This window comes from Odocoileus virginianus, chromosome 30 (assembly GCF_023699985.2).
Source record: "Odocoileus virginianus isolate 20LAN1187 ecotype Illinois chromosome 30, Ovbor_1.2, whole genome shotgun sequence".
Lineage (NCBI taxonomy): Eukaryota > Metazoa > Chordata > Mammalia > Artiodactyla > Cervidae > Odocoileus > Odocoileus virginianus.
This window is the reverse complement of record NC_069703.1, coordinates 22,683,158-22,910,246: the sequence shown is the minus strand read 5'-3', so window position 1 is coordinate 22,910,246 and position 227,089 is coordinate 22,683,158. Positions and strand designations below refer to the sequence as shown.

General features: G+C 48.4%; 8 protein-coding genes and 1 long non-coding RNA gene across 28 annotated transcripts; 7 read left to right on the top strand and 2 right to left on the bottom strand.

Moving 5' to 3' along the window:
• Positions 1-7,094: 7,094 nt before the first annotated feature.
• RETREG2 (reticulophagy regulator family member 2) lies at positions 7,095-12,465 on the bottom strand. The gene is made up of 9 exons (XM_020904798.2): positions 12,061-12,465; positions 11,664-11,770; positions 10,835-10,865; positions 10,342-10,477; positions 9,844-9,928; positions 9,409-9,552; positions 9,159-9,253; positions 8,850-8,985; positions 7,095-8,595 (listed from the first exon to the last, which is right to left on the bottom strand). The coding sequence occupies exons 1-9, from the start codon at positions 12,333-12,335 to the stop codon at positions 7,973-7,975; spliced, it is 1,632 nt and encodes a 543-aa protein (XP_020760457.1). The 5' UTR covers positions 12,336-12,465; the 3' UTR covers positions 7,095-7,972.
• Positions 12,466-12,534: 69 nt separating this feature from the next.
• CNPPD1 (cyclin Pas1/PHO80 domain containing 1) lies at positions 12,535-18,163 on the top strand. Of its 2 annotated transcripts, XM_020904796.2 has the most exons (9): positions 12,535-13,590; positions 13,837-13,924; positions 14,388-14,496; positions 15,046-15,127; positions 15,290-15,410; positions 15,496-15,624; positions 16,193-16,254; positions 16,621-16,738; positions 16,957-18,163. In XM_020904796.2, exons 2-9 carry the CDS (start codon positions 13,856-13,858, stop codon positions 17,500-17,502), a joined length of 1,236 nt encoding a protein of 411 aa, XP_020760455.1. In that variant the 5' UTR covers positions 12,535-13,590; positions 13,837-13,855; the 3' UTR covers positions 17,503-18,163. The 2 variants fall into 2 exon arrangements, with proteins under 2 accessions (XP_020760455.1, XP_020760454.1); XM_020904795.2 differs by lacking the exon at positions 12,535-13,590 and having other exon boundaries at positions 13,687-13,924.
• Positions 18,164-18,261: 98 nt separating this feature from the next.
• On the top strand, positions 18,262-27,065 carry SLC23A3 (solute carrier family 23 member 3). Of its 6 annotated transcripts, none has more exons than XM_020904708.2 (12): positions 18,262-20,973; positions 21,088-21,245; positions 21,350-21,447; positions 21,632-21,705; positions 22,047-22,228; positions 22,574-22,666; positions 22,760-22,762; positions 22,880-22,925; positions 24,456-24,561; positions 24,870-25,037; positions 26,030-26,125; positions 26,220-27,065. In XM_020904708.2, the coding sequence occupies exons 1-12, from the start codon at positions 20,809-20,811 to the stop codon at positions 26,504-26,506; spliced, it is 1,476 nt and encodes a 491-aa protein (XP_020760367.1). In that variant the 5' UTR covers positions 18,262-20,808; the 3' UTR covers positions 26,507-27,065. The 6 variants fall into 6 exon arrangements, with proteins under 6 accessions (XP_020760367.1, XP_020760366.1, XP_070314770.1 ...); XM_020904707.2 differs by lacking the exon at positions 22,760-22,762 and adding an exon at positions 23,704-23,957 and having other exon boundaries at positions 22,543-22,666; positions 22,811-22,925; XM_070458669.1 differs by lacking the exon at positions 22,760-22,762 and adding an exon at positions 23,704-23,957 and having other exon boundaries at positions 21,350-21,471; positions 22,543-22,666; positions 22,811-22,925.
• A 1,315-nt stretch (positions 27,066-28,380) lies between these two features.
• On the top strand, positions 28,381-118,309 carry NHEJ1 (non-homologous end joining factor 1). Of its 2 annotated transcripts, none has more exons than XM_020904793.2 (8): positions 28,381-28,487; positions 31,230-31,501; positions 32,415-32,627; positions 40,253-40,391; positions 41,322-41,380; positions 115,988-116,105; positions 116,900-117,018; positions 117,784-118,309. In XM_020904793.2, exons 2-8 carry the CDS (start codon positions 31,325-31,327, stop codon positions 117,856-117,858), a joined length of 900 nt encoding a protein of 299 aa, XP_020760452.2. In that variant the 5' UTR covers positions 28,381-28,487; positions 31,230-31,324; the 3' UTR covers positions 117,859-118,309. The 2 variants fall into 2 exon arrangements, with proteins under 2 accessions (XP_020760452.2, XP_020760453.2); XM_020904794.2 differs by having other exon boundaries at positions 28,391-28,487; positions 31,325-31,501.
• A 13,026-nt stretch (positions 118,310-131,335) lies between these two features.
• IHH (Indian hedgehog signaling molecule) lies at positions 131,336-137,649 on the top strand. Its single transcript, XM_020904706.2, has 3 exons — positions 131,336-131,884; positions 134,230-134,491; positions 136,223-137,649. Exons 1-3 carry the CDS (start codon positions 131,570-131,572, stop codon positions 136,879-136,881), a joined length of 1,236 nt encoding a protein of 411 aa, XP_020760365.1. The 5' UTR covers positions 131,336-131,569; the 3' UTR covers positions 136,882-137,649.
• An 11,803-nt stretch (positions 137,650-149,452) lies between these two features.
• On the top strand, positions 149,453-188,519 carry CFAP65 (cilia and flagella associated protein 65). 13 transcript variants are annotated; one of them, XM_070458652.1, is made up of 36 exons: positions 149,467-149,547; positions 150,004-150,127; positions 150,205-150,262; positions 150,669-150,772; positions 152,369-152,600; positions 154,794-154,978; positions 160,696-160,798; positions 161,317-161,483; positions 161,686-161,885; positions 162,174-162,319; positions 162,775-162,997; positions 163,401-163,666; positions 164,073-164,273; positions 164,506-164,865; positions 167,139-167,276; positions 168,945-169,190; positions 169,774-169,998; positions 170,897-171,055; positions 171,283-171,433; positions 171,871-171,999; positions 173,401-173,614; positions 173,935-174,063; positions 178,403-178,579; positions 178,870-178,936; positions 179,084-179,194; positions 181,155-181,346; positions 181,451-181,609; positions 182,751-182,894; positions 183,285-183,398; positions 183,603-183,710; positions 185,283-185,327; positions 185,564-185,766; positions 186,237-186,365; positions 186,885-187,385; positions 188,079-188,216; positions 188,330-188,519. In XM_070458652.1, the coding sequence occupies exons 4-36, from the start codon at positions 150,708-150,710 to the stop codon at positions 188,460-188,462; spliced, it is 5,760 nt and encodes a 1,919-aa protein (XP_070314753.1). In that variant the 5' UTR covers positions 149,467-149,547; positions 150,004-150,127; positions 150,205-150,262; positions 150,669-150,707; the 3' UTR covers positions 188,463-188,519. The 13 variants fall into 13 exon arrangements, with proteins under 13 accessions (XP_070314754.1, XP_070314760.1, XP_070314755.1 ...); XM_070458656.1 differs by having other exon boundaries at positions 150,004-150,262; positions 169,774-169,854; positions 169,939-169,998; XM_070458653.1 differs by lacking the exon at positions 150,004-150,127 and having other exon boundaries at positions 149,453-149,547.
• A 5-nt stretch (positions 188,520-188,524) lies between these two features.
• Positions 188,525-189,592, bottom strand: LOC139032187 (uncharacterized). Its single transcript, XR_011484704.1, has 2 exons — positions 189,502-189,592; positions 188,525-188,872 (listed from the first exon to the last, which is right to left on the bottom strand). It is a non-coding gene; the product is annotated as an uncharacterized lncRNA (long non-coding RNA).
• A 9,237-nt stretch (positions 189,593-198,829) lies between these two features.
• CRYBA2 (crystallin beta A2) lies at positions 198,830-201,889 on the top strand. The gene is made up of 4 exons (XM_020904705.2): positions 198,830-199,041; positions 199,842-199,983; positions 201,075-201,217; positions 201,696-201,889. The coding sequence occupies exons 1-4, from the start codon at positions 198,881-198,883 to the stop codon at positions 201,841-201,843; spliced, it is 594 nt and encodes a 197-aa protein (XP_020760364.1). The 5' UTR covers positions 198,830-198,880; the 3' UTR covers positions 201,844-201,889.
• Positions 201,890-207,422: 5,533 nt separating this feature from the next.
• Positions 207,423-210,941, top strand: FEV (FEV transcription factor, ETS family member; the record flags this gene model as incomplete). The annotated part of the gene is made up of 2 exons (XM_020904694.2): positions 207,423-207,519; positions 209,828-210,941. Coding segments are annotated over 2 exons (684 nt in total), but the record flags the coding sequence as incomplete, so codon positions are not given.
• Between the last annotated feature and the right edge of the window lie 16,148 nt (positions 210,942-227,089).

The following is a 227,089-nucleotide window of genomic DNA, read 5'->3' as shown; positions in this document are numbered from 1 at the left end:
GTTCCATTCCCATTCAGGGAGCTAGATCCCACAGTCTGTAACTAAGGGTTCGAATGCTGCAACTAAAGATCCCACATACTGCAACTAAAGCCCTGGAGCGGCCAAATAAATAAATAAAACTAAATATATTTTTAAAAAATACTCCTTCCAATGCAGGGGAAGTTGGTTTGATCCCTGACTTGGGAACTGAGATCCCACATGCCACAGAGCAACTAAGCCATGAGCTGAAACTAGAGAAAAGCCTGAGCACTCCAATGAATACCCAGTGCAGCCAAAAAATTTTTAAAGTTAGTATAGGTCCTCTGCATCAGAATCTCAATCTAGAGTCAATGAAATTGAAGAAGATGGATACAAATCAGAAATTTTCCGCTTGAAACAAAACTATACCTTGCTACAAATTAAAAAAAAAAAAAAAATATATATATATATATATATATATATATATAACCACCTAAAGAAACAAAAGGATTTCAAAGTTATTAAATGAGGTGAAATTATTTGAACAAGAAAAAGTTGGGGAACTGTATTTGCAGTTAGATTTATAACCATCTCTTCACATTCTTTTGAGTAGTACAACACCAGAAAGAGCTTTTTTCAACCCCTGTCAGGCTCCCCTGTCCATAGAATTCTGCAGGCAAGAATACTGGAGTGGGCTGCCATTTCCTTCTCCAGAGGATCTTCCTGACTCAGGGATCAAATCTGGGTCTCCTGCACCGCAGCCAGCTTCTTTACAGCCTGAGCCACCAGAGAGACCAAAGGAAGACAAGAGGTGTAAGACTAACGCCATGATTTGGAGCAAGGCACTATTCAAATAGCTGTCACTATTTAACTAACCAGGTGTGCAAGCTCTTTGATTGGAAATGACTTCAGATCCCAGGAGATTTGAAGATGGGCCTGGCTCTGCCTTCACTGAGATTTGCCTTGCTTTCTCAGGTACATGATAGAGTAATACAAACTTTGTGATGGCATTCAGTTACTTGTCCTGAAGTGCCTTAGCTCTCCCATGGTTTAATTGAAGACTCAAAATTTAGGCACCTAGTTCAAATTCATATGATTTTACAGCTACATGTATTTGATTCAATCCAAGACTTACCAGATTTTATACAAGGCCCTGGGCATAGAGGTGACTAACTTAAGGTCTCTACCCTGTAGTTGTTCAGTGTCCAGAGGAGGAGGGGGATAGTGAGGGAGAGGGGCTCCTGGCATCTAATGTGTAGGATGCCGCTAAACATTCGACAATGAACAGGACAGCTCCTATCACCACCAACAAAGAATTATTTGGATCAAAATGACAGTAGTGCATATGGTCAATAGTACTGAGAAAGTCTGATTTAGATGAAGTATAAAACTGGAGTTCTTCTGAGTGAGTTCAAATTGCAGTGCCAATAACTACTAGCTGTTAGGGGTCGACAGATTGGCAAAATGGCTTCACCAGTATTTCAGTATTTATTTTACAGAAAACAATAATTTACTTTTAAAGCCAAATGTTCAGCATTTTAAAAAGTAAAATTTCTTGATATCTTTGAAAGACACACACATACAACTAAATGTAAAAATGTAAGCTAAAAAAACATGAATGTTAAATATACATTAATATTTTCATATGATTGTTAGGATATAAAATTAATAAAGTATTATTTTAGAGTAAGAAGCTAAATGCCAATAAAAGTAAAAGTATAATTATAAATAATTGGAAGTAAAATTATTTGCTCTTTCTTTTAAATGAAATTTATTTTTACTTTTTTTTTTTTAATTTTTACATCTCTATTTTATTTTGTTTTGGTCACCTGGTTTGTGGGATCTTAGTTCCTGGTTGTTTGTTGTTCAGTTGCTAAGTTGTGTCTTATTCTGTGCAGTCCCATGTGCTGCAGCACACCAGGATCCCCTGTCCTTCACTATCTCCTGGAGTTTGCTCAAACTCATGTCCACTGAGTTGGTGATGCTATCTAAGCATTGGACCAGGGCTCAAACCCAAGACCATGGAAGCCTGGAATCCTAACCACTGACTATCAGGGAATTCCCTATTTTCCCTTAAAGAAATATATTAAGATATCACTGTTAAATTCTAAGTGTGTTTTTGGTGCAAATTTTTCTAGCTGCTTTATAAAGCTTTTTCTGGTGTTATATTTCTCAAAGGAATGTGAAGAGATGGTTATAAATCTAACTTCAAATATAGTTCCCCAACTTCTCCTCATTCAAATAATTTCATCTCATTTGGTAACCTTGAGTATTTTTGTTTCTCTAGGTGGATATATGGGCTTCCCTCATAGCTCAGTTGGTAAAAGAATCTGCCTGCAATGCAGGAGACCCAGCTTCAATTCCTGGGTCAGGAAGATCCCCTGGAGAAGGAAATGGCAACCCACTCCAGTATTCTTGCCTGGAGAATCCCATGGACAGAGGAGCCTAGCAGGCTACAGTCTTGTTTAAAGTGTCTTTGAACTAGAACAATTATTCTTGCAATAGAATTGACATCTTCTGATTTCTCTTGAAGTCTGTGGGATGCAACAATGCTTTATAAACCTTTTTGTGTTCAGAATTTTAACATGGCTATACCTCATTTATAAATCATTCAGAATTCAGATTTCTTTTTCCAATGTTGAAAGAATATTTCTACCTCAACTAAAATTCTATTTTGGTACTTTAAGATATGAGGATATGTGCAAATAACAAAATGCTGAAAACCAGTATTTTAATCACAACCAGCTATGCAACTTTGGGCAAGCCATTTTACCACTATGCCTCAATTTCCTCACCTGTGAAATGGGGGTAGGGTGGATGGTTCCTACAGTAAAGCAGGATGGTGAAGATTACAAAAAGGATACGTAAACTTCACATATATGTATTTTTTATATCCTGTGTATAATATATTGTTACAAATTTGTTCATTTATTTGTCTTTATTTTTATAATGTGTAGCTTGTTGGTCGAAGTTCTTGAATATAATTTCCAGATCAGTTTGATGTAATTGTTTTAAAATATGTCCACAAGGGAATGAATTCTCTGGCAGTCCAGTGGTTAGGACTCAGTGCTTTCACTGCCATAACCTAGGTTCAATCCATAGGTCAGGGAACTAAGATCCTGCAATCAGCATGGCCAAAAAAAGTCCACAATATTTTTTCCTTCTTTTCCCTTAAGGAGCATGAGCTGGACTCAGTAATTTGCTTCTAATGTATATAGTGTGATGGCAGTGATAGAGCATGACTTTTGAGGTCATAAAAAGCACTGTGGCTTTCTTCTTGCTCTCCGGGACCATTTGCTCTAGCAAAGGAAGCTATCGTGTTGTCATGACACTCAAACAACCGTGTGCTGAGCTATTCTTAGTCGCTCAGGCATGTCTGACTCTTTGCGACCCCATGGACCATACATAGCCTGCCAGACTCCTCTGTCCATGGGGATTCTCAGGCAAGAATACTGAAGTGGGTAGCTTATCCCTTCTCCAGGGGGTCTTCCCAACCCAGGAATCAACCAGGATCTCCTGCATTGCAGGAGGATTCTTTACCAGCTGAGCTACCAGGGAAGCCCCCAAGCAACCAGGTTAGTATGATGAGGGAGAGGTTAGCATGATGAGGAACTGAAGCATCTTGTCAACAGCAAGTATCATGGGAGCTATCTATCCACATACACATACACCTATATGTGCCATACACTGTGCTCATATGAAGATTCTATGTGATCTTTGGAAAAACTGCAGTATACTGAGTAAGCATTATACCGGTCTGCTATGGGGGGATGATGTGGGACATCAGGGAAGCCTTCAAATGTGGGGTGTGGTCTGAAGTACATCTTAAAAGACAAGTGTTTAGTAAGTGGAGGAATGAAAGGTGGGAGTGTAGAGCAGGGGTGGAGGAGGGCAGTGCAGCTGAGTGGAGGAAAGGATAATCTTTTGGGGGTTTGGTGCTGTAAAGAGCAAGACAGGGCAGATCTCAGAAGGCTTCTTAATGGTATTAGGAAGCTTGAATGATACCTTGTAGGAAAGGCTTGATTACTATTAAACAGCAGAAAGATCATCTAATTTGTACTTTTCAATTATTTAGCCACATTTTGGGGCATAAATTTTGGTAGGAGACAAGAGTGTTGGCAGAGAAACTGTTGAGATGCGGAGGGTGTGAATCAGGGCTGTGGCAGGGAGTGAATCAAGAAATAATTAGGACATCAATTTAGCAGCAACTCGGGATTGCCTGGGTATGAGATGAGAGAGAAGTAGGTCTTTAGAGTTAGTGGTGAAAACAAGCATGATAAAAAACATAGAAAAAGCCTATCTGTGTAGGGAAGTCGGGGGGGTGGAAGGTGAGGGGAAAGAGCATGTGTTCAGTTTTTGGTATGTTGAGCAGAAGTGCCCATGGGACATTCAAATGGAGATGCCTAGTCAAAAGTTCTGGGAAAGGAGCTAAGATTTAGAATTCATCAGCATATGAGTGGAAACTAAATGGGTGAACATGTGAAACTGTCCAGGCGGAGTGCAAAGAAAAGTGAGCCAGGGATAGACTCCATGAAAAACCAAAACTTAAGGAATTAGGAGAAGGAAGTCCATGAGACTTCAGACACTAAAAGCAAAATAACATAGTGATATACTGTTCTTGCATGATGGAAAATTCTTACACTATCTGTCCTTGATCTTTGTACTTCTAAAGATCATTTAAATCTGTTTTGCAATATCCCTTGAACAGAGAAACAAATTCTGCCTACATGTTTTTTTTTAATTTTTTATTGAAGGATAATTGCTTTACAGAATTTTGCTGTTTTCTGTCAAACCTCAACATGAATCAGCCAGAGGTATACATATATCCCCTCCCATTGAACCTCCCTCCCATCTCCCTCCCCATCCCACCCCTCTAGGTTGATACAGAGCCCCTGTTTGAGTTTCCTGAGCCATACAGCAAATTCCCATTGGCTATCTGTTTTACACATGGTAATGTAAGTTTCCATGTTACTCTCTCCATACATCTCACCCTCTCCTCCCCTCCCCCCATGTCCATAAGTCTATTCTCTGTTTCTCCATTGTTGCCCTGTAAATAAATTCTTCAGTATCATTTTTCTAGATTTTGTATATATGTGTTAGAATATTCATCTTTCCCTTTCTGATTCACTTCACTCTGTATAATAGGTTCCAGATCCATCCACCTCATTAGAACTGACTCAAATGCATTCCTTTTTATGACTGAGTAGTATTCCATTGTGTGTATATACCACAACTTCTTTATCCATTCATCTGTCAATGGACCTGCCTACACGATTATTAATCAAACTCTTCTCAAAGATTTTCTACCCTCAGAAGTCCTATAGATAACCCAGCAAAGTTTGATAGCCACTGAAGTGACTTAATTTTGCATTTCCTTCTTTGCTTAAACATCCTCTGTTCCTTCACAATTCCCCATGTGCTCCATGTGATGGTATTTTCAGCATTTATTCCTGGTGATTCTCTTCTGGGTACTCTTCAATTTGTCAATTTGTCCACAAGTATAGCAAGGCATCCTATGGAAGTATTGTAACTTGTGCACAGTACACCTTAGGTATTATATTCTTCCCAGTAATACAGACTAAAATTAAGTTTATGAGCAGCAACATTATATTACTAGCTGTTAGAACACAATTGTCTGTTTGATGATTAAAACTGTTTGCCCATTCTCTTCAGACATTTCTAGATGATTACAAGCTCATATTCCTCCAACAGCAAGACAGGGAGGACCCTTGAAACCCTGAAAGCCTTTCAGGCAAATGTGAAACACATGAAAGGGAAAAATTCTCACACACTTAGAAGAGATGCAGCACAGAAGTCAACCACAAGGAGCCAGGCAGCATTGCCAGATCGAACTTCCAGCTGAATGGAGGCCAAGGCTGTGAACTCATGAAAAAGGCCATCTGTCCAGTTCAGGTCTCTGAACGCTGTTCTTCCCCAAAGAGCAAGGACTGCTAAGCGACCAGTCTTTGTGAAGCTGAGATAAGCAGACTGCTCCTCTATCATTCCCACATCCTTGAGCATCTTCCCACCTGGGCCCTATTGACAGACAGGGGCTCCCTATTCTAGGGTGACGGCTGGAGCCAGACTGCCTGGATTTGGATTCTGGCTCCATCGTGAACTAAGGCCGTGGCTTTTCTATAAAATAACAGTATCTTATCTCAGGGTCCTGATAGAAAAATATGAGTTAGTATAGATCACCTAGAGGAGTGCCAAGTAGGAATGTTGCATTGTTAGTGTAGACACTGTTTCTTTCATGTTCCTGGACTTGGAATCAGTCTTGTGTCTTTTTCGACTGTGCTCTGTGGCATGTGGGATCTTAGTTCCATGACTATGGATCTAACCCTCGCCCCCTCTAGTGGAAGTATAGTCTTAACCACCAGACTGCCAGGAGTTTTTTCTTTTAATATTATTTTATTGATTGATTGATGGCTGCACTGGGTCTTTATTGCTGCACACGAGCTTCTTCTAGTTGTGGCAAGTGGAGGCTCTTCTCCAGCTGTGATGCACAGGCTTCTCTTGTTGTGGAGCACAGACTCTAGGTGAGAGGGCTTCAGTTGTGGCGCAGGGGCTCAGTAGGTGAAGATCAAAGGCTCAGTAGTTTTGGCGCATGGGCATAGTTGCCCTGCAGCATGTTGGATCTTCCCAGACTAGGGGTCAAACCGGTGTACCCTGAATTGGCAGGAAGATTCTTAACCACTGGATCACGAGGGAAGCCCCTTGGAATCGATTTTAACACAGGTATAAGTCCTGCTTGTTTGCTTCTATCAGGAGAGACAAATGAGGATTGAGGGAGTTAACCGTCAGCACATAGATAAGTAAGGACTTCTTAAGATAAGTGTTAAGCTTATGGACAACACTAGAAAACAACTGTTGTGGTGCACAATGGTCTCAAATTTCTGACTGGGAAGCCAAAGCAGTTTCCTCCTGGCACATACTTATTTGCACATGCTAAACCTTACTATGCATATCACAGAGAACTGCTAAGGGCAGGTTACGGCTGTCAGGGTAATCCTTGCTTCTGGCCTTGTTTTGCACCAAACTAAATAAACAGCCAGGAGCAAAACAGGGGACAAGGCAGCAGGGGCAGAGCACAGAGTGAGGGAGACAAGAGCTCACAGTGAGGCAGGCAGCAGCAGTTCTAGCCATCAACACTTTATTTTTCCAGTCAACACCTGCACAGATGTTACTGTCCATTTCCTGACCCTAGTAGGGGGTCCCACCACACTTGGACCATAGCCCAGAGAAACAGATCTCCTTACTCCTCCCTAAGATAAGAAAGTCCCTCGCCCCAGGAGACAGAGGTCCTGCTCACTACCACACCGCTGGCGTATGTGCTGTGGGATCCCTGCTCTCATCCTGAATAGGGAAGGGCCGGGACAAACGAGGGTAAGGGTGCAGTGGAGGTTCCACGGGCTACAGTGACTCAAGTGCATTAACTACTGACCCGACCCACCACCCCAGGTTTCATCTGTACCTCCCAGACGGGAGCCTCCCTAAAGCTTAGCTGGGGCCTGCTGGGGAGGAAGAGCTGGTAAAGAGTGGGGATTGAGCTGCTAAGGACAGGACACAGCAGGGAAGTAAAGCAGAGAGGGGCTGGGATAGGAAAGAAAAATGATAAAGTGCCTGAACTAAACAACTGAGCGGGACACGAGGACAGAGCAGCACAGGTCCCTGAGGAAAGGAGGAAAAAGAAAAGGACAGACCGTCAGGGCTTGGGGCATTGTGGAATGAGACTAGAGATGAGGCGGGGAGGCAAGTGGGAAGGACTCCCCTAGCCCTGTTCGTAACCGCTAAACCCAAATGTAAAATTATTTACAAACTTAAAAGAAATCCCAGGTACTGTACCAGGCCTGGGACGGCAGGCAGGCAGGCAGACAGGTGGAGGGGGGACTGGCTCCATCTGATAGCCAGCTTCCCCACATATTGCTCCTCCCCAGGATAGCAGGGAAAGGAGCCAACAGTGACATTCCCTAGCCAGGAAGCCCTACTGTGCCTGCAACTCCTTCCCCCAGGCTTATGGCTCTGCCACGGCCTGAGCCTCCTGGTCTGACTGTACCAGAGACAGGGTGTCGGGCCCTAGGGGTGGAGGGGGTGGAGCGTCAGGGGGCTCTGGGCATGTCTCTGGACCCAACCCCAGCTCTGCATTCAGCTGCTCCAGCTCCCCCTGATCCAGCAACTCGAAGTCCTCAGTGGTGAGTGCCTCTTCTTCCTCAGGGGCAGGCAGGGGCTGGGGTGAGTCCTGGGGCAGAGACGGAAGGACGGAGGGGGAGGGGACCGGGTCACTTTCCACAAGGCTGAATGGGGGCGACAGGGTGCTGGGAGGAGTGGTGAGGTCACCACTCGCTGCCTCTAGGTTCGGTGTCTCCGCTGGTCCTCCAGGGGAGAGCATCACTCCATCTGTGGGAGACCCTGCCCCATTGAAGTGCGTGTTCACAAAGTGAAGGGGGGATGAGAGTCGAAGCAAGGTTTCCTTGGATGCCACATCTTCTTCCTCCTCCAAGTCCAGGTCTTGTCGTGAGAGGGCCTGAGGGGGGCCCAGCAGGTCTTCGGGAGGGGCCAGGTCTGTCTCCTCTCCCTCCCCTAGCTCCCGACTCAGGGCCTCCTCTGGCTCACTTGGCAGGCTCTGCTGGTCCAAATCTGTGCAGAAAACAAAGGGCCAGGAATGGGCCTGCTGTTCTGAGTAGCTGCAATGGGCCATTCAGTTCAAGGATGAGAACTCAGGACATAGGATGCTAGGCCAGGCCTTAGGTGTTAAGGTCTTTTAGGAACTGTGTACAACTAGGGGATAGGCTCCCCAAAGAAAACATTTATGGGGGCAATCACCAGAGAGCACAGTCAGCATCCCAAGACAGGGAACAGGAAGATCAGGAAGGACAAAGGACTTCCCATACCCTCTGACACGTCAGTTAGTTGTGGAGTGGTTGCCCGGGAGACAGAGAAGCCACCGCTTTCCAAAATAGAAGCCTCCTCATCTGACAGCTCTGAGTCTGTAATGGCCAAAGCCAGTGCTGTTTTCTTCACATCCACCTGCAGGGGAACCATGATGAACACAACAGACAAAGGGGTGAGAGAGCCCATTTCCAGGAGCATTCCCTGCCCTGCCACAGGCTCCCATCCCCTTGAGAGGTGGCTGCTCTAAAGCAGATTCTCCCCCAGCCTTCTATTCGACAGCCCATCGCCCCTGGACCCCTGGACCTCACCACCGGGGAGAAGCCAGCCAGTTCTGCCTCGCTCTCACTCTCTGTCTCCGCCAGTGGCTCATCCCCTCCGGGCGGTGCATTCTTCCCCTGCCGCTCTAGAGAACAACAGCAGGGCAGTGACCAAGCAGGAACAGAGGTGGGGGACAAACATAGCCACAGGTCTGGAGAGTATCTAAATCCCAGGGTATTTCACAAGTCTCAAACCAAGGTCCTCCCCGCCTTCCCCTCCTGGGTCATGGGATCTCCTTACTCCTCTTGTCATGTTTGTGATGCAGGGCATCAGCTTCTGCCTTCATGCTGTAGTCCAGCTGCATGAGGAGGGGCTCCAGGCGCGTGTACATCCTCTGGATCAGTTCATGATACACCACCAGGGGCCAAAGCAGGATACTCAGCACTGAGGGTCAGAGAGTCCACTCAGAGCTCCCTATGCCTATTAACTAAGAGCCCTCATTCAACTGATGCCTAAACAGGAAAGACTGAAGGAGACAAAGTCCCTTCCTGAGGCTGTGCCAACTTCTTCCCACATCCACTGCCCTCCTTCCACCAATCCCACAGCATCCTCCTGAAGATCTCAGGAGTAAGTGGGTAACTGGGCAAAGAGACTGCAACAACCCCCCTTGGGTCAGTCCAAGAAAAGAAGACAAAGGAAGGGCTTTGGAAAGGGCAGGGGCCCGATGCTACTCACAGATAATGTAGGAAATCATAATCCCTGGCACATAGTGTCCCAGCACAGCCAGCACAGCACAGCCAGAGCAGACGCGAGCGCAGAACTGCAGAGAAGAGCACAGGGTCCAAGAAGAACAGGAGACTGAGGTATGTGCTCCACTTATCCGGGGAAAGAAATATTACTGCTCCACTGGTGGAAGGAAGGGTATCTCCTCTAAGAACGCAGTGATCCAGTTTAGTCAAGAGGATGCCCAGGATCATCGATTCAGGAAGTTTGCAACTGACATAGCCAAACACCTATAATTCAAACTTGGTCTCTCTTGGCAAGAAATAGTGTCAGGACACCAAAAGCTTACTCTGCGTCTTGTATCAGGCTACTAGCAGTAAATTTTGCCTTAAAAAGGCCCCAGGCCTTATCCTTCATCTCCAGTCAAGGAATTCGAGTCACTCCTCCCCATCCCCACACCTCCATTTCTCCACAGGGTAGAGCACTGTTGTGTGATGAGGGGGAGGTTACCTGAGCTGGATTCTGCCTCTTGTACTGCAGCAGCTCCTGCAGATGAATCTGGAAGGTGAGCCAGCTCTCAGCCAGGTATCTGCACAACTCGGGCACACTCAGCAGGTGCGGCCGGGCTCCTGACCCCGCACCCTCACTGGGGAGACATGATATGACCCCTGGAGGCCTCAGACACCAGCTTCCTAGGCACTCAAATCCCTCTGAGAATGCCCATGAGCTCTGTAGTCTAAGGAAGTGGACAACCCTGCCTCCCAATGGGAGGCTGTCTAGGTCCTGGGAAACAAAGCCTGGGGCTCCCAACCCTTTGCCCTGAAAACAGCAGGCATACAAACACCTACACAAGAACCCAGGACCAAGCCTGCTATGGTGCATTCACTATGCTGGGGGCTGTGCCCACAGAAACTCCAGATTGCTCTGCACTGTGGTGGTGACACTGGCACCAAAGCAAGGGTGTGGACATTTGTCTGTTCTTCAAAGGGTGGTCTGCACTCACCTGTCAGAGTGTGGCTCCTCCGGGGATGATGCTATAGAAAGGGAAGGGAGATAAGTTACTGTGGGGCAGAGCTCTGGGAAATACTCACCGAGCCAGAAACAGTTGCCCTTCCTCTGCAGTCCCAAAGCGCTTTCTTCAAATGCCATTTGCAGGAAGTATTACATTGTTATGTTATTTGTATTGTCTCCTTCCTCAGACTTTACCCTTTTCAACAACAGGAACCCCATCTTATTCACATTCACATGTACATACACCCCAAACAGCTCACACACAACCTGGCACCCAATTCGCTAAACCGTCTATTAAGTAAATATGTGGACAAGAAAACCCTGGTTAAGATCTAATACTCCTACCATACGTGAAACCCTACCATAAGCATATGAAGTGTATTTATAAATTCAAGAATATCCTCCTCTTCATGAAACTGGAGATTGAGTGACTTTTATAAGGTCACATACAGGGTAAATGGGAAGCAAGCAATGGAACCCAGGCAATCTGGATGCAGAGGTCCACAATCTTTACTACTACTCCTACACACAATAAAGACTGAAGTCAGGAGGAGAAGAGGGCGGCAGAGGATGTGATGGTTAGATAGCATCACCACTCAATGGATAAGAATCAGACACGATTTAGCGACTTAACAACCACACACGATAACATGAATTTTGAGAAAGAGGAAATTTATTTCCCATCTGGGGAAGTAAGCAGTCATGCTTTGGGAGGCAGGTGGCCTGCGGTACATGCGTCTCACCATTCAACCCAAGCCGGGTGGGTCAGGCACAAAACAAGTGCTCACTGGGGCTTGCTGAATGAATCAAGTCACACTCACCAGAGATGTCAGGGAGGAAGCGAGGCTGCCACAAATCCAGCAGAAAATAGGCCAAAAGTGAGATGCTGAGTAGGAAGAAGGGCCGTAGGGAGGACGAAGACAGCAACCTTAGGGAGAGACAGGCACCTCAGCGATGAGTGGGTGAGGGAGGCTCCTATACCCGTCGCGAAAGGCGGAAAAGCGCCCACTGATGAGGGACTGGGAACGTCCAGGCCTAATCCGACACCCGAAGACACAGGAACAGGGCACCCCAGGCTGACAGCGATCTTTAAACACCAGGAGGTGGACCAGCCCTCCAGGACAAGCGTCTTGCCCAGAAACGGGAATGGGACTCCGGGCTCGCCCGCCCCCGCTCTCCCGCGCGGCCCGGCCCCGCCCCCTCCTCCGCGGCCGTTACCAGAAGAGGCCGTTGAGCGCGGCCGCCGTGACTAGGCTGTGCAGCGGCTTCTCCCACACCAGCAGTCGCTGCGCTGCGGCCAACGCCGCCTCCCAGCCGCGGAGCCGCAGCCACAGCGTCGTGGCGAGGCGTCCCACCGCTTCGGCCGTGGCCGCCTCCTCCTCCGCCTCGCCGGTGGCCTCACCCATGCCCAGACCCAGGCCCAGGCCCAGGCTCAGACCCAGCCCCGGGCCCCCACCAGTGCCGGTGTTGCCACCGCCACCGCCGCTCGCCATAGCCCCGCCGCAGCCGCCGCCCGAGCCCGCGAGGAGCCAGGGCTGCGCGGCCGCCGCCTGGGGCGCGTCAGGCGGAAGGGGGCGCACACCGCGGAGAGGGCCGCCCAGGCCGCGGACGGGCGTCACGTGACGGCAGAGCGACGAGCCCGGCACGTGATGTGCCCTAACCGCCGAGATAGGGTGACCGGCGCCTGCGCGCAGGGGGTTGCGGGTGACCCTGCTCCTACGCAGGTGTGTGTTTTGGCGGCGCCGGGCGGTGTCTGCCTCTTCCTGACAGAGGGGCTGTATCTCCGCTTTCGCCCACTCCAGCCAATTTTCTTCCCCCTGTGTGGGCAGGGCGGCTAGGGCGGCCGGTCCTCGCCTGGATTTCTGGTGTGAGGCGACCCGAAGCGGCAGGAAGTCAGCTTCCAGATGCCCCCGTGGGCTCTTTCTGCTCTGGTTAGGGCGGCGGCCGTCCTTTTACTCAACCCTCGATGTACTGGTCCTCCCAGGTCCCTCCCCTCAGCAATAAACAAACACCAGCGCGTGACTCGATCGACTCGAAAACAGCTTCGGCTACACAGAAAAGTTGTTTCCGTCCCAACTTTCTGTAAACTCTCCCGCCTTCACGCATCGGAACTCCTTCCAATCCCTTAAGCGAGATATTGGGGTCTCGAAGTCTAAAAACCCTGTCTAGGTGTTATTTACTCTTGGCGGGGGAGGAGGGGCGTTAACGCCATTTATTGAGGCTTCCAACGTAACAAGCGTGTTGTTACGTGTTCCCTTGAGAACATTTAATCTCTGCAATATATATAGCCAAAAATCAGTGCCCTTGCTACTTTGTACACAATTCACCAGTTAAAATTTGTGTATTCTTGATTTTATTTTTAAAATGTATATTGTCCTGTGTGTGCATACATCTCCCCTTTAAAAGAAAACAATCGCGAGCAACTCCCTGTCCCGAGTCTTTGTTTTATTTACGTTTATATCTACACCGGCACGAAAAGGTCAGCCGGGCTCGCTCGTCCTCGTGTGCCACGGCCCCCTAGGAATTGTCCCGATTTCTTAGACACGCTGGGGCTCAGCGATATCAGGAATTCTAGCCCAGCTCCTTCCCAGCGGTCGAAGCTGGCGGCTCGGCCCAGCTGGCAGCAGGAAGTGCCCGGTGCTGACTTCGCCCGCGACGCCCCCGCGGCTTGTAAACACCGGGCAGACGCGCGGCGCGGCAAAGGCACAGCACGCGCCTCGAAGCCAGGACTCCTCTCTACTCGGTGAGGTGGGTGTCCAGGCCCTGCAGCTCCACGCCCCGAGTCCGGAGGCCAGAACCGGGAGCCAGGAGCCCCGCCCGGAGCGGAACAGGAAGAGGCTCTGCTGCCCGGCCCCGCCTGCCGCGGCTGGCGCGAGGGGAGGGGGCTGCACCGGCAAGGGCGGCGGCCCGCGTGAGGGAGGCCGGCGGACAGGTGGGCAGGCGGGCAGGGACGGCTCCGCGGCCCCTTTCGAACTCGTTCCCTTCCCTTCGTAGGGCAGTGGCTGGCGGCGCGATGGACCTCGCCGGGCTCCTGCTGGACGAAGAAGGCACCTTCTCCCTCACCGGCTTCCAGGACTTCACGGTGAGCACGCGGCCCGCCGCCTCCCTAGCCTCCTAGCGCTTGTAGCCTTGGCCGTGGGCGCTCCCTCCGCGCCCGCCCCCTCACCGGAGCCCGAGCGGGGCCGCGAGCTCGCCTGGTGGCTCTGCCGGAAAACTAGGCGGTAGCCGCTCGACCCGTGCCTACTCGAGGCCCTGGCTCCTTGGGCCCATGGGGAGAGCTGCGGTACTGGAATGGGGTAGGAGGTAACCAGCCCGGCCCCTTCTTGGAGAACTTCTCCTCCGGAGCCCTCGGTGAGGAGGACTCCACCCCCTGTGGACAGAGTGCCACTAGCAAACAATCCAGAGAGTGCGGGGCCGGGTTGGGCACGAGCCCCGCTAGCCGTGCGGCAGGCCTACCGCCCCGTAGCCCCCTTCCAGCCCGGAGCCAGGATCTCCATCATACCCTTTCCTGCCCTTCACCCTCCACCCCACTCCTGCCGTTTCAGTTCCTCCCAGGACACCAGAAGCTGAGTGCCCGAATCCGAAGGAGACTCTACTATGGCTGGGACTGGGAAACTGACTGTACTCTGGAGGAGCTCTCCAGCCCCGTGGCAGGTTAGACAGTGTTGTATGACCCGACAAGTGAGAAGCCTGAAAGTAGGGTTGTCAGCCGTCATCAAAATGACTCTAGGTGTAGCCTGTGAACTACACTGCCTTTTGGTAGTTAGTATGTTTGACAGGTGTAAGGACTAGATCTGTATTTCATTTTTCCCTTAAATCCAGATGATTAGGAAATATTGCTGCCTTACAAATCTATATTATTCTTGATCTATAGACTAGAAACTTTTAATTTTCCAAGCATACCTATCATATATTTCCCCCATCAACAAGACATGTTTATCTTCTCAAGTGAGCTAGAGTGAAGGACACATCTAGGTAATTAATTGCAGGTGACAGGGAAATAAACCTTCCTATTGGAAGGAGCTGGAATTCATATTTGGAATAGGCCTTTTGTTTCAGCGTGGGAGAATTGAATCTCTGCTTTGTTACTGTGGTCCTGTCTCCAAGACCTCAGAGAATGTAGATCTGGGTCTTCTGCTGATAGCAGTGGGCACAGCTGTGGGGGAGTTGTTTGCTCACTCTGTTATCCTTCTGCCTCTACAGATATTGCTGTGGAACTGCTCCAGAAGGCAGCCCCCAGTCCTATTCGCCGTCTCCAGAAGAAATACGTAGCCCACGTGTCCCGGTGAGTCCACAGTTGAGAGATACAGAGTGAGAGTGTTTGGGCTCTAGAGAGAGGGGAACAGTTATCTCTAAAGAGAACTTGTAAAGATACAGGGATGAGCATCATAAGTTACAAGAACTGAAAGATCCTTGCGTTTAATTCCTAATCCTTTCTGATACCCAGAGAGGCTTGCATCTCTCCGTGTGCTATGATGCTGGCTCTGGTATACATTGAGCGGCTCCGGCATAGAAACCCAGACTACCTACAGCACGTGTCATCCTCTGACTTGTTCCTGATCTCCATGGTAAGATGCCCCCTTCCCTTCAGCTCCCTGGTAAGCCTGGAGCCAGGTGTGAGCTCTGCTGATATCACCTCTGGTTCCTCTGCAGATGGTGGCCAGTAAGTACCTCTATGATGAAGGGGAGGAGGAAGAGGTCTTCAATGATGAATGGGGAGCTGCTGGGGGTGTGGCCGTGCCCACTCTCAATGCCCTGGAGAGGGGCTTCCTGAGTGCCATGGTGAATAGCTCTTCTCTCTCTTGCTTTGTTTTCCTGACCTGTTTTTATGTTCTTTTCATCCTTTGTTTTTTATTTCCCAGCTTCCTGTGGTCTCTTTATTTTTCTGTTTGTCCTCTTTATGTCTTCCCTTATTAGCATCTTCCCCTCTAGCTTTTCTGGAATAAGCACAGTCTTTGGAGGTTCCTGGCATGGTGAAGTCAGAAGTGGAGACCTCCTATTGTCAGTCTTCCAGGTCCCACAGAGTACACTCTGAGCCAGAGCTTATCTTACTGGGCTCTGGGTATTTGCTTCCAGACTTTGCCTTCCCCTAGATTTTGGGCTTCCTATGGGCATGAACCATTCCCAGGATTATTTTTTTCTCTTTGCTTTTAATGGAGGGTGCAATGTGAAACCAGCTATGTGGTGATTAAATAAGTTAATACATAAAAGTTTTTGGAACAGTATCTGGCACACAGTAAGAGCCAAGTGTGACCTGTAGTGGAGGTTATAGTTGCTGCTGTGGGTCTGGTTATTAATTGACTGTGGCTCATGTCCAAGTCTGGTTGGATGCTCTTCTCTTTATCCACAGGATTGGCGGCTCTACACTGATCCTCGGGAAATCTTTGAGGTGCTGAGCTGGCTGGAGGGCTGGTAGGTTCTAGGAATTGGAAAGAGGGACTTGAGGATTTGGAGGCTGAGGCCTAAGCCATAGGAGCTAAACAGAGGTGAGGGTCTGTGTAACTGGGGGGAGGGAGAAAATGAGAAAGAGAATTGCCCAAGGTCATGGTTCCCAAACAAGTCTGCTGTCCTCTGTCACCTTTGGAAGAGTGGGAGAAGCTTATTTAAAATAGATCTTGGTCTCACCCTCATCTTTGGAATCAATGGGTATACCTAGGAGCCTGTACATTTAACAAGTTCACTGGTGTTCCCTGGTGGGTCCCCAGGGGAATGAAGGTGCCGGTGGGCCAGCTGCAGGAAGATTGCAGACCCTCTGTGTCTTTTCTCCTATCCCTGCAGCGTGGCTGAGCAGCAGGGGCGCCGGCGGGGCTGGTACACCTACACAGACCTGTGTGTGCTGCTGGAGCAGCCTGCCTGGCAACTGGCGCTGGGCTCCCTCTGCCAGCGGCTGGCAAAGGTGAGGCGGGTCAGGAAGCAGAGGGAGCTTGAGCTGGCTGATAATGTAAAGCAAATACAGAATGGCTCAGGAGATGGGGTTGGAAGTAGATGGTGACTGAGAGCTCTAAGTTGAGTCCATGAGTCTAGAGATAAGGGGCGGGTGTGTTAAGGACAGTTAGAAGAGGATTCAGGGGAAGGGGATTTGGGCACTGACCTTTCTTAACCCCTCTCCCCCAGCTGTCCTGCCTGTTGGCTATGGCATATGTGAGCAGCGTGGCCCTCGCTGTGGCATCGATGGCCGTAATACACCAGTCCTTAGGGCTGTCCTGCAGCCCCCCGCCTGGCCCTCCAGACCTTGGACTGGCCTCCAGGTGCCTTTTGGAACCCTGCATACCTTCCCCCATGCCACAGTGCCTGCCGTCTCCTGCTAACGTCACCGGCTGCCTGGAAGGCGATGTAGTGCTGCGTTCACTGTGGGGCAGTCTGCTAGCCTCGCTGACTCCTCCACCGTTGCCTCCTCCAGACCCTCCTGCTCCCCCCACTCTTATTCACAACTGCCCCCTTTGCCAGAAGCTCCAGAAGGACTCCCCAACCTGCCGTGCCTGCCATCACCTCAACCATACCGTCCCCACGGGGCCCCCCAGTCCTTGGTCCCACTCCCATGGCCTGGCTCCCCCTTGGCCTTGGAGCCAAATGCCCCCTCTGCTCCCACAGCCCCAGCAATGTTCCCTTTTCAGCATCATGGAACTGGCCCGCCTGAAGTCTTTCATTTTCCCAGGCTAGGTAGGGTTCTCAGGAATGCGTTAAGAGGATTTGGGAGTCCCTGAGAACCTGGAGGGGCAAAGCTTGATCTGGGTCCTTGGCTGGTCTCCTGTCCTCCTGGGTGATGGAGCTTAAGGGGGTCATGTGGCAGAAGGACTGAAGGTCACTTGCTCTTCTGTCCCTCAGTGGCTGACTGCCTGGCCAGGGCAGTGGTCGTTCCAGGGAAAGCCTCAGCTCAGTGACCAGGGGTGTGTCACAGGTGGACAGGGGAAAGGCCCCTGTCTCTCCATGTCCCCTGGGCTCTTCTAGACTTCTGCTTTTGAGTTTCCTAGGATTGGGTGAGGGAGGGAGGAAACACTGATGAGGGTCTATTTGATGTCTCTGGGGTAGGAGAGGCGGGGACTGACAGGGCCCCCCGTGGTGGGAGTTGCTGAGGGAAGGCGGGAGAGGGGGGGACCTCCCACACCCGCGCTGAGTCTTGAAGAACCAGGGGCTGCTGGGACCTTCACCCCGGCCCTTTTGTCTTCCAACATTCTCTTCTTAAGTCCCCTGCTCCTGGGCTTCCCTCTCTTCCGGTTCCTCTCCTGGGTGTTCTTTTCACAGGCCTCTCTGGCCACTGCTTTATATCTGGGTTTTTCACGCTTTTGTAGAACTAAGGTTTCAATAAACAGTTTTAGTTGCATAGCCTGGACTCTTTCTTCTGCAGCAGCCCTCAAAGAACTCTCCTCCCCAGATCTTCCTTCTCAGCCTCCCTACTCCCTGATCCTGTCACCCTGCTGCTCATTCTCTCTGAGTTCCATTCCAAAACGTCCTTCTTGTTTGATGGTCATAGGTTCTCATATCAAGCTGCTTCCTCTTTCCTGCTCCCAGCACCCTGGGGCCCCTAACACTCCTTGACTGGTGCAGTGAGGCACAGATGGTGACTGTGCCCTGCCTAGGTGTAACCCTGTCACAAGTTCTGAGTGAGAGCCATCTTTGTGGATCCCAAGGCCCATGTCATGGAGAGAGTATCCAGCAGAGCCCCATGAGCTCCTTGAGGGCAATATCAAGGATACTTTGTCTGCTGACTTCCTTTCTGGGCTGACAAATGGTGATTATTAGCTTAAGGGCTTCTATGGTGGCTTAGTGGGTAAAGAATCCGCCTGCAATGCGGGAGACCCTGGTTCAATCCCTGGGTTAGGAGGATGCCCTGGAGAAGAAAATGACAACCCATTCCAGTATTCTTGCCTGGGAAATCCCATGGGCAGAGAAGCCCGGTGGGCTCCCGTCCATGGGGTCACAAGAGTCAGACACGTTTACTGACTAAACCACCACCAAAGAGAAGACCAAGTCTGGGTTATCACTGAAAGAAGAGCAGCCAGCTGAGCTGAGAGGATTTGGGACCACAGAGGAAGATACACAGTGAGGGTGGTGCTGCCACCTAGGGGGCATCTTGGAAATTTATGGGGCATTTTTTGGTTGACAAAAATTTGAAGGGATGGGACTTACTGACTCTTAGTCGGCCTATGTAGTAACCTACACATCCAGAAAGGCTCAAGAACTCCCTTCTTATGAAGAATTCCCGAGGCAACTTTTTTTTTCATTTATTTTTATTAGTTGGAGGCTACTTACTTTACAATATTGTAGTGGGTTTTGTCATACATTGACATGAATCAGCCATGGATTTACATGTATTCCCCATCCCGATCCCCTCTCCCACCTGCCTCTCTACCCAATCCCTCTGAGTCTTCCCAGTGCACCAGGCCCAAGCACTTGTCTCATGCATCCAACCTGGGCTGGTGATCTGTTTCACCATAGATAATATACATGTTTCGATGCTGTTCTCTTGAAACATCCCACCCTCGCCTTCTCCCACAGAGTCCAAAAGTCTGTTCTGTACATTTGTGTCTCTTTTTCTGTTTTGCATATAGGGTTATCATTACCATCTTTCTAAATTCCATATATATGTGTTAGTATGCTGTAATGTTCTTTATCTTTATCTTTCTGGCTTACTTCACTCTGTATAATAGGCTCCAGTTTCATCCATCTCATTAGAACTGATTCAAATGAATTCTTTTTAATGGCTGAGTAATATTCCATGGTGTATATGTACCACAGCTTCCTTATCCATTCGTCTGCTGACGGGCATCTAGGTTGCTTCCATGGCCTGGCTATTATAAGCAGTGCTGCGATGAACATTGGGGTGCACGTGAATCTTTCAGATCTGGTTTCCGAGGCAACTTTTGAATGACTGGGTAGACATCATGTATGATTGTTTATCTGAGCCTGGAACTACTTATTTTCTCTAAGCATGTAAACAGAATAGATTTTGCCCATTTGGAAAAAGACTGTTTCCCAGGAATGCATCTCTGTACATTAAATCTACGCTTTGTTCAGCACTTTACGAAGAACTTGTTCACTCTTTTGGAACATCGGGTCGTGAATGGCAGCACTGCTGGTGGTACACATGTCATCAGGGAAGCATCAGTATCAGTTGGAATTGTAGCTGTTGCATCCACTGCAATTCCACATGAGGGGTGGGCACTAGGCTACTTCATTGTCTTCCAGTTTAGTTGGACCCAAGCTTTCCCATGGTGAAATACATTATTTAAATTACTTTGAGGACTTCCCTGGTGGTCCCGTGGCTAGGACTCCATGCTCCTGATGCAGGGGGCCTGGGTTTCATCCCTGGTCAGGGGAACTGGATCCCACATGCCACAACTTCAGAGTTTGCACATCTAACTAAAGATCCCACATGCTGCAGCAAGGATTGAGGATTCTGCTTCCCCTAATTAGGACTGGAGCAGCCAAATAAATATTTTAAAAATAAAGAAATCACTTTGATTTCTTCTTTATAGTACAATGAGAACATTGTATACAGAGTTGTGATCACAGTTGTCATACATGACGAAGGGATGTTTTCTCTTGAGGTAGTCCAGGAGGCTTGACCCTAAAAGGCTTGAGAACTACTGTGTAATTGTGATGGTTCCAAATGACAGTGGTGAGGAGGTAGTACAGTCTATCAAACTTCCCCTGGCTATGCTAGGGGGCGGTTTCCTCCCCACCACTCCTATTCTGGGACAGGAGACCCAGATGGAGATTCTTGGGAGGGGGAGGGACTCAGAACTTGGTTCCCCGGTTAATGGGTGATGGAATTTGCACAAGAGCTGGGCAAAGGTGAAAGGGCTGCATCCTGCCCCAAATCCCTCATCTCTTCGCTCTGCTTCATTGACACTCCTGCCCCCTCCCTGCTCCAGGCATCTAACTTCACACAAACTCTGACCTCTTACTCTCTCTCTCTCTTAACTCTGGCCCAGGGCAGCCAGGACAAGACAGAAGGCAGGGAGTATGAGCCAGTCACCCCCCAACGCCATACAGCTCCAGTCTGCGGGGTCCCAGAGCACCCTGGCTCCCCTGCCACGGCCACCTGATGTCCAAAATCCCCCCTCTCATTCTTGGGCCTCTCTGTGCGGGCCTCCTCCCTGGGGCCTCAGCTGTCTTCTGGCTCTGCAGGTAGGAGGCAGAGATGCCTGGGTTGCTGCTGCTGGCTGAAGAGGGTGTTTGGAGGGTGTAGGTGTGGCATGAGAAACCCTCTGGAAATATGTATTTCTGCCTAATTGCCCGCAGCATATCTTGGTGTTGGCTTCTCTACTCTGCACCTCCCACCTGCTCTTGCTTCAAAGTCTCCCAGCAGGAGGACTCTCTTTCTCCCCTGCCCAGCTCCTGGCTTCCAGCCTCTTTGCATGTGGCGTGTCTACCTCCCTGCAAACCTGGATGGGCAGCAGGTGAGAGGAACTCCCTGGAGAGAAGGTGATGGGGTCCCAGCCGGGAGGCGAGGCTCAGGGAGGATGGCGACTGCCCCACGTTACCAGACCTGCTGTTTCTACAGGCTGCCTCTTGTCCAGGCTCCATCCTTACAGTTTCTTATCCCCGCCCTGGTGCTGACCAGTCAGAAGTTACCTCTGGCTCTCCGGACACCTGGAAACTGTGAGCATAGAGCAAAGGCACAGGGTGAGGGTGGGGTTGGCTGCTCCTCTGAGCACACAGGTGGATTTGGGTGCAGGGTTGAGATGGGGCAATGATGAAAGGGCCAGGCGCCAACCAGAACTGTAGAGCAATGGTTCTCCATCCTGTTTCCATCTCTCTTCTCCACACCCCCAACTTCTCCCAGCCTCCCTTGTGCTGCGCCTCTGTGGGAGGCCTGGCTGCCATGGCTTGGAGCTCTGGAACACTTCTATCCGAGAGGTACATGCTTAGGGACGTGGAGGAGGAGGGCTGGACTAAGAGTGCTCCCAGGGTTGGGGAGGTTCTTGTTTCCATTTTGTAGGAACTGAGATGCTCTAGGGGAAAGAGGTGGTGGTGGGGAACCCCTCCTGGAATTGTTGGGTTTTTTTTTTGCCACACCATGCAGCTTGTGGGATCTCAGTTCCCCAACCAGGGACTGAACCTGGTCCATGGCAGTGAAAGCCTACAGTCCTAACCACTAGGATGCCAGCAAACTCCCTGGAATTAGTTAAGAAGTCCAGGCTGAGGTCACCTTGATCAAGGAGAATGTTTGCTCTTTGTCCTTTTCTCCTCTCCACCAGGTGTCGGGGGCCGTGGTGATCTCTGGGCTGCTGCAGGCCACTCTGGGGCTGTTGGGGGGTCCTGGCCACTTGTTCCTCCGCTGTGGGCCCCTAGTGCTGGCCCCCAGCCTGGTTGTGGCAGGGCTCTCTGTCTACAGGGAAGTAGCTCTGCTCTGCTTCACTCACTGGGGCCTGGCATCGCTGTAAGTAAGTCCTGAGAGGCGTGATGCCTGGTGGGCTATGTGGGAGTGGGAGGAGAGAGCTGCTACTCTACCAGTCCAGCAGCCGTCTCAGCAGGGATAACACTTGTGGCTTTGGAATCCAAGACTTTTACTGGATTCATTTGGTTACCTTGGCTTGTACCTTGTCTCCCACTGACCCTCAAGGTGCCCTCCATCCCTCTCCACGGGGGCATTCTTTTATGGACCCCCTTTCATGGTATCCTGCCCCTCCCATCTGTACTCCCTGCCTCAGGGTCAAGCTTCCTTTTGCCCCTAAAGCCCCTTCCCTCTTCTAGGCTGATTGTGCTCATGGTGGTCTGTTCTCAGCACCTGGGCTCCTGCCTGCTACCCCCACGCCCCTGGAGGCCAGCTTCAACCTCTTCAACCCATACTCACATCCTGGCCTTCAGGCTCCTCTCGGTATGTGGGGGTTTGGGCGGGGCAGTTGGAGTTAGGAAGGCTGGCATGGATTGCTCACTTGGCCCCTACTTGGTTGTTGTCTACCCCTTTAAGAAAGTTGGAAGGTTCTGGGGGAGGGGTTCTTTTCTGAGTCTTTTCCCTCAGGTGCTGATCCCAGTGGCCTGTGTGTGGATTGTTTCTGCCCTTCTGGGTCTCAGCATCATCCCCGGGGAGTTGTCTGCCCCCACCAAGACACCGTGGTTTTGGCTGCCTCACCCAGGTAGGCTTTCTCCTAGAACTCAGAACCTGCACTCAGGAAGCTTATAATATGTCAGGGAATACAGATACTAATTCAATAGTTACCTAAGTGAATGTAGAATTGCATATAGTAGATACAGCAAAGGACATGTACCTTGTATGATGAAGGTTTATAATGGAAAAATCTGACTTTATTGGAGAGGTTAGAAAAGGTGTTCTTTTTTAAATGGTTTTTATTTTTATTTATTTATTATTATTATTTTTTGACCATGCCACATGGCTTGTGGGATCTTAGTTCTCCATCCAGGGATTGAACCTGGGCCCTCAGCAGTGAGAGATGGAGCCCTAACCACTGGACTGCCAGAGATTTCCCAGGAAAGGCATTCTTGAGGAAGTGATCACTGAGCTGAGATGTGAGAGATGAGTAGGAGCTTATTAGGGAAAGGCAAGAGACAAGAGCATTCTAGGTGGAGAGAACAACATATGCAAAGGCCCTGTGGTGGCCTGCAGCACAGCAAGTACAAAGGCCTGAAACAAAGGCCAGTGTATCTGGAGTGAAAGAAATGATGAAGAGTGTGGTTGTAAATGAGGCTAGAGAAAGAGGTAAGGGTCAGACCAAAGGGACCTTGTAGATCGCAGTAAAGGAATGAATGGGTTTTTACCTTGAGTTTGATGGTTTTGTCCCAAGACATTATCTTCAAAGACAATGGGGCCTTTAGGCTTCTTGTGTCACAGGCTTTAGGCAGGGGAATGCTTCAGACTTGAGTCTGGCCCCAAAGTGGCTCCTTCTCCCTCCCCAGCTGAGTGGGACTGGCCCTTGCTGACACCCAGGGCTCTGGCTGCAGGCATCTCCATGGCCTTGGCAGCCTCCACCAGCTCCCTGGGCTGCTACGCCCTCTGTGGCCAGCTGCTGCATTTGCCTTCTCCACCTCCACACGCCTGTAGCCGAGGGCTGAGCCTGGAGGGACTGGGCAGTGTGCTGGCTGGGCTGTTGGGAAGCCCCATGGGCACTGCATCCAGCTTCCCCAATGTGGGCACAGTGGGTCTTCTCCAGGTATGTGAACAGGGGTGTGGGGAGAGGAGCTGGAGGTGCAAGAGAGGGAAGGGAACCGATGGCTTGCTGTGCCCAGCCCTCTGTCAGGCTCTTCACAGCGGCCATCTCATTGAGAGAGGTGCTTAGAAGTTGTGGGGACTAGGAGTGTGAGGGAGACACTAAATCACTACTGAGCTCTTTCTGTGCCTCAGGCATTTGTACCAGGGCTGAGGTTCTAGAGAGAAAGGAGTCAGATAAGTCCCTGTTCTCTTGAGGACTTTAAGAAAGAGAGAGGCGGACACGTTAGGAGAAAAGCAAATAAGATAATTTCCGAAAGTGATAAGTGCTATTAAGAAAACAAAGCAGGGGCTGGGAAGCGGGTTGAGTAAGAGAGAGCCCTTTAGGATGCTTTTTGGGAGAGTAACATTTTAGTTGGGATCCAAAGGATGAGATGGGGCTGGCCAAGCAAAAGGCTTGAGTGGTCGAGGAGGTGTGTTCCAGTGTCTCTTCATCACGTAGGCTGGACCTCGGCGAGTGGCCTACTTGGTGGGGCTGTTCTGCGTGGCGCTGGGGCTCTCCCCAAGGCTAGCCCAGTTCCTCACCACCATCCCGCTGCCTGTGCTTGGTGAGTGGGCCTGTTCTTGATGAGCGGATGTCTCGGCAGCACTGGTATTGAACCGGGATCCCTCAGCAGGGCCCAGCTGGTTGCTTGTGGGTGACACCCTTTCTTTCTGAGAAGCCTCCCTAGCATATGGCTGTGAGTATATGGCAGCTGCCCTCATTTTCTCAGTCACATCTCAGCCTCCTGACTGGGCTTCTGGTCTCCTGGGCTTTTTGGTGGTCTCTGCCCCTCACAACCTGTCCCACCCTATAGTAAGTACTCTGCTGTGCCAGCCCTCTCCCAACCTCTTTGATTACTTCCGGATGAGACAGGTGGGGTGCTGGGGGTGACCCAGGCCGTGGTTCTGTCTACTGGATTCTCCAGCTTCCACTTGGCTGACATTGACTCTGGGAGGAATGTCTTCATTGTTGGCTTCTCCATCTTCACGGCCCTGTTGCTGCCGAGGTGGTTTCGGGAAGCTCCGGTCCTACTGAGCACAGGTGGGAGGAGGGGGAGGGACAGAGGAGTTGCCTGGCAGTGGGCAAGCAAGGGCTCAAGGCTTGAGTTTCTCTGGCCTCCAGGCCCCACACCCTTCTCTGGGCTTGGGGATAAATAGTCTGTCCATTTGTTTAGCAAGTATTTACTGAACACCATGCTAGCTTCCTTGGGATACAAAGGTGCCTATAGATTTACAGTCTAGTAAAAGAGATGAGATGTGTAGAAATGTAACTAGAAATGTTCAGATAAAGAGCTGTGATGCTCTGCAGTGAGAGAGATGGCTTCTTTTGGAGATGAACCGGGTAACTTTTATGGAGAAAGTAACATTGAGTTGGTCTTGAAGGATGGTAAGATTGAAACGTATTTGATGAGAAGGTCATTACCCACCAAGGAAGTAGGAAATCATAGCATAAGACCCAGGAGCAGCAAATAACTTAGTTTGTTAGCTCAGCTCAGCAAACAGCCGTGATTTTAACTGAGGATGGTTTTGCCCCACACAGAACATTTGCCAATGTCTGGAGACATTTTTGGTTGTTACAAGCAGGGGAGAGGTTACTTGCATTTAGTGGTTACAAAGATGCTGCTACACATCCTATAGTGCCCAGGACAGCCTCTCTCAAACAGAGAAGTATCTGGTCCAAAATGTCAGTAGTTCTGAAGTTGAGGAACTCAGGCTAGAGCATAGAAAGTGAGAAGTAGGAAATAAGGCTGGGGATTTTAATACCAAACTTTCCAAAGACAGGGAGCCTGGAATGATCAAAGCATATCTGGAAGGCATGTGGATGCTCAGAAGATAGGGTGTTAAGCAGGGGTCCTGTGGGAAGGGTCTGGATGTGGGAAATAGAGAGCAGAGGGACAAAGTAGGGAGGGGGAGATAGAACAATTCAGAAAGACCTGTCCTCCATCCAGTACTTAAGCTTAGGCTGGAAGTATAAGACCCTTGGTTTTGCATAGCATCAGAGTCCCCCTCCTGCCTGGTCCTAACCCCTTGTAGGCTGGAGCCCCTTGGATGTGCTACTGCACTCACTGCTCACAGAGCCCATCTTCCTGGCGGGACTCTTGGGCTTCCTCCTAGAGAACACCATTCCTGGTAAGTTGAGGCCAGGCCCCAATAGACTGGGGAGTGGCCAGGAAGTCATCACTCCCTGGGTTGGGCAATGACCTGACCACTTTGTCTTTTGCAGGCACACGGCTTGAGCGAGGTCTAGGGCAAGGGCTGCCACCTCCTTTCACTGCCCGAGAGGCTCCGATGCCTCAGAAGTCTAAGGAGAGGGCAGATCAAGAGTACGAGCTTCCTTTCTCCATCCAAAACCTGTGTCCCTGCATTCACCAACACCTCCGTTGCCTCTGCCCGCTGCCCCAAGACTCTGGGAATGAGGAAAGAGGGCCCTCTGAGCCTGGAGAGACAGCTGACTTGCTGCCTGACTTTGGGGACCAGTGCCCTCAGCCTAGCAGAGGAGAGTCCCAGTAATTACTAGGACTCCTACTCTGGTTAGTTTAATCCTACCTCCCAGTTTGCTGGAGAACCAGATTGCAGGCTCCACTTTCTCCCAGGGAGAGGATGTACGTGTGTGTCTCACATGGGCTCCCCAAAAGTCTCACTTCCCAATAAATGTGTTTGCCTTTTCCTTTCTTAGTTAGGCCTGTTCCAGAGCAGGGGCTGTGAATGAATGAGTGGTATTTTGCCTGTGAATGATCTATACTCGAACCCTAGCATTCACTTAACTGATATTTATTGAGTATCTCCTATGTGTAAGGTCCTGGAAATACAGATATGGATAAGACATGGTCCCTCCCCTCTCAAACACTTACGATTTAAAAAGACATATAATTACTGGACTTCCTTGGCGGTCCAGTGGTTAACACTCCGAGTTTCCAATGCAAGGGGTATGGATTTGATCCCTGGTGGGGGAACTACTAAGATCCCATAAGCTTCATGGTGCATCAAAACAATAACAATAAAAGACATGTAATTACTAACTAAAATCCAAAGTGGAAGTCAGTCTTCAATAAAGATTAAAAGAATGCTATGGGAGCTATGGTTTTTACAGTAGTCATGTATGTATGTGAGAGTTGGACTATAAAGAAAACTGAGCGCAGAATTGATGCTTTTGAACTGTGGTGTTGGAGAAGACTCTTGAGAGTCCTTTGGACTGCAAGGAGATCCAACCAGTCTATCCTAAGGAGATTAGTCCTGGGTATTCATTGGAGGAACTGATGTTGAAGCTGAAACTCCAATACTTGGGCCACCTGATGCGGAGAGCTGACTCATTTGAAAAGACCCTGATGCTGGGAAAGATTGAGGGCAGGAGGAGAAGAGGAAACAGAGGATGAGATGGTTGGATGGCATCACCAACACAATGGACATGGGTTTGGGTGGACTCCGGGAGTTGGTGATGGACAGGGAGGCCTGGCGTGCTGAGGTTCATGCAGTTGCAAAGGGTTGGACATGACTGAGCGACTGAACTGAAAAAAAAAAAAAAAATGGGAGCAGAGAGGAAGAAATAATGAATTCTGATTGAGGACAGTGGGAAGGACTTTACATAGAAGCAGCACTGGGGCTGGCCTTAACAAGAGGACTTCGGGTTGTGGAACATGGATGAGGAGAATTTTTCAGACTAGGGTGTCCAGATGGAGTGAAACTAAGTTACACAAGGTACAAGATGAGTTGGATTGGTGATGGAGCATAAGTATGGCCGTGGATGGAGGGAGAAAGGAGGCAGGAGAGGTACAAGATAAGGTCAGACCAGGGGAAGTATGCCTGGGAAACTCATCTCTTAACTCGCGTGCTGGTGGGACCCAAGAGAGAATATCTAGTGAAGTTCAAGCCCCTCGTTTTATTTAAAAACAAAACAGTAAAAAACGGTAGGGTATGGAAATTTGACTTTCGGTTTTTCAAGTCCAAATTCGTGGTCCCCTCCTGCATTTCGTCTGGCGTTCTTTCTACTCTGCCAGGGCAACTCTTCTGTGCTGTGCTTAGTCGCTCAGTCGTGTCCTACTCTTTGCGACCCTATGGACTGTGTCCAGCCAGGTTCCTCTGTCCATGGGGATTCTCCAAGCGAGGATACCGGAGTGGGTTGCCATGCCCTCCTCCAGGGGATGCGTCTTCCCAACCCTGGTCTCCCGCATTGCAGGCCAATTCTTTACTGTCTGAGCCGCCAGGGAAGCTGGGCAACTCTAAGGAGTGCCTTTATCCTTCCACCTCCCTACCAGGGCGCCCTTCGGACACCGGTAGCCCTCCGCACACCGGTAGCCCTCCGCTCGGAGCACTCCAGTTATCAGCTCCTGGGGCCCAGATGTCCCGCCCACATCAGGCCTGAGCTCCGCCCCAGTGTCCCAAGACCCCACCTCCCTGTAGTGGGGGTGGGAAATGCTTCTACTCTAGGCCTTTTCGTTGGCGCGGGCGAGCCAGCCTGCCGCGGGGAGGGTGAGAGCTCTCCCGGCCGCTCACGGTAGGTGGGGTCGAGCTCTAATCCGGGCCAGGGCCGGGGCCAGGAAGTGAGAGACTTTCTCGGGCCCTGCGGGCTGGTCCTGGCAATAGCGCCTCCTTCCCCCAAGTGTCCTGCCTGGAGGTACCAGCGCGCGGCCAAGGTTCTGGGCCAGGCCTCCGGGGATGGGCGGGTGGGTGGCGGAGGCCGCGCGTGCGCAGCTCGCCTCCCAGCAGCGGGGCGGGGTTTGTGGAGGTACTCCTAGCCGGCAATTTGCTGCGAGGAGGCAGCCGGTTTTTGGCCTTGTTGCTCATTGGGGAGTCGGGAGCCATGCCTCACGCAGCCGGCTCTGTAAAAATAGAAACGCGGACTGGAAGGCCTTTCTAGCGAGGGCGAATGGAAACTGGCTGCCACCAGGCGGGGCTCCTGGGGTGGGGCTGTGGTAAAGTGAGGCAGGGTCCGCCCTCTCCCCGAATGGTGAGGCGGGGCGGGGTCTAGCCCGGACGGTCGTTGGCGTTCTGCTGCCCTCTGCAGGATGGCGGAGGAACTGCGCTTAGAGGGGCTCATGCCGACCCGCCTTAGGCGACCCCACTCCGCTGTTGGCCCTCCGGACTTCCACTTCCTTCATTCAGTAATTATAACAGGTGTACACTTGACTTCCCTCATAGCTCAGTAGGTAAAGAATCTACCTGCAATGCTGGAGACCTGGATTCGATTCCTGGGTCGGGAAGACCCCCTGGAGAAGGAAATGGCAACCCACTCCAGTATTCTTGCCTGGAGAATCTCGTGGACAGAGGAGCCTGGCAGGCTACAGTCCCTGGGGTCGCAAGAGTCGAACACGACTTCGCGACGAAACCACCGCCACCACACTTGAAGCTAATATTGTAAATCAGCTATACTTCAATAACAAATTATTAGGAGAAAAAAAAAAGAATAATAAACGGGTGAATCTGGTTCATGTGAAGTCATCCTAGAAGGAAATAAAAAGCTGAGATATTGAGGCCTCAGAACTGATGTGTGTGGTGGGAGCAGCTAACTCTAGGTGTAGTGCTGAATTGCTCAAACCTCTTTGGGGGGCTTGTTGACCCCCCCAGCTGCATTTTAAACTCTTCCCCCGCCCACAAAACACCATATAGTGTGAGTGTCTTGAGCATCCAGACTTTCTGAAGTGACAGGCTCAGATAATCAGCCCAATTTTGGTGACTGAGAGTGCACCCTGGGGAGTGCCTGGAAAGGAGAGAAGGGCTTGGTGACTTGCGGTTTGTGATGGACTTGAGGTGTGTGATCTTGGGCAAAGTGGGACTGTGGTCTGGTGAGGACTGGCTTCGTCATTCCCAGATCTTCTCCCAGTAGGAGCAGCAGGGGAAATGTGACTGAAATACCATCCTCCAAACAGAAGGTTTTGAGGCTGCAGATAAAAATTACAATACGTGCATTTCTATTTCACCTGCCTAGTGACTGTACAAATTATGTTACAAGGCTGCAGTAGGTTATGGTTGGAAGAATAATGGCTTAGGTTGAGATGAAAATGACTGGAAGAACGGAGCCATGTTAACCATATTAATGAAATCCAAGGATTTTCATTGTTATCTTTATATTCTTAAAGATCTGCCTCCACTTACTTCAGTTTGTATTTATAGACTTTCATTATATCACTTTTTTTTAACCCACAGGAAAAATGATAACTGCCTATAAAGTAGCCATTGTTACTGAATATCTGTTAGATTAAGGCTACACATTTAGTTACTGAAGTGGATAGATTGGCTTCCAGGATGTTCAGCAGCGCGTGATATCATTGGTGGCAGTGCCTTGGGAGGGGAGGTGGGCGATGAGGGAAGTGGAGTTATTTCATGGTCTCTACCTTTGCTATGTTCTGCATCTTATATTGACTTCTTAGTCATTCAGGGTCTTCTTGAAATGGAGTTGGGGTTTTTCTCTTTGCTTCTGGACATGGAGTTATTAGCTCTTTATTTGACCATAACTGTGGACCTCTTCCCTCCAAATGGATATATGCCTTTATGCGCAAATTTTGCTTTTATAAGCAAAATTCCAGAGAACTTACATGCATTGACTCTAGATTAAGAATCCCTGTCTTAGAGAATGTATCTATATTTAGGGGAAAATGTATTTAGGGGACATATAAATGTATATATATATGCATACAGTAATTTAGGGAATATATATATGTTTAGTGAATATACACACCTCTAGTATTCTTGCCTGGAGAATCCCCATGGACAGAGGAGCCTGGCAGGCTACAGTCAGTCCATAGGGTCAAAAAGAGTCAGACATGACTAAGCAACCAAACACACACACACACACACACACACACACACATATTTAAAATTCTGAGAGCTTCCAGAGTTTTGTTTTTAGATAATGATCAAATAATTTGAGTTTCCTGCTCATGACACTTATGATGTTTTATAAAAAAAGAACAATTTCTTCTCTTTTGGAAATTCTGGGAAAGGATAGCACTGATATATTTATTAGGAATGTGATAAAGATGTGACAAGAATGGTGTAGGTTTCCACATTGTTTTACCATTGGAAAGCAGAAATACTATACCCATTTATTGAGGCTTAAATGCTATAGAAGAAGGAGATATTTTACATCCTCTAGGAATTTAATATGAGAAAAAAACTGTCAAAATTCTAGATAGATTTTTAGCGAAAGGAGGTAGTAAGATTGATGTTCAGCTTATTACTTATCAGGAGGGTGGAGGAGAGGGGAAGGAAAGTAAATCCATTCCTTCTGTTTTCTTAGGATTTTCACAAAGCATATTTGATACAAAACTGTCTGAGTGGTGTCAGACCTGCAGGACCCTGGAGGCACTTTGCTAAATTAAGACTCTGCTACAGATGGAGGAACTGGAGCAAGGCCTGCTGATACAGCCATGGGCATGGCTACAGCTTGCTGAGAACTCCCTCCTAGTCAAGGCGTATATCACCAGGCAGGGCTATGCCTTGCTGGTTTCAGACCTTCAACAGGTGTGGCATGAACAGGTGGACACTAGTGTAATCAGCCAGCGAGCCAAGGTAAGTGTGAAGAGAAGTACTGATGCGGGTTGCAGTGGACATAATTTCTTCCCTAGTGAAGGTCAGGGAACCTTACCATCTCCCAGCTTGTTGGCCTATAGGTTTCCAAGGAAGGTCAGATCAGGATAAAACAATTGCCACCAGTTCTGCACTTTCTCCTCTAACCCTGGGATCTTTCCATATGGGTGTGGGTGTGGGTATATTTCTGTAGTGTATTCAGTAGAAGGAAGAATTGTGAAGTAGGTCAGAATTGTTTTCTTCTTTCCTGTTCTGATGTTTTTATTTTCCCTCACCTTCCTCTTCTTCCTACTTACTGTCTTCTCTTTTAAAAATATGTCTTCATTTACGTTGCTGCATCGGGTCTTAGTTGTGACATGCGGGATCTTTCATTCTGGCTTGAGGTCTTCTCTAGTTGCGGTGTGTGGGCTCCAGAGTGCACAGGCTCAGCAGTTTCTGCACACGGGCTTAGTTGCCCCTCAGCACGGGCCCCTCACTTGCCCCTCAAGTTTCGGGATGTTCCCAAACCAGGGATTGAACCCGCATACCCTGCATTGCAAGGTGGATTCTTAACCCACTAGACCACCAGAGAAGTCCCCTGCCCACTGTCTTCCTGTTAACCAGAGCTTTCCTTTGCTGTTACCTATGAGGGAGTCCCAGGTGGTGCTAGTGGTAAAGAACCTGCCTGCCAATGCAGGAGACAAGAGACTTGGGTTCAATCCCTGAGTTGGGAAGGCCCCCTGGAGGAAGGCAAGGCAACCCACTCCAGTATTCTTGCCTGGGAAATCCCATGGACAGAGGAGCCTGGCGGGGTCACAAAGAGTCGGACATGACTGAAGTGACTTAGCATGCATGTACAAGGGAGTCAGTTTCCTTTTAGCACTCTCACTCTGTACAACCCATGCTGTCTTTTTAGGAGCTGAACAAGCGCCTGACTGCTCCTCCTGAGGCTTTTCTTTGTCATTTGGATGATCTGCTTCGCCCTTTGTTGAAGGATGCTTCTTGCCCTGGCACGGCTACGTTCTCCTGTGATCATGTGGCAGAGGCGCTGATATTACGGGTGCGGAGTGAGCTTTCTGGCCTCCCATTCTATTGGAATTTCCACTGCATCCTAGCTAGTCCTTCGCTGGTAAGTGCAGTTCGAACATGGGGTAGGGGAAGGGGTGCAGCTGCTCCTTCTTCTCAAAGCTTCTCATCTGAAGCTTTTGGTACTATTTTTTTTTCTTTGTAAACCCCATTTGAAATTCTCCAATTAGAAAACGTTTCTTAACTGGAAAGAAGAAACGTTGACCTGTATATCTTTTCCTTACAAAAGAAGCAGAGTTTGGGTCTACATGCTTGACTGGGTATCTTTAGTCATTACTTGATTTATTGAACATTTATTAAGCATCTACTGTGGACTAATTGTTGGGTGTTCAGATTTAAAACAATATAGCCTATTGGTGGCTCAGACAGTAAAGCGTCTGCCTACAATGCAGGAGACCTGGGTTCGATAGATCCCTTGGAGAAGGAAATGGCAACCCACTCCAGTACTCTTGCCTGGAAAATCCCATGGATGGAGGAGCCTGGTAGGCTACAGTCCATGGGGTTGCAAAGAGTCGGACAGAACTATGTGACTTCACTTCACTTTACTTCAGCCTATTTCTGGATTCATAATCTAATGAGAAGACAGACAGAAAGCAGGATAAAGGATGGTATATACGTTGATCAAGATAAACCCAGGATGACTGAGAAATCTGGAAAGCATTTTTGAAGAGAGCTTCTGAGCTGAGTTTTGAAGATGAGCAAGAACTAATTGGAGAAAATGAAAAAATCACTCTAGGCAAGAGTGCATTTTGAGAGGAGTGGAGGTGTGTAAGTGTGGGGCAAGTGGGGGAACTTCATGACTGTAGGAAGTCGTGAGAGAAGAGGTAAACAATGGCCAGATCTTGAAGGATTCTAATGAGTTTGGATTTGATCTCAAAGGCAACAGGGATTCATTGAAAAACTTTAAGCAGGGGTTTAACCTGATCCAAGGAGAAGGCAATGGCACCCCACTCCAGTACTCTTGCCTGGAAAATCCCATGGACGGAGGAGCCTGGTAGGCTGCAGTCCATGGGGTCACGAAGAGTCAGACATGGCTGAGCAACTTCACTTTCATGTTTCACTTTTATGCATTGGAGAAGGAAATGGCAACCCACTCCAGTGTTCTTGCCTGGAGAATCCCAGGGATGGGGTCGCACAGAGTCGGACACAACTGAAGTGACTTAGCACTAGCAGTAACCTGATCCAATTTGTGATTTATTAAGATCACTCTGGTAGTAGGGTAGGGTATTTACCAGTGGTGAGTACCTTTCTGAACGTTATCTTGCCTTTTAATCCTCACAACTGTTCTGCAAGGTAAGTATTATTATTGACATTTTTCAGAGTAGCAAGCTGAGATTCAAGGTAATTTGTCCAAAGTCATCCAGTTTATGAATGAATCAGCTGGAATTTGACTTCCAGCTAGGTCTGATTCATGAACCCATTTTCAGGGACTTTGGAGATAATGTCCTCTGCTCACTTGTAGCTCTTTAGGTCCCAAGAGCTTTTATTTATTTATTTTTATCTTTTGACTCCACTGTATGACATGTGGGTTCTTAGTTCCCCGACCATGGATTGAACCCACGTACATTGGCAGCATGGAGTCTTAACCACTGAACGGCCAGGGACGTCTCCCCAAGAACTTTTATTAGTGATTAGTTAGTTGAGGGTGAAGAACTAGTTTGAAGGAATTACTTCTACTAGTCTTTCTACCCTTCTATATAAACAGAGCTTGTTTCAGCATTAGAGGACAGGATCTTCTGTGGGTGTCTGAAGGTTGTAGTTTATCAGCAGAGAGAACTGAAGACAAGTGGGCATCATTTCCTACCTTCCTTCTTTTTTTTTTTTTTTATCTGCACAAGTATATCTTTTCTTTATTAAATGAGAATAAAAAGGTATCCTACCTTCCTTCTTTAGTCTCCCAGAGGTGCTGTGATGCTTTGGCATCAGTAGGGTGATGGGACAAAGTGCTTTTCAATAAACTGTTCTGTTTTTGATCTGGTATTTTTGACCCAAGCTAGAATTGAGTGTTTGGAGAACCACTGAACATTAAGCTCTGTATTTTTAAGGCTCATTGACAGTGCTTAACAGGTAATAATCACTCACATTTGTTGATTTTAGTTGAGCTTATGAAAATTTCCACCTTGCTTTAGATAGAATTTATGTTTTTGTTCAAAACCCCTGTACCTTTTTCTGAGTAACACCAGGGGGCACTGTTCCCTCAATAATGCTTGTGGCGCCAAAACATTACGGCAACCTTGGGGAAGCCCTCGAAATAGCTACTCTTATTTTGTGTCACACAGCCCTGGAAATTCAGACAAGTGAGACCGGAGAGGCAGTTCTCGTTGGAAGCTTATGAGCTCTAATAGTTATTTCTTTCAACAGAATACAGTAAGGGATACTTGTATAATGATAGTATAATGGAAAGTAATATGTTAAGAACACTTAGCTCTCCTAGGCAAATCCCTCTAGTTGGAGAGCGGCAATTTAAAAAGAGGCAGCAGTATTTAGAGTCGAATGAGTCTTGGTTGGCCATGAGGAAAACAGTTTATTAATAATTATGCTTCAAGATATATTATTCAAAGAAGAAGAATGCCATCTCAGGGAAACCCCTGTACCTGAGAAAGCTTTATAAGGGAAAATTTAGAACCAGTGGACACAGGCGAGGATGTAGGTGGATTCTATTTCAGGCTTGTATGTGTCTGTGAGGTCACACAGTCATAATTTTTGTTTGTTACTCATTCTTGTCATAGTTCTTATTTAATTCTTTTTGAATGAGTAACTCATGCCAAAGGCAAACACTTCAAATGGCATTTAAGGGTATGTTGTTAAGAAATCGGTCTGCTTTCTATTCCCTTCCCAGTCCCTCATTTTCCTTTTCTAGAACAACTACTGCTATCACGTACTTGTGAATTCTTAAGGAAAGCTACGTATATGTTTGTGTGTATGTATCTATGCACTTATATATGAATATATGTATATATATGAATATACTCATACAGTCAGATACATAACTTTGGATATGTATTATTTTCACAAATGTCAACATGCTGTTCATAGTGTCCAGTTCCTTGCTTTTTTTCACTTACTTTTAGAACTTGGAAATCATTCACAGTAATACATTTAGAAGACCTGCCTTAATATTTTTTTAATGGCCACATAGCATTTTGATGAATGAATATATCAACATGTCTTTAGTTGATCTGCTGCCAGTAGACACTTAAACTGTTTCCATTCTTTTGTTGTTGTATGTAATAAACACCCTTGTATTTACTTTTTCTATGTGTAAATGTGTGAGTAAATTCCTAGAAGTGGAATAACTAAATCAAGGAATATTTGCATGTTTAATAAATCGCTAACATAATGCCGTCTTGTCTTCTGGAGAGATTATGCAGTCTAACTCCTCTTCGTCATACAGTGGAGTGAGAGCTTCCCTCGTCATACAGGGAGCTTCCCCACCTCCTCTGCCACATGGTGTATTCACGTTAGTAATGTGTTGATAATAGTTTTCCTATCTCTGCAAGATATTATGGGATATAGAAAGCTTTCTAACCCAGAGCCCGTTTCCACTTCTGGCCAACCTCTCTTCATCACCCACTCCTTCCCACTGTTCAGTCTTTCTATTATCTAATCTAATTCTTTTTTGTTGTTGCTATCTTTTTCCCCAGTGTAATTCTTTTCTGTAAATAATTTTATTTCTTTGATTTTGGCCACGTTGGGTCTTTGTCGCTCTGCCGGCTTTTCTGTAGTTGCAGTGAGCCGGGGCTTCTCTCTAGTTGCGGCACACGGGCTTCTCTTATTGCGGAACACGGTCTCTAGAGCATTATCGCTTCAGTAGTTGTAGCACGTGGGCTCAGGAGTTGTGGCTCGCGGGCTCCAGAGCACAGGCTTAGTAGTTGTGGCACATGGGTAGTTGCTCCAAGGATACCTTGGATCTTCCTGGATCAGGGATGGAACCCATCTCTCCTGAATTGGCAGGTGGATTCTTTACCACTGAGCCACCAGGGAAACCCTAATGTAATTCTTAATATTCCATATTTTGAGTTTCAAATTTGTCACCTCTTTGGCAATTTTATGATTCCCAGGAGTCACATCCAAAGGTTTTTTTTTTTTCTTTTTCGTAGTGGAAGGAGCACATGGTTTGGAACCAGCAGACCTGAACTTGTAACTTAACTCCACCACTTTGACTACTTGTATCAGCTTGGATAAGTTACTAAATTTTTATGAGACTCAGTCCCTTCATCTGTAAATGAAGATAACAATCATGACCTTACTGCGGAGTTGTGAGGATTAGATAAGAGAATATGTGTCATATTACTTGGCCTTAGCATTAAAGTGGACCTATGAGAGCAAATATTCCAATTCCGTAATTTTTCTTTTTAAAAAAGACAGGGACCATGAGAGTACTTGGGGGTGAAGTCATTTTCACATCCAGGTGTAGTTAGAACCAGGGCTAGCATGTTAATCTAATTCCCAGTCTACAGCCTTTTTCATTAAATTCAAGCATGCTGTGTTTCATCTTGGGATTGATAACTGCTGTCCTGCTCTTCTGACTCATGAACATTTCTATGGGAAATCTGAAGACGTTGGGGAGAATTATAAATAGCTTTTCCTCTAGACAAGATTGGCGACTCCTGCTTCTATATCCACCACACTTCCTGACTTCCTTAGCTGCTGGGAGCTCTGTAAGGGCAGAGGCCTCTCAGGGTCAGAGCACATATTCGACACCCGGTAGGTATTTATTGAATTGACTTATTGAACTGCATCTTTCCATATGTTGCTGTCCGTAGATGAAGGGGAAAGAGTGTCCTTGGCCTCCTATAGCACTTCAGCATTTTTCCTTGTAGTGTCTGTGAATTTGCTTTGAAATCTATTGCTTCAGCCACAATGTCTTATTCTAATTAATTGATCTAAGACAGGGTTCAGCTAAAGTCGAAATGAGTTATGCTCCAATGATTCAGAGTGGTGTAACCCAACTCTGTGAAATTATTTCAGAAGCTGAAATACTCAATGATAAAAAACTTTTAAAAATGCTATATAGACATTGGAGTCCTATCAATAATTGAAATAATCACATTTAATTAGACATGGCATTGATTAAAAGCTGTTTCTTATCACGTTTCATGCTGTTTTATTTACTACCACTCAAAGGAATTGCTGTGAAAGTAACTCCCAGAGAAAGGTTGGTTATTAACTTTAGGAGTTTCTATTATTTGAGTGCTGCTACCAAATAGATGGTGACGCCGTTCAGTTAGCAGTGGCAGTTATTTTCAATTCAGCTCACCAACCATTGACTTGCTTTCAGATAAGTATTCACCTTTTTTTCCTCCTGGTCTCCCTTGAAAGTGTCCAAACTTAAAACAATTCCTAGGAAAGAGGGTTGAGTCTGGAACAGATACATTTGCCAAAAGCAGGACTTCTGCCACACTCTGAACAGTACTGCCTGGAGGTTTAAGTTCATACTAAGGACTGAGCTGGGAGATAGTACTTGGTTGGGGTGTGCTGTGGGACAGAAAGCAGGGACTGGTCTCTGTGGCTAGACTTGACTACTGGCCTCCCACGCTGCACTCTTACCCCTGCATTTCTTGGATCATGGTGCTGATACAAAAGCTGTTGCCGTTAACCCCTAACCTCCCCCACAGTATCACACACCCAGTGTCTTCTCTTCTAATCTGTCTGTAGTGAAAGATCTCTTCCTCTCAGTTTGAACTGTGATACGCTTGAAGTCTTTAGTAATACGTTTTACTAGAAAATTAATGGAAATGCACACAGAAGAGTCTGAAGAATTCAGACTTCTGATCCTGGTCCAAATGAGTCTGGCTTGTACATTTTATTTGCCACTTCAGTACTTTTTCTTCACTTCAGGCCTGTGTGGGCTATCTTATCTAAAAGTTCTCCTGTTCAGGTCTAGAGCAGGGATTGGCATACTGTGGTCAGCAGGCCAAACCTGGCGTGCTGCTTGTTTTTGTAAAGTTACATTGGAACCCAGCCACCCCCATTTATTACATGTTGTCTATGGTGGTTTTCTTGCTACAACAGCCGAGTTGAGTATTGTGGCAGGGACTGTATGGGCCACAGAGCTGAAAATATTGACCATCTTGCCCTTACAGAAAAAAATTTGCTGACCTCTGATCTAGGGCATTTCTTCTTAGTGCCTCTTAAAAGAAACAATTCTCCTTGAGGGAAAGAAAAGGAACTTTCATACTACTTCCCAGGCATAAATGATCCAATTTAGCTTTTTTTTTTTTTTTTTTGGACTGGCTATTGTATACCATGTGTAGGTGAATGGAATAGTTATTCTGTATAACTATGCATTATCATATAAGCATCACCCTAGCTGCATTGCCATATGGCCATGCTTGCATCCTTCTTTACCTCTGGTTAAGAGCAAGCTGTATGAAGGGCTGGCTTATTCCTTCCTAGGCTGGTCTTTCGGACTGGCTTGCTTCAGCTATAACAGTGATTTTAGACTTTGCTGTATTTGTGAGGACAGATTGAAACTCTGGCCTCATTGTGGGCTGTTATCAGCCCTGAGCATTCAAAAAGCTAAGATCATGGCATCCAGTCCCATCACTTCCTGACAAATAGATGGGGAAACAATGGAAACAGTAATAGACCTTATTTTCTTGTGCTCCAAAATCACTGCAGATGGTGACTGCAGTCATGAAATTAAAAGATGCTTGCTCCTTGGAAGAAAAGCTATGACCAACCTAGATAGCATATTAAAAAGGAGAGACATTACTTTGCTGACAAAGGTTTGTCTAGTCAAAGCTATGGTTTTTCCAGTAGTCATGTGTGGATGTGAGAGTTGGACCATAAAGAAAACTGAGTGCCAAAGAACTGATGCTTTTGAACTGTGGTGTTGGAGAAGACTCTTGAGAGTCCCTTGGACTGCAAGAAGATCAAACCAGTCCATGCTAAAGGAAATCAGCCCTGAATAATCATTGGAAGGACTGATGCTAAAGCTGAAACTCCAATACTTTGGCCACCTGACCCGAAGAACTGACCCTGATGCTGGGAAAGATTGAAGGCAGGAGGAGAAGGGGATGACAGAGGATGAGATGGTTGGATGGCATCACCAACTCAATGGACATGAGCTTGAGCAAACTCCGGGAGTTGTTGATGAACAGGGAAGCCTAGCATGCTGCAGTCCATGAGGTTGCAAAGAGTTGGACATGACTGAGTGACTGAACTGAACTGATCAGCCCTGAAATGGTTCATAATTAGTGTCTGGGTCTGATTTGACTTTCAAAGTTCTCTGCTTTCTGCTGTTGTTTGTCTTCTGTTACACTCCAGCCAGAATACTCTGTTTTAGCTGCACTCACTTTCTTGAAGTTTACCTGGATGTTCTTTTTTTGTCTCTAAATTTTTCCTGAGAGTTGAGTCCATGCTTACCTTCTATCACCTGTATCACAGCCTTCTCTTTACATCACGAGGTTATCTATTCATGTGTGCTCTCGTTTATTCTTCCCATCCTCTTATCTGTGCCACAAAGAAAATCCCTGGACCTCTTTCACATACTTATTAAATTATTATATCTGTGTTTGTATTCATGTAAACATGTTGCTTGCTTGTGAAAATATAAATTCCTGTGAAAACATTTGTTTGTTTTTTAGCATTTTTTCCTAATACCTTATATTAGGGAGTACTTAATGTGAATCTGTTGACTAATTAGTATCTCTTCCATGGAAGGTCTCCCAACATTTGACTCGTCCTCTGATGGGCATGAGTCTGGCATTGCAGTGCCAGGTGAGGGACCTAACAACGTTGCTTCATATGAAAGATCTAGAGATCCAGGACTACCAGGAGAGTGGGGCCACACTCAGCCGAGGTGAGAGGACATTCTTTTAGACATCATTTGGGGTTTTTCATTTGTTTGTTTTAAATAATTTTATTTATTTATTTTTGGCTGTGCTGGATCTTTGTTGCTGTGTGGGCTACTCACTAGTTGCAGCAAGTGGGGACTCTTCTCTAGTTGTGGTGCATGTGCTTCTCATTGCAGTGGCTTCTCGCTGAGGAGCACAGGCTCTGGGGCGCACGGGCTTTAATAACTGTGGCTCCTGGGCTCTGGAGCGCAGGCAGTAGTTGTGGCACACGGGCTTAGTTGTTCTGTGGCATGTGGGATATTTCCAGATCAGGGATCAAACCTGTGTCTCCTGCATTGACAGGCAGACTCTTTACTACTGAGCCACCAGGGAAGCCCATCACATTCTTTGGGAGTTGGATGGGGAGTGGTTGAAGGGCCTTTGGAAAGGGGGAGACTCATTTGTATTAGAGAGGTGCTTCCCTGGGTGCTGGGTGCTAACCAGGAACTGGAGATTAGATGACACTTCTTTTGCTTCAAGTATCTGGCTGGGGCCTAGGTGTCTAAGAGATGCCGTAACTGAGTCAGACATGCCCTAGGCAGTGGCCAGGAAAGACTCTGGAAAGGGGCCAACAGCTATACAAAATTGCATGAGGGCAAACATGACTTGGGGCTTTAGAAGGCTGCATAGCTCCAACTTCAGATTAAAAATTCAATCCAATCTGTCTTTGCGGTGGGAAGACCTTTGAGAGCACGTGCTGCCACTGAACCTGTTGTCATGGCTAATCACGCTTTCCTCCTCCTGCTTGGGCTCTTCTCCCACTGGATTGGTGTCTCTGGATGTTGCATCTTTATCCTTTTCCCCAAGAAGTACTAGGCTCTGTTTCCTTTCCATCTCACAGGTAGGGAGCTCGTTCTAAGACTCATATTTCCTTTCTGTCTCCCTTCTTGTTACAGATCGGTTGAAGACTGAGCCATTTGAAGAGAATTCCTTCTTGGAACGATTTATGGTGGAGGTAAAGTGTTCATTATTTCCTTTCTCCTTGTGCAGCCTTCACTTTACTTCCTCTTTCCAGGTGCCTGAGTGGTGACTTGCGTTTTGGGTATTGGGTTTGATTGCATGATTGAAAAATCTATTTTCTAGAAAAGTCACCTATAGAAAGTCTGAGAAGCTTAAGATGGAGAAGCTGGGGAGAAATAGGGTAAAAGATGTAAAAGGTAGAAGTGGGCTGATTAACATTTGTAAAATGTCTCTGCTGTAGTACGTAGGCATTTTATTTGGAATTCTCTTGGAAAGCTTGGTTGACCAGTTGCTAAATTTTTGCTTGTTGAGATCTGATCCCAGGTCTGGATTGTGGAGCGAGGGGCTAGTCATTATTACTTGTCCCCTTGTACATCCTGCAGTAGGGGAAGGTGAAAAGCGCAGGGCTACCATTTGGGGACGGTCTTGTGGGCGCAGTAGGCTGTGGAAAATCACAGTGTTTATGCAAGGGGACTGGCAAGGGAATGAATGGGGAGTAGATAATTGTGGCCTGTCAGAAGCTCCTTCCTAGGTTTCCCTTCTAAGGATTGAGCTTGGCCAAAAGAAACATCTATTAAATGCCAAGCAGGGGGAATATTAATAATAGTGACCTTTGATAATACCAGTCAATATTGATCTTTTTCTCTAACTCTTCTGGGAGTTGTTGGTTGTACAGTTAGTGCCCTAGTATTATTGCACTATTTTCTAATTATACATGTTACCCAGGTTGGTACCTTATTGTGTGAGTAAATAGTGCTGTTATAATATTTATCATATGTATGGATTATTCATCTTTCTGTCTTGTCTTCTAGGCTAATTTGTCAGCTCCTCGTGGGCAGGGACTATGACTCATACTTCTTTTGAACCTGAAATTCGTGCTTTTCACAGGGCTGGGCAACAGGCAGGTGTTCTTGATTCGGATCCTTCTGTCCTGCCTCTGTCTGTTGACTGAGCAGTAGCTGCATGATGCTTGAGGTCTTGACAGTGAGAACCAAACGTGTGAACAGAGCCTTGAGTCCCTCTGCTAAAGTGGTTGTAATTCTGGAGGAGGAGAGATGCGTTGCTAAGTCTTGAAGCAGAACAGGTTTTAGGTATTCATGGGGAAAGAGAGACCTTTAAACCAAAACTTGGGACAGATAGATTTCCTAGGCCATTTTTCTTTCAGATAGCTTCTCCTGTCTATAGGTTTAGGTTTTAACAAGGTTAATGTAGGCTGGTATGGCATACTTGTTCCATGCCTCAGCCTTTTAGTCAAACAATGTTAGGCTTATTCTTAGCTCATCAGGGAGGTCCCTTCCTATCTAGTGCCTGCATACCTATTCAGCTTGGTTTCTCAGCATTTTTTTTCTGTATATTTTATGCGTCAGTCATATAGAATGGCTTTGAATTGCCAAAAATGCTGTTTTCTTTCGCCTTTGTGTCTTTCCACACATTGTTCCTTTATCTAGAATGCCCAATGCCCTGGTCTTTTCTCCCTTGTGAACTTCTTTTAATCTTTCAAGTGTCAGCTTCAACTTCTTTGGGAGACCTTTACAGATTGTCCTTGTAAAGATAATCCTTTCCTGAGATGATAGTGCCTGGGTTCATGCCTCTAGTTTTTAGCAGTTATAGCTTCATAATGATGCTGTTTGTATGCTTGGAAGAGTATGTCTTTTTCCACTGAGCTATGGACTCTTTGAGGGCAGAAACCATGTTAAATGTGTTTCCATGTTCCCAGCACCAAACATAGTGCCTGGAAGTAATAGGCTCTCGATGAGTTTGTGGGTGAATATGTTGATAAACCTATGCTAGAGGGATTTTATGAAAATTGCGGCTGTGTGGGCTGTGGATCCAGTGTTGCTTGTTAGACACATATTTGGGATCTTCAGTTTTTCTTCTGATTTATTTTGTGGCTTTGATAAATCACTTCTCTCAGGGCCTCTATTTTCTCATTTGTAAAATTGGAGGCTCATTTCACACTATCGGGGTGGGGGGAACACTGTGGAACTGAATGAGAAATCATGTAGAAAACAGGTGTTAGCCCAGGAAGGAGATTGGTGTTTTGGAACCAACTGCTTCAGGAATACTGGTCCTCTAGATTCTGGGTGGATCACATCCAAACTGCATAGACTTGTAGAGTTTTATTATATCTGGAAAGGATCTGAGATAGATAGTAGATTTCCATTTCATTGTTTAAGAAATTGGGCCTCAGAGACTTTCCTGGTGCTCCAGTGGTTAAGAATCTGCCTCACAATGCAGGGGATGCAGGTTCGATCTCTGGTTGGAGAACAGAGATCCCACATTCCATAGAGCATGTTGCAACTAAGACCTGACACAGCCAAATAAATAGATAAATAAAATAAAAGAAATTGGGCCTCAGAAAGGTTAAGTGACTTGCCTAAGGTCGTATGGTGGTAGCTGTAGGTTTAGGACTATCCACACTTCTTGACTCATACTTTTACTTGTTGTGCACACAAATTAGAGAGTCAAGGACTGGAATAATGTAGAATTCTTGTGACCTCTGGGATCACTGCACTGTCCTCAGAATGTCCTACAGAGCTGCTAGAACTGAAAGATTTCTTCCCAGGACTGCAGCATTTCTTCTGGCCACTGCATCTTTTCAGCAACTCTGCTTGCCTGGGGTCCTACAAACAGGACACAGAAGGGTCATAGGGTCACCCAAGACTGAGCTGAAAGGATGTGCCATCAAAATAAGCAACATAGGAAGATAAACAAACTGGGGACAGAGAGCTTGGGATGAAGGTGCAGGGGCCCAGGGCCCATGTCAGAGGGCTGTGCGGTCAGTGCCTGGGGTCTGTTTTCCTGGTTCTCACTGGGACTGTTGCTAGGCAAGAGGCCATCGAGATAGGGTGCAGGGGGCAGTGGATGGGAGGTTTCTAGGACACTAAGGCCAGGAAAAATATGTAAGGATTGAACAGGGGTTACCTCTCCATATTTAGACCTTTTGTTTTTCCTCTTCCCTTAAGAGCCTGATTTTCATTTCCAGGGACCCCAAAGGGGCCAATCGATGGTGACCTAACTAGAGGAGGAATCCTGGCAATGCCCATTCAAGTCAGGGCTGGCCCTGTTCTCGCAGAGGGCAACATCCCCACATAGAGCATTTCCTAGGACGAGGGGCTGAGAGGCCCCTTTAGGAATGGTAGACCCATCAAGGATCTGGGGGCTGTGACTACACGCCAGTCAGAACGGTGTTGAGGAGGAAGTTTAGGATGAGTGGGCTGGCATGGCCCTCGCTCAGCAGGGTCCACTGGAGGGAGTTCCTTCTCCTGGCTCTGTCGGTGCCTCCCTCTCTTCATCTGGTTGCCATCAGGCCGTGCGGCTGCTGGCGTGCTCTTTATTTATTTATCCCAGTGTAATGGGGTGAGGAGGGAGCTGGCCTAAGGCTGGCATTCCGAGGCCATGCCACGAGCCACAGGCGGTTTGCATGGGCGTGTGAGTCACTGGGGCTGCCTGCTGCTCAAACCAGAGGCGGCCGGCTCAGGGACAACAGGCAGCCCGAAATAGAGCCCCGCCCTCTGCAGCTGGCAGCCCCTGGCTGGGAAGCAGCCCCGGGCTCCCAAACCTGGGCAGCTGCGTGAAGCCGGCTTCCTCAGGCAGGGGAGGCTTCTCAGAGAGAGATTTTGCAGTCCTTCCTCTCTGTCTTCAGAGGAGAATATTCAGCATAGCAGTTGCTCCCATGACTGCTTTCTGAATGCCTTGTCAGACTTAAATAATCTGTTCCATGTAATACCTTAACCAATTTCTTTCCTTTTTTACTTTTTATTTATTTTTTCCCACTTCTTTAAAAAATTATTTTCTTAATATATATATTTTATTGAAGTAGAGTTGACTTACAATGTTTCAGGTACACAGCAAGGTGATTCAGTTATACATATACACATATATTATTTTTGAAATTATTTTCCATTATAGGTTATTACAAGATATTGACTATAGCTCTCCGAGCTATACAGTAAACCTTTGTTGCTTGTTGCATATCTGTTTTTTAAATTAGAAATCTACCATTCTATTCATACTAAGTCAAACAAGTGGAATCAAATGTCATAAATTTTTTTAGTTAGGCAAACATTCATGTTTTCTAAAATATATATATTGTACATATTATTTATAAATATGTGTACAAAGGCTTTTCTACCATGCTTGATAATCAACTTTTTATTTTGTATTGGGGTATAGCTGGTTAACAATGTTGTGGTAGTTTCAGGTGAGTAGCGAAGGGACTCAGCCATACCCATATATGTATCTGTTCTCCCCCAGACTCCCCTCCCATCCAAGTTGCCACAACAATGAGCAGAGTTCCATATGACCAATTTCTTTTATATAGTTCTAGTTCTACCACTATAATTCACATTGATTTGACTCAGTATCCTGAATGCAGCCATGCCCTTTGTGTCCTGCCTAGTTTTAGGTAGTATTTTCATCCCTTGTCTGGTTTCAGCATGATTCTAGAGCAGAGACCTCAAGCTCTGAAGATCTTCATGGCTGCTCTTATGAAGCTGGAGCTTATGTCAAAGACACTTGAGGAAGATGGGGAGTCCTTTCACCTGAAAACTGCTCTCCTGTTAAGTTCACAGACAACTTCTACTTGGTTTCCTTGGCTGGCTCTCCATCCTTTCGCTGACCCTCACATGCTAGTGCTCCCCGGGGCTGGTAACCCTCCATCCTCCCACCCTTCACTCTCTCTCTGGTGATCTCATCCAGACCCCAGCTCTGGCTATCACTAGCACACCCCTGAGTACTGGTTTTCTATCTCCGTTAGGTTTCAGGCTCGTATTTCTTTCTGCATCTTTGACATTTCCACTTGGATGTCCCACAGGCAATACCCTAAACGTGTACAAAATTAATCATCTACTCCCCCAAACCCAGTTCTCTTCTATATTCCTTATCTTGGGGAACTGTACCACTATCTGTTTAGTTTTCTAAGCTAGAAACTTGGGAGTTAGCCCCTCTTCTCTTTGTCCTTACTTCCAGAGTCTAATTTGTTAACCCCTTAAACATTTTTTAAACATTTCTTTATTTTGGCTGCCCTGGGGCCTTCTTGCTGCGCACAGGCTTTCTCTAGTTGTGGTGAGTGGGGGCTTCTCTCTAGTTATGGTGCACAGGTTTCTCATCATGGTATCTTCTCTTATTGCGGGGCATAGGGCTCTAGGGCAAGCAGCCTTCCGTAGTTGTGGCCTGTGGGCTCAGCAGTTGCAGTTTCCGGGCTCTAGAGCACAGGCTCAGTAGTTGTGGCATGCGAACTTAGTTGCTCTGTGCCATGTGGAATCTTCCTGGACCAGGGGTCAAACCGGTGTCCCGTGCGTTGTCAAGTGGACTCTAAACCGCTGAACCAACACGGAAGTCCTTGTTAACCCTTTTTTGAATCTACTCTTCTCTATGCCAACTTCCATTGCCTAAGATTAGCCATCGTCTGCCCCATATTTGGTTTGACTGTGTCACAGCTTCCTAATTTGTCTCCCAGTTAGTACTTATTTCCCTCCAATTGGACTGGAAGTTATGTCAGAGTGGTCTCTTTGAAACAGAAACCTGATGATGTCACTCTCCTGCTTAAAGTCCTTAACTGGTTCCCAGTTGCCTGCAGAAAGTGAAAGTGTTAGTCCCTCAGTCGTGTCTGAAATCTTTGCAACCCCATGGACTGTGTAGCCAACTGGGCTGCTCTGTCCATAGGATTCTCCAGGCAAGAATAGTGGAGTGGGTTGCCATTCCCTTCTCCAGGGAATCTTCCTGACCCAGGGATTAGATGTGGGTATCCTGCATTGCAGGTAGTTTCTTTACTGTCTGAGCCACCAGGGAAAGTTCAAACTCCTTGCATGCCACACAAGATGGTTCATGATTTGGTCCTCCTGACCTCTTCAGCCTGACCTTCTGTCTTTCCCCAGTAGAACCCAGCCTTTCATCATGTTCAAGTATTGACAGCTTCCTGTCCATACATCTCGTGATCCGTTAGCCTGGTGGTCTCTTCTTTCTTGTCCCCATGGCTTTTCTTGTTCAGCTTTCGCAGCTCCGCACTGGTGTCATCCCTTTTGTGAGTCTCCCATGACAATTTTTCCCTCCCTCAGTCTGCTCTCCTTTCTCCAGACATAAATATACTACCCTGTTATCCTTTACAGCCCTTGTACTTTTTCTTTTTGACTATACCATGTGGCATGTGGGATATTAGTTCCCCAGCCAGGGATCGAACCTCCGCCCCTTGCAGTGGAAGTGCAAGTCTTAGCCACTGGACCGCCAAGGAAGTCCCACAACAGTACACAGTCCCACAGCAGTACTTAGCACTGCTGTAAAATTTGTCAACAGGGAGGATGTGGAAATGAAAAGGAAGGGCAGGGAGGCAGAGGACAATTGAGTTGACTGATCCTTTCTTATATAGGTTTTTCCTTTATAACGCTTGTCAATTCCTTTTCCTTAGTATACTGTCTTAACATGGCTTCCACAGTATAATACTCTCCTGTTTTTTCTGTCTCACTGGTTGTTCCTTCTAGACTCTTTTCTGGTTCTTTTCCCTTACCTCTTAATGTTGGAGTGCCCTAGGACTCAATCCCTGATGCTCTGATCTTTTATCACTCCTTTAGTGATCTCATCTAGCCTCATGTCTTTAAATATCATTGCACTGATGAATCTCAAATTTAGTCTTCATTCTAGACCTGGCCCCCAACTCCAGACTGCCTGCTCAACATTTTGACATGGAAGTCTCATAGGATCTCACCTTTAACATGTCCACAACTGGACACCTGATCCTAACCCTCAAATTTGCTTTTCTAAAACCCCCTTCTCATGTTGATGGAAAAGGCTTCCCAGGTGGCGCTAGTGGTAAAAACCTACCTGCCAATGCAGGAGACAGTAAGAGATGTGGGTTTGATCCCTGGGTTAGGAAGATCCTGTAGAGAAGGGCAGGGCAACCCATTCCAGTATTCTTGCCTAGAGAATCCCATGGACAGAGGACAATTCATAGGGTTGCAAAGAGTCAGAAATGATTGAAGCGACTTAGCACATCTGACACAGCACATGTTGATGGAAGCTTCATCCGTTCACTTCCTAAAGCCAAAAACCGTGGAGTCATCCTTGGAGTGAAATCTGTCCTTTTCCATCCTATATCTAGTTTATCAGCCTCATGGCTTTACCTTCAAAGCACACCTGTAATTTCACCTCTGCTGCTACTACTCTTGTCTGAATCACCAGCATCTCTTACCTGAAGTTTTACATGAACCTCTTTATTAGTATCCCTGTTGCCACTTGTCTCTTCTGGGCCCATTACCAACAAAATGGTCTTATTAAAACCAAATCCCATCATGATACTCTCTTGCTCAAAGCTGCCTTCACATTTCATTTATGGAGTAAAACCCAAAGACCTGATGATGGTCTGCAAAACCCTATGTGATCTGGACCTCATCTCTTCCCTCTCTCCTCCCATCACTTCACTGAAGCTACACTGAACTTGTTGCTGTTTTTCTACATTTTGAGCATCACCTCCTTTAGGCCTTTATATTCCTATTCCCTCTTCCTGGAATGCTCTTTCTTCAGGTATTTGTATGGCCCAAACCCTCCCTTCTTTTCTGTCTGTATTAGTTATCTATTGCTGCATAACAAATTACTCCAAAACTTCGTGGCTTAAAACAACAAATATTTATCTTCTCACATAGTTTTGAAGGTTGGGAATCTAGAAGTGGCTGGCTGGGTGATTCTTTCTAGACTCAAGAGTTTCTCCTGAAACTGCAAGTCAGGATCTCAGCTGGAAAGGCTGTCATCAGAAGGGGCTGGAGAATTCATTTCCAAGCTCTCCCATGTGACTCTTGGCAGGAGGTGCCATTTCATTGCCACATGGCCTATCCATAAGGCCACTCACATGGCGCGGCTCTGGCCTCCTCCAGAGCCAGTAATCAGAGAGGCAGACTGAGAGACCGAGACCAAGAAGGCAGCTAAAGTCTTTTTATAACTTAATCTCAGAAGTGACACCCCATCTTGACACCATCTTGCTATATTCTCTTCCTTAGAAGTGAGTCACCAAGTCCAGGTCACACTCCAGGGAAGGGTAATTTAAGGGGAGGGGGCTTCCCTGGTGGCTCAGATGGTAAAGAATCTGCCTGCAATGTGGGAGACTTGGGTAGATCCCTGGGTCAGGAAGATCCCCTGGAGAAGGAAATGGCTACCTACTCCAGTATTCTTGCCTGGATAATTCCATGGACAGAGGAGCCTGGCGGACTGCAGTCTATGGGGTCGCAAAGAGTCAGACACAACTGAGCAAGTAACGCTTTCATGTTTTGTTTTTTTTTTTCCTGAAGGGGAGACATGTCAAAAAATGTGTAGACATACCTACATGGACTACAATCATGTCTTTGTTCAGGTGTCACCTTCTCAGCGGGTTTACCCTGATTATACTATTTAAGATTATAAAGCCACACCCCCACCCTTCTGCACCTGGCACTCCCATTTCACTTCACCATGCTCTACTTTTTATTTTTTCACCATAGCACTTATATTCCATATTAACATCAACTTTATTTTATTATGCTTATGGTTTATGGCCTGTCTTCCCCCTGCCAGAATATTTAAACTCAGTGAGGACACGGATGTGTATTTTGTGCACTGGTTTATCCAAAATATCTAGAACAGTGCTTCCACACATGGTGGGCACTCAGGCAGTATTTATTAATGGATGAAGAAATCATATCTTCTCACTTTTCCTTATTTTTACTGTCTTATGAATAGAAAACCATGAGACCATCACCATTTGGTAGCTTGAGACTTAGACAGTACTGCTATGAACAGATGAGTAGCTTAAGGAGAGGGCCACTGTCATATTTCCATTCTAGTACCTACCTTGTTTCTTTGGCACTTAGTTTACTGGGACATAGTCCCGATTTGGGGAAGAAGTATAAACCTTGACTCTTTCATTATTGAGAGATCGTGTGTGTGTGTGTGTGTGTGTGTGTGTTAGTCACTCAGTCATGTCCAACTCTCTGTGACCCAATGGACTGTAGCCTGCCAGGCTCCTCTGTCCATGGGATCCTCCAGGCAAGAATACTGGAGGGTTGCCATTCCCTTCTCCAAGGGATCTTTCCAACCCAGGGATTGAACTCAGGTCTCCTGCATTGTTGGCAGATTCTTTACCATCTGAGCCACCAGGAAGCCCACTGAGAGATCCTAGAACCTCTTTTTTAAGAGCCAGTTAAGAAATTAAATATCTCAAAAACCAAAGGAATAAGAACCTGAAAAAATCCTGGAAAGAACATTAGTCATAGAGCCCAAAGTAAGTTATTAAGTTTCTCCCTTCTTCAGCCTTTCCTCTCTCTGGGCTCTGCTTCCAAGGTTGGCAGGGCTGCTCCTCTGCCTTGTTTCTGTTTTTCAGCATGTAGAGGAAGACATAGCATTCAGAGGATGTTTGTTTCCGTCTCCTTCATGGGCATCGTGAAGAGGGGTAAGTCTAGATGCATGAGAACTCCCCACGATTGTATGTGTCAGTTCTCTGATCCTTGCAGCTAGTTCATCCTTGTAGTATTCAGTATTGTGCATGTGTACTGTGCCAAGTTCTATGAGCATAAATGATAATGTTGCCATCAAAGAACTCACTGTGCTTAATGAATGGTTATAGGGGCCACAGTAGTGGAGTGATTGGAAAAAGCTTCCTGTAAGAGACAGGACTTGAATTGGACTTTAGTTTGTTTTTTTTCAGATTTTCCTAGGGAACTATGTGGAAGACATTTTAGGTGGGAAATACATGGACAAAGGATGTAAATTAACAAGAGTGGGTGAGGATCAGTAGAAAATAAAGTTAGTAAGGTAATACTTGAGTTGGGGAGCAGGGGGCTTAGATGCTGGCCTGGAAGATTGGTCCTTTGTGCTAGTGGTAAATGTTTTGTAGTTCTTTTCTGCCTGTAATCCATTTATTTACCCATTTCAGTCCAGTTATTAACATCTGTCATTACATGAAGTGATGCTCAAATAGGGGCACGTCTCCTAGGACAAAGATGGGACGCTTCCTGCTTGCAGTTAACTACTGTTATAGAGAGTGGGAAACCATGGGAAATTTTGACTGGATAAGTGACATATGAAAGTGATCTTTTAGGAAGATTAGGCTGTCAGTGCTTTGCCTATGTGATCTGAAGAATAGTGGTGCCATTGACAGACTGGAAAAATCATGGGTGGGGCTCAATTAAATCTAATCTTAGGCCTATAAAGGAATGGCTTTCCTTATTTAAAACACAAGTCCACAGTATTTGAGGTCTGGAATTAAAATCTCCAGGGAGGCAGGGATGGCCGCACATGTTTCTCAACCATATTTCTTCTGAGTTTTGCCTTTCCTTTGGGGTTTTCTCATTGGGATTCCTGTAGTCACCATCAAGCCCTGCTATCAGGGCTCACCACTTCTTTTTGTCCCAAGAATGTATAGAAAGGCCTCTTTGTTTATTTTTCTTTTACAATGTTTTATGGGGGTTTATACTTTCAAAAGGAAATGTATTAAAAATATGAAAAAAACCCACCAAAAATATGAGGGAAAAGCTAAAAGGAAATTCATATAGAAAATACAATGGGTTAAAATTACTCATTTCCAGAAGATAGGCTCTCTAATTCTGGGAATTCCAATAGTGAAGGGCTCTGTCACATTTAAATTCTCTTATCCTGAGTGAAAGTGTAGTTGCTCAGTAGTGTCTGACTCTTTGCAACCCCATGGACTGTAGCCCATCAGGCTCCTCTGTCCACGGAATTCTCCAGGCAAGAACACTGGAGTGTGTTGCCATTCTCTTCTCCAGGGGATCTTCCCAACTCAGGGATCGAACCCAGGTCTCTCATATTGCAGGTAGATTCTTTACTATCTGAGCCACAAGGGAAGCCCTCTCTTTTCCTAACACACTCAAACCCAGATGACTACATGGGATAAGTATAGTATAGAAACATGTGTGTCAGACTGGATAAAAGACTGCAGGGTTTGTAGGGGCCTGTGGGAAACTAGATGGTGTACATCTAAATACATCTAGACCCAGATTGGCTAACATAGTATAACAAACACTGCTGCAGGGGTTGGGCATCTCGCTTCATTCAAAGGAAGTTACCCGTTCTTCTAAAATGAAAACCACCTTTTTTTTTTTTTCCTGTTTAGCTTCACCACTTGGTTTTAACCTCCGGTCTGAGAAATCCACTTAGTTCAGAATTGAGTCATGAGGCAATGATCATTGATGCCTTATTTCTGGCAAATATTGAGTCTTTTTAGGCTTAACCTATAAGCCTCATGGGCTTCCCAGATGGTGCTAGTGGTAAAGAACCTGCCTGCCAATGCAGAAGACATAAGAGACATGGGTTCAATCCCTGGGATGGGGAGATCCCCTGGAGGAGGGCATGGCAACCCACTCGTGTATCTTTGCCTAGAGAATCTCATGGACAGAGGAGCCTGGTGGGCTACAGTCCATGGGGTTACAAAGAGCCAGACATGCCTGAGCATTCACACACACAAGAAAAGCTTCACACACCTCTGGAACATCTTGCCATGATTCACACAGTTGAGTCTCCCCCCTCATCCCCTAGTAGAGGAACAATTTCATAAAAGTCCATTCATTTCAGTATGACCACTTAACATAAGCCTTAGCTTGTTGGAAAAATAGTCAATGCCTTATATATAATAAGAATTAATTAAAAAAACATGAGATGAGGATCTTTTTTAATACATGTTGAATTTAAATTGATCATAAAACATAGAAGTGGGAATGTTCAGGAAAAGAGTTAAAAGAAATAGAGTTGAAGCTTAGGTTGATAAAAGGAGCAGCATTTGAAGGCATTAGAATGGAAGCATCTTTTACTAGGAACAGCATGGAGAAAAGAACAAAAGTCCAGTGATTGAGATTTGGGAAACAAATGTAATTGGAAGGTCGTAGGAGCCAGTGAAGGAAATGTGGGTGAGATAGGAAGGGAATCTGGGTAGAGGAGTAATTTAGCTAAGGAAGGGGAACTAGCAGTTATCTAATACATACTGCCTGTGCTAGACACAGTGATAGGTGCTTTAGCTAAGGAATAACTTTTAATCCTTACAACAAACCCACGAGGTTGGTGATATTACCCTCATCTTAAAGAAGCAGAGGCCCAAAGGCTCAGTAATTTGCTGCAGGTCACTTCAGGTCATGGAATTTGTCTTTTTTCAAATCCCTTGCTCTTCCCATCACCAGGGAGGTGACCCACTGTGCTACACACAGGAGAGAGGCTAGACTGACTGCCCGAGGAAAGATCATCATGCTGTTCAGGATCTTGGGCAACATCAGCAGATTATAGGCAGCTAAAAAAGGGTTGATTGATATGGTGGAAACAGTAAATATAGAACTTTCACTGGAAGTTTCACAGTGAGAAGGTAATAAGAGCTAGCTGGAGAGCTAGAAGTGGCCCAACAACCTCCCTTTTTAAGATGGGAAGACACATGTGTGTTTGAAAACAAAGGAGAAGCCACTGGAGAAGGAGATATTTATGCTGGTGACGTGAAAATGACAGTGTGAAAGCAAGGACCTATGGAGAGGAGCAAAGCGAGGGGCTAGGCCTTCCCCTGGGATTTGTAGGTGGAGTGAAGGCACAGGTGATATTTTGAAGACTGAGGACTTGATTTCTGCCTATTTCCATCTTCTTTCCCCAGGAGTCATAGCCTTTTCATCCAGGAATTTTGCAGTTCTTTCCAAGGGCATTTAATTCTCCTAACTTAAAAAGAGCATCAGATGGTTCCGTGATGTTTCTGTAATGCCAGAAATAGTGAAACGGACAGAAGTCAAAGTATAAGCTATATTCTTTCCTTCGTCTGAGCTCCCACAATGCTTTGTATCTTTCCTGTGTCACGCCTCACTTTGGCCTTGTATATGAGAATTTCTATACTTATCATCCCTTTTAGGTGATAAACTCCTTCAAGGGCAAAACCGTCTTGCTCATTTTGTTTCCCTTCTGAGTCTACCGCAGTGCCCAGTAGTAGGAAGTCCAAAATAATAAATGCTTGTAGCTCAGAGGTCTTGGCATTTGAGAAGTTTCTCCCGTTGTTCAATGTCTCTGGTTATAGAAATGAAGAGAGAAAACAAAAGTATCGAATGACTTACCTTTAAGCTTTGCCTGATCTATTGACTTTATAGCTTCAGCCTTATACCCATGTTCTCTTATGATGGCTTTTGCTTGTGGGTGAAACCTCCTTTGGATAGTGAGCCACAGTGAAGCGTGAGACAGGGAGGCCTGGCGTGCTGCAGTCCATGGGGTCGTAGAGTCGGATATGACTGAGAGACTGAGCTGAAACATGAGAGTGAGGCTGAGGTCTATAGTTTGGCAGCCCACCTGTCCAATGTTTAGGGCACAGACGGCAGGATTCGTGGGTGTCCTTGCTATCTCTTATAATGAAACTGTCAAGGGGAAATTGCCCCAGAGTCTCAGAAAGCATTTTTTTCATTCTGTGTGGGAGATCTTTGGTCTATTTGTTGTTGTTGTTTTTTAATTTGGAAATTTAAACTCTATGTGGACAGTACTTTTTAAGCACCAGTGAAAATTTAAACAACATGGAGTCATACTGAAAAGTTAAAACATGGTCTTTGTCCTTGAAAGTTGGACTTTTGAGAGATTTGGCATATTTACACATATGCAAAGAATATTCTAAGTACATAAAATATATGTTGTCTGAGAGGAGGAAGAAATAGATTCATTTGGGTGGCATCTGGGGTTCATACCAGGCTAGTTTGGGTAAGGTATTTCTGGAAGAGGGAAATCTTGAGCTAAAAGTTCAGAGGGATTTTGTATGGTGATAGACTGTTGAAGGAAAGACATATCTAGGGATTTTATTCAGTTATGCAATCTGAGAAGCTCTCCCTAGATATGGTGGTTTGAGGGAATGCTACAGAAACTATAACGGGCTTTCCTCATAGCTCAGTTGGTAAAGAATCTGCCTGCAATACAGGAGACCCTGGTTTGATTCCTGGGTCAGGAAGATCTGCTGAAGAAGGGATAGGCTACCCACTCCAGTATTCTTGGGCTACCCTTGTGGCTCAGCTGGTAAAGAATCCGCCCACGATGTGGGAGACCTAGGTTCTATCCCTGGGTTGGGAAGATCCCCTGGAGAAAGGAAAGGCGACCCACTCCAGTATTCTGACCTGGAGAATTCTATGGACTCTATAGTCCATGGGGTCACAAAACGTCAGACACGACTGAGTGACTTTCACTTTCACTTTTTCTTCAAACTTTTGGGCATCTGTTACTCTTATACTTGAAGGCTGAGCAGTTCTAATGCTGCTTCGAATCTTTTACTCCAGTGAAATCCTTCCAACTTGGTGTAAGTGAGCATAGGAATGAAGAGGAGCTTTTGAGACAAGGATGCTGCTGCTGCTTGGTGTAAAGAAGGAATAGTCAGGGACTTCCCCAGTGGTCCAGTGTCTAAGACTCTGTGTTCCGAATGCAGGGTCCTTGGGTTTGATCCCTGATCAGGGAGCTAGATCCCACATGCTGCAACTAAGACCCAGCACAGCCAAATAAATAAATAAATAAATAATAATAATAAAAAGAAGAAATAGTCAATAAGCCTCTTAGCATTTAGTTCTCTGCAGCGCCTGGCAGCCAGGGAAAGAGCAGATTGAAACTGCTGAATTTAATGGATACCTAATGAGATGCTAGTTTCAAGCAGAATATCCCCCCCAGTTTGGGGTCATCTGTGATACTGAGATAAATAATAATCAATATAACATGGCAAATAGATGGGGAAAGAGTGGAAACAGTGGCTAATTTTATTTTTCTGGGCTCCAAAATCACTGCAGATGGTGATTGCAGCCATGAAATTAAAATACGCTTACTCCTTGGAAGGAAAGTTACGACCAACCTAGACAGCATATTAAAAAGCAGAGACATTACTTTGCCAACAAAGATATGTCTGGTCAAGGCTATGGTTTTTCCAGTGGTTATGTATGGATGTGAGAGTTGGACTATAAAGAAAGTTGAGTGCGGAAGAATTGATGCTTTTGAACTGTGGTGTTGGAGAAAACTCTTGAGAATCCCTTGGACTACAAGGAGATCCAACCAGTCCATTCTAAAGCAGATCAGCCCTGGGTGTTCATTGGAAGGACTGATGTTGAAGCTGAAGCTCCAATACTTTGGCCACCTGATGTGAAGAGCTGACTCATTGGAAAAGACCCTGATGCTGGGAAAGATTGAGGGCGGGAGGAGAAGGGGACGACAGAGGATGAGATAGTTGGATGGTGTCACCAACTCAATGGACATGGGCTTGGGTGGACTCCGGAAGTTGATGATGGACAGGGAGGCCTGGCGTGCTGTGGTTCATGGGGTCGCAAAGAGTTGGACACGACTGAGCGACTGAACTGAACTGAATATAACATGGGTGAGGTTAGCTATCTACAGAAGGAACCCACCCATCTGTTTGTAAATATATTGATTCTGAGATGAGGTTACAAATCTCAAGGGCCCAGGCCAGTACCTTAAGAAGGAAATCATGGTGTCTTTGGTACCTTGTTGAGAAGATTAGAATTGTAGAATTTAAGAGCTGGAAGGGGCTTTATCAATCTAAGGATATATCAAGGCTCTTTGTTTTACTCATAAGGAAATTAGAGCTTGCAAAGATAAAAGAATGTAATGGAAAATCAGTGGTAGATTGGCACCAGGACCCAGGGCTCTGAACTTGCTGCCCAGTATTCTTTCAGTGTGTCCCATTGCCTTGCTACATATTACACAGCTACACCTAGACCTTCATGTGGGCACTGGGCAAGACTGAGACCCATCTATGAGCAGTAGGGAGACTCCTAACTACCTCATAACTCAATTACAAGATGGGGAAATGGCCATGGCTAGAGAACTGCCCCAAGAACTGCCTCATTGCTTATTCCACCTCCTTTTCTTCTCTTTGTCTTGCACACCTATAGGCTCTTATAAGCAGTTTGAGAAAAGCTGTTATATAATTAATTAATGAAGTCTGAGGAGATGTACTAACAAAGATCACAGTTGCATAGAATGTAGGAAGGGAAAAACCAGGGAGTGACAGTTGATTAATTTGTCTACTCCAGTGCTGCAGCAACGCTAGTGTAGAATAAGGATGAATGGCCAGCTTTTTCTGCAGTGTATATGAACTATTCCATAAAGTTATTTGTTGTTTTTGCCTTTTTTTCTGTGTTTAGCAAGGAGGGCTCTCAGTTTTTATCTATCTTCTCAGGAAAAATCAGCACAAGGTGTATCAGCCACTGGAATGGTTATAGCCCCCACCTTATAAACTAATAAATTGGCGTTTTAATTTCTATATTGGTCTCGTGATTTTAGTTAGTATCAGTCAATCCTCTGGAGTCTGATTATCCCTGAATTAACCAGTGGAGACCAAGTGAGAGACTCTGGACCTTTGGTGACACCTCCAAAGTATAGACTCCCACAAGATGCTGCTTTCGCAGCCGTTCAGGGCCTCTCAAACCGTGTGTCTCTTTTGCTGCCTCGACACTTCTTATTGAAAGCCCTCAATCTCAGGGGCTCCGCTGACTCTCTCTTGGAGTATCAGGGTGATTTTAAATGCACCATGAATCAGTCCTCGGAGAGTGCTTATTGAATGCTCTGCCTTTTGCTCAGTGCGATAGATGGACACGTGGCCGCTTTCACTGAACCTAACGTACAGTAAGAAATCCCCCCATCAGTTGTGAGGCTTTGCCCAGCTGGAGAAGCTCTTTGGATGGGGACTGGGAGGTGTGAAGTGTGAACTGGAAGGGGTCTCTCTCAGCACTCCTTCAACTTGTAGCTTTCCTTTCTCTGACTTCACCCACCAGTGGATGGGGAAAATGCTGGTGCCCCATTGTCTCTCTCTGCCCTCTCATGCCCATTTTAGGAAATTTAGTGTCAGAGGACTTCCTGGAGTTTTGTTCCCCTGATCTATCGAGCCCTGATACCTCAGAGTTCGAGGGTTGGTTCTGGCTGTACCGATCTGGTCAGAACCGCCTGGCTCAACTAGCAATCAACTGACACACAGACCCCGTAGCCTCTCTCTCCTGAATCAAATGGCCATTGTACTAACCTCGTATTGAGGCTCAGAATGTCAGTTTCGAGCTTGTCCTCATATATAAATATAGGTCTCTCTAGATATAAAAAGTGAGAGAGTCTGTAAGTTGCTTTTTTTTTTTTTCTATACCCCCTTTCATGGGGAAAGCTAATGAGATGCATATCATTAAAGACCTGATGTTTTGTGGGACGGAGCCTTTTAAACTGGATGTGCCTGGCTTAGTCATGGCAAATATTTACCAAAAAAAAAAAAAAGGGACATACCATATAAAATTAGAGTTCTGAAAATAGTACTGAGAGAGGGAGAAAGAAAAAAAAAAAACCCAGGACAGAAAATACAGGCCAGTCTGTTTGGGGAAAAGGGAAAAAGAGATAAAATGAGAGAAACCTCGCAGTAAAAACAGCATCTTGGTAAACAGACTATAAAAAAAATTGTGACCTGCTTTCTGGCAGGCCTGGCGGCTGTCGAGCGGGTGAAGGTGGCGGAGCTGGCGTCTGTGTGGACACACGGTGCCCCGGGCGCACGGCTCCCCTGGCCGCGCAGGGCGTTAAATTTAGCCACATAATGATGGGCTTGAGGACAGCCTCTTGTTGACCACACCATAATTACTGCTTCGCTTTATGAATTTTATTTTGCTTATTCTGTTTCCTCCTTCTTTGGCATGAAGGAGGCTTGGAGTGGGGGGGAGTCCCGCCCCCATACCCCTCCCCTTACTGGACAAATAAGTCTTCATAGAAACTTGGACTCTTGAGCCATCAGGGTGAAGAGTAAGCTCCCTTGATGAATCAGAAAGGGAGGAAGCTTTCCTGGTCCCCCATGCTCTTGATGGATCCTCATAAAGTCATAAGTAGGACTTGCCAGCCCTACTTCTCAGTGCTCTTGGAGAAAATGTCCCGAAGTCTCTGGTCTTAGAAGACACTCTCCTGTGAGTCTGGGAGGTTGACACTCTTACTCTGTTTATACCCCGAGAGCTAGACCAGCAGATGCTGTCGGATGTTTGTTTGGGTCTTTGGTCCTTGCTCCCTAGCTGACTGCTAGAAGTTTAGTTTTAACAACATTCTGTGTCATGAAGAGGTGCACTGTTTTATATATGTTAGTCTTGGTGATAATTGGGTTCTTGAAGCTGAGACTCTAATATAATTGACTCTTCAGATAACTTAAAAATACATGTTGAGAATAAGTTGTTGAAACCTCAGATATCATTCTTCTTGGGCCCTTGGAGAGGTGCCGATCTTCTTGATTTTAGAGTTAAAATAGCATCGTTGGCCAGAGCATACCATGGGCTTTGTTGGAATGGTGCTCTGAGGCCTAGCTTTACCTACCACTCCCCAGAAGTATGCCCTTGGTCTCAGACCAAAAGTACCATATTGGGAAGAGAAAGTAGGCTGTAGAAAAGGCATAGGAAGAGCTGTATGGAGAACGTACTGGGTCATGGGGGGTGAAGTTCTTGAGTAGTGACCTAGGCTGGCAGCTCCCTATGGCCCCACAGTGGCCCTCCAACTGAGGAAGTGGTGGAAAAGGAAAAGCAAACAGGGGTTGTGGTCAGGGTACTGGCTTGTCTCTCATTGGCCAGGACTGTCCTGTTTGTGTGTTAGGGGTGGTTGGGCTCCTCCTGAAGCCAGGCAAGAACGTGTCAAGGAGAGGCTTCTTGCAGCTCTTGTTTTCCCAAAACAAAGGAAGCTCCTTGCATTGCTGGAAGTCGCGTGCTTGGATGCTGAGTTTGTTATTGCCTGATAACCTGGCCGCCAACTCCTGCCCTCCTCTTCACCCCATACAGCCAGTGGCTTAGGAGGAGCAGCTTCCTGTTCCTCATCCTCCACAGCAGATTCACTCTTTATTGTAACCAGAAGGGGGGAAAGAGCTGGTCCTCCTACCCCCAGACCTCTCCTCTTCTCTTCCCATGAAACCTTCTAGAATGGTGCTTTTCAGAGTAACGTGGTCTTACTGTGCATAACTCATTGCAGCACATGCACATGACGAGTTCAACAATGCTTGAACCGTTTTATTCCCTGTTCACTGAGGTGAGTCCTCTGAACTTGTGTTTGGCTGTCATGGCAATATCAGGTTGCTATACAGACTTTCAAATGCTTACACTTAACTTCTGTACTTAGCCTGTGTGTGGTAACAAGGAGTCCATGGACCAGGACCAGTTTACTGATAACACTTTGAATAGCATTATTCTAGAACCATAAGACCTAGTGAGTTATAGCCATTCCCTACTGGACATAGAGGTCCTACCCTAGACCTGTCCAGTGGGGGATGAACATAAAAATAAGTTCTGAAGGAAATTTCAGGCAGTAAGAAATAATCTGATTTCAATTGCCAGGTCACATCAAAGGGCTGTGATACTCTTGTGGAAGGCTGGACTGGAGGATTAAAGGTTTCTTTCCCAGTGCCAAGGTTCTGCGATCCTAAGTTTAAATGGTGAGGCCAGGAGATAAAGTTAATGGCCATGATGCCTTCCCTTTAGGGTATTGATTCTAAGCCTTAAACTGTGGCTCTAGGTGACTTAATGAGGTAAAGAAAGAAAAGGAGGGGATGTTTTCCATACACTTCATTTACTAGTCTGTCATTATCATCCAGATATGAAGTCTTTCTTATACAGATTGATCATGTGTCTGGGCAGTATTAGCTTAGTCTTCTGTTAGGAGGCCCCCAAATTGTTTCTAGAGGTTGAAAGATCTAGGAATGAGGAGAAAGTAAATATTGGCAAACTTGGTGGAATTTGAGTAAGAGATAAGAAATGGGCCTTGGGTTAGAAACGTGAACTCTTGGCTGGGTGACCCGACAGTCCTCATTGGAGAGTGGGGGCTGGGTGGGGACGATACTCAAGAAAGGACAACAAACCAGATGGAAGCTCCTGATTAAAGTAAATCTGGTCATGTGTGCCTGCTGAAAATTAATTGGTCACTCCCTATTGACCTTAGGATAAAGTCCAAGCTCCTTAGTGAAACCATGAAGGCCCGTAATGATCTGGCCTCTGCCTGCCTCTCCAACTCTTCTGCTAGGCCACAGTTCAGTTCAGTTGCTCAGTTGTGTCCGACTCTTTGCAACCCCATGAACTGCAGCACGCCAGGCTTCCCTGTCCATCACCAACTCCCGGAGTTTGCTCAGACTCATGTCCATCTAGTCGGTGATGCCATCCAACCATTTCATTCCCTGTTGCCCCCTTCTCCTCCTGCCCTCAATCTTTCCCAGCATCCAGGTCTTTTCTAATGAGTCAGTTCTTCTTATCAAGTGGCCAAAGTATTGGAGCTTCAGCTTCAGCATCAAGTCTTCCAGTGGATATTCAGGACTGATTTCCTTCAGGATTGACTGGTTTGATCTCCTTGCAGTCCAAGGGACTCTCAAGAGTCTTCTCCAATACCACAGTTCAAAAGCATCAATTCTTTGGTGCTCAGCTTTCTTTATGCTAGGCCACACTCACCTCCAAATCTACACTTCCAAATCTGTACCCCAAACCCATCCCTGATCTTCACTTCAGTCCAGTGAACTATGGTCAGCTCCTCGAGCTCATCGTCTCTAGTCCTGGGCATGTGCTCTACCTTCTGGGAGTGCCCTGCCAATCAGCAGCAAAACCTTCTCATCTGGATGATTGCTGTTCATTGTTTGGGTTTCAGAGAGGATGTCACTTCTGCCAGGAAATTTTCCCTGGCCCTCTGAGCTCAGGTTGAAAAGTGAAAGTTGCTCAGTCATGTCCGACTGACTCTTTGCAACCCCATGGACTATACAGTCCATGGAATTCTCCAGGCCAGAATACCGGAGTGGGTAGCCATTCCCTTCTCTGGGGATCTTCCCAACCCAGGGATTGAACCCGGGTCTCCCATATTACACATGGATTCTTTACCATCTGAGCCACCAGGGAAGCCCAAGAATACTGGAATGGGTAGCCTATCCCTTCTCCAGCAGATCTTCCCAACCCAGGAATCGAACCAGGGTCACCTGCATTGCAGACGGATTCTTTACCTGCTGAGTCACCAGGGAGCAAAAGTTAGTTGTCACTTTTTTTTTTTTTTTTTTAAGGCTACTCTGTGTGGCTTGTAGGGTCTTAGTTCCCTGACCAGGGATCCAACCTGAGCCCCCAGCAGTGGAAGCATGGAGTCCCAACCACTGGACTGCCAGGGAATTCTCTAGCTGCCCTTCTTATGTGCGACTTTATTTGTTCTATCATAGGCCCTATCGACACTGCACTGTAAGTATTAGTTTTTCTGGCTCCTTCTACTACATGGTAAGTTCCCCAAGGGCAGGGATATTATCAGTCTTGTTTAATTTGTCTGGTCCATTTTAAGTACTCAGCAAATTTTTTGGTGCTATGTATTCTGCAGATAATTTTTGCCTGCATTATTTAATTTGATTCTCATAACTATCTGGTGAAATAAGCAGGTTTCATTGAGGAAAATTCAACGTAAATATATTGATCACCTACTCAGATTTTTTAAAAGGCTATGATAAGAGAGAACAAACTTACGCATAAAAAACTTTGTTTTCACTCCCCTCAGGCCACTTCAGGATAAGGAGATATGATGGATTGGCTCAGAGAAGTTTAATGACCTTTTGTCCACAAGTCATTGCAGTTGAAGCCGGACCTCATCCTTTGACTTTCTAGGACAGAGCCTTTCCACTATCTCACACTGTCTCAGAGACTCTGTTCTAATGAAATATATTTGAGAAGGGAGGATACTCAGAGAGTAAAAAGTGTTCCTGTGACTCCCCTTATATGTGCCCTCTGAAACATAGTTCTGAAATGATAGAAAAACGGCCAAGCCCCAAACCCGAGCCTCATCACATAGAAGGTCAAGGAAAAATGTTAGGACCATGGGATATGGACATGACCTGAGACACAGTTAGAGGGGAATCCTCTCTGTAGAGGGGAATCTCTCTATCTGGAGAGGGATCTAAGAAACACTGAGGTTTTCAGCTGCCAAAATGTTTCCCTTGGGGCTACCCTGGGAACAGGATGGCCGAGTGGGATGAGAATGGGGTGGGATACTTTCTTGCTCATCCTCTTCCAGCTCTAACAATTTCTCAGCCACTGAACAAGTAAGGCAGAGTTGGAACCATTCAGGCTGCCTTTTGGTCCTTTTTTATTCTTCAGCTCTTGGGAGCTGGAGGGAATTGGTATCACCCAAATCAGTGGAAACCTCCTCTGTAGGCAGAGCTGGCCACAAAGCCAGGTTTCAAAATTATCCCTGCACCCTAGCTATTGGGTAGGGAAGAGCACGGCCGGGTTCTCTCGCCAGCAGGGATCAGTAACTTCTAGCCATACAGGACCCAGACGCTCTTTGTCCGGCAATGTTTCCCCAGTGTCTCCTGGGGAGTGATTCAGGGCCAAGGTAACAGTGGGTTTGGAGCCTAGATGAAAGGATCGCGGGGACCACAAGACAAGATCCCTTGTGTGGTGGCCGGCTGGAAAGAGGAGGGAGTGAGTGTGTGTGGAGGTCAGTGACGCAATTCCCCTGGCTTGCAGCGATGGAGGAGGAGAAGGCTCCGCGGGTATGTCTCCTTATAAAGAGGCCCTTACCACATGAAGCAGGGGTGAAGGTGAGCCCACTGTGAGTCACCCCGGAAGGGACGCCGTGTGCCCGAGCCCAGAGGAGAGGACTTGTGGATTTCCCACCCTTTCCTTCTATGATTTTATGCGTAATATGGGTTGGTTTAGTCACTCAAGCTGCGCTGCTTCTCTTTCTGTCTTCGAATCCATTCTGTCTCCTTCCCCTGCACCATCCCTGACGTGTGGAGATTCTAAATCAATTTGCTCTTGATTTTTGTGTTTTTTTTAATCCAAAGTTTGATATCTGTTGATTTCAAGAAACCCAAAGCATTACTAATTGTGTTTGCCTTGGAGAAGATGGCCTGGTGGCTCTTTGCCAAGTATGGTTGTTCTTAGACTGTATTTGCTCTTCCTTCTTATCTTCCAGCAAGGCAGGTTCATATCCTGGATCGGAATCTGAAGAGATTCTAGGGGTCCCCCGAATCCAATTGCCCCTCAGCTGAAAAGTGACTCTAGTCTGGGCTTTATTGAGGTCTGGGACTGCAGAGAGCTCCGGGGAGTGTCCCTGTAATCAGCCAGCCACCAACCCCACACTGCCTTGTAATAAAGCAGCTCTATATTTGTTCTGTTTATAGTCTCCTCTGTAATAATGCCACAGCCCTCACTGTGCTCTCTTTGGGGAGATTTTCTGGGTAATAGAAAATTTTGAAATGTTAAAGAGGGTGGTAGACTCAGAAAACATTTTTTATCTATGATGTGCCTTAAGTTGGGAAGATGCCTGGGAAATCCAGGCAGCCAGTGAATGCTCGTGGGGAGGAGTGTGCTGTGGCGAGCCTGTTGTGTGTGAGATGCTGTTTCTCTAGGGACCGTGCAGGAGAAGGGGAGGTGTGGGAGACACCGTGGTTGTTGTAGGTGTGGAGCGCACCATGCTGGCTCGTGGTGGCCACAGGTGGAGCATATGGTCAGAATGGGGAGTGTGAGAGGTGTGCAGAGGGGCCAGTGCATTGATGGAAAACCCTGTTTGGGCAAATTTCAAAGCTGTCAGGTATGTTGGATGGTGAGACTAGAAGGTTAGCCTTTTAAAGCTCACATTCCATTCATTCTTTGACTGCCTTCCCCTGTCCTCGGATCCCCAACATTTTCAGGACCCTAGTGGTGCTGACATTCCTTCTTCTTCCTTCCTGTTCCTTTCAGTTTCTCATCTCTTTCTTTATTAAACCAAGAAGACGTTAGAGTCAGACTATTAAGGCGAAGCAGTGGACGGGGAGCCACACTGATCTGGGCCAGTGAGAGCCAGCCCAATGGCTGACACTTTGAAGTTGAGCTACATGATGAATGCTGGGGGTTGTTGTCGCCGGGGCTCTCACGAACAATTCTGATTCCTCCTTTTTCCCTCCCCACCTCTACCTCTGCCCACCCCCACCCCCCGGATTCTATAAATACTTTATTATATGGCACTAGTAAAACTTCAAGTATTTCTTTTATTAGAGCTGCATAATATGGTAATTGTGTGACAGAACACAGCTCCGTGAGCAGCCGCCACCCTCTTCCTAGGTGTGGCCTCCCACCACCTCAGCTGGGGCTCGGCCCACAGGCCTCTCTGTTCTTCTGCGTGTGTGTGTAAAGGGGGCTGGGTCAGATTTGCAGACAGAGCTAAGGGGTCAAGGTCTTAAGTAGGATCAGGCGAGAGGAGTAAAGAGGTGTTTTCTAGTTTTAAACAAAGTCTGTTTTGGGGTGTGAGTACAGCAGGAATCCAGTGATTAGCATTAATTCCCTGCATGGGGCACTTAACCTGCCTTTCAGTAGTATTATCATGTGCCATAGGAGTAGGCTTTTTTATTTTTATTGGAGGGTAATTACTTTACAATATTGTATTGGTTTCTGCCATACATCAACATGAATAACTTATTTATTTTTGACTACGCTAGGTCTTCGTTGCTGTGTGAGGGCTATCTCATTGCGGTAGCTTGTCTGGTTGCAGAGCATAGTCTTTAGGGCATGCAGGCGTAAGTAGTTGTGGCTTACGGGCTTAGTTGCTCTGCAGCGTGTGGGATCTTCCTGGACCAGGGATCAAACCTGTGTCCACTGCATTGGCAGGTCAGTTCTTCATCCCTGGACTACCAGGGAAGTCTTGGCAGTAGGTTTTGAACTTAGAGCCAGGAGTGCATGGGTTTCTTTGGTTGACTCTGACTCAGGGTACTTCTCCTTTATTTTTAATAACAGTCATCATTCGTTCTGATGTCACCTGGGTTCAGAATCTGTAGGTGCTAAAAGAACCCAATCTCTCTATCTCTTGCTCCTTCGGTGTTAGAACATCTTTTCCCTTAAACCCAAGTCACTGGTCTTTATGTCCGCTTATTTCACGGAAGGTGTGGGGCTGGAAATTCCACAGCCTGTAGGTCTTTCATTATTGTTAATGTGTGACCTGCTAACTGTATTTTGTTGTCTAAATGAGCCTGATTGTTTGATTCTGGTTTTTGTCCAATGAAATCTGACTTTGAACCTTCCCTAGCCCTCTACGGTAGTTCTTGAACTAGGTCAGGGTATCCCTACCAGTTCTCTGCATTGAGGATGACTTGGGTTTTCTGCATCCTTACTTCTGCAGAGCTTGTGAACTGGGATTTCTGCCTGGATGGCAGCTAACAGTGGTCTTGGTGCCAGGGACGTGGGCACAACGTTTGGTCCTTTCTTAACTGCCCTGTGCCCAGTGTTTGCATAGGGGCCAACCCCCAACCAGACTCCGCCATTCAGTCTTGACTCCGCATGGAGTCGTATGGGCATATGCTCTTCCCACCTTTTGGGGCTAGCCAAGGTTAATATTAGACCTTCTAGCTGGGCTGCTGTTCCCGAAAGCCACAGGGTGTTGTTAATATTCATGTGACCGCAGAGGCTCATCCATATTCATGTGGTATCTGCAGCCTTCCTTCGGGCCCTTAGCTTGGAGAAAACAAGAATGATTAGAGTTTCTAGAAGTTAAAACTAACCCTATTTCCTGGAGTCTGTTGAGGAGGAGGCAAATCTTAAGAGTAAATGTCTGGGCCAAGAGAAAAAGGAGTTTTCATGCCAATATCCTGAACTGGTCTGACGACTTGGTGGAGTTGTGCTGGATGGCTGTTGTTCCTGCCATTGTCCTTGTTCCAGGGTGTTGAGTACCGCTGGGTTTAGGTTCTTGCTCGAGGTGCTCTGGGGGTTAGGAAACTAGCATTGGTAAGTACTTAGTGAGTGCTAGGGATCCAGCGATAACTGACATGATTCCTGCCCCAAGAAGCACGTGAAGGAGAAGTGGAGATGGTTAGGTGTACACGAATCCAAAGTGAGAGTGCTGTTCTGGAGATAACACATAACGCACTGAGCTAGGACAAATGAGGAAGTCATTCTCTGTGGGGAAATTAGTGAAGGATTCCCTGGGAGCTCTTGAAAGGAAAGGAAGGTAGAATTTCCTGTGGTTCCTTTAATAACCGTCAACGAGGCGTAAAGCCCCTCTAAATGCTCGCCCTGGGTGCCCTGCTTACCAGCCTTGCCTGCTACACCTTTGTCGGATGCTTCGGCTATTCCAGGATCTTATTTAATAGAACTTCTTTTCCCTGTAGAGTATCCTTGTACTTCCTAGGTGAGAAAATTTCCCCCCTTTTTTTTCTTTCAGATTTAACCAGTAAGAGTTCCCAACAGCGACATAATTTTTGGCATAGTTTGGTTATTTAAAAACATGAACAGAATTCCAGATTATATAATTAAAAGAAGAGGAGAGCCTGAAGCCACCCTTCTATTACAGGATTTTGGTGTCATGTTTGAAAGATGCATAGAGCCTTAGTGCCCATAGGAAAATCAGAACAGTAGTAAGAGTGGTGAAAATAGAATTTTAAAAAAAATCCAAGGAAAATAGGACTAATTAAGAGAGTAGATTGAATTGTAGCTCATTCTTTTAAATATGAAAAATTAGTGCCTGTTGGATGTGCTTTTCAGCATTTCAAAATTATATTACAAGAAAGGATGAACTTGCATTATATCAATAAGGATATGGTTGAAGTAGAAAGAACAATTTTTCACCTGACTAGAATGTCACCAGGGAAACTTTGAAAACTACCCTGCAAGAATTCTTTCCCTGACAACAGGTGTCATCTAGCCCTGCTTAGAAAGCAATAGGAGAGGGTATGGCTAACCCTAAGATTCTATGATTAACTCTCTATTCCCCTCGATTTGCTGGCTTGTACTACAGCCCAGCAGAAGCTTCTTCCTCTTCTACAAGATGACAATAGTTTTTATGGAGCCCCACATATTTCCTGTGGTGACATTTGGGGAATTACTTGCATATAATTTAAGCTTTCAATCCCAGGCAGCCCTCCATACTTTCTACTAAAGACTTACTAAATCCTTCTTGAGGTCTGAGGAAGCTGACCTTGGAAGCTGGCATGCAGTTCCTAGAGTTAGGTCCAGAAATGGGTTTTAGGAAAAAAACTCTTCTTCATAAGGAATATGAGGAAGGAATAATATTAACAGTTCTTTTTCTGTACACATTCATTGTCCTACTCTGTGTATCTTTCTCCTTTATCCGCTTATATTTCTTCGTTCTCTTTACAAATTCTGTTTACATTTTTATCTTGATCTTTGCTGTTCACCCAGATATTCTTTAAGATGGGTGAGAAGTTGCTAGACTACCTTAAAGAATCAGATAAATGATGCTAAAATGAAGGGTCCTTGAGAGCTGGGTGCTTGTATGTCTTATTCACCACTGTACCTCCGGCTTGTGCCTCCTAGGTGCTACAGAAATATTTGTTAAATGGATGAACAAATGTTTATATTTGTAAGATGAACTGACTGCTCAATGAGCATGTTGCTTATTAGAATGTTTGCCCAGACCATAGTGAGGACCACAGGAATGGTGGAGCAATGCAAAGTATCTAAGTCATTGCTTGTTGGTGACACTGCTTTCATTCTACTGTTGGATGACAAAGGATCATGTCATCTCAGTGCAAAATTAGAATTTCTACCGAAACCAAGAAAACCAGTATGATACAGAAATATTTTAAAACTATGTAGAACTTATTAACTAGAGTAATGGCTTGTTGAGTATTCACAGTTCTCAAATCAGCAAGACTCTTGGAGAAGGAACTTCAGAGACCCATGGCTATTAAGACTGGAACTCAGAACCCAGTAAGATGGTTCTGGCTAACTGGAGTTCCTACGATGTTGGTCCAGGGGAACCAGCAGAAACTTGGAGTCCTGTAGTTGTCCATTGTTTGGATTCCATTCCTTTAGGGCTTGTGATGAATTAAAGAAGGTGAATTTGAGGTCCATCCAGTTTTAGGATGTAGTGTACGCAGCTGTCAGGAAAAAGACAGCAGGTGGCGCCAAAACATTGTCCTACTTCTGGCACTGGCTTGGGGAACACTTGAGGTGGAGAGGGTTCTCTCAGGGACAGGGAGCCGGGGACTGGCTACCTTGGTTGTTGCTCAGGTAAGAAATCCTTGCGGGCTCAGTGTCTGCTCCCTCCCCCTCACCCAGGGTCTGGACCCCCACTGTCCTACTTTGGCCAGAGGACTGGTGAGGAGAGGGGGTTCCCAGCAAACCCAAGAGTGGAGGAGGAGCCCGTTAACTTTCTGTCCCGGCCAAGGCTGGGTCTCCTTCAGGGCCTGATGCTGCCAGATGCCCTGGTTCCTGAGGCTCTTGCCTCATTCTGTGAGCCTCTATTTTTTCCTTTTTGTGCATTTCATTCTGTCTTTTGACAGATGTCCATCTTAGGATACCTTTCTTGTTTCGGGACACTTTCCTCATGGGTAGATCTCTTTTTTTTTCGACCCCAGTTTCTCTGAGAGGCAGGGAGTGGTGAGTGGGAACACTGGCTCCCAGATGAATTTAAACTGGAGGTACTGCCCAGAGGGCGGAGAAGGACAGGGAAAGCTGTTTCATGAGAGACTCTTTGGTTCTGAGAAGGCGGCAGGGCACTGTCCAGACCATGGGACACCAAAGCGAGTGTTACGAGTCACCTCAGGATCTGCCAGAACTCAGAGGCTGGCCCTTTGGCGTCCAGATGCTGGAGCAGGCACGGCTCCCCGGCCCTGACCAGTTCCCACAGCCCCGACGCCAGCTCTCTGCCATCATTGTCCCCAGCGCCCCTTGCCTTCCCCACGCCCTGCGCACACCCGCCGGGCTGTCTCCAACTTTCATTCCTTGAGCTTGTTCCTTGGGCCTCCCCGCTTCCCCGGGGCGGGCTTAAGGGCTGGGCGGAGCTGTCCGCCCGAATCCCCTGTGGGCCCTTTGGTTCCTGGTTCTATATATATCCCTGTCCTTCTCTGCGCAGGGTTTGATACGGCTTTATGGGCATTTCCATGCGCTTCACAGGCACAGCCATCACAGAGGGGTGTTTCACCCGAGAAACCTCAGCGGAGCCTGGCCTCTGGCGGACTCAGTCTGGCCCCTGAATCAACGCTCTCTTCTCTCCCTGCCCTCCCCCGCCCTCCCCCGCCCCCCCCCCTCCGTGTCCCCACTGCCTACCCCCAAGTGAATAACAGAGCTCTGGGGAGCACTCAGCCTCATTGGCAAAGCGTTTTGGAGCTCAAGAGACTCATGGAGAATTCCTGAGTGTCCAGTTTCTCCACTCAGTTAGCTGGGGAAGGTGTGAACCCTGACTTCTGGCTTAGACTCTGCTGTAACAGGGCAGGTGGGCATTCTCGAACAGAATGGAACCTAGCGGCTGCTGGCAGGTTCTCTTGAGGCATATGAAAAAGGAAGAAGAGCCTTATGAACTGGGGCCAGAGGAGCCAATGGGGCCCTAGTGTGAGGATCAGAGGCAGACCCGGTCATATGAATTCAGAGTGATCAAAAGGGTGCTCAACCCAGTGGGCAGGGAAGATGCTCCTCACCTCCCTTTTGGCTCATTCTCTGGCCAGGAGATGAACTGGTGGAATCTGGTGTAGAAAGAGAAAGTTTTCTTAGAATAAAAGGGAAACTTGTTAAGCAGGCTAAAATTTGCATGAGGAAGCAATAGACCCCCCCCCCCCCATTTTAGGATGTCTAACATCCCCAGGAGTCATAACAGGTACCATTTTGTGGGGTACCTTTGAGTGCTAGGCCCTCTGCCTATAAATCTTGTTGGGACTCTTCGCCACCTTTTTATGAGTTGGTATTTCTCATGGTATAGAGAGTGAAACTGAGATTCAGAGAGTATAAGCTTCCTGAAGTCACTTAGCTAGTAAATAAGGGATGAGGCCAGCTTTCAAAGCAAGTCAGCTAAATCTGAACCCATGCTCTTTCTGCTGCACCATGCTGCCTCCCTAAGGAGCCCATATAAGCAGGTGACAGAGCTGCTCCTGACTTAGTTTGTGGTCTGAAAAATGTTTAGTCTCTTTCCGTTATTTAAAACTTCACATTTCCACGTGGTTCTCTGAACCTGACACCTGTGTTTACTTGTGAGTTTCACTGACATTCTGGCTGATTCTTCCAGCCTGGGAATTCCCAGGGCACCGGAATGCTTAGCTGTGCCCGTAAAGGACTGGCCCATCTGTGTGTGCATCTCTTTGTTATTAACCAACTGAGCTCAGGCAAGAAGGCAGCGCACTGTACTGTTGTTGCCTTGAGGCCTTCTCCTCTGGCTTAGAGACATCGGTCCATTTGTGACTCTGCTGTCCAGAGTGGCCTGGCTAGGTATTTTCGTTTCCCTGCGATGTTTACTGTTCTTTCGTGGGATTTCAGATTTCCATGATGGCGGAAGGCTTGTAAAATGTAGAGGTGGGGAAGGGTTACAGTGGCAGGAGCCTGGGCCAGGCCAGGTCGAGCCAGCAGCACAGACAGCTTTTATAATGGTGTGCAGGGCTGGGAGGCTTGTAAAGGCGATGCAGGCAGATAGGGGGATAAATCATGCAAGCAGTGGGCAGGGTGGTGAGCCGAGGTTAGGAATTAACTTTGTGTTGGATGGAGCCCAGGTTGTGGGATGGGAAGAGAGGCCTCTCCTCTTTTCCTCTCCTCTCAGCTCTGTTCTTTGCCTCTCCTTTCTGTTGGCCCTATTCACTGCAGGCTGTGACATGTTTGCGTAGCCCTTCCTGTCCCTCCTCCAAGTTGCCTGAGCTAAATCAACAAAGGAGAGGGTACCCCAGAGCAAGGGAAGAAAGCCCTTCATGCTTCCACCAATCAAACTGCTTTGTTCTATTGCAAATATGGAATGGAACTGGCTGCCTCTTTCCTTTCTATAGCCATGTGTATATCAGGGTGCCCATCCCGAGTTCCATTCTGTTTGTTCTCATGTGTTATGTCTTTTACCTAGAAAATGGACCTGATTCCCTCAGTATCATAAAGAAAGCAGAAAATACTCTTTCAGCCCTTGTGAGGTTACCCATCTTGATGTAAGACCTTGGCCTGTCTGAGCCAGGGTGTAGACCTTGACAGGCTTCTTTTGAGGGCTCAGGCAAATCCAGATTGCTTCTTTCAGGAATTATATTGGATGATGGCCTCTTTTCCTCGTGGAGTCTCTGTGTCTCATGTATGGAAATGAGGAGGGAGCTGGGAGCAATGCAGAGTCAGGCCACATGAGCAGTCAGAGTGGACTTTGTGTGTGAAAGAAGTCAAGGTTAAATTTTCTCTGAAGACGTGTGCATGTGTATATAGTGACTGAGGGTTAGGAGGTAGGTATTTATGCAGGGGTAGTGTTTATAAGCCTCTTCAGGTCAGAGCTACATCTGTTATGATCTTTATTCTTCTTTATTCCTTCCTCTTTATTTGTACAGCCCTTCATGTGATGCTTTACAAATTGCAAGTGATCAATAAATGTTTTTGACTATGTGCTTTGGCTGCTGACTGGCATGAGCAGTCAGCCCCTTCTTCCATTGCTCTCTCCCCCCTCAGCATCTCTCACCATAAATTGTCCCTCTAATCATCACAGCTTTCAAGTGGATGGCTCAGCCCAAACGAAAGTCTTTGACTGCATTTCTTCCTCCCCAGATCTGTAATAATAGCACTGCCACTTTTCTTTCTAATTAGGCCCTGATTGAAAACTGGTTGTATTTGGACTTTTCTTCTTCTGTTCAGCTTTTTAGTTCCAGTGGTGGAAAAATATTCAGCTGAGGTTTGGGTTTTTCTTTTCACCACCCCCCCAACCCCCAGTTTTTTTCTTCTCCTTTTTCCTTCTTCTTCTTAATATGGTGGATTCTTTTGGAAAAGCTGTCCCCAGCCTGTTGGATCCCCACTCACAAACCCCAGCCTTCTCCTAGAAGACCGGGTCTTTTCAAGTGGTTTGCGTTGAACACGTCGGAGCCCCCAATGCCTGTGACAGTTTCTGTTAATTATAGAGGCTCTTTCCCCCTCTCACATTAGTCAAAGGAGTTTTGTGTATTTTAACAGCGCTTTCCCTTGGCTTGAATAAGACTCTGTTCAGACATTTCCTAGGGCTGGTGAGTGGGCAGCTCTCACTGGTACCCGGTAGCAGTGTTTCCTTATTTACTTCTCTAGGGGCTTCAGAGATTACAGGGGGAAGGATCTTTCCTCATGTGCTCAAAATTTAGTTGTTTCTGGGTTACAGACATAGTTCTTACCCAGTCAAAAACTCCTGCAGTGTCTGAGCCTCAGATAGGGAAGAGATAGGCGCTTGTGTATGGAGATGCTCTCCAGGTTGTGAGTCCCTTCTTTGTGCTTTCACTTTGCTCCCAGCCTTATCGAGGCCCTGTGTGAGTCCCCTGCTTGTCCTCACTGTTGGGCTACATCAGAGTGTTTCTGGGGACCCTGGCTTCATCTGTAATTCTTAGACCTGAATAAGCATTACCTCTTATAGCCCTTGGAGCATTTTTGGAGCCATCATCTTCGATATTAAAAGTGCCTTTCTGTCCTGAAGGCTCCCAGAAAGACATTTTGCTGGCTTACTCAGGTGAAGGCCTTCTCAGTGGAAATCAGCCCTGATACATGATTTGCCCTGATAAACAAGTTTGAGCAAGCTCTGGGAGCTGGTGATGGACAGGGAAGCCTGGCATGCTGCAGTCCATGGGGTCGCAAAGAGTCGGACACCACTGAGAAACTGAACTGAACTGAACTGAGCATGATCTGCTGTGGGACTGCCCTGAGAAGTCAGTCTCCCAGTTTGGCTAGGAGAAAGCAGGAGATCGTGGAAACAACCAGAGTTCAACTGCATGTCCTCAGTGAAGCTGCATTCTGTTGAATTTTGACAGCCTTAATTTAGTCTGGGAGGGGATCGAGAGGTTCTCACAGATGAAGCTGTGGTTAGGGTTAAGAGACCCCCTCATCAAGCATCTCTGAACATGTCAGTTTAAAAAAAGAATTATTGGAGTATAGTTGATTTACAGTGTTGGGTTAGTTTCAGGTATATAACACAGTGAATCAGTTATACACATATCCAGTCTTTTTTTTTTTTTAATGTATCCAGTCTTTTTTTAGATTCTTCCCCTATATAAGGTATACTTTATATACTGTTTACAGAGTATTGAGTAGAGTTCCTTGTGCTATATAGTAGGTTCTCATTAGTTATCTATTTTATATATAGTAGTATGTATATGTCAATCCGAATTTCCCAATTTATCCCTCGCCTCCTCTTATCCCCTGGTTATTTAGACCATAAAAAAGGCTGAGCACTGAAGAATTGATGCTTTTGAATTGTGGTGCTGGAGAAGACTCTTGAGAGTCCCTTGGACAGCAAGGAGATCAGACTAGTCAATCCTAAAGGATATCAACCCTGAATATTCATTGGAAGGACTGATGCTGAAGTTGAAGCTCCAATTCTTTGGCCACCCTGATGCAAAGAGCCGACTCATTAGAAAAGACCCTGATGCTGGGAAAGATTGAAGCAGGAGGAGAAGGGGACGACAGAGGATGATATGGTTGGATGGTATCACTGACTCAGTGGACATGAGTTTGAGCAAACTCTGGAATATAGTGAAGGACAGGGAAGCCTGGTGTGCTACAGTCCTTGTGGTCGCAAAGAGATGCAATGACGGAAGAACAACCTTAAGTTTGTTTTCTCTATCTGTCACGCTATTTCTGTTTTGTACCTAAAGAATATAAAAAAGATAAGTTCATTTGTACCCTTTTTTTTAGGTTCCACATAGAAGTGATATCATGTGCTTGTCTTCCTCTGGACATGTCACTTCTAATTGCTGGATAATAATCATTGGTCCCACTGTGACCTTTATTATTTTCTTGGAGATTTACTTAGCTGTGAATTTCTCCTTAAGAATAGTTTGCTTTTGAAGATCTTGTTTTCACCTCCTGCATCATTTTCTGAGCCAAGACACCCCCTCTGTCTGAAGCGCTCGTTTTTGCTTTGGATGATAACATTGAGGCAGGAGGATCTTGAAGAGTGACAGACTAGAATGTTCTGTTCAGGCTTCTCCTGGGAAGACTGGCACTTAAGAGTGAAGATGGATTTTTTGGAGTATTAAATGGGTGACACTCGTAATTATGTTAATGCCTAGTTCCCTTTTTCTGGAAGTAGGGAATTCTTGAAAATGATACCATTTCTGGCTATAGCTTAACAGGTAAGGAATCTTAGGCCCCTACAGAGAAGATCTGCTAGTTTAGCTAGCCTAGATTCTTCTACGTTCACAGAAGGTGGAACTAAAACTTACAGGGGGGAGTCCTTTGCTCATGGAAAGGAAGGGGCTGGAGTAAAGAAAGGACTCTTTTTGACAAAAGAATAACACAAGCTCTTAGAGACCCTGAGTGGCTGGACCTGAGGTCATTCTCTTTGTCCCTGCAGAAGGGTAAAACCAGAGTGTTACAGAAATTCACAATGATTCCATTTTAAAATCACTTCTTGGGTCACAATCCAGGGAAACTGATTCCCCACATGGAGTGTAACTTCCCCACTCTCTTCTTTTCTCTCCTGTCTCCCCCTCCCCAATTTGTTTGGAGTCTCTGCCTCAGCAAGTGTTTGGTCTACCAAATGCAAGTCATCTTCCTGTCCTGTGACCACAGAGACTGCAGCGTTGGAAATTCCTCCTGAATTGCTGACATGGTTGTGCTGTACATTGTTTATGTTTTATGACACTCGTTTAACAATATAAACTGTAATATATTAAGGTAAAACATTGAACAAGTGAAGCAGAGTCGAAAGATACCAGTGACATGTTTGCTTAGCACGGAGGAGGTAAAGGACTTCCATTTCATCACTGCCTTTCTCACTTGCCGTAAGTGATAGATACTGGTTTGCTCCATGCTTTTAAGGTGTGGAGTGTAAACAGTGCAAATAGTGTGCTACATAAAGGCACAGGAGCTGTCTATAAAACTGGTGATTAATTTCAGCAAAATCTATTCATGTATTGTTCAAAGTTGAAATACTTTCAGAGTTCTGATTCTTGGTGGCACAACTAGAGGGGAAGGTGTTGTCATGCCTTATGTAGAGATTGGATCCAGGCATTTTGTGCGTATTCTTATTGGTCATGAAAGTCACAAGTGTAAAGGAAAGTGTAAGAAATGCATCAGAGGTTGGGAACAGAACTAAGTTGCCCTGCATCTGTGATGTTTGCTCCTGAAAAACCTTAGTTTGTCAGAGATCAGCTTTCAGGGAAATAATATTGATGAGTCCTTTCTCCTCCTGCTTATCTAGATGTTTTGCAGCTGAGAGTGTGGCTTTGGGGGGCTGTTTCAGCAGGCTGACCTCCTTGTCATCCTGTAGCAAGGGAAGGATTGGGTATGTGCCTTTGTTGTTGTGTTGGTTGCTCAGTCATGTCTCTTTGAGACTGTAGCCCATCAGGCTCCTCTGTTGGAATTCCTCTTGCCTGGAATTCTCCAGGCAAGAATATCCAGGCAAGAATAGTGGAGTGGGTTGCCATTTCCTCCTCCAGGGGATCTTCCAGACCCAGAGAATTCGAGTCTCTTACATCTCCTGCGTTGGCATTCAGATTCTTTACCACTGAGCCACCTGGGAAGCCTGTAGATATGTATATGCCTTTAGGAGGCTTTTAAACAAGTCCAGGAGAAGCTTAGGCTCTCCCTTCTGACCCCTGACTTTGCTCTTAGAGAGACTGCAGTTTATTGGCCAGTTTGAGCATAAAGCTGCACAGTTAGCTGGAATAGAATGAATAAAAAGAATGATTGATATCTGTGTGGTATTTATAGTTGGCAAAGTGCTTACACTCACATTGTCTTTTGGTTGTGGTCTTTGTGTAATTCACAAATTAGGGCAATGTTTTTATATTACCACCCCTATTTTATAGATGAAGAAACTGGGGCCCCCAAATGTCCCAAGGTTACATAGCAAGTAAGCAGCGGAGCCAAGACCCAATCCAAGTCCATTTAGGTTGTTCCACTGGGTTAAGTTGGTCACCTGGTCTTCTACCTTATGACTCTTGGTTTGACTAAGGGCCAGGGTTCAAAAGGATAAGCTCCCCAGTGTTTTCTCCATTCAGTTTCGATCTCTGTTCTATTTCTCACTATTTTTAGCAGTTTTTCCTTCCTGACACTTCCTTTCCCCTCTCTGTCCCTACTTCTCTGACCCCCCACTTTCAGAGACGGCTTTATTTGCTTTCCTAGAAATTCCACTTTTAAGGCTTTTGGGAACTTTGACCTACCAGTAGTAACTACGTTTAAGAGAGTGTTTAAAATGTCTCCTGCCCCTCTCATTCATCCCCCACCCCCAAAGCGTGGCCTCGCCCCATCCTGCCATCACGCCGGCCAAGCGCGTGGGGCAGCTGTGGTCAGTCCCATTTATAAAACTGGTAAATATGGGACCAGTTTCTGTCCCCTCCAAAGGTCAATATTTGTGCAGAGTTTAATTTTAACTTAACAAGCAGTTGTTTTCTGCAGCTGCCCTGGTGTGTTGTGTTGTGTGTGCTTTCCTTTTCCTTCGTTCCCCCTGACTCTGTGTGTCTGTGTGTGTATGTGTTTATCTGTGTCCACACTGTAGACTTGGTCTGGTCTTCAGACCTGCAGCCCACTGGCTCAGCCAGGCTCTGTCTCACGAAGGACATTTGGACTGAAGGCAGCTAGATAAAGAGCAGTGGGCCTTGCATGTGGAGATAACAGACTTTTTTCTAGGGGGTCAGGGGACAGAGAATGCTACTGAGCCTTCAGTGATCCTAATATCATCATTAGGATGTCACCTTCCTCTGCAGGAAAGATTCTAGAAATGTGAGATTTGAGAGAAATGGTCCCTTCTTTTAAAATCTGCACCATCCCCCTCCTTTGCTTTCTAAGGAGTGTTAACCCTCATGCAAGAACCCTGGGTTCTAATTTTGGTAGATGCTTCTTGCATAAGGTGAGGAGAATGTGTAAGATAATCTCTTAAGGCCTCTCCAGTTTTTTTTTTTAAGTTTTTAAAAAAATTATTTATTTTTGGCTGTGCTGGGTTTTTGTTGCTGTGTGTGGGCTTTCTTTAGTTGCGGCGAGCAGGGGCTACACTCTAGTTGCAGTGGTGGGCTTCTCATTGCACTGGCTTCTCTTGCAGACGGTGGGCTCTAGGTGAGTGGGCTTCAGTCACTGTGCCCCACAGCATATGGAATCTTCCCGGACCAGGGATCTAACCCATGTCCCCTGCATTGGCAGGCAGATTCTTAACCACTGGATCACCAGGCAAGTCCTCCAGTTTTTAATATGCTATGATTTCCTGAATAATAGAGCATCAGCCTGGGTATCAAGAGTAAATTCTATTCCACTTTCTAACTTTAAAATCATTTAACAATTGATTCTTGAGCTAGCCATTTCCCCCTCTAGTCCTTAGTTAAGGCGATAATGACCTTTGTTCCTTGGAAGGATTTTGTGTTAATGGGTGAGATTTTATTTAAAAGAACTCTGAGCTGTTTAAATAGAAATACTTTAATACTAAGTTCATCTTTCCTACCTACCTGAGTCCCCTTTCACCGAGGTATTTACAGTTTTTTTTTTCTCCTGCTTATGATCAGTGGAATGTGTGCTTCAGCCTCAGTGGCCACCTCCTTACCGTTCCTTGGACATCCCAGACATGTGCCCCACCTTAGGACCTTCGTACTTGCTGGTCCCTCTTCTGAGAATGCTCTTTCCCCAGATACCTGCTTAGCTGGTTCCTCCACTTCCTCCAGGCCTTTTCCCTGTGCCTTCTAGTTGAGAACTTTCTGGCCACCCTATCTAAAATTTCACTCCCACCCCTACCAGTATTTTCTGTTCCCTTTCCCTGCCCTTTTTCCTTGGCAATTATCATTACCCAACATACCCTGGTGGCTCAGATGGTAAGAATCTGCCCACAATGCAGGAGGCCCAGGTTCAATCCCTGGGTTGGGAAGATCCCATGGAGAAGGGCATGGCAACCCTCTCCAGTATTCTTGCCTGGAGAATCCCATGGACAGAGGAGCCTGGTAGACTATGGTCCGTAGGGTTGTAGAGAGTCAGACATGACTTAGCATACACAACATACCCCAGATTTTACTTCTTACTTTTTTTTATTATGTTGTTTTCCTCCCTTGTGGAGGCATGGATTCTCAGTGAGGGCAGGGATCTCGTTTGTGTGTTCATTGCCATCTCACCAGTGCCCCTAGAACAATGCCCAGCATGTGTATTTGTTGGATACATGGAAGGACGGAAAGGGGAGGGAAGGAGTAATTTCTCTAAACTGATGATTCTTCCTAGGAGGTACATAACCCATAGGGAGGTGAGGAGAACACTTTGGAGGCCTTTTCATACCCTTACCGAAAAAATTCCATTATGTGCCCCCACCAACCCCAGGATGGTTAAGAGTCATTCCATGATGACATATAATTGCCGGTGAAACTATTTGGTATGGCTCATATGTGTTGGTTGGGGAAAAAGTCGAGAACCACTATCCTAGGCAGGCTGACAGCCGTACCCCATCTTGGCCTGGGTGTTGCAGGCAGCCCTCATGGTAGGAGATTTGTTGTTTGCTGTTTTTCTCCTCCTTCCCACCTTTCCCTACCTCCTATATACCCCCAGCCTGTGCCCCCTTTCCCCTCCCTTTTCCTTTATTCTCAGCCAGACACCCACCCACCTCCAGCACACAGAGGCTGCCTACATTGTGAGTGGTTGCAGTCAGGACACAGAGAGCCCTTGACGGCAGCAGGCACTTCATGTGACATCAGCTCTGTGGCTTTAGGGGGAAGGCTGTGGCTCCAGGTCCCCAAGGGAGGGGGCTGTTTTTCTCTTCTTGATCGTTCACGTTGGTGCCCGTCTGACTTATAAACTTTAATGGCCAGTTTTAAAGGTTACTGCCATGGGGCACCTTTGTTGCCAGTTTTAGTTTTTTAATTTGGAAACTTTTTTCCCCTTGTGGTCTTGGGAGGAAAGATTTGGGGCCATTTGGGGCTGAGAATTGGTATTTGTGGGTGATGATGAGATAACATAGCAGCATTCTGGTTCTGGCTCCAATAACCAGAATCTCTGGCATATTATCCAGTGGCCCAAATGAACCCCAAAGTGAAAAGGGGAAGACTGACATTGGGCTGTATAGTCTTAGGCAGTGTCAGTTGAGGGATGTAGAGGACTGGGAGCTTGTTGGGCGGTCTGAGAAGAAGGGCAACCAAAGTTTAGGCACTGGAGAATCAGGAAAGGAAGGAGATGTCTCACTTTAATTCTAAGCCCTTTACCTCTTCTTTCACCTCTAGTTGTAATCCTTTGCTCTGAATATGAACATCATTGACAATGGTCAGGTATACTTGATAGTTGAGAATGTGGCCCATTTTTGGTTACCTCGATGTAGCATGGATATAGACCTAACACAGAAAGCATCACTGAGTCTTTTTGCCAAGGCTTTTTGCTGTTAATCTGTATGCCTTTATTTATTTTTTAAAAAAGCAAAAAAATGAAACAAAAACCTTTTGCACTCAGGGTAACTTCACAAAGCTTCGTATGTCCAAAAATGGTCATTGCCCACCTCAGAATCATCTGTATTCCTAGGCGAAAAGCCATAGGATAGAATAATACTCAAGTAATAGCATCTTGGAATCAAAAGGGATTGTTTATAGATGGAACTCTAATAAAACTAAAAAGTACCCGAGTACTTGTCTTGTTGTGGGGTAGTAATACAAACAAATGGGTAGATCATCTAACAAATAGACCCCAAGAAGGGGCAAGCATAGCAGTCCACAAATGTCTGGACACTTGCTCAAGAGACATGCTCTTTATGGCCTGTTGGCTAATGTCCTTGATAGCTAAAACCTGTATCTCCCTAGTATCTGAATGGATTAGCCTGAACTCAGGATTCATTTTTGGATGATCTTAAAGAATTCAGGAAAGGATCCTGGTGTAGAAGGAAGGGATAGCTCAGCTCCCCAAGATATGCAGTAGGTGGGCAGACTCCTTGTAACAGTTTTGATACCTTCCACAAGACCTATAAAATAGGGTCTTGGATTCAGATCTCACTTCAGGCTGTTCTTCCTGGGCTGGACAAAGCTGGGTTTGCTTCTTGTTCCCTGGGCGGGGGAGGAGGTGTGGGGGTTGGCTCGGGGCTGGGCCACAATTAGTGACCTGGAAGCTGGGCTGGGCACCCAGAGGCTATAAATAGCAGGCATGGAGCAGTCGCTGAGCGGACTCGAAGCCCAGCCAGACTAGCCGCGTTTCAAGTGGTCTGGGTGGGATTTTTTTTTCCCCTCTGTTAACTATTTGTACATCTGGTTTCCTCAGTGTTAGTGGGGGCAAAGGAGGAGGGTGGGACTGTGAGCAGAACCAGGAGTTCATACGTGGAGTAGCTTCTTGGTTAGTTTTGCAATGTATGTATCATGGTGCTTTGGGGGTCCTTAGGCTTGTAGGCATCCGTGACTAAAAATGGTGACTGCCAGAAGATAAGATCTCAGAGCAGGACACGAGGTATGGGAAATGCAGAGCTCCCTAAAGCATGGTGAACATTCCTGAAGAGGGAGAGAAGTGGAGTCTCACATGGAGCCACCCAAATTATTTTGGAGTAGAGTGGGGCTTTTTAGTTCGCAGGAATCTATGAAACAAGCCCTCTGTCACAGCCAAGCCAGTCTGCTCACCTTCCTCCTTACAGGCATTGCTAATTCTTGCTTTTCTGCTTGAGTTCTTGTCATCTGCCCTGGATTTGAAGGCAGAATACTTGTTAGTTTTTTTTTTTTCAATTATTGCAATATGGTTGATGTACAGTGTTATGTTAGTTTCAAGTGCACTGCATAGTTATTTGACATTTGTATATATTATGAAATGATCACCATTTAAGTCTAGGAACCATTTGTCCTCATATAAAGTTATTATGGCATCATTGACCATATGCCTTATGCTATAGATGACATCTCTATGGCTTATTTATTTTATAACTGGGGGTTTGTACTTCTTAATCCCCTTCACCTACTTTGCCCCCACCTTACCCATCTCTCTTCAAGCAGCCACCCGTTTGTCCTCTGTGTTTATAAGTCTGTTTCCATTTTATTTGTTTTGCTTTTTAAATTCCACATATAGGTGAGATCATATAGTGTATGTCTTTGTCTAACTTATTTCACTTAGCATAATACTCTCTAGATTCATCTGTGTTGTCACAAATGGCAAGATTTTATTTTTTGTGGCTGAATAACATTCCATTGTGTATATAAATATATGTGTGTGTGTGTGTGTAATATCCCATTATATATAACGTATGTATAATATTCCATTATATATGTGTATGTACATATACATATGTGTATATGTATATATTCTTTATTCATTCATCTATTGACACTTAGGTTCTTTCCTTAGCTTGGCTCCTGTAATCAGTGCTGCAGTGAACATTATTGTCACTTGGATTGAATTCCAGTTCTTCCACTCATTTATTTGTCACTTGGACTAACAAATATTTAAGTTCCCTGGGCTTCTGTTTAATGTACCTGTCAATGAGCAATTTAATAAATTGCTAAATTTATTAAATAAATACATTTATAAAATAAATTTAATAATTTAATAAAATATCCCCTAAGGTTTCTTCTAGCTTTTATAAACCCATATATTGATTTCAGTCAGTCCATTTTTATTTTTCTTCTCCAGAATGTATATCTCTTCTCCGTTTGCATATATCATGTTTCCTTGCAGCTATTTTCTTGCTATTTTCACATATTTATATTTTGTCTCTTCAAGTAGATTACAAGTTCTTTGAAGCAGGAAGCCCTATCTTCTCTATTTCTACCACTCACTGCACTTACTATGAATGTTGTAGGCGGCATTGAAGCCCACTAACACTTTCCTGGGAGGCTAGCAGGCAGACTTGGAGGGGATTGGAACAGGAAGCAATGAATCTGTTTTCAGCAAACTGCACTTTGAGAGGTGACTTTGTTAGTGTAAAATGGAAAACAACGATTTAGAGCATAGATAGGAGATTGCATGTGTTTTTCTGAACCACAGGATTCCAGTCCTATTGCTTTCTGATTCTCTTTCTTTCTACTGTTTCTTCTTTTATCTTCTCTTGGAGGAGCTTTTACTTATGGGTACAGTCTGAAGCAGTGGTTTTTTGGATGCTGCTTTAATATAACCCTGAGTATGGGGCTATATTTTGCATGAGGGTAAAAGGACTTTCTGTCCCAAGCATAGGCTCTTTGTTTTAGGTTTCAGTTCTTCTAGTTTCAGCAATCTGTCTGTTTGTAGACCTGTATGCCTAAAGATGAGGATAATAACACTTGTTGATAGCTGTGAAAATGTATGTGACATTGTTTTCTCAGGCCAAGGAGAGCAGGATCTCTCCTGGTTAGCTTTCGTCCCAAGGCTTTGATCTTCCATCCCTTGTTTCATCCTTTCTCCTACTTTTAGCTCTTTGGACCAGGCTAAACAATTCCTCCCCTCTTGGGTGTTTACACTCTCCCAAAGTTAGCAGCAGGTTATCGTGTCCAGTCTCAGGCGTCACTGGGGCCGTCTGCCTGGCTTAAGCCCCTAATCACTCCTTTTTCATCCTGTCCTCTCCCACCCCAAGTCAGTTATGTGGCTCTTCCTAGAGCTCCCCCAAACTTATTTCCACAGTTTTGGTGCCAGAATGCCCAATACTTGCCACATGAACCAGGCAAGAAAGAGACCGTTTCTCTAACCCCAAGGCATGATGCCTCCCAACCCTGGGATTTGAGGTCAGGAACTTAGTTTTGTTCTTCATGTGACAAACATTTATTGAGCACCTATTACATGCTTTCTTCTTATTAGACACCAAGAATGTAATTCTGTTTTATTAAACTTAGCAGACATTTAAGTAATGACTATTTACAAAGTATTATGTTAGAAGATGGGAGTTCAAGAGTAACTGAATCCAGAACTTGGCCCTCAAGGAGCTTATAACCCATTAGAAGGGTCCCAGACATGTATATACTGAACTATAATGTAATGCAGAATGACATGAGAGCAAATGTGGGTCTAAGTAATAAGCTTTGGAAGGAAAGAATAAAGTAGGTTTGATTTTGGCTCTTTGAAGGAGGTGGAGTTGTGGGTGGCAAGAGGGGATCAAGGAAGATTTTGAAAAAGAGAAAAATTTGAGCTGGACCTTAAAGGATAAGAACTTCCCTAAGTAAAGAATGTGGAAAGGGATATTAGACAAAGTGAACAACATTTATTCTTTGTTCCCAGAAATATTTTTTGAGAGGATGGGAAAAGGACATATTAACCAGAATAGCACCTTTTCCTTCTTTAGATATTTGTGAGTGCCAGCTGTGTGCCAGTCACTGTTCTAGTGGCAGTGACAGAGCAGTGAGCAAAATAAAGTCCTGGCTCTCCGAGAACTGATAGTTTGGTGAGTTGTCTAAATGAATGTGGTCTTTTTTTTCTCTGTCCCATTGCTATATCATTCCTCATGCTTCCTACTGTGCTAAGTTCTTTGAACTGAGAAAGATCATGTCTCTTAACTCTGTGGTGTTTGTAATCTACTTGGTGTCACCTACGTGTTTCTATATTATTTCTTCTTAGCTAGAGTTTTGATATATCAGTAACAGGGACCAGATTCTGCAGAATCCTTAGACAGTGATGATGACTGATACTTTTGATCAACACCCCATGTCATTAGAAGGGTTTCTCTGGTGGCTCAGTTGGTAAAGAATCCTCCCGTATTTTGATAAACACCTCATGTCATTAGAGGGGCTTCTCTGATAAAGAATCCTCCTGGAATACAGGAGACTGCCTGCAATACAGGAGAACCAGATTCAGTCCCTGGGTTGGGAAGATCCCCTGGAGAAGGAAATGATAACCCACTCCAGTATTCTTGCCTGGAGAATCCCATGAACAGAGGAACCTGTCAGGCTACAGTTCATGGGTCTCAAGAGTCTGACACGACTTAGCAGATAAACCACCACCACCACCATGTCATTAAAAAGTGATAAGGTGTCTTTATTTTAGTGTTATTTTTATTTTACAATATACTTTCAAATTCTTTGAAAATTGATAATCTGTATATGTAACAAATAGTAAATATTAAACTAGAAAATGGAATTAACCAGAATATCCCCTTCTCAGTCAAGCATATGATTGATAGTATAATCATAGTTACCTTGGCTGAATCTTCTCTGTTTCTTTCAGTTACTATACTGATTCTCAAGGCCCATATTCTGCCCACTGATGTATGTTTCTGTTTTACCCATGGTCTTTTCATGGCTTTAGGCCATTTTAATTTGGTCAAGTTAAGCCTTTCTTCCCAAGTCTGCAATTGCCTTTGCCTCAATTCTAAGAGAGGCTGACAGTAGGAATGAATCCAAAATTCCATTCATTTTATATTCACCACATCTGGGTTTCTTTTAGCATCATTTTTCCTCTTGAGAACATTTTCAAGGTTCTCCCAATTTTCTAGTTTTTTTTTTTTTGGCGGAGGAGGGGTGCCTTTTATAAGATTACTAAGAAGTTTCCAGGACTGATTACCTAGTCTTGAGTCGATTTATGTATATCTCCCTGCCTTCTCTCTCTTTTTTTAATTTACTTATTTTAATTGGAGGCTAATTACTTTACAATATTGTAGTGGGTTTTACCATACATTGACATGAATCAGCCATGGGTGTACATGTGTTCCCCATCCTGAACTCTCCCTGCCTTCTCTACCACCTTCTCTAGTTTGGTAAATTCTAAAATTTTAAAAGGTAAATCCTTTCCTTTCTTCATTTACTCTATAGATATCTTATTCTTGAGACCCAAGATGTTGGTGATGTTTATCATCTCTTCCACTTTGTTTCCTATAGAACCATTGATTGTCTAAAGAGTAGTCTTGATATGTCTTGCATGCTCTTAAAAAGGGACACTTCTAGGCAAAGAGAGCAGCAATTAGTTTTCATGTCTCTTGATTTCACTATAGCAACTACCCTTGTTCAGTAGTTCTGGACTTCTCTAGCTAGATTTTGCAGTTGTTAACACCATTCTCAGCCACTAGGGGACACTCTGTTTCCCTTGGCTCTTTTGGCCTATTTGTGGGAGAAATATCCCCTCATCTTGAGTCAATTGGGCTTCTCTTGTGGTTCAGCTAGTAAAGAATCTGCCTGCAATGTGGGAGACCTAGGTTTGAAACCAGGGTTGGGAAGATCCCCTGGAGAAGGGAAAGGCTACCCACTCCAGTATTCTGGCCTGGAGGATTCCATGAACTGTATAGTCCATGGGGTTCCAAATAGTTGGACATGACTGAGTGACTTTCACTTTCACTTTTAGTCAGTTGGTGTCTGGTCCTGGGGCCACCACATTCAACCCTTTGGGTTGTATACTGCACAAATAAGGTATGATGCCCTGGTATCATGAGATGCAGTGGTTCTGCATTTAGTTCAGCCAAGGGAATTTCATTTAAAACAAAAACAAAAACAAAAAAAACCTTAGACAAAACAGAACCCAAAATACCAAAACCAGAATCGAAAAAACAAAAAACACATTCGGTTAGGAATAAATTCTTTCCCACACCATCACTACATTATTCATATAAATAATGCAAGTTCTACTAAACAAATACCTTACGTATGTGTGCTCTGCGAGTTAGACAGGCCTGGGTTTGACGGTCAGAGTTGACTGTACCATTTACTGGCCGTGTAATTTTGGTTGGGCAAGTTACTTAACTTTTCCGAATAGGGGCTCCAGAGCTCAGGTGGTTTGGGTCCAAAACATGGTTCTACTCAGTTTTTAGCTATGTGACTTTAAGAAAATACTTAACCTATCTGGCTTCAGTTTGTTTTTCTGTAACATGGGCATATTAATGTACTCCATAGAGTTGTAAGAGCTCAATAAGATAATATACTTAGGTACTTTTCATAGTGTCTGGGCATGTAATAAACACTCAGGAAGTACTGCTTATGTGTAGAACTATTCTCATATTTCTTTCCATTTAGGAATCAGTATATTTAATAAGGATGGTATCCCGTTGGTTCAATGTTTATGTATATAAATGAATTTGAAATTGGTTCCCATTATCCTTAAACTGAAATGTCCTTCCCCGCATAAACAGAAAAACAAAACAAAAAGAGTTCACGTTAAATCAAGAGTGAGATCATCTTTTATCAGCTGGCAAAAATTAAGATGGATTATTATAACTTTGGCAGGAGTGTGGAGAATTGGGCTTTCCTTACACAATTTTAGTGGGAAGGTAAGTTGATACATTATTTTGGCAGGGCAGTTTTTAATCGAGCAGGTAGGAATGTAATCTGCAGAATTATTAACATGCGAAGATGTACACAAGTATGTTCAAAGGAGCCTTATTGTAGCAGGGAAATTTGGAAACAGTTTAAATGCCTATTGTTATGCACATATGAGAAAATTATGGCTTATCCATTCAATGTAATACAAGGAAGCCATTAAAAAGAATGAGGTAGACTTTTCTATACCTTGAAAAGGTGGCCATGATGTACTATTAAGTAACCAAAGGAAAAAACATAAAATCCCATTTTAGGGGGAAAATCATCTCTGTGTATGTTTATATAAGAATAGAAAAAAGTCTGGGAGGATATACACCAAGTTGTTCACAGCAATTGCCTCTGAGGAATGGATTGGAGGTGGAGAGAGAGTCTTTTACTTCTGTATTTCTGGAGCATTTAAATTTAAGTGTTTAGTGTAGAACTTAGATATTGTCAGTATGTTTCTTTGTAATTTTTTTAAAAGGAAGAAAAAGTAAATTGATGAGTTTACCCAGCTCCAATTCCTTATCCTTTGCCTTTTTTTAAAGTGTTTAGTGTAGAACTTAGATATTGTCAGTATGTTTCTTTGTAACTTTTTTAAAAGGAAGAAAAAGTAAATTGATGAGTTTACCCAGCTCCAATTCCTTATCCTTTGCCTTTTTTTTCTTAGTCCAATCGGTTTAGCTTTCAGGGCTCCTCCCTGGTCCTTGTTCCTTTCCTCCATCTTGTCTGGTTGGTTGGGTGTGTTGTGGGGGTAATTCTCAGTCCGTCTGGGAATTTACATTCTAATTCTCTTCCAGAGTGTAAGCTTTAGATCAAGTCCTCTGGATTCTTGGCCATATTCCATTGCTCCTTTATAGCCCCTCTGGCCCTCATAGATCACCCTAATTTCTGATCTTCTAATGAGGAAAGCACTTTCCTAATTGGCCCCAAGAATTCTACTTACCTCTTTAGGCCTATCTGGACTAACCTTACATCAGTTTCACCCTTCTTAGCTACTGGACCTTTGAAAACCCCCTTCTCATCTCCTGAGAGAGATGCATCTGGTTGGTTGACTTCCTAATATTAAAACTGGTGCAGACATTTATTCTTTTGCTCTAGGCTAGTTCTAGCCTGCTAACAAAATAACAGAAGCCTTCCTTCTTCTCTGTTCTGAAGATTTGTGTCCTCTATACCACCACTCCCCTTGGTGGACCTCGCACTGGATTCCACCTTCCAGTTAGAGGAGCACATCTTGCATTTCCCTATTCTGTCCTCTTCCCACCTTTCTGCAATTCTGAACGCTTCCACTGTGCCTTCTGGGATTAACAGTACAACATCAGCAGACTCTTCTTTGTCATCAGTCTCTTATCTGGGCATTTCTTTTTCCTTCCTGCTCAGAAACCTGGCTTTCCCCTGAGGATTCTTCTTCCACCCCTCTCACGTGGTGGCTCTTCCCCCATAGTCCTCTTGCTGCTGAGTGCCTTCCCTGGTGGCTCAGATGGTAAGGAATCTCCCTGTAATGTGGGAGACCCGGGTTTAATCCCTGGGTCAGGAAGATCCCCTGGAGAAGGGACTGGCAACCCCTTCCAGTATTCTTGCTTTGGAGAATCCCATGGACAGAGGAATCTGATGGGCTATAGTCCATGGGGTCACAAAGAGTCAGACACGACTGAGCAACTAACAGACACACACGTGAAGAAGGGGGATAGGTGTCCTCCGTGCTTCTAATCGCTGCTTTCTGACCGTTCTCCCTCCTCTTCCCTAAAAAGCCTGGCTTTGAATCTCGTGTCATCAGATTGTATCATTCATTCTCCGTTGTTGTGACACACCAGCTCTGAGTCATTCCAGTTCATTTCTTGAGGACTTTAGCTCCTGACTCACTGTCACTTTCTCTAGTCTTCTCTAATTATCTTGACTTCTGCTCTGTCTCGTTCACTGATTGCTGTGGACATACTCTAGAGCACTGGTTCTCAACCAGGGGAGACTTTTGCCCTCAGGGAACATTTGGCGACGTCTGGAGACGTTTTTGGTTGTTACCATTTGTGGTGTGGGTGCTCCTGGCATCTAGTGTAGTGTGTAGCATCCAGAAATATTGCTCAGCAGCCTAGAGTGCACAGGATGTGGCCCCCATGACAAAAAATGTCTAACCCGAAGTGTCAGTAGTGCCACTGCTCAGAAGTTACCTTAGGCTCTACCGTGGACTTTGTCATCGGCCGGTAATCGCAACCCCTCCGTAATCTCAATTTTAGACATCCTACTTTCTAACCATTTCCTTTTCTTATCATTCCGGCTCTCTCGCTCTACCTCGACTCAACATTCCTTTAATTCCACAGAGACCTCCAGTCCATTGATCTTACCCTCCTTTCATTGTCCTGACCCCTTTGATGTTCTGCTTCCTTTCTTTACCCAGTTTCTATGGTCAGTCATTATAATCACTTCCTTATATGCACTTTTGATTCTGTTGCTCATCTCTTGTGTTGTATACAGTTAAACCCAACCTTTCTACTTCTTCATACCTGCATATGCAGCCAAGTACAGTCGGGAGAAAAAAAAAGAAGCATGCCAAACTAATTTCAGTTTCATTTTTGTTTTCTTACTTTTGGCTGCATTGGCTCGGTTGTGTGGTGCTCAGGCTTAGTCACCCAGCAGCATATGGGGCCCTCATTCCCTGGCCAGGGATTGAACTGACGTCCCCTGCATTGGCAGGCAGATTCTTAACCACTGGACCACCAGGGAATTTCCTCAATTTAGATTCTCGACCAAGAACCTCAGATGTACTCTTAATACTGCCAGGCAGTCATACTTCCCTAATCCATTCACTCTCCCATCACTCTAGATGACGGTTTCATACCTTTTTCTCTCTGCTTAAGTCCCTGTCACCTTAAGCTTGCTTTCTGATTTCCTAGGGGTTGGGGTTGGGGGAAGAATCAACAAGAAGTGAACTATAACAGACTTACGTCTTCTACTTACTACTGACATATATACCCTCATCCACTGCCTTTCTGCTTGTTTGCATAGATAACTTAGCCATCTTCCTATCCAAAAACAATTCCTCTATTTGTACAGTTAGATGCCATGTCATCTACTGAAATTGCTCCAGTAATTCTTCCCTCTCTAGTTTTTTGCTTTCTATAAGTTTATCATATTAGTGTACAAATGTGCTATTATTTTTTCTATATTTTAAATTTTTATTTATTTTTGACTGTGCTGGGTCTTTGTTGCTGTGCTGGCTTTTCTCTAGTTGTGGCGCACAGGCTTCTCATTGTGGTGGCTTCTCTTGCTGCAGACCAGGGGCTCAGTAGTTGTGGCTCCCAAGCTCTAGAACACAGGCTCAACAGTTCTGGCACATGGGCTTAGTTGCTCCACAGTTGGTGGTATCTGCCTGGACCAGGGATTGAACCTGTGTCTCCGGCATTGGCAGGCAGATTCTTTACCACTGAGCCACCTATTTTTCCTATCTTAAAAATCCTTTAAGATAGGATTTTTTAAAAAATATTTTTTCCTATCTTAAAAATCCTTCTTTTGATATTTTTCCTATCTTGAAAGGGAAGCCCTATTTTTCCTGTGTTAAAAATCCTTCCTTTGATATCTTGCTTTACCCAGAAGTTACTCCCGTACTTCTTTGCCTCCTTTGCTGCACAACTCCTTTCAAGAGCTATCTATTTTCATGATGTTAAATCTCTCTCTTGTTCTCTCTTAAAACCATTTCAGTGGGGTTTTGACTCCCCCCTTTACTAAAGCTGTCCTTGAAAAGGTCATTGCTGACTGTCTCCTTGCAAAATCCAATAGTGAGTTCTTGGTCCTCATCTTTTTTGATCTACAGGAAGCTTTTGATATAGTTGGTGATCCAGTCCTTCTCGACACTGTCTTCCTTTGGCTTGCAGAGCTGTGCCCTTTCTTGGCTTTATCTTCAGCTTCTTGGTTACTTCCTCATACCACCTTTGCTATTCCTTCTCTTCTGCACTCTCTCTGGGGCTCAGTCCTTGGTCCTCTTCTCTACCCACATTCACTCTTATTGGTGATTGCATTCCATCTCATGGCTTTAAACACCATCTTTACACGTCTATCTGCAGCCCAGATCTTCTTAAACCCCACGCTTGTATTTCCAATTGCTCGTTCAACATTTCCACTTAAAAATCTAATAGACATCTCAAACTCACCCTGTTCAAATTGAATATTTCCTCTGTTTCGTGCTCCCACAAATCTTAAAAAGCCATTCTGGAACTAAACTCAGTGGAAGTGGGGAAGGAAGAAGGCTGATTTGGCCAAGTGTTTCATTAGCTTTTGTCTCATATCCACTGCCCACCTTTCCTTTCTAGGAAGGGACTAGTACAGCCTTTCACAACCCTTGGTCAGTCTTTTCTTTTGGACCCTCCCTTTGGTGCCCTTCTACTCTGGCTGGTGGCCTTTGGGATGGAGTGGGGGATGGGGATTGTTATTCTCTGGGGTGGGTATCAGAAGGAATAAAATTCCTCTCCCACCCTCTTCCTGTGTTTCTGTGGGTTGGAGGGCCAAAGCCTTGACAGATAATGTTTTATGATCGGCAGGTGTTCCCAATGCCCTGTAACCAGAGCTTAGGTTTGGTCCTTCCTTCATCCCCTCACCTGGAGATGAACCCTGAAGTAGCTGTTCTATTCCCTTGGGTCAGCCTGGTTGTCAGGGCTGCCTGTTCTCGCCTCCTAAGTGAACCTGAGGGTAAGGGTTTAGCAAACTCAGTGGGAACCTTAAACCCACAAGATTATGGCTTCCTGCAAGGAAGTGGAGAGTGTATCAGTTGGGAAACACTTAATAAGGTAACCAGGGCTTTCTCTCCTCCTCAATGAAACCTGTATCCTAAGGAGTATGAGATGTACTGTACCTAGAAACGAGCCCCTTGTCTACACCCAGGAAAGCAGACAAGGAGTGCAGAAACCCCAGGCTGAGGGACTAGAAAGCCTCAGGAAACAGCTTTTAGCCTCAAGCCTGATTATATCCACTTAGGAAAATTCCCTCCTAATCAAGCCTGCCTTGACTGCCCCCCCCCCCCCCCGCCCCACCGCCCCATAGAGTCATTCTTCTTTCTTTTTTCAGCCCCCTTCTCCCACCATCACCCTCAACTCCACCATAGATAGCATGACCACACTCCTGAGTTGTGGTCTGATTGAAGTGTATCTTTTAACCTCCGCTTTTCTCCCAGTATTCTATCTTTTAGTGATATATCTTTAATCCTCGTTAGGCCTGTTTAGTTTTCCCCAGACACTGGATTTCAGAGTCATCATTGGACAACTTTGGGTCACACCCTCCATCACCACTCCAGCCATGCATTAGGCAGGTGCCCTGTTGTGAGTATTTTGTTGTGAGCTGAACTGGTAGCAAGAAACTGAGGTCTAGCAATTAACCTGCTAGCACTTCAACTTTCTAACCTTGAGGCCTCCTAGGCCTCTTGATTTTCTGGAAAATGACTTTGTATCCAGAAATTTTTTTCTTAGAACCTTAGACTTCTTGGAATCTGGGCCCATCTTGAAACTCAGAGTCCGGGGGTGCCAGTCACTGGTACAGGTCTGAAGAACACGTCTCCTGGTGGGTTCACTGTGCTTGGACTTTGATGCAGTGTTGTGTTTTCATTTGGATATTTGATTTGATTTGGCTTTCACTATCTTTTAAATACTCTTACTATAAAGTGTTATTAGAAAATATATGACATATATAAGGTATGCTGTGGTGTTCTTAGTCTCTCAGTCGTGTCTGACTCTTTTCGCCTCGTTGGACTATAGCACTGCAGGTTCCTCTGTCCATGGGGATTCTCCAGGCAAGAATACAGGAGTGGGTTGCCATGCCCTCCTTCAAGGGAACTTGCCAACCCAGGCCTCGAACCCAGGTCTCCCACACTGCAGGTGGATTCTTTACCATCTGAGCCACCAGGGAAGCCCAAGAATACTGGAGAGGGTAACATATCCCTTCCCAACCCAACAAACCAAGGTCTCCTGCATTGCAGGCAGATTCTTGACCAGCTGAGCTACCAGGGAAGCTCCAGAATACTGGAGGGGGTAACCTATCCCTTCCCAACCCAATGAACCAGGGTCTCCTGCATTGCAGGTGAATTCTTTACCAGCTGAGCTACTAGGGAAGCCTCTTAAGAGGTATATAAAAGATAATAAAACAAATACCATGTACCCAACACTCACTGAATTTTTAAACAATTGAGAGTAATATTCGGTCCCTTGTCCCCTCACTTCTCCTTCCCTCTTTGCCCCCAGTGGGATGAAAAACAGTGCAAAGAGCAATGGGAGAAGCCTTGGAGGTCATTCTGTTCTCTTCTCCACAGAAGTGGCCCCAGGCCTACATCTGTCAAGGGGTAGTTAAGTGTTGACCATCAGCATTGCTTTTGTAATAGGAAAGCGGTTCAGGACACAATTTATCCCCCTCAGTTTTTCCCCCTCAATAAAATGGAATGTGTCAAAGATACATCTTCTAAGAGGCCTTCTGACAACTTTGGTTTCTTCTTCTGGCCATTTGTACCTTTTTCTTGCTCTTGCCCTCCCTAAACCTAGAGCTTTACAATGATTCAGATGATACTAAAGCGTCTTAGGTGATTTGTCATCCTAATCCATTTCATCGGGCTCCTACGAGCTCACTCTGTAAACTGCCCAGGTTTGCTGGCCAGGTTTAGCTACACAGGAAGAAGAAAGGCATGTTTCCTTCCTCCTCAGAGGCTTTGGTATTGTCAGTATCTGCTATAGTGGGTTCCTGTACATCAGCAGCAATGGGCTTTACAGAATTAAGATTATACATACTCTGAGCTCTAAAGGAATTCATAATCCAGTAGGATGTTAATGTACACAAATAAACACAATGTACTATAAACATGGTACAATACACTCATTTGTTTAAAGGATTATCTCAGTAGTTAATTATAAAGAAAAAAAATCCCCTCAATTAGTTTAAGTAAAAAGGAAATTTAGTGAAAAGGCTCAAGAAGATCTGTCAATACCTAATTTCAGGATGAGATGGTTGGATGGCATCACTGACTCAATGGACGTGAGTTTGAGCAAGCTTCAGGAGATGGTGAAGGACAGGGAAGCCTTGAGTGCCGCAGTCCATGGGCTCTCAGAGAGTCGGACATGATTGAGTGACTGAACAACAAGGACAATGGCAGCCATGTCTCACAGAAACTGGAAAGGCAGTGTCTTTCCCTGGGATCTCTAGATCCACCCATCTCTGCACCTTATAGTGACCTGCTGCCTGGTTTGTTTCTGATCCTATAAGTTATTGATTGACATGTGGCTTTGGCTTGCCTTGTTACTCTGACTCGGTCTGCATGGTCTTTCTGTTGATAAGTAAGCAAGCACTGTTACCCAATGAGAATCTTTATAGCAGAAGTTTTTCACCCTGGTTCAGGAATCCTTTGAGAATTCATGTTTAGGATTCAGGGTTCTGTGAATGGGATGGGAGGAAAGTTGCATCTTTATTTTCATTAACCTGTAACTGAAATTTAGCATTTCCTTCTATTATAAACATAAGCAAGGTTAGAATGGTCATCATCAAAAAGCTTGCTGCTGCTGCTAAGTCACTTCAGTCATGTCTGACTCTGTGCGACCCCATAGACGGCAGCCCACCAGGCTTCCCCGTCCCTGGGATTCTCCAGGCAAGAACGCTGGGGTGGGTTGCCATTTCCTTCTCCAGTGTGTGAAAGTGAAGTCGCTCAGTCGTGTCTGACTCTTCGCAACCCCATGGACTCAGCCTACCAGGTTCCTCCGTCCATGGGATTTTCCAGGCAAGAGTACTGGAGTGGGGTGCCATTGCCTTCTCCGTCAAAAAGCCTACAAGTGATAAATACTGGATAAGGTGTTGAGAAAAGGGAACCCTTCTACACTGTTAGTGGGAATGTAAATAGGTGCAGCCGTTGTGGAAAACAGTATGGAGATTCCCTAAAAAAACTAAAAATAAAGCTACCATATGACCCAGCAATCCCAATCCTGGGCATATATTCCAAAAAGATGAAAAATGTAATTTGAGAAGATATATGCACCCCACTGTTTATAGCAGCATTATTTACAATAGCCAAGACATGCAAACAACATAAGTGCCTATCAACAGATCATTGGTTTAAGAAAACACCACACACACACAAACACACATATATATTGCAATATTAGCCACAAAAAAGAAAGACAAACATCATGTATCACTTGTGTATAGAATCTTCCCTGGTGGCTCAGATGGTAAAGAATCCTCCTGCATTGCAGGAGACCTGAGTTTGATTCCTGGGTTGGGAAGATCCCCTGGAGAAGGGAACAACTACCCACTCCAGTATTCTGGCCTGGAGAATTCCGTGGACAGAGGAGCCTTGGCTGGCCACAGTCCATGGGTCGCAAAGAGTCAGACTTGACTGAGCCACTTTTACTTTTCATATACAAACCAGAAACAGACTCAAAGACAGAAAACAAATTTACGGGTTATCAAAGGAGAAACAGAGAGTAGGAGGGATAAATTAGGAGTATGAGATTAACAGTTACAAACTACTATACATAAAATAGGTAAACAATAAGGATTTACTGTATAGCACATGGAACTATATTCAATATCTTAACCTGTAGTGGAAAATAATCTGAATATCTATCTATCTATATCTGATCAATTGCTGTAACCTGAAACTAACACAATTATTGTAAATGAAATGTATTTCAATTAAAAAACTAAACAAATATATGCAGAAAATCACCATGTCATTAGCACTTTCTGTGACGTTGTCACCAACAGAAATCACAGATCATTTTATAGTTGCTACAGATATCATGAAATATAATTTATGCTCATCACTGTTTGAAATTTTGGTGGCTATTTGATCCACTGTGAGAGCTTATAATTTAATGTGTTAGTAAAGAAGTACATGTAAGCATTCTGAAAGCAAGAATAGTCAGTTCTGGCAAGGGATATATGTCTGGGGTGGGGTGGGTGGGAGGTAGGGATAGGGAGGTGAGAGTCTCCTTATAAGTCCTACGGAGAAGGAATAACTAGAGTCCTCAGCACTTTTCAAATTCAATGCTCCAAGATTCTCACTATGGCTGCTTCCAGTAGTCTGAGCTTCTTTAGCATTGAACTTGACCATCCCAAGGTAGCTTCTTACAAAAGCCAGCCTGAACTCAAGGGATGCTCCATGAGGCTTTAGTTAATAGAGTCAGTGGCAAATTCTCTGGGAATAGGCCAAGGGAACACTGTTTTCCAGGACTGGGAGATAATAAAATAGAAATAATTATTTTAAAAGCTGCTTCAGATTCTTTATTAAATGAACAAGGTGTGTATGCAAACACATACACACACATACATGGTCTGAATCCTTTAATAGCAGGAGATGGTTGTGACCCTGATCCCCTAGTCCCGAATGCTAATAAGGAGTAGCTTTACAAGGAGAGTTTGCTGAAATGGCTCCGAGGTTGTGTTGTTTGGCCTTGCTTAACCTCGGCTGGGCTGTGAGCATGGGAATCTGGGACTGCAAAAGGATAAGATGTCCCTAGAGTTGCAGCCTCTTGTTTCTGGACTCAGTGAGAGACTGGCAGTCCAGGACTCATCTCTGACTGGGCTAGTCTGAAGAGGTCCTCAGCCAGGATTGGGATAAACGTCCATCCCAAAGCTCTGCAGCAAATATAGACTATAAACTCTATGAGGGCAGCGGCCATATCTCTACCTCCAAGCTGAATTCCCGGTGCGTACTTCAGAGCCTGGCACTTAGAGATACTCGGTGAATATTTGCTGAATGAACCTGAACTCTAGGAGTTTACTGGGAGAGATAGGAAACAAGTAAACAAATAATTGAAAATTATTATGACTGTTTTGAGGAAAAAGAATAGAGTGCTCTAAGAACAAATACTTTAGGTAAGGGTGCCAGGAGAGGTGCCATTTAAACTGAGATCTGAAAGATGAGAAAGAACCAGCTACTTGAAGAGCAGGGAAGATAGATACATAGCAGATGCCCGTAAAGCCCCTGCCTGGTTAGCAGTAATGCTGAGAAGGAAGTCAAAGTCTGCCTGGCTGTTTATCTAGATTCTTGTAGGCTATTTGTAGAAAAAAGAAGGGGTCTACTGTTGATTCATGGTTAGTCTGTTCGCCACTGCCCCCACCCTACCCCCGTTCTTCACATATCCAGCTTGGTTTTATAATGCCTCAGACCTAGTGTTTCTGACTGGCAGTCAAAGACTCCAGTGTGTGCCCAGCAATAAGAACAATTATTTGTTTATGTGACTGACTCCCCAACCAGACTATGAGCTCCTTGAAGGCAGAGAACTCTTTCTTATCCTTAGGACACAGCATACTATCTGGCACAGTCAATAGTTTTTTTTGTTTAATGACTTAATAATAACAGTTAATATTTAGTGAGTGCTTTCTGGGTTTCCCTAGTGGCTCAGATGGTAAAGAATCCCCCTGCAATGTGGAAGACTCTGGTTTGATCCCTGGGTCAGCAAAGACCCCTGGAGAAGGGAATGGCAACCCACTCCAGTATTCTTGCCTGGAGAATTTTATGGACAGAGAAGCCTGGTGGACTACAGTCCATGGTGTCTCAAAGAGTTGGGCATGACTGAGCGACTAACACTTTTCTATGTGCAAAGTGGTGTAGTGAGCGCTTCACGTGCATTACTTCATTTAATCCTCAAAATTACTCTAAAATGCAGGTAGTATTCTTATTCCCATTCTACAGTTGGAGAAATTAAAGTTTAGAAAGATAAAGTGATGGACTTGGGATCTGAATGTTTTGCCAAATTGAAGTGCTTCTGGCTTCCCTGTTGGCTCAGAGGGTAAAGCATCTGCCTGCAACACGGGAGACCTTGGTTTGATCCCTGTGTCGGGAAGATCCCCTGGAGAAGGAAATGGCAACCCACTCCAGTATTCTTGCCTGGAGAATCACATGGACGGAGGAGCCTGGTAGGCTACAGTCCATGGAGTCGCAAAGAGTCAAACACGACTGTGCGACTTCACTTTCACTTTTCACTTTGGTTGTATTCACATAGCTGAGGTTGCTTAGAACTTCAGGAGAATAGAATTAATATGTTACATACATGATCTCATTTAACTATCCTCACAACAACCCTCATTGATATGAATTATTCTACTCATTTTATAGACAGAAAATTGAGGCTCAAAGAGATTAAGGCACTTAACCAAGATCATGAAAAGGGGGACTTCCCTGTAGGTCCACTGGTTAAGACTTCGCCTTCCAGTGCAGGGGGTGTGGATTTGACCCCTGGTGGGAGAACCAAGGTCCACATGCCTTGTGGCCAAAAAAGCAAAACACAAGACAAAAAACATTGGAACAAATTCAATAAAGACTTCAAAAATGGTCCCCATTAAAAAAAACTTTAAAAAAATATAAAGATACTTAGCCAAGAATATATAAGTGGTGGGCTTATTTCCAAGGCTAAGCCTGTGTGACTCTAGAGCCCATGCCCTGTCCCCATTTGATGCTAATGCCAGTCATTCAGCCACTAGGCAAGAATCTACTGTTAAAATTCTTTGAAAGAAATAAAAAAAAAAAATCCTTTGACAGTTGTTCAGGCCTGCCTGTTGGGAGGCTGAGTCTATTCCTGAAAGAAGGAACAGAGAACAGACCGAGGAGGGTGGGAAAATAGAGCCTTTACCTTTTCTAAAAAATAAAACATTTTTTTGAAAAATTGAGGTATAATTCACATCATATTTACCAAAAGTATATACAATAAAAATGCACAATTCTGTGGTTTTACAATATTCATAAGACTGTATAACTACACCTGCTATCTACCTCCAGGACCTTTTTATCACCCCCCCAAAAGAAACACTGTACCCACTTGCAGTCATTTTCCATTCCCTACTCCCCCATTCTTGGAAAACACTAATCTACTTTCTGCCTCTATTTGGAGTCAACTCTCCTAAATGTTTCATAAAAGTGGAATCATATAATATATGGTCTTTTGCATCTGACTTCTTTCACTTAACATTGTTTTCAAGGTCCATCAATAAGCAAGTATCTACTTTATTCCTTTTTATGGCAGAATAATATCCCTTTATATGGATATACCACATTTTGTTTATTTATTCATCAGTTGATGGACAGTTGGGTTGTTTTCCACTTTGGGGTTGTTGTAAATAAAGCTGCCATGAACATTTATGTATAAGTTTTGTATGAACATACATTTTCAATTCTCTTGGGTATATACCTAGGATTTTAATTGCTTGGTCATATAGTAACTCTATTATTTAACTTTCAGGGGAATTGCCAAATTGTTTTTCTTTAATTAATAAACTTTTAAAATAAAAATATAAGATGCATATAGAAAAGTGCCTCTATCATAAACAAAGAGCTTGAAGAATTACAACATGAACATAGCTATGTAATCAGCACCCAAATCAGGAACTAGAAAATTTGCAGTACTCAGTACTTACTGTCTCCAAAGGGTCACTGTCCTGACCTCTAATACGATAAGTTAATTTTGTCTGTGGAATTATATGGTATATACTCTTTTGTGTCTGACTTCTTAAAATTTTTTTGAAATTCACCCATGTTGATAGTACTTTGTTAATTTTCATTTTTATATTTTATTGTAAGACTGTACCACAATTTATTCATTCATTTGTGTTGGATGTTTCATGGTGGTGGTGGTTTAGTCACTAAGTCATGTCTGACTTTTGGTGACCCCATGGACAATAGCCCACCAGGCTCCTTTGTCCATGGGATTTTCCAGGCAAGAATACTGGAGTGGGTTGCCATTTCCTTCTCCAGCGGATTGTTCCCACCCAAGAATTGAACATGGGTCTCCTGAATTGGTAAGACTGATTCTTTACCAACTGAACTAACTGGGAAGCCCTGGATGCTTCATAGTTATGCATATATTTAGATTTCATACATACTGCCAAGCAGTTTTCCAAAGTGACTACATCAATTTATACACACACAAACAATATAGAAGAGTTTTGGCTTGTACCACATCCTTGCCAACACTTGTATTATCTGCCTTTTCCTTTTAGCCATTTATAGTGCATGTGTAGTGGTATCCTATTGTGGCTTTTTAACTCCTCCAGTAACTAATGAGTTTCTGAACATTTTCATGTAACTATGGATCGTTTAGCTATGACCAAGCCTTTTGTCAATTTTCTATTGGATTATTTGACTTTTTCCTATTAATTTCTCAAGAGTTCTTCAAATATTCTGAAAATGAGTCAGTCCTTTGTTGGTTATATGTTTTACAAATATCTTCTTCTGCTTTAGAGCTTGCTTTTTTACTCTCTAAATTGTATCTTCTGATGAACAGAAGTTCCTAACTTTGATGTAGTCCAATTTATCAATCTTTTCTTATGATTTATGTCCTGTTAAGAAATCTTTGCCTACCTAAGGTCATGAAGATCAGGCCCTTATCATGAGCACACATGTGTATGTGTGCGTGTGCGTGTGTGTATATGTGTGTGTTATGGGAGGGCGGTGCATCACCCTGTAGAGGAAGATTTCAGGAGGTGGAGAGGATGGACGGGGTGGGGGTGGGGAGGCCCTGAGATCACAGCCGCCGTGATCTGTGTTCCCAGCTGTCACGCGTGTAATCAGGAGTGAAAGAGAATCCCTTTGGTGGTAGAGGTCCTACAGATGATACTACCAGGTCCTCTAAATCACCTCTGTGCCCTGCAGACCCAGCTGACTATCCTCTCTTCTCCGCTAAAACAGGGGGAAAATGAAATATGTGCTCCTGGGGAGTGCTGGGGGCACAGAGCAGGGGTCACGCGCTTCAGTCAGATGCCTGCTGTGTGGCTGTGATTTTCTTTCTGTCATTAGACTTGATGCTTTTTTCTTTCTGGTTCTCACCTCCTCGTTTCATTTCCATTTGGAGAAAGGATGGTGAGGCAGCTGACTTGAGAGGGGGTCTAACCTATCCTTCAGACTGGCTGTCCTGGAGAGGTGGGTCGGTGCCCCCGCCCCGAGCCAGAGCTGACAGGAGCTGCTTGTTCTTCCTGGAGAAGGAGTGGGAGTAGAGAGAGAAGGAATGAGAGTTGCCGCTGCATTTTCTGAGGGGCTCTGAGGATTCCTCCCCCCAGGAAACCACTCATGTCCCCCCCTTCTCCAGCCCCTTTGCTGCTTGTTAGTTAGAAAGCCGTGGTTTGTGCTAGGGCTGGGTGGGGCTTCAGGGACAGTTTAGGCTCTGGCTCTCCAGAGGGGAGGGGGTGGTTATGGAGCGAGCAAAGGGTCACCGCCTAGGCTGTACCATTTGCTTGTCACCTTGAGAAGTTCCACCTTGTCTAGCAAAACCTCCTTTCAGAGGCACCACCACAAAGGGCTCTTATGAGAGCAGCGGCCCCTGCCCCCACCTTCACTTCCACTCCCTTTAGCATTATTTTTCTTTTGGGGGCAGAGCTGAGGGGCCTTCCTGCTATGACTTTGAGGGGCTGTACTTATTTGAAAAGCAGATTTAGAGTTGAGAGCCTCCCCGTACCAGAGATTTCATTTCTCTGATTTTTTAGCCCCATTGGAGGACAGTCAAGGAGTTAATAAGTAAGGTGTTTCTTCTTTGGAGGGTGTTTTATCTTTTCCCTCTGTCAGTCTCTTGGGTTATTTGGAGGTTTAAGAAAGAAGGCAAGAGAGGTACATTCTAGTATTTTGAGGTCTCAGAACTGATCAAGCTCCTCCTGGGGAATGGCAGGTGGGGGATGGGAGGGACAAATGGCTGTTTCTGGGGGTGATTTTTTAAAAATATTATTTTATTTATTTATTTTTGGGTGTGCTGGGTCTTCATTGCTGCGAAGGCTTTTCTCTAGTTGCGACGCACGGAGGCTACTCTCTAGTTGCAGTATGCAGGCCTCTCATTGGGGAGGGCTCTCTTCTTGAAGACTGTGGGCTCTAGGGCGCCCAGGCTCAATAGTTGTTGCACACGGGCCTAGTGGCTCTGAGGTATGTGGGATCCTCCTCCAGGGGTGATTTTTAAGAAGCCACATAGTGGAATGGTTCAAGTGTGTGTATGTTCTGGGGTTCAGCTTCCTGGGCCTTTTGCTGCCCCATTCTGCTACTCTCTAGCTGTGGTCTTCGTCAAGTTTCATAACCTCTCTGAGCCTTTGTTTTTTCCCTGTATAAATTAATGAGACTGATTATTAGATTATCAGGTTACTTAATAGGCTTACTGTGGAGATTAACTGAAATAACACATTAAAATGCTTTGTAGGACATGTATTAAGTTTAATATACATTAGGTGTGGACAAGTATTATTTAATTCCACTTGTACGAGGTACCTGGAATAGTCAAATTCATAGAGTCAGAAAGTATACTGGTAGATGCCTGAGAGGAGAGGGGGGGTGGGGGTGGTGGGGTTGGGGGGTGGAATGGGGAGTTAGTGTTTAATGGGGACAGAGTTTCTGTTTAGGAAGGTAAAAATTTCAGGAAATGTATGCTATACATTTGTATGTATACATGTATGTTATACATAAATGGGTGTAACACAACAATGTGAGTATAGTTAGTGCCATTGATCTGTACAGTTAAATATGGTTAAAATAGTATATTTTATATTGTATGACTTTTAACCACAGTAAAGAAAAAGTTTTTTAATGTTTTGCCTAGTGCCTAGTACACTTAAAATGTTCTAAAATGTTAATCTTACTAGTAAAATTCAAGCCTTCTGTTTGGACCTCTCTTTATAGTCTTGCTTCCCATCTCCCTTCTCTTCTTACTGTGTAGTTCAGGGAGCTACCTAGGCCTTCTTTAAGCAGTGCCAGAAAAAATCTAGACTTTATCTTAAACTGTTCTGAATTCTGCACCTATTTTATCTCAGTTGCATTTCCAGCTCCGTGAGGGAGAGTGAGGCACAAAATGACCCCATTTTGAAGAGCGGGCCACCCAAGATAGTGATGTAAGGGTTTGCCTGGACTGTTTGCATGCTTGGATGGGTGAGTGCATGCGTGTGTCCATTCTCCTACCTGATTGTAAAGGTAGGGAGGACAGAGGTGAGCTATAATGAGTGTGTAAGGTCTCAAACAAAAGATTAGGTTCAGACCTATTTGTGTTTTTTCCTTGGCAAAGCCCACTGCTGTGGGGGTGGGTGCACAGGAGCCAGAGGCTGACAGGAGAGCCTGGCGAGGTCACTCTCGGTGGGGCATGGTGGTCAGGGTGGGCCTTGTGCGACCCAGACCCAACAAAGCCAAACCAGACCAAACACAGGAGCAGGTCAGCTGTCTCAGCAGCTTCACAGACGACCTCAAGGGCAGCTTGCCTTGTATCCTTAGTATGCCGGATCTCTCCCAAGTCACCAAGGTTTGTGATCACTGAACTGAGGGAATTCAGAGGGGTATTCTGTGAGGGTCAACACACACAGGGACCCCTTGGGCTAGGATATTGCCTGAAACACTGCATCCAAGTGAGCCTCTGTGGAATCATTTCAAGGGAGGCAAATGGAGATTGAACTGGTTGTCTTTTAGAAACCTGGACATTAATAAAAAAAAATTTTTTTTTTTAAATGGGACTTACCCAGTGGTTAAAACTCTATGCTTCCAATTCAGGGGGCAGAGGTTCAATCCCTGGTCAGGGAACCAAGATCCCACATGCCACTCAGGGCCGTGAAAAAAAAATTGAAAAATAAAAACCTACACATCACCACCACTTCTCTTTTCTCTGTCCTATTAGTGTTTTTTTGTTTTTTTCTCAAACTCTAAAGAAACTGTGAGATTAATCCCATCAAAGACATATGACTAAAAAAAAAAAAAAAAGACTATTGGGACTTCCCTGGTGGTGCAGTAGATACGAATCCACCTGCCAATGCAGGGGACATGGGTTCGATCCCTAGTCCAGGAAGATTCAACAGTGCGGGGGAGCAACTAAGCGTGTGGGCCACAACTACTGAGGCCAGGCTTTAGGGCCCGAGAGCCACAGCTGCTGAGCCTGTGTGCTGCAGCTACTGAAGCCCAGGCCCCTAAAGCCTGCGCTCTGCAATGAGAGAAGCCACTGCAATGAGAAGCCCATGCACGGCAACAGAGGAGCTCCTCCCCGCCACAATTAGAGAAAGCCCACTCAGCAACAAAGACCCAGTGCAGGCAAAGGTAAATTTTAAAAAATTTAAAAAAAACCCATATTTGGATGACCTATCTGCAGATCATGTTTTTCTACTTTCCAAATAGCCTTTTGTGAGTGTATATTGCTTCACAATGGAGACACCATAGCAGAACCTCTTGCCCAGGCCTCACTAGGGAGCAGGAAACAATGGTGAGAAAAAGTTTCCTGGTGGAACCATTGTTGGACAGGTTGGGCCATGTGGAATACTTCAGCTAAACTTTTTCAGAGAGTAAACTGTGCTTTGTGTGCTTCTGAAGTAGGAAGCTTTATTCTCCACTATTATACTCACCACCTCCCCCAAAAAGAGGGTAAGGAGAATGGAAGTGAAACCTAGCCTTGTGGGTAGGTCCTGTACATTGGGAGAGTAAGGGGGATCTTTGAGAGGCAGTGAGAGCATTTGGGGGGAGGTCAGGAGACATCATTTACAAGGAGCAGGCAACCCTTTATATGTGTTATCTCATGCAGTCCTTCTAACAGCCTCATAAAAGTGGATACTGGTATCCTCATTGTTCTGGTGAGGAGACAGGGGCTAAAAGAGGTTGGTAACATAGCTGCTAACTGGCAAGGCCAGGGTTTAAAGCCAGAACCTTGGTCCTTACTAGAGACTGAGGATTGGGCTTGTGTGGTGATGGTGACGATGAACTACCCAGAGGTTACTAGCTAGGTTTCTGACCCAGCTGTATCCCCCTGACCTCAGCTTTGACTAGTCACTGAATTGTTGGAAGGTCATATATTTTGGGATGCACTGGGGAGAGGTTCATAACTGAGTGAGACGCTGGCTTCTCTATGTCCTAGAGCATTGGGGCATTTCTTGAGCTTCCTTTGTCCTGCAAAGGGAGGGGACAGCATTTCTTGGTGACTTATTCTACTCTCTCCTTTAATCCTTTCACAAACTCTGTGGTATAGATGTTGTCTGTCTCAGTCCTCCCTCCCCAGCCCCCATATCCACCCATCCCTCCATCTGTTTCTCTCTCAAGATAAGACTGATTAAATACCACAACTTGCCCAAAATGTCACAGCCAGCAAATAGAAGGCCTTAGGTACAAATCTGAGTCTTTGAGGCTCTAAAGCCTGAACTTAAATCTTGTTTTTACTTCTCTTTTCTTTTAGAGAGTTTTTTTTTTTGTCCTAATTCCTAGATAGTTTTGCTGCTTCTTTGAGTGAGAAGCCACTTTGGGCTTCCTCTTTTTAAACTTTCTGATACTTGGGTTGGTCATTGGGTTCACCTTTCTCACTCAGTCTCCCTCTTTTATTATCCACACTGAGTCTGTGCTGTTGATCCAGGGGCCATTTCAGGTTATCTCTGATTTTATTTTAGGTTTCTGGATCATCACTCTGTAGCCTCTGCCTTATGTCCTAGAATAGAGTTATCCTTGATCCTCTCACATTCTATATACCCAACCCATAACTGAATCCTATCAGCCATTCGTTCAGTTCAGTCACTGTCATGTCCGATGGACTGCAGCAACCCCATGGACTGTAGCACGCCCAGCTTTCCTGTCCATCACCATCTCCTGGAGCTTGCTCAAACTCATGTCCATTGAGTCAGTGATGCCATCTAACCATCTCATCCTCTGTCATCCTCTTTTCCTCCTGCCTTCAATCTTTCTCAGCATCAGGGTCTTTTCCAATGAGTTAGTTCTTCACATCAGGTAGCCAAAGTATTGGAGCTTCAGCATCAATCCTTCCAATGAATATTCAGGACTGATTTCCTTTAGGATAGACTGGTTTGATCTCCTTGCAGTCCATGGGACTCTCAAGAGTCTTCTTCAACACCACAGTTCAAAAGCATCAATTCTTCAGCACTCAGCTCTCTTTATGGTCCAACTCTCACATCCATACGTGACTACTGGAAAAACCGTAGCTTTGACTAGTTGGATCTTTGCAAAGTAATGTCTTTGCTTTTTAATATGCTATCTAGGTTTGTCATAGCTTTTCTTCCAAGGAGCAAACATCTTTTAATTTCATGGCTGCAGTTACCATCTGCAGTGATTTTGGAGCCCCCAAAATAAAGTCTGTCACTGTTTCCATTGTTTCCCCATCTATTTGCCATGAAGTGATGGGACCAGATGCTATGATCTTAGTTTTCTGAATGCTGAGTTTTAAGCCAACTTTTTCACTCTCCTCTTTCACTTTCATCAAGAGGCTCTTTTCTGCCATAAGGATGGTGTCATCTGCCTATCTGAGGTTATTGATATTTCTCCCCACAATGTTTATTCCAGCTTGTGCTTCATCCAGCCCAGCATCTTGCATGATGTACTCTGCATAGAAGTTTAAATAAGCAGGGGTCAATATACAGCCATACTTTCAAATATATCCAGAATCTGATCAGGTCCACTGTTGCCACCCAGGCCCAAGCTACTGTCATCTCCCACTTGGTTAGTGCAGCAGCCTTCTAACAGATCTGCCTGCTTGTCTTTCTGCACTCAAACTGATCTTTTAAAAATGTATGTCAGATCGTTTTACTCTCTTCTGTATAACCTCCAGTGGCTTCCCGTCTTACAGAATAAAAGATCATGTGCTGTATCATCTTGTGATTTCACACAAACATGTGTCCACATACCTGCCATGCTCTTCCTCTGATAATAGGGGGACCACCTAATTTATCATTCAAATTGGGACACGAGTAAGAGAGAAAAGGAGCTCTACTGATAAATGACAGTAAATGCAAACTGAGGCTGACCAGGCAAATTGGGAGGAATCTGGTCACCAGGTCTAGAGAGCCACATGGAGTATTCTCTTACTTCCCCTAGAAGTAAGAGACACTTTATAAAGTGTCACCTCACGGTGAGGCCCTCTTTGACCACTGTTTAAAATTGCAACACATTCCTGCCCCGATCCCATATTGCCTGTGCTGATTTATTTTCCTCTGTGGTGCTGACGCCATCTGATAGAGTCTATGTTGTTGTTTTTAAAATTTACTTGGCTGTGCTGGATCTTGGTTGTGGCATGTAGGAGCTATTAGTAGTTCCCTGACCAGGGATCAGACCTGGGCCCCCTGATTCAGAGGGTGGAGTCTTAGCCACTGGACCACCAGGGAAGTCCCTAGAGTATTTTTTTCATTTATTTTTAGTTGGAGGATAGTTGTTTTACACTGTTGTATTGGTTTCTGCCATATATCATCATGAATCAGCCATAGGTATACCTATGTCCCCTCTCTCTTGAACCTCCTTCCCACTCTCCACCTGATCCCACCTCTCTAGGTTGTCACAGAGCACTGTCCTACAGCAGATTCCCACTGGCTATCTGTTTTACATATGGTAATGTGTAAGTCTCAATGCTGCTGTCTCAATTTGTCCCACCCTCTCCTTCCCCTACTGTGTCCACAAGTCTGTTCTCTATGTCTGTGTCTCTATTGCTGTCCCACAAATAGGTTCCTCAGAGGAGTTCTGTCTTCCTAGATTCCATATATGCATTCATATACAATATTTGTTTTTCTCTTTCTAACTTACTTCACTCTGTATAGCAGGCTCTAGATTCATCCACCTCACTAGAACTGATACAAATTCATTCCTTTTTATAGCTGAGTAATATTCCATTGTATGTATGTACCATTATCCATTCATCTGTCGATAGACATATAGGTTGCTTCCATGTCCTGGCTATTGTAAATGGCGCTTCAATGAGTACTGGGGTACATGTGTCTTTTAGAATTGTGGTTTTTCTCTGGGTATATGCCCAGTAGTGGGATTTCTGGGTCATACAGAAAATGGCAACCTGCTCCAGTATTCTTGCCTGGAAAATTCCAGGGACAGAAGGGCCTGGTGTCTTATAGCCCATGGGGTCACAAAGAGTTGGATGTGACTGAGCGTACACACACACACACAAACACATATGGTATTTTTTATACCTGATTTTTTAAAGAACTCTCCATACTGTTCTCCATAGTAGTTGTATCAATTTACATTCCCACCAACTGTACAAGAGGGTTCCCTTTTCTGCACATCCTCTCCAGCATTTATTGTTAGTAGATTTTTTTGACGGTGGCTATTCTGACTAGTGTGAGGTGATACCTCATTGTAGTTTTGATTTGTGTTCCTCTAATAATAAGTGATGTTAAATATTTTTTTACATGTTTATTAGCCATCTGTATGCCTTCTTTGAAGAAATGTTTATTTAGGTCTTCTGCCCCATTTTTTGATTGGGTTGTTTGTTTTTCAGATTTTGAGCTGCATGAACTGCTTGTATATTTTGGAAATTAATCCTTTGTCAGTTGCTTCATTTGCAATTATTGTCTTTTCATCTTGTTTATGTTTTCCTTTGCTGTGTAAAAGCTTTTACATTTAACTAGGTCCCATTTGTTTATTTTTATTTTCATTACTCTAAGAGTATATGTTTTAATTGTTGCTTCTTGTTATTGTTCAGTTGCTAATGTGTCTGACTCATTGCAACCCCATGGACTGTAGCACATCAGGCTCCTCTGAACCTGGAGTTTGTTCAATTTGATGTCCATTGAGTCGGTGATGCCACCCAACCATTTTATCATCTGCCACCTGCTTCCACTTTTGCCTTCAGTCTTTCCCAGCAAGTCAGTTCATTGCATCAGGTGACCAAAGTATTGGAATTTCAGCTTTAGCATCAGTCCTTCCAATGAATATTCAGGGTTGATCTCCTTTATGATTGACTTTTTTGATCTCCTTTATGATTGACTGGTTTGATCTCCTTGCAGTCCAAGGGACCCTCAAGTCTTCTCCAGTACCACAATTTGAAAGGATCAATTCTTCAGCACTCAGTCTTCTTTATGGTCCACCTCTCACATCTGTACGTGTCTATTGGACAAACCCTATCTTTGACTATAAGGACTTTGTCGGCAAAGTAATGTCTCTGCCTTTTAATATGCTGTCTAGGTTTGTCATAGCTTTTCTTGCTAAGGAGCAAGCATCTTTTAATTTCATGGCTGCAGTCACCATCTGCAGTGATTTTGGAGCCCAAAAAAATAAAATCTGCCACTGCTTCCACTTTTTCACTTTCTATTTGCCATGAAGAGATAGGATTGGATGCCATGATCTTAGATTTTTTAATGTTGAGTGTCATGCCAGTTTTTTCATTCTCTTCTTTATATGTTTTGTTAGTTATGTTTACTGTTGCTCTCCCTTCTCTAGAATGTAAACTTCAGGAGGACGAGGGATTTTTATTTCTTTTGTTCAATGTACTATATCCCCAGCATCTACATCATCCCAAACACTGTAGATAGCCAGTAAATATTTGCCAAATGAATGGATGAGGGAGCGAGAATTCTGTTCTAAAGAGTCTTTCTCCTTGGAGTTCTCTTCCCAAACCAGCTTTCTTGTTCCTTTCTATTTATTTTGGTGACCCTTTGGTAATTTGAGACCTTAGAACGGTTTTCCAGTGTGCTCTTACCCCTAAGAGGAGCTAATGATGCAATTAATAGGAAGTGGCAATCCACTCCAGTGTTCTTGCCTAGAAAACGCTGTGGACAGAGGAGCCTGGGGGCTGCAGTCCGTGGGTTGCAGAGTCATGATGGAGCACACACACCATGCTTTCCTAACCTCGCTTGGGCCCCCTAGGGAGGGAAGTTTGTACAAGAGGGAGGAGAGGATTCTTACCCTTGGGAAGTCACGTGTTTGGGGCCCTGCCCTGGAAGTTATGATATTGAGACAGGCAGTGTCAGATCTTGGGGCTGTGCCAGCTTCTGGGGCTGGTGCCAGAACCAAGGACCTACTCAGAGCTGGTGCTGGGAGCTCCAGTTTGCTCCTCTCCCCTTTCTCCTCTGTCTTATAAACCTGAGTACTTCACTTGTGGGACTGTACAGAGTAGAGTAAGCAGTGTCTTGAGGTCCAGCCTTTCCTGACCCAGACTTCTAAATGTTGTTGTTTTTTCTGAAGCAGCCTCAGAGGAAAGAGTGGATGAAATGGGGGTGAGGTCTGGGGGTTGGATCAGATGTTTTGTTTCTAATTGGAAGTGGCAACTGGGATGGCTCCAACATCCCATTGGGGTCAGGGGGTAGGAGGGAGTCTTAGAATTTCCAAACCACTGGGAATGAGTTTTAGACTCAGTGAAGGTGGGAGTTATTGTTAAACAGGAGGGAAGTTTGGGGCCTAGCAACCAAGAGGAGCTGCTAGAGGGACAAGAAGGGGCAATCAAATGCCCTTTGTGATTTCTGTGACTTTGGTTTTCCTAACGCTTTTGATATGGCCATAAAGCAGGGGCCAAAGTCCTGGTGGGCTGGAGGTGAGAGAGTGACAGAGCTCTTGGGACTAGAGTGTGATGTGGCTCTTAGTCACAGTACTAGCAGGAGGAAGTGAAGAGGTTCTAGTGTAGCAGAAAACCTAGAAATGCAAACCTGGAGGAAACACATGATTACTCAACGTGACATCTGTAATACTATATACGCTGTATCAGTAACAGTTTGAAGTCAGGGAAACCTCGGCAAGTAGTTGTGTAGCAGAGAAAGCCACTTTGTGAAACAAAAGGAATTCCTATGGGCATATCCTTAATTCAGAAAATGAAGTCCTTTGCAGTTTGGTGGTTATGAATTAGCTGTCCAGTCTTGTTTCCCATCAGATATGCCCACCTGCGGGCTTCCCTGGTGGCTCAGATGGTAAAGAATCCACCTGCCAATGCAGGAGATGCAAGACACACAGATTCAATCTCTGGGTTGGGAAGATACCCTGGAGTGGGAAATGGCAACCTACTCCAATATTCTTGCCTGGAGAATCCCATGGACAGAGGAGCCTGGTGGGCTACAGTCCATGGGGCTGCAAAGAGTCGGACACAACGGAATGACTGAGCACATGCCCACCTGGCCTATCTTTTCACACCTTCGTGCCTCAAATATTTCTACTACAAAGTCTAACCTTGCAAAGGCTTAACTCAGCTTCACCACCTCTGAAGTGTTTTGCAGGACTCTCAGTGAGACTTTGTCACTTTCTTCTTTGCTGGGTTCTTATTGCTCTTTGTTTATAACTCCGTTATAGCATAATGCCTGAAAGAAAAAAAAAACACATACAGGTTCCTTCTATCTGAAAGTAAGAGCATTCCTATGAAACCTTTCATAAGCTGAAATGGTGTAAAGTGAAGAAGCAATTACCTTTCTTCATAAAAATGAAAATCTTTTTTTGGATTTCTTCTAGTTAGCAAAAACAGGTACTAATATAGGCTTTTCCTAAAAGCAAAGTTGTTGTTTAGTTGCTCTTTGCGACCCTATGGACTGTAGCCCACCATGTTCCTCTGTCCATGGGATTTCCCAAGAAAACTGGAGTGAGTTGCCATTTCCTCCTTCAGGGGATCTTCCCAACCCAGGGATCGAACCTGCGTCTCCATGTCCCCTGCCTTGCAGGTGGACTCTTTACCTCTGAGCCACTGGGGAAGCCAAAAGCAAAGTGGCAGAAAGCAAATTTACAAAAAGTGGGGGATACCTGAATCTGCCTCTTTCCTATGTTTGACTATAAACTCTTGGAGGCAGGGCCTCTGACTTATTTATCTTTGTACTAACTCTGTCCTTTTTCTGAGGCAGGAAGGACTGGTGCATCCACTTCCCCTCTGCCACTCCTGTAGTAACTGGCTCATGATAGAATCTAAGTAGCCTTTTTGCCAAGTAGGATTGATTCTGAACTAATCAGATGAGCACATTATATAGTAGACTGACCTGGCTCTTCTTCCCCTCCCCATTCTGGGCAGTGACCCGCTTGTGGCTGGTACACCTTGCTCCTGGCTCAAGTGTACTATAGCAGGGGGCACTGCTGTTTGCTTTTCTTAGTCCTGACTCCAGCTTCTCTCTTTGATCTCTGCTGCTTGCCCCAGCTCACCCCTACCATTGTCCTGCCCAGGGAAATAATGTTTCTCCTTCCCAGGCTCAGGCCTCACCGCCTCTTCCCTCTCATATTCTGAGAATGATACCCAAGGAATCTGTGATGATGGGGAACAGATAGAACAGGATTATGGGCATGACCCTTCAGCCTTCTGAGGGTTCCAGGTAGGGCCAGTTGCCTCCTTGTTATCTGCTCCCTTTTTTTTTTTCCCCTTGTCCCCCAAGGGATCTTATTTCTGAGCTGGAAGGGAGTATATACAGATGATCTGTGATGCCAGGAATTAAGGGCCTGTAATCCTAGGGAAGGTTGTAGTGTCCTTTAGATTAAAACTCTATGCTTCAGAGAAGTCCCTAGGGTAGTTGTTATATGTGAGGGCCCTGAAGACTCATGGTCTGGATTCTAATCCTGTCCCACCAGTTACTAGCTGTGACTGCTCTGCAGGGTAGGGTCATCCTCATGCCCACCATGTCCATTCATTCACACATAGTTACTGAGCCGCTCCTATGAGCCAGATTGTTCTAGGTGCCAGGGAGATAGCAGTGAATAAGACAAAATGGGTTGAACATTTAAATCCTTAGAACAGTGTCTGTGCTGTGCTTAGTCGCTCAGTCGTGTCCAGCTCTTTGTGACACCATGGACTGTAACCTGCCAGGCTCCTCTGTCTGTAGGGATTCTCCAGGCAAGAATACTGGAGTGGGTTGCCATTTCCTTCTCCAGGGGATCTTCCCAACCCAGGGATCAAACCAGGGTCTCCCGCATTACAGACAGATTCTTTACCAGCTGAGCCACCAGGGAAGGCCTAGAACAGTGTCTAGCATATAGTAAATATGTGTTCTCTTCCTAGTGCTTTTCTAAGAAGGGTTACTCAGATGGGATGACCTTTGGCAGCAGCTGCAGGATCAGATCTCTCTGAGAAGGGGAAGGATGGAGGAAGGGCTAAGATACAGGTTCTGGATTTGGACTTAGTTCCAGGACAGCAATAGCTTGAACGGCCTTTTATTTCTGGCACTTTATTTTGAGACTAAATACATGCACTGGTTAAAGGTCACTCTGGAAATTGTATGAGTCTGTTTAGTTCTGTAGAAAGGGCAGGAAGATATGCCCCCGTGGACTGCCTAGATTCCGGCTGGCTTTTTTGTACAGACAGCACAGTGCCCACCCAGCCATGTGTGGGTGACTCTAAGAGAGGCCACACTTCCTGAGCAGCATGAAGGGACATCCCAGAGATATGAGATGTGAGGACAGAGAACAGCTGTTTCTCTCTTTGCTGTCAAAGCTCTCTGGCCATGAGATAGAGGACTTTCTGCTGGAGGAGATGGCTTGGGGTTGGAGAGCTGAACTTAGGAAGGAGAATGAGGTGAGGCAGAGGTCCATGACCTGTTTCAGTTCATTCCTTAGGGAATACTGCTGAAGAGGACGTTGCACTCTGAATGTGATTGCTGCTGGAAGCAAAGTCTTCATTCAGGGCTCCTGATTCACTGTCTGTGGTTTCCAGTGAAAGTTCAAGACTGATATAGTTTTTTTGCAAGTTGGGTTGGAATAGAAATCTATGGAGTGGAAATCTTTCCTGGAATCAACCAGTTTTTCAGCTACCACCATGCTTGGGGGAAAGAGCTGTGTAATCTTGACCATGGTTCAGCAACTACTTCGCTGCTTCTCCCACTTTCTCTCTGCCATCCTTCTCCCACCGTGGGTTTGCAAAAATGCATGCTTTCATAGCACAACAGAAGTGCCCTCGATGTGCGATGTGGGCAGTCCAGGATTCTTGGGTTCATTCCCATGTGAGCTGCTGGCATGGCTTTCCTTCAAGACCTGCTAACCTGGCTGAGAACCATGACAATCGGCATGCACAAGGACAGATGAAGTGGCTCTGGGCCCTTTCCAAGATTCTAAAGTACAGTCAGGTTTAGGTCCACTGGACACCATACTCTTTCATCTCATTTTGATTGCACTTTCTTCAGTTTTCAGCCATTACTTAAACTCAGTTCAGCCAAGTGTATGAAACTTGAACTAGGCAAAACATTTTGCTGTGAATATAAACTCACAGCTCCTTCCATAATGAAGGAAACAGATAAAATGGTGTGATTATGGCAGAGTTTCTCAACTTTTTTTCATTATCAACTTCCAGAGGAACCTTTTAAGACATTTTCCCCTAATTATCCCCTCTAGGGAAATTTTAATACCACGGGTATACCAAAACTCTGTTTATGTATATTTGTGTATCTGTGCCATATACATTAAAAGAGTAAGATTTTTTTACCCCTCCCACCAAGAGCAAATTTTCTCCTCCCTGGAAGGGGGGGTGGGGGCACGGAATATCACCCCTATTGTGAGTTCATGGATTATAGTAAAGCACAATGGGATTGCATAAGTAATGTAAAATGGCAAGCAAGCCTCCAAACTTTGTAAACTTTGTTTCTCCTATCTCCTTTGACTGAACATCATAGCTGCATAATTTATTCTTGTCTTTCAGTCTGTCATTTCCATTTTGCTCTCTTTCTTCTTTCCTTGATTTCATTCTTTTTCTCTCTCCTGTGTAGAAGTTATGGAGTAAATTTGATTAAAATAGTAGTCTGGGAACTTCCCTGGTGGTCCAGTGATTAACAATCTTCCTTGCAATGCAGAGTATGGGGGTTCCATCCCTGGTCAGGGAACTAAGATCCTACATGGCATGCAGCAATTAAGCCTGTGCACTGCAACTGCTGAGCTGGTGTGCATCACAGCTAGAGAGTCCATGCACTACGATGGGAGATCCCACATGACAACTAAGACCAGATGCAGCTAGATAAATAAATAAATAAAATAGTAATTTACAACTCAGGGATAATTTAAAGAATGTGATTTTCTAAGAAAGTTCTCTAAAAGGTTGGTTATCCTTTTGGAGGAAAGAGCCTACATACCTAAGAGGTATTCATGGGGAAGCATAATAGATGTAAGTATTGAGAGAAAAAAAGTATTCATTTGGAGTTGCCTTTCAGAAGAGATGACCTCCCAAGAGGTCTTTATATCAGTTGAAATGGGTTTGGCTATGATGTCTATATTGGACCTGGTGTGTTAGATGCTCAGTCATTTCCGACTCTTTGCGACCCCGTGGATTATAGCCCGCCAAGCTCCTCTGTCCGTGGAATTCTCCAGGCAAGAATAAAAGAGTGAGTAACCATTCCCTTCTCTAGGGGATCTTCTTGACCCAGGGATCGAATTCTGGTCTCCTGTATTGAAGGGGGATTCTTTACCATCTGAACCATAGCTTTACCATCTGAGCTATGACCAACCTATATAGCGTATTAAAAAGCAGAGACATTGCTTTGCTGACAAAAGTCCGTCTAGTCAAAGCTATGGTTTTTCCAGTAGTCATGTGTGGATTGAGAGTTGGACTATAAAGAAAGCTGAGCACTGAAGAATTGATGCTTTTGAACTGTGGTGTTGGAGAAGACTCTTGAGAGCCCCTTGGACTGCAAGGGAATCAAACCAGTCAATCCCAAAGGAAATCAGTCCTGAATGTTCATTGGAAGGACTGATGCTGATGCTGAAACTCCAATACTTTGGCTACCTGATTCAAAGAATTTACTTATTAGCAAAGACCCTGATGCTGGGAAAGATTGAAGGCAGAAGGAGAACGGGACGACAGAGGATGAGATGGTTGGATGGCATTACCAATTTGATGGACATGAGTTTGAGCAAGCTCTGGGAGTTGGTGATGGACAAGGAAGCCTGGCATGCTGAAGGCCCCAGGGTCACAAAGAGTCAGACAGGACTGAGTGACTGAACTGAACTGAGCCACTAGGGAAGCCCCATATTGTATCTAACTTCTGTATATTAACTCTTTTGGGGTTGATGCCAGTTCTACCAGTGGGATATCGAGGTTTTCTCTAGCAATCCATGTAACCCATGATAAAATCTCCTCTCCCCTGTAGAAACTACCAGAGGCATGCAGTGTTGGTGATGGAAGACCCTTCGTCACAAATCTGCAGAGTATGTATATGGCAGTCACCAGACAAGCGATCCAAGTGGGACAGAAGCATCATGACGCTGGTAGGTAGCTCCAGAGGTGTTGGTCTCCCTGGGGTTAGAGTTAGGGTCTAGGTTTGTGCTATCCATTATGGTAGCTCTAGGCAATAGTAACCATTTAAATGTAAATAAATAAAAATTAAATAAAATGAAAAGCTCATCTCATTTGTACATTTCAGGTGCTCAGTAGCCACATGTGGCCAGTGGCTACCAGGTTGGACAGCACAGATCACAAGTATTCATTCTATCACTATAGAAAGTTTTATTAGGACTGGTCTACATGCTTAGGAGAATTTTGTTGTTGTTCAGTCACCAAGTCGTGTCCAACTCTTCACGTGCAACCTCATGGACTGCAGCACACCAGGCTTCCCTGTCCCTCACCATCTCCTGGAGTTTGCCCAAGTTCATCCCCATTGCATCAGTGATGCCACTCAATGGAGAATCAGAGAACCAGGAAAAAAAGTTAATCCCCCTACCTGAGATGTGGCAGGCAATATGCAGAACAGTTAGCTGTTTTGAGTCACAGAAACTCTTGTCCTACGTGGTTACAATTGGCCTGGAGGATCTTCACAGTAGAAACAGCTTTCCAAAAGTTAATTGGAAGTTAATTTGTGTCTGTTTACATTCTAGTACCAAGGCTTGGATAGAGGGGCCTGGGATGCTACAGTCCACGGGGTTGCAAAGAGTCAGACATGACTTAGTGACTAAACAACCACAACAACCAAGGCCAGGCCTTTATCAGAATGCTTGGTAAATGCTAATGCTTTCCTGGTAAGAAGGCATTTATCACTATCTTCCTTTGATCTTTCTGGTTTCAGGAGATCCCCAGACCTCAAGCAGTGCTTTCTCATGGGGAGCTGATAACCAACTTTTGAACCAGCTAGAAGAGCCAGTCTCTTCAACACCATCCCTCCCAGGACCTGAGACAGAGCCCACAGTAAGTCATGAGCAGCTTCCTAGATAGCATTTCAGGAGTTGAGAGTGTCTGGGGAATTTCCTGGTGGGCCAGTGGCTAAGTCTTCTCGCTCCCACTGCAGGGGGCCCAGGTTAGATCCCTGATCAGAGAATCAGAGAACTAGATCCTACATGCTGCAGCTAAGAGTTTGCATGCTGCAACTGAAGACCCCACTTGCTGTAACTGAAAGATTCTTGCAGCTAAAGATCCTATGTGCCGCAATGAAGACTAAAGATCCCGTGTGCCACAACTGAGACCTTGCACAGCCAGATAAACGAATAAATATTTAAAAAGAAAAAAAGAGTTGGGAGAATCTGCAACTATAGCTCCCAAGCTGGTGGTCCCTGCACTTGTCACCTAGTTGACCCTGCCTTAACCCAACATGGGGCAATATTTGTGACCTGGCGTCCAAATTGTGGATTGTGGATTTCTGGATGGAGAGTCATGGTCTTTTCCATCTTCCCTTGCTGTTGTCTCTCTGCAGTTCTTCTGAATGATGGACCTTGGCTCCCTTTCAGCCTTATTGCACTTCCAGGGATGGTCTATGAAGTTGTTCCCTAGGGGAAGAGGGATGTGGCGTGCCTCTCCTGCATAGACTCTTCCTTCAGATTCACAGCCTGACATGGACCTCAAAACCCCTGCGTCAGTCACCCTTCTTAGCCAGAGCCATGGGAGCACGGAAATTCTTTTCCTAACTTAAGTGCAACTGTCCAAAACCTCTATTAACTTGGATTCCTTTTTTTCTAGGTTTCTTCAGGCCCTATGCAGAGACCTCAGTTGTTGAAAGTCAAGAGGAAGAAGCTAAGGGGGCTTTTCAGTTAACTTGTCACCATCTCAACTGCTGAGGATGGACTCGGAGAGTAGTTTCCTAGTGTCACCTTGGAAGGAGCTCCCATGGCAGCAACATTGCTGACACAGAGTTAGACAGTCAGAGACTCCACCGTAAGGGCCAGATAACTGAAGCTTATGTTGACAGGCATGGCTCCTGTTAACAAGGGAATCCTGGCTCCAATCCATTGGGCACTGGCCTTCCTTGTCCGAGTGGAAGACAGTTTCTGGGAATCCCACACCCTCCTTTTCTTTTAGTGAAGGTTCTCTAGACTCAGGATCTACCATGAACTTTAGGTATATGGGGCAGGTCAGCAAAAAGGCACAATATACTAAGGGGAGTCTTGCCTGTCTTTCTGAAGAGTCCTTAGCTACTCCCAGATGATCCTCAGAGACACTCTCCTCTCTAGCACAGAATAAAAAGTGCTCACACTCCTGCTTTTGAGATTGCTTATCTGTGGAACTTATAACCAACCGATTACTGGATCCCAACCCACTGATGTCTCTGGCTGAAGTCTAGGCCCTATTCCAGTCCTTCAGGATTCTTCTTATGCTTCTCTTCTGTGGCTTGTGGTAAGCCTCCATTGGGGAGCATTGATCTTGAAACCTCTCTCCATAGTCTTGTGCCCTATGGCTTCTGTGCTTCTTGGTCCAGCTTGATACGGGATGTTTTTATCTGTTTCTGAGGCATAGACAACAGGTTAAACCACAACATGGGATTGAAATGACAAAGAACCATGAGCCCTAGGGCCAAGTTAGTTTCCTGGAGTGGGAGGAAAAAGAATTTTGCTGTCCCATCCTTCACTTCAGATAACAGAGTAAACAGAAGAACTAGAAAAGATAGGATGACTGGGAATAGGAAATGGCCACAGTTCTCTGGGACCAATAGAATTGACGTATAGAATGAATAGTGCTTAGCAGGAAAAGATATAAAGCCTGTATGAGATAGACTTTCTCAGTTAGAAGGTCAACTTTTTGGACAAATCTAGCAAAATTTGGAACTTCCCTGGTGGTTCAGTGGTTAGGACTAGGTGCTTGCACTGCCACGACCCCGGGTTCAATCCCTGGTCAAGGAACTAAGATTCCACAAGCTGCATGGCTCAGCCAAAAAAAAACAACAAAAAAGAGAATTTAACAGACCAACAATCGTAAAGCTCCTTGGCCTTCTCTGCTAGGTTTTCCTCTATAGGTAAGACCATCTGAATCTTTACCTTGGAGAGACAGGAAGGAGAGTAGAACTCAGATGTTCACTGGGAGCTATTAGGTAGAGGAGGGGGTTGGGGCAGAACCCACAGAGGCCTTTTCTGGTTTATTTACTTATGATGGTCAAAGGCCTCCTCAGTCACATATCTTCTCTTGGCACTGAGAGAGAAACACATAGGACTGGTGTTTCTGTCCGCATGTCAAGTCTTGGGAGAAAGAGGACCATCCAAGTAAAAATAAAATAATGATGATTATAACAACAACAATAAACAGTTACCATTGATTAAGCAGTTAATGTATACCAGCTACTCTACTAAGTGGCAATGGTGGTTTAGTCAATAAGTATGTATGACTCTTGTGACTGCATAGACTATGGCCTGCCAGGCTCCTCTGTCCATAATTTCCCAGGCAAGAATACTGGAGTGGGTTGCTATTTCCTTCTCCAGGGGATCTTCCCAACCCAGGGATCCAACCTGCATCTCTTTTTTCTACTGCACTGGCAGGTCGGTCCTCTTCCATTGGTGCCACCTGGGAAACCTGCTTATCAGAGGTCACACGGCTAATAAGTAGCAGCCAGAATTTGAACCCAGATTGCTGAGTTCTGAACTGCATTATTATATACCCCACTGAAAACATTTTCCAGGAAGGATGTAAAGTCCTTTTCTGTCTTCAGCTGTGACCATTCTTTTCCCGTTCTTTCTACTCCCAGTTAGCTCTTCAGGGCTTTCCCAATGGCTCAGTGGTAAAGAATCTGCCTGCAAGGCGGAAGACACAGGTTCGATTCCTTGGTTGGGAGGATCCCTTGGAGTAGGAAATGGCAACCCACCCCAGTATTCTTGCCTGAGGGAAAAAAAAAAAGCCCATGGACAGCAGACCGGCAGGCCACAGTCCATGGGGTTGCCAAGAGTTGGACCTGATTAAGTGACTGAGCATATTAGCTCTTCAAGGGAGGAGCCTTGGCAGACTCCAGGACTTACCCCAGGCCTTTACCTGCTCACAGAGTCTGAGAGCTCCACCATGGCTCATTCCCAGTTGCTGCTGATAAGTTTCTTTACCTCCAGGCCAGTGCCCCCATCTCTGCCCTGGTGGTGACTGTCATTGAAGTACATAGGGAACTATGTAAAAACCATCTATCAGATGACTCACTTTGTTGTTTAGCTTCTCTTGGCGTAGTATAGATAGACAGATTTCAAGGTATGAGACCACATGGAAAATGGAGAGACTTCCCCAGCAAATTGGAAGAAAATAAGGGTTCTTCACTCTAGGTAGGTAATCCCTCTGCCCTAAAAGCACAGTCTCAAGAGAAGGCATTTTTTAATCAGAGCGGGGATCAGCGGCTTGTAAATCCCCTAAAATTATAAATAAAATCCTAAGAGCATATTTTTTTTCATGTTCTCAAAAGAATGTGTAACTTTTTAAAAAGGTTAAATGAGAATATGCCTAATGACTTCCCTGCCCACCACCCCTTATATCCCCAAAGCTTGCTGACCCCATCGGACTATTGCCCAAACGCACATCCTTAGAGAAACATCGCTCCCTGTGGCTCTGCCTCAGGCATTCTTGCCCTGAAGCCCTTGCCCCCCAAAGCAAGGGGTGGTGTTTGAAAATCATTCATCCCAGGGCAACTCCAGGGAAACCCCTGCCTTGACAAATTGGCCTAGCCAGGCTGTATTCCAGCCCTGCCCCCTGGCTTGGGCCCCTCCCTGAGGCCCCCAGCCTGGCCCAACCCCCACTCCGCATGCACATAAAAGGGTCGAATTCTCGTGGCTGCTCCATAAATTTTATTCCGTAAATATTAGTTTTCCCTGTGTTTAATAAAGCAGTGGCCCACCTCCCCGCCTACCCGCCCGCTCCCCGGGGCCGGGGCTGGGGCCAGGGCTGGCTGGTGGGAGAAGGGACTCTTTCAATTGCTTTGGAGTATTTTTAGAAAAAAAAATAATATAAGGTGGTTTACAGCAGCAAGCCAGCAAACCAGGAGCAGGACTAGGGACCTCGAGGAAGTTCCTGCAGGAACTTGACCTAAAAAGTAGAGAAATAGCGCCACCTAGGCTGCAAGGCCTTCTTGGCCTTGCTGGTGGTTCACCCCTCCCCCACAGTCAGCCCAGACAGACCAGCTCTTTGCTGGGAGACAGATCTTCATCCAGAGCACTGCAGCTGGGCAGCACCCCTGTCCTCCAGCTTCACTGAGAGCTTCCCCAGCAGCCCCCCAAAGGCAGAGCCCGAGCCAGAGCCTGGAGAACCCCACGAGGGTCATCCTCTGTTCTGACACCGTTCAACCAACCTGCAGATCAAAGAGGGTCTCCAATGGGTAGTAAAGTTATGGAAAAGGGACGAAGGAGCTTCTAGTCTCTGCCCACTGAATCCTGGAGCCCCTAGGGTGTAAGGTGGCAGAGAGTGAGATCTGAACTCTTGTACTCTGGACTGGAAAGAATCTGTTCCTCTTGGACTGTATCCTTCCACGGGTCTGATGCGGTTCACCTTCAGGGAGCACTTGCGGAAGAAAGAGGTGCTCAAGTCTCCTGAACATTCAGCACAATACTTTTTAAATTTTGTCCTGTGGTCCATTTGAACTCCCTTTTCTTGCCTTCCTTGTTCACATAAACCTCTTTACCTCCTCCTCCCAGGTCGACTGGGAGATAAGCAGGAGCCCGGGTGTCATTCTCTACAGAGATGGTGGGAATGGCAATGGGAAAGGCTGTGCCACCTGGATTTGGTCTCATTCGTGACAGTATTCTTGCCTGGAGAATCCCATGGACAGAGGACCCTGGCGGGCTACATACAGTCCATGGGGTCACAATGAGTTGGATTCGACTGAGTGACTAACACCTGACGTTGTCATCGGGGGCATTTCCTTCTTTCCAATTATTCTGTCCTTCATTTCCTCCTATTTACAAAGCTAAGGGGATTTGCTCCACAGAGTATTGGGGAAACCTAAAATCCTCTTAATTAACTTTCCTCGTGACGTGGTAAGCTCATTTTATCTGTTCTTCCCACCTCCTCACTGTGCTATGAACGTAATCAGCATTTATATACACATTTCCTGTGGGCTTTTTGTTTCCATCCTTACATTGGGTTATACTCAAGAGTATAACTTTGAGAACAGGGTCAGTGTTCAATGCTAACTCAAAAAATAGCACTGTGCTGGTATTATACTACTAAAGGGTGCCACTTTATGTTAACTGGGCTTTCATACAATCATGATATGCTTTTCTGAGCTCTACCCAGAAGTATTTTTCTGTCTTTTAATTTTTCTGAAGAAGAAACAGTTCAAAAGGAGCAAGTGACTTTCTACAAGGAAGCCACCAAACTCAGAGCTCAAGACCTTTGGTTCCTAGTCCCTGTTACCAACATGAGTAAATGTATGGACTCGCAGAATTGTAGTGGATTCTGCTAGGCACTTAGATACAGAGAAATTCCAGATTAAGGGAGCCCATGTTGTGTAGGGAGGGTTTTCCCCAGCTGCCGTGCCCTCCTACGAGTTGCCACAGGGTATTCTTGTTGAGGGCTTCTTAATGCTTTAACTTTCTTCCAGGTTCTCTTGGACAGAGCTTCAGAAGATCCCACCCTGAGAGGAAACATTCAGAGAGAGGGGGGTGTGTGTGAAGGAGCTTGTCTGTGATGGGGAGGTACCCTAGGGAATCCATCTCTACCTGAGGATCTAGAAGCCCACCTATCCTCTGTCTCCCAGCCCAGACCCATCAAGGAGTACTGTCTCCTGAGACTTGGCTTATGGTGGCCTCAATGCTTTCCCTCAATTCTGGGGTCTCCTTTCTACCCTGGCTAGTGGGAAGCCATGAGGTAGCACTGAAACATTCTAGAAAAGGCTCAGTCTCTTCTCAGTGGAATCCTACCTGCTCTCAGTTTCTCTGTCCTGGAATCCAGCTGATTTTGTGGGCTTTCTACACTTCTGGACCCTCTGAGTGAGCGCTAGCCTCTCAGCACCTAACTCTCATGGGTTCCTGAGAATCTGGGCCAGCCTAGGGGAACCCGGAAGAAGCACTGGAAGAACTCCAGGGTGTGGGGAGCGCACAGCCATTGACTCACCTGGGAATACCGTGCCAGTTACTTGTCTTGCTGGGCCGAGGGCCAGGATTTAGAGGAGTATGCAGTGCCACACTCTTCCTCCCTACCCTCACTTTGGGGTCAGAACTGGGGAGTAAGGTTTGGGGGGCTGCTGGGAGTCCCTTCTGAAACCTGGGTGTTGTATTTACTTTTTCATATTGGCAGCTGGAAGGGGAAGCCCATCCCAGCTCAGCATTGTTGTCTAAAGTGGTTAATCAGATCCCATAATCCTGCTGTGGAAATATTGGGCCTCACTCAAAACAATAGAGACCAAGAATATTGTGGTTAAATTTCAACCAGCTGCCTCCCTGGCCTGTTTGCCTAACCCCTACCCCCCTCTCCTGGGCCAGAGTCCTCCTGGCTTTATGGACCCCTGATAGGATCGACAGCCGGTCAGAAATGGGTGACAGGAGAAGAGAGGATGGGGTAGGGGAAGGGTAATCCTCTCGACTGGCACTCCATCCTGCCTCCCCACTGCCCCATCTCCAGGCCTTGAAGAGTAAGGAGGGGGTGGTGAAATGAGTTTCTGCTTGTGGGGAAGCCCCCCACCCCCCAGCAGGGTCTGGATGTGTGTTCAGGGGTTAAGAACAGTACTGCTAGGAATCCTGGGTGGTAAAGAGATCCTTTACTCAAGGCAGAAAAAAGACTCCTGCCAGATGAGATGGAAAGACTGCTGATTTCATCTGTTACTGCTGCCTGGTGCTTCCAGGGCACAAAGCAATGCCAGTTGGTTGTAGGTCGCATATAGGGAATAGACAGGCACTGGCTGGGGGAGAGGGAGCTGGTAATAAACATTTCTGTTTCATTAGTAACCTGGTAAAACAGCAATATAAATTATACTGTGATGGTGTATGAAGGTGGTACTGATATCCCAACTTGAGTGGTTTTCTAGTAGTAGTAATGTCCATTATGTAGCTCTTTAATAAGTATGAGTTAACTGTGGCAGGGTAATTTATATAATTAGAATCGCAAGACAGGGAATAGGTGAGCTGTACAATGGCATTTTGAAAAAAAAAAAAAAGATGCAATGTCTGGCTTGTGCTAAAGGGCACAAATGAACACGGTGCTACATTCAGGAAAAGGCAGAGGCCGTTCCTCTTGTAGGTTCCAGGACACCCAGCTTGTGAAGTGGCCAGCTTTGAGTTGGTACTTGGCTGTCAAGCTCCCAGGATGCACTGGGTACAAGGTGCCCCCACGCTGCTTTTGGAGGTGTCACCAATGAAGTGAAGCAGAGTGAGGCCCCAGTTCCACACTGTGGACTGTTGAACGGTCAAAGTGTACATGTGTTCTTAGGACTTGAAGAATGAAATAGCAGAACTGTGTCTGTACTTAATTTCTTCATATAGACTTCCCAGGTGGGTAAAGAATCTGCCTGCAATGCAGGAGACATGGGTTCAATCCCTGGGTTGGGAAAATCCCCTGGAGGAGGGCATGGCAACCCATCTTGTATCATTGCCTCTCCAGGGACAGAGGAGCCTGGCGGGCTATAGTCCGTAGGGTTGCAAAGAGTCGGACACCACTGAAGCGACTGAGCATGCAGTCTCTTCATATAGGTCAGGGATGGAGCAATAGCAGAGAAGCTTGATTTTTCCCACCTGGGGTGCTATGTGATGATTCAGGGACAAGCATGGCTCCTGTAGGTCATTCATCAAAGCCATTTTAAAGCAGGGACAACTGGTGGGAGCTGAGTTTCCCACCAGAAAGGCATCTGGAAAATACCTCCTGGGACTGAGAATCTAAAAGATGTGTATACTTCTGGGTAGGAATCTCAAAAATACCTTCATGGTAGTCATCAAATGGAATGGAAGCAGGTATGAAACTGATATCAAAATCATTTAAATATGATGGAAAACATTTCAACCATTAAGAAGCTTGGGTAACTAGTGGGAAGAATTCAATGTGAAGAAAGAGCCCCCGTGGAATCTCTAAAGAATGCTGTACTCCTGGCCAGGAAGGGATATGTAAGGAACCAAGTTGGTTATACTGCACAGAGACTTGAATTGCAAAATGAGAAAGTCCAACAGGAGCATTCCAGATCACTGCAAAGGAATTCAAAGGAATGGCATGGGTTTGTTGGAACTGTGTTGGGAATGAGATATAAAAACCCATATTCAACAAGAAACAGTAATACTTAGATGTGTATTAACTCACATATATTTGAATGCTCATTCACTAGTACTGTCACCAATGGGTGTATTATGCTATGTGCTGTATTTTGCCACAAAGACATATCTTTTGCTCTCAAGAAGTCTGCAGGCCAAAGATGATATTTAAAGCACAGTGTTTTTTCCCGCCAAAGTTTTTCAAGAGTGTGTGGTAGAAAGTAACAGCCATGACTGTATCTTTAAAAAATTTTTTTTAATTTATGGATAAATCCTGTTTTATTATTCCTTTTACTTAACTGTCTTGTGTCTGTAGTTACATGTCAATACATAAATTCTTTTAAAGGATCAGTTATCTTCACTCTGAGCTTCATTAAATGTTTGAAAAACACCCTTGTGATCAGAAAGCAGAAAGTCAACCTTAGTCACTCCATTGCACCCTTGCTTCTTTTTTTGGGGTGGGGGGGGCATGCCACATGCTTATGGGATCTTAGTTCCTTGACCAGGATGGAACTCAAGTCCTCAGCAGTGAGAGCGCTGAGTCCTAAATATTGTACCACTGGGGAATTCACTAGCTTGCTTCATCCTTGATCATACTGGTCTCCTTGTTATTTCTCTCATATGCAAACACCTGAGGGCTTTAGTTCTTTGCATTTCTCTCTGCCAGAAACTCTCTTCCCTTAGGTATCTGCTTGAAATCCTCACCCCCTTCAGGTCTGGGCTTAAATCACACCTTCTCAATGAGTCCTCCACTGACTACCCTGTTTAAGTGTCACCTGCCTCCTGACCTTGGATGGCTGCCCACAGGCTGGCCGTACCCTCAACCTTTCACCCTGTTTCAGGTTTTGTGTTCATAGTCCTCATTCCTTTCTAACACATTATATATTTGTTTTTTAAAACTTTTATTTATTTTTATTGAGATATAATTGGCTTATAATGTTGTGTTAGTTTCTGGTGTACAGAAAAGTGATTTTTTTCATATTCTTTTCCACTATAGTTTATTACAAGATATTTAATATCTTGGTGCTATGCAATAGGACTTGTTGTTTGTATATTTTATATATAGTAATATTTGGTTTATTTCTGTATTTATTTTTGTCCCCATGGTGCCTTCCCACTAGAATAAAGCTCCATAAGGGCAGGAATCTTTTTTTTTTCCTCACATCTTGAGCACTTGACACAGTGTCTGGCATTTAGTAGGTGCTCAGAAACACTTGTTGAGTCAATATATGAAGGATTATCACACTCACCCATCCCTCCCACACACACACACACACCCCTCCACACCAGCAGTATCTTGAAGTAGTTTTAGAAATTTGTGGATATAAATGAATGTAATCTTTTTTGTTTGGAGCAACCAAGGCGAGGAAATTGGAAAATGAGTACTGAATGTGTACTAAATAAAAGTACACATAGGCATGCATGCTCAGATGTGTCTGACACTTTTCTGACCCCATGGACTGTAGCCCACCAGGGCCTTCTGTCCATGAAATTCCCCAAGCAAGAAGACTGGAGTGGGTTGCCATTTCCTCCACCAGGGGATCTTCTTCCAGGGGAATCTTTCCAACTCAGGGATCAAACCCGAGTCTTCTGGAGTTTCCTTCATTGCAGGTGGATTCTTTACCTTTGAGCCCATCAAGGAAACCCAGTCATAAGGTGAGAGCGGGAGTTAAATATCATTTTGTTAGCTATAACCATAACAGAATGAATTTGTCATTTTGCAGAAACTAAGAATACAAGTTATTAAAGTGGCTGTATACCTTCTTGCTTTCTTTGGCTATTGACCCTTGGCTATATATCAGGCATCCTTAGGGTGCTATCTTGACCAAGAGAGATGACTTGAGTGTGGGTGGACTAATACAGAAAGCTAACAGGTGTCTCAGGAGCATTGCTTGAAAAGAGTAGAATCCTGCCCCCTTTACTGAACATTCACTGAACTAGTATCTTCCAAGAGTCTCTTTAAGCAACTAATTTTTTCTGAATAGAGATACTGGGATGGAAATAAAGTAAACATGTTATTATCCATATTCAGAAATATATTTATATATGTGTGTCTTTCTGTCTGCAAAGGTCTTTCTGTCTATAAAAGTTTCCCACAGCCTTTAGTCTCTGACTTGAAGGGAAAATACTCTTTGTAACTAATTCTGCTACTTTTTCCTACCCTGTGAAAGTCCTCAAAGCAAGGTCTTTAGAGCTTGAATCTCTCTGAAGTGCCTTGTAATAAGCTTATTGTTAGGGCAAAGGTAACTTGACATTCCCATTTGTAATCAATAGCCAGTATTCATAGCATTGTTAGTTTCGAGTGGCTCTAATTGAATCTCCAAATGTGTCCTGTCCTGATCAGAAGCTTGAAAGACAGGCATGCTTCTTCCCTTCATGCATATGGGTGAAATTTGGTGGAGTTCCTAACCTCTTCAAAAAATCAACCATAGGAGTCAAGCTGATGCCAACCAGTTGGGGAAGTGATTAGTCAAAGAGAGTATGAAGCTTAAAAGCCCAAGATGAAGATAATAAGAGTCTCCTGGATTTAGAGAGAAAAACCTGTGACTTGAACAGAGGTTAACAGCCCAGCATGCTTGCCTTAGGAATTACTCACCAAGAAGCTGGATTATTATGGAGTCTTCCCCGATGGCTCAGTGGTAAAGAGTCTACCTGCAATGCAGGAGACATAGGTTTGGTCCCAGGATCAGGAAGAGCCGCTGGAGGAGAAAATGGCAATCTGCTCCAGCATTCTTGTGGAAAATCCCATGGACATAGGGGCCTGGTGGGCTACAGCCCACAGGGTTGGAAAGAGTTGGACATGACTGAGCATGCACACACGAATGCAAGCAGGCCTGGATTCCAACTCCTGCCCCTCCAACTCCCTCACAAGCTCTGAACCTCAGTTGCTCATTCATAAAATGAAGAGCGTTGTGTATACATCATAAGGTTTGAGTGAGGAGATCACATCAGATAATATTAGGGCTCCCCCCCTTTACTAGGTCATCCAACTTGGCTCTTTATGATCACAAGTGCCACTGCCCTTTCCTGAATGTCCTCTTCATTCCTTTCAGTCATTCCTTCCTCTCCTTCAAAACTGATTTCTGGATTTCCCTGCTGGTCCACTGGTTAAGAATCCACCTGCAGTGCTGAGGATGTGGGTTCTATCCCTGGTCCAGGAAGATTCCACATGCTGCAGGGGCAACTAAGCCCATGTGCCACAACTACTGAGTCCTTTCGTCCTAGAGCCCTGGAGATGCAACTAATGAGAAACCCAAGTGCTGCAACTAGAGAAAGTCTGCGCTAGCAACAAAGATCCATCACAGCCATAAATTAATTAATTAAAATTTTTAAAAAATCCTGATTTCTTCCAAGAGGTCTAACCTTAGGCCAGTTGTTTAATTCCATATTCTTCTAGATCAAGTTCATCTATTAACCTATCTAATTTAGAATGCATTATTCTGTACTTGTTTATGAGTGGCATTCATGGCTTTGATTGCCTTTTAATTTCATGATTTACCTTTGGGGTTGAATAGTAAATACTTTGAGGACAACGACTGTCTCTTCTATTCGTCTGTTTGCATTTTCTGTCCTTTTGGGCCTATTATACCAGCTTGCATGGGGTAGATGATTCCCTAATGGGGTGGCCCTAAGCCCCACCACTGTCTTGGGCACACATATGAGCATTCTTATATATTTCCCGTGGATGCGTACTAGGAATTAGGTGTTTTATAACAATTTTTAAGAGAAGTTTTGCCCTAAACTCGATCTTTCTCCCTTCATCTCTAATGCAAATTCAACTCCTTTCCTAAACGTTTTCTGGCCTTAGAGATTAGGGCCATTATCCTGCTTATTATCCCATATGCATGGTCTTGAAGAGTTGTTAAATTCAGTTTCAGTCTTCTTTTCTCCAAGTGAAAAACAGTTTCTTAAAGCTTCTCTTAGAGGTTCTACCTTATAACCACTTATTAATGCTGTCATTCTTCCTCTCATTTCTTCTCTTAAGCTGTGATCCTGTTGAATACAGATCTCTGGGTAAGATCTGATCAGTGTCAAATAGGAATTATTTATGCTGTGCTAATGTAGCTTGATCAAGGATAGGTGATCTAGGATAGGCGACCATGGAAGCCTATGGGATTAGCCCCTGTTTGTCTGGATTGGGAGAGGTACTGACCTGGCTGAGTAGTGCACCCCAGAAATCTGAACAGGACTGGGGAGGCTGGGTTCTTAAACCTGGGAAAACTTAAGTTTAAAGCACTTGAAAGCTTTCAAGGAAAAGAAGCAATGTTAGAGTCATCTGTGACTGGCAAGTAATCTGTGACAGGGAATCTGAATGCAAATAGAAGGACGAACACAGGGTGTGGGGAGGAATCACAAGCAAAGGGACGTCAAGTAAATGATCCATTTTGTTTCCAAGGCACAGACACCCCTCCACCTGGGTGGAGCCATCCTAAGTACCCCTTCTGTGGGCCTCAGCTTCCTCTTCTATATTATGAAAGTGCTTGGATTAAACACTCTCTTTTGAGTCCCTTCTAATTCTGAATTTGTATTCACAAAACTGACTCAGAGAAAATGTGAGTATATCTGTGAAAAGCTACCAATGTCCCAAACTCAGACTGAACTGGATGGGTGAGCACTGCCCAGGGAGCCAGTCTGCTGGGTGGGAGCTGGGGCTCTGGGGTCAGCTGGTGGCAGGTGCTGCTGGGGTGGGACTGGGGTTTGAATCCTTTTGCCAGGAGCAAGGTGCTTTTCTTCTTAGAACTGCAAAATCTTCATTTGTAAAATGGGAAGGATACTAACACATTTAGAATTGTAGGTTTAAATTAGATAACGCAAGCAAAATGCTTGTATAATAATATCTAAAATCTTCCATCTATCAAGCACATGGCCAGTATCTATTGTATTAATATTTTTGAAATGAGAATTTTTAAACCTTTCTCACCCTTTTATTTCTATCTCTATTACATTTGTAGAAAATATTGCAACCAAATCAGGTAGTTTGTTGTAGTGGTGTTTGTTTTTTAACACACTTACAGTTCTCGTTTTAACAGAATGAATCCTAATTCATTCAGCCTTCCTGAATATCGTATTCAGATACACACACCATCCATGCTTACATCTCTAACTGCCATCACTCGTTCTCTATTCTTTTTCATTTGTGAAATTGAACCGAGAGAGTAATTATTCAGCAGCTCTCGTGTGCCGGCAGCAGCCAGTCGGGATTCCTTATTCCGTTGATGTCGCCATTTAGATGCTGTTCTCTACACCTTGGCCTATTCCTCCGGAACTTCACTTTGCTCGTTTTAACAGTTTCCACGTCCACCTCGTCCTCCATCTGACTCGTCATGAGGTTGGATGCCCCACTGCCAGCTTCGCACCCGGTTGATACAGAATTCAGTTCCACCAAGCTGAGAGGGCGCGCCTCCCCGGGCCAGGGTGGGGCACCAGGTTACCAGCGGCCTCCTGCCTTTTGGGTTTAGTTCCCCGCAGGGGACGCCGTAGGCGGCTGTGCGGTCCGGCCACTGCCCCCCACCCCTCGCGTCCGGCCGCGCCGTGGGTTGCGGTCTCCGTGGGGGCGGCAGCTCCTGTACTGGAGGTTTGCGCCTGGCGGGGCACCCCGGAGCCGCGGGGAGCCCAGAGGCGAGGCCAAGGCGGGGTGGGGCGCGTCCGAGCGGGGAGGGCACACTCAGGCAGTGCGGGGGGCGCAGAGGGCAGGGGCGGGCGGACGCGCGACGGAGGAGCGAGAGGAACGAGGGCTGGCTAGTGCCGGGGCCGCCCGCCCGAGGGGGAGGAGGCTGCGCTGCCCTTGCCGCAGGTTTGCTGTCGAGCGCGCAGGAGGCAGGGACATGGGTAGGGTGCGGTCTGCGCGGGGCCCGAGCCCGGATCTCTTCCATTTCCCCTCTCACTCGGCCCCGGGCTGCGCCGCAGACGGCAGCAGCTCCCGCTCCGCCCCAGCCGCCTGACCGCGGGGCCGGGGTGCTAACCGCGGGGCCCGCCAGCCGGCCGGCCCGGCCAGCCCAGCCCAGCCCGGCGGCCCGCAGCCCCGCCGCCCGCCGCCCCCCGCCGCCGCCGCGTTGCCAAAACAAACGGGCCGGCCTATTTATTGGCGGCCGGCGAGCCGGGCAGCTCAGAGTCGAGGCGCCGAGGGGGACAGCGCGCCGCCACCAGCCAGGGCCCCGGGCCCCCGCCCCGCACCTGAGTCCCGCCGGCCGTGCGCCGCGCCGCCCAGCCCATGGCGCCCCCACCCGGAGCCCCCAGGAGCCACCCGGACGCCTGAATCCCCGCAGCGCTCCGGTCGACTCGCCCACCCATCAGCCCACCAGGCGTCCTCGCCCGCCGCTCCTCGGGGCTCCCCGGCCATGTCTCCCGCCCGGCTCCGGCCCCGCCTGCGGTTCTGCCTGCTCCTGCTGCTGCTGCTGGTGGTGCCGGCGGCGCGGGGCTGCGGGCCGGGCCGGGTGGTGGGCAGCCGCCGGCGGCCGCCGCGCAAGCTCGTGCCGCTCGCGTATAAACAGTTCAGCCCCAACGTGCCCGAGAAGACCCTGGGCGCCAGCGGCCGCTATGAGGGCAAGATCGCGCGCAGCTCGGAGCGCTTCAAGGAGCTCACCCCCAACTACAATCCAGACATCATCTTCAAGGACGAGGAGAATACCGGCGCCGACCGCCTCATGACCCAGGTGAGCGCGACCCGCCCTCGCAGGGCGCCGCCGCCGAAGCACCGCCACCTGCCCGGCCCTACCCGCCCCCTGGCACCTTTCCTTGACTGGCTGGCACGCCCCCTGGCACCTGCCCCTCTCGCCGAGATGGGCCGGCTGGGGTCCCGGCGGAGTGCTGGCAATCCCCGAGCCCGCCGGAGGCTGTGAGAAGAGCTCCCCTCTGCCAAGCGCCACAGCCCAGCGGGTTGGCGGTGGCCCCTTCGGCCCTGGAGTGCTGGCAGCTCAGGTCAGACGCGGCTCCTGGAGGTACCTCTGCCCGACTGCCTCCCGCGCCTGCAAGATGCACCAGTCCCTCTGGCCTAACCTTCCGCACGGCTGCGCCCCTTTCAAGTCGAGGCGATTCGGCAACCCGAGAGGCGAAGCTCCGGGCGTGGAGGGTCCCACTGACCTTTCCTCCCCGCGCGCCCTCGGTTCGCTGGGAGGCCCGCTCCGGGATCTGGGTTAAAGGAACAGCGGGCAATGGTAGAGCCAAGAGGCGGAGGTAGGGAAGGGATCTTGCCGGGGAGCCCACGTGTCTATCCCCAGAGCCAAGCGGCGCAGCTGCAGTTGAAGGGTGGGGGTGCCGGGCCGCCGGGCTCTGGGACCGAACTTGGGGGAATCCCTGGGTTTGGTACTGGATGGATTGAAAGAGAGGGGCTGGGGTGCCGGCAGCCCCACAGCAGAGCTAAGGCTAGTCGTAAGGGTTCGGAACAGGAGGCGCGCTCAACCCAAGTACCTGGGGGAAGGGTGGGGGTGGCGGGGCGGGGAGCACACTTTCTTCCTTGAGGCCGAGTTCGAGGGAAAGTGACCTAGGTCCCCTTCCTCGGTGGGCTTCCACTGCAGGCAGGCAGCCTGCTTTCTAGATGCTTTGGGAAGGGCAGTTAGACCACGGCCCGCAGCACGCGCCCAGGCGCCGGGGCTGGCCGGCGGTGTCGGGCGAAGGTTGACTGGTGGCTGGGCCGGGTCGGGCGCCGAGGAATGCAGATAAGAATCCGGGCCACGGACTGGGCAATCATTGACAGCGCGTGCCCGGGCTCTGGACCCGAGTAGGGGAGGGGTGGGGGTGGGTGGGTGGGGAAACAGGGGCGGGGAGCAGGGGCCGCGGGACAGACGTAGGTGGGTGGCTAGAAGCCTGGCGGCCAAGAGCACGCGGAGTTCCCTCTGGGGGCAGTGAGCGCCCCCAGCTAGATTGCAGCCTCGGAGGACCGACGGGGTCTTGGGTTTTAGCCTGTTGGCTCCTGGGAGACCGAGTCCAAGGGTCTGTGGGGGCCCTCGGCTTTGAGGGGTGGAGTAGGTTGAGAGGTGGGCTGCCCACACCTGGCAGCTCCTGGCACCTCTGTGTGAAGGACTGTGGAAGGACTCCTCTTCCCAGGCCCCTCTCCTAAGGCAGCTGCGGGGTTCCTCGGGTTCCAGGTACGAAGAGAGCCAGCGCAGACGATGTTCTCTACAGTCCTTCCCCCAGCGCGGCTCGTCTCCCAATTCATGGGAGGCGGAGCATGAAGTGAGCACCCCGAGGTCAAACGCTCCGTTTCTCGGGTCCTTTCCCAGATAGAGGCGGCGCGGGGGTGTTGAGTGCTCTTGACTCAGGGAGAACGCTTCTTGGCGTTTATCAACCCGGAGCCCACCCCTCGCATCGGGAGACAAGCCGCGCGGTCCTCCATCTGGCCGGGTCAGACGCTAGCCGTATCACCAGCTCTGGTTCCCGGGCTGCCGCTTCCCCGGAGCGGGCGTAGCCGGTTTGGGATCGTGAGGGTCCCAGCGGGAATGACTCTTGGCGCCGAGGAATCCCGGCAGGCTTGGGATTCCCCTCCAACACACCCCCCAAGCTGCCGAGGCGCTCCGCACCTGCCGCGCCCCGGCCGCTTCTCGGGCCTCAGCCCTGGGGCTACGGTGACACCTACTGGGCACCTCGAGCCTTGCACGCCTAGCAGGCCGGCCGCAGGCAAGTCAGCTCCGGTACGTCCTTTACCCTCCAGGCAGCAGGCGGTCCCCTGCTGGTCCCCTGGTGAGACAGAAAGGCCCGGCGCTCAAAAGGTGCCCTAACTCCAACAAGAGAGAGAGCTTAGAGACAGGCCCCCACGTGTGAGCGGATGGACGCGCCTTCCAGATTTGTGTAGCCACCGCGCGGTCCAGATCCCGATGGAGTCAGGGGATGCTAGAATGGAAGGAAGCACTTTAGGGCTCTCTGTTTCTAAGAGAGAAGGACGGAGCACCCTACCGGGTTTCCAAGCTCCAGCGAGTGCTGTAGGAGAGTAAGGGGCGGGGCTGCGCGCTCACCCGCACGCGGGCTAGCCCCTCCCCCAACTCTGCTCCCTCCCCTCCCGCAGCGCTGCAAGGATCGCCTGAACTCGCTGGCCATCTCGGTGATGAACCAGTGGCCCGGGGTGAAGCTACGGGTGACCGAGGGCTGGGACGAGGACGGTCACCACTCGGAGGAGTCGCTGCATTACGAAGGCCGCGCGGTGGACATCACCACGTCGGACCGCGACCGCAATAAGTACGGACTGCTGGCGCGCTTGGCAGTGGAGGCCGGCTTCGACTGGGTGTATTACGAGTCCAAGGCCCACGTGCATTGCTCCGTCAAGTCCGGTGAGCCGCTGCCGGGGGACTGGGCCCGGGGCCGGGGCCGCAGGGCGTGGGCAGGCGGCGCTGGGTCCACGGGAGCCAAGAAGGTGAAGAGGCCCACCCAGGGATGGAGGCGGGGACCCCGGGGACCAGGACGTCAGCGGCGCTCCCCACTGCTGCTCTTGACCACCTGCTCGGCCCGTGCCTGATAGTGTCATGGCAGGAGCCTAGGGAGACAGGGTCCTGTCCCAGCGATGCTGGGTGCTGACCAGGCGGTCCACAGTCCAGAGCCTGCTGCAAGTGGTGCAAGACAGAGCAAGCTGGCCAGATGGAGAAAGCCAGGCTGACAGAGAGACGGCCTCCCCATACACAGTGGTGCAGAACTGGGAGGTGGGGGTGGGGCCAGGAGCCAGGCTGTGCCCAGACATCAGCATGACTGACTGGGAGCCAGGAGCCCAGAGGTTCAGAACGCACAGCCTGGCTGCAGGTCAGGCCCTTTAAGGCACTGTGTCTGCTCTTCTCAGGGGGCGCAGGCGTCCCCAACCTCTTCCCCGGGGCCCTGAAGCTGGACTTTGGGGGGCAAAGAAAGCCGTGAGGGCAAGAATAAACAGAATGGACTTAATAAAGTGGATTTTCCCATACTGGCCGCTTTGTTGATCAGAATTGGCAGGCACTGGGGCCTCGTCCCCTCCCTCAGATCTTGTCTGCATCCCTGCCACGTGCACTGAACCCGGTCATGGATGCTTCACATAGCTCCTGTGTGGACTGCCTGCAGGGTCCCCTGACTGCAGGCTCAGCCCTCTGTGCTGGCCCCATGCAGCGATCACACTCACAGACCTGGCTCATTGAGACCAGGCTCTCTTTTGTTCCTCATCCCACCGGGCTCACAGTGGTGACCCTATCCTGACCTTTCCCCTCTGCACTTCCCTGTCAACTGTATTTACTTCAAGTCACATTGACCCCTCACTTGCAAACACAGGCCCGATGCCAGTTTCCAGAGGGACCACTTCCCTGCATTACTGCTGACCCCCAAATAGTATCTTGCATCCCACCCACTGATGCCATTGTGTCCTGTCCCCGCAAAAGGACCCAGCACATGAATTGAAGATGGTGATTTCATCCTGGCCACTGAGCCACGCCCTGGCCTGGCCATTCACTCTGAGCTTCCCCAGGAGTCTGTGTTCTCGCCACTGACTGGCCCTCCTCTCGCTTGGTGTATAGATGCCAAGGGCCAGTTCTGGCATAGAACTTTTGATGTCAGTCCAAGAGGACAATTTGGGGGGAGCATCTGAGAAATGGGTGAGAAATAATGGGACATCCAGACCCCAGAGGCATGAAGTGACTTACCTTCTCCTCGAGCCTGCAGCTTTGGGGTGTCAAGTCACAGCTGACCCCTTCCTGGCCCAGCTGACCCTCAGCCTCTCTGACTGCTTCAGTCTTATCAGGATTGGGAGCAGGTGGGGGGGGGGGGTTTCACCTGGGCTTCTGGAGGACCCTTTCGCTCATGCTCCCTGGGCTTGGAGCCTCAATATGCTCCTCTCATGAGCAAAGCATTAGGCTAGGGAGGAAGGCAGATCACACTGTGGGCTGGGGGTGGGTTCAAGGCTGCAGAGAAAGTGGGGGGCAGGGAACATGACATGGTGATGGGGGAACAGCCTGGGAGTAAGGGGCACCTCTGGCTGTGCTAGGGAGGATTGCAGTGACTGGGAATCCGAGCTCCACCCAGTAATGCCTTCATGTCCCTTCTTCCCACAGAGCACTCAGCCGCAGCCAAGACAGGCGGCTGCTTCCCTGCTGGAGCCCAGGTGCGCCTGGAGAGCGGGGCACGTGTGGCCTTGTCAGCTGTGAGGCCCGGAGACCGAGTGCTGGCCATGGGGGAGGATGGGAACCCCACCTTCAGCGATGTGCTCATTTTCCTCGATCGTGAGCCCGACAGGCTGAGGGCCTTCCAGGTCATCGAGACCCAGGATCCCCCGCGCCGCCTGGCACTCACACCCGCCCACCTCCTCTTCACGGCCAACAATCACACTGAGCCAGCTGCCCACTTCCGAGCCACGTTTGCCAGCCAAGTGCAGCCTGGCCAGTATGTGCTGGTGGCTGGGGTGCCAGGCCTTCAGCCTGCCCGAGTGGCGGCTGTCTCCACGCATGTGGCCCTGGGAGCCTACGCCCCATTAACGAGGCATGGGACACTGGTGGTGGAGGATGTGGTGGCCTCTTGCTTTGCAGCCGTGGCTGACCACCACCTGGCTCAGTTAGCCTTCTGGCCCCTGCGACTGTTTCACAGCTTGGCGTGGAGCAGCTGGACCCCAGGGGAGGGTGTGCACTGGTACCCCCAGCTGCTCTACCGCCTGGGACGTCTCTTGCTGGAAGAGGGCAGCTTCCACTCGCTGGGCGTGGCTGGGGCAGGGAGCTGAAAGGATCCTTCTACTGCCCTCCCAGAACTGCCCACATGGGTCCAAAGGCCTCCCCACCAGGAAGGCATTGGCCTTGCCAGGGACCTGAATGGGGACACTGGTTCCCACCATCTCCTCCACCACAAAGATACATCATTGAGACTTGTACTGGGTGATGCCAGCGTCTCCCCAGCCCCATCTTGGTGTAGTGACAAAGCTGCAAGCTGAGCTGGCGATGGGGCATAGTCTCTCCTTCTATCCTAGAGACCAGTGGGTCCCAACCCAGCCAGCCCTCACTACGATTTTTCATTCCTGCCTCCCCCAATGGGGAAGGCCCATTGTATCCATCTTAGGCCCCTCTTGGGTGGGCTTGCACCTCAGTTGATGCTGCTAGATTCCCTGGGAGCCAGCAGGGAGCTGGCTGGACTCAATGCTGCCCAGAACTGAGCAGGCTGCAGGGTAGGACAGCCAGCCTGGCCATCCTGAGGCATGACCTTCCTCTCTGGCCACACTCCTCGGGACACATCCAGAGACTGTTGCTGTCAGTACACAGAGCTGTGTGTTCCAGCCAATGTGATCACAGTGCCCAGGACGGGGGCAGTGGGCTAGATCCTGCCCACCCTCTGCCCAGGCTATACATTCCCATTTCTGCTGAACCATGACCCCCACCCCCTCCTCCGGTCAGTCTCCCCCACCTTATTTATTGGCACCGAGGGGGAAGCCCATGGGAAAATTTGGGGATGTTTTGGTCTTTTCTTCCTTTTGTAATAAAAATTATTTAAGTTGTTAGAGCGCTAGAGTCCAGAACACCAAGTAGGGCTGATACACTGCTAGCCTAGAACCGTGGGTGGGGCCGTCCAGGGCTGTGTGCACCTTCCTCCAAAGACAAAACCTTCAGAGCTCCCACCCTCTTTGCAGGGCCTTTCTCATCCAGTAGGTCTGCCAAGTCACAACAGAGGGCTGTTCAGAATGGGCCACAAGGCAGATGTTAATTCTACAGAATCTCTTCATGATCCAGTGAAAAGTCAGAGACTCATGCCCTGAGAAACACCAGAATAAGTAGGGGAAGCCCCTTTACTTGGAAACAAGGAGATGTTTCTAGATAAGTAAAGTGATCATGGAATTGTTAGATCAGTTCTTTCTCTAGTCTGTGTTAGGCAAACTTTGGGGTCAGCATGAAGAGGCCTTGCCTGGCCTGAGTTAAGGTGCCTTCCCTGCTTATTCTGGTCTCTCTCAGGGCCCAAATCCTAATTCTTGGTCCCACTTCTAGGATTCTTCTTTCACAGATCTAGATCAGGATGACCCTTGTGGTCCAGTAGATTAAGAATCTCCCTGCCAATGCAGGGGACACGGGTTTGATCCCTAATTCAGGAAGATTCCAGATGCCTCAGGGTGACTAAGCCTGTGAGCTACAGCTACTGAACCTGGAGCTTTTAGAGTCTATGCTCTGCAATAAGAGAAGCCACCATGGTGAGAAGCCTGCACCCCAAACTTGAGGACGCCTATGCGCCGCAACGAAGACCCAGATCAGCAAGAAAAAAAGAAGATCCAGATTGAGGCCTAGGAACTGATTTTTACAAATACTCCAAACATGGCAGGTAGTCCAATTACACTTTGAGAAACATTGCTTAGTCGGAAGGACACCAGTTTATTGCCAAAACAGGATGACCCCTGTCTTCATTTTCTCTTGGTCTCTGCATGCCACAGCAAGTTTTACTGTACTCAGTATAGACCAGCTGAGAGTCCCAGGTCCATTGATAAAATTGTTATATATTCAGGAATACTCTGAAGCAGTTGAAATAGGCCATAGTGGGAATATTTACACCATAGAAATTGGCATATGCTACCAATTAGGGCTCCCTTGACTGTGGAGAGCTAGTTGTGAAAGCACACCCCTGCCCAGGTTCTAGCCTCTGATAGAGATTTCTGTCAGAAAGTGGCGGGGGGAGGACTGCCCTGACTCTTACTTTACCATCCCCACTTCCACGGAGGAATGCTCTAGAGAAAACTTCATTGCTCTGGAGACTGTCCTCTGGGAGGGAGAGGCTCCCACGGGTTGTGATGACAACTGCTATCATTCAATGAAGACGAGATCCAGCCAGTCCATCCTAAAGGAGATCAGTCCTGGGTGTTCATTGGAAGGACTGATGCTGAAGCTGAAGCTCCAATACTTTGGCCACCTCATGCCAAGAGTTGACTCATTAGAAAAGACCCTGATGCTGGGAAGGGTTGGGGGCAGGAGGAGAAGGGGACGACAGAGGATGAGATGGCTGGATGGCATCACTGACTCGATGGACATGAGTTTGAGTAAACTCTGGGAGTTGGTGATGGACAGGGAGGCCTGGCATGCTGCGGTTCATGGGTTCGCAAAGAGTCGGACACGACTGAGTGACTAAACTGAACTGAACCATTTCCAAACATTGTTCTAAGTGGTTTACATGTAGCACCCACTTCATTTTCATAACAACCCTATGTGGTATATATTATGCATGCATGCTAAATAGCTTTAGTCATGTCTAACTTTTTGTGACCCTATGAACTATAGCCCACCAGGGATACAGTAATCTTTTGTCCATGGGATTCTCCAGGCAGGAATACTGGAGTGGGTCGCCATGCCCTCCTCCAGGGGATCTTCCTGACCCAGGGATTGAACCCACATCTGTTATGTCTCCTGCACTGGCAGAAGAGTTCTTTACAACTATCACCACCTGGGAAGCCCAGTATATACTATATTCTTACCATTTTCCAGATGAGAACACAGAGGTACAGTGAGGTTAAGTAACTTGCCCAAGATGATGCAACAAGTGACAGAAGCAGGATTTGACCCCATGCATCTGGCTTGCCTTTTCATACTGTTCATGGGGTTCTCAAGGCAAGAATACTGAAGTGATTTGCCATTCCCTTCTTGGAAGAAAAGTTATAACCAACCTAGACAGCATATTAAAAAGCAGAGACATTACTTTGCCAACAAAGGTCCATCTAGTCAAAGCTATGGTTTTTCCAGTAGTCATATATGGATGTGAGAGTTAGACTATAGAGAAAGTTGAGCACCAAAGAATTAATGCTTTTGAACTGTGGTGTTGGAAGAGACTCTTGAGAGTCCCTTGGACTGCAAAGAGATCCAACCAGTCCATCCTAAAGGAAATCAGTCCTGAATATTCACTTGAAGGACTGATGTTGAAGCTGAAACTCCAATACTTTGGCTTCCTGATGCAAAGAACTGACTCATTATAAAAGACCCTGATGCTGGGAAAGATTGAAGGCGGGAGGAGAAGGGGACGACAGAGGATGAGATGGTTGGATGGTATCACGTACTCAGTGGACATGAGTTTGAGTAAACTCTGGGAGTTGGTGATGGACAGGGAGGCCTGGCGCGCTGCGGTCCAAGGGGTCAAGAAGAGTCGGACATGGCTGAGAGACTGAACTGAACTGATCTGGCTCGCAGGTCCACTGTTCTTACCAGAGGCTTTTCCTTTGGTAAAGTTGGGTCTTTTCCAGAAGGCATGCTCAGCGTTTCAGGACTGGAAATCTGCTTTGTCATGCCACCTGGAGTGGACTACACATCGCCTTGTGGAAGACACTCACAGACCAGGTTCATAGGGACCAGAACATCTATGAACGCCTTTGCAGTAAGAAACAAAAGGTCAAGGTCAGGAGGTCATTTGCACATTCTGTCTTTTACAGAAATTTTGCATGGGGTGGGGGAGAGAGTGAAAGAGAGATTGAGGCTCTCTCTTATGGGGGGCCTACCTGCCCCTCTTATGGGGACTGGAGACACTTCGTCCTGTAGACACAGAGCCATTTGGTGTCCCTAGACCTTCTGTTCTAAAAGAGCTTCCTCAGGAAATACACTTATCTTCAGAGATGGCTGCAGAGATTCAGAAAAGCACTTTGAATCCAGACCCTGGAAAAGACCAACCTTGGAATAGAGGTGAGGCCCTGCAGTTTTTCGGGGAATCCTGACCCAGAACTGTGGTGATGGTACCAGCTGGACAAGTAGAGTCAGCCTGGAAAGTTATCCTTCACCTCTGCAGTGCTATAGTCCAGTTCCTCCCACCAGAACCAGCTTGCTTATCCTCCTTAAGATGCCGAGGCCCAGAGGAAGGTCAGCCATACCACCCAGACCCAGAGAGCTACTGGTCCCATGCCTGCTGTTCTTCATGGGCCTAAGCTCAGCCCTGAAGGCCATTACATCCACAGTGGTCATTGCTCTCCTGCAACTTTTGCCTGAAGGTGCTGCCTGCGGAATGGCTTCTGACAGTGAGCAGCAGTGTGTTGGAAAAGGCTGAGCCAATGCAACAGTCCTTTAGGCAACCAGGCCTGCCGTTAGGCTTGTAGCCCCAGGATGGGAAGTGGAAATAGGTGAGTGAAAAAGTGAAGTGTTAGTCGTGCCTGACTGTTTGCAACCCATGGAGTGTTGCCTGTCACGCTCCTCTGTCCATGGAATTCTTCAGACAAGAATACTGGAGTGGGGAGCCATTCCTTTCTCCAGGGGATCTTCCCAACTTAGGGATCAAACCCAGGTCTCCTGCATTGCAGGCAGATGCTTTATTGTCTGAGCCACCATGAAAAATCTTAGTAAAATGCCCCTTCAGGAGATCCAACTAGAAAGGCAGCACTCCTGGCCTGGCACCAGGAAGTCTGTTTAGGAGAAAGCCTCACACCAAGGGCACGGAGCTCACAGAAGTTCTGGATTTCAGGCCCCGCCCCCTTGTCTGACCAGCCCTTGTGCAGTGTACAACTTATACAGACTTCAACTCTGGCCCCAACTGGTCTGGGTCTCTGCCAGGCTCTGGCGACAATTTGGAGAGAAGTTCCTACAGCATCACACAAGAGGGGCTGGGGAGAAATAAACAGGGGTGAGGATGGGATCTGCAATGTCTGGAGACTTCCTGGAAGTGGTTTGGGGCTTGGCATAAATGACTTGGGCAAGAGGAGGTGGATGGATCATTGGGAGCAGGTGTGTGGAGGAGAATCGTAGGGCATGCTCAAGGACTAGGAGCCAGTGTGACTGGGGCTCAAAGGCGCCAGGAGGGGAAATGGAAGTAGGGGAGGAGAAACGCTGAACCCATAAAAGGGCAGAGGTGAAGGCCTGGTGAGAAGTGCTGAAGCAGAAAACACCCCCAAAGAAGGGAGGGAGGCCCTCGATGGGGAGCACAGGCTCTGCTGCCCACCTGAGAGGGTGTCCCTGCAGCAGGAAAACTTTTTGGCAGGGGTTGGCGGCAGCAGCTCTTCCAACCCATGCCCTCTGCCCCCTGGGTGGAGCAAGCCTCCCGGAGCTTGGGCCCATATCCCACACCCCAGCCTAGTTCTCAAAGCCTCTTTGTTCCACTGGGCCAAGCTTCGGCCAGCCCAGATCTGATAAGACCAGGTAGGACAGATAGCGGCCCCACCCTGCAAGCCTCAAGCCACACCCAGGCTGCCTCGCACGCACACATGCACGCACATCTCTTTTGCCCCAGAAGGGCCTAGATGCAGGGACCTTGCCACCCACACCAGAGGTGGGGAGCCTCAACCTCTGGGCTGGCCCCCTCCTGCAGTCCACTCAAGACCCCTCTCATATGCATGGGTAAGCAGGATAAGGAAATTACCTCCCATTTCAGAGAGAAATAAATGAAGTGCCCCAGAGGGAAAATAACTTGTCCACAGTTATTTCTTCCACAATCAGGAGTATCAATTGCTAGCTCTGCTCTTTACAAAAGTGAAAGTAAAGTTGCTCAGTCATGTCCAATTCTTTGCGACCCCATGGACTGTAGCCCGCCGGGCTCCCCTGTCCATGGGATTGTCAAGGCAAGAATAGTGGAGTGGGTTGCCAACCAACGCAGGGATCGAACCTGGATCTCCCGCATTGCAGGCAGACTCTTTACCCTCTGGGCCACTAGGGAAGCCTCTGCTCTTTATATTATCTTTTAAAACCCTAACATCATGTGAAGTTAGGTTATTCTCAGTTCTTTTTTGGCAGAGAAGAAACAAAAGCCCAGAGAGGTGAAGTTACTTTCCTAAGGTCACACAGCACATTCCAGAGCAGAATTCAGGTCCCCTGCAGCAGCAAACTGAGGGGGATAGGAACTGATGAGTTACCCACCCCAGAAGGAGACGAATGCACTCACAGCCTTCACCTAAAAGATCTGATGGGGCTGGGGTGGCCAAGAATCCCCAGGAAGGTGGTCCTGGAAAAACAACACTCTAGATACTGTGTGTGTGTGTGTGTGTGTTAGTTGTTCAGTCATGTCCAACTCTTTGCAACCCCATGGAGAAGATCTCATTTTGATGCAAGTGGCAATGTTTAAAATATGTCCATGAATTATTTGACACTCCTCTCCCCTTGAATCTGGCCTGAGACCAAGTTAGGAAAGACCATATAGCTTCTGTCTGGTTCTACCCTGAGCTTGCCAAGCTGGAAAGGCTATGGATAGGTGTTCCCAGCCCTAACCTAGCTGAGCTCCCAGCCAATAGCCAGCATCAGTTGTTAGCTGTGTGAGTGCACCATCTTGGATGTCCAGTCCAGTGGAGCCTTCAGGAGGCTGCGGCCCTGGCCAACACCTGACTGCAACGGCATGAGAGAGTCCAGTTGAGAGCTGCCTGGCCAAGCCTGTCCTGAATTCCCAACCCACAATATCACAAGCAAACTAAAACGGTTGTTTGGAATCTTGATGTACTTTCTTACACAGCAATGGTAACCAGAATAAAATGCAAAGAGGAGATGGGGTTTGGTGAGGACAATTTTGGAGGCTTTCCAGAAGGTTTTAATACACTTTTACATGAAAGTTTTTTTTTTAAATGAAGTGTGCATGAGGCTGGGAGAGGGGTGGTGCTTCTTCATCTTCTAAAGGGGCAGCATGAGAAGACACAGTGATGGGATAAACTCAGAGCAGATAGAGACAAAGGGAAGGGCTGGATAAGCTCATCTCCACACTCAACTGATTGAAAGGATGCTTGTTACCTACTCTGGTAGCAGGGTCTCTGGTGACAACCAACTTGGAGGAGTAGAGAGCCTCTGGAAGGAAAGGAGTTTCTGCATGTGGGCTAGTGGGTAGCAAGGAGTTATACACAGCCAATAAGGAAGGCTACTAGAGGTTTTTAAAAACCCAAATGTTAGATGCTGAAGAAAGTGCTCAAAGTTTGGGGCCAGACCTAAGAGAGGGGCTGGACATTCCCATGGATGATTGGACACTTACAGGGCCTTGACAAGAAGGTCCATGAAAAATGAACTGAGAAGTGCACTGTTACCCTCATGAACTCCCCTAGTGTCTGCATCTAGTTTTTAACATATGCCTCTGAATGCCCAACATCAGAAAGCTACTCTGGGCATTCCCTGGTGGTCTCTGCATTTTAGGTGGTTAGAACTCTGCCCTTTCACTGTTGAGGGCCTGGGTTCCATCACTGGTCAGGGTACTAAGATTCCACAAGCTGCACGGCATTGCCAAAGATAAATAAGTAAAAGAGTGTGTGTGTGTGTGTGTGTGTGTGTGTGTGTGTGTGTGTGTGTAAAACTCAGAGAAAGGTGACCAGGCAGGTCATAGGGAATGGTATTTCTCCGTGGAGTGGTTGGAAGAGTATAGATGGATAGGTTTCTTGGTTCTGAATGTTTAATTCTAGAGAAGCAAAAGATAGGTGTGTTCGGCATCTAATAAAGAGAAGGAAAGTGCAGTTTATGGTAGAGAGTCCTAGCAGACACCACTCTAGTCAAGTGATCAAGCTCATCACCAGTAATACATACCGACAAGATGTACCCTCTGATATTTTGCACTGAGAAGGGCCTATAACTCTGTTATGCTTCCCAATAATGCACATCATACTCTAATCAAAGGAACAAACCCAAATTGAGGAATATTCTACAAAATAATTGACTGTACTCTTCAAAAGAATCGAGATCATGAAAGACAAGAAAAGATTCAGGAAATGCCGAAAGTGGGATCCTGGATTGCATACTGAAACAGGTAAAGGACATTAGTGGATGAGCTTGTGAAACCCAAATAAATTCTATGCTTTTCTTAACAGTATTATTATACCAATGTTAATTTCTTCTTTTTGATAAGTGTCCTATGGTCATGTAAGAGGTTAACCTAGGAGGAAACTGGATGAAAGTTTTTAGAGAACCACCCATACTATTCTTGTGCACATCTAAAATTAACTCAAAACTTTTAAAATTAAAAAAAGAAAATCTAATAAAAAGAGAATCTCATGGACCAAAAAAGGTAGGCTTCCTTACCATCTCTAAGTCCAAGTCAACCTCCACAACCAAAGGAAGCCAGTTACACTAAACTGGTGATCATGTTATAACATCTTTACTTGAGAGAGGGCTCTAGTCAGATAGGGATTGGAAAAGGGTTTGAGGAATTAAATAGGGTGGAAAGTCACAGAATAATGGTGTTCTTCATTTATTCAAAATATATAATGAGTCAGGCTCTGTGCTGAGCTCTATAAACCTTTTATCCTGCTTAAACCTCATGACTTTTGAGGCATCTGTTAGAAGTTCTTACAGAAATGAAGGAATAAGATCAGACAGCCGAGGGCTGATGGAGTTGGGGTTTAAATCCAGTCTGATTTACTCCAGAGCTTGCTCTGAACCACTCCACTGTACTGTCTTCTTAGCTATGACCTGCATTCAATTCATGCCTCAGGGTTCTGTGCTGGTGTGGGTGGGGGAAGAGGAGAGAGGAGGCAGGAGGAAGGGGATGGCCTAGGATGGGCGGGTCAGTTGGAGCTGTCCATGGTTCTGGCCAGAAGGAGCCTGTAGGAGATGGTGATGAGGAAGACAGCTGGGAGAGCTAGTACAGAGACGGAGCCTGCTCAGACTAGAGGGAAAGAGCAGTCAGACATGGTGGTAGGCACCAAAAAGGAGGAATGAGAGGGAGAGAGAGAGAGACTTCAAGCTTTGACTTAAATAACCACGTCTACAGTAGCTGGTAAGGTAGGATTTATCCTCAGGTCTCACTTGCAGTCAGTGCACCAGTATTATCCTGTGTAGCTCTATTGGTTGTTAAAATCTGGAAGTACCGTTAGTGGGTGCCTTCCATCGTATCCAACTCTTTGTCACCCCATGGACTGTAGCCCACCAGGCTCCTCTGCCCCTGGGATTCTCCAGGCGAGAATACTAGACTGGGTTGCCATTTCCTTCTCCAGGGGATCTTCCCAACCCAGGGATCGGACCCGAGTCTCCTGAGGCTCCTGCATTGGCAGGCAGATTGTTTACCACTGAGCCACCTGGGAGAGACTCGCTTTGTTACTGGTCAGCAGATAGTCACTGACTGAGTTCTCCACTACCGTGGCTGCTCTCCACACCTCACAACCTAACACCTAAAAGGTTCAGGCTGGCACAGTATGGGCTCTCAGGACCCAGCTCTGGCTCTAAGGCTCCCTGGTATCCATTCTCATAGGTCAGTATGCATACTGTACTAATTGTATTTTGAATACTCCCCCTGTTTGCCCCATTTTACAGATGGGCAAAGTGAGGCTCTGACATGTTGAACCATTTGCCTCAAATTGTTCAGTTCTTAAATGGTAGAATCAGGACTTGAACTTAGTCTTCTAGGATTGAGCCTCATGTCCTTTTCCCTCTGTCTCCCCTACTGCTGGCCTTGTGCTTATTCATCACTTGGTGTGGACAATGAGGGAGCAAGTTGAACAGGTTCTTTGGGTTGGCACAGGAGAGTTAGAAAATCCTATAAGGGTCCCAGGCAGAACGGAACTCTTTCCTTTGAATTGTATTGCCATATGGCAGTCTTCCCCGGCCCCTGACAATGTTGTATCCCTAAGCCCTTTCAGGCTGGGGGTATCATCAATCTCTTGACACTCTCTCTCCACACCCAGCAACTTTAGGGGGCCATGGCAGCTTAATGCAGAGAATGCTCCATGTATGCGCCTAGATGCCCTCTTATCTATAGTCTCTTCACCTCTCAGGCTGGGCTTATACAATTTATCCTGCTAATTTTGGAGGTCAGGAGCTTCTGTGGGAGGCCCTACCACTTCATTTCCTTCTCCAAACTTAAATACATATTCTGATTTCAGAAGCAACACTGGAAACTGAGTCACAGTTGCAGGTGAAGAAAAGCGAGACAGGGCCCTTCAAGTACTGGAGCTGGGCACCAACTGGACAGCAGATCATCCTGGCAGGTCGTTTTGCCTTTCTCCACCCTAGAGCCACAGGCAGCCTCCTTCTTGGAGAAACAAAAGAGGAGGATGTGGAGAGGAGAGACACTTTCTACCTCTCCTGTGTGCAGCAGAGAGACAGGAAGATGGGAGGAGGTGAGGATGCACAGAAAGATGAGTAGCCAAATATAGGGACCTTCAGAAGCCGTAGTAGCTCAGTGGTAAAAAACCTGCCTGCCAATGCAGGAAACACAGGAGATGCAGGTTCGACCCCTGGGTTGGGAAGATCCCTGGAGGAGGAAATGGCAACCCATTCCAGTATTCTTGCCTGGAGAATTTCACGGACAGAGAGCCTGGTGGGCTACAGTCCATGGGGTTGCAAAGAGTCGGGCACAACTGAGCAACTGAGCACACACCCACTTAGCAAGTGACCTTCCAGTGTGTGTATGTGTGTGTATGTGTGTGTGTGTGTGTCTATCTTTGTTGACAAAGCATGCATCAAATACTTTACATAACTGACCACTCAGTCCCTATGTAGGCCTTTTGATAATTATCCCCAGGGTAAAAGAAGAAGCTCAGAGAGGTCATGGGACCTGCCCAGGGTAACACAGCCAGTAAGTGGCAGTCAGGTCTCCCTGATGAATTAACCTCAGATCTGTCTGATTTCCCAGCCCAAAGTCTTCTGTACTTCACGGGAGGGATATGGAGGGAAAAAAAGCTTAGAAAAGATATTTTTGTGTGTGCTGAAGCCCAAGTCACTGAATGTGCTTTGTCTTTATCATCCATGGCTTCCAGCCAGGAGGACTGGAGTCCTACCCATCCTCCTTCCTCCCTTTCTTCTACATCCTGGCCTTTATCCAGGTACTGAATCATCACCTACCCTCGTTCACAGCCTTGAACAAAACAGTGCCCACCCTGTTGTCTTTCTTGAGCCCACGAAGGAGATGGTCCCAGGACCCAGCACCCATTGTTCCCCACAGGTTCTGGGATCCTGAAATGAGGGACTGCTAAGACAAGCCCAGCTTCCTCTCCCCTCCCCAGGTTCGTCCATTGCCACACTCCTTTCCATGCTGTTTGCTTCCTGGGGCTAAGTCCAGCTTGGGCCTCTCCCTGGGAGTCTACCATGCTGGTCAAGGTCACTCAACAGCAGAGCTCCCAGGAGGCAGGCAGAACCCTGTCGAAGTAGAGCCCGCAAGGGACCAACCAAGAATTCCCTCTCACTGTCCCAAGCCCAGAAGCCACCACTGATTGGACAGACCAGCTCTGGAGGGACACTCCTTCAGGGAAGAGGCACAAGGGTGTGTGGCTCCTGGAATAAGCTTTCTAGCTCTAATCTCCTTAGGGCTTTCTCACTGGGATTTCTGAGGCTACCACTGAGCCGTGCCTCCAGAGTTACTGCTCCTTACTTTTTCATGGCCTAAGAATAGACAAACAGGTCCTTTTCCCTGTTCCTCAGGTTCAGCTGAGTCAGGCTGACCATTTCAAAAAGAGCTTAAAGGAAAACAAAAAGGAAATCATTATAGAAACCACAAACAACATAGAAGTGGTAATGTCCAAAGTGCAGGTTTCCTATTCTGAGAATAATGTTAAAACCAGTGAAAAGCTCACCAAGTTCCACATTCCTCGATCCCAAGAAAACTCCAGACCTAATTGTGCTGGCATAACGTAATGGGCCTCTGGCCTGACCCTTCGTTTCAGCCTCTGGCCATGTGATCTCCCAGGCCAATTAAGGCAGCACTGTCATCTAAGTGTATCTTTTACCTTTAAACTCCAACTTCCCCAAAATGAGAGTTTATTTTCGGGGTTTATCCATAGAGTCTCTCCCTCTAACACCCACCCTCATCATTGTCCCGGGTAGTGAAGCATCTTTAATTGCCCATGAATGAACTCAGATTTTCAGCTTCAACCACCTAAGGAGTCTTCACCAAATGAGACTCTTCCCTGCAAAGGACATAGGAACAAATGAACCAGTGGGCTTCCAAAAATCCATATTATGTGTCATAATGCCTTCTTCAAACATCCACCTTCAGATCCCTTCAAAAGAGTTAGCTTTGTACTGGGCTGGAGGAAATGCCAGGAGAAAATGCCTAGGAGACATTCCCTTCCACTTGAAAAAAGAATTCATTTGCAATGCAACATGCAGGTAAGAAATAACTACTGCTTTTAAGTTAACAATTGCAATCACAGAATGAAGTTCCGGGTGAGATTCTGACTCTATCACTAAAGGGTATCACAAAAGAACAGAAACGACTCCCACTGCTCTGACAAGTCCTTGGATTAGTCTCCTTCGAATTTGGTCGTCAACTAAAGCCAGGATTTCGGGGACGTCCCAACAATTGTGTTGCAACTGGTAGAAGACAGTTAACAGCCAGCAGGGAAAGCTGGAGAATAAAAAATACGGGTGAACGTTGAAGTTGGGCGGGGTCTTCGCTTTCTCTGATCCTTGACTCCTGCGGGTAGCCGTCGTTGCCCTGGGATACCAGGAGACGCCGTGACTCGTGCGTCTTGTATCTATAGAAACGACAGCATAGCGGCGGTGTGAGTTCTGAGCGTTGGTCCCAGCGACCAGGCGAGCTGCGCGAGTGGCCAGGGAAGGTATCTGTCTTAGGTGACCGTCTCCTTTGGGAAGTCGTGACGGGGATCCCCTCAGTGTCCGTCGGAGAGCCCCGAGGGACTAAGACTTGGGCGAGATCAGCCTGGAGATCTCTTAGAGGATAGTGAAACCGCTCTAAGTATATTTTATTTCTTCTTGGCAACCCGCCGCTTTTTACATTGGTCATCTTAGGAATTTTTAGGTTGGAAATCAGGCAAATAAAGGGAGCTGATTTTTTTTTTTAAGGTTCTCAAGATATAAAAAAGATACGAAAAACAACACCTCCCTTGCCCAGTGTCCTCGCAGTGATTGCAGTCTTTGGAAGAGTAGCACATGCTAGTGTGGAAGTTGTCATTGTTAATTATAGTAACATAGGTTTGCCTAGGGCTTTTTCAAATTCTCTGTTTCTTTCACAATTAAAGTCAATTTTGTGAAATAGGATAACCTTCATTTTACAGGTGAGGAGACTGAGGCTCGAGGAGATGGAGAAACTTGCCTATCTCAAATGAATCGGAGCAGATGCTGGAACCCAACTTTTCTTGCTCCAGGACCAGTGCTCACTTCCCTAAGCCCTAAGCCCTGGTCTGGACCAGCTTTCTACCCTGTTATCTCTCTTTTTTTTCCTACAAATGCTGATTGGAGATTTTTTTTTTTTCCAGAGTCCAGAGGCAGAGGCTGTTGTAGAATCCCCTACAGTTACAGGCATTACTGAGCCAGGTAAGTACTAAAAAGCCATCCAACATCAGAAAGGTAACAGGGCCTTCCTCCCTGTCTCACCAGCTTGCATCTCTTTGATTCCATCTGAATGTTCATTGAAGTAGGAGCCTTGCCTGTCCTGTCTGGTGCCTAGCACTGGTACATAGCAGGCATTCAGTAAACGCCTTGTGAATGAATGAATGAATGAATGAATGAGTGAATGTAAGATAGTCCCCTTTGGAGGGTTTGGTTGCTACTGTTTAGTTGCTCTGTTATGTCTGACTCTTTTGTGACCCCATGGACTGTAGCCCACCAGGCTCCTCTGTCCATGAGATTTCTCAGGCAAGAATACTGGAGTGGGTTGCCATTTCCTTTTCCAGGGGTTCTTTCCAACCCAGGGACTGAACCCACATCTCCTTCTTGGCAGGCCGATTCTTCACCACTGAGCCACCAGGGAAGCCCCTAGATGGTTTGGACTTGTTGCCAATTAGGAAAGAGTACATCAGCAGAATCTTTCGGTCCGGATGAGTGGTGAGGAGGGTATGGGAGAGTGTCTGATGGAAGTGTGGAAATTTCTAAAGGGCGACCATAAAACTGTTTCCCAAATCATAATATGTTATAATAAGGGGCTAAACCCCAGACTGGAAAATAAATAATTTCAGGCCAAATAAAAGATGACTCACATCTAATCATAAATTGTTGTAAGGATTAAAATACATGTGAAAGGCTTACAACACTGCTTGGCACATGATAAGTTCTCTATAGGCGTTCTTAGAAGTTGTTATTATTTTTGAAATTGTTATTCAAAGAGGTGGGGGAAGGTACTGAATAATCTTACAAATGCACATATGTTCAAAAAAGGAGTACATTGATGCTGTCAAATATGGTAGCCACACCTGGGTGTATATGCAGAAGGAAGGGGAACTTGAGATGGAGCCAGAGCCAGTTTGGGACCCTTGTGTGTCCAAAGCAGGGTCAAGCACCCTTTTGAGCATTTGTTGAAAGCTGTGGACACTCTCCCTGGAAAAGAGCATATGCCCATACCCATGAAATTTGCGTATAATTTGCCTATAATATTTGCATATAATTTCCAGACACAGCCTATCAGTGGATCCCTCTGCTTTAGAGGTTGATTCATTTATCCTTGGATTGAATCATCATTTCAGTGAAGGCTTCCTTTAAACCTGGGTTAAAAGCAGAGACATTACTTTGTCAACAAAGGTCCATCTAGTCAAGGCTATGGTTTTTCCAGTAGTTATGTATGGATGTGAGAGTTGGACTATAAAGAAAGCTGAGTGCCAAAGAATTGATGCTTTTGAACTGTGGTGTTGGAGAAGACTCTTGAGAGTCCCTTGGAATGCCAGGAGATCCAACCAGTTCATCCTAAAGATCAGTCCTGGGCGTTCATTGGAAGGACTGATGTTGAAGCTGAAACTCCAATACTTTGGCCACCTGATGCAAAGAGCTGACTCATTTGAAAAGACCCTGATGCTGGGAAAGATTGAGGGCAGGAGGAGAAGGGGACGACAGAGGACGAGATGGTTGGATGGCATCACCAACTCAATGGCCATGGGTTTGGGTAGACTCTAGCAGTTGGTGATGGACAGGGAAGCCTGGCGTGCTGCAGTTCATGGGGTCACAAAGAGTCGGACACGACTGAGCAACTGAACTGAACAGGTTGTGTACTGATAGAAAAAACTCAGAAGCCCAAGAAGCCTTCAGTCTCATTTGCCTTTCCTTGGTCCTTTATTTCTCTTCTCAGAGGAGGCCAGCCATGTTCTGAGGCAACACGTAGAGAGTAAAAGCCAGGTAAAAGCAATGCATATGCTTCAGTGACACTCACTGGGGACTTACTGAGAAATGCCACGTGTGGTTATGGAGAGCAGTGCTGCATGGGCCTCATCCCCAGTTCTCTTTTCCAAATGGCCTTTCCTGAATGGTGAGCCTCTAGGCTCCCAGGCAAAGCCCTGGGTCTTGTATTTAGGCTCGTTCCTCACATGCCACTTCAACCTGTTGCCAAAGCTCGGGAGCAGGCAACTCCTCCATGATCACGGTGCCCATGGTGAGTATTCTCCATTGATGTCTCTTTCTCATGCCCCTCCTGTCTCCTCTCTGGTCTCTTTCCAGCTCCCGACTGGCAGGAACTCTTGGCTTAGCCAGAGAGCTTCCTTCGGACTTGTGTTCCCGTCACCCGATGCTCATTGAAGCAGTCCTCAGCCTCCTCATGAGGACTAGGGACAGCGGGGACTGCACCATGAACTCCGGATCATGCCTGAGTGCCAGCACAGTGGCGTTTCCCACCATCAGTGGCAGCAGCATGGCCGTGAGTGCCTACGGCAGCAGCAATGCCAGTGCCTTTGTGAGGACGCCTGTGGGGCCGAGCGGGGTGGATGGGCAGCAGGGCGGCAGGGGTCGGAATCTGGGAGGGCCCCTCTCTCCTGTCCCAACCCCATTACTAGACGGAGGGATAGTAATACATGGAGCCCCAGGCCAGCTGGGGCGGTGGCAGCTGTGAGCATGACGGCGGAGAGGAGAAGAATGTCGGCGAGATGGGAGTTTGCGGCTGATAAGAGTAGCCCGTAGTTCTCTCTTCCTTCACAAAGGACTTCTGATCTTAATGCCTAGGGCTTTGCCTTTGTCCAGTGGGTGCATGTTGTTTGCTTTTTGGCAGCTCTCAGGACTCTCTCTGTGTGACAGCACTGGGTCAGGGTGGCCGGTGCTCGTCTAGGGAGGTAACATAGGGGTCCGACTGTGTTTTGTGCAGCATGTGTCTGTATCATGTGGGAGCTCTTGGGTTGACTTAGATGTGATGCTGGTTGCATCTGCCTCCCTGTGGACCATGGTCATCTCTCCCCTGCATCTGTGCCGTTCCAGGCCAGTTTGCACACAGATTCATTCACTGCCCTTCCCCACTCTGCTCTGAGCTGGCTGGAGACTGGAAGGTGGGAGGAGGGGAGAATCTCTGCTTTTGACAGCGTCTCGGTCGGCATCTCTCTGTGACTGCCATCGGCACCAGACAGTGCTCTGGGTTCTGAGAACCCCACCTCTTCCCCTCACTTGTGTACAGTGGCACCTTCTTTTTAAAATTATATTAATTTGTTTATTTCTTTTTGGCTGTGCTGGGTCTTTGTTGCTGCACATGGGCTTTCTCTAGTTGCAGTGAGCAGGGGCTACTCTTCATTGTGGTGCATGGGCTTCTCATTGCAGTAGTTTCTCTTATTGTGGGGCCCATGTTCTAGGTGCACGGGCTTAGTAGTTGTGGCACATGGGCTTAGTTGCTCCTCGACATGTGGAATCTTCATAGACCAGGGAGCAAACCCATGTCCCCTGCTTTGGCAGGCTGATTCTCAACCACCGGACCACCGGGGACGTCCCTGGTGGCCGCTTCTTGAGGTTACTTTGAGTAACTTTGAGGTTACTTCACTAGCCGCTGGTTGTGCATTGAACTCCTTATTTTAAACACCCAGAGGGGTTTCTGTTTTTCTGGTTGGACTGATTGATGCATCAGCTGATGTTTATAATAAATGACCCTCGGTCACCCATGTCACCTTTCCTCCGTGGGCAGTTCAGGCCATCTGACACTGTATATTTTGAAACTGAGATGTAAGCTCCAAGAGAGAAAGGATTTGATGGTCTTGTTCACTGTTATCGGCCTGGCACTAGCCTCTACAGTGTCTGGTGCATCATAGGTAGTGAAACACATACCTGTTAAACACATACATTTACCCTATGTTGTTGCTCAGCTGCTAAGTTGGGTCCCCATGGACTGCAGCATGCTGGGCCTCCCTTATATAGTGATGTAAAAACAATACTTGGTCAAAGTTAAAGAAAAATGCATGAATGGTAGGAAGAGGCACCTGGTTCCTCCTGCCATCTTGCTGCCCCAGAAGTTTTCCATTCCCCTCCCTCCTCAGATAGTTAAGGGTTAGGGATCAGCCTGTGAAAGGATTTGCTGTTACAGACAGGAGTGTTGGTACAGTGAACCTCTAGCATCCTTAGGAGAAGTGCTTGGAGTGGCCTCAAAGCCAAGGCATCGGGTGTGGGTTGACCCCAGGCAAGTTGGCTCTGTCCTCTGTTCCACCAGCTAGGTGAGGGATGGGAGAGGAAATGGTGGAATATCCCTGTGCCCTGGAGAAGTCCCAGTGAGGGACGTCTTAGAGAAGTTCTCTACAGGCTTCTGCAGAGAAGGGGTAGGATGGGGAGGATGAAGAGGAGAAGGCAGCATCTGAACCGAGCAGTGTGTGAGGGCCCACTGGGGAACAGAACAGGCCAGCTAAGGCTGCTGAGTGTGCTGGGTTAAGTGGCCGACAGAGTGGTCTGGGGAAGGCTTCAGGGGCAGTGTCTCAGGGAATCTAGTTGGAAAACCATTCCAGTGACCTCAGAAGAGGTAATATGAGACTGCAGGGCCTCCCTGCCTCTCACCTTCTCTCTCCAGACCATCCCCCATGGGGCAAGGAGTGGTGTAATTCATTACCTTCTAGAGGTGGGGCGATCTTAGCCCATTCTCGGGGTCTTTGAAGTCTTCTCTCCTTTCTCCCTGCCAACCGGACAGCCTGCCAGCTCCATGGATACTCAGCTGTGCTTCCCAAAGAAGCAGGACAAAGTGAAGAAGAGGGTCATCTGGGACATTGAGGTGACTGAAGAGCTACAGTGGAAAGGCTGGGTGTTGGGGAAGGAGATCACCAAAACCCTGGTTCTGAAAAATCTCTCCTTGAAAATCCAGAAGATAAAATACAGGTACCAGTATGAGGGATCAGAGACTAAGTCCCTGAGCCCTCAAACCCCCAAGGCAGCCACTTAAAAAAAAAAAAGTCATACAAAACCAAAAGAGTGTATAGAACATGTATAGTTTGAACAGTTGTTGAAAGTGGAACCCATGCGACCAGGTTGATTAATGGAGTAATAACAGTGCCTGAAGCTCACCTTCTCTCATCATGTGTCCCCCCAGCATTGGAACACCTTCCCTACTGGTAAAGGTAACCACTGTTCTGACTTTCATGAGAATGATTTTCTTGTCTTTCTCAAAAGAGTTTGCCACTTATGTTTGCATCCCTAAATGATATAGTTTGTTTACCTTCTTTTCTTATGAACTTTATGTAAGTGGGATAACATGATATACTTTTGTTGTTGTTGTTGTTCAGTCACTAAGTCATATCTGATTCTTTGCAACCCCATGGACTGCAGCATGCCAGGCTTCCCTGTCCTTTACTATCTCACAAATGCTCAAACTCATGTCCATTGAGTTGATGATGCCTTCCAACCACCTCATTCTCTGTCTCCCCCTTCTCCTCCTGTCTTCAATCTTTCCCACCATCAGGGTCTTTTCCAGTGATTCAGCTCTTCACATCAGGTGACCAAATTACTAGAGCTTCAGCTTTAACATCAGTCCTTCCAATGAATATTCGGGATTGAATTCCTTTAGGATTAACTGGTTTGATCTCCTTGCTGTCCAAGGGACTCTGAAGAGTTTTCTCCAGCACCACAATTCAGAAGCATCAGTTCTTCGGCGCTCAGCCTTCTTTATGATCCATCTCTCACATCCGTGCATGACTACTGAAAAATCCATGGCTTTGACTATATGGCGCTTTGTTGGCAAAGTAATGTCTCTGCTTTTTAATATGCTGTCTAGGTTGGTCATAGCTCAGTTATATTCATAAGACTCATCCACATGCATACATAGTTTATCCTTTTTAATCACAGAGTAATAGTTCAATGTATGCTTCTATGTGTTTGTACATTTTTCTGCTGAGGAATATTTTGGTTGTTTCAAGTTTGAGACTGTTATCAACATTGTTCAGCTATTGCACAAGTTCAGGTTTTTCTCGGGTAGATACAAAGGAATAGAACTACTGTGACTTAGAACATGTACATGTTTGCTTCTTACAGATGTTTGTACATGTTTGCCAAACTCGTTTCCAAAGTACTTATATCCATTTATATTCCCACCAGCCACATATGAATATTCCCTTTCCTCTTTATCTTTACCAACAGTTGATATTCTTTAGACTTAAATTTGTTGCTAATTTTGCTAATTTGTTGTAGGTTAAATTTGCATTTCTCTGATTTCTATTACAATTAAGTGTTTTTTCCTGTGTTATTGGCCATTTCGTTTGTGTTATTGGCCATTCCTGTTTAAGCCTGTGCACATTTTTCTGTTAGATTATCTTTTTTCATTTTTCAAAAAGAATTAAAATGTAGCTGATTTGCAATATTATATGAATTTCATCTGTATAGCATAATGATTGAGTACTTGTATAGATTATACTCCCTAAAAGTTATTACAAGATAATGGCTATCATTTCCTGTGCTATGCAGGATATCCTTGTTGCCTAACTATTTTATTTTATTATTTTAAGTTTAGGTTTATTTATTTATTCTATTTTTGGCTGTGCTGGGTCTTTGTTGCTTTGCATGGGCTTTCTCTCGTTGCGTCAAGCGGGGTCCACTCTTCACTGCAGTGCTTGGGATTCTCATTGCAGTGGCTTCTCAGGCTGTAGGCACATGGGCTCAGTAGTTGTGGCTCGAGGAATCTAGAGTGCGGACTCAGTAGTTGTGGCGTGAGGGCTTAGCTGCTCCTCGGCATGAGGAATCTTTCCAGAGCAGGGATGGAACCTGTGTCCGCTGCATTGGCAGGCAGATTCTTACCCACTGTGTCACCAGGGAAGTCCTGCTTATCTATTTTAAATTTGGTAGTTTGTTTCTCTTAACACCATATGCCTATCTTGATCTTGCCCCTTCCCACTTCCCTCTCCCCACCGGTAACAACTACTTTGTTTTCTGTGTCTTTGAGTCTATTTCTGCTTTGCTATAAACATTGGTTTGTTTTCGTTTTTAGATTTCACATACAAGTGATATCATGTAGTATTTGTCTTTGTCTGACTTACTTCACTTATCATAATATTCTCTAGGTCCACCCATGTTGCTGGATTTCATTATTTTTTGTGGCTGGGTAATATTCCATTGTGAGTGTGTGTGTGTGTGTGTGTGTGTGTGTGTGTGTGTGTGTGTGTATGCCACATCTTCTTGACCTATTTGTCTGCTGATGGTCGCTTGGGGTGCTCCAGTATCTTGGCTATTGTAAACAGTGTTGCTATGAACATTGGGGTACATGTATCTTTTCCAATTAGTGTTTTTCTTGTTTTCTTTTTTTTTCCTGGACGTATGCGGAGGAGTGGAATCACTAGATCATATGGTAGTCCTATTTTTAGTGGTTTTGGAACCTCCATACTGTTTTCCAGGATGGCAGACCAATTAACATTCTCACCATTAGTATACAAGGGTCCCCTTTTCTCCACATCCTTGCTAACGTTTGTTATTTGTAGACTTCTTGATAATAGTGCAAGGTGATATCTTGTTGTGATTTACATTTCTCTAATAATTATGCATTGTTGAGCATCTTTTCATGTACCTGCTATCTGTCTTTACATGTTCTTTGTAGACTGTCTTTTTTTAATAGATGTTCTTATTGAAGATACTAATTCTTTGCCAGTTATGTGTTGTGAATATCTTCTCCCACCTTGTGATTTGTCTTTTCTTCTGTCATATATTTTGAAGAAAAGGCATTCTTAATTTCAAAGGAATCAAATGTACCAATATTTTTTCTTTTATGGTTGATAACCTGCAAGTTCTTCTCTACCCTTATCTAGTTCATGAAGATTTTCTCCTATAGTATCTTCTAAAGACATTATAATTTTGCCTTTCATATTTGTCTTTTATCTACATGGAATTGATTTTTGTGAATGGTTTGAAGTAGGGATTCAGTGACTTTTTTTCCCCTCAAATCAATTTCCAGTTGTCCCAGCACCATTTATTGAAAATTTTATACTTTGCCTTATGATCTCCCTACCACTGATGTTTATCAAGTGTCCATACATGTAGGAACCATTTCTGAATCCTGTTTTGTTCCCTTGCTCTATTTGTCTCCCCCTGGGCCAATAAATATCATCCTGAATTGATTATTAAAGCTTATAATAAGTTCTATAATAAGCTTATAATAAGTCTTGATTATCTTGTAGTTTAAGTCCTCCAACTTCATTCTTACTCAAGATTGTCTTGGCTCTCACTGGACCTTTTAACTTTTATAAATATCTTCAAATCAACTTAAATAGATGCATGTAGACAACCTTTTAAGATTTTGTTTAGGATTTAGTTGAACATATAGATCAATTTAGGCCTTCCAGGTGGCTTGGTGGGGTAAAGAGTCCGCCTGCAATTCAGGAGATGCAAGATACATGGGTTTGATTCTTGGGTTGGAAAGATCCCCTGAAGGAGGGCATTGGCAACCCACTCCAGTATTCTTGCCCGGAGAATCCCATGGACAAGAGGAGCCTACAGTCTATAGGATTGAAGAGTTGGACATGACTGAAGTGACTGAGCACACAGGCATGCACACATAGATCAATTGGGGGAGAATTGACATCATTACAAATTGAGTCTTTCATGAACATGGTGCCTCTCTATATTTCTTTAGGTCTTCTTTCATGTCTTTCAGTAAAATGTAAAATTTTCTCCATAGATGTCTTACACATCTTTAGTTAGAATTATACCTAAGTGTTTTAAATTTTTAATGATGTTGAGTATATCTTTTAAAGTTGTTTTATTTTTCTGCTTGTTGCTGGTTTTTTAGAAAGTCATTTTTTAAAAATATAGATGCTTTGTCCACACCCTTGTGCCCAGCGACCTTGGCAAATTCTCTTGTTAATTCTAATGATGTGTTTGTTAATTCTGTTTTCCATGTACATGTTCATATCTTAAATGAAAATGGCATTTTTTTCCTTCCTTTCCAATCCTATATCTTTTCTTTCTTTGTCTTTCCTTCCTGCACTATTGAAAAGGAAAGTGCTGAACAGAAGTGGTTATAGAAGACATCCTTGTTTTGCTCATGATCTCAACGTGAAAGATTCCAGTGTTTCACCATTAATTTGCATGTTTCCTGTAGTTGTTTTTTTTTCTTCTTTTTTTAGACTTTATCAGGTTAAGGAAGTTCCCTTCTATTCCTAGGTTGCTGAGAGTTTTTGTCATAAACATATGTTGAAGTTTATTTAATGTTTTTCTTTATTGAGATGGTCATTTGTTTTTTCTCTTAATTTGTCAATACGGTGAATTACATTAAATGATTTTTAATTTTCTTTTTTTTTGGCTGCACCACAGGGCATGTGGGATCTAACCTGCACCCCCTGCAATGGAAATTTGGAGTCTTAACCACTGAACTGCCAGAGAAATCCCCTGATTTTAAAAAAATTAATTATTTTTTGGCTGTGCTGTGTCTTTGTTGCTGCGCATACACTTTCTGTGAGCAGGGGGCTTCTCTTGTTGCAGCGCGCAGGCTCTGGGGCGCACAGGATTCAGTAATTGTGGCCCACAGGCTTAGTTGCCCAGAGGCATGTGGAATCTTCCCAAACCAGGGATTGAACCCATGTCCCCTGCATTGGCAGGAGGATTCCTAACCACTGGATCATCAGGAAAATCCATCCCCACACTTTTTTTTTTTTTTAATGTTAAACCAATGGTGTATTCTTAGAATAAGCCCAGCTTGTTGATGATTGAGTATTCTTTCTATACACATTGCTAAATTGTTTTTGCCAATATTTTGTTTATGGCTGGTACTGGCCTGTAATTTTCCTTTCTTCTCATAACTGTCAGGTTTTGATAACAACATTATGATAGACTCACAGAGTATTTTGGGGAGGGTTTCCTTGTTTTCTGTTGTTGGGAATACAAGGCTAGAATTATCAAGTGCTCCATGCTACTTGCTGCAAAGCCATCTGGCCTGGTCTTTTCTTTGTGGGACGATTCTTTGACTATTTATTCAATTTTTTGGATAATTTTAGGTTAGGGTGGCCACAAAATGTATAATTCTTGAGTAACTTTTGGTCAATTATACATTCCTAGAAATGTGTTTATTTTATCTGAACCTACTGGTATAGAGTTTTTGGCAGTGTTGTCTTTTTTTTTTTTTTTTTTTTTTTAGTAATTTTGTCTATTTATTCATTCACTTTCGGCTGTGCTGGGTCTTCGTTGCTGCGTGGGCTCCCCTCCACTTGGCGGCGAGCAGGCGTCACTCTCTAGCTGCGGTGTGCGGGCGGCCCCTTGCAGTGGCCCCTCTCACTGCAGAGCGTGGCCTCGGTAGCTGTGGGGACACGGCCTTAGTTGCCCCACAGCATGTGGGATCTCCCCAGGCCAGGGATGGAACCCGCGTCCCCTGCGTTGGCAGGTGGATCCTTAACCACTGGACCACCAGGGAAGTCTGCTCCTGTGTCTTTCCCTTCAGCGCTCCATCCTGGAGTGAATAAAAATGGTGGCACGCAAGAGGCAATTCCTACTGGGACATAACCCCCTGTGTTTCCCCTTCCACAGTCCCCCCAGCTGCTTAGCTTTCCAGGGTCTCCCCTAATCTTTCTGCCTCTTCTAGTTTTCTGATCCCAAAGTGTGTATTCCTTGGCTCCCTCCCACAGGCCCCCCAAGACCAAGTTCTTCTTCACGGTTGTCCCCCAGCCCATCTTCCTGAGCCCAGGCCTAGCCCTCTCACTCCCCGTCATCTTCCGCCCCCTGGAGAAGGTAAGGCCTGCGGTGGCGAGTGGAGGACAGGGAGGGACATGGGCACAGTGACCTCAGAGCAGGGGGCCAGGGAGAGCAGTGAGGAGCCTCCCTGAACCCAACCACCACACCCATATCCACACCCACATCCTACCACTTGGAGCCAGAACTCATTAGACAGAAGGGGCTTCCAGTTGGATGTGTGGGGTGGCGGGGCGGTGGGGGCAGCAGGGAAGGCTGTGCTACTCTGCTGGCCATCAGAAAGCCCTGTATTCCTTGGCTTCTTCCTGCTCTCAAAATATTCTCCCAAAACTTTGTCCGTCACAAAAGAGGCCCCATATCTCTGAGACCAAGATGGCGCTACAGTTCAAGTAACTGACCTTGTCTTCAGAGACTGAGATGGAGGAGGGCCATGGCCTGGCCCAGCCCTCCACGGTTATGTTGGGGGGATGGCCAGGGCCAGGGTGAGGTGAGTACCACCCGGGTACCACTGATCAGTCACTGCCTCTGCCTCTTCCCCCCGCCCCCACACACCGCAGAAGGAGTACGTGGACCAGCTGTGGCTTGAGAAAGCAGAGGGGATGTTCTGTGTGGACTTGAGAGCCACCCTGCCCTGCCACAATCTGATCTGCCCACCATCCCTGCAGTTGCCCATGTGCGCCATGGGGGACATGGCCGAGGCCTGGTTCTGCCTGGAAAATGCGGGGTGAGGGCAGAGGCTGAGGCTTGGAGGTGGGAAGTGCGACAACTGGGAGGAGGATTCCTGGGAGCAGGAGAGACCGGTGTGTGGGGTGTGGAATGGGGTGTGGGAGTAAAGGGGGCATCTCTACCTTTCTGAAGCAGGGGCAGTGGTCAGAGGGGGCGAAGTGGCTCTGATCCACATCCCCCCCACCTCGTCCCACCCCCAGGGACCTGTCTACGTTCTTCACCTGGGAGTCCCCCAGCCCATTCCAGATGCTGCCGACCACAGGGCTGCTGGAACCAGGCCAGGCCTGCCGGATCAAGGTGACCTTCCAGCCCCTAATGGCTGTCATCTATGACGCTCAGGCCACGTGCTGGTATGGGGACGGCAGCAAGCAGAAGAGCAGCATCCAGCTGCAGGCTGTGGGTGAGGCCCGACCTCTCACCCGTCCCCAGAGCCCCCCGGCGCACCTCCCTGGGAAACAAAGCCTCCAGTGTGCTCCCCCCACCCCCGCCCTGGCCTGGCCCCCAAGGGACCTCCATCAGCCTCCCGCCCTTCGCTGAGCCCCACAGGCTCTGTCATCTCTTTGTTTCCCTTGGTGCCGCAGACCAGTGTTTCCCTGGTGACCCGTGTCTTCCTCGAAAGGGGCTATTCAGTTTGGGGCCACAGAGGCCCTGGTGGGTTTCTCCCCAAGGCTGTCCACTCTCTGCCCAGCCAAATGCGCCCAGCTGCTGGTGAGCATAAAGCAGAGGTACCCGGAGGACCAGGATGCCGAGGGCTTCCAAAAAGTGCTGCACTTTGGTTCCGTTGCCGTGGGCTGCACCGCCGAGAGGCAGATCAAGCTGTATAACCCATCGGCAGTACGTGTCCTGTGCACGCAGGGGGGGCGTGGGGCGGGGCTCGGGGCCACAGGCCTGGGTGCGCCTGACACCCACACCCTACCACATGCTGCAAGCCTCGCATACCTACGTCTGTTGATACACTCGTGTCGACAGGGGTCCTCTCATCATCTCAACTGGGGGCTGGGCTGGACTATCCCTTGACCTCCCCCCAGAACAACCCTAAGAGCAGCCCTCAGGTGTCTTGATGCCAGGACCACTTCTAGCCCTCATGGTACCTTTGGGACAAGGCAGAGGTACCTGCTCTGGGCAGTCCCAGCGCAGGGCCCACGGCTCAGCCCCTTCCCTCCTCTGGGCCGAGGCAGCCTTGCTCTACAATCGAAGCTGATGACTGAGGCAGAGGCAGGGCTTCAGCGGGGCACCTTGGTGATGACAGACCACTCCACCCTGTAACCGGACCTTTCCTGGCCCCACAGGTGAGCGCCCCCTTCAGGATCGAAGTGGCCCCAGACATGCTGGTCAAAGACCAGGCCTTCTCGTGCCCCACGGCCCACGGCATCGTGCCCCCCAGAGAGAAGAGATTCGTGTCGGTGTTCTTCCACCCCGAGACCTTGGACGCCAGGACCATGGACTACTTGTCCATCGTGCCCTCTGGCTGTGCCTCACAGACCCTGCTCAAAGTCGTTGGTTTCTGTAGAGGTACTGGCAGTCCCAGGTCACGGCCCTGCCTCCAGAGGCAGGAGCAGCCCCTGCTTACAGCTGACAAGCTCTGCTCCTAGACGCCTGGGGCCTCCCTACCCTTAGCCTGGGTGTCTGCTGCCCCCTGGTGGGCTCAGCTAGGAATCAGTTAAGGTCACCTGGAGATACTGTTCCCATACTCACCCCCCACCCCCTCCTCCCAACCCCCCCCACCGCCACCCCCCTATCCCCCCACCCCCATCACCTGGCGATCTGCGCAGGCCGCTGGGGTGTCAAGCCTTTCTGACCCAATCTTACTGTCTCCAGGCAGCACTACTTCCCATCGGTGGGACCCTTGGAGAACCCCCCAGGTGGCCAGGCCCACTCACAGCGCACCCCCCCGCCCCCCACCTCCTCCGCCCAGGTCCTGACCTGTCACTGCAGCATCACTGTGTCGACTTCAGCTGGGTCAACCTCGGGACCCGCTCAGAGCAGTCCCTGTGGATGGAGAACAAGTCGGACTGCACCGCCTACTTCCACTTTGACATCGACTGTCAGGAGAGTGTCTTCAGCATCAGACCTGCCTTTGGGACCCTGGTGGGCAAGGCCCGCATGACCCTGTGCTGTGTCTTCCAGCCCACTCAACCCATCATCTACTGCCGGCGGGTGGCCTGTCTCATCCACCACCAGGTGACCTGCCGGGGAGGGGCGAGGAGGGGCGAGGAGGGGCTCCCGGAGAGGCCAATCCAAGGCCCAGTCATGAGGACAGGGCTCGGTGCTCAGTCACCTGTATTCTGGAACTTGTATGGCTTTCTCCTCCAGGGCCCCTGGCTTGGCTTTCAGAGCCAGAGGTTGGCTAGGGGCAGGGGAGGGGCTCGCTTCGAGCCAGGTGGGCAGCCCTGTCTTGCCCTCACTGCTGCCAGGCCGGGACTTTGGCCCTCACCCCACGTAGCACGTGCAGGGCAGAGAGCCTTGAGGTGACAACCCAACCCGGGCCCCCGGACCAGGTGGTACACGCTGTGCCCTGATGAAGCTGGTCTCTGGCCAGGGTGGCGAGTGGAGGCTGACATCTAGCCTCACACAGAAAATGTCGTAGGACCCACTGTTCCTGGACCTGATTGGGACATGCCACTCGGAGAGCACCAAGCCAGCCATCCTCCGGCCTCAGCATCTCACATGGTACCGCACGAACCTGGCACGGGGCCTGACGTTCTATCCTCCCGACATCCTGGGTGTCATGCTGAGGGAGAGGAAGCTGGAGCAGGATAAGAACGGTGCCCTGATGATCCCCATTGAGGTTCGATGTGTCCCTCTGGGACCCCGGGGGGCTGTCCACCCTCCCAAGTTCACACCCCACCCTTCTCTAGCAATCCTTGGGCAGTCCCGCGCTCTGCAGTGCCGTGGGCATCGTTCGTAGTCGGGGGGTGTGACATGTGTGGAGCTCTTGTAGCCTTTTCCAGAAAGGAGCACAGAGATGAGGGGCAGCGGCTGGAGAACTGGCCCCCACCAACCCGGCTCTCCCCACACAGGACCTGGAGGACATACCGGCCCCGCAGTATCCCCTCATCCCCCCAATGACTGAGTACTTCTTCGACGGTACCAATGACGTGGCCATCTTTCCCCCGCCCGTCAGCATTGAGCCTGTTGAGGTGGATTTCGGTGCCTGCCCCAGGCCCAAGGACCCCAGTCCCGTCCCCCTGTGCCTGATGAACCATACCAATGGCAAGATCACTGTGGCCTGGACGCGCAGGGCTGACTGCCCCTTCTGGGTGACCCCAAACACCTGCGATGTGCCCCCTCTCAAGTCCACAGCCCTGCGCCTACACTTCCAGCCGCCTCACCCCAATGGCCTGTATGCCGTGGAGCTTGAAGCCTTCGCCGCCTATAAGGTGTGTGGGGGCACACGGGACCGGGGAAGGTGGATTCTCTGCCCTGGAGCCTGAACGGCAGGGTGTGGGGTCGGAGGGGAGGGTGGCGTGAGGTGGGACCCGTGCTCTCTGTGCCGGGCTCTGCTCCCTCCTCTCCTGTCTCCTTGGCTGGACTTTGGCCTCGGTGGTCTGTCTTTCTCCCAGGTTCATGTCCTGCCTTGGCTGAGGGGCTTCTTGGCCCAGCTGATTATGTCTCCCTCACGTGTGCCTCCCACCCTCTCTGGAGGGAGAACTCAGTGGGGCTCAAGCCCTTCGGAAAATTCTGGTGCATGTAGTTTCCTGGGCCGCCTGGCTGGGGGGCTCCTGACCTCTCGCTAGTCCTTGAGGTAGGAAGTGGTCCTTCTGGAAGAGCCGAGGGCAGGACCTCCACCCTGGGGGGACAAAGCCTGGGGCACCCAGTAATTACGTGCGTGTAGGAAGGGGCTTCTCATCCGTCTTCCCTTGACCAGGTGGCCAGTCCAGCCTCTCAGCCCCAGACATGTCACTCTCTTCTCATTTCCAGTCCGTCCTCCCCTTTCCCTCCTCCTCTGCTCTGCCCACCTTGCTGTTCTCGCCCAGTGGCCGGGTGCTGGGGCTCCGGGAGGAGCAGAGCTGTGCAGTCAGGATCAGAGTCCCTCACCAGCTCTGTGACCTTGGGCTCCTCCCTTAGTGTATAGACCCCTGAGCTGTCTTTTCATCTATAAACTTGGGAGCATATCCAAACTTCTGAGAAGTTTTTCCAAAGCTGAGTCTTTAGTTGCCTCTGTTCTAATATCTTGGCTGTGTGGGAACTCGGAAGTTTGTAGGAATGAGGCTGTGGATGTCTGACTTGGCTGAGCTCGTCAGACTTTTAGGCTACAGGTTGCAGTTCTAAGCTGTCCGATATGCCAACCACCAGCCACATGTGGCCACTTAGCTCTTGAACTGTGTCTAGTCCAAACAGACACGCTGTCAAGGGAAGACGCTGATTTCTAGGACTTTGCACAAAAAGTATGCAAAATACCTCCTGCCTCACATATATATGCCCCATGTATGGTGATGCCATCATGTGCGTGCGTGCGTGCGAGCTCAGTCACTTCAGTCGTGTCTGACTCTTTCTGACCCCATGGACTGTAGACCACCAGGCTCCTCTCTCCATGGGGTTCTCCAGGCGAGAATACTGGTGGGTTGCCATGCTGTCCTCCAGGGGATCTTCCCGACCCGGGGATTGAACTCACAGCTGCCTGCTTCTCCTACATTGCAGGTGGATTCTTTACACACTGAGCCACATGGGAAGCCCAGTGCCACCATCTATATGCATCATGTACATATATGTATGTATATGTATGTGTATATATATGTGCATATGTATGTGTATGTATATATGTATAAGTATGTGTATGTATATGTGTATATGTATGTGTATATATATGTATGTGATGGCATCACCAGTGCAATGAACTTGGGCAAACTTTGGGAGATGGTAAGGGACAGAAAAACCTAGAATGCTATAGTCCATGGGGTCAAAAAAAGTCGGACATGACTGGGCAACTGAACAACAATAATACATACATACACAGATATATACAGGCTTCCAAAGTGGTGCTAGTGGTAAAGAACCTGCCTGCCAATGTAGGAGATGTAGAGAGGTGGGTTTAATCCCTGGGTCAGAAAGATTGCCCTAAAGGAGGAAATGGCAACCCACTCTAGTATTCTTGCCTGAAAAACCCCATGGACAAAGGAGCCTGGTGGGCTACAGTCCTGGGGTCTCAAAGAGTCAGACACAACTGAGCGACTAAGCATGCACACACGTATATTATGTATATGTAGGTATAATGTCGAAACAATACGATTTTGGATCTACTCAGTTAAATAAAATATATTGTTGAAATAAATTTTATGTGTTTTACCTTGTCGATGTGGCTACTAGAACATTTAAAATGATGTTTGCGGCTCGCACTTGCGGCTTGCATTCTGTTTCTATTGGCCAGTGCTCTCTGGGCACATTCCTGCAGGATGAATGCTGCTTTCACATCCCAGCCCCACCCTCGTCCTGCTGGGAGGATTAGAGAGCGTGTTTGCTGACTGCTTGGTGCTGCGTGTCCAATGCGGGGCCTGGCGCACAGCGGGAGGGGCTCCTGTGGCTGTGGTTCCCCCACTGTCTTCCCGGGGGGCCCCTCCCCCTGGACCCCATGTAGGGTACCTGCAGTGCAGGGGGCAGGCTGGGGTGCCCCACCAGGTCAGACACCGCGGTCGTGGGTGTGGTCGTCCCACAGGTCCTGCGAAGCTACAACAACATTGAGGAGGACTGCACGGTGTGCCCGTCCTGGTGCTTGACGCTCCGGGCGCAAGGCCACAGCTATTGCCCTGGCTTGGAGCACCACATCCCCCAATACACCCTGGACGCCCCCAAGGTGAGCGTGGCCCCAGCCGCAGTGGGAGGTGGGACATGGGGCTTGGCTCTGCCGTGGCCTGCAGATCCCTCCCATCTCTGGTGGTCTCAGAAGCACGTCCAGTGCTCTCCCTGGCCGTCCCAACCTCCCCACCACCAGCCCCTCGGGCTCTGCACCCATCTTGAAGGACTGTCTCCTGGACCACTGCAGTGGGACTGGGAAGAGTCTGGGGCTTGGACCACTGGCTCTGGCCTGCTCCATCTGAAACAGTTCCCCGGCCCTCTCACGCTCAGCTTTAAAGTCTCCAACTCCTCTGTTTGCATGTTAACTGAGCGCTTGCTGGGAATAGGACCTCCCAGGCCATGAGCCCCTGCCCTCAGGGATCATCCAGCCCAGCAAGTGTCTCAAGTCTGGCCCTTTAGCTTAACCCTGTCCTGAGGGAGTCATCATTCCCAGGTCTCTCCAGCAGGGTCCTTGGAGGCCCTGTCTGACCTGAGCCCCAGGATGACATAAAGTTGAGAAACACAGACTCTGGAGCCAGATGGCCAAGTGCCAGTTCTGGTTCCCCCTTCAATGCCTCTTCCCAGCTTCTATTGCCATCATCAGTCTTTTCATCCAGCTGCTCCACCCTCCTGTCTCACGCTTGCTGGAAAGACATTACTTTTGCACTGTGTGTTTGGGGGTGATCTTGCCCCCTAACTGTTACACTGCTGCTCAAGGGCACCGCTTCCCACAGCCCTCCTGACTTCCCTAGGGTCTCCTCACTGACCCACCCCCCCAGCCCCCGCCCCTTTCCCTTGGCCAGTTCCTTATAGCAGTTGTGGCCTTTACTGAAATCCAGCAGAATTCTGGACCCATGTTGCCCACATACCCCTCGCCCGCACCTCATGCAGCTATGCTCTTTGTCCCAGCTGGAGGGGGCACCCGGGCCAGCAATTTCAGCTGCGCATTTGGTAGCCAACCCAGCTCTTTGCCTCGTGCTGGCCACACCCTAGATGCCTGAGGGATGTTTGGGACTGCTGGGGCTTTCCCTTTCCCAGAGTGGGGCTCCCCCGGTCCCCCCACCAAGGCTGCCTGCCTGAGAATTACCTAGAAGGGGCTGCTTACCCCGGAGCTTCTGCACCTGCTTCTCTGAAATGGGGATCTCCAAAAGATGATTTGTGGGCACTTTAAGAGCCCCAGTGGCTCAGGCAGTAAAGAATCCACCTGCCAATGCAGGAGACACAGAAGATATGGGTTCGATCCCTGGGTCAGGAAGATCCCCTGGAGGAGGAAATGGTAACCCACTCCAGTATTCTTGCCTGGGAAATCCCCTGGACAGAAGAGCCTGGAGGGCTACAGTCTATGGGGTCCCAAAGAGTTGGACACACCTGAGCAACTGAACAACAAGATGAAAAAAACTTGTGGTGGTGGGGTCCCGGGGTCCTGAATTTCCTGGAGCCAGTCCCTATGGCTGTTCCATCTCCTTGCCTGGATGTCTGTGGAGATTAGAAGCATTTTGGGGGGGCCCGAGCTGTGTCCCTCCATTCCCTGCCCCCAGGGCACTGACCAGGTTGTGCGAGGGCATCTTGGGCCTCCTGGGAGATGGCTTCACCCATGCCCACACAGACCACCTGGAGTGTGCGTGTGGGGTGGGGCTGGGGAGGGTGTGCAGATCTGAGCCTGGGCCCCTCCTCTCTTGCACCCCAGCTCTTTCCTGCAGTGTCCCCCAGCGAACCCTCCTACCGCAGCCTGCTCCTCGTCAACAAAGGCTCCATGCTGCTTACCTACAGCCTGGCCCCCAAAAGCAGCTTGGACATCTCCCTGCGGCCCAGCTCGGGTCTCGTGGGCCCTGGGGCCCACAAGATCCTCCTCACCTATACCTACCCTAAGGGCAGCTCCTGGAAGCAGCACGTTTTCTACCTGCAGTTCAATTCCTGCCCCCAGTACCTCAAGGTAGGTGGTGGGAGTAGGGACTGGATCCTTGGCAGGGGGCCAGAGTCTGGCACTTCCCTTTTCAAAGCCGCATTCTGGGACTGGCCTTTAAAGCTCCCCTAAAATAGCTCAGGGGGTGCTCCCGGTCCAGGCAATGGCACGGCAGGGAGAGGATCCCTGGGCCATGTCTGGGAACGGCTCTGCCCAGGACTCTGCCTGTCCACTTATAGGATCCGGAGCAAGAAAAAGGGGTGCAAGGATCCCCAAGGAAGGAGTAAGGGCAACCCAAGACTCATGACTACAGATGGTAGAAGGGTGTTTGGGGCTGGGCCAGGGAAAGGGTCCGAGGTTTTTAGACTCACGTCTGGCCAATGAAATGGTCTGTACATCCTTTTTCGGTCCCTAACTTCTTTTCAAGAACCATCTCCTGTTCAGTCACTGCGTATGTACTCTGCCTTTAACAGAACCTGCCCGTACCCAGGGCCCAGGGTGGAGCAGCTTTTGCTGCTCTCTCCGAGGGAGAAAAGCTGCCCACCCGTGATCTTTGGGGGAGCCAGGGCCTCAGGGCGATGTCAGGGCACTGTCCTCCCTTCACTGGCCCCAGGAAGTGACCATGCAGAGCCGTGAGGAGCCGCTGCAGCTGAAGCTGGACACCCATAAAAGCGTCTTTTTCAAGCCCACCTGGGTGGGTTGCTCCTCCACCAGCCTCTTCACCTTCCGAAACCCCTCCCGTCTGCCCCTGGAATTTGAGTGGAGGGTCTCTCAGCAGCACCGAAAGATGCTGGCTGTCCAGCCCGCCAGAGGGATTATCCAGCCCAACGAGAGCCTTGTGAGTGCCTTGCCAAGAGCGGGAGGGAAGGATACCCATCATCCTCACCTTCACCATCATCTCTTACTCATGTCTCTCTGGGGCCAGGCTCACCCCTCCATCCAAGCCACAGTCATTTCTTCCAGCCTTATGCGTAGGTATGACTGTTACCATCATCTTCACCCCCATTTTACAAAGAAGAATTGAGACTTGGGTTGGGAGGAAACCATTTACTAAGACTGTGAATTAAGAGGTGCAGAGCTGGGACTTAAACCCGGGTTTCTGGTGTCAGTGCCCAGGGGCAAGTCCATCCTCCATCCTCGGTCCCCCAAAGCTGCGAGGTGGTGCGGAGCACCTGGATTTGGGGCTAATGGGTGGCTGTCATTAAGGAGTGAGGAAGGGAGCTTCTGGAGGTCAAAGCGGTAGGTCCTTGTGTGGGGGGCACAGGTGAGACCCAAACTAGCAGAGCCCCAGCCCTGGTTTAGGGTCTCCTAGTCAAGGAGGCCAAGCTTGAGCTGAGAACCACCAACATACACTGTCTGTTAGAGCCCGGGGGTAGTACTCTGTAAGGCAAGAGACCACACAGACTCTGGAGTCCAGCCTCAGAAGTTCACATCCCCAGCTCCCACCACGTGCCCTCGTCAGCTGTGTGACCTTGGGAGAGTTACCCTGCTTCTCTGCATCTCTAGTTTCTCATCAGACAACGAGACACTAAAATAATACCACTTACTTCTGGGGATAAGTGAATGAAGGCCCGAGGGAGATGACAGAGTACACAGTGTGTGTAAGTGGCTGGCTCAGGGAGACACTCAGAAAGGTTTTCCATAGCTTGATGTTCTGCAGTGGAACCTCAGGCATCCAAGAGCTGCGCGGGGGTTCCCAGAGACCCCCCCCATAGGGATAATGTCTGTGACCCCAGACGCTGACCTGGACCTTCAGCCCTCTGGAGGAGACCAAGTACCTGTTCCGAGTGGGGATGTGGGTCTGGGAAGCCGGCCTGCCCCCAAACACCAAGCCCTCCACCACCACCCACTACGTGCTCCGGCTGGTGGGCACGGGCATCACCAGCAGCCTGTCCGTGAGTGGGTGCTGCCTGGCGGGTGCGGGGAGGGGGAGGGGAGGAGGGGCGGGGCCCAGGTGGGAGGGAAGGCCCCAGAGTGCCGGACCCCACGAAGGCAGTCTTCTGGCCTCCTGGCACTCCCCGCTGGATCTGCTCTTTGGGGACCCTCTGAGGCTGAAGTGGGGGGCAACAGTGGGGGGGCCTGGGGGGTCCCCCACCCTGGCCTGGCTGACTCTGGCCCTCAGGCACAGGAGAAGGAGCTGGACTTTGGGAACATGCTGGTGAATGGCAGGCAGACCAGGATGCTGGTGCTCCTGAACGACGGCAACTGCACCCTCCACTACTGCCTCTTCCTGCAGCAGAGCCACCCCGAGGCTGTCGGGAACGGGCCCCTCGGTACTCAGGCAGGAGAGAGGGGCATGGGTTCACACTGGTTAACTGGACCATGGTCTGGGGACAGGGCTTGAAACTTGGTGCTTCCACTTGCTAGATGTGTGGGGTTGGAGGGTGATTGTCCTCTCCGAGCCTCAGTTCCCTCATCTGTAAAATGGGGCTACTGGTGGTGCCTACCTCCCAGGGCAGTTGGGTGGAGCAAAGTGCTTAGCAGGTGCCAGTGACCCCAAGACTGGTCCCCACTGTCTTGGTCTGGAGGAAGCTCTCTGCTCCCCATTTCTTGGATCAGAGCCTGCTCTCTAATCAGAGCTCTGCTGGCCCAGGGGAGAGTGGCGGGGACTGGTGAGAGGCAAGGCTGGGCCTCTCTGGGCTGCGCTGGGGCCCTCCTCTGCTTCGACCCCACCCGGCTGCCTCTGACCCCACCCGGCCGCCCCGAGCAGCTCTGCAGCTGGACCGCACAGAGGGGAGCATGCCGCCCCGGTCCCAGGACACCATCTGCCTGACTGCCTGTCCCAAACACCGGTCCCAGTACTCCTGGACCATCAGTTATGCTCTCGTCTCCCACAGAGGTACCTGGGCCATCTGGCAGGGGTGTCAGGGCCAGGGAGGAAAGGCGGGGGGCTGTGTGAGCAGGACTTGGGATGGGAGGATGCCAAGAGTCCAGACAGAGCTGGCAGGATGGATGTGAACATGCTAGGATGTGCTTTTGGGTGTCTAGTGTACATGCCTCATACCAACCACACCTGTCAGTGTGGGTGTCCACATATGCGTGCCTGAGCTGTGGAGGACTCGGTGTGAAGAGTTGGGCACTGTGTTTACCTACTGAGGGATCTCAGGTAACTCCTCAGCTGCCTTGGGTCTCAGCTTCCTCCCTCATAAAACCAGGTTGTTGCCAGCCTGCGCCGGGGCCACCTGGTGGGAGTCCAGGACAGCACAGTCAGGGGAGCACAGGAGAGTGAGTGGCTGAGAGTGTGGGCTCCCTGGAACTGGATCCTGGCCCCAGCACTTACTAGCCGTGTAACCTCAGCAAAGTTGTTTAACTTCCCTATGCCTCAGTTTCCACATCAGTAAAATGGGGATAATAATGGTGCACTAGCAAAAAAAAAAAAAGTACAGATACATGTTACCACATGGGCAAACCTCGAAAACGTTATGCCAAGTGAAAGAAGCCAGTCACCAAAAGCCACACGTTGTATGATTCTGTTTATGTGAAATACCCAAAATGGGAAAATCTAGAGGCAGAAAGTAGATTAGTGGTTGCCAGGGGTGGGGAGAGGGGTGAATGGAGAGTGACAGCTACTTAGTACTGGGTTTGTTTTGGGAAGCCTGAAAATGTTCTACAGTCAGTGATGACGGTTGTGCAACTCTGTGAATATACGAAAAAAAATCACTGCATTGTGTGTGTTGAAAGGGTTAATTTTGGGGACTTCCCTGGCAGTCCAGGGGTTAAAGCTTTGCACTTCCACTGCAGGGGGCACCCGGTTCGATCCCTGGTCGGGGAACTAAGATCCCACATGCCACATGATGCAACCAAAAAATACTTTCTAATATTTTTGGCTGCACTGCATGGCATGTAAGTTCCTATTAACCTGACCAGGAATCGAACCGGTGCCCCCTGCGGTTGAAGCACAGAACCTTAATCACTGGACTGCCAGAGAAGTCCCCTCAAAAATGTTTTTAAAAGGTTAATTTTATGGTATATAGATTATATCTCAATAAAGCCATTAGTAAGTTGAAAATGAATAACAATGCACATTAAATACAGTGGTGTTTGCCAAGCGCTTAGGACAGTGCTTGGTTCACATAGAAAGTATCAGATAAGGTTTGGCTGTTGTTGGAAGTGTCCCTGGAGTCTGCTCCTGGCTAGGGTCCCGGGCCAGGTTGCCCAGGACCCCTGCACCCACAGTGTGTACTCCCCTCCCCAGGGGAGCTGGCAGGTGAGCCCACCCCTCTCTCCCATACCCCTACAGATAACAAGGCTGGGGAGAAGCAGGAGCTGTGTCACGTGTCCCTGACGGCCGTGTACCCCCTCCTCTCCATCCTGGATATCTGCTCCATGGGCAGCGCCGAGGGCATCACCCGGAAACACCTGTGGCACCTCTTCTCCCTGGACCTGCTCAACAGTTACTTGGAGCGTGATCCCACCCCCTGGGAACTCACCTACAAGGTGCCCACCCGGCACAGGTGAGGTGGGCCTGGGGGAGAGGCAGAGCCTGTCTGGGAATGTTCTTGGAGCAATATTCCACTCATGCCCCCAGCACCAGGCCTTGTCCAAGAAGGGACTCCCTATCTACACCCCCCCCCAACCAATGTCTGCCCATCTCTGGTGGGGCCTGGAGAAGGCTGAGATTCACTTGAGGTCTCAAATGCTGACCCACCCCTGTGCCTGAGTCCCACATTCTCCAGTTCCCCACTGTGGGGAGATGGGTGCCAAGCCAGCCACCCCTGGAAGGACTCCAGCCTGTCCCCAACCCTGTCCCAGACCATTTCTCTGCTCCACACAGCACCAGCCGGATCCCCCCTGTCTTCACCACTCTGAAGCTCAATTTCAATTTTGGGGCAGCACCGATAGATGCCCCGCCCTCCGTGGTGCTCCTGGCACTGAAGAACAGCGGCATGGTGCCCCTGGACTGGTATGGAGTGGGGTACTGGGGGACAGGGGCTGGAGGTGTTCTCTGGCTCGTTGTAGCCCTGGCCACCTGGTGTCCATGAAGTGTGCCCCTGACCCCGCGCATTGATTGGATGTAGACGCCAGGGTAGGACTAGGGTCGCCCAACGGGACATCAGATCTGGCTGTCACGTCCATAGGCTCAGAAGTGGTAGACTCACCCTGATGGAGATTGGCAGTTGTTTAATCACTTCGTCGTGTCCGACTCCTTTGCGATCCCATGGTCTATAGCCCACCAGGTTCCTCTGTCCATGGGATTTCCCAGACCAGCATTCTAGAGCGAGTTGCCATTTCCTTCTCCAGGACATCTTCCCCACCCAGGGACTGAACCCCCATCTCCTGCATTGGCAGGCAGATTCTTTACTGCTGAGACTGGCCGGGGCAACGTCAAAGCTCAGCGAGTGAGAGGTAGCCACCACACATGCGCCACAGCTGGCCACTAGGCCCCTCTTCTCCGAGCTTCACACCAACCCTGTGAAAAATCCTCCTCCGCTGACAGTCTCACAGATGGGAGGCTGACTCAGGCAAGAGCTCTCAGCCGTTAGAGGCAGAGCCAGTTCCCACCCAGACCTGTCCGGGTCCAGAGCCCGCACCTCCACAGGCTAGTCAGCAAGAAGCTACAGGGTGCCCTGAGCACTGAGCTAGGTGCTGGGGCAGCCCCGACAGGGTCCCAGGCCAGCGGGGGCCGGGCCTGCATGGGGCGAGTTGAGGGTCTCTGGCAGGCTCTGCTGCCGCAGCGCCAGTGTCAGGCTGAGCTGAGCAAAGCTACGTGGGGCTGCAGGAAGAGTCCGGGCTGGACACGGAGCCGCTGCGCTTCCCGGTCACACAGGGCCCAGGCCTGGAGACCTGAGTCCGCCACGCTGGGCCCCTCCTGTGCTTGGCTTAACTCCCACGGGGGCCCCGAACTGGTGCCCAGTTAGCATCCTGTCTCCGTGCCAGCACCGTTTCTTTCTTTCCTCCCTGCCTCTGCCACGCACCTTCATTTCCCAGGAAACTTCCTTTTGATGACTTCCAACTTTGCTTGGCTAGACGGAGGTGAGAAAGAAGTGTCCCCATCTGGGTCAGACTTGGGGGCGGGGCGGTGGGAAGAGAGCCAGGGGCCCAGCCTGGGCGTGGCAGTGGGTGGATGAGAGTGGACATAGGCATCTGTGATCTCAAGAGCCTTGGGGTGCATGTGGGTGAGACGGGGGGGCTGTATTGTCCCCCGTGCAGTGGCCCCCCCTTGCTCTCTGGGTTTTCCTGTCCCTCCCTGTGTTGGAGGAGGGGGAGCTGGTTCGTTAAACAGCTTCTGTCTGAGAAGGGCTGGGACTGGAGTAACTAAGGGCTCCTGGCCCTGAGTGACTGGGAAGCTTGGCAGGCTGTGGCCTGGTGGGGAAGGCCCGGGGCCTGCCTGGAGCGCTGCGTCAGCCATTCACTGAGCTGTTTGAATGGCCAGGAGCCAAGGCCCTGCAGGGCTCGGGAGTGGGGGCAGGAGAAGCGGCGTTGGCCGGTGTCCTGGTGTGGAGCAGTGTATTTTGGTGGACTGTGTGTGCATGTGTGTTTGTGCAGAAGCACGCCAGCTCTCACTCTCAGTGGAGAGGGTCCAGGTGGCTGGAAATCGGGCAGGAGGAAAGCCAGGCAGAGTGCCCACTGAGCCGGGCCCGTCCATCGGGAGATCGTCTGAGGTTCAGGAAGGCAGTCCGTGCTTCTTCCTAGATTCCAAACGCAGGGAACCTTCCTAGGAACGCTTGACTCGCCTCAGCTTTTTGTGGTGTTGTGTTTCCTTTCAGTTTCTTAGAAGGCTATTTTTAAAAATTCTAGCTGAGTCTCTGTTAAACTCATAAGGAACAGACCGAAGGTTTTATTCCTGCCAAGATCAGTAAGAAACGGGGAGTGTGGACTTGGCCTGGAGGCAGCAGCAGGCAGGACAGAGAACCCCAAGTGGGTTTGGGGGGAGCATCGGGGAGGGGGGAGCTGGGAGCCATGCTGCTGCCGCGCCCCCACCAAGCCTCCTCTGCTGCCTCTGAGCTTGGCCCGGGAAGATGTTGGGCCGTGCGTTTAAAGGGTGATCCCTCTCAGGCGTCAGGTGCATGGGTTAACGTCATCTGTTCCCTCATTCATCCACTAAGCCATTGACAAGTGTGGACTGGGGCTTCCTAGGTGCAGGCCTCAGGCCCAGAGCTCAGAAGAGAAAAGGGGACTCGCCTAGGCCCTGCCCTCCCGGTGGGCAGACCGGCCTTGTGGTTCGTGGTGAGTGACATGCTGTGAAAGACCCTTGTGCAGCGTCAAGAGCTACTTCCCTCGGGTTTAGAAGTGGTGGAAGGGTGTGCACAGCTCAGAAACGCTTCCTGGAGAAAGCGAGACCTGTAGGCCAGGGAGCAGAGGCAGAGAGCCTTCGGAGAGCCTTCTAGACAGAGGGCGTGGTGCAGACACGGGTAAGAGAAAAAGGCACTGCATGGCTGTAACATTGATAGGGATGTGGGCAGGGCCTTGGAGTCCTCTGCTGGGCATGTAATGCTTCTCCTTCTGAGGAGGATTAGCGGTTCGAGGCAGGGGGACAGGTTGGCAGCTTTCCACAGTCCCAAGCTGGGGGCCCACACCAGAGGACTGGCAGGGATTATTTGGAGGGAGTTGGGGGTAGAGCCAAGAGGGAAACTGCAGACAAACCTGAAGTAGCAAGGTCGCCAGTTTTGCTACGGATCAATATCCTGCAGATAAAAAACAGAAGAAAGTAACAAGTAATGGTAACAAGTCCAACGACCCAAGGGTGATGGAAGAAAAGTAAGAACCACCCCCCTCCAGCTCCCTCTCCAGTCGGCCCTGATGGGCTTGGCATGTGCTTCCACTCTCAGTGCTGGTACAAGGCACCGACACTCGGACACAGTTACTCTTCCATGTTTTATTACGATAATGGCATGATGTTACATGTATTACTCTATGTTCAGCATTATAACAATAACATTGTCACCCAACCTTATGTCAGTAATATTCATTTTTAGATCAATAAAGGTCAGTATATAGAGATGTAACTCATTCATTTTAATAGTTGCATAATATCCCGTAATATGAAAGGACCTTATGTCTATTTTGTTTTGTTAATTTTTTAATTCTTGGTATTAAAATTTTTTTAAATTGTCTGACCATGCCACATGGCATGTGGGATCTTAGCTCCTCGACCCAGGATTGAACCCATGTCCCTTGCACTGGAAGTGTGGAGTCTTAACCACTGGACTGTCGGGGAAGCCTTTGTGTTTTTAAACCTCTCCTTTCAGATGACACTAGTTGTTCCCAGTGCCTTTTAATGGTTTTTTTTTTTTTTTTTTACCATCACTAACAAAGTTGTAATAAACATCCTTGTGTGTGTGTGTGTGTGTGTGTGCGCATGTGTGTGTGCCTGCCTGCATGCATACTTACATTTTTACCCCTGCAAGTTAATTCCCCCAAATAGAATTTCTGAATCAAAGGGCATTTTCTATTCTATGCACTTTCTATTCTAAAAGATGCTATCAAAATTCCTGCAACAAAAGATGGGAGCAATTCCTTCTCTCCCTGTATTTGAGGATGTCTGTCCTTCCTAAACTTACCAGCATCGAATGTAACTGTTTTTCACGATTCAGATGTGAAAATACTTAAGATTGATTTGAGGGAATTTTGATATGCATTTTCCTGACTCTCCTTGAGTCTTTTCAGGTGTGATGCCCATTTTTCCCCGCTTCTGGCTATTCTCTGTTCATATACTCTGCCCAGTTTGAGGCCAGTTCATCCCTCTGAGAGTGGATGGAGCCTTCTTTTCAGATTATGATCTTGGGATCCCTTTGTCACTTATTTGGGCACCTTTTAGAATGCAATATCTGCTTTACTGGAGCACCCGGCATCACAGGGGCACTGATTCTATGCCCAGCCTTGCTTTGGACTCAAAAGTGCCAGTCTTCTTGGGACCCCCTAGTTGGTGCTGCTCACATTCCTAGGTGCCTCAAATGGCCCTTCATAAGTGGTTTGTCACACAGACCACTCCAGGGTCACTGCCAAGCTCAGAGTGGCCACATATACAAGCAGCCCCTTGACCCCTGGTACCCACAATGGGAGCCCCATTTTCCATTCTCCATTTAGTCACTGCTTCTGTTCCTATGTTTGGGGGCCATTATGAAATGAGAATCCACAACCTCAGTGTTTGCTCAGCCTTGCATGGGACAACCTGCCTAGTGGGGGAGAAGAGGGGGAGGTAATAGAGGAGGCCTCCGTGCATCCCACCTGGGGCTCAGAGCTCCTGCCTCTGGTCTGACTGAGAGGCTCCTCCACCCTTCTGCTTTGCACCCCTCCCCCAGGGCCTTCCTCTTCCCGAGGGACCAGCAGATCGACCTGGAGCTCTGGGCAGAGCAGGCCGAGTTTGATTGCACGGAGCTGCACCAGATGCGCGTGCAAGACAATTGCATCTTCTCCATCAGCCCCAAGACTGGGAGCCTGAGTCCCGGGCAAGAGCAGATGGTAGAGCTCAAATACAGGTGCTGCCCCCACTGCTCACCCCGCCCTTCCAGTCCTGAAGACCTCCATTCCCCCAACTCTTGGAGGAGCCTGGCCTTACACTGTGTGACTCCAGGGTACCCTGAGTGGCCACCACCCTGAGAAGGTGTTGCCTTCCTACCTGCAAGGGAGGTTTAATTTTCCTCTTGCCCCATCCCAGCTCAGGGATTTCCACATAGCCAGCCCAAAGCCACAAGCGTGCCATGACCCTTTGTTCTTCCACCCACACCAAGGTTCAGTAAGTCATCCTGGACTGTCTCCTCCCTTCCAGCCATCTATTCATCGGCACTGATCGCCTCCCGGTGCTCTTCAAGGTGTCCCATGGCCGGGAGATCCTGGTGAGGTCCTACCCTTGTCCTGTCCTGGAAAGCCTAGAGAGCAACACAGGGAGCACCGTTCCCTGGGGAACTGGGGTCCCCATCTCTCCACTGGGTACTTCAGTGCCTCCCAGGGAAGGATGCTACTCATGGGCTTTCTATTTCCAGCTCAATTTCATAGGTGTGACGGTGAAGCTGGAGCAGAAGTATGTGCACTTCACCTCCACCAGCCATCAGTTCATCCCTGTCCCCATCGGCGACACATTGCCCCCGAGGCAGGTCAGTGGTCGACGTTGTCCTGGTCACCAGGATGCTTAAGTGTTGTTCTCTGTGTGTCTGCATCAGCCCATGACAGGATGACAAGGCCCCTGTCCTCGCTCAAAGAGGTGGGGTTGCAGGTTGAACCTCAAGATTGGGCAACTGGGAGAGACCCAAGGCGAGGTTTCAGCTTCTAGGCACTGGTGCTAAGCCCTTTGCCAGGCCCCATTCTCATGCAGAAGCAGGGGGTTCCTTCCTCTAACACAGGGTTTTCAAGCTTGACCATGAACCACAGTATATTTTGGAAAACCCAGTTCATACACACATTCACATCCAACCGAAACAAAACTATCACAAATCAATATGTATACCACTACATGCTGAGTGCTCTGATGTTTTCTTTTGTATTCTGTTCCACTTTTTAAATGCCAGATGTGACCTGATAAACTGGTTTCAGTGCACCTGCTTACTAATGGTTGTCGGTCACATCTTGAAAATCACTGCTCCAAAAAGGGCATCTTTCCAGAGGCTGAAATGCTAGAAAGTGAATCCTCATGTAGCTACAGAATTGTCTTTATTAATTGGAGGGAACCAGGTTCCTTCATTCTGAAAACATATGCTGGCAATCTCCCAGAGGGAGATGTAGAATTTTTCCAAACATTTCACAGCTCTGAAATTTCTAATCATTTAGATGCCCTTGTGTTTCTGGGCAGGGACCTCCAGACACTCAGACGGGAGCAAAATAAAAGGGCTTCCTAGACCAGAGAGAGGGTCTCATGGCCCCGGGCTCTGCTCACTTCCTTACACAACCCCTCTACCCACTGGCTTCCCAGAAGCCTCACCCAGAAGCCCAGGCCCTCAAAAAGACAAGCAAAGACTCATAAGCTTCCTGGAGAGCTTTCCAGAGAGACCAGACCACTTCCCTGTGACACTGAATACAGACAGTGGGAAATGGGCAAAGAAGAAGACCAACTTGTACCTCCAACCGAACTCCACAACTCCTTTCATTCATAAGATGATGACAGATGATGGCTGGGACCTGCAAGAAGGCAGCAGAAACAGAGGGAATGAACAGATTTAATCTACATTTTAAAGACAGAATCACTGGGGCTTGCTGGGGATTATATCTGGAAAGTAAGAGAAGGGGATGGAGGAAAATGTATTTGATTTCTACTTTGAACTACTGGGAGTATGTAGGTGCCATTTGCTGAAATGAGACACACTAGGGGAGGAATAGGTTGTAAAGAATTTGGTCTTGGCCAAATGTAAGATGCCTATGAAACAACAAGGAGGAGTCATCAAATAGAAGTTGGATACCGGGTCTGAAGCTCAGACAGCAGTCCAAGCTACAGGAAAAAAGTACATTCAGGAGTGGGTGCTGAGAAAAATAAGGGGGCTGAACCTAAATCCAGATAAGCTCTTTATTCTCACTGTCTTCTTTCTCTCATCTCTAACATGGAGCCTTGGACCAGAAGACCTCTGGTTTCAGGCAGGACGTTCTGTGACTCCCCAACTTCGGGGTTAGTCTTGGGGGCCCTCATACCTTCCTTCTGCTCCCTTTTCTGCCTTTAAGCATAACTGCCTCTAATGGCAGAGGTGGAAAGTGGCAGCCTCCCAGGTAATTAGAGTGAGAGCCTAGAAAACCATGAAGGGTCCGGATGATGAGTGCATGGACGTTTCCCTAAATTCCAACACTATGGACACAAGCATTAGGGTCCCCTTACACTTGACTTAGGTAAGTTGAGAGCAAATAATATAAAGATTACATATTATACTAAAATGTTACAGGCTGAAAATACAGTTGTATACTTCATGGATGATCCAGCCAGAAGGAAAATCAGAAGTTTTTAGGGGAACCCTGGGACTGTAAGGGTGACGTCACGGAGATCAACCCACCCTCCCACAGTGAACACAGAATCCCAGACTCCCTGCGTGGTGGCCTTGATCAGCTGTGAAGATTCCTCTATTCCTCCCCCTGCAGATTTATGAGTTGTATAATGGTGGCTCGGTGCCTGTAACATATGAGATCCAGACCAACATCCTGTCACAGGTTCAGGAAAAAAACTTTGATCACCCCATCTTCTACTGCCTCAACCCCAAAGGGGAGATCCAGCCAGGGACAACTGCCCAGGTCTTCTGGATCTTCTCGCCTATTGAGGCCAAGACCTACACGGTGAGCAGAAGCCCTGGCTCACACAGGGTGGGGGTTTGGAGGTGGCCGCCCCCCAGCAGGCCTTGCTCTGACCAGGGCCTGCAGCCACCTTCCTAACCTCCCAGGTCGATGTGCCCATACACATCCTGGGATGGAACTCGGCCGTCATCCGCTTCCAGGGAGTGGGCTACGACCCCCACGTCCTGGGGGACGCGGCCCCGTCCCACAGCCTCTCCTTGTGGGACAACAGCGCCATCCACTCAAGGTTGATGGTTCCTGGGCAGGTAAGGCAAAGGGAGCTGGGAAGGCCTGAAGCCTAGGTGGAGCCTGAGGGCCCAGGGTGGCTGGCGCGGCTGGACGAGGAGGTAGAAGGAAATGACACAGAGTTGAAAAAGGAGAGGGATATGGAGGTGAAGTCTGGAACCGATCCTCCATGTTTGGGATGCAGCACCGGCTCCATGAGAGGCTTACCCTGCCACCTAGCGCCCACAGGTGTTCCTGCTCAAGGCGCTCCACCTGCTGCAGGGCCTCCATTCACCCTCGCCGCCGGGCATTTGGGGTGGGCACTGGAAGGGGTAGAAAGAAGCTATTCTAGGGCTCTGAGACATTATCTTCATACAGAACAGCCTCTCCCTTGGATCTAGATGGATTTTGCTGAAAGATACCTAGGGTCAGTAACACTACCTTTAGTTCACACACTTCTCACTGTTTCGAGGCCTGCCACATTCATCCATCCACCGTCCATGTATTTCCCCACTGACCCACATGCCCATTTACTCATCCCCATATCTATCCACCCATCCATCCATCCAGCCATCCATGCACTCATCCAGTTACTATCCACCAATACATCTGCCTGTCTACTCTTCCCCTTCTTCCCTATTTGGTCTCTTACTGAAGGATGAATACCATGGAGGACACAGTTTTGGGGACACAGAAAAGTGCCAGACAGCCTCAGCTCTGGAGGCACTCAGGATCCCCCCTTCCATGGCCTGTCTTTCCAGAAGCCCCTACCACACAACTCCTGCTCTGTGCCCGATGAAGATGCCAACAGCTGACCACCTATTAGTTCACAACTACCCTTCAGAGACTCAAATTATATTGGCCTTGCTTCTGCTTTTTCTAAGCAAATTCTGATTTCTCAGCCCTTTCAAGCCTATTTTTAGTGGTCAAAACCATAGGCTTTAGAGTAATACTGTCTGGGTTTATCCTAGAGACCTTTGGAAAATTATTTATACTCTCTGAACATCTATAAAGTGGGGACAATAGTGGTGCCCATATCCTTGGGCCACTGTGAGAATTAAATGCATGTCAGTTGCCTACAAGGGTACCTGGCCTGTTGAAAGCACCTGTGACTGGTACTGATGGCTAGGCTTAGTACTTCTTCACCTCCCAAAGTTGCTGTTGTGTTGTCTCCACCAACAGAATGTCCTCCTATCCCAGTCACATATCTCCCTGGGAAACATTCCCGTGCAGAGCAAGTGCAGCCGCCTGCTATTCCTCAACAACATCTCCAAGAACGAGACAGTTATCTTTGCCTGGCAGCTGAAGCCTCTAGACTTTGGGGAGGTGAGAGCTCCCTGTGTTTGCAGGGAACCAGAACCTTCAGAGGGCCTCTAGACTTATCCCATTCCATCCCACCCCACCCCACTCCATCCCATCCCACCCCACTCTATCCCATCCCACCCCATTCCACGCCATCCCATCCCCCCCATTCCACTCTATTCCATCCCACTTCATCTCACTCCATCCCATCCCACTCCATCCCATTCCATCTCATTCCACTCCGTCCTACTCCATCCCATCCCTACTCCATCCCCTCACACCCCATCCCACTTCATCCCACCCCACTTCATCCCACCCCACTTCATCCCACCCCATCCCATCCTGTGCTATCCCATCTTGTCCCATCCCATCCCTGTGAGGCTCCAGAGAGACTCCTTCCCCAAATATAAATAGGTGTCTGTGAGTCCTATGAAAGGAAAGGTGGCTCCCGAAGAGACAATCCCATTCATAGTGACCCTGAAGGCCTCAGTGCATGCCAGCTTCTATAGCATGGACCTGATATGCAAGGTAGGACCACTCTCAGAGAGAAGCTGGGATGGCACACAGCTCCCAGTCTTGGGGGGGGGGGGTGCGGTGGTCTGTGAGATCCTCAGATACCCCCCAAGGCCCCTCTTCCAAGGGCCAACATCTGGAAAAGTGGGGGGCCCACAGCACAGGCCCAGGCCAAGGCCCTCCAGACCTGGTCTTCTCTCTCCTTGTCCTGAGCCACAGGTGTACCAACAGGAACACCTGAGGCAGTACCGTAAGGAACTGCAGGAGTGGAAGGATGAGAAACTGCGGCAGGAAGTGGAGTTCACCATCACAGATAGGAAAGTGAAGGTGAGGAGGGCAGAGTGGGCTCTGAACACCACAGAGGGGACAGAGGTGGTGATCCAAGGTAGTCCTAAAAGCTGACCAGCTTGACATAAGAGATTAGATTTCTTTTATTAGACTAAGCATAGCCCCTCCCAAGAAACTGTGGATACAGAAAGCTGGTTGACCATTCCCTGCCTCATGTAGACTAATGAGTGGCTACTGGGTGCTGGCCTCTGGGGATCCAGGGGGAAACAGGCAGAGCCTGCCTTCTGGTGGAAGGGAAGGTGGCATAGTGTTTTCAGGTGGAGGCTCTGGAAACAAGTGTCTGGCTTAATTTTCCAGCTTTGATGGATCTTAGCCAAGTTATTTAACCTCTTTAGTTCTCTCAACTATATAATGGGAGTCATATGACATCTGAGATTGGCTTCAACATAGTCTAGATGAGAAGACTGCCGTGAACTGCTAATTGTTGAAGCTGGGTTGGCGGTAATGGAGAACTCTTTGTAGCATTCTCAGCACTTCTGTATACTTTTTAATAACATGTATTTTTATTTATTTATTGGGCTGCACCTGGTCTTAGTTCTGGCACACGAGATCTTTGATCTCCCTTGTGGCACATGGGATATTTACTTGTGGCATTTGGAGTCTAGTTCCCGGACCAGGTATTGAACCCGGGCCCTCTACATTGAGAGCATGAAGTCTTAGTCACTGGACCACCAGCAAAGTCCACTTGTGTATACCTTTGAAATTTTCCATATTAAGAAGGTTTAAAAAGGGAATTCCCTGGTGGACGCATGGTTAGGATTCTGGGCTTTCGCTGCGATGGTCCAGGTTCAGTCCCTGGTTGGGGAAGTGAGATCCCCCAACCAGTGAGATCCTTTGTGCAGGGTGGCCAAAAGCAAACAAACAGAAAAGATTAAAAAGAAAAGTTTTAAAACTCTTAAAACACAAATAAATAATCCACTTTGTGGCATTGGTGGGAGGATTAAATGAGTTGATGCTTGTAGATTACCTACAACAGTGCCTAGTACCCAGAAAGGCTCCACTCAATATGGGCTAATATTAGTATTTATGCAGAGGGACTGGGAATAAATGAGTCAACATGTCCACCTTGCTTCCTCCTCCCCATGGTGGCACTCTTGCACCTTGATCGCCCCTGTTTCTTCCACAATGAATCCCCAGGGAGGCACTGCTCCCCTCTGAGGCTCTGGCCCAGCTCTGAAGGCAAATCATGTTTTGAGGGCTATGGGAGAAGGGATTTCTGAATTAAGGCTTAATATGGGAGGCTGTTTCCTCATCCCACTAAACCAGAGCGTTCCTGGGCACCAGGGACAAGTGCTGTTGGAGCAGCCTGCACTGTTTGGTGGCATCTCCTTTCCTTCCCTTTAGCGAGGTAGCCAGATTTTCATTGTCTGTAGGCAGCGCTTCCCTGGGGAATGTTCTGGAAGAGGGTGTAGCTGGGAGTTGTGCAGGACCAAGAGGGCAGCAGGTGGTGGCACTGACTTCAGGCCCTCTGTGGGTCAGCAGGAAGGGTAGGACGAGGGGAATCCCTCCAGGCCTCTTGTATCCTAAGCAAGGGTCTCTTTGCTTCCACAGAAAAGGGCATATTGTACAGCTTGTGAGCCTGCGAGAAAGTACAAGGTGAGGACATAAACCCAGGCCCATCTCCTTGGGATGTCTTGAAAGGATCCTTGCTTGCTCCCCAGAGATACTTCCAACCCCCAATCCAGCCTCCTGGAAGGGAGGAATGAAAGTAGCGATGGGTGGGGGTGAAATGCCAGAGGTGTCGCCAAAGTCCTGGTTGGGGGACTAAGCACCCATCAGTGCTGGGAGTGCAGTCCCCAGCTCCTGTTATCCATGCCTCCCCTTTGCCAAAGACACTGCCCCCCATCAAGAACCAGCAGGATCTCAACCAGCCGACCAGCTGGAACCTCAAGATGGTGAAGGAGGAGACGTGCTGGCCATGCCCCCAGCCGCCGTCACCAGGCATGCTCTGCCTAGGCCTCACTGCCCATGCCCATGCCACCGATGACTTCCTGGCCAGCTACTTCTCTGACTTTCCCCGCCACTTCTTGCACTGGTGAACTCTCAGGGAGGAAGGGAGGGGTCTCCTTTCTCTGCTCTCTGCATCGCCCCTCCCCCACACACTCCAGAACAGGGGCTACCCAGATCTAACCCTTGCTGAGGGCTTGGGGCACATGCAGCCATCAGCAGGACTACTGAGGCCCTGGTGGGCCCAAGATGCCCCCATTACTGTCAGGCCCTTACAAGGAGGGGCAGAGAGCCAGAGCCCCCCGGGGAACCCACCTAGGCCTCCCTGCCTCCCCTCCTCCCTTCCCTTTCCACCTTGGAGCATCTCCAAGTCCTGTGCTGACTCTGAGTTGGACTTAATTCCCAAAATGCAGCAGCATTATGTTTGGGTTAAGACTAGAGGCTGCTGCAAGCTCACCTATGTCCTCATGACCAGGCAGCCACCATCACTGCTCATGCCCCTGACCCCAGCATGGTGGCTTGCCCAGGCCACTCAGAGTGCTACGGCCTGCCCCCCAGGGAGCTGCCAAAGAGGATGTGCCCCAAGGTGGAGTCAGAGGCTGGTAAGGAAGAATCCCCTGACAAGTGGGCCTGTGTCTCCAAGCAGGAGAAGCAGCTTCTGATTGACTGCCTCTCTGCCATCATCAGGTGAGCACCCTCCCCAAAACCCTCACCCCTCTGTCTTCCTTGTGAGTTCGGTCAACTCTGGGTCCACCCAAAACCCCGCATGTCCCAGCCCTTCCTTTCCTAAAAGATAGAACTTCACAAGATCCTTCCACGGGTTACTCCAGGCTCTCCTGGAGGGTGATCTGGCTGGAGGGATCCTCAGGGCTGGGTCCCAAGTTCTGCCTTGTTGCAGCTGGTAGATGGGGTCTGGAGCTAGGTCACTGTTTTCCAAGGCTCCTACCCTCATCTGGATACCTCTGACCTCCTGGCTCTTCCACTATCATATAATGATCACCTTTAAGAATCCGAGGGGGAGGGGGACCAGAGATGTCTTTTTCTAAAGAAGGAACGGCGGGAAGAGCAACTGATCAGCCCCCCACCAGCACCTGTTTGTGGCCACAGTAGTCAAGAACCACCCCTCGGGGAACCCTGAAACCAGAATCCCCCACAGAGGACTGCAAGGCCTCTCAGTGAGGACCTTCTCCTCCTCTGCCCATCCAGGGGCCTGCTGGAAGACAAGCTCTTCCATGAGGCTGTGGGCCAAAACCTGGTGGAACAAATGCCTTACTTCTGCCAGTTCTGGAATGAGCAGTCGGCCAGGTTCATGGCCCACAACAGCAGCCTGCACGTGGTACCAGCCCTGTCTCAATCCTCCAAGAGCTCGGAGTTCAGCAAAGACGAGGAGGAGGAGGAGGAGGAGGAGGACAAACGGAGGCTGGGGAGTAAGGAGGGGGAAGAAGAGGAGGAGAAGGAGGAAGAAGAAGAGGAGGAGCTGGAGGAGGAAGAGCAGGAGGAGGAGGAGACGGAAGAGGAGGAGGAGACGGGCGAGGAGGAGCTACGGGAGCAGGAGGGGGAAGACAAGGGGGAGAAGCTGCCCTGGACAGAGATGAAGCCCTTGCTGCAGCCCACATCCCAGGAGTCCCTGAAATGGCAGTGGCAGCAGCAGATGAAGGCCTTACTGAAGGAGAGGCAAGAGCAGGATGAGAAGGAGGCCATCAGCCGGTGAGCAGCCAGGCCCAGGAGAGGGTTGGGGGGGGGGGGGGGGAGGCGCTGAGTGCAGAAGGGTCCTAGGAGGCAGTGGTGTGCTGGGTCTCTAACTGTGTCAGCTTCTCTTTCCAACTCCGCTGTTCATTGACAGCGCTGCTAGAAGCTTAAGGCCTCAGGGGCGCTATGTACAGAATGGCGATTTGAGCTTTAGTTTTTCTTCTCCAAGAGCAGACTATTAACATCTACCATCACACCACTTGCAGCAGGGTGATTATAGTCGTCAAAGCCACTTAAGTGATTTTCTAGAGCCAGGAGCAAAGTACCACCTCTTCTTGCACTGCCGTTTCCTGGGGCTGCTCTGTGGCTTTCTGTCCACGGTGTGATTCCCTAGGAGCTCCTTCTGTGCGGTCTCATGGCTCAGAACCTTCCCCCAGCCCTGGTCTTGGGATGGGAACCCGGATTGTCTGAGTTCGAATCCCTCTCCGGTACCAACAGCATGACATTTAGCACCTTGGTCTCTTTGAGTCATGGTTTGAACGTCTGTAACATTGGGACAAGAATGTTTCATAGTGTTGGGAGGGCGGGGAGTTAAGTGAGAATCCACCTAAAGCTCGGGGCAAACGGTACAGCACAGAGGAGGCCAGCGGAGAAGCCCAGCGCAAGTCGGTGGCGGCGCTGACCCCGGCGTGCCCGCCTCCCTCCGCGCAGGCTCCCGGCTTTCGCTATCCTGCAGGAGGCGCTGCTGGAGAACATGATCCAGAACATCCTGGTGGAGGCGAGCCGCGGGGAGGTGGTGCTCACCTCCAGACCACGCATAATCGCCCTGCCGCCGCTCAGCGTTCCCAGGTGGGGGCGCCGGGGCCAGCGGCCGCTGGAGGGCGCGAGGGGCGGCAGGGGAGGGCGGGGGAGCCGGGAAGCTTCTCCTCCATTCCCCCTACCTGGGGCTTTCTGTCTTCCAGGATTCTGAGTCCCGAGTCGCTGCCGGCAGCGGCCCCGGGGCCGCAGCAAGCGGAGATGCCCGGCTCGTTTGAACCGCCCCCCGCCGACTGTTTGCAGACGCAAGGGCCCACCCCCTCCGACTTGCATCTGTAGATTCCTCCCGGCCTTTTCTCCATCACCCCCCAGTAAAGCATCTAGCTCCCCTCCCCACACACACATCTGCCTTGACTTTATTTCCTCGTAAGCGACAAGAATTCGCGCGCAGTCTGAGAGGCACAGACGGCGGAAGCGGACAAGGTGGACCGCACTGACTCGGAGCTGGGAGGTTGAGTCTCTCCTCTTCACTCGGCAGCTGGGCGAGACTTCTGCGGTCTGGCCAGTGGAGGGCGCTCCGAGTGGTTTCTGGCCGGCTTTTACCCCAGCAGAGCCGTGTGGCCTGGTCTGCACAGCAGGTGGCCGCGGAGCAAAAGGGGCCATCCCTTCCCTTTCCCGGCCGCACCAGCTCCGAGGTTCGGCCTTTCCACTGCTAGCTTTTACTCAGCATCTGCCGGACTCCCGGGACTCTGCGGAGGTTGAGAGGAAGGGAAATCGAGGCACGTCGAGGAAGGTCAAGAATTTGACGCTGGGACGGGGACGGAGCACATCGCTAGGCCGCGGGCCACAGACCCTATTAAATGTGAATCCGAATCCCCCAGGCCAGGGGATGCCCCAGTTTCCCTAGGACACCCAACCTCCCGCTCCCCCTAACCTCCGCCTGGTAGCCTCTGTCCTCGGCTCCTCCCCACACCCTCCCCGAGGCAGGTGGGTGGAAAAGTGACATCTGGTGTTGTTCCAGAGGCGCCCAGGTCCCTGACACCCCCCTCCACCCCCACCGCCAAGGCCTCGGAGGAGCTCCAGCCCCGAAGCCTAGGCGGGGGCGGGGAGAGGGGTGAGGGGGCGCTCCGCCTCCTCTGAGTCAATATTTGCCCCGAGCAAACGGGCGCCCGGACAGGTGCGAGTGTGTGTGTGTGTGTGTGTGTGTGCGCGCGCGTGTGTGTGTCTCTAGGGGCGGGGACTGGGTAGGCCGTATAAAGCGCGCTGAGCCGGGGCTCCCGCACAAGCTCCGCGGCGTGCGCTGGGGACCAAACCAAGCTGGGCCGGGCCGGGCCGGGTGGAGGGTGGCCAGGAAGGGAGGGGCGGGCCAGGTGCGCACCTGCAGTGGCCGCCGCGGCCGCCGACGTGTCAGCCGCAGATGCGCGCAGATGAGGGCGGCGGCCATCGAGCGCGGGACAGCCCAGCGCTCGCCGAAGACCAGGACCAGGAGACCGCCGAGGGCCACAGCCAGGCCCTGGACGCCCCGCTCCCGCCCCGCGACGAGCCCCTCGCACAAACCGGACCTGAGCGTTTTGTTCGTTCGGCTCGCGTGAGGCAGGGGCGGCCTCTCAGCACCCGCCCGGGGGCCCGGGCCGATCGCCACGCAGGCACCTGTCGCCGCCGCCGCCGTACGGGTCGGAGAGGCTGTGCGCCGCTCCCCGGGGACATCCGGCTCCCATCCGGCCCCGCCCGCCCTGCCCTGTCCTGTCCTGTCCTGCCCTGCCCACGGCTCAAGGGCTGGCCGCTTCGATTCCGGATAACGAGGGCCGGCCGAGCCAGCTCCGCCGGGTGGCGTAGGGGGTCTGGGGGCCAGGTTAGGCGTTCTTCCGGAGGTGGAAACCCGGGTTTCTAGTCTGGCTCTGTCCCAGCAACTTCTGTAGTCTTGGGCAAGTCATTTCCCGGCTTCTCCTCGGATTTTCCCACTTGCACAAGGAGAGGGAGATCAGTCTGGCCTCTCATGTGGGGCCCACCAGTCCCCATTTTCTGGTTTCTGGGCTTTTAGCAATGATTTTGAGCCCCTTGGCCTGGGAAGTTGGAGTCTCGCAAGGAGTTGGAGCAATAGCAATGAGGTGTGGAAAATCTGGGTCGGGGGAGCTAGAGTCACATTGGATCAAGTTCAATTCCTCCTCATCTCTTTGGTGCTGACATCCTGAGGGTTCACTCCCTGCCATCTCCTTGGCCCATCTTGCAGTCTCCCCATTTCTGAACAGATTGCCTGAGAAGGACAAACACAGGGTCTGGTAGCCCTTGCCTGCTGGGGGTGCCAGGCCCTGCAGTTGGCCGCCTCTCCCAGACTTCATAATCCCAAGGTCTCTTGTTTCAGTCAGCTGGGGGTGGGGTGGGTCTAAGTGGCCCTCAGATTAGGTGGGAGTTCTTGGGTCATTAGCTACAACCCAAACCTAGAACAGGCCGCCCCCTTTTCAGTGACTAAGAGTGTTAAGATCTGACTGGAGAGAGAAAGATTGCGCTAAGCCCCCCACCCCCTGCTTGCAGAACCTAAAACTCAGACCTGGGGTCAGTTGAGTCCCTGTCCTTGATTCCCAGTGTCTTCCGTTCCATTCCCCCAGAACTGATGTCGATGCTAAGTCAGCCCCAGAGAGAGGGGTTAGTTGTAGGTCAGGGGTGGAAGGAAGGTTCCTTGGACAACAGTAAAGAGCTCCCCAATTTCTCCTAAGGGTTAGGAGACATCATGAGGAGGGACTGTATCCCCACACATCTAGGCCGAGGAAGCTCCCAGGGGGATGGGAATGAGGGTCAGGAGTCGCCGGTCCCTTCCCACTCCAATTTGGAGGTTCCTGGGGGTGCTGGCTTTCCCCCTCTACCTTCCCTCCACTTCACTGCCACCCCTCACCCAACTACCCGCAGGTTCCACAGGATCTGCTGAGTCTTGGCACAGAGAAAGGGAGGGGGAGGGGATGAGATGGCTCTGACAGAACCCAGGCAGGGCTGGGGAGAGGGCGGACTGCAGGCTGGATCTACGTGCAGCAACCCTTGGGCAAGAGGGTGGGGGGAGGCCCATGCATGGGTCCTGGGCTGGGTGTGTGCGGCTCCCATCCTGGCCTCCCTGACCAGGCTTCTGTCCTGGGCCCAGCCCTCTGCTCCTTGCCTGGCACTGATTGATCTGCCTGTCAGGGGCCTGGTCTGGCCCTGGCACATCTTCCCTCTGTCTTTGTGGGCATCCTCTCCCCTCCCCCAGTCATAGATGGAAGTGGCTCAGAGCACTTCCCCCCTCCCTGGGATTCCAGACCCTAGGGCTACAAGACAGAAAGGTCTCCCCTTGGAATGAACCCCGCCCCCCCAACATACAGTGTTTCGCCAGTGGACTGGGGTCTGCCCCTGTGACAGAGAGCCACTGTCTCTTCCCCTGCTTTCAGGGAGGGGGGACGGTGTCCGCAGACTTCCACCTCCCCATCCCCCCAAGACCCGCATTTCCTGGATGTGGCTGGGATCTGGCCTTTCCTCCCGGTCCCTCCTCCCCTGCCGACCCAGGGGTGGAGTCTCCAGGCGCCAGGCAGGCCTGCAGGTGCTGGGCTTGGGGAGGGGGGTGCTTAGCAGCTGGTGTTCGAAGCAGGGGGGGCACCCCTCCCCCTTCCTGCGCAAAGCCGGAGCCTGCTTCCTGTCATCCCTGTCAGCACCCTGGGCGGGGGAAGGGACAGGTAATGGAGGAAGTGGAAAAAAGGAAAGAGCACTTGGAGTGCGGCTGCAGGGGGAACAGGGAAATCACCGATGAGAAAGGGAGAGGAGAGAAGGATGCGCAAGAAGAGATGGGGGAATCCAAGCAGGATCACCGAGGGACGGACTGTGGGTGCAGCCCAGCGGGCGTGGAAGATTTCAGAGTCCCGAGAGGCTGTATCCACCACCACCCCAACCCCAGACTTGTGAAAGTGAGAGCTGGAGAGAGGCCAGAGACACAAAGAGGCAATGTGAGATAACAAGGGAGGTACACTCCAGAGAGATGGAGGTATTTGAAGATGTTGGGTCAGAGGTCAGGGTAACCAGGGATGGAAGCTACTGTGTGTGTGCTGTGTGTGTGTGTGTGTGTGTGTGTGTGTGTGTGTGGAGGAAGGGGAGCTGTATGAAAACAGCCTCCATCCCAAGCCATGTCATCGGGATGGGGAAATGCTACCCACAGCAAAGGAGAAAGAGGTGGCTTCTACCTGAGCTGCATCTGTGATCCAGGACTGGGAGGGGAGGTGACACTCCTATCTCGTGGACACCCGTAATGCCCCAGTAAAGGGCAGAAGGTGAAGAAGGGTAAAGCTCAGGCCACAGTGAGGAGTGAGGGCTGTGGATCTGACTTCATCTCTTCCCCCTTTCTCTCTCAGCTACCGCTGGATAGACAGCTGCAGCGGCTGCCCCTGGCCCCACTGTCCACGTGTGGATTCTGCCCAGCCTTGGAACTGCTGGGTGTGGAGGCCACCCAGGGTCTGTGTGAAGTGTGGGGACCTGGGAGTGGAGGCACTGGGTTGGGGAGGGTGGTGTTGTACACAAGCGCTAATCCCCAATCGGGCCAAGGCAGAACCAGAGCCTCACTGACCTTCTCGGAGATTAGTCCCCATGACGACAGTGGCAACTCGCCCCCTCATTCTGGCTAGGCCAGGTGTGTGTGTAAAGGGTGGGGGATGGCGGGGCAGGCAGAGGCTAGGGGAGGAGGGAAGGAGTCTTCCTGAGGCATCACAGGATCACAGGAGTAAGGGTTGGGTGGCCCCTCCAGGATCAGCATTTAGCTTAGTTTTCAGGTACAAACCTGTGGCCCCAAAAAGGGGAATGACTCGCCCAAGACCACATACGGAGCCAGGATAAACGCTGGGACCACAAGTCAGGTCTCTGGTTCCAACTGCAGAGCAGAGGACTGAGCAAAACAAAAGAAATAGGGATACCCTCCCCCCCCCCCCCCCACTGAGCTCATCATTAGAGTGGTTCTAATGGCGTGAAGCAGGGAGGCTCCCTATTCTGAGAGCCAGGCTGCTTTCCGCAGGGCATGTATTAGATGGGGGGCATATATGGGATGGGGAGGGGGGATGTAGCTAGACTCGATGCCCTGACTCCTCCCCACAACCTAGCCCAGCCCCAGGAGCGGGGGCACGGATGGGGAGCAATAGGAGGACAGCAAAGCCAGTTATAACCACAGCCACCACAACAGTAACAGTGAACATTTATTTGATACAGGTCAGTGCTGGGTTTTACATGCATTTAAATCTTCACAATTTTAAAGGGAAAATTTGAGAGGTACAAATTAGAGAGCCTATTAGGGGAGTTTGGATTTGAACCCAGGACGCAGCCCACACTCTTAACCCTTCAGTGTCTGTATGATCGTGACTGGGTGACTCTGATGACCGTGGAGTGGGTGGTGTGCACAATGAAGGTCCACGAGGCACCCAGCACAGTGGCTGAAACACGGTACATTTGACTAAATAGTTAAGGAATAAAGAAGCGAACAAACATCTGCCCGTAAATGAACATGACTGTTGAGGTGTTTGTTGAGCCTAGGAGAGACGGTTCACATGGGACGCATGTGGGATCCGTCTGTGTGAATGTGAGCACGTGTGTGCCCTCTCCCTTCAAGTCCCGCAGTTCTGCTTCTGGGTGAGTGGGTGGCGGTGAAAGCTGCTTCCCACCTCCCTGGATGGGGCCAGTTCTCCCATCCCTCCGAGGGGCAGAGAAGAGGCGCTCTGCTGATAAAGGGACCGGTGGAGGAGTCTGTGTGGGCGGGGCTCTCACCCCTTCCAGACCCACCTCTTTCAGGCCCAGCTGTCAGACCCAGCCTGAGCTGCGCTAGTCTCTCACCCGTGTTATCTCTGTCTCCCAGGAGACTAGCCCTCACAGCCCCGGGGAAGGTGCTCACTGCCTGTTCCCTGCTCCCTCCCGATCTTGGGTGGGGGTGGGGAGTGGAGGAGCGGGGCTGCAAAGGAGGGGCAGGCGACAGGACAGGGTGGGGGAAGGCACCCTTCACAGAATTTGCATCTGCAGTCACCAAAGCCCTGGCTGATTTGCCAGTGAAATGAAGGAAAGGGGTAGGAGCAGGCAGACTCGAGGACATTGGCCATTGGGCAGGGGCCCTCTAAGCTGCCCAGCAGTACTGTGAAGTTGGGCTGTTCCAGGGATGGGGCCCTACGTGAGGAGGGCATCACTTCTCCTGGATGGAGACCTCCGTGAGAGTCCAGGAGTGCATTTGAGGGTTTCTTCATAGATCGAGATTTCCCCGTATGGGATGGGCATCGGAGTGGGATCCAGGGCCTCACTGAGGATACAGGACTGAGTCTTAGGGCTTCTCTGTGGGATCTTAGGGTGCTTCTGAGATGAGTGCTTTAGTAGAATCATGGAGAGGAGGAATCCTAAGGATGTCTCTGTGGGACCAAAGGTCCCTATATGAGATGAAGCACTGGATAGGGCGGCAAGTTCTCTTTGGGTAATGAGATCCCGATGAGATCTTGAGGTCTCTTGGATGTGCAGACCTGAGGACACTTTCTTTTTTTTTTTTTTTTTTTGTCTTTCTAACTCCCTCCCCCACCCCTTCCCAGAGAGGCTGTGGATGTGGAGGAGGTAGGGGTGATGGTGCTGAGCTGGCAAACAAAGCCACCTGTGAATCCATCCTTCAGGAAGCTCTGAGCACAACTGATGTGGGAAAACAAACAGGACCAGCTGCTGGGGGGGTGGTAGGGGGCTAGCAGGGGAGTGGGTGGGGGAGGCTCGGGAGGCTGGAGGTGGATCAGCTTGTGGAGAAAGGAAGCAGAAAGGGGGTCCCCAGTACCGGAAAGGGACAGGGATCCCAGAGCCCCATTCTAGCACACTGGGCAGGGCTGCCCGACAACCCCTTTTCCTCAGGGGCTCATTCTTCTCTTTCTTGATAATTATGAGGACCACCAGAACCAGAGGGGGGTCTGGAGGGACGTGAGGAGCCTGAAAGAGGTCTGGCAAATGGCTATGGGCGGTGTTGGTAGCTGTGCCCATTTCTGAGAAAACCGGTGAGAACAGGTAGAACTAAGAGCCACTGACTATAGTATATGGGTGGTGGGACCCACTGAGGCAGAGGAGGGAAGAGGCCAGCTAGTGCCTCAGCCTCACAGCCGCTGAGTGCAGAGCCAAGATCAGATTTTAGGACTCGGAGAGAAGCCATGACAATTCTCACACACAGGTCTCCATCTCAAATTCAAGCTGGAATTCTAACTTGGATCTCAACTGTGTTATCTCCCCCCCCCCCCAAGCCTTTGAAAACACACACACACACACACAACACACACACACTTGAATACACACATTTGAAAACACAGACACACACACCCATCTCCTGTGGAATATGGTGATTCCCACCAACACCTGGACTGGAAATTGCCCTCCCAGCCCCAGCTCCCGAACACACAGTGACTGGCCTCGGACAAACAGCCCCGCACCCTCGGGACTGTCACTCACCAGCCGCGTCACTGACCAGCGCAGACGCACAGCCTGACGCACTCACCTCCCACGCCTGCAGCGCCTCCAGACCTCAGCCTCTCATCAACTCCCACTTCCATTGCCTTTGCGCTGGCGTTCCACCCGGCGCGGCCCGCGCGCCCCCCCTGGTGGCCGAGTTCAGACTTGCTGGATAGAGACGGGGAGGAACAGAGAACGTAGAAGAGAGAATCTTTCGGTCCCTCACGTGTCACCGCTGCGACAGCCCCACTTGTGAAACCGAGACCAAGTGCTTGGACACGAAGAGTCTAGGACTGTTTCTTGCCTCCTTCGATACTTTGCGTTTCCCCTTTTCTTGGCTTGGAAAAAGTATACCCTATTTGACCACACCCCCTCTAGCACAGGGAGTCAGGAGACTGGTCATGGTTCTGACCCCACCTGCCATCAAATTGAGGGTTGTCCCTGCTCTGATTCCAAAATTCCCAAGCTGGACTTTACTCCCTGTGTTTTAGGGCCTCTTACTTTTGGCCTTCACCTTCACACACATCGGGATCCTGGACAGCAGTTTCTCAACAGTGAAGAGAGAGACTCAAGGGAGACCCCAATACCCCCGTGCTGGCTCTCAGCATGTCAGAATTTCAAGGCTGGGGAGGTCGGCAGGATGGGTGAACCATCACCCCCATTCACGGCAGCATTTCCTCTACACAACTTTCCCCAGGGACCTTTGGCCCAACCTGACCACCCTGTCCACTCACTCATTTGGGATGTTTTATTGAGCAACTTCTATGTGTCCTGCATAGGAGAGAAACAACTGAAAACAAGAGTGACACAGCCCCTGCCCCTTTGAAAGGAGCTTACACTCTAGTACAAAAGGAAACACTCCGTACAGCCATACACAAAAGATGAAAAGGACAACTTTAAATGCTATAAAGAAAACAAATGCTATAAAGAAAATAGGGTGATGTGAAGGAAGTAAATGTCAGGAACAGCATCACCCAGGTGACGAAAAAGGCCAGCATGCCAAGACTTTGTGACTAAGACACTCCAGGTAACAGGAACCGCCGATGCAGAGGCTCTGAGGTTGGAGTGAGGTTGGCAGTTTTGAGAAATCGTGGAAGACAGCATGGTTAGGCTTCTGGATCTGTAGCATCAGAATCTGGCCTGTGAGCCCCTTTAGTCACTAGAAGTTGTGTGGCAAAGCACTGCAGTCTAATCATGCTCTGACACTGGCTAGCTGTGTGGATTTGGAAAAGGCTCTGGCAGCCTCTTCCACATTTCCACATGGTAAGTTCATCCAACCTTACCATGTTGGACTGTTGAGCCTATAAGGGAAGCACTTGGTTCATGAGGAAAACGAGGTATCAGTTCCTTTCTTTCTCACCCCTGCACTTCTTCTGGCATACCCTCTTCATTAAGGAAAACACAGTTTTGCCAGAAACTTTTGCAGCTCATTGACAGCCATGATGGCTAGGAAATTCTGCTGCAAGTTGTAAGGAAATTTCTTTCCTGGAACTTGTCTTGGGGCTCCAAGCCTTTCCCCTTAAATTTCTTCCTCCCCAGACCCTACCTTTCCCCTCCCCCCCCTCCACACACAAGGCAGTGAGTTTGGGGTTAAGAGCCTAGGAGGCCCAGTCATGCCTACTCCCTGGAGTTGGACTCTTTGTGACCCCTCAGACTGTAGCCCACCAGGTTCCTCTGTCCATGGGATTCTCCAGGCAAGAATACTGGAGTGAGTTGCTATTTCCTACTCCAGGCGATCCTCCTGTCTTAGGGATCCTACCCCCTCTCTTGTGTCTCCTGCATTGGCAGGTGGGTTCTTTACCACTGTGCCACGTGGGAAACCAAGAGCCTTGGATCTATAGTCAAAACTGAACCCTCAGGGTCACACCTCAGCTGGGCCACTTCTCAGTTGTGACACCTCCTGGACTGTGTCCTGGTGTTACCCTCTGGGCCGCAGGATCTTCTGTGAAACTCCATGCAACAGCAGCGTCTGCCTCAACAGATCGATGCAAGAATTAGTTGAGATTTGAGCTGAGCGGAGGGTGTGATCCGAACTAGGCACTCAATAATCAGCTGCTAGCTCTCAGGCTGAAGTTGGGACCGGGGGTCCCAGACCCAGGAGCTCTGTCTGGTGGCCGGCCACATCGCAGTTCCAGCCGCACATCAGTCGAAAGCGTTTTTACCTACTTACTGCCGCGCATCAATAAGCAGGAAGCATCATTAGGAACAAAACTAGTGGAGGTGATGGAATTCCAGCTGAGCTCTTTCAAATCTTTACTAAAAGATGATGCTGTTAAAGTGCTGCACTCAATATGCCAGAAAATTTGGAAAACTCAACAGTGGCCACAGAACTGCAAAAGGTCAGTTTGCATTCCAATCTCAAAGGAAGGTAATGCCAAAGAATGTTCAGTCGACCACCACTCCCTAAACGTTTTGTAAATCCATGCCTTCCCTCGGGAGCTTCATTCCCTGCGCTCAGCGCCGTCTTGCGGCGAGTCTTGGTCATCGCCTCGTCTCAGCACCTTCCCGCAAGAAAACTCGGGGAGCTCTGGCTCGGAGTCTGGGAACTCGAGCTTGGGAGGAGCCGGGCCGCGGTGGCCCACCTTCCAGGGAAAAGAGAGCTGAGCTCGTAGGAAGGTCGCTTGAGGGGAGGCTTGTTTACTTCCTCCCTAGCGTCGCCCCAAAGAGAAGCCTCGACCTAGGGCTGAAGAAAAGGTGTTTAGACGCTGGGAAGAGCTTCAGCATCTCGAGTCGGCATAGTGCGGTTTTAGCGGGATGGCCACAGGGTGGCCCGGCACCTCTATCCCTGAGGGTCTGGGCCAGTGAGGGTGCGCCTTGCTTGGCTCAGGCCCCCCAAAAAGAAAAAGCGGAGTCAGCCTCGGCTGTGGCGGGCGCCGGACGTGTGTCTCAGCACTTTCTATTGTCATCCCCGAGGGCTGGGGCCAGGTCAGCGGCTGTGGGAAAGGCCTCGGCCCCACCCCTACCCCCGGGGACACCAGAGCTGACCGCAGCCTGCCCGCTGACTCAGCTCCCCCCCACCCGGGCGGGAGAGGGTGCGGGGAGGAGGCGAGGCCTGGTATAAAGCCCCGCACGCCCAGCCCGCGCGCAGCCTCTCCATTTCCGTCGGTACCGCGCTCACCCACCCACCTGGTGAATATTCGGAGCTGGGGCGGGGTCTCTTAGGGCGGGGAGGGCGAGATGGGAAAGAGCTGCTAGCAGCTCAGGTCCAGCCCTGGGGCCCTTCACCTCCCACCGGGATCGGGCGGGCCTGGGCCGGGAGGGGGCTCTGGGGACGCTGAGCGCCTGGGCGCGTCCTCGTCCACAGCGCCATGAGCAGCGCCCCCGCGCAGGGCCCCGCGCCCGCCAGCCTCACGCTCTGGGACGAGGAGGACTTCCAGGGCCGCCGCTGCCGGCTGCTGAGTGACTGCGCCAACGTCGGCGAGCGCGGAGGCCTGCGCCGGGTGCGCTCGGTCAAGGTGGAAAACGGCGCGTGAGTGATGCCCCCGGCGTGGCTGGGCTGGGTTGAGAGGCGCCAGGCTCTCCTGGCCCAAGCTCCGAAACTGGGACCCTGGCTCCCAGCCCTCCATTCCCCAGACTGTAGAGAAACCCTGCCTGAGAGAGACCCACCAAGATGGAAAAACCCTAGGCGTCCTCAAAACTCCCTACCAGCCCCAAGACAAATCATGAGAGAGATTGTATCCTCCTGCTAGCCAAAGGGATAAAGGCAAGAAGCGACCCTTGGCAGGATTCCGTGAGGCCAGCTTGAGTCCTAAAGGGGTTAGTTCGCAGCATAGTTTTGTCCTCTCCAAAATTGGATGCCTCTAAGCTTCTTTTAACAATAAAAGCCAAGTCGCTTCCACTCCCCCCATCCTGGCTTCCTAGAGACTGGGGCCCTCGGGAAAGCTGGGGCCCCAAAGCTATTGCAGTTTGTTGCCATCACAGGTTGCTACCGCAGGTTAGGGGGCTTCCTACACCTACCTTTTCAGGGACCTCTCCTTGAGGTAGAAGTGCTTGTTCGGGTGATTCTCATAGACTGGAAAATTCTCTCCAGCCTGGGAGCCCTGATCTGGAAGCCTGGACCCCTCCAATCCCAGATAGCAGCTGGCTTTCTGTTTCTAGCCTCTAGAGGGACTGGGTTGCCTTGGGATGAGAGTGTCAGGGGAAGGGCCTGGGGTGGAGGAAAAGATTGGTTTTCCTAACAAGCAAGGGGGTGTGAGGCTGGGGGTGTGGGGGGAGAGGAATGAATGAGGCTGGGGCAGAGGCCTCCCAGCTTCCCTTATCTTCCCCCAGTTGGGTGGCCTTCGAGTACCCTGACTTCCAAGGACAGCAGTTCATTCTGGAGAAGGGTGACTATCCTCGGTGGAGTGCCTGGAGCGGCAGTGCCGGCCACCACAGCGACCAGCTGCTGTCCTTCCGGCCAGTGCTCTGCGCGGTAAGCACAGCCCTCCCCCTCCTCCCCTGCAGCCTAGCTCCTAGCTCCAGGTCCTGGCCCCACCACAGCACCTGGGAAAGACTGTCCACTCACTGTACAGGGGTGTGTAAGCACAACTCCTAGGCGGGTAGTAGTGGCATTACTTCTGAGAACCAGAGAGTTCTCCAAGAGTTTAGACCGTGAGCCTAAACCTGGCGTCAGAAATCAGCACCATGGACAGCACCACAACCGTGCCAGTCTTGCGCTCCATTTCCCACTTCCAGTCGTCCGCACTAGTCAGCGAGCGCTTTTGTTTTCACGCAGCCCTGTGAGGTTGGGGTAACTGTTGTTAACCTTATACATAGGTGTGGAAATGCGGCTCGAAGGGCAAAGTGGTTTGCCTCTGCTCACAAAACTTAACATGAAGATGAGACTAGAACTCAATCAGGGATCAAGTTTGAGAAAGGGATGGTCTGGGTGTGTATGTTTCGGGGAGCAGGGGAAAGGGTTGTTAATGAATCAAATATACTGGAGGGGAGGATCTGGGGCTGTGGGGTGGAGGACAGAGAGCAGGTACTGCCTCAGGCCAGGTTCTCCATTCCAGGAGGCCAAGGAGTCCTGCAGGGAGAAGGTCCTGGGACAAGGGGAGCCCAGACTTAACAAACACTGATGATTCTGCCATCACCCTTCACTGGGTCCTACCCTATGAGTGGCCATGCCCAGAGTCCTGGTCAGGGGAGTGGATAGTCAATGAGACCTTGGGGAAACTGTCTTGCATAGTGGACCAGATTTCTCTTAGGACCTCTAATTTTCCTCCTGCAAAACAGGTCCATGTCACAAGATTATTTTTGACCTGGAAGGGTCTCTGGAAATCCCCCTTCTAGTCTCACCATCCCAATTCAAAGCCACAGAAGGGACCAAACTGGGGACCTCTGAGCACCCCAGCTTCCCAGACTGATATGGAGCTGATGGAGTGAACTCTGGGTGTGCTTATAAACCCTGTCTTCACTGCTTGTGTTGGGCAGGAGGATTGGGGGAGTGAGGCTGAGAATGTATCCATTAGCACCTCTTTGGAGGGTCTGACCTGTCCACTTCCCCTTCTCATTCCTCAGAACCACAGTGACAGTCGTGTGACACTGTTCGAGGGGGAAAACTTCCAGGGCTGCAAGTTTGAACTCAATGATGACTACCCATCCCTGCCTTCCATGGGCTGGACCAGCAAGGATGTGGGTTCCCTCAAAGTCAGCTCTGGAGCGTGAGTCCTGGGACTGCAATAGGGGGCTAGAGCAGGGAGGCAATGGGCACCAGGGAGGAGGGTGAGGAAAGGCAACAGTGCTAAGAGACACAATGAACACACACGCTGGGGGGATGGGGGATTGGAGGAGTGAGGTCGTGGGAGACTTCGAGGCAAGGGGAAGTGAGATGGTGGAGAAGATGGGGAGGGAGGGGGCAGGTAATAGGAGAATAGGAGTCAGGGGAGCAATGTGGGGAGAGGAAGAAGTTGAAAGCCTGAGTGAGGAGGCAATGGAGGGTGGGAATAGGAGATGAGATGAGGAAGGTGTTAGGAAGACCTGGAGCAGTAGACAGGGCAGGGAGAGACCATGTAGGGAAAACTGAAGCCATGATTTTGGAGGTGGGAATTGGGAACTGAGAAAGGAAGACCGGCAATCAGCAGACATCACTGAGGGTGGGGGCAGAGCCAACTTACCACCTCTGTGCCTTCACTCGCCTAGGTGGGTGGCCTACCAGTATCCGGGCTACCGGGGCTACCAGTATGTGTTGGAGCGGGACCGCCACAGTGGGGAGTTCCGTAACTACAGCGAATTTGGCACACAGGCCCACACCGGGCAGCTGCAGTCCATCCGGAGAGTCCAGCACTAAGTCTCACAGCCCCAGAGCCTCCCCTGAGGACCCTCAATAAAGGCTCCTGAACCTGCCTGCCCCTCTTGCCTCCTTCTCAGTGTCTTGTTTTGTGACCTTCACCTTCATCTTTCTGAGAGTCCTTCTCTGCCAACCTGACCATTCCCCTGGGCCCCAGGATCCTTGACTATGGAGCATACACTGGCTTAGGATGTAAGTGACTGAGATGGGGCTGAGATGAAACTGCTGCTAACCATCCTCAGGAACTTGTTAAATGCAGCCAGCCCCACACCTCTCCATGATAGAGACCTCTCAACTTGGACCAGGGGGTCCTGCTAGCCCAGATAGTGCCTTTGCCATCCTCTGGTTTGAGTGCACACAATGCCATGCCTTTCTCTTCATCCTGGCTCCCTATCCAGCCTAAGGGAAACTTGCACCCATTTCCGAGTTACGTGGAATCTCCGCCTGACAGAGGAGCAAGGGTGTGAGAGGGGTAATTGGTGGGAGGTCCCACTGCTTTCTAGGGGAGACATCCTGTCTCTAAGCTGAGCCCCAAACCCTTTGAATAGCAATCCTTCATGTGGCAGTGAGCTCCAGAATTTTACAAAACATCTTCATTCCTTGCCTCTCAGCTGTCTCAAACAACTCCCTCCTCATTCTTCCTTCCCACTCTTCAGAAGACCAGTGAGCTGGAGAGACTGCTCCCGAGTCACTGACCACAGCAGGCCTGTGTTCCGGGGTAGGCGGTAGAAGCCCATAGCCATGTTTTGGGGGCTGAGTGTGGTAGCAGCCATTAGGGTCCATGGCACCAGTATAGCTTCTTCCTAGTTCCGTCTTTGACCCAGTTTACGATCATCTCAGCCCCACATAGGCAGGACATTCAAGACCCTTAGGATGCCCTTCATCCTGTCCCTCAGGGATGCTTGAATTTTCAAGCCGCTAGTGGATCTAGCCACAGGGAGGGTTGGCCCAGATCATTGCCTCTGTCTGGGGGAGTCAAGGCAATGTTGAAGAGAACTCAGACTTGGACCTGGGCAGTTCCAGGGGCCCAGCTGGGGAAAATTAGGCATCTGCTCCCTTGGGTAGACCCCCCTGAACCAGAAGCCAGAACACCTGGGACCCAGCCACATAACATCCCCGAGTCTCAATTCCCTCACATGGAAAATGGAGCTCCAGATTCCTGCCTTGTCTCTTTCACAGGACAAGGATTGTGAGGATTCAAGAATGACCCCCTGAAAATGCTTGTGATTCAGAAAAGCACTAGGACAGTTACCATAGGCCCTGTCTTCCGCTATGGATCTCAAGGTTGGGTCAGAGGACCGAGGACAGAGTTCTAGACGGAGTATGAATTCTGCTTTACACCTGGATGGGTTCAAGAGTCCACGGCCCCTGTTGCATTTAATCCTCCTCTAACAGCTTCCATTCTTCACCAATTTCACCAATGAAGAAACGAGCTCCTCAGAGAGGGAGAAGCCTTAAATGGATGAGGTTATCCATTTAATTGGTGACAAAGCCAGGACCTGAACACAAGGCTTCTGACCCCAAATCCAGACTGTTAAGTAGAGGCTGATCTGAGCTGTGGTCAAAAGCCTCGGGCCTCAGCAGAGCCCCAAACCTCTGTGTCCTGCAGAGGAGTATGGGGTTCCTGCATGGTCACAGGCTCTTAACTGTGCCCTTGGGGGTTGGTAATATTAACAGCTACATATATGCAACTTTATCTGAGCACTCAGCATGCTATATAAGCCTAATAATTCTGTATAGTTGGTATTCTAATCCTTATCTAACAGATGAAGAGACTAAGTTACAGAGGTGATGTAACTTTCTCCAAAACCACACAAACTAGAAAATGGGGGAGTTGAGCCCAGACCCAGGTGAACTGGCCTCAGAGCCCAGCAAGTCATCTCCCCACCACCTGCTTTGGGGCAGGCAATGGGCAAAGGGAGATCTGGTGTACTCCATCAGCTGAGCTGCCCTCCCTCCAGGAAGGTCCATGACTACCAAAAACACCCAGCAAGATGCCTTTGGGAACTTGCAGTGTGACGCTGATCAGGGCGCACCCTGTGTCTAGGTCTCAGTGTCCCTGCCTGTACAATGAAGGAGTTGGGAGAGCTAATATTTGTTGCAGTCTTTGCCAGCATGAATGGACCTTCTAGGTTTTCTCAGACATGGGGTCCAACTCTGCTCTCCACACCAGCAACTAAAGAGAAGGAGGCATAGATGCCAGGCTGGGCCTGGGTGTTTTCACCTTGCGTGCTTAGTCGTTCAGTCGTGTCTAACTCTTTGAGACCCTTTGGACTTCAGCCTGCCAGGCTCCTCTGTCCACAGAATTTTCCAGGCAAGAAGAGTGGATTGGATTGCCATTTTATTCTCTAGGGATCTTCCTGATCCAAGGATTAGAACTTGCGTCTCCCAGGGATCCATGTCTCCTGTGTCTCTTGCATTGCAGGCAGAGTTTTTTCCCACTAGCCATCAGGGAAGCACCTTTCCATCCTCCTATTGTGAGTAGGCTGATGGGGTGTGCAGAACCCTGTGGGACCCACACCCAGTCAGGTGGGAGGCGATGGTGGAAGCTGCCTAGACCTGCTCATTGGTTGCACTCAGCCGAAGACCAAAGTGGATGGAGGAAATCATCTCATTTCTGGGGACACAGCCAAGATCCACATGAGGTCGGAGCTCACCCCTCACTCTCTCACAAGCTCTTCCGATAGCCCACCCCCTCCTTCAGCCGCTCAGTCCTCAGTGAGATGAGGCAGAGCCTGAGCTGTTAGTCCTTCACCAGCTCGGAGCTGGGATGTCTGGACAGACCCCCACTCTAAGTGCCTCTCCCTTCTCCCTCAGCCTTCTGCTGAGACCATTAAGTGAGTGAGACTTTGTCTCCCCACTCTCGCAATGCTGGTCTCCTCATTTTCTCTCTGGGGAAGTGACAGAAGGCTTGAAGGAGAGGGAGTAGGACCTTGGCCCCACCCTCAAGATGCTCTGCTCCTTTGAAGCCCTGAATTTTGTCCCCAGCCAGCATCCCAACTGCTCATCTTTTCCCCACCAGATTCCACCTCCACATCCTGAAGCCTCTATCTGTATCCCTTGAGGATTCTCTAGGGTCCTGGGATCCCCCCATTTCCTCCCACACTCTTCCTTGGCTCCTTCTAATTTTTGTATCCTCCACCAGGAATGAGGAACAACCCAGCAGTCACACCAAGTGAAGAATGCACAGGGTCCCCACCTCGAGCTGGACTTCCCAGCCATTCTCAGTCAGGCATCCCAGGACCAGGGATCTTACAGGTAACCTGCTTACTCCAATCCAAGTGCCCTGAAGTCCAGGCCTCCTGTCTCCTCGAGTTAAGCATTGGGAAAGAAAGGCTTTGAGTTTATCAGTTCTGCCTGGAGTCACCAGATGCTGTATGGCTGCAGGTGGTACTCCCGGCCCAGGGCCTCATTTTCAGCCAGCATCCCTCCAGATGCACTTCTCCAGAGCTAGGAAGCCTCACCTGTATACAGAGACTCCAGGCCACCACTTGGGAACCACATACCTGCTTTTGTCCCTTTCCCAGAGTGGATTTACTTCCACTTTCCCTGGGTTGGGGGCCTTGTACAGTAAACCTATTTTAACTCCTCTTCTGTTAGAGCAAGGTGCCAATTGCAGCCTAGTTCAGGGATAATCCGGAGTAGTTGTGAGGGTAGATGGTTAAGCTGGGATGACAAGAGATGGGGAAAGATAGGAGAGAAGTGGTTGTGGTGGGTGGGAATGGAAGGAAGATCATATGCCACAAATCAGTGGGAACAAATCAATGAGAAAAGGAAGAGAAAGAGAGAGACAGGATGGGGAGGTAGAGAAGAGACAGAAGGGGAGATAGGAGGAGGAGGGAGAAGGAGTAGATGAAAGGAGAGACCTAGAAAGGGAAAAGAAGGGCAACCCACTAAAAGTTGTAAGGGCGACACCCCAGTGATGGCCCAGAGGCCTGGGAACCCTGGAAAGACAGGAAACCCGGGGAAACAAGAGGGAGACAGTGAAGGAGATCGGGTCTCTAGGGAAGAGCAGAGAGCGGAGGAGGAGGAGGGAAAAGTAGCGAGGATGGAAGGGGGTTAGATAAAGAGAGCAACGGCTGCCGACCCGGAGCGCAGCGACAGGCGAGAGGGAGGGAAGCGGAAATTTAAAAGTGAAGATGCAGATAAGGCAGCCTGGAGACGGGAACCCGGGTAGGGGTGGGGAGAGGAAGGGGAGGAGAGTGGAGCAGTGAGGTGGGGGGAATGGATGAGGAGTGAGCCTCCCCCTCCCCGCGTTGTGGCCCCGGGGGTCCGAGGTGGGGCCGGGGTAGTCCACCCCGTAGCTGTTTGCTCAGAGTCAGGGAGGCGGAAAAGAAATGGGCTCCTGACCCCCGTCAGAGAGCCAGGCCCAGGCCCATCCCCCGCGCGTCTCCCGGGTTGCGGGGTGCGGGGGGCTGCCTGGCGCGCTTGGCTGCCGCGCGGCACGTCGGAGACTTTATTGCGATGGGGCGATAAGAGGGGCGGGGGCGGGGTCCGGGGGGCCGAGGCGGCAGCTCTTTAATTAAAACGGAAATTGCGGCCCCTGCCCGCGCTGGGGGCCGGAGGGTTCCGAACAGCCTGGTAGCTGGGAGCGTCGCTCCAGGACCCCCCCACCCCACATCCCCCGCCGCACTCGGGCAGCCCCCTCCCGCCAGGCCCTGCTGGACCCAGCGCCGCCTTCTTCTCCCAGTCACCTCGGTCGCCTCGGGCGGGGATCTGTGCCCCGGAGCTCAAAGCCTGACGCGATCCCCCCCTCTCCCATTCTCCCCCCCCCCCCCCACCTCCCACCACCCAGTCCCTGGCGGCGATGAGACAGAGCGGCGCCTCCCAGCCCCTGCTGATCAACATGTACCTGCCAGGTACCAGGGACCAGCTGGGGGCTGGAGGCACCGGGACCCGGGGCGGGAAATCTGGGTTAGGGCTTGGGACGGGGATGCTGGGGTCCAATGGAAGGGGGCGCGGTCCAGGGACTTGGATCGCTGGCAGAACTGAGCCAGCTAGGGCATCAGGAAACCTTAAAAGCAGATGGAGCGCTTTAAGGTTTAAGTGTGAGGTCTAGAGGACTTGAAGTGAGCACAGTGAGAGCCTGGGAAGCCAGGAGCGCCGGCTCGGGGGCTGAAAGAGCCTGGTAGGGGAGCAGGGGTCTTCAGTGTTGCAAGGGACTGAGCGCTCGTGCAGTGTTGGGGGGCTATGGTCTGCCGGGCGTGGCCCGAGCGCCCTCGTGGCTCCTCACCTCCGTGCTCCGAACGTTCCCACCAGCCCAGCCTTCCCGGCGTCCTCTCCTCTCCGGTGGGCTCTGCGCGCTCCAGCTCGGCTGGCGCAAACCCCGCTCGGCTTTATAAGGCTCCCGCCAGCCCGTTCGGAAAGCGGATTTCCTTTTTCCTGGACGCGTTTCCTGACTTGGGCGTTATGGAGGGGCTCCGCGCGGCGCGCGCCCGGGCCAGGCTCCGGGAGGAGGAGCCGGACGAATAGGGCCCCCAGCCTCTCGCCCGGGAACCAAGGCACCCCCCTCTTCCCCCTTGAGCCTTGGCCTGGGGGGCTTTCGGTCAAGTCGGCAACCTCCGCCTGGATCCGCTTGACTGTTTTGTCTCGCTGCCACAGATCCCGTCGGAGACGGTCTTTTCAAAGAAGGAAAGAGCCCGGGCTGGGGACCGCTGAGCCCCGCGGTACAGAAAGGTGAGCTGGCCGCCAGAGTGTACGGGCGGAGTCGAGGATGGGGTCTCGGGGCACCCGCCGCATACCGACAGGCGCCACTGTCACCCCAACGGCGGGTGGGAGCGATGTGGAACGCTGGGCTTTGGGAAACGGCGGGTCCGGGCCTGATTGTCAGGAGGCTGGGAGGCTGGGAGCCTAGGGGGGGGGGTGGGGGTGGGAAACATTCATGTGGCCTTTGGCCTTTGGCTCTGGCTTCTGAGACCCAGTGTTGACCCTGCCGGCCAGGGCAGACTGAGAAGACCTTGCTGACCCCACCCCACCCCGGCCTGCCCCTTTTCAGCTGGGAATGCTTTTCTCCTGCTCTGGTGCTTGGTATTCTTTCCCTACTGGCAGCAGGAGCACAAGGCTTGGACTTCACCCAGCAAGGTGACCCCGGGAGAAGTACTCTCAGGCCACTCCAGGCTGAGTCACCATTAGCACCAGGGCCAGCGCCCACCTGCCTCACTGGCCTGGCCAGCCCGGCTCCGTGAGCCAAGTCCTCTAGGCCATTTCAGGTGTCACCCGCCTTTGGCTGGTGGCTAAATTACCCTTGGCTTTGCCATGCTGGCAGCAGGACCTGGCTGACCTACCAGGGAAAGCCTCCCCACTGGTCCCTGCCCAGTTGGTACCCCGTGCGTCGTCACTCAGTCATGTCCGACTCTTTGTGACCCTTTGGACTATAGCCCACCAGGCTCGTCTGTCCATGGGATTTTCCAGGCAAGAATTAGTGGAGTGGGTTGCCATTTTCTTCTCCAGGAGATCTTCCCGAACCAGAGATTGAACATGAATCTCCTGTGTCTCCTGCATTGCAGGCAGATTCTTTGCGGGGAGAAGCCCCACAGTTGGTACCCTAGATCTCATCAAGTGACCGATAATTACCATGACCAGAAAAACAAGGCCAGCAACTGCTTAATCTAAAAGGGAGCACAACACCCAACAGGAATGAGTTTCCAGGCCTCTACATCTCTCAGTACCAGATGCACATTTCCCCCACCCCTTGCTGTGCTTCTGACCCTAAAATGCAGTATTTTCGTCCTGGAGCCAGGGAGCCCCTCCCAGAGCTGGTGTGAAAGGATTGGGGTCAAAATTATGGGGGAGGGCAGCATCTGGGTTCTGAGGAAATCACTGAAAACAGAAGAGAGCTTCACCAGGCTCAATTTAAAACAATAATCAGACAACTTCGAGGAAAATCCATTTTATTCTGAAAGAGTGTGTGTATACATGCTGGTAGGTGTGAGGACTGGGGTGGGGTGGGGTGTGGTGGGGTGAGGTGCGGTGAGGGTGTGGTGGGGGTGGGGTGGGGGGTGGAGAGGGGGTTAGTTCTGTCAGGATTTTTCTCCACTTGTCTGACTGAGGCTCCAAGACAGAGAAACAGAAGTTCTCACTACCCATTTATCTGGGAAAACCTCCTGGCCCTTTCTAGCAACCCTGAAAATCTGGACAGGGCAGAAGGGCCTGGAGTTTGGCCAAAGATGGGCAGAGGCAGGGAGCCAAGCACAGAAGCGTCTGGGTCTCCTCTCCTCAGAGCTGGGTATCATGTCCCCTGGTAACTGACACCTTGGTACCCTGGGAATCCGGCCTGTTCCGGAAAAAAAAAAAAAAAAAAAAGGCTAAAACTGGAGTAGCCCCAGCACCAGACGCTGGCAAGGGTGGGAGACTTCAGAGGCTGACGTTCCTCTCACACTTAGGGAACCACTGTCCCCATCCCAGTCTGACATGGTATCGCAAGGAAGCCAGTCATCACCTCTTCTCCACCTCAGGCAGAGGTTTCAAGTGTATGCCTTGTCCCGTGGGCCGAGTGATCCCGCTGCAGGCCGATTTCTCCGCTCTGGATTTCTGGACATGGTCCAGCTGGGATGTGGCTAGCTAACCACCTGTGTAGACTACCCCGAGCGGTTATGCAGGCTCTGCACCCGGTAAGGGCTCAGGCCGAGGGGTGATGTCCCGCCTTCGCTTACCTCCAAGAGCCCTGTGCCTTGGAGTACCGCTGCCCCCACACGGAAGAAGAGCTTTCCCTTCGCTCCCTAATTCTTGCAAAGCTGTGCGCCCGTGGGGCGTTTCCATTGTGCGAAAGCGCGGTACTGTCTAGGGACGGTTTTGCTGATCATCTCCTCCCTGGCCAGCCGCTCCAGCTGCGCCCAGTTACTCAGCTGGACGTGCCCCTTTCCTCCCTGACACCGGCCCCCACATCCGACTTGGGCGGGGGGAGTGGTGGGTTCTCGCACCCCACCTCTTTCCCGCCTCTCGCCTCCCTCACCCCGCCTGTGGCTGACCGCCCCATTCCCCACAGGCAGCGGCCAGATCCAGTTATGGCAGTTTCTGCTGGAGCTGCTGGCTGACCGCGCCAACGCCGGCTGCATCGCCTGGGAGGGCGGCCACGGCGAGTTCAAACTCACCGACCCGGACGAGGTGGCGCGGCGCTGGGGCGAGCGCAAGAGCAAGCCCAACATGAACTACGATAAGCTGAGCCGCGCGCTGCGCTATTACTACGACAAGAACATCATGAGCAAGGTGCACGGCAAGCGCTACGCCTACCGCTTCGACTTCCAGGGTCTGGCGCAGGCCTGCCAGCCGCCCCCCGCGCACGCCCACGCCGCCGCCGCCGCGGCCGCCGCGGCCGCCGCCGCCCAGGACGGCGCGCTCTACAAGCTGCCGGCCGGCCTGGCCCCGCTGCCCTTCCCCGGCCTCTCCAAACTCAACCTCATGGCCGCCTCGGCCGGCGTCGCGCCTGCCGGCTTCTCCTACTGGCCAGGCCCGGGCCCCGCCGCCACGGCCGCCGCCACCGCTGCGCTCTACCCCAGCCCGGGCTTGCAGCCGCCGCCCGGGCCTTTCGGCGCGGTGGCCGCGGCCTCGCACCTGGGGGGCCATTACCACTAGACCGGGTGCCCCGGGGGCCTCTCCCAGCCGCCGGGAGCCTCGCTCAACCCCACCCTCATACGGGAGAGGGGGCCGGGGCCTCCCCCTCCGTTCTTTCCAGCTCAGATTTGATTCCACCCGCTGCACCCAGCCCCGGGCGGGAAGGGACTGACGTCGCCTCAGTCTTTCTTTACCACTGGATTTGCCCCCGCCTCGTCCCGCAGCCCCTGAGGGAGGGTGATTGTGCCCCCACTTCTAATCTTCTAGACCCCAGGTCCCTGCATCTCTCCTGATTTCCCCTCCCCTCCATCTGTGTTTCCCTCTGGCTCCTGGAAGCCCCTCCAATATGACCCCTCTCTCGAATTCCAAATCTTTTCTCATTATTTCCCCCCTGGCCCCCGGCTCAGTCCACCTTCTCCTCTCCCGGCACCTCACACATTTCTAGGTAGCTTCCAGGCCCCCTTCCTTCCCACCCCCAGCCCTCCTGCAGGACTGCAGTGTGTTTCTATTCCCTTCCAGACCTATTAAAGCTCCCAAGCTCCCCGCTGCTTCCTCTCTCTGTTCTTAGCTGCCCCAGAAACTTGGTGGGGGGGGGGGGGTCGGGGCAGGGGGTGTCTGGTTGGGGGGCAGGAAGGTAACCAGACGCCCAGCTCAGGCGTGCGCAGAAAGGCCTGTCAAGGAAAAGCTCCAGAGATCGAGGGCAGGCAGGCTTGGGTGCTACTGGAGGGGAGTGCAGAGCTCCTAGTGAGTGGGTTCCAGCTGCAGCCCCCCTCTTACCTCGCAACCGACCCCTCCTCCGCCTGCCTTACTGGGCCTTCCACTTGCCCCTTCTCACCTTACCCCATCCTGACTTCTCCCAACGCGCCCTGGCATCCCACCTACCCCCATCGCACCCATCCTTCCACAAGTTCCTTCCCTCATCCCAAACTCCACCCCAACTTATCTTCTCATCTTCACATCATCTCAACCATCCCTCAGTCACCATTCCATCCCCTTCCCCACCTCCCCTCTCCTCCCTATCCTACCCTCACTCAGACTTGTTTTCTCACTCCCACTCACTCCCACTCACCAACCCCCGCCCCCGCCCGCCCGCAGCATCTCCAACGTTCTCTTTTCTCTGGATCTGCGTTCTCCTTTTCAGAGGGTAACCTCCCCTTCTGCGCCTGCCTCTCCACTCCGGGCTTGCGGCTGCAAACCTCCTTCTCGCGGGTGGCGCGCGCCCTCTGCTGGTCTGAGGAAGATAAACCAGAGCCGGGTTCTGCAGCTAAGCTGAGGATCCGACGCGTGTGCGTGCTCAGCCGCTTCAGTCGTGTCGACTCTTTGCGACCCTCCGGACTGTAACCCGCCAGGCTCCTCTGTCCAGGGGATTCTCCAGGCAACAATACTGGAGTGGGTTGCCATGCCCTCCTCCAGGGGATCTTCCCGACCCAGGGATCGAACCCTCGTCCTTTATGACTCCTGCAATGGCAGGCAGGTTCTTTACCACTAGTGCCACCTGGGAAGCCTTCAGGCCAAGTTTAGCTTTCGGAGAGGAGGGCAAAGGGAGGAACCCTAGCCCTGCATCCCAGGTCCCACCTCGAGAAACCTGAGAAGTGGATCAATTGATGGTCCTCCTGGCTGAGCCATTTTTCTTCACCACCTGAGGCTTTTCTGAGTACTGTGCCCAACCAGGGCCACAGCTCTTATGCTTTCTTCACGCCTCTTACAAAACCTGTAGGCAGGAAAACTGCCTTAAACTCGTTCCCTTAGATGGAAACAACACAGAGGGCAGGCCTTCTCCGTGGTCCTAGTGTTTCTTTCCCAGGGGCCATATGCCTCCTGGACCAAAGGTTCCTCACTTGTTGCCTGGAGACTGCCTGGGCTCCCACAAGGCAGTTAAGGAGATTTCCCTGTGCCCTGTGGGCAGGAAATGCAGGGGGAAGGCAGGTCAATTATTAATAAGTGCAGGGAGAGCCTGAATGCTCCTTCCCAAAGGGAATGAAATCATCGAGGTCCGTCTAGGGAAAGAGTATTTCTTTTCATCTTCACTTTATTATTTTTTTTCTGGTTTTCTAAATAACACACTCAGCATAGAAAATTTGAAAAAATAGACAACAAGGCCTCCATTAAATACTAGTTGAATGAAATATGTAATGAAACATGGGGAAAAGTCACCTACCATCTCATTACACAGAGGTCACTGTTTATAACCCTTTGTCATAATCACCTTCCTTTTCTCTATGCCCTTTGGGATTAAACGGTGCCTGCTTTTGTCCCTTTCTGGAGAAGGAAATGGCAACTCCAGTATTCTTGCCTGGAGAGTTCCATGGATAGAGGAGCCTGGCAGGCTGCAGTCCACGGGGTTGCAAAGAGTCGGACACGACTGAGCAACTAGCACACACTTAATCCTTTAACATTCTGGCATCAGCACGTTCCCTGTTGCTATGCTCTGTAGACCTCATGAGGTGGACGGGTGGGATCATGTATTTCAGGCAGCAGATGGCCAGGGGAGGAGTCTAGCCTGGTGAGGAACTCAGTGACTCCGAGGGAGAGGCAGAGGGCCTCGCTGCAGAGGGTAGAAGCTGAGGGGAAAGAAAGAATACACAAGGGAGACAGAACCAGGTTCCAGAAAGATCTGGGCTGCTAAGAATTGTGGGTTGAAGGTAAAAAGGTGAAATTTCCTGGCATGGAGTGTGAGGTCCTCTACTTAGATCTCTAAAGGCCAGAGTGTGAGATACGAAAGGGTGGGGCTCAGTAGAGCCTATGTGTAAATGAGCAGTGTCTTAGTTACAACGTTACATGGGAGACTGTAAAATAAATGCAGAAAAACCATTGTGTTCTGAGGATGCATTGATGCAGCTATGGCCACCCTGGGATGAAGGAAATGATCCACTTGCTTTAATGATTGTGCCCCTAGGACTTCCCCAATGTTCCAGTGGTTAAGAATCCACCTGCCAATGCAAGGGACATGGGTTCCATCCCCGGTCCAGGAAGATTCCACTTGCCAAGGAGTAACTAAGACCCTGCATCACAACTACTGAACCTGTGCTCTAGAGCCCACAAGCCACAACTACCGAAGCCCACGTGCCACAGAGCCTGTGCTCCACAACAAGAGAAACCACTGCAACGAGCAGCTCATACACCACACCTAGAGAGTAGCCGCTGTGTGCTGCAACTAGAGAAAGCCCACATGCAGCAACTAAGATTCAGTGCAGTCAAAAAATATTAAAAAAAATGATTGTGCCCCCAGCATGTTGTACATGGTGTTATTAATAGATAACACCTTCTGGAGAAGATCAAATGGAGAACAGATAGAATAGTGGACCCACCAAGTGAAGAAGGAAGAATGCTGGAAAACCAACTATGGGAAATGTGGTCTGGGAAATCACAGTAGGGAATGAGACACAGAAGCTGTCCTCAATTATTCAGAGAGCTTTCTTGTGGCAGAGCACCTGGACGTGTGTACTGGGACACATGGTAGAAAGCTACAGTGAGGCAGATATGTCAACTTGATCTCATGGAGAACCTTCTGCCATAGAACTTGACGAGGAATGCTTTGTCACTGGACTACTAACCTTCCTTGGAAGGTCGAGAGGAGAGATGGGCTAGCTGACTTTGAGAGTCAAAGTCCTGCGAGTGAGTTGGTAAAGGAGGGATTTGGGCATCATTGGGAAGCCAGGGGAAGTGTTAGATTAGACGGTTTTCTTACCTATGGGCTTCCCTGGTGGCTCCGATGGTAAAGAATCCGCCTGCAGTGCAAGAGACCTGGGTTTGATCCCTGGGTGGGAAGATCCCCTGGAGAAGTAACGGTTACCCACTCCAGTATTCTAGCCTGGAGAATCCCATGGACAGAGGAGCCTGGGCGGGCTACAGTCCATGGGGTCACAAAGAGTTGGACACAACTGAGTGGCTTTCACTTTCACTTTTTCTTACCTATGACATCACATCCTTAGAGCTCACCCTGCTCTCTATTCTTTCCTTCACACAAGCCAGTTTGGGAAGCTTATAGAATGGGGCATTAGAAAACCTAAGTTCTGGTCGTAGATTGACAACTGACTTACTATTTAACCCTCAGATAATTCTTCTGGGATTCCATTTACTGTCATCTTGGATTGATTCCATTCCACCCAAGCCCTGATGGAGCCGCACTCTTACCACACTCAGCTTCCTGATGACCCAGGCCTGTCCTTACTGACCCTTAACACCTTGGTCTTTGGCTCTCCAAGGTATTGATCCCACCATTGCTTCTCTCTCCCAGTCCAGGGTACAGCCCCTCTTTCATTCCCTGAAGGTCTGAGCCTTTTCTCTCTCTCTTCACTCATGTCACTGGTGAAAATATGGCTCACTCACCACCCCACCCCCTGCCATGCACTTGCATGACAGAGTTTACAAAGCACCTTCACATCCATTGATCTATTGATCCTGTCCAGGGTCAGGGAGGAAGACAGAGGGGCCGGGATGGCTTTATCCACTCGGAGGATAAGTAAACCAAAGCCCAAGATGTTACGAAACTTGGCCAAAGTCTCAGGGCTTGTCCCAGGACCAGGTTCCTCACCAGGGCTTCTCCCAGTGCTCTGAGTGGCTTCTCCATAGTCCGAGGTGGCCTTGGTCACCGTGTTTATAGGATCACTCCCCCATCCTCCCAAGATCACACAGACCAGTGTCTTCTCCACTAATGTGTGCTCCTTGTGACCAAGCTCCACTTGCCTTCACTTGGCAGATGGAATCAGAAGTCCAACTAGCGTGCCATGTGAGGACATCCATAGCCACATGCTCTAGAGCTGCACGGCCACAGAGCAGTGATGCCACCCAGGGCACTGAGGCTTACAGATCACCTGCTCATACATCAGCCCATGTGACCACAGGCAGACACCAAAATGTGTTGCAGTGATGCACTTTTCTAGCCTTCATTCTTTCATATTCCCTTTAAAGTATCTTTTAAATGCACTTCACTTCAACCTGTTCCTTAAACTTTTCTATAATTCACAGCAAGTAGAACTGCTGATAATAAAATATGTGCCTGCCATTCACTGAACCCGACTCTGTGCCATGCTCTGCCCCATGCTAATACTTTACTTGTGGTCTTTCTTTGCCCTGGCCACACCTTGCCAGGTGGGGATGGTTATCTCCACTTTCAGGTGAGGAAACTGAGGCTTTGAGAAGTTGACTGCCTGGCTCAACCTGTGACCCCATAGCTCAAGTCCTCACCCATCACACCAGCTCCTCTCCCACTGGGCCTTCCTGGAAAGCCTCTCCCTTGTGTGGAGGTGACCTGCAACCCACTGAGGGGTTAAGTCTGAAGTCACATGGTAAGAAAGGGCAGAGCAGAATCTGAACCCAGTCTTATTTCAGAGGCTGTGAGTTCTCTTAACCACTAGGAATGTGAAAGAGCTTTATATGCTAAGGTGTCCTAGAAGTAATAATAATAAAACTAATACTTATTAAACATCTGCATGTCAGGCATTATTTAAGGAGCTTTACATTCATTCAGTCCTCATTACCCTTTGGAGTTGGGTTTAGTATTATTCCCATTCTATAGATGAGGAAAACTCGAGACACAAAAATATTAGATAAATTGCTTGCAGTCACAGTGCTGCTAAATGGCAGCAAGGTGATTCAAGCCCAAGCAGCCCAGTTTTCACTTCCTTCCCCATCCCTTATTCCCTTGATCCTTTCTCATGGAAAACTGAGCAGATTCTGAGATTCTGAGAAGCCCAGGAAGTGGCAGGATAATTTTCCCAAATCTCAGCCCAATCCTAGGCTAGGTTCCCAATTTCAGTACTCACCTTGGTTCCAGACAAATTACAGAGTGAGAAATACATTTTATTTTTGTTTTATTTTTTAACACCAAAAACATTTTGTATTGGGGTATGTGTAGTCAATTAACAAAGTTGTGATGGTTTCAGGTGAACAGTGAAGGGACTCAGCCACACATATACATGTATCCATTCTCCCCTAAACCCCTCTCCCATCCAGGCTGGCACATAGCATTGAGCAGGGTTCCATGTGCCATACAGTAAGTGTTTGCTGGTTATCCATTTTAAAAATAGTCATGTGTACATGACCTTGCCAAAGTCCTTAAATATCCCTTCCCCCCAGAAACCATAAGTTCATTTTCTAAGTCTGTGGGTCTCTGAGAAATACATTTTAGAATCTGTGGCCAGTGTGACCCCTGCATTTATCTCAAATGGCATGATGGAGCAGAGGGAGTCCAGAAGGACATGGATTCAGACGCAACCTCTGCCTATCCCCTGTGGGAGAGAGAGGGGGCTACTTGCTCTCTCTGAGCCTCGTGTCCTCATCTGTAAAATGGAAACACTGCTTATATCCACCTTGTTGGTTTGCTGCCATGGGCAGAGCATATGCCTAAAGATCCCAGCACCGAGGACCATTCCATAACTACCATCCCCCAGCACTGACCAGCCCAGAACAGCCCCCGGCTCTGGGGGCTCACACCACCTTCCCCAGTCTAATCCCCCCAACACTGCACCCAACTTCTTCTGTGAGTCAGAGAAGCTTCTTCTGTGAGGTTGGGGGAGGAGGAAGCAGCTGAGGGAGGCTGGAAGGCCAGATCCTGGGTTCCTTTTTCTGGGAGAGGAGGCCAGGTTGCTTAGCAACACAGCAGGAAGTTATCAGCCCAGACAGGGCTATCTTTTTCTATTCTGCAACATAGAGAATCTGGGGCGACATTAGATGGGGAGATGAATGGGGAAATCGGGAAGGGTCCCAGGCTCTGATAACCTCTAGGCTTCATTCTCCTTTTCTATGATCACCTTTCCAGTTCTTCAGCTCATTCCTCTTGGTTTTCTACCGTTGACAAGCAGAGACAGACAAGTTCTAGGGTCCATCCTGTACACACGTCTGTCCACTGCCCATGTCTGTAACCATGTGCCAAAAGGGCTAGATTTGGGACCCCTTTATATGTGTACTGTGCTTTACAGTTAGCAAAGCATATCCATATATATGATTTCACCAGATACAATAGCCTCTTCAATTCCCATATGACAGACTAGCGGAAAAAGTCTGAAGGTCCCCCCGTGAGGAAACGGCAGGGCCCAGATTTGCTGCAAATCTCAGCACATTTCTACTACATATTGCAGCACGGATGTTAGTACGGCATTGGCCCACTGTTGTGCCTGCCACTCTGTGTCCTCACAGTTTGAGGCTTCTTCATGCCGAGAGTCCTGAGGTGCCCCCAGTGAGCATCTTTCCCTACCCTTCATCACAAAGCAGGTGAGTGGAGGAGGCAGGCCCAGCTGTTCTTCCCTGCTGGGGCAGGGGGCATCCTTGGAGTGGAGAGTCCCACGATAGGCCTGGTCTCCTGGCCCAAATGCCTAGACTCAGGAATACTGCTGGTCTGGGCCAGGCTGGCACAGGCATCTACTCACCAGGAGCTGTAGCAAGTCCCCTGGCTGGCATTCCGGAGAGAGGCACGTGAGTCCCACTGGGGCTGAGGCCTGGCAGCAAGGAGTAAACACATATCACCCAGGTCACAGATTGCTCATGGGAGGCCCAGGCCTCTAGGGCTCCCTACTGCCTTGGGGGCCAGCAGAGCTGGTCAGAGCAGCTTGGGGTCCGCTTCTGGACCCTGTGTTTGTCCCTTGATCCCTCTGTCAAAATGTATTAATAGTGCTGACTACCATAGCAATGGTTGTTACTCCAAAAACAGTAATATTGTCATTTTTATTATAGCCATTTGATAAGACATCACAAATCTGAGTTTCTTGTTTCCATCTGATAGATGAGAAAACTGACATTCAGAGACGCTGAATAACTGTCTTAGATCAACTTTTAGTAAATGTAGAGTAGGCACCCAAACCTCTGGCTCCTAGTCTTTTGTTCTGTACATCATATACCACTGCTTTCAAATGTCAGGAGGGACAAAGGAGTCCCAGAGGAGCATTTAGCCACTTTATCCTCTGTCTCCAACTTGTACCTGCCCAGGATCATGGCTCAGTTGGTGTTCCACAAGGAACAGGCAATTTGAAAAATTATTTTGATTAAAGCTTTATCAACTTCCAAAAAACGATTTGAGAAGACTTACTATATAGCCACTGCTGCTGCTGCTGCTAAGTCACTTCAGTCGTGTCCGACTCTGTGCAACCCCATAGACAGCAGCCCACCAGGCTCTGCTATCCCTGGGGTTCTCCAGGCAAGAACACTGGAGTGGGTTGCCATTTCCTTCTCGAATGCCTGAAAGTGAAAAGTGAAAGTGAAGTCTGACTCTTTGTGACCCCATGGACTGCAGCCTACCAGGCTCCTCTGTCCATGGGATTTTCCAGGCGAGAGTACTGGAGTGGGGTGCTATCGCCTTCTCTGTACTATATAGCAGTATACATAAAACAGAATATTCAGCTTTAAAAGACAAAAAAGCAATTGGTGCAATATGAGGAGCATTCCCGTAAGTCTGGGACAAGGCAGTGGTGTCTTTTTTACCCCTTCTAACCTTGTCAGCATTGCTACTACTGAACATTCTATTGGAAGTCCTAGGCAACACAATAAGACAAGAAAAGTTATCTGCTATATGCAAATATTAGGTAGGAAGATTTCAAAATGTCCTAGTTTGCAGACAATATGATTGCTTCCCTAGAAAATCTAAGAGACTCGACTGGAAATCAATTAGAACTAATGAAAATAGTATATCCAGTAAGATACAAGGTTAGTACACAAAAACGTCTGCCTTTTCCATACTGTGTAGAAATAAGAAAAAAATTGGGAATTACAGATTTACAAGAGCAATAAAAATACATCCCCAGGTGAACCTAATGAAATACATGGGAAATATCTAAATGGAAAAATAAAACTATAGATCTTCACTAAGGAATATAAAAGAAGACCTGAATACATAGAATACTTATCATGTTTCTGGGTGGAATGACTCATTATTGTAAAATGTCAGATCTGTCCAAATTCATCTATAAATTCTTAAGTCTCAATCAAAGTCCCAAGATTTTTTTCCCAAAGGGATTTTATGGAAACTGACAGGCTTGGCTCTAAAGTTCTTCTGGATGATGTATTTGGGGGACTTCCCTGTTGGTCTGGTGGTTAAGAATCTGCCTTCCAAAGCAGGGAATGTGGGTTCAACCCCTGGCTGGGGAACTATGATCCCACATTCTTCGGGTTAAGGAGGCCTGCACACTGTAGCTACTGAGTGCAGTGCCTCAACTAGAAAGCCCACAAGACACAGTTAGAAAGAAGCCTGCAGGATGCAACAAAGACCTGACATAGCCAAAAATAAATAAATATTTTTTAAAAAGAGAGAGAGAATAGCCATGACAGTTTTAGCAAAAGAACAAGGAGCATACCACAAAACTACAATTATTTTATCAGAGGTGTGGTTTAGCACAGCAGGAGTCACATAGACCAGTGGAACCCAGGAGAGCCTTGAAAACAGACCCATAGACATGTGAAAATTTCATAAAAGATAGAGATGGAATACACTGGAGGAAAAGGAAGACTGTTCAAAAGTTGGTGCAACCTGTTATTCATTTGGGGAAAATAGTTCTCTCTCTCCTTCTCACTACATACAAAAATAAATTCCAAAATAAATTAATGAAATAAAGACACTATAAAACATACTATAAAAATACCAGAATAAAATTCAAAAACAGAACAAATCCTAATCTCCAAATCCAGCATAAAACAAGAACATTCAAAAAGAGAAGAAGAATATCAAATATCCGGGAGGAGTTAGTTACCACAGTTGTGTCCTAAAGATATATATTTAATTGTTTACTTGTTGACAACCAAAGCAAAACATGGAAACTGTCACTACTTTGGTTCATTTACCCATTTTCCATTTATTGAGATCTACTGTCAGTTCATTTCAGTTTAGTCGCTCAGTTGTGTCTGACTCTGCAACCCCATGGACTGCAGCACGCCAGGCTTCCCTGTCTGTCACCAACTCCAGCAGCTTCTCAGACTCACATCCGTTCAGTCAGTGATGCCATCCATCCATTGCATCCTCTGTCATCCCCTTCTCCTCCTGCCTTCAATCTTTCCCAGTATCAGGATCTCTTCCTATGAGTCAGGTCTTCACATCAGGTGGCCAAAGCACTGGAGCTTCAGCTTCAGCATCAGTCCTTCCAATGAATATTCAGGACTGATTTCCTTTAGGATTGACTGGTTGGATCTCCTTGCTGTTCAAGGGACTCTCAAGAGACTTCTCCAACACCACAGTTCAAAAGCATCAATTCTTCAGCTCTCAGATTTCTTTATGGTCCAACTCTCACACCCATACATGACTACTGGTAAAACCCATAGCTTGGATTAGATGGACCTTTGTTGGCAAAGTAATGTCTCTGCTTTTTAATATGCTGTTTAGGTTGGTCATAGCTTTTCTTCCAAAGGGTGAGTGTCTTTTAATTTCATGGTTTCAGTCACCATCTGCAGTGATTTGGGAGTCCGAGAAAATTAAGTCTGTCATTGTTTCCCCATCTATTTGCCATGAATGATAGGACCAGATGCCATGATCTTAGTTTTCTGAATGTTGAGCTTTAAGCCAATTTTTTCACTCTACTCTTTCACTTTCATCAAGAGGCTCTTTAGTTCCTCTTCACTTTCTACCATAAGGGTGGCGTCATCTTCATATCTGAGGTTACTGATATTTCTCCAGGCAATCTTGATTCCAGCTTGTGCTTCATCCAGTCCAACATCTCACATGATGTACTCTGCATATAAATTAAATAAGCAGGGTGACAGTATACAGCTTTGAGGTACTCCTTTCCCATTTTGGAACCAGTCCGTTTTTCCATGTCTAGTTCTAACTGTTGCTTCTTGACCTGCATACAGATTTCTCAGGAGGCAGGTCAGGTGGCCTGATATTCCCATCTCTTGAAGAATTTTCCACAGTTTGTTGTGATCCACACAGTCAAAGGCTTTAGTGTAGTCAATGAAGCAGAATTAGATGTTTTTCTGGAATTCTCTTGCTTTTTCTATGATCCAACAGATTGTTGGCAATTTGATCTCTGGTTCCTCTGCCTTATCTGAATCCAGCTGGAACATCTGGAAGTTCTCGGTTCATGTACTGTTGAAGCCTGGCTAGGAGAATTTTGAGCATTACTTTGCTAGTAATGATCTACTCTCAGGTGCTGCACTAATTCTCACTGTTTAAAGAAAAGTTATGAAGAAGCTAATGTGAAGAGGAATATTTTCCCTAGCTTTATTGTTTGTATAAGTAACAACGGGTGTTCCTCAGCACTTATGTGAAAGATAAAGAAATGTTCTTTAAATGGCCTTAGATGGATCCTTGTAAGTGTGTGTATATGTGCATGCCCATGCTCTCTGTGTGTGCTTGTATTACACATGTGTTGTACATGTACACACACCCGTGCCTGCTGGGATAAATGGGGGTCTCACTTCTCTTGTCCAGCAAGGGACATTCTTAAATCCTAGGGATCTGGAAATAGCTTGAAGAGGAGGAAGGGAGTGAAGTGACTTTGGAGACATGTGAAAGAGGAGGAAGGCAGGGCTGTAGATGTGTGCTTCTCCTTTTCCAGACACTGGAAAAGCAGTGTCACTTTTCCCCATTTCCTTCTTTCCTTTCATTTATCTTCTATCTCTTTTTCTTTATAATTTTTCTTCTTCTTTTAGGTAATAACAATAGTTTAGTTTGTTGTAATTAACTAAAAAGCTCATAAAAGTATAAAGAAGAAAGTAAAACTGGTCTTTTAAAATCCTCCCACTTAGTGAGAACAACTATTAAAAGTTTAGGCTTCCCCGATGGCTCAGTGAGTAAAGAATCCACCTGTAATGTAGGAGACACAGGTTCAATCCCTGGGTCAGGAAGATCCCCTGGAGGAGGAAATGGCAACCCACTTCAATATTCCTGCCTGGAGAATCCCATGGACAGGGTCTCAAAGAGTCGGACACAACTGAGTGACTAAACAGACAAAAACCTCCTAAAACTTGGCATTGCTGCACATACACATACACACAGATTCAGTATATATCTGTTGATTGAGGGCAGGAAGAGAAGGGGGCAACAAAGGATGAGATGGTTGGGTGGCATCACCAATTCAATGGACATAAGTTTGAGCAAACTCTGGGAGATGGTGAAAGACAGGGAAGCAGTGCTGCAGTCCATGGGGTTGCAAAGAGTCAGACACCCTGAGAGACTGAACAGTAACAATTGATTGCCTACTGCCAGGTGCCGGGAATCTAGCAGTGAACAAGATAGACCATTTATTTACAGGATACAAAATAAGTAACAAAAAATTATCAGGCAGGAAAAAATGTCATGAAGAAATCAATCTGAGGTACGTAATGAGGGGTGACTATGGGGCAGATTGAAATGAATTCATCAGGAAGAGGTAGCCGTTAAGTGGAGGATCTGAATGACAGGAAAAGGACAGCTATTTAAAGCTCTCTCTCTCTTACACAAATGGGACCACATTGTTTTCAACCCACTATTTTCACTTTGTCATGGTCATTTTTAATATAGATTAATGTACTATTTTTAATGGTTCATAATATCCCAATGAATATTGATTTGTCACAGTTTACTTCGTCTCCTACTGATGCAACCAATTTTTTATTTTTGTAAACAGTGTTATGATAAGTATCCTTGTATCATGTTTTTTTCCACTTATCACCTCAGGGCAAATTTCTGGAAATGCAGTATTTGGGACAATAAGTATACTGCCTTTCACATTTTGAGCCACAGTCAAGTAGCTCTCCAAAAATACTGGACTAAGTATATGGCAACAATAGTGCAAGGAGGTGCACATTTCCCCATTTTTTTAAATCATGGTTGGGATTTTCTATTTTTATGATCTTTGTCAGTGATGCAATATCCCACTACTGTTTTGACTTGAGTTTCTTTAGTTAATAGTGAAGTCAAGTATCTTTTTTGTGCTTATTGATTATCTATATTTTGTGTGAATTACCTCTTCACAGTTTTAACTATTTTTCTATTGAAAATATATTGTGCTGCAATTATGTTCTCTCAGATTGTCACTTTTTTTTCAATCTTGTTTATGGCCATTCTTTTTCTCTGTGTCTCTAACATTCAACTTAAGTGGAATCAATCTTTTTCTTTAAGGTTTCTCCACATCTAAAAAGATGTTCTCTACCCAACCTGATCATGAGAAATGCGGGGCTGGAAGAAGCACAAGCTGGAATCAAGATTGCTGGGAGAAATATCAATAACCTCAGATATGCAGAAGACACCACTCTTGTGAGAAAGTGAAGAAGAACTAAAGAGCCTCTTGATGAAAGTGAAAGATGAGAGTGAAAAAGTGGACTTAAAGCTCAACATTCAGAAAACTAAGAGCATGGCATCTGGTCCCATCACTTCATGGGAAATAGATGGGGAAACAGTGAAAACAGTGGCTGACTTTATTTGGGGGGGCTCCAAAATCACTGCAGATGGTGATTGCAGCCATAAAATTAAAAGATGCTTACTCCTTGGAAGGAAAATTATGACCAACCTAGACAGCATATTAAAAAGCAGAGACATTACTTTGTCAACAAAGGTCTGTCTAGTCAAGGCTATGGTTTTTCCAGTAGTCAAGTATGGGTGTGAGAGTTGGACCATAAAGGAAGCTGAACACCAACGAATTGATGCTTTTGAACTGTGGTGTTGGAGAAGGCTCTTGAGAGTCCCTTGGACTGCCAGGAGATCCAACCAGTCCATCCTAAAGGAAATCAGTTCTGGGTGTTCATTGGAAGGACTGATGTTGAAGCTGAAACTCCAATATTTTGACCACCTGATGCGAAGAGCTGACTCATTTGAAAAGACCCTGATGCTGGGAAACATTGAAGGCAGGAGGAGAAGGGGACGACAGAGGATGAGATGGTTGGGTGGCATCACCGACTCAATGGACATGAGTTTGGGTAAACTCCGGGAGTTGGTGACGGACAGGGAGGTTTGGCATGCTGCGGTTCATAGGGTCGCAGAGAGTCAGACATGACAGAGCGACTGAAGTGAACTGAACTGACCCAACCCAAGATGCAATAATAATATTATAAACACATGTTTTATTCAAGTATTTTATTTAATATTAGATTACTATCACATATTAATTACTATTTTCTAATTATGCAAATACTATTAATACATTGTTGTTGCAAAAATTAAACTCCATAGATAAGGCAAAGGTCCCCTAGACAACATCAATCCCAGTTCCTTCCCAGAAGTCACTTAATAAGAGTGATCTGTATCTTTCTTAAGCTTCTATTATACACACACAAACACACAGAAATTACAGTTTGATTTGTTTTGCTTTTGCATAAATGATATGGTACTATGTATATTGCTATGCAACTTTTTAATGACACTACGTGTTTTGGAGATCTTTCACTTTGGTATGTACAGTCCAGTCCATCCTTTTAAACTGTATATTATATCAAAGGATTTTTAATTTCTAACCTACTGGTGGATATTTAGGTTGAGTTCAATTTCTCTCTCTCTAAAGAGTAATACAATAAACAAATCTTTATCATGTCTCTTTGTACATATAAGTATTTCTCTAGGGTCAATACTAGAAATTGGAATTCCAAGGTAGAAAATATATGCATTTGAATTTCTAATAGATACTTTCAAATTGTTCCCTCTTCTAAGGCTTTTATAATTTTTTAAAATTTTTTCATCAATTTGGAACTTATTTGGAGGCTAAGAATGAGGAAGGATTGATCTTTTTTCTTCATATAAATGACTATCCAGTTGTACCAAAAGCATTTACTGACTAATCTATCTTTTTTCCCAATGGATCTGAAATGGTGCCTTTATCATCTATTAAATTCCCACCTATGCTGGAGTTTAGTTTGGAATTATCTGTCCTGTTCTACTGATACGTCTGTTCCTACATCAGTGCCTTATGCTTTAGCGACCTTAGCTCTTTAGTAAATTTTAATATATGGTAGGGCAAGCCTTCCAGCATTAGTCTTATTTCTTATGCTTTTCTTGATGTCCTGCATTTTTCTGGGGTAATATGTAACTGTTTTAAAAAGGAGTAAAATGTATAAAGGTTATAAAGAAATATCCCTTTTCATATTTACATTGTTTATCATCACGCCTCCTTCCTTTTAGATTGTCATATATAAAAATGCACGCAGAGAGACTAATTTTATGATGTATGGTCTTGAAGCCAAATACCAGTCACAGGAGAGTATGATCAAGGGAGGTGAAGCAATGGGGCAGGGGAAAGTTGTAAAAGGGGAGTAACTATGGTGGGCAATGTTGCCAAGTAGAGATCTTGGGAGCAGCTATCTGCTAAAGAATTAGAATCCAGGGGAAAAGAAATCCCCTGGAAGCCCAAAATGAGTTGGGAGAATTTTAAGCCAGAAACTAAGAGGTTAAATCTGAATGCCTAGGAAGAAAAGGAAAGCGGGGTGCTAGAGTACAAAGCCAGACAGCCAGTCCGCAAGTGTAAAAGAGAGATTGTTTCTAAAAGCCTTATCAGAATATTAAACTCAGATCAAAGGAACTTGAATACTGAGACTGTGCTCTGCAGTTTATCTGTCTTATACTCAATCTCTAATCACACTGAACTAAAACACTTTTTGTATGCCTCATTTACACACCTAACCTGTGAGTATAGATGATCTTCCTCTTGGCTGTCTGACAAGATGCTGAAAGGGAAGGTAATGGTCTTTATATATAATTTATTTATTTGACTGTGCCAGGTCTTATTTGTGGCATGTGGGATCCAGTTCCCTGACCAGGGATCGAATCCTGGGCCAGCTGCCCTGGGAGCTTGGAGTCTTAGCCATTGGACCACCAGGAAAGTCCCGGTAATGATCTTAATAAAGGTCTTTAAAGTTTAACCTCTGTTGTCTTGAGGCCACTCATGGCAAGTGCTGTTTATGGTGTATAAAGGGGTCAGGAGTTGCACTTAAAGTGGGGCACATGAAGAAGGCCAGGCCTCCAAACCTGGCTACCAGATGTCCCTGGTCATGGTGGCATGGTCAGAGGGGCTGCTTTGGCAGCTTCTGTAGTAGAAATCTTCTGGAGATGCCCATCTGGGTGCCTGTGGCAGAGTCCTGGCCACAGGATGTCCCCTTGGATACTGCCAGATGCTCTGGTTGCTGAGCACCTTGCCTGGCAGGCAAAGCAGTTACCATGACAAACACACACACACTCACGCACACACCCCTGTGATTTTTTTGTGTTTCTCCTTTCCCATTAAGTACCAAGGTATTCCAGGGACAGGCAAGCAAAGCTCTCAGAACAGAACATCCTCTGCTCCAGGAAGCAGGGCAGGGAAGGAAAGTGGAGATGTGTATATGTTATGACTGAATGAGACTTCATCAGTTTAAATGCCTATGTACCTGCTTCTGTGTTCAGATGTGTTGTATATCAATGTATGCATCAGCATGTATCATGCAAATGGTCAGGTCACAGTTTATCTGCCCATTTGTTTCCTACTCCCCTCCCCTCTCTGTTGCCTCTGTGCTGTAAGAATCACCCAGCCCTCCAACCTTTGCTGAGCAGAAGTGCTGAGTCATGGCTCCAGCTGGGTTTCTTTCTCCTATCCTCCATCTTCAGTCTTTCCTCAGGCCACCCCTCCCTCATTCCTGCTGGACTCTCTGGGCCCTCTTCACCACCTCTGTCCTAAACCTGGACTCCTTTTCCCAGAGGTTTACTTCTGGGCAGTCAAGAGAAGGCACATCACTCTGTTTCTGCATTTACTCCCTTCCACTTTGCCTTCTCAAAAGACTGCTCCGAGTCCTTCTCTTAATGACCACCTTCTTCCTGAGAAAACAGAAATCGGAC

What these genes read in the sequence shown, in the direction of transcription:
- IHH (XM_020904706.2), top strand. Translation starts at nt 131,570, where the DNA reads ATGTCTCCCGCCCGGCTCCGGCCCCGCCTGCGGTTCTGCCTGCTCCTG. An exon ending in CCGACCGCCTCATGACCCAG is followed by an intron (nt 131,885 to 134,229) that starts GTGAGCGCGACC and finishes CCCCTCCCGCAG; the next exon opens with CGCTGCAAGGATCGCCTGAA. An exon ending in GCATTGCTCCGTCAAGTCCG is followed by an intron (nt 134,492 to 136,222) that starts GTGAGCCGCTGC and finishes TTCTTCCCACAG; the next exon opens with AGCACTCAGCCGCAGCCAAG.
- CNPPD1 (XM_020904796.2), top strand. Translation starts at nt 13,856, where the DNA reads ATGGACCTCGCCGGGCTCCTGCTGGACGAAGAAGGCACCTTCTCCCTC. An exon ending in GCTCTCCAGCCCCGTGGCAG is followed by an intron (nt 14,497 to 15,045) that starts GTTAGACAGTGT and finishes CTGCCTCTACAG; the next exon opens with ATATTGCTGTGGAACTGCTC. An exon ending in ACTTGTTCCTGATCTCCATG is followed by an intron (nt 15,411 to 15,495) that starts GTAAGATGCCCC and finishes GTTCCTCTGCAG; the next exon opens with ATGGTGGCCAGTAAGTACCT.
- CFAP65 (XM_070458653.1), top strand. Translation starts at nt 150,708, where the DNA reads ATGGTTTGGACTTGTTGCCAATTAGGAAAGAGTACATCAGCAGAATCT. An exon ending in AGCCTCTAGACTTTGGGGAG is followed by an intron (nt 182,895 to 183,284) that starts GTGAGAGCTCCC and finishes AAATATAAATAG; the next exon opens with GTGTCTGTGAGTCCTATGAA. An exon ending in TGCCTCTCTGCCATCATCAG is followed by an intron (nt 186,366 to 186,884) that starts GTGAGCACCCTC and finishes CTGCCCATCCAG; the next exon opens with GGGCCTGCTGGAAGACAAGC.
- NHEJ1 (XM_020904793.2), top strand. Translation starts at nt 31,325, where the DNA reads ATGGAGGAACTGGAGCAAGGCCTGCTGATACAGCCATGGGCATGGCTA. An exon ending in TCCTAGCTAGTCCTTCGCTG is followed by an intron (nt 32,628 to 40,252) that starts GTAAGTGCAGTT and finishes CTTCCATGGAAG; the next exon opens with GTCTCCCAACATTTGACTCG. An exon ending in TGGAACGATTTATGGTGGAG is followed by an intron (nt 41,381 to 115,987) that starts GTAAAGTGTTCA and finishes TCTCCCCTGTAG; the next exon opens with AAACTACCAGAGGCATGCAG.
- CRYBA2 (XM_020904705.2), top strand. Translation starts at nt 198,881, where the DNA reads ATGAGCAGCGCCCCCGCGCAGGGCCCCGCGCCCGCCAGCCTCACGCTC. An exon ending in TCCGGCCAGTGCTCTGCGCG is followed by an intron (nt 199,984 to 201,074) that starts GTAAGCACAGCC and finishes CTCATTCCTCAG; the next exon opens with AACCACAGTGACAGTCGTGT. An exon ending in CTCAAAGTCAGCTCTGGAGC is followed by an intron (nt 201,218 to 201,695) that starts GTGAGTCCTGGG and finishes TCACTCGCCTAG; the next exon opens with GTGGGTGGCCTACCAGTATC.
- RETREG2 (XM_020904798.2), bottom strand. Translation starts at nt 12,335, where the DNA reads ATGGCGAGCGGCGGTGGCGGTGGCAACACCGGCACTGGTGGGGGCCCG. An exon ending in AGAGGCAGAATCCAGCTCAG is followed by an intron (nt 9,929 to 10,341) that starts GTAACCTCCCCC and finishes TCTTCTCTGCAG; the next exon opens with TTCTGCGCTCGCGTCTGCTC. An exon ending in TCACAAACATGACAAGAGGA is followed by an intron (nt 9,254 to 9,408) that starts GTAAGGAGATCC and finishes GTTGTTCTCTAG; the next exon opens with AGCGGCAGGGGAAGAATGCA.
- SLC23A3 (XM_070458666.1), top strand. Translation starts at nt 20,809, where the DNA reads ATGAGCCAGTCACCCCCCAACGCCATACAGCTCCAGTCTGCGGGGTCC. An exon ending in CAAACCTGGATGGGCAGCAG is followed by an intron (nt 21,246 to 21,349) that starts GTGAGAGGAACT and finishes CTGTTTCTACAG; the next exon opens with GCTGCCTCTTGTCCAGGCTC. An exon ending in CATCCCGCTGCCTGTGCTTG is followed by an intron (nt 24,562 to 24,869) that starts GTGAGTGGGCCT and finishes CGGATGAGACAG; the next exon opens with GTGGGGTGCTGGGGGTGACC.